This window comes from Aotus nancymaae, unplaced genomic scaffold (genome assembly GCF_030222135.1).
Source record: "Aotus nancymaae isolate 86718 unplaced genomic scaffold, 86718_ANA_hifiasm-v0.15.2.pri h1tg000011l, whole genome shotgun sequence".
Lineage (NCBI taxonomy): Eukaryota > Metazoa > Chordata > Mammalia > Primates > Aotidae > Aotus > Aotus nancymaae.
The window spans coordinates 78,479,733-78,704,414 of NW_026988422.1; the positions used below are offsets into that span (position 1 = coordinate 78,479,733).

At 47.5% G+C, this 224,682-nt stretch overlaps 1 protein-coding gene, 1 long non-coding RNA gene and 1 pseudogene across 3 annotated transcripts; all 3 read right to left on the reverse strand.

Moving 5' to 3' along the window:
- Window positions 1-815: 815 nt before the first annotated feature.
- LOC135274270 (uncharacterized) lies at window positions 816-9,323 on the reverse strand. Its single transcript, XR_010342110.1, has 2 exons — window positions 6,964-9,323; window positions 816-4,589 (listed from the first exon to the last, which is right to left on the reverse strand). It is a non-coding gene; the product is annotated as an uncharacterized LOC135274270 (long non-coding RNA).
- A 1,029-nt stretch (window positions 9,324-10,352) lies between these two features.
- Window positions 10,353-133,773, reverse strand: CLMN (calmin). 2 transcript variants are annotated; one of them, XM_021666527.2, is made up of 13 exons: window positions 133,687-133,773; window positions 48,350-48,411; window positions 41,248-41,343; window positions 39,193-39,276; window positions 34,764-34,856; window positions 32,675-32,871; window positions 30,197-30,390; window positions 28,603-28,685; window positions 22,033-23,661; window positions 15,365-15,561; window positions 13,385-13,445; window positions 12,690-12,760; window positions 10,353-10,558 (listed from the first exon to the last, which is right to left on the reverse strand). In XM_021666527.2, exons 1-13 carry the CDS (start codon window positions 133,766-133,768, stop codon window positions 10,390-10,392), a joined length of 3,018 nt encoding a protein of 1,005 aa, XP_021522202.2. In that variant the 5' UTR covers window positions 133,769-133,773; the 3' UTR covers window positions 10,353-10,389. The 2 variants fall into 2 exon arrangements, with proteins under 2 accessions (XP_021522202.2, XP_021522203.2); XM_021666528.2 differs by lacking the exon at window positions 133,687-133,773 and adding an exon at window positions 115,660-116,258.
- An 84,683-nt stretch (window positions 133,774-218,456) lies between these two features.
- On the reverse strand, window positions 218,457-220,344 carry LOC105721266 (putative uncharacterized protein encoded by LINC00341; annotated as a pseudogene).
- Window positions 220,345-224,682: the final 4,338 nt, after the last annotated feature.

Sequence of the window (224,682 nt, forward strand, 5' to 3'; positions counted from 1 at the left end):
AGTGTCTGCACCGGCTGCTCCCTTTGCTTAGAAAACTTTTTCCCCAGGCATTTGAAGGATCTGTCCCTGCGGCTCTTTTAGGTATTTAGTCAAATGTCTCTTGCTCAAAGAGGTCATTCCTCGTTGCTCTATGAGCCTGGTGGCACCTCCCTGTCCACCCCCAATCTACCTTCCTTCTGTTTTACTTACAGCACTGACGAATATGTACCTGACATACTGTGCACCTTACCATTTTGTTTCTGTCTGCCTCTCCTCAATAGAGGGTCAGCTCTGGGAAGATAAGAACCTTGCTTTGGTTTCCTATTATATTCGCAGCAGCAACCAGCACAGTGCTGATGCCAAGTAGGTGTGTAATAAATATTTGTGGCACCACCTTTTATTTGCCCTCCCTCTGTCCCCATCTCACTCCTGCTGCCCTTGGTTGCATCCCCTCTGCCCTCAAATGATGCATTCATCACATCAGCTTGGCCTCAGGCTCTGTCTTCTGAGGAGCCCTGGCTACTACAGTAACGTACTGGAGGTCACAGAGCTAGTAAAAGATCCAGGATTCAGACCTAGGCAGTCTCACTCCAGAACGGCACAGCTGCTACTACTATTATTATTACTACTTCTTGGAGCATTGCAAAGGCTCAAGGCAAGTTAATGCAGTTTAAAAAGGGCACATTCTCTACCATCTCTACCACTCTAAAGCCAATTGGCTTTGCTTCCGCCCTGGCAAAAGTATTCTTTGTTGGGACTGTTTGTTGAAAAGATAGTGTAATTTCTGGTTGTCAAAAGCACAAACACACATGGAAATCAATATTATCAATGAAATGGTCAGTTCAAGAAATTTATATTCAAAAATTTTAAGAATACAGATAATTTTACAAGATCACTCATCATAGCACCAAGCCTAATATTCCGTAATAGAAAACAGTCAAATAACAAATACTCCAGTTAATTTCCCACAGGTATAAATTATGCAAATAGCCATTTATATTTTCATTTACAGTAATCAATAAATAAGACAGAACATTAATATATTTTTTACAAAGATCTCTTTTTTTACAAAGCTACAGCTATGTATATACTAGACAAAAATAATCCTTGTACTACAAAATAACATTTCTTTTTCCTCAATAGTTTTTTTAGAGCTTTCAGTAAAACCTTTCAAACTTAGTTAAGCCCTGCCATGACAATAAGGAAACATTAAATCTGCTAAATAGACCAGACTCCCCCAAAATAAAACACCCATCACCACCCAGTACAATATGGTCTGAACAATCTCCTGTCTCCAAGTTTTAGTAGTTTGTCCTGAGGATGTACAGTAGGGAACAACAATTTTTCAGTGTTCACAATTTGTCTTTGGCGGATAGTTTCAGCACCACTATGAGTGACACAGGCAGCATCTTATGGTGCAATTTCAAGGGCAGAGGGCAGGTGTCCCCTGCACCACACTCCCCTCCCCCCAGCTACCTCTCCTACCCCAGGGACATTCTACACAAGCATGCCAGCCGTTGGCTTAAGGGATCCTTGCTGGAATGCAAATGGCTCTGATTCTGAGTAGAATTTCAGGAGCCTTTTTGAGTCGTTATTAGGGAAGGGGAAAAGATGACGAAGTGGGAAGATCTAGTCCTTTACGCCTATTTCTGCAGCTGAACTGTTGAATTTAAAAGAAATTCCCTTAAGAAACTCCCTCAGATGCTGACGTAATTTAAGGAGACCAATTTAGTTCTAACAGCCTTAGGAAGCAGATTTCCCAGGTTCTACTTCAAACATCCATCCCAAACCTGTAAGATTCAAGCTCTTCCCAAAGGCACCTTTCTCAGATACTGAAGCCAAGAAGCACTGCCCTAAGCTTTGGGGCTATAATACAGAGGTACACTTGCTTTAAGCAATAGGCCACTTATTGAGATAAATAAAAACTACCTTGGTAACCTTTGGATTTATAAACCTAGAAAGGACTTTTAAAAGAGGTCTTCCCACTTCCAACCCAGAGAGGTAAATTCAAGGCATCTGCAGGGAGCCAGAGCGAGGACGTGGGTTCTCCATACCCAGACCAGTGTTGGCCTGTTTTGGACAATGTCGGCTCTCCAGGTAACAGGCACTCCCACAGTTGCCTTTGAACACGTGTCTAAATCCTTGCATGACATTCAGAAATACTGGCATTCTGAGGCTGTCCTTTCTCACAGCATGGACTTGCAGAGAATATGCACCTATTCATTTTTGCTGGGGCTAAAGGAAGTAGTGGTAGCTGTTGGAAATAGAATACAAATATCAAATATTTTTCTATTTTGTTTTTTGTAACAATGCAAAAATCGTTACTTTTAAGCTTAAAATACAGGAAAAATGATAATCCCTGTCTCGGAGACCAACCAATTACGAATTCAAGTAATTCGTGGTCCCTACCTCTCCATTTTAATTATGCTGTCTTCAGGCCTTCTCTACTTTTCTTTTTGAAGTAGAAAGCCCAGTTTCCTACTCTGAGAAATACATGTTACAGGTGCAGAGATGAGCAGCTGGGGGCAGGACATACAGTTAATTGAAGGCCCTGAAGAACTGTCTTGGATGTTGGACACTGAGATTTTACTGCAAAAGACCCTTTCAAGGTGGCCATTTTGGTTACAAATTTGCAACCGCAGTGAGGTTGAGAGTGCAAATCCATGTTTGAAACAAGAGTCCTGTTTTCCCGGTTCTGCTACTTACTAGCTCGTGCTGTGACTCTGTTATTTTTCTGTCTTGTGCTTTAGCTTCCTTTCTCAAATAAACACCTCCCATGACTGTTCTAAGGGTCAAGTGAGTTAATTAGTAAACAATGGCTTAAACTTCCTGTTGCAAAAAGGCCTGAGTTAGATTTGAGACAGGGTAGCTTGAAAAAAGGTAGTGGATTGGAGAGAGGTTGGAAGAAGCGATGGTAAACTGAGGGTTAGGGAAAGAGGTATAGTCAATGCTTGCTTCGAGAGGAAGAATGTAGAGAAAAAGGGGGCTGCTGAGCATCCTACAACTTCATAAACTTTCAAGAAAGCTATTTTTCATTCAACAAATACGTGGTGAATGCCTATAATGCACAGAAGCTCAGAGGTTAGTTCGCCAAGATCACCCCAAGATCTGGTGACAGAGCTGGGACTCTAATCTAACGTGGCTGACTCCCAAACCTGACTTCTTTCTCTATCCCACAATACCACCCAGAGAAGAAGGTGGTGATTAAAATGAAAACAAAAAAGAGTTCCTTTAAAGAGAACCCTGCTAGATGAAGTTAGTCTTGACATCTGAGTGTCAGGGATTTAAACAAGTTAGGAATGGGATTGAGGCCGTGGATTGTTGAGGCATGTGTGTATTTAAAAAACAAGTTGGTCAAACAGCACAAAACGCTGGTTGTCTTTTTTCCATCGACAAGAATGCTTTTTGGCATGCTGCTCCAGCCCTGGCTGGGAGGAACTCCTTGCTTGATGTGTTCTCATCCAGGTTCTCAGAACAAGTTCTAAACACAAATAAGCCAGTATTCCCAGCATTGTGGGGTCTGGCAATTGCAGAACAGTCAGCTCAGGAACTCTGATAACTTTTGCAGGCTCTCGGGGAACCAGGAGCTCTGAGTCTCCAGGCTTTTGACTTACACATGACCAAGCTCACGCCATGCCCTGTCTCACACACAATGGTAGAGAAATGACAAGGTCTGAAGGTCACTGTAGGGGTCTTAAAAAAAAAAAATTAGAGTGAAGGCCAGGCACAGTGGCTCACACCTATAATCCAAGCACTTTGGGAGGCCAAGGCAGGAGGATCACTTGAGGCCAGGAGTTTGCGACCAGCCTGAGCAACACAGTGAGACCTGTATCTACAAAAGGTAAAGAAATTAGGTGGGCGTGGTGGCATACACCTGTAGTACAAGCTACTTGGGAGGCCAAAGCAGGATTGCCTGAGCCCAGGAGTTCCTGGCTGCAGTGAGCTGTGATTGCACCACTGCACTCCAGGCTCTGTGACAGAGTAAGACGCTGTCTCTTAAAAAAAAAAAATCAGAATGAAGAGGGCAGATGCTCATGTGGAACCCAAAGACACAGGTGTCTGCACATGATGGAAATGGAACCTGTGCAAAGTCCATGCAAAGTCTGCACGGGGTTCACGTCCAGGAGTTGCTGACTGCTGTTCTCCAAGGAAATGCCTGGTGAGAGCAAGGCGCCAGATCTGTGGAGCTCAAAGAGATGCTGTGTCTCATGTTTGGCTCTCCCACACTGGCTGTTAGGGGAAAAGCCCACAGCAATTTTCAGCAAAGAAGCACGATAACGCCCACGCCAGCTCCCAGCCTTCAGCCACCCAGCCCAGGTCCTGGACCTTGTCATTAGGGCGGCCCCCTCACCAGCTGGATGGGCCAAAACAACCTGCTATTTGGTGGCAGCTCCAGATGGCAGCTGCTGGCCCAAGACGTTACATCTTCCTCAAATGCTGAGTCAGCAGTGATTATGCAATGTTGGGGAAGGAGAAATAACACACCTGGGCCTTGCAGAGCTTTGTGCCATCTCATTTCCTGGCAAGCTCATGGCTGAGAAGGTCCTGAGAAGCCAGGCTGACTGGAGGCTCCCACACAGCCCATTTTTGGGACCTCACGGCACAGAGTTCTACAAAGGAATACAGACGGGGAAAGCTGTGGAGACCCCTGAGGAAGGGGTCTCCAAGCAGAAAGGAGAGAGAGGCCATGTCTCAAAACTCCAGAGGCTTCTGAAGTCCTTCTGGAGAGTTAAGACAATCGGAGCGCATGTGAAAGCATTCTTGTCATACAGCTGCCTTCCAATGGACGAAAACGGAAGGAGAACTGGATTCTGGCATGTTCGCAAGACACACCTGTACTTGCTTATTCTGACTTTTGTTGGAGAGATGATCTCCATAGTGTTCTGAGTCCTTAGTGATAAGGGGTGGGGAGGTTAGCTTCAGCAGCTGAGGCTGTAGTTTTGTAGAAAACGTAACTGGAATGAAGATGGCTATCCCGAGGTCACCAACTAGCAGGGTAACTAGTCGTTTCCCGTTTCTAATCTTTAGTTTTTCATCTCTTAAACGAGGCACTGAGTGCTTACATAATTCCTGCGGTTTTCAAAGTCTGTGACTTACAGAGATCAATAACACAGGCTGCCCCCAATGTCTCCACCTTCCCTCTGTTCCATCCTGACAAAGAGCAGGCACGCACTGCATGGGAAGACGGTGGGGGAAGCTGCGCTGAACCCCAGAAATGGAGAAGCCCGTGTTCTGGGTGGCTGCCCATGGGGCAGCGAGAGTGTACTTCCTGCTTCCGAGCCTTGGTGGGAGACTATCTCCCCACAAAGGTCAGGTCTGACCAGGAACACGTGACCACCCTGATCGTCGACTATAGCAAGATACAAACTTTGACAAGGAAATGTTGGCCAAAATGTTCAGCAGAGAACCCATGCTATTTGTTTGTTGGCAAACACCTGTGTGGACTACTTGTTTCTGTATTTATTTTTGAGACAGGGTCTCGCTCTGTCACTCAGGCTGGCATGCAATAGCAGGATCAGAGTTCACTGTAACTGCAAAGTCCTTGGCTCGAACAATTCTCCTGCCTCAGCCTCCCAAGTAGCTAGGACTACAGGTGTATGCCACCACTAATTTAAATTTAACTTTTTATAGAGATGGAGGCTGGTCTCTAATTCCTGGCCTCAAGCGATCTTCCTGCCTTGGCCTCCCAAAATGCTGGGATTATAGTGTGAGCCACTACTGTGCCTAGTCAGTTTTCTGTTTCATAAACGAAGCAGGGGTGGTAAAGAAAATCTAGAACCCACACGACCACATAGACGATATCTTTGGGGAGGCAGGAGATCTCAGATCATTTACTGGGAGCAGGCAGCACAACCAGGTGGAAGGAAGGAGGGTAATACCTAATCGTGGCATTCAAGCAGAGCTTACCCATGCTATTTAACCCTCTCCTGCACTTGGCACAGCATTACACAAAGGCACTCAGTAGATCACAGCTTAACAGGATGGATGTTGCTACAGCCCCAGCTGGACACAGGGCACGTTCACAAACCAGTCAACAGAGCAGCAAGCCCCCTAAGCAACCAATGAGAAAACTCAAATGGCATTTATGGATCAAAATGGTATACTGAACACACAGGGCCATTTCTTCCTTCATGAAACTCCATAAGAATAAGAGCAAAGGAATGAAAGTTATGTTAATACAGCCATGAAGGCAGAGGGATAGAGAAGAGAATGGTAGGCTAGAGCTACCAACCTATTTATGCAGGAATGAAAGTCACAGAGAAGCGAGCAGGGCAGGGGATCCTAAAACCACATGCCTGCGGGGGGGGGGCCACAGAGTGGTCAGCAGAGACGTGCTGTGGCCTCCAGGAGAGGCTTGGGGATTGGAATGGGAGGCATGGGGTAAGACATGGGGCTGAAGACCAGGGCATTCATTGGCTCTGAGTCCCCCTGTCCTTCCCATGCAGCAGATGACCACCGTGCTCCTACTCCATGGAGAAATCAGAGCAGCTCCCACTCAGGGACACCAGGCATAGCAAAGGTGGGAGCAACTTAATGAAAGTCTAAATACTCGTGGGTGATGAGGCTGCCTGCTCAGTGGTCAGAACTCAGGCACTCAGGTATAGACCAGGGTCTCTGGATATGGCCCTACAGTTTGTGCATTGCACGGAGGCACCTGGCTAAGGGGGCCAATTAGGAGTTCAAATCCAGCCTTTGCATTGTTTCTCAAGCATTGTCCAAGCTCAGGGCTGCCTACGCCTGGAGGAAGGGGCAAGAGGTGTCCTCTGCCAGTCAAGCCAAGTGCTCATGGGGGCTTCTGCCCAGATGGGACACCTTTTCTGAAACTCCATGAGGGCTCAACGTAGGCTAAAAGCAGCCCTGTGTATGCCCACTTCCTAGGTAGGAGAGTAGTGGGAATATCTCTAAAGAAACAGAATGAACCCCAGAGAAAAACCTGCAAATATTGACATGCAGAGTTCTCCAGTGATGAGTCCAGGTGCCCACCTGGTAATCCTAGGGAAAAGCTCACCAGTGGTGCAGAGCTTCCAGTCAGCTTTTGGATGCCTCTTAAACATGAACAGATCCACAGGATATCTGAGAAAAGTTTATAACATAAAAGAGACTGAGACCAACCAAAAGTAAGAAAACTCAGAGAAAACAGGGCAACACAGGGAGCAGGAAAGAACTTCCCCTCAAAACACAATCATTAACATCCACAGAGAGCTAAGATCTGCACCCACGCATCAGGAACAGGACACTAGGAAACAAAGACGGGACAATGACCAAAGGTTTTGTTAATTTGGAAAATAAAAATTCAATAAAACCTTCAGATTGAGAAGATAAAAACGAATAATTCTTCCTGAAGATCAGAAACATAGATGAAAAATAAAACAGATAAAAATATCAGAGCATCAGCCTGGGGGCAGGGGAAGATCCAACATTGAAATAATAGTTGGTCCAGAAAGAAAGGATGTGAGTAATCAGAAGAAAATTTAAGAAATTTCCCATGAGGGCCCAGCACAAGGTTTAACACTCAGGATACAATACCATCATGGCAGTTCAGAACACCAAGAATAAAGAGATTTTAAATGTTTCCAGGGAGGGTAGATAAAAAACCTTAGTCACATATAAAGGCATGGGAATCAGAATGGCATCCAAAATCTCAACCGCCACACTTGGGAGGGGATAGGAGAGGGCATTGTTTTCCACCTGTCATTCTGCACTCAGCCACACTTCTGTGAAGGGCAGAATACAGACAGTTTAAGTCATGCAAAAATCTCCAAATATTTACAACCATATTAACTCCCCATGTTCTCTTCCTCAGGAAGTTATTAAAGAATGTGCCACACCAAAAAAAAAAAAAAAAAGAGAGAGAGAGAATAACAAATTAAGGGGGGAATTTGGAGGACAAAGGACACATAACCATAACGCAGTGCTGGGCTTGGGAGTCAGCAATCCTTATGTGCTCCAAGTAATGTCAACACCTAACAGTAATGTACTAAATGATGTGATCTAGCTACACTGGAAAACCAAAACACAGTATGGTAAGAGTGAAATCCTCATCTACTGTGATAGCAAGCCAGTAGATGTTTCTAATTAATTAAAAGATTAATTAAAAAATGCAAATGTAAGAGAGTTGAAAGTGGTTACTTCTAAGGAGCAAGACTTAGGGCACTGCTAGTTCTTGTTAAAGGCTGGTCTCAATGTCCTGACCTCAGCTCTCTTACTGTATTTCTTTTAATTAAAAAAAAATTACAAGCAATGGGTGGTTTGTTCTGCAGATTTCTACATCCATTTTCTATATCCAGCTTCTTCCATAGAAGCCTATATTCAAATGAGATTTTCTTTTCCTTTTAAAAAAAATCAGTTGACTGCCAACCTGAACCAAATGACTTTTAGGCATCTTGCCAGTAGATGTTTTAAACAATATTACAAGTTGTAATAGGTGAGAGAAGAAGCCTGCAGAGGTTTTTCTGAACAAGATCTAGACCCATAAAATGAAATGATGCACATTTGGGTCAGCTCTTCCCAGGCTCTTCAAGCATCTAATTTAGGTGGGGACCACGTGGTGCCCAGGATTATAAACTATCACACAAATAATCTTTATTATCTGTACCTTTGAGCTTTCACTGATGCCAGGGAGCTCATTAATTAGCTCATTTTCCATGGGGCTCTTGGCCTTCCAGATGGAATCACTCCAAGCTCCCAACAGCTTTCTGCTTGGAAGGCTGAAATTCTTTCAGGAGGGGAGACAGACTATAATCAGACTGGTTTAGAGGCCAGATTTTGGCTGTCATCGACTGAGATGTGCTATGTAAATTCTTCTGGCCATGCTCGAATTCAGTAAACTTGAAACCCACTGCTTGAAACGAGCAAACCCTTGGCTAGCAAAGAAAGAAACGTGATTCCTGGAGTAAGAACGATGCTGGTATGTCAAATGACAAGCTGTTGCAGCTGTCAAGGGTATTTCAGAAGGAATCGGGGATGAGCTTGAAGGTGAATAAGACTTCCTCATGGGAAAAATACAAGAACAAAACAAATGTCAATAGTTGGTATAAAATTTTCGGTTTTGTTTGAAGGTGGACATTTTAATCTAGTCATTTAGTCTTTTTCTCAGGACACTGGCGTGCCCGGTGGAAGTTTCCTACAAGAGGGGACAGCTCTGGACAGGGCATCAGGTGCCTGTGTGCTCACTGCAAGTCTGTCCCTCATTGGCTGTGTGATCTTGGGCAAGCTGCTCTGTCTCTCTGGGTTCAGCTAGACAAGATGCTCTCTCAGTCCTCTTGACTCGTTCATGATTTCATAAGGGTTGCCTGGTACATGCTTTCTGAAGGGTAGAGCAAGGGGAGGAGAAAGCGATGCACAGACTCGAGTCTTGGGAGGAAGGAGTGAGCAGATGGAGCCCAGGGCTGAGGGAGATGGTGGGAAGAGGGGCTGGGTGGGTGCTAGAGACACCTCTCTTCTCTCAGAAACCTTCTACACTGGCCTGCTCCCGGAGTGCTGTCCAGAAAGCCTTTTCAAGAAACCCACTGCAACTGACCACAAAGGATACCCGTGCGAAGACATGCATTCTGAGGCAGGTGTGCACCAAAGCTTTCATTGGCAGGAAGTTGCCGCAGCGTCCAGCTCCAGCACTGGTGGGAGCTGATTCCAGCCCAGCCACTCCGCATGGCCTTTACAGGGCCCTGTGGGGCCTTTGAAATCATGGCTCTAATCCAATCAATGGAAAAGTGAATTTAAAATGCATCTCCCCTCAAAAAAACAAAACAAAACAAAACAAAAACCAAGGTGAAAAAGAGCACACTATGGCTCTCAACACAGCTTTCAACTTCCTCCCTGGATTCTGCCATTCCCGGATGTGCTTGCACAGAGCCGGCTGCTCCGATTTCCCCAGTAAATGCAACCAGTTACCAGACTGCAACAGGTGCATGGACCCCAGCACCTTCTCTCAAACACCCATGCTTGGAGGAAAATGTGACAGCTTGCTTCCCAGCTAGGGCTTGGCCTGCGGCACCCACCCTCTTCCTCATCAAGCAGCCCTTCATCTGAGAGGTAATAAACTCAAGTTCATCCAAGACGTAAACCTGCGTGTGGGAAGCGCTAAGATCCAGGCAGGCTAAAGATCACTAACGATGCTTCCTATCCGACCCAGCAAGGCAAACGAGGACAAAACCCCACCTACGGATCTAGCTCTGTGCCTGAGTTTTAAGTACACAGCCAAAGAAAAAAGCATGCTCAGGTAGTCCAGGAAAAAAAAAAAAAAAGAAACCTGGAAAAAAAAAAAAAAACCACAACAGCGAGAAAGGGGGTCTAAGTTTCCTCGGAGTTCCTCAACTGTCTGCAGAAGTGCCCCACCCAGAACCCAAAATAAAATGAAGTAACCCCGCCCCCAGTCAGGGTCCTATCTTTTTTATTATCCAGACACACGCATCACAGCCTGTTAACATCCAGTTGTGGGAAGAGCAGCAAGCAGTACACCAGGAGCCAGAGGAAGAGAATAAAATACATCATATCCGGCTGCTGGACAAACTGTGTCAGGGAGTCGCTCTGCGGGCTGTGGCTCCCCAGTGACATGGCTTCTCCTGAGCTGTTGGCCTTCCTACAGAAGGAACACAGAGGAAAGGCAGTTATCAAGCGGGTCCCCAGGAGAGTGGACCCCACCCAGTGCTACCCATCTCTCCCCGGCCCCGCACTTCCTGCCTGGAGACCTGAAGCCTCCCCAGCGCTGTGTCCAGCCAGGCCCCACACCGTGTGTGCTGACCCAAGGCAGTGGGTCGGGCCATCCAGGCAGCCACTCAAGCTTTTGTACACACTCCATTCATCTCCATAACATCAGGTGGGAGGAGCTGGCAGCCTCTTTCTGCAGATGGACACACTGAGGCTTGTGGGGTGGAGTGACTTGCTCAAGGCCACGTGATTACTTAGCAACAGAGCTGGTGCCTGGGCCAGGTCTCTTGGGACACCTTTCTTGATGCCACAGTGCTCTCAGAGAGTGACACGGAGTTAGATACTATACTGACAGCTCACTGCTGTTAGCAATGAAGGGGGCCCTATAGGTCACCTAAGGGATGAAGCGTTCCTGACAGCAGATCATTTTAAATCATCTACCAGAAAAACAACAAGACCTCTCCCATTCCCTACAGTTTTGTTTTTGGTTTTGGAATATTACCTTTAAAATAATTACTAGATTTGTAGTCAGATTTACCTTCCTGCTCTTATTTTATAGGCGGTAGTGTTAAAATGTCATTTTGATTTTGCCTGGTGGATAATAGGGAAGCCCAGAAGGTTTTGGCTGGTGGATAATAAGGAAGCCCAGAGGATGGGGGAAACCAAGCCCAGACCTGAGTTTCCAGAGGAAAGGGTGAGGGAGTGGCCGTGGGCTGGGGCTGGGGCCTCTGCTCCAAGCTGCATATAGAGAAGCCTGCAGTGTAAGCTTCTTAGGCTGGTTTCATGCTATGTAATGGAGATTACAAGAGGCTAAAACCGCACTATCTTCTGATGGCAGGAGTGACGGGCAGGGTGGGATTAAACATCTGCCGCAGTCTAAAAACTGCATGAGAAATCCCCACATGATGGTCTTTTTTAAAAAAACTGTCTACAGAAACAATTTAAGCTCTATACTTTCTATAGAGACAGGGTCTCTCTGTGTTGCCCAGGCTGGTCTCAAACTCCTGGCCTCAAGCAATCCTCCCTCCTTGACCTTCCAAAGTGCTGGGATTACAGGCATGAGCCACCACGCACAGCCTAACCCATATTTTTTATTATAAAGGTAATAAATGCTCGATGTAGAAAACAGAAAACATGCCTGCATTTCTCAAATTTGCAGGTTGTATTTTCAACGCCTCTATCTCATAAGCGCAAAAAGAACTATTTTCCTATGAGCATGTCTAGCCTAGTTGAAACCTTGAATTAATATTTCCATTTCATGGCAGGGGAAAGGAGCCAGAGGGATGGGGTTCTAAGGACCACATTCTGGGTGTTGGGTAATATTAGACAGAGGGTTTCGATTCCAGTCATCAAAATCTTTCCAAGCCAATTCAAATCTGTGGCAAGTAAATACAATTTAAAAATATATATATATAAAATAAAGGAGTTCTATGACTTCAACAGGAATGGGGGTGTCTCAGAATTCTAAGAGTTTGAGAAGTTTTTCTGGTTTCCTATGTGTTAAATGGGCAGGTTTCCAGCAATTCAGCAACAGTAGGCTAGGCCAGCAGTTCTCCAACAGCAAGAAATACTTTCATAGACATCCTGGCATGTTTGCTTTCCCTCTTCTTGTCTGCTCTGATGCCATAAAACTGTAAAATCAGCTCAGTGAGCTTCTGAGTATTGTACCTGCAGTGGAGGCAGGGAGCAGACAGGTATCAGGGGCTACAGCATTGTGGGGGACACACAGCTTCACAAGACTACAACCTCTTGCCCTGCCTGGCTCTGCCTATACCCCTACGTCATTTAAACGCAGCTGCAGGCTGAGAACCCAGACCCGTCTTTACACCGACTCATTTTCGGAACCAGGCCCTGCCCGTCAGTGTTAACTAATATCTACTTTTCCTTTCTACTCATATTCAGTTTACATCATTTTCTCTGGAATATTTTCTTGCATTATCCCAAATTATTAATACTGTTCTCAACAAAGCACAGTGGGAGAACCACCACCCCTGTAAGGCAGGCTGCAGCATGTGAAAACATTTTATTACAACCCCCACAAAACTTGAAGTAAGGCCACCAACCTGGTTAACATTCGGTTTCTTCTGTCGTCCAGATCTGCTGCGTTCTTCAACTGAACATGGCTAAAATGATCCTACAGTGAAATTTATAAACAAAACCCCCGCAACCCAATTAGTAAAGATGAAATCTCTGAAACAGAAAATAAAATGATTTTAAACACATAAAGCCAAGCATGCTGTGCATTTCTCAATATTGTCAGTATCTAGATCCAAAGTCAAAGCGTTAAACAATATACATTCCTCTGCCTCCTCCCTCAAGCCCCTCCCAGGTGAGTGAGAGAGACCCCACCACCCATAACCCGAATTGGAGTGTGCTGCTCCGGGTTCTAACACATCTGGTACTAAGCACGTGCGAGTGTCCATTGGACCTCAACTCATGTCGCACCTCTGTCTTTGAACGTGATCTTTCTGGGTGTGTGTGGTGGGGGGTCCAGGCAGGGCATTTTGGATGCTTTTTTTTTATATAACAAAGAGGCTTTGGGCTTTAAAATCATCACTTTATTTACATCTCTTATTGCCCAAACCGGACATCCGATTGGACTGTGCTTAATGACAAGGTCTTAATTTGCTTGTCTTCTATCTAAAAGTATAGCTGTTGCACGTCAGTAATTTCAAAGCTCTGGGCTGGGGAGGAGGAAGGATGGAAAGGAATTGATTAGCAGGGGCAGTGTGGGAAAAGAAGAAATTCACATACTAACCGATTCCAAAGACCTATCAGTATGTTGTCGAATGTAAATGCTGGAGTCACTGTGACTAGTCCTGAAAAACAAACACACGTTTTGAATTGATACCACCTAGAGCTCTTCATGGCTCAGTTGTACGGTTGCTCCCATCCTGGGGCTTCCACCTATGGATTTAGGCAAGCGACAACTTCACTCCCAGGGACGGAAATGAGAGATTTTATCTAATGTGCCTACTCAGGTTGGAGAGTGCTTACAAATAGGATGGGTATTAGTGACACACATTGGGCCCTCATCTACAAGAGAAAACAAAGTCAGGATTTTAAATAGAAAGCAAGCCACATATTCTTAAAAATCATAGCATTTGGAGCAGGAAGCAACCTCTTTTCCTTAATATCCTGAGGTCTTGGGACTCACCAGAGGTTCTCTGCAATTAGCCAGGCCTGGGCCTAGACCAGGCTGCCCCGACTTTCTCTACCTGCCTCTGAGGTCCAAAATGTGCAAGTGGGAACACCTGCCTCACACTTCACGTTCCATCTGGTCCTAGCAGAACGGAGGGTGACGTCGTATCTCCTTGAAGGATGGAGCCCTGCCTGAATCAGCCCTGTGGCTGACCTCTTTCTCTCTCTCCTGAAGTCCCCAGGCCTAGCAGACTCCATTGCACAGTGGCTGCTCAAGGATTCATTGAGAATGGATCTGCTTGGGGAGAAGCTGAGCGGTTGGGCAAATCCCCTAGGCTGTTTGGCCAAAGTGGTCACCTGCACTGACAGCAGAGCCCTGTGACATGCTAAGATCATAGATGACTGCTGGACAGTCATATCCAGGGGCAGGGACAGGCACGCTGGGAGTCACAGGCCAAGTGGGCAGCGGCCTTCTGTTGTGCCTTGGCCCTCCTCCCCTGCCTCTGTTTCTCCAAGGTCCAGGCATGCAAGCAAGGTGGAGGGAGGTGAAAAGCCGGGCATCTGACAGCAGCTCCTGCGGCTCTGTCTGTATGGGCTTCTCCCTGCCCCTCCCCAAATGCGTATCTCAATACTTTTCTGTTGCAGCTAGCATTGTTCACACCATCACAGGCAACAAGGGGGCACAAAAAGAATGTGGACTCAGAATGTGGAGTCACACACATCTGAGTCCATAACTCTCCAGCTCTGCCATTCCTAAGCTGGGAAAGTCACCTGGCCCCCTGACCTTCTTTGTCTGCCATATGAGGCACCGTCCCACCAATGTGCCTATGGGGTGACTGAGAGAATGAATGAGAAAATGAATGCAAAGTGCCTGGGCACAGTAAGGGCCTGATAAACACTACTCTTGTGATGATGAAAGAGAGGAGAGACCAGGGTCTTCTGATTTTCAGCAGTTACACATTTTTCTTGGGACAAATCTGGCTCATCTGGTGGCCTTGGAATGACAGCAGGTGCGTGTTATGAGCTTCCTGTAGATCAGTTAAATCTCATTATTCTCCCTGCTCCCTTCCTCTCCTAAGGGAAGTAAAGCATCTCTACTTCCTTGGAATGGAAATTGTGGAAGAAGCCACAATATTAATGTGATGTTCAGCTTCAACGTGCTAGACATTAAAGATCTCCTTGGTGGAAAGGTGGATATGCTGGAAGTCATTAAGATGTTTATAAGTTGAAGTTCAACCTGCAGTTGTCTGGGGGCCAGAAGGCAGCCAGCAGAGGCTCCAGGTCTACCGTGTTCACCCCCACGGCTAGCGATGGTTCAGTCATCCGCTGCTAACTGCCAGCTTCCACCCAAAGGTTCGCAGAGTGAGGAGAGAAGGCAAGCGTCCCACCCTTCCCATTCTACTCCTTATGAGGTCTGGTAATGGCGAGGGCGGGTGGGGGAACCCAGGTGTAGAGAATGAGGGTTGTGTATGAAGCTGTATTTCCCTTGCTGTCCAATACCACGCCTGCGCCTCCCACCCCATCAAATCAGAAATTAAATGGAACGACTCTGTAACTCTGGCTCTATCTTAAGGGTGAAAAGAGATTAATAAAATACCTGGAAGGAACTCTGTGGTCGCCAGTGTCTTCTTCTAGGTCATATGAGGATTGAACAGTTCCAGGTGCTATAAATAACGAACTTTCTACGTGGTCCACATGTTTCCTTTTTTCCTTTTTTTTACTGCTGATTGATTCTTTTGTTACCTTTTCTTCTAGGGGGTTTGCTATGCTTTCCGGGTTTGGGAATTCCTGGGACTGAAAGAACCAAATCCACGTCAGTATGTCATGCTGCAACGTAAATCAGATGACACCACCCAACAGTGCGCTGCACAGGCCCAGCCAGGGCGTCCCTTCCAATTCTGCCTGCTTCTTGATCCTCTTCATGAATCCAGCACCGCCTGCGTGAGAGACAAGTCCACCCCAACTCCAACCCCTGGTACAGAATTCAAATGCTACAAATTGATGGAGTTAAAACAATATAGGTTCTAGAGTCAGCAATATCTGATTTCAAATCCTGGCTGAGTCAGCTCTGTGACCTTCAGGGACTGATGTTATCTTTTCGAGTCTCAGTTTCTTTGTTGGTGAAATGGGTACAATAATTATGACCCACATCCCACTATTCCACAGGATTTCCTATAAAGAGTGCCACTAATTAGCTGGCTGTGGTGGTCCCTGTGGTCCCAGCTAGTTGGGAGGCTGAGGTGGGAGGATTGCTTGAGGCTGGGAGGTAGCGGTTGCAGTGAGCATGCCACTGCCCTGCGTGAGAGAGTGAGACCCTGTGAAGAAGAAGAAAGGAGGAGGAGGAGGAAGAAGGAAAAAGGAGGAGGAAGATGAAGAAAGAAGGAGAAGGAGGAGGAGGAAAAGGAGGAGAAGGAAGAAGAAGAAAGATAAGGAGAGGCTGGGCATGATGGCTCAAGCCTGTAATCCAGCACTTTGGGAGGCTGAGGTGGGCAGATCAGGAGGTCAGGAGTTTGAGACCATCCTGGCTAACACGGTGAAACCCTCCTCTCTACTAAAAATACAAAAATTAGCTGGGTGTGGTGGCACCTGCCTGTAGTCCCAGCTACTCAGGAGGCTGAGGCAGGATAATCACTTGAACCTGGGAGGCGGAGGTTGCAGTGAGATCGCGCCATTACACCCCAGCCTGGTCGACTAAGCAAGACTCTGAAAAAAAAAGGAGAGGAGGAAGAAGAAGGAAGGAAAGAAAGAGAGGAAGGAAGGAAGGAGGGAGGGAGGGAGGAGGAAAAGGGCTCTTACAGTGAGCTGTGGTTGAATCCTTCACAACCATCATCCACTTAAAGAAATCAATCCTGGCAGCTAGGTGGGCCAGGGGTACAAAGATGGCCCATGGGTTTGGGGAGTCACACACACAGGTGGGTGTAGAGTTTCCAGGATGCCATCTTCACTGTGCTTTTGGCTAAAGGTGGATAGTGGTGCAACATGTCTAGCATTTATTTGGTAATGAAGATTCTTGACCTCTGTCTGCACCAGGCACTCTGAAACCCATCAGCATGGTTTCTGAGTGAAATGCAGGAGCCTAATAATTGTTGGAGCCACCTCTTAATAATTCTTTTAGGGGCTGAAAGAACCTGTTTAACAAGTGTCAGAATAAGCATTAAAGTGGCCGGGCCATTGTGCCCCAGGAGAACAAAGCTCTAGGCAGGAATGAAAAACTGCACTCAGCAATCTGAAATGACAGTCTCACCTGCAGCCCTCATAAACAGTCAAATGCTACCATTTCTGAAAGGTGAAATTAGCAGAGGGCTTATTTTTTCAAGACCAGAAGAAAAACTTGCCATTTTCTAGTCTCTTTGACTGGGAAAACATCTTTCTTTCTTTTTTTTTTTTGAGATGGAGTCTTGCTCTTGTCTTCCAGGCTGGAGTGCAGTGGCACGATCTCAGCTCACTGCAACCTCCACCTCCTGGGTTCAAGCAATTCTTCTGCCTCAGCCTCCCAAGTAGCTGGGATTACAGGCACCTGCCACCATGCCCAGCTAATTTTTGTATTTTTAGTAGAGACAGGGTTTCACCATCTTGGCCAGGCTGGTCTTGAACTCCTGACCTCAGGTGATCTACCCACCTCGGTCTCCCAAAGTGCAGGGATTACAGGCATGAGCCACTTCGCCCAGCCTCTTTCTTATTTTTCTATTTTTAAAGAAAGGCAAGGTATCAGAGAAATGCTCCATTCCGTCTCCTTGTCTGCCAGGCGGCAAGACTCCCAGACCTCACCTGTGGTCTTGGGCTCCTCATCAAATGGGTTGTACCCTCTCCCTACGCTCACCCGCACGGATTGAGGCAAGAGCTGCACTGGGAGCAAATTGCAAGGTGCGCTCGGAGTCAGTGGGCAGTGCTAGCTGGGCAGGTGAGGCAGCAGACCAGAGCCAAGTGAGGCAGATGGTGTTGATTTCATTCCCACACTGCACACAGGGAGTGTGAGATCCAATGTGAGATGGAGTTCAAATCTAGATCTCCTGATTCTACGATTCCAACCCAGGGCTCTTTCAACCACACCCCAATCACCTGTCCAAGTGCTGGCGCGTACACTGTCTGCTTTTGGCAATTGCTGGAAGGAAAGCATACGAGAACAAACTGCCACTTTTGTATTTTCACGGGCCACATCCAACAGGCCAGGAGGGAGGATGCAAGCCACTAATTCATCATTTTAAAGAACAGAAGGGCTGAGATGCAACTCGAGCTCTCTCCCCACCACCCACTCAGTCCTCTTTTTGTCCTGAAAGAGCTTTCTGGCCCTAACAGATTGTGGCCCCAGTTGTGTTGCCCCTCAGCCTGGGGACAACACGGCCAGATCTCACTGGAGGATATTTCTAGCCCTGCTGCATTTTCATGGTCTCCTGCAGGAAGCAGCTGCATGGCGGTGGGGCTGGCTCCAGAGAAGTCAGCGCACAGCAGGTGGCGGGAGCGAGTGAGGGACTGGGTTCCTCTCCCTGGGGGAGAGGGGAAGATGGCAGGCGAGGTCCCTAGCACCTGCAGAACCACCCAGCCTCTTCCCATCCATTCCATGGTTGGCAACACGGAGTGCACAGCCCCGCCCACGAGGCCCTCAGCCTGAGAATGCTGCTCCTCCTAGGGCTTAGGCAGCCATTCCCCATTGCTCAGGCTTGGCAAACTGAATAAAACCAGCCTCCCACTCCGGTCAGTCTAAAATCCTAGGAGTCTTTTAGGATGAACGTGATCCCTGATATTAATTTCCCTTATTCTCGTTATTGGCTCAACTGATCCTCTAGGTCTTTCTACCCGACTCATGCACGCCAACTACTCAACTATCAATAAACTTAAACTTGAAAAAGGCTCCTCAAACCCAACTTTTTTTATAGCTCCCGCAGGGTGCAAGGCTCTCTCAATCCTCCAAGCTGCCCTGGTCCTTTGGGCCCCTCACTGGGCCCTGACGAGCTAGAGTGCTGTCATGTATCTCAGTGGTTCATTTACCTTACATTTGCTGTATGTCCCCAAAACCACTGTGTAATAAACCTTTGTCCCCTACATTGGTAAGCCCTGTCAGGCCCCGTGCTGGTCTCTAGCATCCAAAGATCAATACACCAATGCCCACGGGAGAGAAAAACAAAACCCAGGGAAATCGGGTAAGCACTCAAGGAGAGATTGTCAAAAATATGATCAGCTATAGAGAGGAAGCCATGGCTCTGCCTAGGGGGGAGCGGGGAGGGCTTCTGGGAGGAAGTGCCATTTGCATTGGGCTTTGAAGAGTGAATAACTGCTTGCCCAGATGGTGGGACCAACCCAATCACGCCTGGAGGCAGAGGAGATCCTGGATGCCTGGGGGCCTGGGAGGATGCTGGCTTGGCTGGAGGGGAGGGATACAGAGAGGGGTGGGTGGCCAGGTTAGAGAGAGGAGTCTTGGACTTCATGCTAAGAAATTGAGACTTTATCCTGGAGACAGGAGTCAGGAAGTGATACAATGAGACTTGTGTGTTAGGGTCATCCCTCTGCAAGCTGAGCCAGGAGGAGGGACAGTGAGAGACGGGGGAAGGGTCTGAGGTAGAGGTAGAGCCAATGCAATCTGAAATAGCTGGTCACTTTCCCACCCTGCTCCTGTGCTTAGGGGACCTCCACCCTAAGTCCCTCCACGCAGAATTCCCTCCCCAGTTCTAGTCACCCCCAAACCGCCATGCAGCCTTTCTGGATCTGGGTGGGAGCCTCCTTCTGTTGAACCCCTGAATCCCTTTCCTGGCCCCATCTCTTATGATTGAGGCCGCATACTCTCACAGTACTGTTACTGGGGACTCTGTCTCCTGCATTAGACACTGAAGGCAGGATTTTCCTTCTTTATCCTCCTGGCAGTGCCAAATGCATCGCTTTCCATGGGGTTGGATGAGTAAGCAGGTGAGTTCATCGGGAGGCTGGAGAGGCTGAGCCCAGGTCCTTCTCCTCCCTGGCTGTCTTGCTCTGGGTGCCCTGTGTGCCCTGTGTGCATTGTATCCAGCAGGGCATGGCCAATGTGGTTTGGGTCTCACCTCCTGGATCCCCAGTGCTGCAGAGGGAGCAGCACTTACTAACGTGGCATCTGCAGGAGGAACCTCCCCATCAGGTCAGGCCCATACACCCCTTCCCCCATCACTCCAGTGGCCCTTCGTGAGCTGCTGGGCCAGATGAAGTGGGAACACAAGTGGCAGATAAGAATGTGACCAGCTGCTCAAGCTCAGAAGAGTGCATGTCCCCTTATCCTGTTTATGCACCCACTTCAAACCACAGAAACCAAAGATTAGTGCCCAACAGGCAAAAGTCCTTTACAAATCAAGACGAGTCAAACACGAGGCTTCCTCTGTTTCTCCCGAGTTGCTGCAGAAGAACCAGCTAGCATTCACTAAGCTCATGCTAGATGTTAGCTACCATAGCTATTTTTTTTTAACTTTCGAATGCCTATGTTAGTGGTTATTCCTTCTTTGTTTTTCAAGTTTTATTTTGGATTCGGGGATACATGTGCAAGTTTGTTACGTGGGTATATTGCATGATGCTGAAGCTTGGGATAATTATCTTCCAAACCCCAAGCAGCCATGTCAGCTAGAGACCCCTGGGAGTCACAGCGAAGAAGGACTGGCTTTCAAGCCCTCCCCACCCCTCTCAAAGGTGTCCATTATTCCCCACGACCTCTTTTATTTCCAGCACTGTGAGGTTCCCTGGCTGCAGTACCCAGCCGTTGATACACTATTCTCAGTACCAGGGCGATGGGGTCAAGAAAGCTGACTCCAGCCTTAATTTTTTTTTTTTTTTTTTTTTGAGACAGTCTCACTCTGCTACCCAGGCTGGGGTGCAGTAGAGCAATCTCGGCTCACTGCAGCCTCCACCTTCTGGGTTCAAGTGATTCTCCTGCCTCAGCCTCCTGAGTAGCCGGGTCTACAGGTGCGCCACCACGCCTGGCTAATTTTTGTATTTTCAGTAGAGACTGAGTTTCACCATGTTGACCAGGATGGCCTTGATATCCTGACATCGTGAGCTGCCAGCTTTGGTCTCCCAGAGTGCTGGGATTACAGGTGTGAGCCATTGCACCCGGCCTGCAGCCTTGATTTTTAAAGGACTTTTTGTTTGTTTCTGTCTTCCTTTATTGGCCTTTTTCCTTTTTGATTTTTAGTTTTTTTAAATTTTATTTTACTTTAAGTTCTGGGATACGGGAACTTATGTTCCTGGTACGCGACGTTCCCTTCCCTATGTCTATGTGTTCTCATTGTTCAACTCCCACTTATGAGTGAGAACATGTGCTGTTTGGTTTTCTGTTCCTCTGTTAGTCTGCTGAGAATGATGGCTTCCAGCTCCATCCATGTCCCTGCAAAGGTTATGGACTCATTACTTTTTATGGCTGCGTTGTACTACATTTTCTTTAGCCAGTCTATCACTGATGGGCATTTGGGTTGGTTACATGTCTTGCCTATTGTAGATAGTGCTGCAATAAACATATGTGTGCATGTATCTTTACAGAATAATGATTTATATTCCTCTGGGTATATACCTAGTAATGGGATTGCTGGGTCAAGTGGTAGTTCTGGTTCTGAAATCAGATTAAGGAATCACCACACTGTTTTCCACAATGGTTGAACTAATTTACAATCCCACCAATGGTGTAAAAGAGTTTCTATTTCTCCACAGCCTCACCAGCATCTATTGTTTCCTGACTTTTTAATAATCGCCATTCTGACTGGCGTGAGATGGAATCTCATTGTGGTTTTGATTTGCATTTCTCTAATGATCAGTGATGGTGAGCTTTTTCAATTTTTAAAGGATTTTTGCCTGTTGGGCACCAGTCCTTGGTTTCTGTGTTAGAAACCGGTGTGTAAACAGGATAAGGGGAGATGCGCTCTTCTGATCCCACCGCCCAGCACGGAGCATAGTATGCAACAATGTTTTCAACACTTGCCCTGCAACAATGACTGCTTTTGAAATCATTTCTGCTTCTACTCTGCTGGACCCTCAAAGGTGACCTCACTTGATCCTCAGAGCATCCCTGTGAGTTGGGCCAGGCCTGGGGGAAAGCCAGTGAGGTGCCCAGTGCAGGATTTCAGGAGGTGCTCACCCTTGGGTGCCAACCCTGCATTTGCCTGAGCCTCACAGTAGATGCCTCTTTGAATTTTTTACCGTGGGAGTCCCATGGGAAGCCCCCTCATCGCTATTTTATAGAGCAAGAAGCTGAGCTTCAGACAAAGAACTGCCAAGTCTCCCAGGCAGGGCCCTGGGTTCCCAAATCCCACGGTCAAGTACCTGGTGGCTGTCCATGGGGTCACTCTCTTTGGTCTCCCTTTGTTGGTGGTCCTCATGGGGGGCCAGAGGAGCAGGTTCCGAGGCTGGTGTGGTACTCCCACCATCCCTGTTGCTATACAGCACCTGGTCGCTGGCACTGGGGAGGCACTCGCCTGGCGCCGAGGAACTGCAGCTGCTCTGAGAGCCATCGGCCTCCTCCTCCCTGGAGTCCAGGTCTTGCATACAACCCTCTGGACCTTCGAGATCCATTTCCTCATTTTTTACATCCTCTGGGTCTTCTGCATAAGCCTCCAAAACTGCAGCCAGGGGAACCTCGTAGTGCGGGAAATAGAAGAGGTCATGGGGAATGACAGAAACCTTTGAGATGGGTGGGGAGGGCTTGAAATCCAGGCCTTCTTCACTGTGGCTCCCAAGGGTCTCCAGGCTGACACTGCTGCTTGAGGGGCTAGAAGATAATTCCTCGCCCACACCCTGGAGGTCATCGTCTTCTCCCTCTTCCTCATCATGAGGACGGATGGACTTGCCCTTGGCCTTCTCATATACCTCTGGTTTTTTATCTGTTGGTGTCTCTTCTGGGGCCAAAGGACAGCCTTCAGCTTCTTCTCCGGAGTCCTGGTGAGCTTCATGTTTGTCGGACTTAACTTGAGGCTCTGGCGAATCTTTCTCTTCGTGAGCAGATTTAGTACTCTTTTTACCGAGTTTTTCAGCATAATTCTCAAAAGCCTCATCATCCTCATCAGGTTTTGTCTCATGAGGTGAAGGAACTTTGTTGAAAGCCTGGCTGGTAGAAGCAAAATCTATTAGGTTGCTGTTAAATTTCGAGGCTTTTAATGGGATGGCTTCAAAATAGTCTCCCTCATCCAGAGGTTCTACAGTCATCAGATTAACCTTGATCTCCATGGAATTGGCCATCACAGTATTCTCTCCTGGGGGTGAAAGAGAGTGACTTTCTTCATCGTGGCTGGCTGTACTCTCTAAAGCGCCATTATAGGAGGAAGAAGACTGAGAATTATTGATCGTGCCCTCCACAAAAAAAACATCACCAGGGACCTTGTCAGAGAAGGATTCTGGAATCTTCGAGGATTCCTGTTTCCATTCCTTTTCCTCAGCAACCTCAACTGCCAAGAGGTGTCCATCCTCCATCAGTGGTTCCTTTGCCACTCTTGGGCTCCCTTCAAAGTGAAGGGACAGGTCCTTACTGCAGGAAGCATCCTTGCCGGTGTCGGCCTCAAAGTGAACTGTTTTCTTGATTGGCAAAGAGTTGGACCTCTGGCTCTCCTTTCTGGATGACAAAATGGAGGTTTCTGGAGATAGCTCACTGATGTCGCTGGTGTTACCTGGGCCCCCTTGCAGGACCTGGTCGATGATCTGGTGCACGAACTCAGTGGAACTGTCTGACAGTGCATGGCTGGAAATACCATCCAGGCGGAATTCCTTCATGTTCTCAGGCTTGTCACAGACAAAGACTTTGGAGGGTGGTGGGTGGCTGGTTTCATGGTTAATAGTGTAGGTGTGCTCCCCATTTTCATTCAGAACGAGGATTTTGCTCTCCTGTTCAGAAGGAGTTTCTTTGATACGAACAAAAGTGGATTCGATAGGAACTTCTTTATCTGAATCGAAAATATCTTCCTACAAAAAAAAAAACAAAAAAAACAGCAACATGAATAAGAGGGTTTAAGTACAACCTATATCTACCGCTCTCAAAACACAAACAAAAATAGAAAAAGCCACTTCAAAACTAATGCGAAGTGTTCTAATTAAGATGTAAATAGTTAGAGAAGACTTTCATTCCTGCTGAAATAGAAAACATCAGATAAATAAAAATGTAAGGTATCATGTTTTTAAAAAGCTATGGATGTAAGGAATCTCAAAAAACCAAGCTCTAAAGAAGGACAACCTCTTCTAAAGTGAGCAGAGATTGTCAGCCACTTCATACTTGAGGACCATGCTGTCTGGTCTGGGTATGGACTTGGAGAGGAGCTAATCCACCCGAGATAAGGCAAGTCAGCCAACTCTTTATTGATTGTGTGGGCTGGTATGAGAGACTGGATCTGGAAGGGCTCCAAACACAAAAACAATTCTTGTCATATACTAATTAGCCCACATGGGGAATTACGCTGTGTGAGAGCCAGCTGGGGGCAGGGCTAAAAAGCAGAAAATGACTTGAGGTACTGCAGTGATTGGCTCCCAATGCACTGATAGAGTGAATTGACTGCAGCCTCAAATCATTTAAAACCAGAGGGAAGAAATTAAACTGCAACATAGCTCCTATCAACTCTGATATGATCAAAATGACAGCTCCTCATCTTATACACTTGTTTGGGAAAGAGCTCTATTTCCTGAGGGGAAAAAAAATGACATCTACTTCAACCTCTATTGTTCTTTTATATACCAAGTTTGACATAAAATAATTACAAGACATGAATAGGCAGCAAAACGAAATCCATAATCAAGAGAAAAAATAATCATTAGAAATAGACTCATGTATGATCCCAAGTTAGAATTTGCAAGCAAAGACTCTAGAATAACTAATCTATGCTATAAGAAATACAAAGTAATAATTCTTCAGGTTCAAAGAACACAATCTCAGACATAAAGCCTAAAGGAAGGAATGAACAGTACTTGAAATGGTAAATATATGGTCAATATAAAAAACTACTTCAAAGTTTTCTTAAAAATCCGACTAGCTATTTAAAGCAAAAAAATAATAACAAGGTATTGAGGATTAAAACATATGTAGACGCAAAGTAAATGACAATATAGTAGCAAAAGAAATGGAGATGAGGTGAGTAAAACTGTAAATGTGATATATATAAAATATGTAAAATATGCATTGATTTTAATCCATAATGAATTTTAATATATCAAGGTAGTATGTTAATTTAAGGTAAGCTAATATATGTTAAAGATGAGTATTATCACTAGAACAGCTACACAGATATTTTTGATTCAAAGGTAAAATAAGGTGATGTGGTTAAAAAACCAATAAAGGAGATAAATGCACACCAAAAAAATTCTTGAATAATCCAAAAAAAGTTAAGAAGGAAGAACAATGGAGCATAGAACAGATCAGACCAATGGAAAACAATAAGCAAGATGGTAGATTAAACCTATATAAACATATGAAAAACACACTGATTAAATGACAGAGCTTGCCAGAATGAATACAAAACAAGACCCAACTGTATACTGTTTACAAGAGACATACTTTAAATATAAGTATACATACACTGAAGGGAAAAAAGATATCACATAAACACTAATCATAAGAAAGCTGCTTTCCAATGCAAGACACTCAAATAAAATAAAATAAAATTTTTTTAAAAAATGAAAATAAAGCTGCTATGGCTATATTCATATCAGACAAAGCACACTTCAAGACAGAGAGAAATTTCATAAAAATAAAGCAATCAAGTCATCAGGAAGATATAATAAACCATAAGTGTCTATGCATTTAACAGCATAGCATCAACATGTATAAAACAAAAACTGGCAGAACTAAGAGGAGAAATAAATTCACAATCATAGTTTTTTTTTTTAACATTTCTCTCCTATATTAATTGAACAGGAAAGCAGAAAAAATCAGTATATATAGACTATTAGAATAACATATTAACATATTAACAGCGTACTAAACAACACCAATTATTTAACTGCATAAGAGACTTTCTTTTCAAATTCATATGGCACATTTACCAAAAGAAACCATGTGCTGGGCCATAAAGCTAATAACAATGTCTGGTACATGGTCAGGGCCCCACAAATGTTTACTGAAATGAACTAACTCAGCAGAATTGTTAGGAGCATTCACTGTGTGTCTGGATAAGCTGTGAATTCTCATCTGTATTCCCTTGGAGATGCAAATAGATTGTTCTGCAGTAATGCACCATGTTCTGTGAACCAGGGTGACTTTCTCCAGGTATTATTTCTGGCTCAATCTTTTCCCATCCGCAGTTTCTGACCTCAGCATTGCGGAGATCACTGTCAGATTTGCTGAATCCTAGCTGTGGCTTTGACTCAGGCAAATACTGTATGTTTTAGTTGATTTCAAACTCTGCCTACAGATTAAGAGTTTAGGGCTAATGAAAGCCCCGATGCCTAGTATTTCAAAACTCAGAAACAGGCCACGAAAACTGAAATGCAAAATAATAATCACTACTTTTTTTTCCATTTTTTTGCTTAAAACAACAAAAATTTGTTATGATTTTGGACATCGGAAATCGAAAACAGGTTTCAATGGATTAAAATCAAGGTATTCTCAGGGCTAGATCCCTTTCTTCTATGTTTAACTTTTTAGTTGACAAATAATAATTGTATACATGTATGGAGTATAATGTGATGTTTTAAAACATGTATACATTGTAAAATAATCAAATCTGAGAAATCCATATATTCGTCCCCTCAAATATTTATCATTTCTTTGTAGTGAAACAGTTAAAATCTTCTCTTGAAATACACAGTGCATTATTCTTTCTTTCTTTTTTGTAGAGACGGGGTCTTGCTTTGTTGCCCAGGCTGGTCTTTCACCCCTGGGCTCAAGCAATGCTCCTGCTTCAGCCTCCCAAGGTATTGGGATTATAGACGTGAGCCACCGTTTACATTATTAACTATAGTCATCATGCCGTGCAATAGAACACCAGACCTGATTCACCCTATGTAACTCTAACTTTATACCCATTGACCAAGTCTTCATTATTTGCTAAACATCCACTGTTGTTCCAGGCACAGTACTAGGTACTTCACATAACTGTTTATTCTTCACATAATCTTGAAATGTGGTCATATTTCCATCTTGCAGGTGACACACACTCAATAGATACACATTCAATACAGACGTGTATCAGAGAGGTCAAGTCACCAGCCTGAGCTCACACAGCTCCAAGTGGAGAACTGGCCATCCAGCCCAGAAATTCCTGCTTCCAAAGCGCCCTGTAAGGGGTCCATATGTGGTGCAGGGACCAGCAGTCAACACACACGGGTGGGGGCCAGGATGAAAGCCACAGCACGGAGGATCCTGGGAAACTCTTCTGTACAAAACAGAGCCCCAGTTTCAGCTGCATGTTGTAAGGGAACCAAGAGCCTAAACCTTGGAACCACAGAAGGGCCAAACCCCAGCTCTGTTCTTGGTAGCTGAGTGACTGTGGAGAGGTCTTTAAGCCTCTTTGAGACTCTCATTTTCATCTATAAAAAGAGGATTATGATACTGAGCCATGCTGGATTGCAGGAATGGCAGGCAGCCCAAAGACTCTGGGGCAAGGCAGCCAGCTAGAAAAGCAGCCCCCCTCTCCTGCAAGCATCCTTTAATTCTTTATGCTTTCTTTTCTTCTGTCTGGTACTCCTAACTACCCGAAGTTATGTTTTTCCTGACTTATGACTGTTTCCTTTATTAGAACAAAGCTCCTCAAGGCCAGGGACCTCAGTTTATTTAAAATCTAGTTTATTTTTGAGTTCCCTAAGCCAGGGGCAGGGGTTCAGTCAATTACTAATGGATTCAAGAAGAGTCTGTCGTCGCTGTCATTATTATTACCATTTCAGGGCTGCACACGGGTTGGGTGGGAGTTCCATGGGGCCCGGACAGCTTCTAAAAGGTCTGATTCTGTGCCCCCAAAAAAATCTGTCACTAAGTATAATCTGGAATTCTGAAAATAAAAAGGCAGGCTTTTCAATGATCAGTGTCTTTTATGATTTTTAACACTGATAAAAATCTGGTAGATGCTAACATGTTCCATCTGACATCTGAAAAATCAAGAAGCAGATCGTTTTTGTAAGTGAGCATCTTTTATAATCTTAATAAAGTTTGTCATGGGAAGAGGTTTGTGAGAGGCATCAGTTTCCATCCTGCTTTGAAACTTAACGCAAGTTACATATATAGTAGCTCCCTCCTTATCTGAGGTTTTGCTTTCCAAGGCTTCAGTCACCCATGGTCAACTGTGGTCTGAAAATATTAAATGGAAAATTCCAGAAATAATTCCGAAGTTTCAAATGGCATGCTGTTCTGAGTAGTGGGATGAAATCTCTCACCATCCTGCTCTGTCCTGCCTGGGCCTTGACTTGTTCCTTTGTCTAGCACATCCACGCCATCTACGCTCAGTCAGTAGCTGTCTGGATGATCAGAGATCAGCCGTCATGATATCGAAGTGCTTGTGTTCACGTAACCCTTATTTTACTTAATAATGGCTCCAAAGTGCAAAAGTAATAATGTTGACCCATGGTTATAACTGTTCTATGTAACTATTAGTTGTTGTTAATATCTTTCTGTGCCTAATTTATAAATTAAACTTTATCATAGGTACGTATGTATAGGAAAAAAATGGTAAATATAGGGTTCGGTATTATCCAAGGTTTCAAGCATCGACTGGGGGTCTTGAACTGTATCCCCTGCATATGAGGGGGGACTACTATCCTTCCGAAGTTAAAATGTGGTAAGGACGTGCTCAAGGGACTTGAGAGCAACTGGCGATTATGACGGCTGGTTACAGAGACCAGCGCTGCCCAAGTCCCTGCTTCGTCTGATGGCCAGCAAATGGAAATGTACGGTTTCTGAATTAAAGGTAAGAAAAGCAAACATACAGCTTCCAACTCCGGAAAACGTTCTAGAAACTGTGCCACGTAAGTCATGATAGACTGCTCGTCCGGCGTGTCAACCATGATGTCTGTCAAGAAGAGACACAGGGATTAGCAGGAGATACAGACACATACGTTTTCAATAATTTCCCTGCATGCCTAATGGTGAAGAAACCCACAGATCATTGAGGGTTTTTTCTTTTTATTTTTCACTTGAGGAACTTTGGGCTCAAAGAGGGTGAATCATTTGAAATCTCACAGCTGGCAGATGAACAGAGAAGGAAGGATATAGAATCTAGGACTTCTTATTCCCAAAATTCTGTCCCTTCTTCTTTGCTGTTTTAGTCCCTGCCACAGTAAGCAACCAGCTCACTGCTGGCTCCATGGGCAAGGATGGTGAACCAGGCAGCCTACATATGGTACCGGGAGTCCTGTGTTAGCCTGACCCACGTGGAAGGCAACTTGACAGAGATAGCCAAACCCCTTAAACAGGAGTGGACTTTCCTCCTCTGTCATTCTGCTAATGAAATCTGGTCTTTAAGAAAATAATCTGGGATGCACGTTGAGCCTTATTAAGATGTTCACTGCACTGTTACATATAAAAGGAAATATTTCAGAAACCACCTCAATGTCTACCAGTAGTGGAAGAGCTAAGTACATTTTTTTTTTTTTTTTGAGACAGAGTCTGGCTCTGTCACCCAGGCTAGTGTGCAGTGGCACGATCTCAGCTCACTGCAATCTCCACCTCCCGGGTTCAAGCAATTCTCCTGCCTCAGCCTCCCGAGTAGCTGGGATTACAGACAGTGCGACCACACCCGGCTAATTTTGTATTATTAGTAGAGATGGGGTTTCGCCATGTTGGTCAGGCTGATCTCAAACTCCTGACCTCAGGTGATCCACCCGCCTTGGCCTCCCAAAGTGCTGAGATTACAGGCATGAGCCACCATGCCCAGCTGCTAAATACATTTTAGTGTGCCCACTAGATGAAGTATTATGCAGCCAATAAAAATATATAATAATAGTATGTGGGCCGGGCGCGGTGGCTCAAGCCTGTAATCCCAGCACTTTGGGAGGCCGAGGCGGGTGGATCACGAGGTCAAGAGAGCGAGACCATCCTGGTCAACATGGTAAAACCCCATCTCTACTAAAAATACAAAAAATTAGCTGGGCATGGTGGCGTGTGCCTGTAATCCCAGCTACTCAGGAGGCTGAGGCAGGAGAATTGCCTGATCCCAGGAGGCGGAGGTTGCGGTGAGCCGAGGTCGCGCCATTGCATTCCAGCCTGGGTAACAAGAGCGAAACTCCGTCTTAAAAAAAAATAATAATAATAATAATAATAGTATGTAAAATACTTATGACATAATATTAAGTAAAAAAGTGCAAAATTATACAGGCAGTGAATGATAGCAATTATGTAAAAATATAATTAGATGTATATAAAATATTGAAAAAATATCCATATGATCTGAGTGGTAGAAATATAGGGGACAAAATCTCCTTCATTAGATTTTTCTGTATTTTCCAAATTTTCTACATGGAACAGCAAGTGGTACACGTGTAATAAAAATGACCAGAAAGAAAGAGAGAGGACCACTGCTACCTTCTGGCTCCAGGAGCCTGGGGATGTGCAGGGCATCCTGTGCGATGCTGAAAGCCTTCTCGAGATTTTCTCGTGTGGAATTTTCCAGGGCCTGTTTCATATCCACCAGGCTGGGGTCAATGGCCTTGATCACTGCCAGGAAAGCCAGTCCACTCCTCCAGCTGCCCGCAAAGTCCTGTACTGCCACGCCATACCTGAAGGAGAAACAGCAGCAGTGGCCAGGATGCAGGTGAGTAAACAAACTCAAAGGTGCAAGGTCGGCATGCAGCAGCCGCGTTGGTTTCTGAGTGGGGCAGAGCTGCCAGCCTCGCCAGGTAAAGATGCCTTGGTCCCTGAGCCTGGGAGAGCTGCCCTGAACCATGCACATTTCCATTTCCAGCCAAATGGAATAGGAGGGTATACATTACACCAAGAGGCAAAAGAGGACCCTGCATTCCCCGATTTCCAGACACATAAAGGACCAACTGTATAGACCACTCCTTGTATCAGTGACGTTGAAAACAACAAGAATGTGTGGTGCCATATAAATGGAGCCAGAAAGACACAAGTTTGTACTTCAGCTGTCCCCTCTATGCCTCTAGTGCCGTGGCCTTGGGCAAGTCACCTACCTCTCTGAGCCTCAAACTCCACACACTGAACTTGCTGGGGCTTTTGTGGGGAAAGCCGAACCTGGCCCCAGAAGAAGGGCCATGTCATAGGCTCAATCTAATATGCCACGTTGGGAGCCCACAAAACCCACTCACTAAATGACAGCTGCTATTATCAGTAACAGAAATACAAGAATCATTTTGTAAGCAGGGGCAGACGAGCTTTCATTCTACTTTGTTGAATGGAGGCTACCTAAATTTTTAAAAGTAAAAGTGAAGAACGAAAGAGGAGAGAATCCTGCCAGACACTGATTTCCTTTAGAATCCATCCTGAGACTCCACCAATCTCTCAACTGTGGTCAATGAACTCTCTTAAAAAACCAGAAAACAAAGCCCAAACATCTTTTTATTTAGAAATCCTTTAAGACCCAAAAGAAGTTGCAAACACAGTACAGAGTCCCTGTTCTTCCCCCTGCTTCCTCCAGTGACAGCATTGTATGCTGCCAGGGTGTGTCATCCAAACCAGAACACCAACATGGTCCAAGACAATTACTAAGTAAGCTACAGACTGCATTTGAATTTCATGTTTTCATGGGTGCCAGTTTTCATGGGGGTGGTGCACAGATTCATGTAACCACCACAATAGAGAAACAGAACTGTCCCATCACCCCAAGACACTTCTCTCCCTTATGGTCACACCCTCCTTCTATCCTAACTCCTGGCAATGAACTGTTTTTTGGTTGATTTGTATGTAAACAACATTTAATGGTTGTTCACATTTGTCAATTTCAATCTACCATGCTTGATCTCTCAATCAAAACTCTAAAGATCCAAACTCTTTTCCTCCTTTTATTTCCACACACACAGGGGAGGAAGGAATCAATGTCTGTGAAGTGCTTAATATGGGCTGGCACTGTGCAAGGAGCTTTCATGGATTTTATTCCATTTCACCTAACTGTCCTGGAAGGCAGTGAGTGATAGGTTACCATCTGCAGTTGGGGCTTGGAAAGGTAAATGATTCACCAGGTTCTCAACCAATCTGTATGCTGAGAAGCTGGGGCAGCCCCATGTCGGTTTGGTTTCCAGACATGTGGGCCCATGGCCCAGGGGCTGTGGGCCTGCTTCTGGTAAAAAGGCCTGATACAAAATGGCTAAAATCACTCAGCTGCTGGTGTAGGGTGAAACACAGCCAGAACTTTGCTCCAGTTCACCTGTCTCAATTTTGGAAGATCAGATCTTACAGCCTTTATTATTACGTTGTTTTTTTTTTTTTTTTTTGCCCAGGCTGGAGTGCAACGGCACAATCTCAGCTCACTGCAATCTCCGCCTCCTGGGTTTAAGCGATTCTCCTGCCTTAGCCTCCTGAGTAGCTGGGATTACAGGGATGTGCCACCATTCCTGGCTAATTTTTACATTTTCAGTAGAGACGACATTTCTCCATGTTGTCAGGCTGGTCTCGAACTCCCAACGTCAGGTGATCCGTCCACCTCAGCCTCCCAAAGTGCTGGGATTACAGGTGTGAGCCACTGCACCAAGCCTATTATTACTATTTTTAAAGTAGGTATAGACTCTGGAAGATACCCTGAAGCTTAAATGTGTACAAGTCATTAGAATCCAAGAGACAGGCCCATTTTGGGAAACAGCATGATGAAAGCCCCTCTGATCTGTATTCAAATCTTCTCATCAGCTTTGTGCAACCAAACTTTCTGCAAACTGCATTTTGTGTGTACTGCAAAACCAGAAAAAAATGCAGCGTTTCCTGTTCTGACATTCTATAGGAAGCAATGGGCACATACATAACTGGCACCTTAATAAATACTAATTCTCTTCTCCTCTGCCTGAAAGCAGCTAATTAAATGAAGTGGAGCGGGGAGAGGGGGCTGCAGCTTACTTTCTCGTTTTTCTCTGCACCCATGCCAACAGGGCCTTGATGGCCTTCCTCTGGTCTTTCACCGATATGGCCACACTCCTCTCTCTCTCTGCGGTGGGTGTGGGTGGGAAGGATGAGTCTGAGTCTGTGCCCCCTGAGCCAGGGGACAGGCTGGAAGATGGAGAGTTTCTGCTGAGGTTGCCTGTGAGCTCCTTAATCTGGAAGGAAAATGGCATTTCAGACCCCAGCAACAGACCCACCCTCCCAGCAAGCCCCTTGTCAGGTTGGGGCCACAGGGACCATGGCTGGAGGGACCAGCTCATGCAGAATTGGTTCTCTGAATGCAGAGAAAACCTTTCTGATGGCTGTAGCAGGGACAGGCAGTACTTGTGATGGCATGACCGTTTCATGTGGCTTGTGGTACACGTAATTATACTCTACAGGGAGGACCATCTTTTCCTGAAGTCTCTCCAGCTCCAGCCACCACTTCACACAAGGTCTTCCTGACCTGACTCCACCACCCCTTTCCTCTCACCACCCATCACTCCCACACTGCGCTCTTTCAAGCCCCACTACCTCTGCTCATCCTGCCCTTGCTGCCTCGATGTACCTTCCCTCCATCAGTGAATTCCTCTCTTGAAGACTTCCGTAAGATATGCAGACCCTAGGCGCTACCCCAGAGCTACTGGAATCAGAGTCTGTTTCAATACCACCCTCAGGCAATTCACACACACAGTAGGTTAAGTCTAACTTAGTTTGAAGGATGAGTAGGAGGTCTAGTGCATTCCTATCCTACTCATCCTTCAAAAGCCAGCTCTGGTGTCACTTTTTCCAGGAAGATTTCCTCACTCCACTCCCCAGTCTTTTAACACATCTTTAGGATGTTTCCAGAATCTCTGAGGAAGTCTAATAACAGATAGCAGTAATTGAAGCATATATGTAACACATGGTGGCGGCTTCTTTTCTTTTTTAGACAGGATCTCATTCTGTCACCCAGGCGGGAGTGTAGTGGCAAGATCATGTCTCAATATAGCCTTGAACTCTCAGGCTCAAGCAATCCTCCAAACTCAGCCTTCCAAGTAGCTGGGACTACAGGCACACACCAATGTGCCCGGCTAATTTTCTTTATTTTTTATAGAGACAGGGTCTTGCTGTTTCCAGGGCTGATGTCAAATTCCTGGGCTCAAGTGACCCTGCTGCCATGGCCTCTCAAAGTTCTGGGATCATAGGTGTGAGTCACTGTGCCCAGCCCACATAGCTTCTTTTGATGCTCACTGCATATGACCACTGCTCCCATTTCACAGACATGGAAACTGAAACAGAGAGACAGTCCTTTTTTTTTTTTTTTTTTTTTAAGTTCAGGGTTCACCCAAAACAGGAACTATTGTCTCCAGACCTTGTTTGTGCTCATGCTTCTCTGAAATGCAGGCACTGAGTCAAAAATCCCAAGTAAATCATGCCTGTGTGGATCACTTTCACTCTTGGGAGGGTAATCAAACAGTGAACCATGAGTTTCTATTGCTAAAGAGAGTGGGCTTTAGAAAATGATATACCAGCTCTGTCCTCCTGACAGGGAAATGAACTTGAGCACAATTTAAAATGACATCTTCCTACTCCAACCACAGATCCAGTTCTTCCTCTATGAAATGTGCATTTCCAATTAGAGGCTGAAGTTGCAAAGAATGGAACAATAAGATCTCGCCTGCTAGCCTTCTTCCTCAGGCATCTTTAGTGCAAGCTCTTTCATCATCTTTAAGGAGCACTGAGTGATTGTAGGAAAGTCTTACCAAGTTCCATTTTTGGTCAGGAGTGATTTCTCCAGTTCTTGTGACATTTTAGAAAAAAGTTATGTTTTGAAGTAAATATTTAACTCTTCCAGTCCCAAGAGGATGGATATTCTCTTCTAGAGAACTCACACCACTTTTAAAATCACAGGGACTCAAACACTTCAGCAACCAGATTCTTCTAGTGCTTTTTCAGTGAGTAGAAAACATAAAATCTGCCATAAATTAAACCTCACTGCCTCCCCTGATCTGGCCCCACTCTCTTCTGCCACTGCTCAGCAGACACAAGATCATGACTGTGTGTTTTGGAAAGGAAATGATCTTACCTGGAAGAAGAGGATTATGTTCCATATCAGTCCAAGAACCAAAGAAGGGTTGCCATCTGCTATTTCTGCTGCATCGATGCTAACCAGTTTAACCTGGAGGGAAGGAAGTTATGAACTTAAAGGGGGGTGTCCAGGGAGGATAACACATGTTATTTTCTGGTTCTCTCTGTGTGTGTGTGTGTGTGTGTGTGTGTTTTCAGGAGCCTGTTTTTCTTACTTGCCCTGCCATTCTCAGGGACACTCAGCATGCAAAAGTGTATTTAATTAACACATACATAGCACTTGCACTTACCAGGTGCAGTCTTTATTCTAAACTCCTTACAAATATTTACTCAGTTTATACTCACAATAACCCTATCATGTAGGTGTATTAGTCCATTCTCATGTTGCTGAAAAGATACTACCTGAGACCGGGTCATTTATAAAGGAAAGGGGTTTAATGGACTCACAGTTCCATATGGCCAGGGAGGTCTCATAATCATGGTGGAGGGTGAAGGGGAAGCAAGGCACGTCTTACATGGCGGCAGGCAAGAGAACATGTGCAGGGGAACTCCCCTTTATAAAACCATCAGATCCTGGGAGACTTATTCACTATCATGAGAACAGCACAGGAAAGACCTGCTCCCATGATTCAAATTACCTCCCACCAGGTCCCTCCCACGACGCATGAGAATTACGGGAGCTACAATTCAAAATGAGATTTGGGTGGGGACACAGCCAAACCATATCAGTGGGTACTTCTACTGTCCCTCCAGTTCAGGTGAGGAAATTTCAGAGAGGTAAAATATAACATGCCCAGTGCCATACAGCTGGTAAGGTTTCAGTCATTCTTTTCCAAGAGAGATTGGAAAATGCCCAGTAGGTCTGTCTGCTACACAAACACCACCACGCTTGGATTTAGCAAGTCCTTGGAACAAACACAGAGCACCGATGTCAGCAATCATGGACTGTGGGTGGATGAGCTCACTGCTAATTAGAAATCGTGTGCTGGGATAAGGTTTATACCCAGGGTTTCTGCACCATTAGAAAATATCCCACTGATTAGTTAAAATGCGCCTCTTGCAGAAACCCTGAGGGTCTTATGTACTTATGTTCTGACCACAGAATGATGCTCTTGGTAAATCCCTAAGGCCAACCCGGAATCTGGACCAGCAGCATCTGCATCATGTGGGCCCCCCATGTTAGAAATGCACATTCTCCCCTATGCCTACAGAATCAGAAACTGTGGGTAAGCCCAGCAATCTGCATTTTAACAAGTGTGCCAGTTGATTCTGGTGCATGCTCGGGTTTGAGGATCGCTGCCCTAAGTCATCAGTTCATTCCACAAACAAAATCTCAGTACTGGAAACAGATCGGGGCTCTGCAGACCTCTCTGAAAAGGACCAGAGAGGAAATATTTAAGGCTTTGCAGGCCATACTGGTGTCTGTCACATTTTTTTTCTTCTTTCTTAACAACCCTTAATAAAGCAAAAGTCATTCTTCAGGAGGAAGAGAGGAGAAATAGTCAGGATACACTATCAGATCCACACTGCAAAATTCTGCCTGGTAGACTCAGGAAAGAGAACTTGAAGAGAGCACCTCATACAAAACCTTTTTCTTTCTCCTCTATTTCTTTCCTCTCTCTCTTCCCCTCATGGCTTTTTAAACTGTCTGACATGGGTCTCTGATCCTATCAGTTCATCATGGGTTTTCAACAACACCAATCAGTTCGGCCTGGGCTTGCCTAATCAAGGGAGACTTCTGGGTTCCCTGGCTGCAGTTTGTTTTGAGGGCAGATGCCAGGAATATAATTCAGACAACACAGGCTCATCACTGGTAGGTTGGAGGCCAGGAAGGAAGTTGTCAATCCTGTGAATAACACAGTCAATCAAATTCAGGTTCAATACTGCGTCTGCATTCATCACGAGCGCACGTCCTGCAGGATGGATCACGCGCGAGAACTCGCCTGCTTGTCTCCGAAGCCACTGCTCTGACAGCATCTTCTGTTTCTGTGGCTTACTCAGCACATTCCAGTCCAGGGGAATCAAAGACGCTAGTCAACGTGATCACCCCGGCTTTCCCTCTCAGCTGGAGGAAGCCCAAATGGCAAATGACAGCTGTGGCCCTCTAAAATGAGGCTTCAAAGTGAGGAGACAGAGCTGCCTTGTAGGGGTGCCATAAACACCACAGTGCACCACCCTAAGAGGGGAAGGGCAGGGCTGAGCAGGGGGCCGCTGGCTCTTGGGAGGGCCATGTAAAGAAAGTACCCTCCTGACCATGAGGTTCAGAGAACTGGGCTGAGGGAAGGTGGTGATTGCAGGTGGTCCAAGGCCCCAAGGAGCAGGTATTTCCAAAGACCGTGGCTTGGGTACCCAGCCACCATTTTGTTTTTGGTGGTGAATAAAAACGTTAACAGCTAGACTTCAGTCAAGAGCTTCAGGGACAATGTCTTCCTCCTCTTCTTCCTCTTAACTCAGCTGGTTTTGCCAGACTGAAAACAAGTGGACCACCTGGTTTATGGAAAGATCCCCTCTCCCTCTACAGGTGGGAGAAGGTGGGATCACAGTTATCACTCAGGGGCCTGGTGAGTGACAATGGCCATCCTGAGAATGGAGAGTGCTTTTCACAGGTGAGTTTCTTTAGTGTTTACAATATACCCATTTTAGAGATGAAGAAGTTCGGGCTCAGAAAAGCTGAGTAACTTGCATGTCATAGAGCTGGTCCTGTGGGGCAGCCCATCTCTGACGTGGGCATAAATACTGTGCTCTGTGGTATGTGATTGCAAGGGAGAGGGGGAGGACACGGGTCAGTCACAGCACCTAACATCATCTGAATCCTGGAGCAAAGAGGACCTGGCTGCTGCCTGGCATCCATCACCCAGTTCTGGGCACTGCTTTGGCTCAGTAGAGCCGTTTTAGCCTGTTGAGGACAGTGAGCTGAGACAATGGGACAAGAAGTGACCAGCGAGGGCCCACTATTTTGTGGATTCTGGGAATGGGATAGAGACTGCATCTGAAATGCTCCTTTCCACCTGGCTTGCTCCCCCGGGCTTGCCTTCCCACTGGGCCGTTCACTTGTCTTACCTGCCTGGCCAATGGGGTCCCATGGGGCGCCAAGCTGACATAGGATGCCCATATTTGTAATATTTACCATTGCTTGAAAAAGTAGGGGGGGCGGAGGCTTTAATGTTCATTGACTTTCAGGCAGCTACTGCGAGCAGTTTGGAAAATACGACAGATGGATGACAGGAGGTCAGGCGTCCCCAAGCCTCCGCACTGCACTTCCTCATTGCCACACCTGTTCGTAGGCTAGTCCTTCCCGCACTCAGCTGTTTGTTTTCACCTCTGCAGGATCGTCCCTCTTCTTCATGCCCCTGGTGCGACATGCAGTGTGCTGTCCATGTGAGGTCTCTTCCAGCCGACCCTAAGCATCTTGAAGGCACAGATGAGTCTCTAAAGTAGCTGTCTGTCCCCAACGCTGAGCAGTCCCAGGCCCACAAATGACCCTTAGTAAATGTGACCCAAATGGTTGCTGAAAGCAAACCTGTGATGCTGAGATGACCACGAAGCAGAGAGAGCTCCTTCTGCAGGCGGTGGTGGGGCTGCCCTGAGGCTCCAGGGGCAGGGCAGTGGGGTCATGTCCCACCGCCCCTTCAGGGGGCTCTGCGGTGGTCCTGGTGCCTGGCAAGGGTTCTGTCCCTGATTCCTTAGTCTTTCAAGTCATTCTGTGGCTACTCAGTATCTTTTCAGTAAATTCCTTTTCTGCTTAAATCAGCTGAGTTCAGCTTCTATTACTATGAAGAACCCCAAATGAATCCCACTTTATGATAAAATCTCAGTATGTGTGCCAGTGTGTTGGGCAAGCTGGGTTTTGTTTTAACACGGACTGATTGGTGAAACCTAATGAAAGAGGGGCGATGAAACTCCATCCCTGATGAGTCAACCCTTCCCATGTGCGAAGAACATGGGGCAGAGTTCCAGCCACAGGAAAAGCTCATCAGAGTCTAGAAAGTTACATCAAAAAAGGGAGAATTTTATAACTTTTTTCCCTGGCTCATTTAGCCTCCCTATTCCCCCTTTTCTCCCATATTCTAAGTTCCAAGAGAAAGTTTTACACTTGGACATGCTCGCCATACTCTTATTAAGGGAAATGAAGAAGAAAGCATGAACTAAATTCTAAATATCTGAGAGTCAGTCAGCTGCTCTGCCTTTCGACTGACCATCCATCAGAGTTTGAATCCTGATGGACGCGAACTGGTGGGCATGGAGTCAGGGACTATGTTCCTAACGGAGGGGTCATCTAAGTGATTTCTATGAAATTTAAGCTTAGTTGAATTTGACCATTTTAGCTCAGGTCTCACGCTTCTCTTGTGACCAGCACTGAACTTCAGATGACATCCTGTTCCTGACAGGACAAGCTTGTGTTAGCAGCATGCGCTTCAAACACTTACATTGCTGTCTTCCAAAAACTTGAGTGCTTTCGCTATGTTGTTCAACCGAAAAATACGATGCGATGAACACTTGTATTCGTGCAGCTATAAAACAGAACAAACAAGCACATTCAACCCACGCAGGCACTTCACAATGCCCAGCGCTGCTGCTGGGTGTGCTTCACTTTTTTCACATGAATTTCAAGACAAAGTTAGGCGCTCACAGCTAAAACCCACCTGGAATGCATCCAAACCCAGGTACCTCTCAGGACGTACAAATGTGACATCAGAGGGCTCTCGAAGTTGGCCTTATTTACAGTACTTGGGATTTAACTCACTGAAGTTGGTGAGTGGGGGAACTGAAGTGAGCTGACGAGGGACAAATTTGTCAAATTTTTTCTCTGGGACCCAGCTCCTGGCTTGTTAGATTCCTCCCTTCTCCTGAGACCCTCAGTCACATGTTCCCTTCTCTGAACTGCTGCTTTTGTTAGGGCAGGGAGCATGAGCTGTCAGCATCACCGCTCAGCTGCTAAATCATCCAGCCAAGGTCCTCCCCAATGGTGGCAGATGTTTCTGTTTTCTAGCCAAGAGGTTTGTGGACAGTTATCCCAGGTCGAAAGAGAGAAAGAGAGAAGGATGTCTGCAGAAGCTAAAACTCTGACAACATTAACTCTACATACCAGGACTGCCATCACAGTCAACTTAACCCGAATCAAAGCGCATCGACGCTCCTCCAGGTTGGAGGAAGATGGCATTTCGAGGCAAACCAGTGGGTCAGTTCTACCAGCTGTGAAGTGCCAGGCCATGCTCATGGGGAAGTGGAGGCCTGTTCTTGGCTGGGCTCCAGAATCAAAGACTCCCCATGGAGGCCCACCAGGGACACAGCAGCTGGTGACCCGGGCTCTGGCAATAGAGTGGGGAGCCTGTGTTGCTGGGAGTACAAACAAGGGACCAGAAGGCACTTCTTCATGGAGTCTTTTGGAGACCATGCTCATGGCACGTCCCTCCAAGAAACCAAATGCTGTTGAGAATTCATCACATAACATTGCCTAGCCCTCTGTGAGTGCCGCTGATAAATTTTATCTCCTGTTTTGCCACTAGGAAAGCAAAGTGGGGGAGAGTTAAGAAGCCTGGTAAGATAGCAGCTACATTACATCTGAGAAGAGAAGCAGGGACTCTTGACTGTAGACCTACAGTGAAGGACAGACCCAGGACACTCTGTGCTGGCTGAGCTACGGTTTGGTAGAGGGGTGACCCCACTGCGGCACCTCTGTGTTGGGCACGATGGGTTGCCAAGTCCAAATCAAACACTGGACTCCAGAGCAGGTTTTCCCAACCTTCACACTCCTACATTCTGGACTGGATCAGGTTGCCCCCTCGAGGAACATTTCACCATGTCTGGGAGATGGCTGGCTGTCACACCCCGGGGTGATGCTGGCATTTAGCAGTTAGATACTAGATGTCCTGCAATGCACAGGACATCTTACCACAACAAGAAACCATCTGACCCAAATGTCGACAGTGCCAAGGCTGAAAAATCCTGCTGTCTGTGAAGAGGAGAAAAAGGGCCAATCTGCACACAGCAGATGCATGCAACACGGAGAAGTCTGGCTCGTGTCCAAGGTGAAATGAATGTCAAGACCAGCTGGCTCAACTTCAGTCATATTTAAAATAATGTTCTAGAAGCCAGCAGTTCTAGTTTTAGCCTTAGGGTGGTTAACAAAAGGACTTTCCCTTCCAATTTTTCCAGTTTTTAGTGATAATTCTAGTTTATATAATGGCTGGCTGTCTAAACTTTAATTGTTTCGTTCTAATCTTAAGCCTTAACAGCCTCACAGAAAACACTGGGCATTTATTTACTAAAATACATTTACTTTTTTTTTTAAAAAAAAAAAAAGGCACTAGTTTGTCCCATCTGATTATATGGCTCGTAGGCACCAATAAAAAAAAAAGTCACTGCTTCAGAGTTTCTTGTCCAGGTGTGTGTGTGCACGCAGCTATATGTGTTGAAAAAAAACCTCCGCAGTGTTTTCCTTTGCATTTTCCTTCTTTCTGACCCTTCTGTGACATACGTACCAGATTCCGCCCAGACAGGACTTCTAACAAAGCCATTAGGATTTTGCCATCTTGTATATCGACGAATAAGTCTTTAACTTCTAGAGGTGGGTTGCGCTTTGAAAAAGAAGGGAAGAAAGTAGCCAATTAGCAACCTGTGTGGTCCACAAAGCTATTTCAGAGATGTAGGTTTCTGCTCAAGAGGAAACTTCCAAACATCCAGTTCTGTTCACAGGTAGAAAAGGCCATCCAGGGAGGTAGCAGGCCCCTCCTCCTGGAGGTGATGCCTGGGGAGCGGTGCACAGCCACTTGGCAGGTAGGCTGCAGAGAAGATTCACCACCAGGGGGCTGATCAAACAAGTGACCCCTAGGGGCCCTTGTAACCTAAGAGCTCAGACCCCAAGTTCAGATCACATCCACATGCTTAAGGACAGAAAGAAATGGCATGTCTTGACTGTATCCTTCTGTAGAATAAAATAATTCTGTTAGGATTTTTGTGAAATTACCTAGTGCAGACCCTTCATTTTATTTATTTATTTATTTATTTTTTGAGGCAAAGTCATGCTCTGTCACCCAGGCTGAAGTGCAATGGCACTATCTTGACTCACTGCAACCTCCACTTCCTGGGTTTAAGCGATTCTCTTGCCTCAGCCTCCCGAGTAGCTGGGATTACAGGCGCCTGCCACCACACCCAGTTAATTTTTGTACTTGTAGTAAAGACAGGGTTTCACCATGTTGGACAGGCTGGTCTTGAACTCCTGACCTCAGGTGATCCACCCGCCCTGGCCTCCCAAAGTGCTGGGATGACAGGCGTGAGCCACCCCACCCAGCCACCCTTCACTTTAGATTTGGGGAAACTGAGGCTCAAAGAGGGCGAGTGATAGTTGCAGCATTTGGTCATTTGGTCAAGCTAGCTGTTCAGTATTGTCCTGTTTCCTATATCAGGCCACAAGGGCCGAACACAAGCGCACTCAAGATCCACATGGCAATGACAAGACCCCGGGCCAGTTACTCTCCAGGCTTCAGTCCAGGTGTCAGTAGGGGTCCCCCATCTCCAAGACTGCTTCAGTCTTCAAAAGTGCGCCCTCCTGAGGTGCCCGTCATTGTTTTACCAATATTCAGACCAAGTCTGGAGGTAGAGGAATCCTTAGTAGAGGAAGCCAGAAAGGGCGCTGGCGTGTGAGACTTGGCTGGGAGGGAGTGTAGCTGGCTGGACACAGCTGGCCTGCTGAATGGCTCAATGGTTGGGTGAAGGGAAGGATCCTTTCCTCACCCCACATGTGTAGGCTTACTAGGAACTCAAAGGTTCAGAGGTCGATTTACATGGCCATGAATATGTTTAAGTGTATTTATATGTTTAGGTACAAAAGCAATACAAGCTCATTATTACAAATCAAATTCATTAAAGTTATACCAAAAAAATTAAAAAGCTGCATGCTACCCCCTCTATTCCTCCACAAAATCCAGCTTCCTGAGATAAACCAACATTGCACCTCTCACATGAGCCAATGAGAAGCAATGGCGTTAAACACACCTGAGTTCAAAGCCAAGCTCTACCGCAACAGCGACTTGGCTTTGGACACGTTCTTTAACCTCCCTGGGCCTAACCTGACCTTGCACACTTGCAAAGACAGCGTACTTGTCTGCAAGGGCAGGTGAGCAATCTGACCCTCCTCGGAGGGCTGGGCTGGAATGAAATGAGATCACGCAGGTGGGGAGGCTGGCACAGCACCCGCCTGCCCAGCCCAGTCCCACCTGCTGACTGCTAAGTGGCTTCCTGCCTGCAGAGCCTTGGGATGCCCTCCTTAGGAAGACATGTCATTCAGAGGGTGTATGCCTTGTGGCCATCAGTGGAAGGGACATGTCCTCAGCTGGCTGCCCCTTCCTAGCGAACGGCTCTTGAAACATCTTCTCTCTGCTCCACTCACTCACTGTTGGAAATGGATGCTCAGGGCCGCAAAGAAAAATTAGCACTGAGACAAAGAATTTTTTTAGCAACGCAGTTTTTACTTCCTGGACTGCAGGAAGGGTACCCTCGCTAGCCACCCTGCCACAAGAGTATAATGAACAAAGGACAACAGACACATTTATCCCTTACGCATTTGGGGCTGTTCTTACTGATGTCTCTGATCTCCGTTGGCTGGAGCCAGACCTCACAATCTAAACTAAAACCTGATTGGCTAACAACTTAAAACTTTTCTAAACAGGGAAAAGCAATGGAGAGCTGGGACATGCCTGTGAGTGCGTTCAGCACAGATATACTGGAATGTACTATGTGCCTGTAAGCATGGCATGTCTAACAGCTACAGAGGATAGGGCTTAACAAAAAAGCACACTTATTCTTTAACAAGAAAGGAAACTTTAAAGAGGAACTTTTTCTTCCCATACTCACTTTCTGGGTTCCCTGGGTCAGTAAACGGAAGCCCCAGTCAGTTCACGTAGACTACTTCCATTTCCCTGAGGAAAAAGGCAATTCCCTAAACAGGTTCTGGAGTGCGGAGGGGGGCCTGGGAGAGAAAGAGCTAGAAGTCCCCTGGGCTTTCCTCTCTGAGCCTAGATCCAGAAGGGGTCTGCTGTCCAGGTGAATGACACTGTGTGGTTCAACACGGTATCCACTAGGAGCTTGGCTGGACATGGCCACGAGCCTGAGGAACTGGCTGGAACTTGTGGGTTAGATGCTCCAGAGCAGGGATTTGCAAACTGTGTTCCCCAGAACCTTAGGCTTCAGCAGAGCAGCTTTAGGACACCCTATGAGAGAGAGTGGGGTGGAGGAGGAAGCTGATCCTACTGACCTCCTTGAATCAGAGAGGCACAGCTTTTATTGGCCTGTACCGACATCCCTCAGTATCTATATGGGATCGGTTCCAGGACTTCCCTCGGATACTAACATCTGCAGATGCTCAAGTCCCTGATATATAATGGCACAGTATTTGTATATAATCTATGCACATCCTCCTATATACTTAAAATCATCTCTAGATTACTGATAATACCTAATTCAGCGTAAATTCGATATAAATAGTTGTTATACTGTATTGTGTAGGGAGTAATGACAAGAAGCAAATCTGTACATGTTCAGTGCAGGTGCAGCTTTTGTTTCTGAAATTTTTTTATCTGCTGTTGGTTGAACCCACAGATGTGGAACCTACAGAGAAGGTGGGATGACTACATTTACAGTTCTAGGCAATGCTTTGCTTGAAGAAAGGTTTCTACTGTCTAAACAAGCTTGATAATAACTCCTCTTAATCACAACAGAATCTCTGGGAGCAGGGTCCAGAAACTTGCATTTTTCTTCTTCTTTTTTTTTTTTTTTTTTGAGAGGAGCTCTTGCTCTGTGGCCCAGGCTGGAGTGCAGTGGCATGATCATGGCTTACCGCAGTCTCAAATCCCTGGCCCAAGTGATCCTCCCATCCCAGCCTCTTAAATTGCTGGAACTACAGGCACGTGCCATTGTGTCCGGTTAATTTTTAAAATTTTTTGTAGAGATTAAGTCTCTCTATGTTGCCCAGGCTGCTCTCAAAGTCCTGGGCTCATGCAATATCCTCCTACCTTGGCTTCCCAAAGGGCTAGGATTACAGGCATGGGCCACCATGCCTGGCCGAAACCCGATTCTTAATAAGCTCCCACCCCAGCATGAATTTCCTGTTTACCTTTTTGGATGGGGGGCTTTGGCAAGGTTAGAGCAGCTGGTCTGGGTGCTCTCTCTGCTCCTGGGTACAGGGGAAGGTTGGGCATTCACATGGGAGCCAGAATTAATGGGGCATGGTGCTCCTGAGGCCAACGGGAGAGTGGCAGCCATAACCAGCCAGACACCCGGGGCAGGAAACAGTGGAACTGAGGTCCAGCCACCCTTTCCCTGTGGGAAAGCCTCCTTCCCGTGGCAGCCATGGAGGGCCTGTGTTTTATTTTTTATGGAGGAAGGTGGCATTTCCTTACCCTTCATATGAGTCCCTTTACTCCCAGTTAGTCAAAATACAGGGCAATTCCACCCGCAGGTGCACAGAAAAGGGCTTCGCTTCAAGGGCAACAGCGCCTTTGAACCAAAAGGCAAATTATTTTCTTTGCAAACTGCCGCAGCTCCTTGGGTACATTCCACCCCAAGCATGACAGCATCAGGTTACTGAGGCTCTTACGGAAATGTTATTCCTGCTAATGCGAGGCAGAAAACGCGAGACCCGAACAAAATACCCCCTGATAAATGGACTAACAAAATTTCCAGTTACCAGCCCTGGCCGTGGCCAAGCCTGACTTCTGAGTTAAACCTGAAGAATAATTTCCATTGACAGTTCCTGTAAGAGCCTCAGCAGCAGCAGCAAACGGGGCCTTGGCCAGAGTCCATCCTGCGAGCTGGCAGGGGGAGAAATTGAACCTGCGCCAGGGAAAACACTCCTTGGGCCCCAAACGCTCCGTGGGCTTCATGAGATTGGTATGGCCGAATAAACAGCACCCCCAGGGCTTTCTTCATGATCTAACTCCTTCGGTAAATTAAGGAATTTTTCCAGAAGCCAGAGACTCAGTAAATATTTCTGACAGCCTTCAAATTGCAGTTAAGCCCAATTCACCAAGGAGTTCCCAGGTTTCCTTTACATGAAAGGTTGTTCTTGAAAGTCTCAAGGTTGGAAACATGGCTGTTAATTTTGCCCTGTTTATTAGACATCAGTTTCAGGTGCTATCTGATTTATCTTCAGAGTGGGTGCTACCCACCTGCCCTGAGAAGGGGGCAGGAATCAGGCCAAGGAGAAAAATCCTTGATATGATAAATGTGAACAGAGGTTCATTTGGGGCGGTGGGTGAGATCGGGGGTATTTGCCACATGACCCTCTGTACTTTTCTGTATTTATTTATTTAAATTTTTTTAAAAAGAAAGAAAGAAATACTCCATGGCTCTAGTGTGTCCTCCCGCAGGAATTTCCGGCTACGCTGACACACATCAGACATTAATTTCAGAGCTCAGTGATCTCAGGTTTGGGGACCAGTTTTCTTTTCTTTTTCCCTCAAAAATAACACTTCACTTTAGAAGCAATGCCGAAAATGTACCAATAGTCAAAACAACTGGCAGATGATTTATAAAGCTCCATCGGTGATACAGCCTTTCACCTGTAGAGTTCAGGAGGCTCCTGGGTGACGTGGTGGCACCGCGTCACGCGTTCTACATGTGGGGAGTGGAGGTGTGGGTGGCCGAGTGCCTGCTTGTGCAATACCCTAGACCTAAAGGTAAACATTTAGAATTGCGGTCAAGAGCCCCACTTCCTAAAAGCCACATTTATTTTCTCTGCTTTCTAATCATTTCAATGATATCCTAAGAACCTTTCTTATTTGTTAACCATAAGTGCAGTCAATAGTACCCTCGAACCATTTAGTTTGTTGAGATAGGGTCTCACTCTGTCACGCAGGCTGGAGCGCAGTGGTGCGATCTCAGCTCACTGCAACCTCCACCTCCTGAGTTCAAGTATTTCTCCAGTCTCAGCCTCCCCGGTAGCTGGGACTGCAGTCATGTGCTACCATGCCCAGCTAACTTTTGTATTTTTAGGAGAGATGGGTTTTGCCATGTTGGCCAGGCTGATCTCAAACTCCTGACCACAAGTGATCCACTGGCCTCGGTCTCCCAAAGTGCTGGGGTTACAGGCATGAGCCACCATTGACACGCCCAGCCTCTCTTGAACCTTTTAAGAGGAGAAGAGAGACAAAAATAGACATACCTACAGACATGAAAGTGGGGTGCTACCAGCTTCAATCAGAACTGAGACTACTTGCTGAGTACAGATGGAAAACCAGATAGTGGTGCTTAAGGAGAAAGAGGCGAAGTGAGTAGATAAAAATCAACTTTCTAAAAAAAGAGAAAAATTGTCTCCTCTCCCAGCCCCAGCCCCAGCCCCACAGCCTTGAGGTCCAACCTCACGTGCCAGGAGGGCTGGGATTTCTGCCTGCTCCCATTCCCCTTCTCACCCAGAGCTGCTCATCCCTTCCCAGCACTGCCTCTCCTCCATGGCTCTTCCTTTAGTTCTTTCATGGGTGAGCCGATTCTGCTGCTTCTGTTTTATGGTGTGTGCACGAGATGCTTGCACACAAAATGTAACTCAAAACGGCCAGACCACAGAATGCAAGAAAAAAAAGAAACAGTGGAAGAGAAGGGCCACTAAGTTGAATACAGAAGAGAAGCCACAGAAAGTTCAGGAAAGTCACATAATGTCTCCATGCCTCTGTTTCCTCCTTCTGATAGGAGAGGGTAATCTGAGTCATCATGAGGATGATAGGAAACGTGGCATGTGTGTGGCACTAAGCAGGATGCCTGCTGCAGAGTGAAGTACATCAAAAGGGGCAGGTAATATTATTATAATTATTATAATTATTATTATTTTTTGAGATGGAGTCTTGCCCTGTCACCCAGGCTGGACTCCAATGGTGCAATCTCGGCTCACTGCAACCTCCACCTCCCAGGTTCAAGCAATTCTCCTGCTTCAGCCTCCTGAGTAGCTGGGATTATAGGGGCGCGCCACCAAACCTGGCTAATTTTTTGTATCCTTAGTAGAGACAGGGTTTCACTATGTTGACCAGGCTGGTCTCAAACTTCTGACCTTGTGATCCACCTGCCTCAGCCTCCCAAAGTGCTGGGATTACAGCCACTGTGCCAGGCCCTATTATTACTATTAAATAGCAACACGATGTGACTTTAGAAGGACATCTAGTTTTGCCCAAAGATGATCAGAGTTCTCGCATGAATCAACCCAAATACCCACAAATGGCTCTTGGCTCTTCACAGAGCCCAGTTCTGGCAATCAAGATGCCCACCTGAGTTTCAGGCCCAAAGACACCTGCTTCCTGTCTATGGAGGTGCTGGTGTGTTCAACAAGGAGCACCTTCCAACATCTGCTCAGATTCCTACTTAAGGACAGACCTTCTCCTCCTTCCCCTGACGAGACTGATGATCCTAGGAGGGCAGAGCCGTCTCAGTCATCTCCTCCCAGTCCTGAGCTTAGTAGCCAGCAGGGGTGGCACTCACAGATGTTTAAGTGCATGAAAAACAAAAGGAGCACAGGTCACCAGGTCCCCCTCCACTCTCTGGAACTGTCGATTCAGCGGCAGACGAATCTATCACTTAGCAAACACCCAAGTGTCCCATTACCTTTTCTAGATGTAGATTTATCCATCGAGTAAAGGTCCTCTTCTGCACATTTTCCCTCTCAACTGAAAACAAAGAAATGCCATTAGCTGAGAGAAAAAGAAATATGTGCAAAATCACACCTTCCCCTTCCTGAGGGGAGATTCTAGGTGGAGGGCGGACAGAACCCCAGGATGACCCATGTAAAACAGAGCCCTTTCTGGAAGGGGTTGGCAAGGCCTTAGCTGGCACCCAGAACCCATGCTCCCCAGCCCAACCCCGGAGTATTTATGTAAACCCACAGATTCAGACACACGGAACAGAACGTTCTCTATAATGCAATTCAAGCATTTAGACATCTGACAGTCCAGGTTAAGAAGCACTGCTGAAAAAAATACAAATCAACCCCACAAGGCTGTAATGGCACTGCATAGCCACCCAGTGGCAGTGGCGGGTGTGAGGAGATGGGACAGGACAGTCATGGTGGGGTGGAGGGGAGTCCATGATTGGGAATTGGGATAGGGGCTCTGGAACGTGCCACAGTGTGGTGAAAGGAACTGACAGCCCAAGATCAGACTCTGAGCCCTGCCATCTCCCAGCTTTGTGTGCCCGGGCTGGTCCCCTCCCACCCCTCATGTCTCATCTGCACATGAGGATGAGGAACTCACTCCCCAGGCTGTTCTAAAGACACCCAGGCCCCTGCAGAGCCAGCTCCACACAGTCCCTGGCACAGGGGCTGCCAGTGGTTTTTCTTCATAGCTATTATTTCTAGAGCTAGGGCAGACTTTGCGCCCTCCAGGAAAAGAGAGTCCTGCAGGCACCTGCTGCTGAGCCAACTTGAGCCAGAAGGACATAAACCAGGAATGGACCCCTTCTACCAGGGGGAGAGCATTACCCAAAGAGGCTTCTTAGCAAAGATCTTTCACCGTCAAGGGCAACTACCATCTGCCAAGCACTTACTGCGTCCTGGACGCTTTGTTTCCATTCATATATATATTTTTTTAAGATGGAGTCTTGCTCTTTCACCCAGGCTGGAGTGCAATGGTGTGATCTCGGCTCACTGCAACCTCTGCCTCCCGGTTTCAAGCAATTCTCCTGCCTCAGCCTCCTGAGTAGCTAAGATTACAGGCATGTGCCACCACGCCCAGCTAATTTTTGTATTTTTAGTAGAGATGGGGTTTCACCATCTTGGCCAAGCTGATCTTGAACTCCTGACCTTGTGATCCACCTTCTTCGGCCTCCCACAGCACTGGGATTACAGGCATGAGCCACCGCACCCGGCCTCATCTTTAAACCTTACAACAGGGGTCCCCAGCCCCGGGTCTACAAAGTAGAACTGGTCTGCGCCTGTTAGGAACTGGGTTGCACAGCAGGTGGTGAGCAGCGGGGTGAGCAACCACCTGAGCTCCGCCTCCTGTCATCAGCAGCAGCATTAGATTCTCGTAGGAGCATGACAACATTCCCCTCGCCACCCTGTCCATGGAAACATTTTCTTCCACAAAACCGGTCCCTGGTGCCAAAAGGGCTGGAGACCACTGCCTTACAACTCCCCATGCAAAGTAGAAACGATTATTTTACAGCTGAACAGAATGGGGCTCAGACAAGTTCCAGTGACTTGCTCAGCTGAAGAGAGGCAGAGCTGGGAATCCCCAGCCAGGTCTGTCCGCCCCACACTGGCCAGAACCCTGGAAGTGGAAGGCTTGAGTTTGAATTCCAGCCATTCCAATCGTGCCAAAGGTGTCTGCAATAGTCACAACAGTGATTTTTTTTTAAAAGTACCAAACACTTGCTATGTGGTAGGCACGGACCCAGGTAATTTACATGCATTAACTAATTTAATCCTTGCTACCATCCTCTGTGGCAGGTGCTATTACAACCTTCGGATGGGACAGTGGCGCCCACGGAGATGGCGTAACTTGTCCGAGGTCACACAATTAATAGTAACGTTATCATTTCTGTCTTACAGATGAAGAAACGGAGGGGTAAATAGTTAATAAACAGCCCGAATCTGGTGGAACTCCAGATGTTGTGCTTTTTCCGCTCTCTCCTGAGTTCTGTGGCCTTAGCTGTCTTGGGGCCCTAGAGGACTCAGAGGATGTTTCGGAGATGGGTCCCAGCGCTAGAGTGGGACCCATGGTGGGGATGTATGGTGGGACCCATGGTGGGGATGTATGGTGGGACCCATGGTGAGGATGTATGGTGGGACCCATGGCGGGGATGTATGGTGGGACCCATGGCGGGGATGTATGGTGGGACCCATGGCGGGGATGTATGGTGGGACCCATGGCGGGGATGTATGGTGGGACCCATGGCGGGGATGTATGGTGGGACCCATGGCGGGGATGTATGGTGGGACCCATGGCGGGGATGTATGGTGGGACCCATGGCGGGGATGTATGGTGGGACCCATGGCGGGGATGTATGGTGGGACCCATGGCGGGGATGTATGGTGGGACCCATGGCGGGGATGTATGGTGGGACCCATGGCGGGGATGTATGGTGGGACCCATGGTGGGGATGTATGGTGGGACCCATGGTGGGGATGTATGGTGGGACCCATGGTGAGGATGTATGGTGGGACCCATGGTGAGGATGTATGGTGGGACCCATGGTGAGGATGTATGGTGGCCTGAGACTGCAGCCTCCTTGGTGCGAGCTGCCATGCCTCCAGGGAACTTCCTTCAATAGCTGAGCCAGACGACTCCTAAACTACTCAGTTCTGGATTTCAACATATTGAAAGACCATATCATATATGCCTAAAACCATTTCACATTTCTTTAGCAATAAGCAAATGAGAGCCAATTTATCTCCTGCAGGAGAGCAAAGGCTATGGTTTTCTGTAACGGAACTTTCTTCTTCCTGGCCTCATTATTTGGTAGAACGTGGCACCCATAAATCACGTTTCAATATATTATGGCTTTCAATCTTTTTAATTGAAGAACCAGCAGACAGTAATTACACACATAACTGCTTTTCTCTCATTTTTCTCCTTTTCTGTAAGGGAGGATCACTGGCTAGTAGGCATAAGAATTAAAGAACGAATTCCAGTAAACTGTGTTTCATGGGTGAGAAGGAAGGGAGAAGGAAAAGAATTGAACAGAAGTGAGGCTGGGAGGGACATGGGCGAGACCAGTGAGTACCAGAGTCTTGGAAACTCCCAGAAGCTGGGAGAGTGCCTGTCCCAAGCTCTATTGGCGATCATTCCCCTTTGAAATACGGATCCGCCTTCTTCTCTCTGATGGCTACGGCGTTTTCCACAGTCTGGGTGTTCCCCGCGTTGAAGAACATCAAGGCTACTGCCTATTTTTCACCGTTCTCAGCAATGCGGATACGAGCACTGTACGACAGCCTGGTGCACGGTTCTTTGTGCACAAACATATGAATGCATTTCTTACCCGCGACAACTAAAAGTGGAACTGCTAGGTCTTAGCGGTAGGCACGTTTAAAATTTTAATAGCTACTTCCAAATTGCCCTCCCACAGGGCTGTCCCAGTTTATACTTTCACCCCCACCTGTCTTGAAACAAGTTTATGGGGACCGTAAAGTATTTACACACATATTCAAACACTCCGGCTGGTTTCTCCATATGGCTTCAGTGAGAGCAAAGTATATCCCCTGAAACAGAAGTGCATTTAGTAAAAGCCTCGGAGAACCTGGGTTAGGCTGCTAGTTTAACTGCAATCAAGGGTGTAACTGAGGAGGTGGGTATCTGACAGTCTACACAAAACTCACCTACCATCCATCCATTCATCCACCCATCTATTTATCCAACCATCCATCCACCTACCCATCCCTCCATCCATCCCTCCATCCCTCCATCCCTCCATCCATCCATCCACCCATCCATTTATCTACCCATTCATCCATCCGTCCATCCATCCGTCAAGCCAGCCATTCATCCAACCTATCCATCCTCCCACCTGCATTATTTATGCAGTAATCACCATATTCTGGAAATTATGACAGGCTCTCTGGACAAAACCAGAGATGAAGAATTAAGCATTCATGGAATCTGCACTCCAACAGTTCACAGCCACGTAAGTAAAAGAGAGAAAACACGGATGTCACAAGGTGCATATGCAAGGAGACACCGACTAGCATGCCGAAGGCTACAGGAACTGGAAAAGGTGACTTCAGACCCCGTGAGGCGCTCCTGCAGGGCCCCAAGAGGATCTGCTGGCAGAACTGGAACAAGGCGGGGGGTGGCCAAAGGCAAAGACTCTGTTCTAACCCTGTCCTGATTCAGAGCCAACCCCTCTGGGTGGCTTCACTTCTGTTCCAGCCAAGGCCAGCAGGCCGACCTGAGCACAGATCAGCTTGAACAGCAAAGCTGACCCGCGGAGGGGGACGGGGCTGATGGAAGGACCCCAGGGGACCTCAGGACAACCACAAATAGCGGACAAGTCCCAAACTAAAGCAGAGTGTGGACACCACGTTACCCGGACCTGAAACTAGGACGCGACGCTCAATACACAGGAGAGACCGCGAGAACTCAAGCCTGCCCCAGAACATCCACTCCGGCGCCACCACCCCTGGCTGGGCGACCTTGGGCACATCTGCAATTTTCAAAACACCTCTGCCTTGGTCTCCCCTCCACAGAATGAGGTTGGCCATGCCTCCCTCACAGGAACGCTATGGAGATTAAATGGTATCACTCCAGAAAGCACCCCCACAGCTGCTCCCGAAAGCAAGGCCAGTTTCCTCGGTCCCCAGAGTCCCCCAGCATTGCTGTGGTCACCGGCATTTTGACTAGTGTCTCGACACAAAGGTCTGCGGCTCTTTCATGGCCGTCTCGCTTTGAGATGCCCACCCCCATCCTGCAGGCCCTCTCCACTTCTGGCCTGCCAAGACTCCATAAACTTTATATAGTTTCCATAAAGCCAACGGCCCCTTTTTTCCTATCACGTTGTAAAGGTGTAGGAAACCATTTCTCTGGAAGGGCCTGGCCTTCGCACAGAGTGTTTGTGGGGCCCGGTGTGGGTTTACTGGGCAAGAATAGAGCCATAAAAGTGTTGTAAAATCGCCATCCCTGGCTCTGCCTGGCTGGCCAGGGTGCCCGAGTGCCGGGCCGGGTGGAGGAGAGGGGCTGGCCAGGCCTGGACTCCAGGGGCCCAGACAGAAGGGAGGAGGGCCCGGGCCTGGCTCAGCCGCACCAGCCCAAATTCCTAGGTGTGTCTTTAGCTCTGCTTTGCCAAGAATAGATCATTTGAAAATGGGAGGTGGGACGTTCCTCTCTTCTCCAGGCTGTCCATGGCTGGCTCAGGAGTTTGGAGCCACAGAGAAAGGGAGGCTCGCACTAGGAGTGAACATGTCCATTCACAGTTGTGGCTTTGTGTCTCTATGTCCACATCTTCCCCAAATCGACTTTCTACATGTTGATAATATTTCTGCTCTTTGCTGCCCAGGAGAAAAGCTTGATGGCTTTATCTGCTTATAAAAAATTATATGCTCATCATATAAAATTAAAACACAGAAAAGCATAGAGAAAAATATCTAAAATTGCTTGACATTTCATTATGCCCAGAGAACACACACACACACACACACACAGAGCAAGCACATGTACTCAGGGATACAATTTAAAGGTGATCAGTAAATGACTCAGTTTCTCAGCCTGTGGCTCACATGGTTCACTCACGTCATGAGCCTCTGGGATGACAGTTAAGATGTTAATTCCTGGACCTGAGACCTACCGCCTCACACTAGGGCCGAGGCCTGGGAATCTGCATTTAACCAGCTCTGCAGTTGATGAGGATTTTGAACATTTAAATCTTAGCCAGAGGAGATGATTAGCATCATTCTTTGGTCATCTTTGGTTGGGGGGGGCCTGCGTGACCGCGCCGCACTGCTCCTCTCCCGACCGTTCTCCCACAGAAATCAGAAAAGACTTTCAGAAAGCAACAAGAAGGCTCTGCCGACAGGCCCCTCTGAGTGACCTTGGACAATGTCAGTTCTGTACTCGGGGCCTCAGTTTCCCCATCTGTACAACAGGGATCATGGTACCCACTTCATGGGATTGTGAGGACCAAATTCATTAGCACTGTCCTTGCCACATCTTGTGGTGCTCTGGGAATGGGGTGGGGAGGGGCTGCTGTGGTTATTCGCCAGGCACTAGGCGGCAGGGGAGAGCGTGCAGGCAGGTGACAGCAAGAAGGAGGGACAGCTATGATGAGGCCTCCATGGGATAAGGCATCCAAGACCTTGGCATGGGCCGGGCACATCCTAAGTGTTTAACAGACGCAGCTGTGGCTGTGATTGCTCATTTTGGATAAGTTACTGGACTCCCCTATAAAATAGAGATAATAACTCCCTCCTGGGGCTGTTGAAGAGACAATAAAACCTGTGCATGTTGGGTGCAAAACTGTTGTTTAGTAAACAGACTAATCTGTTCTTCCAGCTCTCAGCACTTCACAGCCACGCACAGAGGCCTTGCAGACCGGCAGAGTGCTTTTCACAATCCTCACAGAGCCAAGCGCCTTTGGACAACTAGACCCGGAACCTGCAGAGGCTGGGAGGAGCCAGCTGGAGTCAGAGCTTGGGGCAGCAGAGAAGGTGGATCTCCCCTGGTTGTGTGTGTGTGTGTGTGCCAGGGGGTCACACACTCAGGACTGGCACAGCACGGTCACCCGGCAGAGAGGGCCTGGCTACCCTGGGTTCTCTCTGTCACCACTGGGAGGATCATTTGAGGGCAAAGGTCCCCATCCACTGTCCTGGAGGCCAGGAGAGGGAGGGTGGCAGGAGGCCTTGCACTTTTCAACTTTACTCCAGTTTTGTGCAGGGGCAAGAAGACCTTGGCACCCATCTGCTCCCATGCCCCAGGCATCGTTTCCCAAGAAGCACAGGGCAGCACAGCTGTCTCAGCACCTGAGGACAGCTGCAGTTCCCACGGGTGGCAGGCTCTGGGGGCTCCTCTGATGCTCCCTGGTGTAGAAATCTCTTGCCCAACCTTTTATATAAGTGACCTCCCATGATGCTTTACACGCACTTGCTCATTCGTGGTCTGAGCTGACCTCTGCTCTCCGGGAAACCCCTTCTCCTCCTTGCCCAAGGATTCCTTTTCTCCATGGCTCGGATTCTCTCTCGCTGCAAGGGTCCTTCTTGGGTCACATCAGCCATGCAATCTCACTCCCTCCGCTCGAGCGGGCCCCTGCAAATCTTCACACCAGATGAAGACACATATTTTCTCTCTTGAGCCAAGTGAGGCGGCCCAGCCAACTGGCCAGCCCTCCGACCACACAGTGACGAGCCCTGCCCCACCGATGGTGTGGAGAAGCCAGCCCTCAGGCAGCCCCTGCCTGCCCCTCTGTCCCCTGGCACTGCTGACTCCCAGGGCCTGCGGCCGCTGCCTCCTCCTGAAGTGGCCGGGCCCTGCTTGGTGGTTTCGCTGTTTCCCCATCTTTCAACACCTCCCAGAAACACAACCTCATTACATGGCCTCATGCTGGTTCACTTGAGAAATAAAACTCAGAAACAAATTAAATGGCAATTTCTTTTTAAACAGGAGAGGGGCCAGGCTTCAGGAATACCAGGCCAACGTCCTTCGGTTCCGACTCCTGGGGGCCCCTTCCTCCCGGCTCTGGCGGTATTAAAGTCAAGGCCTCCATGTGGTTTTCCACCAGCGGTGATTTTGTATTTAATTTCCTTTGTTTTTCCACCCCCAACGTTTGCTCTGACCCAAGTCCCTTTTATCGAGACTCTGGTAATAAAATGCAAAACCCTCTTTGGGACCATGCGCTGAGCACCATGCAGCCGCTGCAGGTAAGTGGCAAGCCACGTCTTGTAGAGGCCTCCCCCCTCAATTCTTGGGCTCCTCCACCACCCTTTGCCACTGTGCTGGCCAGGGAGGCACAGACGGGCATCAGGGCAGAGAGTGAGTAACCTGCTCGAGCCAGCACAAACCGGTGGTCTCCCCAATACATGCCCGCAGAGACTCAAATAAAACTGCCAAGCTCACTCTAACTGGGGACTTAAATCCAATTCTCCCACAGGTCCCAGAGGCCACCAATTAACATACCACGTCCTGCCCCACCATGCCCTGCTTCTCAGCTACTCCAAAACACATAACCCAGGGCTCCAAAGAGCTAGTCCCAATTACACACCAAATTAAGTTTAAGCTATATATATATATATATAGGGCTGATGCCTGTAACTAAAATAGAAAAATAAAACCGCTCCAGTTTTGCTGTGAGTGATTCTGTCTAACCTCAGTGCTAAACCTCAGCCCACCTTGATTTATGACAGGTGACGCCAGCCAGCCATAAAAACACAAGCTTAGAAAGGGATTTTAACATTCACCCAGATGAGCAGGCCAGGGTGACAGGACCAGTACAGGCAGACTGTCCTGATGCGCCCAGCTGAAATTGAGACAAGGATTTAAGTAGTACCGAACACATCACTCACACACCCAGTTAGCAGGCACTGATGACTATACTCAGGAGTAAATACTAAGACATACACCTCATGGGCTTCCTTTGCCAGGTTTGAGAAGAAGGAATGAATGCAGGGAGGGAAGGAGACAGATAAGAAAAGAAAGGAAGAAGGAAGGAAGACAGGAGGGAAGGAAGGAAAGATGGAGTGGAGACAGAAAAGTATTCCCTTTTCACATTCTATAAGGACTCAGCTTCTGGGCCCCGATAACATGATCCCTGGGGACTGACCTCTGTTGAGAACCACAGATTTTTTTGGTGGTTTCTTTTAACACCAATGTTTTTGTGAAGGTATTCTGGTTTCTGAATACTAACTTGAGAAACATCTAAAGCGGTGTTTTCCAAGCCATATCCTGGAGAGTATTAGTTCTAAAATGCCCCTCCAAAAAAGAAGAGCTCGCTAAGTTTTTAGAACATATGTAGTCTGCCCCCTTGCATAGATGTTCATGATCAGTAAATGAAAGGCTCTGATAAGCCCTGCAATAAAGAAATCGGTTTAACTTTATTTAAACTAAGTGCATCTGAACACAGACCCCTTTTCTGTGTAAAATGAATCACAGCTGTCTTGTAGAATCCTGCTTCGGAAAGAGTCACGTGCCATATAATGGCATTTCAATCATGGACCGTGCATACAATGGTGTTCCCACAGGATTATGATGGAGCTGGCCTGTACAGGTATACCATTCATTATCTTTTATATCTCATTTTTACTTCGCCTCCTCTATGTTTAGACACAGTTCAGATGCTCAAACACTATTGTGTGATGATTATCTGCAGTATTTGGTACAGTAACAAGTGAGACAGAGTCGAGGAGCGATAGGCTACACCATAGACCTGAGGTGTGAACAGGCCGGACCATCTCGTTTTGTGTAAGCACACTCGACGATGTTTGCACAGCAAAATCGCCTAACCGTGCAATTCTCAGGATGTATTCCTGTTGTGATGTGATGCATGACTGCACAGAGAAATGCCAATTAATCAGGGGAAGATGACCCCACTGGTGCTCACGGCCAGCCATGAGCTTGTCAAACCCTATGTCCTTCTCCTCTCTGGCACCCCGCCATGCTACATCTCCCAGCTCCTGTGCAGGGAATGGTGTGGCATGACCCAGTTCCAGCTAGTAGAACATGGATGATCTGCAGGTATACCACTTCCAGACATGGCCTCATCCACAATCCCACGCAGCCCTCCATGCCTTGTGACCACTGCATGGAAGGACCCCACGGACTTTAAGCAGGGACAGAACCATAAGAGGAAAGGAGTGTGGGGTTCCATATCTCCCTGTGGACAAGGATCACCCAGTAAAGCCACCAAAGGAGGAATACCCTTGCTGGACTGTTGACTGAGAAATAAATATTCACTGAGTTAAGCCACAGTCACACAGGGTGATAATTACAGCAGCTGCCTGCCATGGCTGAAGCTCGCCTTGAGTAAGAACTAGGCCCTGTGTAAAGAAGGAAAAGCAGAAGAGAGGAAGTCAACCTTTATAAAGCCTCTTAATCCTCCAACCACTTCAGCAGGCGAGTGACCCTGTTTCTTATGTGGAAGAGGAAACTGAGTCTCAGAAAGGGGAAGTGATTGGCCTCAGTAGCTGGTGGTCCAGCCAGGAGGAGTCTATTCTAGTCACTGTGAGCCAAGCCTCTCCATGGCACCCTGCCGGGCTGCCTGAACCCCTTCAAAGCAAACATCTTGGAGAAGGCCCTTTGTGAAGCATCTGTTTCATGCCTGGGTAGGCTCAGGTGCAGAAGAAAAGCTGATCTGGTGTGCTGTCCCTTAGGAACACAGCTTGACAGGCCTAGCAAGAATTAGCTTGACCTCTTGTGTTCAGCTATTTAAAAAAAAAAGATGAAAAACACACAACCTCATACAAATGACCCCAATTTGCATTATTAGCCCATCTCTGTTTAATAAAACCCCACACGCACCCTGTAAACATCCGTGTTTGTAAGTGCGTGCAATGACCAATCCGCTGGGAGACGGTCTAGTATTATGGTGATTTGGCCCAACCAGCCAGATTTGCCTGGGACTGAAGGGGCTCCTGGGGCATGGGACATTTGGAGCTAAAACTGGAAAAGTCCTAGGTAAACCAGGACAAGTTGGTCACTCTGGTTAGTAGTCAGCTACTAAGTCCAGGAGAGCATGCCCTGGGGGGAAAGCAGCCGGGACGGGCAGAAGTGTATCCACATGAAAGATACAGAAAAAGGCAAGGTGGTTAATATCTGCTTTCAGCGCAAGGGGCAAAACAAACCCTGAAATTCCCATTTGCACCTTCTACCTACCAACAAAAAGTGACACCAGCATGAAGAGCAGTTTCTACCCTGAGCAGGAGAGGTAAAGACTGGAAACTATGATGCGGAAAGGCAAGAGGTGTCAAATTCTCCTGGAGCTGGCGATGTCACCAACATTTCATGTTAATTAGCACAAGAGAGACCAGAGGCTGCATAAGCTGGAGCCGGGAGACTGAGCTATGACATTGTGACAATAGCAATGCTGCAGACACCACCGGGTCCTTCTGAAATGCGTTCATTTGAAACAAACAAAAGTTATCTCTATATACAAACCATGTAAGTGTACACACTCATGCATGCCTGTTTGTGTGTGCACATGTCACACACACACAAACTCACTGTAACGTCAACCACCCTCAACCTTTTCGAGGAAGTTTGGTCACCCGGGTACCTGAAGGGATTTTATCATTACAAGGTCTCCCTTATACCACAGACCCAATAACTCAGACCTCAAGAACCGGACCATGACATTGAGGTCAACGGATCATTGCTCCTGGGTAGAAACCCTGTAGATACAAACACCAGTTCTGCAATCTTAAAAAACCCACTTGGACTTCCCATGATTCTCAATCCTGGCTGCACATGATGGTCATTTGGGGAAACTTAAAAAAATACAGGTGACTGGGTCCCATTCCAGACTAAGTGAGTTTGAATCCTAGGGGTAGGGACCCAGGTAACTCTATTTCTTTTTTTTTAAGACGGAGTCTGGCTCTGTTGCCCAGGCTGGAGTGCAGTGGCACAGTCTCAGCTCACTGCAACCTCCACCTTCTAGGTTCAAGCAATTCTCCTGCCTCAGCCTCCTGAGTAGCTGGGATTACAGGCACACACCACCACGCCCATCTAATTTTTTGTATTTTTAGTAGAGATGAAGTTTCACCATGTTGGCCAGGCTGGTCCTGACCTCCTGACCTCATGATCCACCTGTCTCGGCCTCCCAAAGTGCTGGGATTACAGGGGTGAGCCACCGTGCCCAGCCTGGCATCTCTATTTCTAATGTACACCAGGTCATTCTGACACTGAGTCAGATTCTGACACTGAGTCTAGCCCTAGGCTAGAGGTTGGCAATTTGTTTCTATTAAGGGCCACATAGTAAATGTTGCAGACTTTGAAGGCCATATGGTCTTTGTCACATCGAGTCAAGTCACCATCATGGTGTGAAAGCTGCCAAAACACTACATAAATGGGCACAGCTGTGTTCTAATAAAACTTTATTTGTATGATCAAGCAGTGGGCCTACTTTGCCAAACCCAGCTGTAGACTCCATGAGATCTACTGCCTGATTTAAGCAGCCATTTTAGATTCTTCTGGTGTCCTTAGTGCTCATGGCCCAACTTTTAAGATCCAGTTTTGGCCTTCAGGAGGAGAGATTTGTTTGCATTCTCTTTACTGTTATAAGAAAATCAAATAGCGGTGGTGGGATGGATGGGGTGGTAGATGCGTGTGTTGGGGGCAGGTCTGTGGGAACTAGAAAAAGCAGGAGTGTTAATCACTTGCAAGTCAGGGAACCCCACTTGAATTTTCTCCCGCCATCACCAGAACCAGGACTGAAAATCACATGGGGGCAACCATACTTTTAAATAATTATTGCCTTTGTTTCCCTTCTTCAACAACTGATCTTTTCAAATCCAGTCCTATCACTCACTCCTCTCCCACCTAACCCCTACTAAAATAGAAATAGGTAAAAAAAAAAAAAAAAAAAAAATCCAACATACAAGTAAAATCCAAATTTTACTTGTAGGCAAAATTTCTCCGTAGTTCAAATTGTGTTCAAGGGGAGTAATCTCCTCCCTTTCCTTAGCACCAAAGAATCCAGAATCATTCTGCTTATTGGAGCCCTCAGCAATCCAGTTTTCTGACTGAAGAGGCCCCTCGATAAGGGCAGCTTCTCATATGGTTCGGATGTGTGTCCCCACCCAAATCTCATGTCAAACTGTAATGTCTAATGTTGGAGGTGGGGCCTGGTGAGAGGTAACTGGATCATGGGGGTGATTTCTCACGAATAGTTTAGCACCATCCCTTTGGTGCTGTTTTCTCGATAGAGTTCTCAGGAGAACTGGTTATTTAAAGGCATGTAGCACCTTCCCCTTCTCTCTCTCTCTCCTGCTCCAGCCATGTAAGAGGTGCCCGCTTCCCCTTCGCCTTCCACCATGAGTGTGAGTTTCCTGTGGCCTCCCAGCCATGCTTCCTGTACAGCCTGCAGAACCATGAGCCAATTAAATCTCTTTTCTTTATAAATTACCCAGTCTCAGGTATTTCTTTACAGCAGTCCGAGAACAGACTCATACAGCTTCTCATCCAACACTGTCATCAAGGCAGTCAGCCAGAGTCTGTTTGAGTACCTCCCAGGATGAGGAGCTCAGTACCTCTTCAGGTAGCCTGTTCCACTGCTGGGCAGCTCTAGTAGCCTAGCTTCCAGATATTGAGCTGAAACCTGTCACCCTCACACTCTTAAGTATTGGTCCTAGTTGAGCCCATTGGGCTTTCTCCTTACCCACAAGACAAGCTTTGAGGTGCTGGAAGCCTGACTGTGGGTGCCTCTGGTCAAACATTTCTAGTTCCTCCAAATCTTAACATCTCAGAGAAAAACTAAAAACACACAGAAACACTCTACATCTGATGATTCTGACAGGGGAAGCTTGAGAAATGTTTTACAGGCTGCTAAAAAATCCAGTAAGATGGAAGAAGGTTTTGTTACTTCTGTTGAAAGACTGCTATAATTCTTCCTTCTACAAATGCTATGAAAACTATTCTTTGTCACAGATTAGGTGTCAATTTTTAAGTGTAAATGAACCTGCACCATATATGCCGGAAATACACACATACTAGTGCACTCAGAGAAGGGACAGATGCTTGAAGAGATTCCCTTACAAAGGGACATTGGTTGCTGCAGACATTCAGGATTTCCCCTTTGGGGCAACAGGAATCTCATAACCAGTTACAGTCCCTTTTTCACTTTGCAGGAAATTCATCCTTGAACTTGAAGTCCACCTTTAGCAAAAGGGTGAGACTGTGGCTTACATATTTAGATATTAACCTTTCTTGAACTTAAATTTTCATGAAAATATTCCTTGATATAGATCATTTTTGTGTGTGTGCATATATATGTATATATATATGTAGGTATATATAGTTTTGTTTTGTTTTGTTTTATTTTATGGGTCAGGTAAGCTACCTCAAATGTTATGTCCAAGAATGCAGAGTATAACAATGAACAAGTGAAAACAAGAATGAGTGAACGCATAAGTTAGCAGAATGTCTTATACATCTTTGTATCTCACCCCCTCCCAGTGCCTGGTGTGTAAGTACAGATGTATGATGGATGGATGGACGGCTGGCTGGCTAGATGGATGGATGGATGGATAGGTAGATGGATGAATGGATGGTGGATGGGTGGATGACAGATGAATGGATAGGTGGATGGGTGGATGATGGATGAATGGATGGGTGGATGGGTGGATGGGTAGATGGATGGTTGAATGAATAGGTGGATGGGTGGGTAGGTAGGTGGATGGATGGATGAATGGATAGGTAGATGGGTGGATGGACAGATGGATGGGTAGATGGATGGGCAGATGGATGGACGAATGAAAGGATAGGTAGTTGGGTAGATGGATGGACAGATACATGGATGAATGAATAGATGGGTGGGTAGGTGAGTGGATGGATGGATGGATGGATGGATGGATGGATGGATAGATGGATAGATGGATGAATGAATGGATGGGTGGGTGGGTGGATGAATGAATGGACAGGTGGGTGGGTGGGTGGATGAATGAATGGACAGGTGGGTGGGTGGGTGGATGAATGGACAGGTGGGTGGGTGGGTGTATGGGTGTATGGATGGATGAATGGATGGATGGATGAATGGATGGTTGGATAGATGGATGAGGATAGGTGGGTGGGTGGGTGGATGGATGGATGGATGGATAGGTGGATGGGTGGATGGGTGGGTAGATGGTTGGATGGATGGATAGGTGGATGGGTGGATGATGGATGAATGGACGGGTAGATGGATGGATGAATGAATGAATAGGTGGATGGGTAGGTAGGTGGATGAATGGATAGGCAGATGGGTGGATGGATAGATGGATGGGTGGGTGAGTGGATGGATGGATGGATAGATGGATGAATGAATGGATGGGTGGGTGGGTGGATGAATGAATGGACAGGTGGGTGGATGAATGAATGGACAGGTGGGTGGGTGGGTGGATGAATGAATGGACAGGTGGGTGGGTGGGTGGATGGGTGTATGGATGGATGACTGGATGGATGGATGAATGGATGGTTGGATAGATGGATGAGGATAGGTGGGTGGGTGGGTGGATGGATGGATGGATGGATAGGTGGATGGGTGGATGATGGATGAATGGATGGGTAGATGGATGGATGAATGAATGAATGGGTAGGTGGATGAATGGATAGGCAGATGGGTGGATGGATAGATGGATGGGTAGATGGCTGGGTAGATTGATGGATGAATGAATGGATAGGTGGGTGGGTAGATGGATGGATGAATAGATGGATGGGTGGGTGAGTGGATGGATGGATGGATGGATGGTTGGATGGATGAATGGATAGGTGGGTGGGTGGGTGGATGGATGGATGGATGGATGGATGGAAAGCCCATTCACTTGTCTACTCTTTGCATTTGGCCTCCAAAACCACCATGCCCATGATGATATTCCCTTGTATTAATCATGACTTTATTTTCTGCATATTCTGATGTTGTGACATCTGGGACTCTGCTGATCCTAAAGAGGCTGCTGCTCCCAGGGCTGGTTGATTCCTAGCAATAGCATACAATTCACAAGGAACCTGCTTTACATATGCAAACCAAGCAATCCAGAGCCCACACCTTCCCCTTCCTCTATCAGGTTCTTATACTCTGAGACAATGTTTCATGCCCTAATTATCTCAGGGCCAGGCCAGGAAACGAGGGACAGCCCCTATGCTCGAAGCCTGCTGAAATTACTCAAACCAAGAATCCTAAATCTGCTGAACCTGCCTTTCCCATTCCTTCCTGTTAAAATCACAAGAAAGTTTCCTGTCCATGTTTCCTCTCTTTCCTTTTGCCTCTTGATGGGTCCTGGGGCTTTCCATGGGGCCCTGCATGGTATGACACCCCTTCCTCTTGAGAACTGTGAGTAACCAGCCATTTTTTTTTAATGGCAGTTGTCTCCTGATCTGTGGGCCTCACCATACCTGAATTATAATAAAACCCACATTTTAAAATATCCCTGCCTCCAAATTCTGACAGAGCTTGGATCACTCGTTCCCAGCTGCAACCTTAACTGCTACTCTGTGAATCTAACCTCATCAATTCTAGGAACAAAATCTAGGTGTTCTCCCTCTTTGCACCTGCCCTCTGGACTCCCAGAGTTGCTGTTCACGGTACAGATTAGGCTGTTAATGTAAGTGACATCACCAGACACAACTGACAGGACAGACAAGAATGCTTTTTAAAAGGGGGCAGATAACGCTGCTGTGTGCCCCTGTTCCCATTCCTTCAATCTTCTGCCTTCCTGAAACAAAGGTGTGAAGCTGGACTATACAACTGCCATTGCTAAGAATGATTGAGCAGTGAATAGAAGCAGCTGGTTCCCGAAAGGCCCTACTGGGCCCCAGAACTGGGCCAGGCTGTCTATCTCTGGGCTTATTTGTATCTGATCAATAAATCCTCTTTGATGAAGCCATTGTAAGTCAAGTTTCTGTTACTTGCAGCCGAACAGAATCCTAACAGCTAAAATCGATATCCTCGTGTTATTACAAACCCGTCACATGTGACGGTGAACAGAATGCTTACTCAGCCATATCCCAGTTGTTGGATATTTCAGCTCATTCCGATATTTTCCTGCTGCTATTCATACGTTAATAAGTAATAAGCATTTTATGCATAAATGCCCGTGGGTACTTGCAATTCTATAGCACTTTACAATCTGCAAAACTCTTCCAACTCTATTCTCTCATGAAGCCAGGGAAGATAATTCAAGATAAGATGGCTCTGCAGACAAATCACAGGCAACAGGCTCTCTGGGATGTGCTCTTCCCTCTTTTATGTTTCCCCACACCTAAGTTCTGCATAAAAAAGCCACGCAATGTCAATAAATACTGGCTGCTGAACCAAAAGCAAGAAATGCAAAACAATTACACATCCTGAAGAGCTACAGAGCGTGTCACCCAAGTTCTAAAATCCTGCAGATTAACTCTATTAGAGGTCACCCAGTTAAGTCAGAAAGCTTGTTCCTACTTCATTCTCTTACAAAGTATGAACGGATGTAGGTGACTACAGCATGAACAAGGGTTCATGAATACTGTATATTTCTTGGGGTCTCTGAAAAACACAGGGGGCCTGGCTCAAAGCCTCAAGATGATGAGACTGTATGTTCGCATGTAGGAGCTGGGAGGGGAGGAGAATGGAAGGGACAAGGCACTAGAAAAGGTGGCAAGGACGAGGAGATCTTGCAAAGGTATTAGGAGAGGGCTGGTTCTTAACGACAGCACAGGAAATCTGCTCCAGGGACCACCTGGAGCCAAACATCACCTCCTCTAACCTCTGGATTTCCTGAGTGCACTTTTTATTTCCCATGTGGTATGGAATACGCATTTGGCATCTGCACTCAATGATCTCATGTGTGCGTGTGTAATAAACAGGGGGTGGGTGTCACAGGGCCAAAGGCAACGTCCATCTCCTTGGTTCTCAGACGATGATGATAAAACCACCACCCACCACCCTGCATTCTGAGAAAGCTTTGTGCCTCTGCATGTGATACTCGTTTTGTGGATGGGATCCAGTCATTCTGGCTGTGAACTGAATCCCATATTCCCACCGGCCAACCCTATAAAATCAGAGGTGTAGTAAAAGGGACTCGTCTCCTAGTCAAGTGGTCTTTACACTCTTTAAAACACATTTGTTCCCTACTTGTCCGATTCTGAATGTCTTCAATCGTATAATACAATTCTTTGTTATAGACCAAGGAGGACCTAGCATCCGAATCAAAAAGGTCATTGTATATACCCTTGAGTGTGAAAGCTAGGAACCTGTATTAATTGAGTTCTGTGCGTGGCTCTGGGCACTTGAGAGATAGGTGTTATTATCGCTATTTTGTAGAGGAGGAAACTGAGGCTCAGAAAGGTAAAGGAATTTTATGCTCAGGGACACACACACAATGGTGCTCTAAATGTCTTAGGAAGATTGGCTCTAATTCTGGGAGCATGCCGTGGCACAGGGAGAGCCGTGGGGCCTCTGCTGGTGAACAGCAACTCTTCCCACTGTTCAACCGCCTCTTTTGCGGGAGTGCTGGAGCTCCTCACAGCCTGGTGGTTTTCTGAGACACATTCCTTTCCTTTTGCTTATTCTCATAGCTGCAGGTACAGGTTCTAAACTTGGGTCCAAGGACCTGAGCCAGGCCTGGGGTCTCTTTATGCAGAGAAGAGTTTTCTGCCCTTAGCCCCCATGGAGGAGAAGGATTAGTGAGGCAAAGCCCAACTTGATTGAAAAATAACTTCCCTGCAGATCACTTTATGGCTCTGCGCCTCTGCCTTCCAGTCCTGCTGGGTCTGGACCCAAAACCGTGGACTCGGGGTGGTCTTTCCTTCTCCAATGGGCCGGAAATTACCAAAACAGCACCAGGGGGTGCTGAGTGTGCCAGCTGAAGTTGGGCGGCAACTAATTAATGTTTTAAAAGTTTAAAAACTAAAGCAGCCAACTGTCAAGGGTCAAGTGCAGGCCCTCAGAGCCGGGCTGCCTGGCCTCGACCACTCACCAGCTCTGAGAGGGTGGGCAAGCTGCTCCCCCTCACTGTCCCCATATGGAAAGTGGGGATAATGACAGCCCACAGCATTGCAGGGTTGCCTTGAAGATAAAATGAGAGCTGGTATTTACAAAGTGCTTAGAATCTGATACATGGCAGTGAACGGAGATCGGACAGTGCCAGCGCTGCACCTGAATGACCACCTTGAACACACATCCTCAGGTTGGATTACAGCACTTGTGAAAGGCCTTGTTTTAACTTAATCACCTCTTTAAAGAGCCTACCTCCAGGCCAAGTGGGTTGGCTCAATCCCAGCACTTTGGGAGGCCAAGGGAGGAGGACCACTTGAGCCCAGGAGTTCAAAACCAGCCTAGTCAACATAGCGAGAGATTAACAACAGAAGAAACAATTTTAAATTAGGCATAGTGGCCCACACCTGGCTACTGGGGAGGCAGAATCAAGAGGATCACCTGAGCCCTGGGAAGTTGAGGCTGCAGTGAGTCGTGATCGTACCACTGCACTCCAGCCTGGGCGACAGAGCAAGCTCTGGGCCTTCCTCAAGTCAGTGCCCTATTTAGTGTAGCACTGATGCATTTCTTAACCACTCATCAGTTCGATTGTTTTTACTAGGTTCCCATATATATATTTTTTTGAGACGGACTCTTGCTCTGTCACCCAGGCTGTAGTGTACTGGTGCAATCTCGGCTCACTGCAACCTCCGCCTCCTGGGTTCAAGCGATTCTCCTGCCTCAGCCTTCTGATTAGCTGAGACCACAGGCATACGCCACCATGCCCGGCTAATTTTTTGTGTTTTTAGTAGAGACGGGGTTTCACAGTGTTAGACAGGATGGTCTCGATCTCCTGACCTTGTGATCCGCCCGCCTCGGCCTCCCAAAGTGCTGATTACAGGCGTGAGCCACCGCTGGCCTCCCATCTTTTTTTTAATGCATCCCTGGTGACGTTTTTGAGTGCTGCACTCCAGCGCTATTTTCCCTTATTTTTGTGTATGAGTGGCGATGCTTAGGAGCACACGTGCCCTGTTACAGCAGAACTGACAGTGCTAGTATAAACTCTTTGCCTAAATTATTTCCTTTAATCCAAATTCTTTTAACCCTACGAGGCAGCTACTATTCTTATCCCCATTTTACAAATGAGGAAACTGAGGCACAGAAAGGTTAATAACAAACTTGCCTGCAGTCACACAGCTAGAAGTGGGCCGAACGGTAATTTGAGCCCAGGTTTGAACCACTGGGCCACAGGGTAGTTATATGGGTGGGCATATGGGAAACGATGCCCACCCACTTTCCTCGCCACAGGCACCCCCAACCGAGGCCCACCACCCACTCCTTGGCACCCAGTTAGGAAGGACTTCACAGCCCTCCCTGCGTCATTTTAAAACCCAGTTCTATTCACAAAAGAGCACAGACTGATCAGGCTTCATGAATGTTTAATGGGATGGAAGCCTCCTTGTTTTGTCAGCAACAATGAATCTTGGCTGAGGAAATTGCTACCAGTGGCTCTGTGACTCAACAGATAATTGGAGTGCTTGACACTGAGCAGCACTCTAACACCTTCTTTGTGAACACATTTTGACACAGTGTGCTCCCTGTGAAGGAGCTGGCCTCCTGGAGTTCGTCCCACCTGCTGCTGGGCCCACGCCAGGGGAACTGCCACCAGCTTGCTGAGTGTGGCTCTGCACAACCATCTTGTCAATATCCCCCCCACGTGGAACTGTGCAAGACATTCAGATGACAAGAAAGAAGACCAGGCAACTCCTGGCTAGAGTTCTACATTTATTCATTTTACAAAATAACTGAACATGGTGTGTGTCTAGGCTGGGATGGGAGTGAAATTGCCAAATGCAGGGCCCAGGTCCTCATCGTGCTGGGAAAACAGACATGGGGAAACTGAGGATGGAAGGAGAAGGGGTGTCAGTGGACGGGGCCACTAAGCCTCCAGGGTCAGGGGTGGAATTGGAGCAGGAGCTTGAAGGCCTTGTGTGGTGTTAACAGATAGGGAAGGGGAGAGAGGGCATTCTCCACGTTAGGAACAAAAAGGGCAAAGGCTGGGGGGCATCTAATGATGAATGATATGTTCTGAGACTGGTTAAGCCCAGGCTCCTTGACAGAGAGAAGGGGCACACAGAAGAGGGAGGGACGCTTTGATGAGAGAGCCTTAAATACCACCCAAGAAGTTACTTCAGACCAATTATATTTGATACAACGAGGCCATTATTCATAAAGCTCCGTTAAATTAGAATGCATGATCTTTCATCCTGGGCTGACGTTTGCACGAGTTAGAGTCTGAGAAGGCAAAATCAAGGACAAAACAGATCATTTTCGCTTTGCTCATCCCACAAAACCACCGTCCAGTGCCTGCTGTCAACGGCCCGCTGCATCTAGATGAGGACCTGTTTGTTACTGTTTTTATTCATTTTCCCTCTTCATTAATCCTCTGCAAATAACAGATTTACGTCATTCTCTTGGAGGTGAAGGATACCAACTGTAAATGAAGGTGTCTATTCATTGACATAGACCCTGCAGGAGCTATTTGTTTTGTTCATAGAATAATTATCTACTTAACTGTGAACAATATTTTAATTACACCTCGTTAATTCAAATTAATCTCTTTCAATTAACTTGTATTAAGGCGTGGGGGTGGGAGGGCAGGGAGGCTTGCATTTCTGGAGCCAGGCAGTTGGCTGAAGGTGCTCAAGCACACACCTTGTTTAATTCTTTCTAGGTAAAATTTTGCCGCAAAAGAAATAGTGCTCCAAGATAAATCCTCTCAGCAAGGCAATTTACTTCTAGGGTGCAGCTCACGGAAGGAGCAATGGTGATCGCACCCTTGGACAAGGGGGGAAGGGGTACTTATACTTGGCGGGGGTCATCCCTACTGCTGTGTTGTTCCCCTGTTGGCTAGGGTTAGACCACACAATCTAGACTAATCCTGATTGGCTATTTTAAAGAGAGCAGGGGTCCACGCTGGAGTGGGAGGGTGGGTGGTTTGGTGGGAAGGACGGTTACGGGCAGGTCAGAGCAGGTAGCCAGGGGTGACCTAGGTCAAAGAAGGTGACTGGAGCAGGTGACTGGGATGAGTCAGGATGGAGCCAGGGGCTGAAGGAACAGATGTGAATTAATAATTAGAACCAGTGGAGAAGGTTGTTTACTGGAATTACAAGGAAGTTAAGTTTAAAAATATAAAGAGTAAGAGAGCTGAACATACTGACAGACTGATTCTTTGAAGAGAAACTTGGGGTTCACTAGGACATTTGAGTGTGTTCAAACTCCCTTTTTTGCAGCCTGCGTTCTTGCTCCCATGCCCCAGCCACGTGGCTACCTGGGGTGCGGAGCTAACGTGTTCTAGTAAGACTTCCGCATCCGAGGCCTGGACTCTGCCACATCTCAGCACCCTTGCCCCCCCAGTCCCAGCTGGACTGACGCAGGGGGTGTAGGACCTACGGTGAGACAATGAGCTTCTTCCCTGAGAGATTTGGACTCAGGAATCTCTCCCATGACCAAAGCCATGAGACCAGAACTTGGGGGTTAAAGGAGGCCACATTTCCCACTTGTTAAAGGAAGTTGGTCCAGAGAATAAGAGAGGATTGGACAGACTGTAGAGAGGGGCAGAGTGCCCAAGGCCCTGGCTGTTTGTCTGTTTACCGCTGGGGGCAGCTGCATCCCTGCCCAGACAGCGGCTTGTTCCATATCTCTTCCTTGAAGTCCGTAAGCAGCTTAGTCCCCTCTGTGCTAAGGTTAGTTCTAGTTAGGTTTCTATCACTTGCCACCAAGAATTCCAATAGACAGTCATTATTTTTCCCATCTCACCATTAAAAAAAAAAAAAAGAGGTTTGGGGCTGAGGACCATGCTGCTAAGAAGTTTCAGAACTAGAACCTGACTCCCAAATTTCTTTCTGTTTTTTAGCAGAAAGCATAGTCTCCCTGGCGCTACCAGCCCTTCTGATGGGAACATGGAGCATTCTCGGAGCTTAGGATAAATGGAATCTGCAGGGAGGGGAGGCTCCGCTCTATTCCATCCTTTCCCGTTAAGCGCTTCCCCCAACCACCCCCACAGGAGCAAAGGGCCATGGAGACAAGCCCTCCAGGAAGGCTGCAGATGGGAGGCTGCCCTGGCCCTTTGCACTCTTTGGAGTCCTGCAGAAGTTGGCTCTTCTCTCAGCTCCCCCATCCAGCTGTGCAGTCAAGGGTAAATCCCTTGACCTCTCCGTTATGAACTGAATTATGTCCCCTACCCCCTGCCAAAATTCATATGTTGAAGCCCTAACCCACAGTACCTCAGAATATGAGGAGACAGGGTCATTATGAAGGTGATCAAGATAAAATAGGGTCATCAGGGTGGGTCCTACCCAATAGGACTAGTGTCCTAGTAAGAGATTAGGACACAGACGCACACCGAGGAGACACCAAGTGCAAACACAGGGAGAAGGTGGCCAGCCACACACCAAGGAGAGGGGCCTGGGATAGGGTCTTCCCTCGAGGCCTCAGAAGGAAGCAACCCTGCCGACACCTTGGTTTTGGACTTTCAGCCTCAAGAACTGGGAGGAAGTCAACATCTGTTATGAAATCCCCCCAGTCTAGGGTGCTCGGCCACAGCAGCTCGACTACATGAAGAGGCGCCTGGCACTCCCTCTTCTCACCCGTAGAATGCGGCGATGCCCATGGCCCGAGGCGCTGTGGTGAGAAGGGGACCACAGTGCCATCGGCGTGTGTGCGTGTGTGTGTGTGACAGCCGCTTCACGTGTTCTCATCATCACGCTGCCCAAGGCCTGCAGAAGCCTCTCCGCCCCCTGCTCCTCCTTCCCAGAAGCCCGCTGTCTCCTGAAAACCCTGTTCCAGGAGCAGAAGACGTGACTCCACTTTCCCTAACAGACTCGGGGAGAAGCCACCCAGGTCTCCACATGCCAGGGACTGCGAGGTTCCCAGGCACTGGGGCCCACAAGAGAAGACGGAATGGAATTGTGCCTGGTTCACTGGGCCCCCTCGAAGAGCCCAATGTGGAGGGAAGAAGAGACCCCGAACACGGAGGGTGCCCACGAGGCCGACATCCACCAGCGCTGTCAGGACCTCCTCCAGCCTGGCCCTGAGCCTCGGGCCTGGATTCTTAGGCCAAGCGACCTCTGACAAAGAGGGCAGGAGCTCTAAAGACAGCCCTGCCCGGAGGCTGCTCTATCATGAGGACCATGGGGGCTGGACCTGAGCCCAGGAGCAGAGCACACCCCCTGTGAGTGTGCAGGCCATATGCAGCGCATAGGGGTGTGATGCGTGTACACGTGGGGGCTGTGTGCATGAGTGTGGTGCAAGTGTGCAGACTAGGTGGTATGTGTGAGGTGTGTGTGCTTGTGTGGGGTGTGGGGTATGTGTCTGCAGCACGTGTGCAGCGTGTGCATGTGTGTTTGTGTGGGGATACGTGTATGGTTTTGTGTATATGTGGGGTGTGTACATGTATTCATAGCACATGTGACATGGTGTGTGTGTGGTGTGCATGGTATGTATATATGTATGATGTATACGTATGTATCTGTGATATGTGGGGTGTGTACATGTATTCATAGCACATGTGACATGGTGTGTGTGTGGTATGCATGGTGTGTATATATGTATGATGTATACATATGTATCTGTGATATGTGGGGTGTGTGTATGTGTGGTGTATGTGTTTGTGTGGAGGTGTGTGTGTATGTGTGGTATATGTGGGTGCTCTGTATGGTGTGTGTGTGTGTATATGTGGTGGATGGTGTGTGTGTGGAGGGTGTATGTGTGGTGTGTGTGTGGAGGGTGTGTGTGGTGTGTGTATGGAGGGTGTGTGTGTGGTGTGTGTGGTGTGTGCGAAGGATGTGTTTGTGTGATGTGTGTGTGTGTGGAGGGTATGTATGGGTGTCGTGTGTGCGTGAAGGGTGTGTTTGTGTGTGCATGTGTGGTATATGTATTGAGGGCGTGTATGTGTGGTGTGTGTATGGAGCATGTGTGTATGTGGTCTGTGGTATGTGGTGTGTGTGTGGAGGATAAGTATGTGTGGTGTGTGCTATATGGTATGTTTGTGTGTTGGTATGTGTGTATGTGTATGTGTGGTACATGTGTGTGGTCTGTGTGGTGTGTGGTGTGTGAAGGATGTGTGTGTGTGTGTGTGGAGGGTATGTATGGGTATGGTGTGTGTGTGGAGGGTGTGTTTGTGTGTGTGTTTATGTGTGGTGTGGTATGCTGTGTGCAGCTGTGTGTGTGAAGGGGTGTGTGCACTCGGGGGTTGGTGCTGCAGGGCAGGCTGGAACGGTGGGCTGGGCCAGCAGGGCTGGGAAAGCAGTGGGCCGGCCTCCTAGCATCACTGGCACAGATGACCACTGCTTTCCCTGAGGTCAGCAGGAATGGAGGGGTGAACACATATGTTTGGTTGTGACATGTGACCAAACTGACAGCAGGCTGGACTCTGGTGGTCCACTGGCTCCCCGCTCACCAGGCCTGACCTTGGGTGCCAGGGCAGAGGAGGAAATGTGTGTGGACAAACCTCCCGGTGCCAGAACGTGTACTTCATGAGGAAACAAAGGACACCCCCTCCCGCCTCTTCCCGGGCCCCTCCTGGAGTTTCAAGAAACATCTGGGAGGAAACTAGACAGGCTGCAGTTCCCACAGAGCTGCTGGGAGCTGGCCAGGAAAACGAGATCTTGATCTGTTTGGGAATCCTGTTTTTGTGCCTGGCTGGGGGCGGGGAGAGGAGATCACTCACACAGGGCCCACTCCCACCCCCAAGCGGGGCAAGCACAGGGCAGATACCTGTTCTCAACTACGTGCATCTGCTGTTGAGTTCACTGAGCACAAAAGTATGACATGACTCAAAACCACGGCATGCATAAGCCCCTCAAAGGCTCGTCTTCACTGGGGACTCTTCAGTACGAAAACGCATGGCCAGTTGCACCTGCGTTTCCTCTCCCCAAACGCATCTGGCCCGCTAGCCCCTTGCACTCGGTGGCTCCCAAATATGCCTGCTTGCCTGGGCCTCCAGGCCTTTGCACGTGCTGTTCCTGCTGCCTGGCATGCTCTCCCTGCACCTCTCCACCTGCTCGTCCAATTGCCCTGGCTGCCCTCCCTAAGATAAGGGAGGTGCCTCCTTTCTGCTCCCTGCTATTGTAGCACCCATGACTCTGCATCCTCCTGTAGGCTTCTGGCACATGGCAGGTGTTCAGTAAGCACATCATTCATTCATTCATTCATTCATTCCTGCATATTGGTTCACTAAAGGAATGGATCAAACAAATCAAATTAATGAATGAAATGTTTGTTGAAAGAATCAAGCACTTACGATATTGCCTGCTATGAGCGGAGACATTATCTTAGACACATCCTCTGTCTCCAGGGAGCCTGTGGTATTATCACACAGTAACAGAAGCCTGTGGGAAGTGTGACCAACAGCTTGCAGTCCATGTCATATTTAAAATCAATGGTAAACACAATACATATTGTGGGGTAGGGTGGGGTGGGTGGGAAACAAGGCTGGTGTGAGAATGGGAGGCTTTCTGGTGGAAGTGTCTTTGAGTGAAGCCTTGAGTGACTATACGACCCAGCTTATCTCCATTGTGCAAATAAAATAGAGTTGATTCTCATCATTCACAGTATGATATTCTATGAAGTCGTGGTCAACACTGAATGAGCGAATACTGAAGCATTGCTTTTTGGGGAAATACAAGATTAGGTTCCTGCAAACCTTTGTTCACAGATTTTTGACAACCAACTAATACATACCCTTGACCCTTGTTTTAAGTGTGTTTCTTTCTAGGGACACATTATTGAATATGGACGGATGACTCGTTAACACTGAACTCACGGCCAGAGGCGCTGCAACTCACCCCGAGCGAAGCTTACTGAACACATGTATTTTCTCCGCAAGGAACATCACAGCCTTTCTGCACTTCAGGACTCTGCTTGGGGGTCGTTTTAAACAGCAAGATCACCAAGAGAAAGCACACAAATGCAAAAAACCATGGCACTAAGTAGGCTGCGGAAAGGACGCTTATTTATAGTTTGAGAGCTGAAGCAGAAGGTCAACACCCCTTGCCTCGTTTCACCTCCACTGGGAACATGTGCGTCCGTCCGACTGCTCAGACTTGATGCTGCTTTGCGCACCTCCATGAAAGACCTCGAATGCACCACGAGCACTGATTCTGGAGATACAAGTAGAGTTCAGAGAGTGGGTGAATTCCCAGATTCTGTGTTTGTGAACTCGACGACTCTCTAAAATGGATTTGTAGCTGCAAATGTAAGTTAGTGCCATGTTTTTTGCATTTTTGTACTTTCTCCTTGCCATCTTGCTATTTAAAATGGCCCTCAGGTGGCCGGGCACCATGGCTCACACCTGTAATTCCAGCACTTTGGGAGGCCAAGGTGGGTGGATCAGAAGGTCAGGAGATAGAGACCATCCTGGTCAACATGGTGAAAACCCATCTCTACTAAAATACAAAAAATTAGTTGGGCATGGTGGCAGGCACCTGGAGTCCCAGCTATTCTGGAGGCTGAGGCAGGAAAATCACTTGAATCCGGGAGGCAGAGGTTGCAGTAAGCCGAGATTGTGCCACTGCACTCCAGCCTAGCAACAAAGCAAGACTTTGTCTCATTGAAAAAAAAGAAAAAGGCCCTCAGGTACAGTGCCAAAGCACAGAAAGGCTGCGATATTCCCTGCAGAGCAAATACACATGCCAGGGAATGGAATGGAATGAACAGTCACTCTCAACAGTGTGACAGTCACCTGTCTTAGGAGACCTGTGCCTCTGCAGGGCAGCCCAGAGAGCACACAACTGCTGTCAGGCAGGGTGGCTCTTCCAACCCTGCCCTTCTCAAGCTGCCTGCAGGTCCACCTGCTCCTCCCATCTGCCCATTGGGCAGCTGCACCCCAGATGACAACGGGGATCCCCACAGCCCATGCTCCCCCTGCAGCAAGAACCTGGAAGTCATAACCGGCTTCTGTGTCCCTGGCCTCTGTGAGTAACCATCAGCCTCACTCAGAAGGAACAAGTCCTGACAACCTGCGAGCTGCTTTCTCCCCCAGATACCTGTCCTGGGAATTTCTCCTCGGAGCGGCAGCTTGGCTCTGGGTTCAGGAGGGCCCGCATCAAAGGCCTGGCTGTACTTGGCTGACAGGCGCTGGGGCTTGGCCAGCGTCTGCGCCTGTGTTCCCAATGCTCCCGAATGCCCCAGCAAATCAATATGAATTCTCGACGTGTCTCCCCACATCGTTTGGAGAGCCAGCAACCCAATGTCATCGCCTGCTCAAAAGCATTAAAGCTATTCTCAGAGCTGGGCTCCAGGGGACTGCCTTTGTCTGAGCCCTGTACCTGCGCTGGGGTTCACCGAGTTTTTGGCCTGGCTACTGAAAACCGTTCTGCCAGCTGTTCTGTTCAACAGAAGAACAACCAAATAAATACATTCCCAGTGACCAGAGGACAACTCAGCAAGGAGCGACCTGAAAAATAATCTAGAACAAGTTGAGAGTCAGCCAAAAGATATCCATGTGGCATTTATGAAGTGCCTAATAAAAATAGCTACCATTTCTGGAGCACTTGTTATGTGTCAGGCAGGCACGGTATTTAGGACTTCAGAGACAGAATTTTATCCAAACTTGGTAAGTTCAAGGTAAGACCTACTCTTTTCCCCATTTGATTGATTGATTGATTGATTAAGACAGGATCTTACTCTATTGTCCAGGCTGGAGTGCAGTGGTGTGGTCATGACTCATTGCAGCCTCGATCTCTTCAGGCTCAACTAATCCTTCCACCTCAGCCTTCCGAGTAGCTGGGACTACAAGTATGTGGCACCATGCCTGGCTAATGTTCATATTTTTTTAGAAACAGGGTCTCCCTATGTTGCCCAGGCTGGTCTCAAACTCCTGGATTCAAGCAATCCTCCTGCCTTGACCTCCCAAAGTACTGGGGTTACAGGCATGAGCTACCGTGCCCAGCATCCCCATTTTCTGGATGAGAAAGTTGGCCTTAGTAAGTCGTCGTGTGCCCAGCATCACACAGCTTGTTCTTCTGGGAGGTGGGAGCAAAACTAAGCCATGGTCTCAGAGCACAGCTCTTAACCACTGTGCAGTGACTGCAGCTCCCAGGCTCAGCCTGTGTCACCCAAATCAAGTGCCCGGTGCGTGTGTGGCTCCCTGTATTAGTCTGTTCTCATGCTGCTAATAAAGACATACCCAAGACTGGGTAATTTATAAAGGAAATAACTTTGATTGACTCACAGTTCAGCATGGCTGGGGAGGGCTCAGGAAACTTACAATCATGACGGAAAGTGAAGGAGAAGCAAACACACCCTTCTTCACATGGTGGCAGCAAGGAGAAGTGCCAAACAAACGGGAAAAGACCCCTTATAAAAACCGTCAGATCTCACGATAATTCACTCACTATCACGAGAACAGCATGGGGCTAAATGCCCCCATGATTCAATTACCTCCTGCCAGGTTCGTCCATGACACATGGGGATTATGGGAACTACAAGTCAAGATGAGATTTGGGTGGGGACACAGCCAAACCATATCACTCAGTGTGGCCTGGCACCTACAAGCCTGAAAGATCCAGGTGCTGATGAGAGAATGGAAGTAGCCACACCCACCTAGCAAAAGGGTTCTGGTGTGACCCAGGAAAAGGAAAGGGAGGTATCTGCCCACTTCACCTCAATGCAGAAGTTCAGCGACGGAGCCCTAAACTTTACTTGAAATATGAATTCACATGTAGCATAACTGGATATTCAAGCTGGAAGCACATGAGACAGGCTTTGCAGAGCCTAGAGATGAGGTAGGGGTGGCTGGGAGAAGAAAGGAAACCTTGGGCACATCCTGTAAGTTGTGCCTCAAATTTCAGAAAAATGGGGATCATGGCAGTGCCCACCTTGGGGGGTTGTTGAGAGGATTAAATGAGTTAGTGCCTGTGAAGGACTCAGATAAGTGACTGGCACAGCAAATGCCCAGTAAATGTTGGTTATTGTCATCGTCACCTCCATCATCATGACCTTAGACCCTCTGAGTCTGAATTAAATACCACCATTCCCAACTTGGTATTCAACACACCTCACCTTATTTATTTATCTATTTGAGACAAGGTCTCATTCCGTTACCCAGGCTGGACTGCAGTGGCTCAATCTTGGCTCACTACAGCCTTGATCTCCTTGTTCCAGAAATCCTCCCACCTCAGCCTCCTGAGTAGCTGGGACTACAGGCATGCACCTGGCTAATTTTTGTATTTTTTGTAGAGCTGGGGTTTCACTATGTTGCCCAGACTGGTCTGGAACTCCTGGGCTCAAGCCATCTGCCTGCCTTGGCCTCCAAAAGTGCTGAGATGACAGGCATGAACAACCTTGCTGGGCCCCTGCATCTTATTTTAATAAATCCTCTGCCAGCCTTGTGACCTCAGAGTGCCAGAACTCGATTTGACGCCCCACTTAGCAGCTGTACAACCCTGGGTAGGGAGAATCACAAATCCACCATGCTCAGTACAGACAGAGGCCTCAATAAATGGCTAGTGTGTTTACAAGGCCACAGAGGCACGCAGAAGCCAAGGTTACACTGCTAGAAAATGAAGGAGGAAAGATGCATGTCCAGGTCTCCCAGGGTCCATGCCCTTCACAGCAAAGCCCCCACCTCTGTGAGCATGTTTAGAATAATAAACACAATGTGATGGTTACTTTTATGTGTTGATTTGATCAGGCCATGGCACCCAGAGACTTGGTCAAACATTATTTTAGATGTTTCTGTGAAGTCATTTTTAGATAAACTTAACTCATTTTCTAAAGACTGTGAATGGGCACATTGGCTCACGCCTATAATCCCAGATCTTTGGGAGGGCAAGGCAAGAGGATCATTTGAATCCAGGAGTTTGAGACCAGCCTGAGCAACATGGTGAAACCCCATCTCTACAAAAAAAAAAGAAAGAAAGAAAAAAAGAAAAAATTAGCTGGGTATGGTGGCTCATGCCTATAATCCTAGTACTTTGGGAGGCCAAGGCAGGAGGACTGCTTGAGCCCATGAGTTTGAGACCACCACATGGCAAAATCCCGTCTCTACAAAAAAAAAAAAATACAAAACTCAGGCATGGTGGTGCATGCCTGTAGTCCCAGCTGCTCTGGGAGGCCAAGTGGGTCTCAATCTGGGAGGCAGAGGTTGCAGTGAGCCGAGACTGTGCCACTGCATTCCAGTCTGGGTGAAAGAGTGAGACTCTGTCAAGAAAAAAAAAAGAAAAGAAAAGAAAAACCCAGCTGACTTTGAGTAAAGCAAATTGCCCTCAATCAAATGTGAGTGGGCCCCATCTAATCAGTTAAAGCCTTAACAAGAACAGAGCCTGACCTCCTCTGAGCAAGAAGGAATTCTGCCAGCAGGTGGCCTTCAGACTTAAACTGCGACTTCCCTGGGTCTCCAGCCTGCTGACCTACCCTACAGGCGTTGATCTCACCAAACTCCACAATCGCATAAACCAATTTCCTAAAGTAAGTGTCTTTCTCTGTGTGTAGACTCATCCTATTGGCTGTTTCTCCGGAGACCCCTGACTAATATGCATAGGTATGACTCGTGGCACAGTGAGTGCCACAAAGAGAAGGCATTACCTGTGAATCAGACCTGTCTGGAGCATTTGCAATTGCCCCAACCATATCAATTTCTCACTTTCGCTTCCTGGTGAGTCATATTCCGAGCAGCTGTCCTGGATCAGAAGGAACAAGGCATTCTTTTCATGCTCAGACAGAGCCCTGTTAAACGTTTACCTTCCTGAAGAAGGCAGAAAGAGGAAGGGCCTCCTAGTGACATTCTCCAGCCTTGAGGAAAAAGAAAATTCTGATTTAATGAGCTTGAGTTTGAATGTAATCAGATTTTCTCTATAGCAACAGCTCCACAACACAATCCTCTTGGCAGCTGCGAACAACAACCAGCCATCTCCTGGTGAAACCAGACATCTCACACGCAGGCCACTGGAGAAGCCACCGTGGAGGCACAAGATGCCAGAGATGGGACCACCCCACTTGGTCATCAGCTTTAGATTTGAGTGGGAGTAAGCAGGTAGTGCTACAGTCCTTTGATTTGGGAATTTACAAATGCTTATCTAAAAGTGTGCTCCCCTGAACTGAAAGGTCCTCTACGATCTGGAACGAGACAAGGATGCCCACTGCCATTACTTTTACTCGATATAGCACTAGAAGTCCTAGCCAGAGCAATCAGGCAAGAGAAAGAAATGACGGGCATCCAAATGGAAAAGGAAGTCAAATTATCCTTGTCCTTGAATATAAAACAACATCATCTTGCATTTAGAAAAACCTAAAGACTCTACCAAGAAAACTGTTAGAACTAATAAATTCAGTAAAGTTGTAGAATACAAAACCAACATACAAAAATCAGCAGCATTTATATGACAAAATCAAACAATCTGAAAAAGAAATCAAGAAAGCATTTCCATTTACAATAGCTATAAAAAGTGTAAAATACCTAGGTATAAATTTTACCACGTGAAAGATGGCTACAAGGAAAACTACAAAACACCGATGAAAGAAACTGAAGAAGACAAAAAAAAAAAAATGGAAAGATAGTCCATGTTCACAGACTGGAAGAATTAATATATCAAAATGTCAACACTACCCAAAGTGATTTACAGATTTAATACAATCCCTATCAACATACTAATGACTTTCTTCACGGAAATAGAAAAAAAAAGTGTAAAATTTGTATGGCATTGCAAAAGACCCTGAATAGCCAAAGCGATCTTAAGCAAAAAGATCACAGCGGGAGGCATCACACTATCTGACTTCAAAATACGGTACAAAACCAAGTAACCAAAACAGCACGGTGCTGGCTTAAAAAAAAAAAAAAAGACACAAAGACCAATGAAACGGAATAGAGAATCCAGAAATAAATGATGCATTTACAGCCCACTCATTTTTGACAAAGGGGACAAAAACATACAGTGGGGAAAGGACAGTCTCTTTAATAAGTGGTGCTGGGAAAACTGCATAACCATATGCAGAAAAATAAAGCTAGACTCCTATCTCTGAGCATACAAAAATCAAATCAAAATGAACTAAAGACTTTAAGACCTAAAACCATGAACCTACTAAAAGAGAACACTGAAGAAATGCTCTAGGACACTGGTTTGGGCAAAGATTTTTTGAGTAAGACCTTAAAAGCACAGGGAACAAAAGCCAAAATAGGCAAATGGGATCACATCAAGCTAAAAATCTTCTTCACAGCAAAGGAAATAATCAACAAAGTGAAGCGATGACACACAGAATGGGAGAAAACATTTGCAAACCATCTGACAAGGGATTAATAACCGGAATATGCAAGGAACTCAAACACCTTAATAGAGAAAGAACCCCCCTAGTAATCCAATTATAAAATGGGCAAAGGACACAAATAGACATTTCTTAAGAGAATACATACAAATGGCCAACAGGTAATGAATAACATGCTCAATATGACTAATCATCAGGGAAATGCAAATCAGAGTCACAATGAGATATCATCTCACCCCAGTTAAAATGGCACTTAACTAAAGACTGAAAATAATGAATGCTGGTGAGAATGTGGGGAAAGGGGAACCCGCATACACTGTTGGTAGAATGCAAATTAACGCAGTCACTATGAAGAACAGTATGGAGATTCCTCAAAAAACTGAAAACAGAACTACCTTATGCCAGCAATCCCATAACTGGGTAAATATCCAAAACAAAGGAAGTTAATATATCAAAGAAATATCTACACTCTCATATTTATTTCAGCACTATTCACAATAGCCAAAATATGGAATCAACCGAAGTGCCCATCCACAGATAAGTGAATAAAGAAAATGTGCTCTATATATACACAATGGAATATTATTCAGCCATAAAAAAAGAAATCCGGTTGCTTGCGGCAATATGGATAAAACTGGAGGTCATTATGTTAAGTTAAACAACAAGGCATAGAAAGACAAATATCACTCATTCTCACTCACGTGTGGGAGCTAAAAAAGGATCTCATGAAAATAGAAAATGAATTTGTGGTTATCAAAGGCCAGGAAGGAGAGAGGGGAGAGGGGGGTGAAGAGAAGTTGATTAATGGGTATAAAAATTCAGTGAGATAAAAGGAATAAGACCTAGTGTTCAATAATTCAGTACAGTGATGATGTTTAATAATAATCTCTTACATGCTTCATATTTCAAAATAGCTACAAGAGAAATCTGAAGGATGAAGAGAAGATAAATGTTTGAGGAAATGGATACCCCAATTGCCCTGGTTTGATGATTATACGTTATATTAATACATCAAAGTATTGCACATAGCCTGAAAATATGTGTAGAGATTACATAACAATTTTGTAAAAAGAATAAATGAACTATCTGTACGTGCAATATCTCGGATGTATCTGAAGGGAACTATGCTACGACAGAAAGAAAAGCCAGTCTTAAATGATCACACCACGATGATTCTTACTGACACAGCATTCTTGAAATGACAGAATTCTAGAGGTGGAAAGTGGATTCGGAGTTGCTGGGGGTAGTGACTGGGAGGGAAGGGCGGGGCATGGCTAGGAAAGGGAACCACAACTAATCCTTTTGATGGAACTTTCTTCATCTTGACTGCCACGGTGGTCACACAAATCTACATAGGTGCTAAGATTTCCTAGAATCCAATACACAAGCACACGCACGAGTGCATATGCAACTGGTGACATCTGAACGAGCTTGAGGGATCGTGTCCAATTCTTTCTCCTGGCTGTGAAACTGCACTGTAGCTATGAAAGAGGTTACCGCTGGGGAAACTGGTGAAGGGCATTCTGGACCTCCTTCTATTATGTCTTAATAGAAAATTATTTACAATAATAGAAAATTATTGTAAATAATTTTCTATTGTAAATTAGCAGTAGTCTCAAAATGAAAGGGTAAAAATAATAAAAATCTTCATCCACCAAGATGTTAATCAAATTTATGCTTGTGCTTATAGTTTTAATTATTGTCAGACATAACATCCTTTTTGTATTCTTAATAATGCTTTATGAGCATTACAATAAAAAATCTTATTTTATGATTTCTACTGCATTATATATGAATATTAAACACATTACATGTAAAACGTCTTCGTGTATTTTCATATTTCTATCTTTATCTCATTTATTTTTTATATGATACTCAATATGAGTATAAAACCATTTTTCTTCAAATGGGAAAAAAAATATGCTTTACCTCTGACTGGTAGATCTACTGACAGATGGTTAGGTGGCCAGACCCAAGTCATAGCTGAAAAAAGGGCTTTCCCCTACTCCTGAGCTGTGAGAAGGTCAGCGTGCTTTGTGTTCATGTTTGACCTTCTGAATCTCCATGGACTCCTGCTCGACGGTAATTGACCCCTTGGTTGTGGCCCATAGGCTCTGCCAACTTGAGCCCCGCCAGGCTCCCTCCGGGATCCCCAAGCCCCAGCATCAGTCTGGCTGACCCAGCTGCCTGGCACCAAAGCCTCCCACTGCCCCCCATAGTATGGAGACATTGCTGAGAGGTAACTGTATCTTCAGGGCCCTGCCTCTAGGTGGGTCACAGATGAAGTCTGGACATTGGAATGGGAGGTAAGGGGTGTGTGACCTCTCTGGCCTGGCCCCTACACCTCACATGAGCTCCTCTCTTCTCCCTCTTTCACCCCAGTCCACAGGCTGGAGGCTGGTGCCCGTCCCTGCATGCCCCTGCAGTGGACTTCATGAGTGAGAAATTAACTTCTACTACGTTAAACCACTGAGATTTGGAGACTTCGCTAGCGCTCCCTTAACAACACATTTCCATTTTCGGAATAAGACAACAGAAACTAAGAAGGCAGGATGGCTTGGCCAGCGTCAGCCAGCCAGGGAGGGGAAGAGCCAATGCCAGGACTCGGGCACTCAGTGGGGAATCTCCTCCCATGATGTGCCATGGCGGCCTGCCAAGCTGTGGTCCAGTTCACGCTGCCTTTGTTGACCATCTCCCCATCACCTAATTCAATGTTTTAAAGGCAATTCAATTAAAAATAACTTATTTCTCAAGCCAAGTGCCTCACTCATTTTTTTCAAGATATAATTCACATGCAATATAATACACCTATTTAAAGCCCATAGGTCAGTGGTTTCTAGTCTACACACAGAGTTGCATGACCATATTGCAATCTAATTTTAGAACACTTTCACCAAAAATACATTTGATTAACCCATTAGCAGTCACTCTCCATTCTCCACCTTCCCTTCTGCAGCTTCAGGCAAACACTAATATACCTTCTATCTCCATAGATCTGGAACATTTCAGATAAATGAAATCATAAAATACGTGGCCTTTTAGACTGGGTTAATTTACTTAGTATAAAGTTTTCAAGGTTCATCCATGTTATAGCAAGCATCAGAACTTCATTTCTTTTTATTGCAGAATAATATTGTCTGATTTTGTTTTGCATGGATGTCTGTTTTCATTTCTCTTGGGTATATACTTAGGAGTACAATTTCTAAGATTCTATGCTAACAGTATGTTTGGCATTTTGAGAAATGGACATATTGTTTTCTAAAAGAAACTGTTTTAGATTCCCTCTAGCAGTGCACTGGGGTTCTAATTTTTCCACATCCTTGACAACACTTGTAATGGTCTTTTTTATTTTAGCCATTCTTGTGGGTGTGAAGTGGCATATCATTGTTAAGTGGTATTCATTTCCATGACAACTAATGACATTTGACGTTTTTCATATGCTTATTGATTACTTGTGTATATTCTATGAGGAAATATCTACTCAAATCCTTTACCCATTTTTAAATTGGGCTCTTTATCTATTATTGAGATGTAAGAGTTCTTTATATATTCTGGAAACAGTCCCTTATCAAATACATAATTTGCAAATATTTTCTCTCAGTCTGTGGATTATCATTTTACTTTCGTGATGGTATCCCTTGAAGTACAAGAGTTTTTAATTTTGATGAAACCTGATTCAACTATTCCAGATAAACCAAATCATTCTGAACAGTTCAGTCCCAGAACAGCAGCCGTGTTCTGCCAACCTGTCTAGAGAGGCCACATTCCTGAGAGTCACAAAGACAACACCAAAGGTCCTGGGATCCCCTCTCCTTTCACCTCATTTCAGAAGGGTTTTCTACCAGGGAACAAAGTGGCCTGAAGATACAAATGACCATGGAATGAATGAAATACTATGCAGCCACTAAAATTATCATGCAGATCTACCAACTGGCAGCAGGTTTAAATAAAGTAAAAGGATGAGGGAACAGAGCGGCATGTAGCGTACAAGCCTGCCTTTTTAATTTCCCTGAACTGAGGCATAATTCAGTGCCACAAAATGTGTAAAAGTTAAGTGCATGGCTCAGTGAATTTTAGCCTGTATATCTATCTGCATAACTGCCACTCAGATCAAGAACACAGAACACTTGTATCACCCCAGAATGTTCTCTTTGCCTCTTTCCCGTCTGTATCCACCCCGTGCCTACAAAAGGTATGCACTATTTTGACTTCTATAATCACAGAGTAAATGCACCTATTCTTGAACTTCATATACACCAAATCACACAGTTTGTGTCTGTTTTGTTCCATTAACAGTTTTGAGATTCACTGTGTTACTGTGGGTATTAACAAGCTGGTCTTTTTATTGCTATGAATTATTCCACTGTGTGACTATTACCCAGTTAATCTATTCCTTCTTCTGTTGATGGGCATGCAACCTGTCCCAGAGAAAAACTATAAACATTTGAATGGAGAAAAGTGTGGAGAGAAAAATGCTAAAGTGTACAAGAGGTTTTGTCCGTGGGTAGGGCGAGGTCCTCAGCCAGCTGGTAGCAAAACAGAGAAAGGACAAGTGGAAAGCTGGAGCAGGCTCTGCAGAACAGCAGACACTGAGCCAGAGGGGGAGCCTGTCAGGAGGGTGTGGGCTGGGGAGCTGGAAGGGGAGAGGGGAGGAGGGCACTCCAGGAAGACGAAGAGGAGGGTATTAGAGTGATCCTGGCTGCTGTAACAGATAAGCCCCAAACCTCAGTGGGTCCCAGGAGCAGAACGGAGTGGGAGAGAAGTTCCAGAACACCCAGAGATGAAGTCAGCCATTCAACTACACGCTCAACAGATCTCTCCTGCACACCTACTACGCACCAGGCCCTAAGTCAGGGGCCAGGAAACTTGGGCATTCAGGCGATGAACTCACTGGACAATTGTGATGTCTGGGGTAACGTTCCAGGTTTGAAGTCTGCATATAGATTCGCATTTAGTACAACAATACACCAGCCGTATGTCATGAGTTCTTCATTCTTCCTTAATTTGCCCAACAGTTGAGTCCGGCTGTGTGCCAGGCTCTGCACTAGATGCTGAGAAACAAGGTGGACCTGGGTCCTGCCTGCATGGAGTTCATGGAGTAGTGGGACAGAGGAAAGACCAAACTCAAGCTGATTAATAAAATAATTGTAAGTTGTTCCTATGGGTTCCCAAGGGAAAATGCTGGGGCCAAGATACTGAAAACCTCCCTTGTGCATTTATTTTAATATTATTTTTGAATAGACAAACACTTGCATGGTTCAAAATTCCAAAAGTGTAATAAAAAGGAACGCAGTGATGTCTCCCTTCCATCCCTCTCTGCAGCCAGCCGCCTTCCCTTCCCCAAGGCAAATCATGTAGCAGTGGTTGTGTGAGTCCTTACTGAAAGATTTTAGACTTCTACGAACAAAATGCATATATAGGCATGCCTACACTCTCCCCAACACACCATTTAGCATGCTCTAAAGGGCCGATCCCTGGACAGTGAGGATGAATCAGCCCTGCAAAATGTGATGGAAAGAACATTCCAGAGACACCAGCAGGTGAAAAGCCCCAGAGCATATTCAGAAGGTTCAGAGGTGACAGTGTGGAGAGTTGGACTGTCTGGCCCTGGAGAGCTGCCGGCCCCTGAGCCCAGCACAGCTGCAGGTATCACACTCCCCATCGGGAACCTGGCGCCTGGCTCTGGCCACTGGATAGAATGGAAGTGTCCCCAAAGCTCACACCCAGTACGCTGGCTCGTAAGAACATCTCTAAACCCTGTGTGGCTCTTTGAAGGGGAGACCCTGACTGCCTTCTCATTCCTGTGTGTGTCTTGCAGTCTTATTATAAGATAGTCACTAATTCCTTCCACAAATATTTACTGACCCTTACTGTGGGCCAGACAGTGGTCTAGCCCTGGGGATACATACACCCAAGATAGGCATCTCACAAATGAGGCGGACAAAAATCCCAGACTCAGGGCACTTGCAGTCTGGTATGAAGATAGATGTCAGAGGCATTCAAACCGGAGCAACTCCATCTTGAATAGGGGCTGGGTAAATTAGGCTGAGGCCTACTGGGCTGCATTCCCATGAGGTCAGGCATTCTCAGTCACAGAATAAGATAGGAGGTCGGCGCAAGATGTGGGTCACAAAGACGCCACTGAGAAAACAGGATGTTGCGAAGAGGCTGACCAAAACCTGTCCAAACTAAAATGGCAACGAAAGTGACCTCTGGTTGTCCTCACTGCTCATTATATGCTAATTATAATTAATTAGCATGCTAAAAGACACTCCCACCAGCACCATGACAGTTTACAAATGCCATGACAACATCTGAAAGTTGCCCTATATGGTCTAAAAAGGGGAGGAACCCTCAGTTCCAGAAACTGCCCACCCTATCCTGAAAACTCATAAATAATCCACCCCTTGTTTAGCATATAATCAAGAAATAACCATAAAAATAGCCAACCCGCAGTCCTCGGGGCTGTACGGCCTATGATGTGGCCATTTGTTTCTTCCTTTACTTCCTTTTTGAAACGGTTTCACTCTCATCACCTAGGCTGGTGGGCAATGTTGTGATCTCGGCTCACTGCAACCTCCGCCTCCCAGGCTCAAGTGATTCTCCTGCTTCAGCCTCCTGAGTAGCTGGGATTACAGGCACTGTGCCACCACACCCGGCTAATTTTTGTATTTTTTGTAGAAATGGGGATTTGCCACGTTGCCCAGGCTGGTCTCGAACTCCGGAGCTCAAGTGATCTGCCTGCCTCGGCCTCCCAAAGTGCTGGGATTACAGGTGTTAGCCTCCATGCCAGGCCTTTCCCCTTTACTTTCTTAAAAAACTTGCTTCACTTTACTTTATGAACTCACCCTGAATTCTTTCTTGCATGAGATCCAAGAATGCTCTGTTGGGGTCTGAATTGGGACCACTTTCTGGTAACATCTTCCTGGCAAACCACGAAGGGATGATATTGAGGAGACCCCTGACCCAAAGGAAATTGACTTCAGTACCAATTGGCCGATTTTGGGTAAGTGGTTGGGGTATTTTACAGGAAATAACGGAAAAAAAAGGAGTGGAATTAGAGGTCTAAAAATGGAAAAAAAATGGAACTGAGTTAGAGTTATTTTATCCTGGGGAAAGGATGGAATTGGGTTGGGACTCCTAAGACATAGGGGATTTAAGTTTCCCTTGGTAAAGTCCCTCGCTAAGGAAAAATGATTTAGCACAGCAGAATGTTAGCCACTATTCTCTCTGGCATCACCCGTCTTGCACTCTTTGCTGTCATCTGTGGGTGACAGGATTAGGCAGACACAGGATTATGGGACACGGGGAACTTTTTTCTCCCCAGAAGGGGAAACCCGAAAGGTGATGGGACTGTTGGAAAAGATCCCTCTGTGACTGACGAGTGACTGCCTGAACTTTTGAGTCAGTGTTGCTATGATGGGCGGGTCTTTCTCTGGCCACCCTGATTTCCTTGCCTTTCTCACCCCACTGCAGGCAATACTTTCTCTCTCTCTCTCTCTCTCTCTCTCTCTCTCTCTCTCTCTCCTTGACCTTTCCTATCTTTTCTGTCACTCAGGACAACTGTCCACTTTTCCATCTTTCCCAGAGACCACATGTTGAAACTCCTGGTCGAAGGTCACTGCACCCCACTTTGAACGGATTAAAGACAACAGGGCGAGCTTAAGCCTTGCCAGGTGGATACTGGACGCTGAGCTGGGTGGTTAGTGTCTGTGTTTCGTCACATGTATCTTTCTCTGGCCAAAATGGAAAATGTTAGTTCAGTTCCCCCATGCAACCCCTGGTGTGGCATCTTGCAAAACTGAGAGGCTTTTGCCTATGGTTCCATAAAAGAGAAAAAGATAATTTTTTTTTTGTAACATGGTTTGGCCCTGGTCGCTAAGGCACAGCAAGCGGGGCCATCAAAGCCACTCAGAGAAGGCAAACCCAGAAACCTAGCACAGTGGCAAACAGGCAAGAACTTATTACCGGTCAGGCTTCAGCCTCTCTCTGTGCAAACTGGTTGAACGAATGGTAAAAAATTATGTTTCCTCTGCAAAGTCTTGATTAATGAGAGAAAAGGACTTGTGAGGCCAGTCTTTGGCGGTAGCAAATTTGTGTACTTTGTGCTATAAATTTGTCTTTGTGTGTCATTCTGTCATAAAAAGATGTACCATAGGATATAACACAGGCCTAGGACCCCGCCCCCGTAAGTCTGCTATTTGAGCTGGCCCAGCACTGGTGAGCTATAAACTTTGCTGCAGGTCCCTGAAACAAAAACTGGGTGAGGTTTCCCTCTCATCTTGTTTTGTGTCCTTGACAGCTTGACTTTGTAACCATGTGGCAGTACTGTCTCTTGGTCTCTGCCATCTGGAGGGTGGGAATTTTGGGGATTCAGGTCATAGCTCCAAAAATTACCTTGAGCAGTTAAAAAGCTTTGCAAGCTCGAAGTTGACTGCTCTAGGCTTCTCCTGGGGAGGTCAACAGAGTCTGCACACTGCTGTAGCTCAGCAGCTAAGGCTTTGTCTTTTCACAATGGCGGCCTGGGTTCAATCTCAGCCTAGGGAATAAGTATTTTGTGGTTTGACATTTGTGTGATCTTTGCCATTTTCTGATTCTTTCCCTCTCCATGAACAACTTCTGACTGCCATCCTGAAGTTCCTTTTTCTGAGCTACCTTTGAAGAATCTAAATCTCATTTTAAAAAAACCGCTTACACCTTTTGAAACTACCTTATACCTTAAGTCATAACCTTAGTTAAGGAATATTGGTTTCACGTGGGAGGTTACCTCTGTTAAAGTTTAAAAGACAGAAATATTGGTTGTTTGTCTTGGCTAGAGTTTGGGAATAAGAGATTTAGTTAAAAATCAGCTTAATTAAAAACGGATCTCCAAGCTATATATATATTTAAGAGGGCTTTACGTTTTTTTCTCTTCTTGCATCTTATTTTTCTAAAAAAGTTTTTTCTTCTTGGTCAACTGATTTGTTTTTCTCCATTTTATCTTCTTGCCATTTTTGATGCCTACATAAGAGGACATAACATAATTTCTAACAGCCGTGGACTCCTGGCAAAAAAGAGAGAAGGAACCAGCGACCCTGTTTTGTGGAAAATCTGTTTTCCTCATAGAACCCCAGAAATTGGAAGTAGATAGATCTCTCTCAAAATCTAAGGCTCCGTTCTATTTTTACATTGTGTTACCTGAACTTTTTTGACTTTTGAGGGTATCAGAAATTAGTATGCATTATGAGAGATATAGTCTTGACATAGGTAGGAAATACACTTTTAGGAATGACTAATGGCAGTAATGGGGAGATACTCTCTTTGCATATTTGGATTAGAAAAGCATGTTCTTCTCTGCCTGGAAGTTATAGAAACATCTCCACCCCCACTGAGAAATAAGACTTCTATGGGGGATGCGCTGATTCCCTTTTGGGATCCAGGATCCAGTATAACAATAGGACCCTTAAAATTTGGGGGATCTGTTTTTGCCTTCCAGCTGTGCCTGTTTATTAGGCCCTAAAAACTGCATGCTTTCCTGGCCCTGTTCCTTGAAGGACTCCACCCTGAAGCCAGTAATCTAATTAAACTTAAAAACTGGCAAACAAAAATTTTTACAACTAATAGATCTTCTTCTGTCTGTGTATTTATATGTGTTCTGTGTATGATGTTTATATAAAAGAGCTTTACTTAATTGGCTTTAAGAAAATTAAGTGTTTAAATCAAATTTTTGTCAGAAAAATAAAAAGTTTATTACGTTTTAGTTCATGTGATTTGAGTAATTTTTGGGAAATAAAGATAGTTTTAAAGGTTATTGGTAAAATAAAAATGTCTTCAAAATTTAGACATTTGGTCTAAATCATGCAGGTTAGATATTAGGTTACATGCTTTAAGCTCTAAACTACTTCTATGACTTAATAATCGTTCAACTTACCTGCTTTGGAGATATTAGATTCTAGATAAGGCCTGGGGATGTATGGAATTAGCCACGGCCCCTAGCTATGCCTGAAAGGGTGAAACCTTATCTGCATTTCTGTCTGGTGGCCTAGATTCCACAGCTGGTACATAATTAAAATCGCTTACTTATCGGCTTTTTCACCAAAAATAAAAGTTGCTAAGGTTTAACACTGTAACATGTAATTGAGACTACTAAAGAAATAGTTTTACATTCAAGGTGTGTAAGAAATGTAGAATGTGTTTTTAGTAAAAGATTAGAAGAAGACATTGGAATATGGTTTTTTTTTTTTTTTGGCCTAGTATAGGGGGTTAAAGGATTATATTAAGTTAGATAGGCTAAAGCTGAAGGTTTGAGCAGGTTGTGAAAAGTTTGTGAAAGATTTATCTTGTAAAATAAATTTTTTGTGTGAACATATTGGCTACAGTTAAAGAGGTATTAGTTAGTTTTTCCATAAATTGAACCTTGGAATAAAAGCACAACAGGATTTTCTTAGAGCACTGGTCTGCTCTTTAACAAAACATTCTAAAGGGTTATAAATAGTTTATGAAAATCTTACCTTATGGTAAAACTGAATAAAGTTGGATACATTTGTCTATAGGGTTTTATTAAGAATTGGGTTTGATATTAATAGTATACTAATGCAAAGGTGAAATTTGGCTTTCTGTCTTCAACAAGATTTTCATGTAACATTAAAAGATAATGAAATATATTTATTTGCATTTTAAATACAGGAAAAAGAAGGGAAATAAAAGAGACAGACTGTTGAGAAAGCTAAGTCTTCCCTCTATCAATGAATAAAGGTTTTTGCTTTTTTAAAATCTTTGAGTTATTATTTTGGCTAAATAAATGACTTATGGTGACCTGGGATTTTCTCTTATAGTGTTTTAAACCTTTGATATTTGACAAACTTTCCAAAATCTAATTCTAAATTAAGTCTTTCTCTGACCTGATTAATCCTTTTAGATATTAGGTCCTCTAAAGTCCAAAAGTATTTGGCTTATTTGGCATACTAAAATCATACGGAAAGCATTGTCAAATATGAAATGGTGTTTAGCTTTTGTTGAGCTATATTTGTATAAATATGTTATTGGTATGTGTTCCAAAATTATGGGACACTCCTATAATTTTGATATGACTCAGTGATATGTTATCAGTAATAATTATAACTGATTAGTTATAATTATCAGTATAATTATAATTATCAGTAATAATTATAACTGGTTAGGTAAAATTGTTATGTGCCACAGAAGTAACCAAATTTCCTTATAAATTGTGTCTTTGTGGCTGCCCTAAGACATTTGTCATCCACAGACAATTGTTGTCTTGTTTCAGTCCTCTTTAAAAGGTGGTTTATAATCAGCTATAGAACTCTGACAAGTACTCTTAAATGTAGAGAGAAAAAACAAACTTCCAAGACTCTTTTGGAAAACTAACGTATTCATAAATACCAGGCAAAACAGGAATTAATTGTATAGACAGAACTAATAAAAGTTCTGACAGGCCCAGGAACCCCCAATTATCTTAAGACCTTAAAATGAGAATTTATCCAACTCATACAAGTATTTATAGACACAGTTAAATAAATCCATGGCTGGGCTCATGGCTTTAAAAAGTCTAACCTGAGACTGCTTATGGAACAAAGTTCCATCAAAGCCAATTTTTAAAAATAAGCCTATATGGCAAATAATTATTCTTGCTACACTTTATACAGGTAATCAGGCCAAGCATAATAAAACTAGAAGTCATTTTGCAAACAAGTCGGTCCTACTGTGACTTGTTTTTAATAAAAATGGGGACTGGAGAGAGAAAAATTATGTTTCAAAACCTATGGTACACCTGCCATTAGATTCTAGACCCATCCAGTGTTTTTGAGTTTTTTCTGAAATTTAGACTGATCCTGCTTATTCCTGTGAGCCAAACAGTGAGAGCTGGCTACTGCTCAGAATTTAAAAAGGGATAGGTAATGTAAAAATCAGGATTGATATTCTAATTCTGGGCACATATTAGAATAGGTCAACAACTCCATATCAGTTTGGTTCCAACAATTGCCCAGTTCATGGAAAGCCTTCTTGTTTAGTTACTTGGGGTAATATCATTTATTTTGCTTTACTGTTGTAGAATATATTGCTGCTGTACTCCTCACGGAGAAATGCAAGATAAGCTACTCAACGTTTTCTTAAACACTTACTAAATCTTCCAGATATCGCCTATTGTCAGAACTCACAGTTCTTTCTGTTTTCTGGTACCAAGAAGGGCTGTTCCGTGCTGGCAGAAGAAGGCAGAAAGAGAGGAGAGGTTGGGGGTGGGCTCCACCACCCTTCAATTCACCAAAGAACTGCCGTATTTTCCTCTACTGTGGGCCACACTCGTTGGATTTGGTCGCGTGTCTCTGGTTATGGTGGTAATTTTCCTCAGAGCATCAGCTTTACAAGTAAGTGAGAACATATGAACTGGGTTCTGAAGGATGAGTAGGAGTTCGTCAGTCACAGTTGCTGGAGAAGAGAATGTCCAGGGAATACCATGTACAAAAAGAATGAGCAGTTTGGCTTTGCAGGAGCAGAGGATGGGGCAGGAGGCAAATGCCAGATCTTGAACAATTCTTCTTGCACTAAGCTTTGGACTTCTAGGGAACCATGGAGAATGGCCAAATCAGACTTCATTTTTAAGAACATCTCTCTGGCAGCATATGGAAATGATATTGGAAAGAGAAACAAGTATAGGCCAAGAAGCCAGTAGGAAGCTTTCTTAGTCCAGGCATGTGTTACAGAGGCTTGGACAGGAGCAGAAGCTGGGGGGTGATATGGGAATGGTCAGATCAGAGCGATATCAGGAGAGAAAGGAACTGCCAATTTGTTGAGATGGTCCATGAGGCAATGCGGGCTGAGCTGGTTCAGGCCCAAATGAGAACTGAGTGGCCAGAAAGGGGCAGCTGAATACAGTATTCAGAGGCCAAATAAGCACTGAAGTGGCCCCTGGGGACCTCACCTCTGCAGAGGGCAGGCAAAATCCACAGGGACAAAGAGTCAAGGACAGATCTCCAAGGCACTTCCCACTGCAGCCCAGGAGGCCTTTATATTACCCCTGGCCAAGGAGTAGCCAGCCACAGAGAAGGTCAGAACCAGGGAAAGCAGCATCAAGCTCTAACAGCCTCCCTGCTCCCATTGGCTTAGAGCCTCAAGTCAGCACAACCAGTACTTTCTCTGCAGGAGTAGAAGTGGAGCCTGTCAGATGCAGGAGCAGGAAAAAGGATCACAATCATGAAGCCCACACCCTTTTCATACACAGGAGGACACAGAGGACTGGGGAGGGGAAGGGACTCACCGAAGGTCACATGGCAGTGGGGCTGGAGCAGATCTCAGGGCTTCAGCTCCAGCCCTGATGCTGTTGAGGATACTTGGCTGTGTCCCCACCCAAATCTCAACTTGAATTGTATCTCCCAGAATTCCCACATGTTGTAGGAGGGACCCAGTGGAAGGTAATTGAATCATGGGGGACAGTATTTCCCATGCTATTCTTGTAATAATGAGTAAGTCTCATGAGATCTGATGGGTTTATCAGGGCTTTCTGCTTTTCTTTCTCATTTTCTCTTGCTGCCACCATATAAGAAGTGCCTTTCACCTCCCACCATGATTCTGAGGCCTCCTCAGCCATGTAGAACTGTAAGACCAATTAAACTTCTTTTTCTTCCCAGTCTTGGGTATGCCTTTATCAGTAGCGTGAAAAACAGACTAATACATGTGGCTTTCCATACTTGATTTTGAACAGGAAGAAAAAATAAACCTGAAACCACCCATTCCCAAATAGCACCTGGAAATATACCCATTAGAATTAATCTTTTAGGTTATCTAATTCTCTGCAGGAAAGGAGAGCATGAAATTTAAATGTGTGTGGGAGAGAGAATCTGGGCCCAGGAAGGTAGGGCCTGCATCCTAACACTGTCTGGGCCTCTGGAGAAGCAGCCCTGTGTCCTCTGTGCCGTTGACATATGAGCTGGGGAAACACTAGATAAATTGTAGAACATGCCTTTCCTCCCCCAGACACACATGACAGACCCCACAGAGTCCCATAAAGTAAAAGACTAATCATGACTGGAGGATCTGAGAAAATCTTTTAGAAGAGTGGACATTTGCACTGGGTATATCAGAGGTGAGATCACTGGAATATGTGCCTAAGGTATATGCTCCCAGATGAGGTGGATATTTGAGCTAGGTATATAACAGGTGAGATCACTGGGATATGTGCCTAAAGGTATATCCTCCAGGATGAGGTAGACATTTGAGCTGGGTATGTAACAGGTGAGATCACTGCGATAGGTGGATAAGGTATAAGTTCTTTGGTGTGGCCACATCCTCCACCCATGTCCACAGCAGGCATTGCTAATGGCACTCTTTCCCACCCATTCCCGGTTTCTCCTCAGAATCCTTCTGCACTCAGTACTCCAGGCAGCCATGAAAAATTGATTCACATGGGACCACATGATAGTGTATGTAAGATCTCTGATCTATGGGAAGTGGAGGAGGAGGAGGAAGAGGAGAAGAGTAGAGAGATGAAGCAAGCTTGGGCATCAAATGTCAAGCTGAAAAACTTCTTCCTCTGGCTATTTGATGATATTAAGGATATTATTATTTCAGGTGTGATCATAGTAGTGTAGTTACACTTTTTAAAAAGTCCTTATCTTTTAAAGAAACATACTAAAATATTTATGGATGAAATGAAACAACATATGAAATTTACTTCAATAGTTAGTCCTAGACAATGAGGTGGGAAGATGGAGAGGCAAGGTGCAATATCCATACAATAGAATATCACTTAGCCATAAAGAGGAATGAAGCACTGATGCATGCTACAACATGGATGAACCTTGAAAACATTATGCCAAGTGAAAGAAGCCAGACACAGAAGGTCATATATTATCTGCTTCTGTTTAAATGAAATATCTAGAATAAGTAAATCCATAGAGACAGAAGCAGATTAGTGGTTTCCAGCAGATAGAGGGATGGTAAATGCGGAGTGACTCCTTAATGTGTTGGGTCTTATTTGGGGGTGGTGAAACTTTTGGAACAAGACAGTGGTAATGGTTGTATATTGTGAATGTACTAAATGTTGCTGAATTACACATTTTAAAATGGTTAATTTTATGTTGTGTGATTTTCAGCTCAGTTAAAAAATATTTTCACCCACAATAAAAATGTCATTTTACAAAAAAAAAAAAAGAAAATTATAAAAGTAATGGGAGTTGAAGACACAAAGACCAGGAGTCCGGAGAGAGTGGAGTCCCCTTCCACGAGGCACAGAGAACAGCGAGTTCAAGCGCCCTGAAGAGAGAACACATGTCTCACGGCAGATCATTCAGGGATCATCAGGGTCTCACTCAACACCTGCGTGCCCAGCCTCTGCTCACCACGTGACCCCACAGAAAGTTTGCATGCAATTTTGCAGACAGACAGACCCTGCCTGCGAAAGGTGGCATCTATGAAAACCAACAACTAACTAAAAAGGCCAGCTGCCACACGTAAGCCACCTCCCAAGTCATCTCATCCCCCCAGGGCTACCACATTTTGCTTCCATCAGGTTCTCTAGAATCCCAGCCTTACCTGGAGGGCCCCTTGTGCCTTGCCTCCTATCTTCCCTCCTGTGGATTTGCAGAGAAGAGGGGCAATTCTAATGGTCTGACTTTGCAAACCAGGGAAATCCTATGATATGAACATCAAAGTCTTTATCTATACAAATAAACAAAAATCTCCCCACTCCTGCCAGCCCTCTCTGTGCACAAATCGTCTGTCTGATGGGAACTGTCCCTGTCACATTCTAGCCCAGCTCTGTGGCCAGGCTCCAGGGAAGTCACACGCAACACCCAAACTAGAAAGCCAAGTATGCCAGGCCTGCCTCAACATGCCTGCCCTACTCAGCATGGCACGATGTTCAGGCATCTCTGGGGTGCTGGATGCTGTAGCAGGCAGCAGCTGGATCCCTATTTGTCACTTACACGGAGAGGGAGAGAGGAGGGTCTGAGAGCAGCACCCTTCCTGCAGTGTCATGGTTGTTAAACTTGAGCACCCGTCGAAGCACCAGGCACCACAACCAGACTTTCTGATGCGATAGGCTGAGGTGGGGCCTGAGAATCTGCAGTTGCAACAAGTTCCTGGGTGATGCTAATCCTGTTCGTTAGTTCGTGGTTCATTAGTCTGTGACTTAGGGAGGTTTTATGCCCATTTTGCAGCAGAGAGAACAGAATCAGGACAGTCAAGTAACCTGTCTAAGATCTCACAATCACAGCATAGTGGGGCCTGGAAGAGGACCTGGGCCTTCTACTTCTAAACTCCATACATTTTCTATACTGCCAGAGTGGTATCCCCGACGGAAGCCCTGTATCCTAAGGCAGGGGCCTTATCACAAAGTCCTGCTCTTAGAGGACTCACACAAACAGCTGCAAAGCAGAGTAGCAACAGCTATGATGGGGCTGATCTAGGTGACTAAGGTGCCCTAGGATGGCACCTAATGAGGTTTTGGGATTAGAGTAGGCTTTTGAAAAGAGATAAGCCTAACAGAAGCCTTAAAGAGGAGTGCGCCAGTGAGAAGGCAGGGCTGGGGAAAGAACAGGGTGCCAGGCAGAGGGAACAGCAGGCGCACAGGCCGAGAGTTAAGACAGATAAGGCACGTTTGAACAATGGAAAGTGCAGCAGCTGGAGCACAGGGTTCTGCCAGGTGACGAAGGACAAGGCTGAAGAGACTGGCAGATCCCATGCTTAGGCATCTCACAAAACACATTGAGAAGTTTGAGCTCAGGTCAATGCACTGCTGGCTGGCAGGCTGTAAATTGGTACCACTTTCAAAACTATTCGGCAGCATCCACAAAAAATAAAACACGCTGGCCGGGCGCGGTGGCTCACGCCTGTAATCCCAGCACTTTGGGAGGCCGAGGCGGGCAGATCAGGCGGTCAAGAGATCGAGACCAGCCTGGCCAACATGGTGAAACCCCATCTCTACTAAAAATACAAACATTAGCTGGGTGTGCTGGCACGCACCTGTAATCCCAGCTACTCGGGAGACTAAGGCAGGAGAATTGCTTGAACCAGGGAGGCAGAGGTTGCAGTAAGCCGAGATCGTGCCACTGCACTCCAGCCTGGTGACAGAGTGAGACTCCGTCTCAAAATAAATAAATAATAATTTAAAAAACATGCTGACTCTTTGATTCAACAATAAGCCAGAAGAAACAAGTGCTTGTGTCCACCAAAAGACATGCCCAAGAGTGTTCTTAACAGCACTGTTCATAATAGCCCAAAACAGGGATCGACCCACTTGTCCATCAACAGGAGAACAAACGCGGTACAGTTGCACAAAGAAATATTACATGACAATGAAAAAGAATGAACTCATATCCTGTATGGATCTTTGGATCTCACAGACAAACTATCAAGCAAAAGAAGCCAAGACACAAAAGAATCCATACTGCAGGATCCATTTACGCAAAGTTCCCAAACAAGCACCATTCAGCATGGTGCTGGGAATCACAATAGGGGTTACTGCTGGAGGTGAGTATGGCTGGGAGAGGCACAAAGGGAGCTGCTTGGGTTCCAGACGGGGCCTCTGCCTGCACCTGAGTGGCGGTGCCATGGGTGTGCGCACATATCACATACCCCTAAGGTTAGGGCACTCTGTACACTTTACTGTTATATGCACTTAATAGAAATCCCACTGGTCAGGCTGGGCATGGTGGCTCACACCTGTAATCCCAGCACTTTGGGAGGGCGATGCAGGCAGATTGCCTGAGTTCAGGAGTTCAAGACCAGCCTGGACAACACGACAAAACCCCGTCTCTGCTAAAAAATACACACACAAAAAAATAGCTGGGCATGGTGGTGCATGCCTGTAGTCCCAGGTATGTGGGAAGCTGAGAAAGAGAATTGCTTGAACCTGGGAGGCAGAGATTGCAACCTGGGTGACAGAGCAAGACTCTGTCTCAAAAAAAAAAACAAAAAACAAAAAACCAAACTGTTGTTCTACATCCTTATCATATGGTATACTATACTTTTCTAAATGCTAAAAGGTTTCATAATAAAGACCTGGATTGGTGCGGGGAGGGGCGGTCATTAAAGGCTTCAAACCAGGGAAAGAAGCAATCAGGCTCCTCCCACTCCAATCCCAGCCCCATTCCTGGGCCACCCACTTTCTCCACGAGCCCAGTCCTCTGTGCTGCTGTCCTCTCTGTTCCCTTTTATGCCCAATCCCCATCCTCTTAGGATCCAGCCATTCATATTATGACCTTGTCAGGCCAAAGCACCCACTGGCTGCCTTGGCCTGCTGTGCCGGTTCTTACGTGGTCCTCTTGCTCAGGGGCCACCCTGTCACCTCCCCCACCAGGGGGTTAGCCTCCTTGCATGCAATCCCCACCTAAGACAGGTTTAAAGGCATGCAAGAGTCAAACACAACAGCTGAAGCCTGTAAAATTTCAAGGCAAAGTTTCCATTCTTTGGGGGATGTCTTTCGGGGATTCTATCTTGAAATAATATAACCTTCCAAAAAGAAAAGCTGCCTCATCCTCACATGAAAGACACATTGCCTCCAATCTAAGGCTGTTTCTCATTGACACCTGCAGAGCCCTTCACAGTGTGCAAAGCTGCTCAGGCGCAGTGGGTCCTAGTGCTGAACCCTCACCATGACACCCTGGGTCCGCCCCATCCACTCTTCTTTCTTGGGTGGTGGCGCTTTGTGACTCTGTTACACTTTGCTGCTCCCCTAAAAGATGTCCAGATACCAGTCCCTTGAGTCTGTGTGTTGCCTTTATGTGGCCAAAACAGACTTTGCAGATGTGATTAAGTTAAGGCTCCCGATTAAGGTGGAGAGGTTTTCCCGGATTCTCGGAATGGGCCTTAAATGGAATCACAAGTGTCTTTATAAGAGGAGGACAGGCTGGGCATGGTGGCTCACACGTGTAATCCCAGCACTTTGGGAGGCCAAGGCGGGTGGATCACCTGAGGTCAGGAGTTCAAGACCAGCCAGAACAACATGGTAAAACCCTGTCTCTACTAAAAATACAAAAATTAGCTGGGCGTGGTGGCAGGTGCCTGTAATCCCAACTACTCAGGAGGCTGAGGCAGGAGAATCACTTAAACCTGGGAGGCGGAGGTTGCAGTGAGCCGAGATTGCACCATTGCACTCCAGCCTGGGCGACAGAGAAGACTCCATCGCAAAAAAAAAAAAAAAAAAAAAAGAGGAAGACAGAGGGAGATGTGACTCAGAAGACAGAAGAGAAGAGGCAGTTGATGGAAACAGAGTCAGAGGGAGATGAGAAGCCTTTGTCTCTGAAGATGGAGAAACAGGCCACGAGCCAAGGATTACGAGGAGCCTCTGGCAACTAAAACAGGCAGGGCAACAGACTCTCTCCCGGGCGCTCCAGAAGGAATGCAGTCCCACCAGTGCCTCGAATTTAGCCTGGTGAGACTGCATCGCGTTTCTGACCTCCAGATCTGTAAGATGATGCATCTGCGTTGCTTGAAAGCGCTCACTTCTTAGTTTGTCACAGCAGCCCTAGCAAACCCACGGGTCTCCTTACGGTGCTTCCAGCTCTTGAGTGCCAGAACAGCTTCTCAGTATTCCCACCCCCACCTTAGTGCTGTGGCATGCAGTAGATGCTCAATGAATGCTGGTTCAGGGCAGCAGCCCAGCGATACCAACACAGAGTACCTGAGAATACCAAGGGCATGGAGCCCCTGTGCTTGTAGCAGAGACGATGCAAACATATGCTTGCAAGGAGCGCAGCTGCTGATGCTGCTACCATTATTAATATCCTCCTAGGCACCTACCTCCTGGGCTCCCACCTGACCATGCTGTTCAAATTCTTAATTTCTTCCTCCCTTAAAGAGCAAGAACAATTTAAAAAGAAATCACCTTAGAAAAAGCTTTAGCTGGCCAGAGTGGAACCAGGGCTGCGACAGCATCCCTGGGTACTGATGACAACATTCGCCCACCGAGCTGAGCCTGGGTGTGAGGCTTCCTGTCTGCCTGGGGCTTGGCTTGCCATATAGGAAACCACCTGTCGCAGGCGCCTGTGAAACAGAAGCCAGGCAGCCTGGCCATGGCGATGACCTGTAAACAGATTCATCCTGCCCACGTGGAGCTGCATCCCTACAGCTCCTGTGACTCTGGGCTGGCTAATACCTGGGACTGCATGCTGCCTGTGCCAGAAGCCCCCAGACACTCACATCCCCCTGGAAATATCATTGGCCACAGAAGCTGTTTCTCATCCCCAGAGCTCCAGGCTGCAGGTGGGGCTGGGGATTATCACTTCTGCAAATAAACATCAAGCCCAGGCAAACGCTCCAGGAGGGGCGGGGTCAGACAGCAAGTCTCACTGGGGAATGGGGGGCCGTATCCTTCTCCTTAGAAGCGGGCTTGAGCGCACAATTCCCATAGCCTGTGACCCAATATTTCCACATCTAGGTATCTGTCCTCTAAGATCACCAGAAATGGGGACAAGAATGAACGTGCAGGGAGGTTCATCACAGCAGGATGTGCCAAAAAGCATGCAAAGCTGGAGAAGCCCTGGAGGGCCAAGAGCAGTGACTCAGCCGCAGAAAGAACGCCTGCAGCCCCCGAAATGCTGGCGGCCCAACATTCAAAACAGGGGAACATTCTGGGGCCACCATACAACGTGAAAAAAATAGGATCCAAAATTCTATATATGGTGGACTGAAATTGCTAATGGCAAAGACAAGCATTTATTGAGCACGGACTGTGTTCCTGGCGCGGTGCCAAGGTTTGAGATATGTTCCCACGTCCTTGTCTGGCTTCGCTGAAAGCCTGTGAGGAAGGTCTGACTTTCGGGCCTGTGTCACAGATGAGGGGACTGAGGCACGGACAGAATTCAGCGGCTCGCTCCACACAACTACACGTCCTTGACACCCTCCACACCGCTTATGTTAAAATGCGACACATTTACAGGGAAAAGGCCTAAAAAGAAAATGCGTCAAAAGGTAAATGGGTGTCATTTCTGGGTGGTATCATTTGGAACATTTTGTATTTTTCCATATTTTATCCAGTGGACATGCACTACTTTTAAAACCAGAAACTATGCTATTTTTAAAAGTCTCCAGAGATTTCATAACCTCCCCTAGAACGGTTTAAAATAACAACACAAACAAACACCAGTAATGAGAGATCTGCCCCCAAGGGCCCCCCACCCCCACCCTCTACGTCTTGGGTCACGGGCTCCTTGGCCCTCCGGGAGTGTAAGTTAAAGGCTTACTGTCTCCTTATTGATTTCTTTCCTTCCTCTAAGACAATGTCCTCCACTTTAAATAACTTCAGGTCAAAAGCCTGAGCACAGCTCTCCCCTGCACACTCACAGGGACAGAGGGTCCCTCTGACTTCACCTGCTCTGCAGACCCCCAGGCTGCTGGTAGGGGAGGGTGGGGACCATTATGCATGTGCCCCCACAAAACACCAGCTTTCCCAGGAGCCAGGATTTGCTGGGAGCTGGAGAGAAATCAGCATGGCCTGATTACATTAACATGAACCAGCTCAGGGAGGGCGAGATGAGGCCTCAAAAGGGCGGGCCTGTGAGAGCACCGGGTGCCCACTGCGGGTCTGTTCCTCCAGGGACATGCCTCATTCCACCCCAGCACATCCAACCAGCCACGAACATGATCATCCCGGGGCAACCAAGGGGCAGGAGAAAGAGGTGGGTAAGTGACACAGAGCAGAATGCCAAAGTAACCTATACGGGCCACAAGCAAAGGCCACCGCTCTACCTAAATAGGACCTTGAGAGAGCCATGTCAGGGGTCGGGGATTTCTGACAGAATGCAGCTTTGCACACAGCCATCCGTGGCCATGAGAACCACTATGAATGTATTTGGGAGATGGTTAGAAATGAAAATACTAAATTGGCAATAATTATGTCAGGGTAAATGGGAATGAAAATTTCCTCCCTCCCTCCCTCCCTGCCTTCCCTCCTTCCTTCTCTTCTTCCTTCTCTCCTTCCCTCCTTCCCTCCCTCCTTCCTTCTCTCCCTCCTTCCTTCCCTCCCTCCTTCCTTCCCTCCCTCCCTCCTTCCTTCCCTCCCTCCTTCCTTCCCTCCCTCCTTCCTTCCTTCCCTCCCTTCCTTCCTTCCCTCCCTCCTTCCTTCCCTCCCTCCTTCCTTCCCTCCCTCCCTCCTTCCCTCCCTTCCTTCCCTCCCTCCTCCCTTCCTTCCCTCCCTCCTCCCTTCCCTCCCTCCCTCCTTCCTTCCCTCCCTCCCTCCTTCCTTCCCTCCCTCCTTCCTTCCCTCCCTCCTTCCTTCCCTCCCTCCTTCCTTCCCTCCCTCCTTTTCTTTCCCTCCTTCCCTCCCTCCTTCCTTCCTTCCCTCCCTCCTTCCTTCCCTCCCTCCTTCCTTCCTTCCCTCCCTCCTTCCTTCCCTCCCTCCTTCCTTTCTTCTTTCCTTGCCTCCCTCCTTCCTTCTTCCCTATTTTCTCCCTATTTTCAAGCTTTCTCTAACTTGTTTTTAAATCGAATCAAATAACTGTGCATATCTTGAGGCCTCCCCAGGCAGCCTCCCAGCCTTTGATGTTCACTGTCGTTCTCTCTGGATCCAAGGCCAGGAGAATGGGCTCCGTGCACCTGCTCCCGCCAGGCAGGAACAAGCGGTGCCGACCCCAGCACTGGATGAGATGGGCAGAGACACGTGGGTGTCCTGCCACCCCCGTCCCCGCCCCCACCCCCCACAGCCCTCTCCGGTTCGTGAAATGGAAAAACAAATCCGAGGCAACAACACACCTCCTGGCTGAGCTGGCCTGTGAGGTCGGGAATGGAGCCCAGGCTCCTTCTTTTCCCAAGGGTCTCAGGACCATCACACAAACCTGCAGTCTCTAGAACCCAAGCCTGGCTTGTCCACATGGTGTGGAATGAGGCAACAGGAAGTAGAAAACAAGGAAAAACTCCCTCCCACTCCCTCAGTGTCTCACTTAGCGTTCTAGCAAAAACTTACCAAACGCCAGCAGGGAAGGTGCCAGCCCCACTGCCTGCCCGGAGGGTGGCGCCAAAGAGGAGGCCAGAAGTCTGCGGGGAGGGCTTCCCCCATCCCCTGGCGAACCTCTTCCTACCTACCTCACCCTAAACTGCCCCGAGAGTGCATGCAGTCAGCCTCCCTGCCGAGGTGGGAAGTGGGCTGGATTCACTTACATTTCAGGAAGTATTTTGCTAAGCACCTACTATGTGCCAGGCACTGGATAGACCACAGTGAGGAGGAACGTGCATGGCCCCTGCTTGCATGGGGAAGACAAAATTTAACCAAGAAAGCACAACAGCAGAATTACCATTAAGGTCGATGCAATGAAGCAGAAGAAAGCTAGGTTCCAGGAGACAAAGTCCTAGGGCACCTCTGGAAGGAGAAGGGCTGGGGGCAGAAGGTGTGCTTGTCTGGCACGCCTGGGGCAGGCCCTGCACTCAGTTTGGGCCCAGGATTGCCCCAAGCCAGAGGCATCTGTGGGGAAGGATCCTGTCCAGCAGAAAGGCCCTGGAGACACGCCTGCGTCCACATTCCTGCTCCCCTCCCTCACCTGTCCCTTCCTAGTCACATGATCTTGGGATGTCACCTCCTGGTCTCTAACTTGTAGACAAGGACACTTATTTTCAAGTGTGATGTTGAAGATGAAGATAAACACCTGAGCTGGTCTCCTTCTCCTACTCAGCCTCCTTTCTCCCCCTGCCCTGTGTCCTGGGAGGCAGGTCCGCTGGTCTCTTTCTCCTACTCAGCCTCCTTTCTCCCCCTGCCCTGTGTCCTGGGAGGCAGGTCCGCTACAGGTTACGTCACTGGGCGCCCTGGTCTTCTGGCCACTGACTAGGTTTGGCCAACGGGAGGTGCTGGCAGGAAATGTGGGGTGGAGGGTCACATTACTTATTCCCCTGCGGCCTCCGACTCTTGCCCCCGCTCCCTGGCTGCGGTTTTGGTCAGGGCTGCATTCTATTTTTTTTTTTTTTTGAGACGGAGTCTCAATCTTGTTGCCCAGGCTGGAGTGCAATGATGCAATCTCAGCTCACTGCAACCTCCACCTCCCGGGTTCAAGCAATTCTCCTGCCTCAGCCGCCCAAGTAGCTGGGATTACAGGCATGTGCCACCTCGCCCGGCTAATTTTGTATTTTTAGTAGAGATAGGGTTTCTCCATGTTGGTCAGGCTGGTCTCAAACTCCCAACCTCAGGTGATCTTCCCACCTTGGTTCCCAAAGTGCTGGGATTACAGGCGTGAGCCGCCGAGCCCGGCCAAAGGCTGCATTCTTCCACCTGGGCCTCCAACTCCAGCCAGAGCACCCCTCACCAAGCGGCAGCTTCGTGGGACTCCTATAACTCAGCCCCTTCTTCCTACCTTTCAGACCTGGCAGCGGTAACAGCTCCCTGCTGCCGGGAGTCACTGGGTGCTGCACCAGCCCTTGCTGGTGCCCTTTTCCTGCACCGCCTCTGCAAACGGCCCCGGCATCAAACCCTCTGGACTCACCCCTCTGAGTTTCCTACTGGGCTCCTGCCTAATGCAGCCCTGCAAGAAGCTCGATGCAATTTTGTCACAATTACAGGGTGGAGGCCATTACTTCTGGGGCATATGTGTTCAGGCAACACTCACAAGCTGGTTAGTTCAGTATAATCAAAGAGGGTAGCTACTGGAAAGAATAAGCAGGAGACTTCAGAGCCATTGGTTGTGACATCAGAGCTATCATTCACTCAACAAACATTTTGCCTCCTGAGTGCCAGGCATTTGCCTCTTGCGTGCCAGGCATTTGCCTCCTGCGTGCCAGGCATTTGCCTCCTGTTTGCCAGGTGGTAAGAACAGAGAGGCGAGTAGGACACAGGCTTTCCCTGGGGCGACAGCCAGCAGAGGCAGTATATGTGCTGTGTGAACAAGTGGCTGTTGCACATGGGATACGTATGTAAGATCTGAGAACAGCAAGAAGAAACCCTGTCGGTCTGCCCAGGGGTGGTGTCAGGAGAAGACTCTCAGAAGAAGGGATGCTGGACCAGCCCTCTTTGAATGTGCAGTTTTCTGGATTAAAAGAGCACTTTGAGCAAAAACAAAGGGGTGGGAGAGGCTCGTTGGGACAAAGGTCAGTGTTCTCATGTTGACCAAAGGACCAGGCCATTTAAAGTGACAGCTGGCCAGAAGAATTGCTTGAACCTGGGAGGCGGAGGTTGCAGTGAGCCAAGATCACGCCGTTGCACTCCAGCCTGGGCAACAAGAGCAAAACTCCTTCTCAAATAAAAAAAAAGTGATAGCTGGCCAATGACAGATGAGTGACCCACAAACAAGTCAAGTTCAGTCCCACCTCAGGGCCTGTGCACTTGCTGTTTTCTCTGTCCAAAGTACTGTGCACCCAGACCTTTGCATGGCATCTGCGCTTCATTGTTCGTCTCCTCTGAGAGGCTCCCCCTGACCACAAGCAGCTTCCTTGGTTTCCCTTGTTGTAACAAATCACTACAAACGTGGTGGCTGAAAACAACCCAAACTTATGGTTCTGGAGGTCAGAGCCCAAAAGAGGCTCACCAGGCGAAAATCAAGGTGCTATTGCTTCTGGAGGTCCCAGGGGGAAAATGCGTTGTCTTAGTCTGTTTTATGCTGTCATAACAGAATGCCACAGACTGGGTAATTTATGCTGGACAGAATTTCGGCTCACAGTTCTAGAGGCTGGGAAGTGCAAGAACACAGCAGTGGAATCTGGTGAGGGCCGTCGTGCTGCGTCATCCCACAGCAGAACGCAAAAGGGCAAGAGACCACACAGACAGAGAGGAAGGAGCTGAACTCACCATTTTATCAGAGACCTCCTCCTGTGATAACTAACCCACTCCCTCAGTAATGACACTAATCCATTCCCAAGGGCACAGCCCTTATTACCTAATTATAAAGACTGATCAAAAGCCCTGCTGTAAAAACACAGCAAAACTGGAAGTTGTAGTATAGACTGCTGGCTGCCTTCCCTACCCCAAACCACCATTCTCTCTTTCCTCCATAGAATCAGAACCTCTTGTTCTCAGGTGGGCACCACGGGCTTTATTTCCCAGTTTCCTGTACATTTAATTGCAACCCAGTGACTAAGTGCTGACCAATGAGATGTCAGCAGAAATGCTATGAGACAGTTTCCTGAAACATCCATTAATAGAGAGCTAGCATCTGCCCCTTGATCCTTCTTCATCATCCTTCCATCATGCTGCCTAAAACATTAATGCAATGGCTGGAGCTCTAGCAGCCATTGTGGGTCATGAGATTGAGAGCTACATGGTGGGATGGCAGTGCAATGAACTAAAAGGAGCCTGAGTACCTGCAGATATTCTGATGCACAGCTGGTACACCAGCTTGCACAGAAATGCATTTTGTTTAAGGTTTTCCATAATTCATAGCCAAACTTAATTGAGATTGATTCAAAGTCACCCCTATGTCTGTGTGACTTTAGGGCTGTGCACTTGAATCTCATCTTCCCATCAGAAGGGATAAGTGAAGTGAACACCTTCTGTTGGAGGTGGAGAAAGCAAACGAATGCCAGCTAGTGTGTTCCCAGGAAGGGCTCTGGGCGCAGTGCTTGCCGGGGTGGGAGTGAAAGGGTGGCCTTCAGACTCCTATCTGTGGCTTTCCCTGAAGATATCACCTTACTAGGCTTGAAAGAAGTCTGTAAAGTCTCATTTACAAAGTAAGTCTATGCCTGGGACTCAGTGGAGTTTCTGTGGTTTTTAGGAGGAAGGGATTTCAAAAATCACTTAGAAAGCGCTTACACACATCACTGTCACAGAATCAGAACGGCCACTTTTGTGCAGTCCTGCTTAAACAGACATACCAATGTCATTAAAAAAAACTGTGATAAGGAGATTCCCAGGTCGCTAGTGGTCTCTCTTTAAAGTCAGATTTATTGACGTCTAATTTACATACAGTAAATTTCAGCCTTTCCTGTGTACAGTTCTGTGAGTTCTGGCAAACAAAAAAAAGCCATGTAACCATCACCATACGGAAGCGATAGAATATTCCATCACCCCCCCAATTCCTTTGTGCCCTACTGCATACTTAATCCTCTTCCCCAAATCCCAGCCCGACAACCACAGATCCGTTTTTTGCCCTGATAATTTTCCCTTCTCCAAGCCGTCATACACACGGAATCAGGCAGTCTGTAGAGCATTTAGAATCTGACGTCTTTCACTTAGTGGAATGGTCTGGAGATTCATCCGTGCTGGGTACGTTAGCAGCTCTTCCCTTCTTTCTCCTGAGCAGTATTCCACTCCACGATGTGCCACAATCTGCTGATCCCTTCGCCAGGACAGGGACATTTGGATTGTGCACAGTTTTGGGCTATTATGAATATGGCGTGCACACATATGCTCACACGTACACACGCACACCTGCACACATACACACACACGCACATCTGCATACATACACACACATACGCGCACACATACACACGCACATATGTTCGCTCACCCACCCATATAGATTTGTGTGTGGATATGCTTCCATTTCCCTTGACAAGTACCTTAGAGGAAATCTGAGGCTGTACGGTGGTATATGTCTCACTTGATAAGAAACTGCTAGCCACACTTTCCGGAGCAGTTGTACCACTCTGCATTTCCCCAGCAGCGCCCGAGAGCCCCAGATGCTCCAGGGCCTTGTCAACACTGGGACGGGCCTGATGGAAAGTCACAGAATTCTCGACTCTCCCAGCTCCCATGGCGTCATCGATCAACCCCACCCCACCTGACCGCCACCATGGCACCCAATTCTAGCCGGGCTCCTGCCTGCAGTCCTCTCCCTTCCCTTCCCCTTTCCCTCAACAGATGTTATATCCCAATGAATCACAAAACACAACGAAGAGCCCGCGCTCTCCCTCACTGTTACTTAGATCTGCCGGAGGGTGGGTGGTGCGCTCTGCTCGCCTCTCCAGTGAAGCCCACCGCTGCATCAGAGGGCATCCTCTTTAGCCACATGCTTCTCTTGTCTCGCCGGCACCCCTGGAGACCAAACTGGTGCAAGGAACTAGAGATACTGTTCAAGGGGCCACACAGCCACTGATCCAGGCACCCCAAAGAGGGGAGGGTCAGTCATACAAAGGGATAGTAACCTCGGTCACAGGAATGTGACCCCTCACTTGCCAGAAACTGCCTCAGCAAACACACAATTTTTATAAGAGGCTTTCTACCAGGCTAAGTTCATCTTGGGTCTGGATATGGGCCCAAGAATAAACCAGGAGGACCTACAGCAGGAGTGTGTTCTGAGGTACATGTATACCTGCTAAGGAAGACAGAAGAGACAGAGGCAGCGGTGAAATGGAGACAGTTACACGTAAACAGGCATATTGAACCTAACGTGTAGGGTAGCACCTGTCATTCCTGTTTTACAGAGGAAGAAAGGGGGTTTGGAAATGTGCTGTCACCTGCTCAGGGCACACGCCAGGGTGGTGGATTTGTGACTCCATCTAGGTTCTCCTGACTCCAAGGTATCTTTGGAAGCAATATTTTAAAAGTGTCTATGTTACTACCAGGTTCCAGTTACTCTGGTGCCCCACAGAAAGCCACTTCCAGTACCCCCAGCAGTCACCCATTCATTTCTGTTTATTCATCCATTTGTTTATTCTTTTACACACTTACTGAATGCCCTCTATGTGCCAGACATTAAGGAACCCTCCGTGATTGAACTAGACAAAACGTCTGCCCTGTTAGCACATGCTCTAATGGGAATGAGAGCCAGCAGGTCCTCCCTGTGCCCCTCACCCTGGGCCCTTTCCCTACCCAAGAAGACTCATCCAAGTCAGGAGGGAGCAGACGCAAAATCCCAGGATCCAGAGGAACATTCTGGGCTCTTCAGTGCCCAGGATCCACTGAATCCATGACGGAAGGGAGACGCTCTGAAGGAGCAAGAACACTGCCCGAGAGCCAGGCCCTCCCCAGCCCCGTGGCCATGCACCAGGGCTTCCGGCATTCATTCACTCATGCCACTGTTTGCTGAGCGCCCATGCTGTACCAAGCACCGCACCAGGTGCTAGAGACACAGGAGGGCAGGAACAGGGCCACTGCCCACAAAGACTCACGGCGCAGTGGGGAGAGAGCCACCTGTCCACGCCCACTAGGGAATAGAAGGTAAATGACGGGATGCAAAGACGGCTTCTGAGGTTTGATGAGACCCGGCTACAAAGAGGCGGACCAAGATTCCAGTCCAGGCTGTGGGCACTAGGCTGTGTGGTCTTCACCCTGTGCCACCGGCTCCCCCTTGGATTTTTTCTGCTGACCCTCTCCCTCCCTTGCCCAGCCTTTGGTTACTGTTCCTCTTCATGTTCATTCTTACCTTCCATTAGAACTGGCTCAATAGTCCTGGTTTTCTGTGTTAACTGCCAAGTGACAGGAGTTTCGGGGGGGTGGGGGGACACAGAAACCTACGCCCTGAAAGAAACAGAATGGCAGTCAAGCACACATGTTGGCCAAGGGCAGTAAAATGTTTGACCTTGTCACTGTTTTTCTAGGAAGCTATCCTGAGGAAATTTCACTCCGACAGAGAGATGCCTCTACAGAGTGAGATGCTCAATCAGGCAGCTCTGATTGGAAAGCAGCCTCCTGTCTCCCACCATGGAGGTAGCCAGGATGCTCAGTGGGGCACAGTGTGGCCACTTCATGGGCACCACTGGGCTAGCTCTGGGCTAGGCTCCCAGAGGTGGCTGAGACCACATCCTGTCCCCAAAGGGCTCACACCCAGTGAGGGAGCCACTGCAGTGTGACAATGAAGTGACAAGAGCTGAGATGCAATGCCAAGGGGACCAGGGGCCTCATGCAGCCCAGGGAGGGCCCCCAACAACATGGAATAAGGCACTGGATAAGACCCTATCCGGTAAAGGCAAAGTAAAGAGTAGGACTCAGATGGGAGAAGACCGGAAACACAAGTGCCAAAACCGCGTGCTCAAATGGAGACAGATCAGGATGCCACAAGAGCGCCAGCAGCAGCTGTGCTGGGGTAGTGACCCAAACATTTGGTGATGTGACTTTTATAACCATGAAAAACAGAAACAGTAGCCACCACAGATGATTAACCAAGTGGATAATCCTCCTGTGATCACACCCGTGCCCAGCCAAGGGCTTCACGACCACGACTAATAAGGGCTCGTCGGAGGCACCGGTTTCCAGCAACAGCAGAAGAGGAGACAGGCCTGGGAGGTCACGGATGCGCCCGCCAGCCCACAGTTGGCTTCCTGTGGGATCTGCCACCCATGGGGGATCTGTTTTGAGACAGAGCACCCTATAAGGGCAGCGGCCCCCCTTCTTTCTTTTCCCTCTGTTCTGCAACTGCTCCCACCAACACCCCCATCACCATTTCAGCTCTTCAACCTCAGAGTTCCTAGATCTGAGCCTACTTGAGGCCCAAAGAGACGGGCCCGTGGGGTATCTATGGCCACCAGGGAGCAGATTCTAGGCAAATACTTCATCCATCTGCCCAGAGGCTTCTGATTTCCCTGAGCCAGGTGCACAAGGCAAATCAAGGCCTCCAACCCACCACCCTCCTCCAACTCCATCCCCGCCTCTAGGGCACAGGACGAAATGGCACTCCCACCCCATCTAACCTGGTGCCAGCAGGATCAATGGAGCGGCTGATGTGACTCTGCAACATGTCACCACTAAGGGACTTTGCTAAGAGATGAACATCACCAATGGCAGATGCCAGAAACGATTGCCAGCTGTCATGAGAGTGCCCCATGTCAGCTACAGAATGCGGAACAGGGGAGTGAGTGTGTATAGAGTTCCTACCAGCTCCATCTGAAAAGCGGAGCTCATTCCCTGTTCACACAGTTGCTGTGAGAACTAAATATGAAATACCCAATGGGGGTCTTGGCATATAGTACAGGCTCTATGCACACCCTGTTATCTTTTTTTTTTTTTGAGATGGAGTTTCACTCTTGTTGCCCAGGCTGGAGTGTAATGGCACAATCTCAGCTCACCACAACCTCCGCCTCCCAGGTTCAAGTGATTCTCTCACCTCAGCCTCCCGAGTAGCTGGGATTACAGGCACTTGCCACCACACCCAGCTAATTTTTGTATTTTTAGTAGAGACGGGTTTCACCATGTTGGCCAGGCTGGTCTTGAACTCCTGACCTCAGGTGATCCACCCACCTCAGCCTCCCAAATTGCTGGGATTACAGGTGTGAGCCACTGCACCTGGCCCACACCCAGTTAACTTAATAATGTCATGAGGAGGGGGTTGTCCACCCCCATTTTATACCTGGTGCATCTGAGACTGAAAGGTGAAATGCCTTATCCAGGGTGGCAGATGAGGTTAGAACAAGTGAGTTTCTTTCCTCCCACAGAGTCAAGGAATCAAGCATCAGCCAAGGGTAGGAGTTCCACTGCAGTGTCAGGGATACAATGGGGCAAGTAATTCAGAAAAAAGTTAAGAGCTCAAACACACTACAAGGTTGAAGAAGAAGAGAACCCTAAGCATGAGAATTTAAAAGCTTTCCTAGAAATTATATGCTGGGTTTGGGGACTTGCACCTGTAATTCCAGTGACCAGGGAGGCTGATATGGGAGCACTGCCTGAGCCCAGGAGTTTGAGTAGCCCTATTATAGAAAGTCAAAAAAATTGGGAAATTGATTTTAATAATGTATTTCACTTAACCTATTATATCCAAAGCATTATCATTTCAACATTTAGGTAATATTTTAAAACAGTTATTGAGATGTTTTGCATTCTTGCTTCAAATGAAGTCTTCAAATTTCATGTATGTTTCACACTCACAGCACATCTCAATCTGAACGAATGTCGTTCCTCCATAGCCACAAGTGACTGGTTCCTACCACTGTGGACAGCGGAGTTCTAACGCCTCCGTTCACACAGAAGAAACTGAGGTTGAAATGGAGAGCTGCACAAGGAGTCACATGCTTGTTGTTCACAGAGCCAAATTCCATTTCCGTGGCAGGCTGGTGTGGCTTAGTGGAAAGAGCACAGGTAGAAGACTGAGAAAGATGTAAGGCCACATTCTGACCCTGCCACTAAACTAACCAGCTGTGCACCTGTGAACTTTGTATGTGGCCTCTCTGAGCTTCAATCTCCCATCTGAAAAGTGTAAATAATTCCCCTATTCATATAGTTGTGAGAAATAAATATGAAATACCTAACAGGGGTCCTGGCACATGGTAGATGTTCAATAAATGCTAACATCATGATGATGATGATGATGGTATAGGTAATGAATATGTTGCCATCACCTTTTTTAGCATTTGAATCATCCCCAACCCAGAAAAATGATGCCCTGTCCCAGACCAGGCAGATCTGCCCACCAGACGGCAGGGGGGCAAAGATGGAGACAGGAAAAAGAAATGGGAGAGATGGTCATGGAGAGAGTAGAAGGCACAACCACGGGGTGCCAGAGCCCCAGCGCACACCCCAAAGCACATAGATGAGTAAAACAAGTCACCCAAACTCCGTGGGCTGGTGTCAGAGCCAACCTGTAGAGCCTCTTTGGAGCTGAGCCTGTTTTAAAGGAAGCGAATCACAGACCTTTTGGACTCTCTGATAACACCCCAGTCCACTGCTTCACTGAATGGAAGAATCCAGAACCTGCTTCCAACTGCAAAGACGTAACCATCTTCACCCAGCAGGGCGCAAGGGCTCTGTGTATTTGGGACTCCAGATCAAAGGAGACCTCTAATGGAAACTCTGTTAGCTCAGGGCAATCGAGCGTGTCCGTGGGACATGCTGCAGCCCACCTCGGCTTCTGGGTGAATTGTCCCCTCTGCACAGAACATTCCTCCCCTCCCATATGGCTAATTCCCATTTATTCTTCTCATTTCAACTTAAAACACCACCTCCTATGAACAGGCTTCCAAGGCACGTAATGCGGGATCCCCTTGTTGGATACCCTCCCTGTAGTCCGCCATCACGGCCGTCACTATATCCCAATGAGACCGTGGGAACTGACTCCCTGCCATGGAGCAGAGACTAGGTCTGTCTTCCTCACCTCTGTATCCCTCAGATATGCCTGGGAAAGAGCCTGGAACCAAGCAGACGCTCAGTAAATATTTGTAGGAAGTGCTGTTGCATGAAGTTAACTCAGGAATCAGAAGGGCCCTGGTTGGTTTGACTTAAAAATCGGCAATATTTCGGAAAATAGAAATAAAAGCTGCAGCATCTGCACCTGATGCATTAAGTAATTTTCCATGAAGTAACTTTCCAAAAGGGTCACGCACCATTGTGTCATTTTGTTGGATTCTTCCCACAACTGGAGAGTATCTGGTTATAATGGACACAATTCACAGAACAGCTATTACATCAACTATTGATTTTCCAAGGGCCCCAAAGCTGAAGCTTCACATCAAAGAGTCTTTTGAGCGAGGGCACACGTAGTTCCCATAACTCTTGTGTGTCCGAGAGTGGGGACAGCTCTTTGCAGAAACACAGCTCCCCTTCATTTGCATATGACCCTACCAGTTCTCAAATGGGCAGCAGCACTCCCAGGTGGAATGCTGGGGGGAATTTTGACTGCCACATGACTGGCATCTTGTGGGCTCAATCAAGGCTGTTAAAACCTCCTGCCGCATGTGGTACATCCCATTCACAGGCGACCATCCTGCTCCAAGAGCCAAGAGTAGCCATCCCACACTCATACCTTGAGGGATGCTGGCCTCAAGCCAGCCTACGCCATGCAGGGTGAAATGGCTGCAGGGGGAAATTAGCCCAAAAGGTCACATCATTATTAATAAGGACCCTACTGCCCCATCCCCGGGTCCTCTGCCCACCAGGATGGACCAGTCACCTTCCTCAACACCCAGCACATTCCTGCTCTTGCATGCTAGCTCATACCAATCTCCTCACTCACCTGGACACCATCCCCTCCACGGCCCACCTACTTGAGCCTCCACCCAACACAAGGTCCTTCTATAGGAAACTTTCCTGGATCACTCAACCCCAATAATCTCTCCCATCTCCAGAAAATTCCAGGCCTCAGCCAAGCACGGCAGCTCACGCCTGTAATCCCAGCACTTTGGGAGGCTGAGGTGGGCAGATCACGAGATCAAGAGATTGAGACCATCCTGGCCAACATGGTGAAACCCTGTATCTACTAAAAATACAAAAATTAGCTGGGCATGGTGGCATGAGCCTATAGTGCCAGCTACTCAGGAGGCTGAGGCAGGAGCATCACTTGAACCTGGGAGGTGAGGGTTGCAGTAAGCTGAGATCACATCACTGCCCTCCAGCCTGGTGATGGAGAAAGACTCTGTCTCAAAAAAAAAAAAAATCTAGGCCGGGCGCGGTGGCTCACGCCTGTAATCCCAGCACTTTGGGAGGCCGAGGTGGGTGGATCACGAGGTCAAGAGATCGAGACCATCCTGGTCAACATGGTGAAACCCCATCTCTACTAAAAATACAAAAAATTAGCTGGGCATGGTGGCGCGTGCCTGTAATCCCAGCTACTCAGGAAGCTGAGGCAGGAGAATTGCCTGAACCCAGGAGGCAGAGGTTGCGGTGAGCTGAGATCGCGCCATTGCACTCCAGCCTGGGTAACAAGAGCAAAACTCCGTCTCAAAAAAAAAAAAAAAAAAAAAACTAGGCCTCTAACCAGACAATTCACTTAGTGCTTGTCAACTGCTGCTGTGTGGTCTCCATAACACGGTTCCGAAATACAGACACCAAATCTGATGTGCCCCAGCACAACCCCAACAGGTTAAGTGACCAATCCACTCACCTCATTCAGTTGGGCCACTGTAACGGTGAGCCATGGCCATGCCACTGAACTCCAGCCTGGGCAACAGAGCAAGACCTCATCTCAAAAAGAGAAAGAAAGAAGGTAGGTGGATCACTTGAGGTTAGGAGTTTGAGACCAGCCTGGCCAACACAGTGAAACCCCATTTCTACTAAAAATACCCCCCAAAAAATAGCGGGGCATGGTGAGGCTGAGGCAGGAGAATTGCTTGAACCTGGAAGGCAGAGGTTGCAGTGAGCCAGGATCGTACCACTGCATCCTAGCCTGGCGACAGAGTGAGATTTCATCTCAAAAAAAAAAAGAGGAAGGAAGGAAACAAGGAAGGAGAGAGGGAGGGAGGGAGGAAGGGGTTAACCTAGACCTGGTCCTGATGAATTGAAATATAACATGAGCCACATGTATAATGTTACATTTTCCAGGAGCCCTGTTACAGAAAGTCAAAAGAAACAAAGGAAATTGATTTTAACAATACATATATTTTTAAACTACTATATCCAAAGTGCTATCATTTCAACATTTAGGTAATATTTTAAAACAACTAATGATACATTAATGAGCTTGACCATCAAAGCAAAAACATTCCTCTTTTACTTTAAATAAAGGGAAAAAAACCAAAAGTTGATTCAGAAAGGCCTTTCCTAGTATTGGTCATTTTTAAGACTCATGACTTCACTGAGTCAGCCAGACAACCCTGGGAGGGCACGCTTGCTCAGGCCACGCTGTAGACAGGAGAGACCAACACACCCAGGACCCTACAATTTGGCTAAAGCTCTGCGGCTGCAAAGTGAAGCAGCTCAAACTCAAATCTGGGTCTGGCTTCCAACACCTTCTCTTTCCACCACAGGCCAGGCAGGCTGTCCTTTCTCTGGCGTTGTTCTTACTGATCAACTGTGTTTACTAGATAGGGCCTCAGGATAAAAAGGTATCATTTCAGCATTGCTGGAGGGTCAGGTAGTGATTTGTTCTTTACTGGAATCTCCAAAGAGTGTCTCCGCAGTGCTCCTAGTTCCGGGTAATCCAAACCACTCAAAAATGTAGAAGATCAAGTAAAGTCAGTATCTGATAGAGGCTCAACCAGGATAACTTTTAATCTTGCCATGAAGAAAGGCTTAACTTTAAAAACTTGGCACCAGCCAGTTCTCCCCCAGGTAGCCTGTGGCTTTGGGCTTGAGGAGGTTTTATGAAAGCAGGCAGGACTCCAGCACCAAATAATGCATGTTCTAGCAAACAGCTCATTCCCTCAGCGGTGTGGCTTTTCTCTCCCAAGGGGCCAAGGCACCCAGGTGCAGCTTTAAAACAGCAGCCATCACAGCAAGTGCACGATGGTGACCAGGGTGTCAAATTCACCTCACGCCCACCCCTGCCAAGCCAGGCTCAGAAGAGCTTTCAGCCCACCGGTGGGCGATTAGAGGCCTGGGAGGACCTTGGTGAGGAGTTCATTAGAGAGTGTCCCCCACCTTTGCAGCTGCACCCCATATGGGCCCCTAAACCTCATGCCACGGATGAACCGAAGTGTGCGGCTGAGAAAATAGCCATTAGGTGTGACCAATGCCTCCTCTGCAATCCCCCCGATTTCTCCTGGTAACCAGTATTCAGCAGCAGCCTGGAAAATGGTCAAAATGGAACAAACGTAGACAGCGGGCATCCACAGACTTGGAATCTCCAAAGCTAGGATGATGGCAGCACCCATCTGCCAGCCTCCCATCTGGCTGTTCTGAGACACTTGGAAAGAAAGAGAGAGATTTTTCAGAGACAAGGACGGACTCAGCTGGGCTTCTAATTTCAGTCCATCTCCCGACTTTATTGAAACCTAGAGGAAAGGGACTTTGCTTGACTTATGCGTTATGTATTAAGATAACAAACGCTCAATGATGGCAAGAACAGAAGGGGAGACAGCAACATGATTCTAGGGGGTAGCAAGAAGGACCAGTGGTCACGAATTTGGCAAACTCAAAGAAATGCACATCTTCGGCCAGACACGGTGGCTCACACCTGTAATGTCAGTAATGTCAGCACGTTGGGAGTCCAAGGTGGATCACTTGAGCTCAGGAGTTTGAGACCAACCTGGGAAACACAGTGAGACTCTGTCTCTACAAAAAATAAACAAAATTAGGCGTGGTGGTGCGCACGTGTGGTCCTAGCTACTTGGGAGACTATGGCAGGAGGTCTGAGCCCAGGAGTTCAAGGCTGCAGTGAGCTGTGATGGCGTCACTGCACTCCAGCCTGGGTGACCAGAGAGAGACCCTGTCTTAAAAGAAAAAAAAATGTGCATCCTCAGTGACAGCAAGGAAAGATGAAAACCAAGCCAATTTACAACCCAGAAGTCCCAAAGGGTCAGGAGTTAGTGGTGGCAGTATCTCTGGAAATGGGGTTAAAGTTCAGGGACGCACTAAGAGGTTGAGATGAAAGAACCAGCTGGATCCATGCATCCCCTCCCCCACGTCTCCCAGCTGGGTGACCGTCCCTCCTCCATCAGGCACAGGACTGGAAGTTTATTCTCTAAAGAGGTTAAAAAAAATACCGAGAAGATCTCAATGCAAATTGTACTGAAAACAGGCAGATTAAGTGATTTTACACATACTACATAGAGAGGACCAATCCCCCTCAAGCTCACTTCCTTCTTGCAGCTCCCAAACCCCCCACTCCTCACCCCCAGCAGCCTGGTCTTGACCCTCCAGACAGGAGACTGTAAGACCCTTCCGTGGGGAGTCCAAGCAGCCCAGGAGGAAAGACCTAAAGATACTGGCATGAGGGTCCCCATCAAACAGTCCAGTGGGCACCTATGGCAGAAGCTTCCAGCCAGGAAGGCCACCCACGTGCTCAGAACCTACGGAATGCTTATTAGTCCCCAACTCTTAAATATGCGAAAGCAACCAAGGACTATGAGGTAGTTAAAGAAAGAAACCTCTAACACGAAAGTTTCAGATCAAGCAAAGCCAAGACATAACTGTGCAGAGAGAAGGAGTGCACACGTCCATCACATCCAGTGTGCGCCTGGCCTGCTCTAAGTCCTTCACGTCTAGTAACTCATGCAATTAGCACAGCCCCCAAAGCAGACATCAGTATTATTCTTCCCATTGCACAGATGAGGCCTTTGAAAAAGAGAGAGGTTAAATAACTTGCCCAAAATCATAAAGCTAGTAAGTGGCAGAGCCAGGATTCCCAACTAGCGATCTAGCTGCATGACACTGAGCGCTGTGTGAGCCACCTCTCAAAGCTCCGCCCCAGCCCTGTCCATTATTACCACCCACAGCGAGTAGGAGAAGATACTATAGTTGTGAACAAGAGGCCTCTCTAAAGAATAAGAGAGTTCTCACAAATTACAAATGTGACAGGTTAAGATATGGAATGTAAAATTGAGGGAATCTCCCAGAAAGCAGAACAAAAAGTAAAAGGGATTAAAAAATAGAAAAGATAAGAGAATTGGAGGATCAGCCCATGAGGACTGATATCCAAATAAGTGGAGTTCTAGAAGGTCAGAAAACCAAGGAGCAGAAGTCATAATGGACTGTTCAAGAAAATTTCCCAGAACTGAAGGATAGTTTCCAGATAGAAAGGTCTCGCTAAGGGCACAGCATGATGGATGAAAAGAGACCAGCACCGAGGCAGGTCACCTTGAAGTCTCAGGATGCTGGGGACAAACCAAGGCTCCTGTGAGCTTCCAGAGAGCATGAAGCAGGCTGCACACAGAGGGTCAGAGATGGCTTCACCCTTCTCAATAGCTACCTAGAAGCAGGCAGACAATGGAGCAAGGAACATTTCAATACGCTGAAAGAAAATCATTTCCAACCTAGAGTTTCATGCCCAGCTGATGTAGCCATCAAGAATTAGAGAGTATGTTCATTTTCCCATGTGCAGATTCTCAGAAAATCTACCATCCAGGAACTCTCTCTCAGGGAGGATGTGCTGCTGTATTCAAGGGATGAAGGTGTCAGAGGAAGGCAGGAAGCAGGAGATCTGACCCAGGAGAGAAGTGAGGAGGACCTCGGTGACAGTGACAGGCAGTCCAGGTGACAGCTGGGCCCAAGGTGCAGAGGGCAGCACAAGTTCAGACTGAAGCAGGTCAGAGCCCTGGCCTTGCTCAAGAAGAGAGAACTGGCCAGGTGTGGTGGCTCATGCTTGTAATCCCAGCACTTTGGGAAGCCGAGGTGGGTGGATTACTTGAGGTCAGGAGTTCAAGACCAGCCTGGCCTAATGGTGAAACCCCAGCTCTACTAAAAATACAAAAATATTAGCTGGGCGTGGTGGTGCACGCCTGTAATCCCAGCTACTTGGGAAGTGGAGGTGAGGCAGGGGAATCACTTGACCCAGGAGGCAAAGGTTGCAGTGAGCCGAGATCACACCACTGCACTCTAGCCTGGGTGACAGAGTGAGACTCCATCTAAAAAAAAAAAAGAAGAAGAAGAGAGAACTGAGACACTTTACCTGATGCACCCAAACAGCTTAAGGAGATATCTAGAACAGTAAGAGAGTTTCAGATGAATTAATAAGTACATACCCCACCACTAACAGCAACAGCAGGCAATTTTTAATTCCAAAGAAAACAAAAAGCAGACCAGGTAAGGAAGAGTGACCATCATTTACTACACAACTAAGCTCTGAAGAGCACTGACCTACTAGTGACAGTGTAAACCCCAATTACTGATCTTTCCAAAATTATGATGAAAACATATTGGGAAATTGAGAGAGGGGCAGATTTGAGGTTAAAGGAGGTAAAGAAGAGTCCTACATCTTCACCCTCTACCGGTTTCTAGTAAGAAACCAGGGCCTAGAACCAAGACAGCAAGATGAAGAAATACATGCATGTTATTTAGAGTCATGGAAGAAAATACTAAAATCATCAGCTTAAAAAAAAATACAAGCCATATCCTCCAGGGAAAAGGGGCCTGGATGTCATTGTTTTCCATACAAACCTTAAAGAAAAGGCAAGGGAATGGGGAAAACAGGCATTGCTGAAGGCACGTGACCTCACTGAATGTTCTAACCACCAGGAGAAGTTGCGGTTATCATTCCTCTCCACCAAAAAGACATGGTCGGGCTCACAGCTACCCACAGCTGGTCAATACTAAAAACAGGCTCAAACCCAGCTCTGCCAAACCCAGCATGCACACTCTCCCTTTGATTCCACATTCATCCATTCAACAGTGTAAACTGAGCACTCTCTAAGCCTGGGTCATAATGGTGGCCAGGGCATACTCCAGCGCCTGACCCAATAGGGTTTCTGTCTACCCGGGCAACCCACAGTAAACAAGCCATCACTAACAACAAATCCAAGCGTAGCAGTGCCTACCCCACACAGCCTCAGCCTATGACTCCAGCACTTCCTGCTGTCCCTCTTACTTTCCTCACCCACTCTGCAGCCCATCACTGACCTCATGGCATTGCAACATCTCTTTCCCCTACAGGTCAGCTGTCACATGCTACTTCATGGCCCCTGCCCATGGTACTCCTGGGAACTCAATACGGGCCATTGCCCGGGGCAACCTCCTGCTCTCGGAGCCCAAGGCCCTTGGTCTTGAATTGGGAGGTAACACGTTTGGTTTGTTTTAGATCAGCGTTAAGCTCAAAGGCCTGGCCAGCTTTCCAAGAGAGAGCTCCACACTTGTGTACGTGAAAGGAGAGTAAGTAGCCTTTGTAGACCAGCCTCCAGGAAGCCACTGGTGACTCTAGGGGACTACAGCAAGTCCCTGGAGACACCAGAGTGTGCTGTGAAACCTCACGTCCACTGCTCACTTGCTGAGAACAGGGCAAAGCCACTGAGCCCCTGTGCCCTTGAAGTCTGCATCTGTGAAGTAGGGACCCCAGAGGGTTACGTCAGCATTAAATGACATAATGGAGACGGCTCTGCTTTATCATCAGTCAACACCATAACACAATGTGGGGACCTGAGGGTGCTCCCACGGCTGCCTCTGCTGACTTCTGCCATCACTCAAGGTTATGAGAATTCCATCTCCTCAGTTTCTTCGGATGGGATCCTTATCCCCACTCTTTTGAGACCCACCCCGGAAGATTACCAGGGAGGAATCTTCAGTCAAGAAGTCATGCTTTGTTAGTTCAAGAAAGCTGGTGTATAAGTAACTCTAAACAGAGCCAGCTGGGTCACTGAACCGACTCTGATAAGGCTCAACAGCAAGGCTGGCTGATTTCTTGCCCAACACCCTTTAGCCAGGGTCCAGTTTTCTTTCTGGGATCCAAGTCAATTGCCCTCTCCAGCACCACCTGGTCCTTGATCAGTGCTGGACAGTCTCTCTCCATGTCCCCAGATTCAAATCCCATCTTACTACCCAGTCCCTGACTGACTTCATCCTCCCAGATTTACCTCTGATTCTTGATTCTACCACTTCTTAGCTCAATGGCTTGGAACTTGTGACAGTGTCACTCAGCCTTAGTTCTCGAGCTAATAATAATGCCCACCATCAGGGTCCTGCACTGCGGTCATCTCTCTGCAGCCTACCAACCCCCGCCCTGCACACACTCCCCATGATCACATCAGTACCCTAGAACCAATAAAGACAGTTCCTGAAGTAACTGATTTTTTTTTTTTTTTTGAGATGGAGTCTCGCTCTGTCGACAGGCTAGAGTACAGTGGTGTGATCTCGGCTCACTGCAACCTCCACCTCCTAGGTTCAAGCAATTCTCCTACCTCAGCCTCCCAAGTAGCTGGGACTACAAGTGTATGCCACCACAGCCAGCTAGTTTTTGTATTTTTAGTAGAGATGGGGTTTCACCACGTAGGCCAGGATGGTCTCGATCTCTGGACCTCATGATTCGCCCACCTTGGCCTCCCAATTGTTGGGATTACAGGCATGAGTCACAGCGCCTGGGCGACTTAATTGATTTTTATACAGTCTGTACTGTATATTATACATACTGCAACAACAACAATCCTGCAGACTGTCTTCTGTAACTCAGGCTGCAACTCCTCCAACACGGCCTGGCAAGGAAGAAGCTGTGCTCACGCATAGGGAACCTTTTCAGCCACACCGCCACGTATTTGGAATACTACTGGAATGTTTCGCTGCATTTCATCCTTGTTTTATAAAAATAAGTAGAAACAGAAAACAAAAAGGGAAGTGTGGTTATCCATGATCATTACTGGTTTGATAAACCTACATGGAGACATCAAGGGAACTGGCGCCACGAAGATTGGGGGGCTAACCCCATAGGGGGAGGCTAGGGAGGTCGGAAACACGGCATGACATCATTCAACAGCACTGAAACAGTGAGGCAGGATTAGGACTTTTTCCATTCTTTGCCAATTGAAGTCCCTTGTAATTCGCATATCTAGCCTGGGACTTTCAATATGTGATGTAATATTACCAAAAGCTGGAAACTGTCTACAACTTTTAGTTAAATTAATGATTGTAATTAAAACACCATATTTTAATGATGTTCTCTTGTTTTCTAAACAAACTGTGATATTTCATATCAAGTGGAAGGTTGTTTTCCCAACACAACCGGGACTCGGCTTGCTCTAGGGTAGCAGCATTTCCAGGGTTCATTCATCTCCACTCCAGAAGAACACAGGATTAGAACAGAGATGTTATTGCTGCCAGAACATGTTCAGTCCCAGAATCCACACAACAGGGTATGTAGCTAGAGGACACTACGATGCTACCCTCTTCACCCCGGGCCACAGGGCATAGATGAGATCACCACGGCATGACGCCACCGCCTTCTCCGGCCTCCTAGGTAAAGAGTCTGTTGGCTCATGCCGGCCTCTCCCTTCCTCTGAAGCCCACTCCTGCCCTTTGCCAGGAAGCCTCTGAGTTCTCCAGTCAGGTGGTGGCAGTCAGGTGGTGGCAGCCCGGTGACCGCAGCCCTGTGACCACAGCCCTAGTCTGTGCACTCTCAGCTAAAGCTTGCTGCCCCGCCCTGGTCTCCACCAAACTCACAGAGAAACCTACAGGGCAGTCCAGCTGTGCAAATATCTCCCCAGTGTGTCTCTTCTACGGAGGTGGAGAAGGCTTGATGGGCATTTTATATTCATTTGCATATGAGATTCTCATGGCTGCTGTGACAGATTACCACATGCTTAGTGGCTGAAAACAACACAAATATATTCTCTTCTAGTTCTGAAGGTCAGAAGTGTGTATGGGTGTTACCGGCTAAAACCAAGGTTAAGGTCAAGGCTGCGCTCCTTCTGGAGATTCTAAAGGGGAATCCGGGTCTCCCCTTTTCTGGCTTGTGGAGGCCTGATATGGTTTGAGTGTGTGTCCCCTCCAAATCTCATATTGAAATGTGGTCCCCAGTGTTGGAGGTGTGCCCTGCGCTGGCTCCCCTTCCCTTCCACCGTGACTGGAAGCTTCCTGAGGCTTCCCCAGAAGCAGATGCCGGCACCACACTTCCTGAATAGACTGCAGAACTATGAGCCAATTAAACTTCTTTTCTTCTAAATTACCCAGCCTCAGGTATTTCTTTAGAGCAATGCAAACACTGCCTAACACAGGCCCCTGCATTCCCTGCTCCTGACCCCATCCTGCAGCCCCACCACTCTCAACTCTGCTTCCATCATCACAGCTCCTCTCCCTCTCTCTCTCTGACCCTCCTGCTTCCTTCTTATAAGGAGGCTTGTGATTAGTTGGGTCCACTTGGATAATCCCAGATGATCTCCTTATCTCAAGATCCTTCGCTAAATCACATGTGCCAAGTCCCTTTTACCAAGGAAGAGAACATATTCACCAATTTTGGGGATTAGGATGTGGACATCTTCCAGGGGAGGCATTGTCTAGCCTACACCGGTTCTGAAGACCTGCTCCATGTTAGGGGCTGGAAGGACAAAGATGCATACGCTCTACTCAGGGGTTCACTTAGACCCCTGAGTGGACTCAGAAGGCATCTGTGGGGGCTCAGAGGGCTCAGAAGGTGGGCTCAGAGGGCTCAGAAGCCCCAGGGAGTCCAGACCCCAGGGCTGTGAGTTCTGCCCAGGAGGGCACAGACAGGGTCCAAGGATGTCCTGGGCACAGTCACAGCCATTCTCTGCAGAAGGGACTCTGTGGACAAAGGCATTGCAAGGGGGAAATGGGGTGGCCTGCGGGCAAAACCAGAAGACACCTGGGTGCAACTGTGGCCCAGTTCCTTCAAGGAAGGGCAGACAGTGCGGGGGGGCACAGCACCCAGCAGCGCTTCTTCCCAAGGGCAAGGAGGCCTCGTGGAGAGATGGACGGGGTGCGAGAAACGTCATCAGGCTGCAGGCCCGGAGCAGGACGGGGGTGCTAGAGGCAGGTAGACAGTGGTCCTGGCAACTAACAAGGAAGATGTGTACAAAGGAGGCAAGCGTGGAAAGGCCCAGATGGGCCAGGACTGACAGGACACGGGAGGCGAGGGAAGGGGCACGTGAGCAGTGCCATCTGACAGTTCAGGTTCCTCCACCACCAGACTGGCAGGTCACCTCCGAGCCCCCTCCCCACCCGCCGCCCCAGTTCTCAGCTAGAAGGGCTCAGAACACTGCTTTTAAGTATGTCATACCATAGAGAATTAAAAATAGTTTTTAAAAGGAGAGGGATATAAATATCACAAAGGCTCCTGGTTGCATGGAGCACCCCCCAGGAGAGGAAAGCAGGGGTGGGGCGTGCCTCCACCCTGGGGGCCCTGGGGCCTTTCCAGTTAGACCCGGAGGTCTGCAGTTCTGCAGGAGCTGAACGTAGTTCTGGTCTACACCAAAACGACCCAGGGGCTTCCTTAAATTCCCCACATCCTCCTTGGTTTTTCTGTGCCTTGAGGACAGTGGACCACAATCTCCAAAAAACAGTGGAACACAGGGGAGCCAAATAAAAAGAGGGACAGAAATAAAAGGTGAAGGTCAACCACATGGACCCCTCTGGAACGCACCATCCTGCATTTCCCGGCCCAACCCTGGCTTCCATCGTGTTGAGGAGCTTGCAGGGGCTCTCCCTGACCCCGCAGCCCCTCACCACACACTCCCCTACTCTGTGGGTCCATGGGGCAGATTTTTCTTTGTGCCTCACCCTCTGCCATGTTCTTCATCCCAGGGCTACAGGACATACAGGCGACCACTGTGACATAACAGCACACGTTCTCTAGCCTCCTGGGTAGACAGTCTGTGACTCAGGAAGGTCTCTTGCTTCCCATTGAGTTCCACTCTCCTGCCCTGTTAGGAAGCCTCCCCAGGGTTCTGCAGCCAGGTGGTGACAGCCCTGTGACCAGAGCCTGAGTCTGTACACTCTCAGCTCAGGCCTGCTGCCACCACCCCAGTCTCCACCAAACTCACAGAGAAACCTACAGGCAGGCCAGCTGTGCAAATACCCCCTAAAGGCTGGACTGGGCCTCCCTCCCCACCCCACGCTCCTGCAGCACCCACGGTGAGCACCCATAGTTCTTACACGCTGATCTAAACCTCACCATACCCCTGTCCCCAGCTCCAGAATTTCAGGAGGACTCAACAACTGTTATATGACCAAAGGACCAGGCTTCAAGTGGGTAAGTCCATGTCCGAAGCAGGCTCAAAATGTACCGCAGGCAGACAGGCAGCCCTTGGAAAAGAAGGCTGGGCTGCCACACATACAGCAAGCATCCCGGGCTGTCATCACCAGAAGCATCTTCTACTCGTCATGTGCCCTGGGTCTGGGTTTAGAAAATACAGTTCCCAACTTCCTACAAGAAGTCTTCCAGATCGCCGTATTCTGGACAGGAGCCTGACACTTGCTGACAAGGACACACATTTTCTACTCTGCAGGGAGGCTGGCTGGCCTCGCCCCACCAACCTGATTCCTGCCTCCCAGACTCCTATGTTCACAACTTGCTGTAGGAAAGAAGGGTGATCCCTTGTCCCACAGATGTTGGGGCTTTCTTCTGTACAGAATCAACTGTAGGACAACAGTGACAAGTGTGGGAGGCACGAGGCAGCGGTTCCAAGGCAACGCCTCAGTTCTGGGATGTGGGGCAACTTGATGGCCTTCATCCTGGGCTGCTGTTCCAAGGCAGAGCAGCTGACTTTAGCAAAAACATCACTGACAGAGACACACACACACATAGAGCTATATACTACAAACACACATACACACACCTTTCCTTTTGCTGAGAGCATTTGACTAACACTCTCCATTGTTCTGTCTTCCTCTTTTTCGACACTGGGCCGGGTGATACATTTTTTTGGTTTCTTTGCCTCAACTACTCAGCTGTGCCCATGTCCTGGAAAAGCAGCCATAGGCAATATGCAAATGCATGGGTGTGGCTATGTGCCAATAAAACTTTATTCACAAAAAAGAGGCAGCGGCTGGATTTGACCTGTGGGCCATAGTTTGCGAATCTCTACTCTGATAGAAAAAAAGCTGGGGCCGGGCACAGTGGCTTACGCCTGTAATCCCAGCACTTTGGGAGGCCGAGGTGGGCAGATCACGAGGTCAAGAGATCAAGACCATCCTGGCCAACATGGTGAAACCCTGTCTCTACTAAAAATACAAAAATTAGCTGGGAGTGGTGGCATGTGCCTGTAGTCCCAGCTACTCGGGAGGCTGAGGCAGGAGCATTGCTTGAACCCAGGAGGCGGAGGTTGCAGTGAGCCGAGATTGCGCCATTGCACGCCGGCCTGGTGACAGAGCAAGATTGTCTCAAAAAAAGAAAAAAGTAGGAAAAAAAGACAAATCAGTGAGGAAGAAAAAGTCCAAGATTTTTTGATGCTGCACTTGTGATTTCCAATGCTGCCTCTAATTCCTTCTGTGATTAATGCAATCTACCACTGTTTAAAAAAAAAGGCATGGGGAAAGGAAAAAAAATTTTATAAAAAGGTTTCTATGGAAACGAGAAGTTCACTTTTAATGGTTCAATCACCCAAAAGACAATTGCTTTATTTTTCTCTCTTCCCCTCAGACACAGGGCAGATGTGATCTACAGCTTGTGGGCAGACGGACTTTGTCCAGAGCCTCAGCTATTCCAGTGAAAAATTAAATGCCAGAGTGTTCCACAGGTCAGGGAGGGCAGTTCATGAAATCTGGGCCTCTCGGGCAAAAGGTTGCTTCCCCAGAGCCGTAGCTCTGGTGAGACACCCCGCCCCTCCCATGAGGCTGTAGGGTCAGCAGGCAGCTCAGGGCCGTTCTGATGCACAGGCCTAGCTGCTGACACGTGATTCTGTGGTGAAACCTCTCCCTAGATCTGCTGCCAACTGGACCCAGGGCTTCCCTCCCACTGCATCATTTGCAAGATGGGCTTCGGTTTCACCTGGCCCCTGAACACACTTGTTCCTTGGTACAAACGGGCATGGGTGGAGTCCAGAGCCCCTTGTTTGCCCCGATTGTGGGCCGGCCACTAAACCTCCCTAGGTACCTTCAACCTGTCCGCCAAGGACAAGTCAAGAGTGTACATCATTTACCATGTACACCCGTGTAGCGAAGCTTATGAAATGCAACATTTTCTACCCAGGACACTTGGTGGAAGTGAGTCTCCAGCAGTCAGTAGTGAAAAGAATCTAGGAAGCAGCCAGCTGTGCTTAGTAGAGCCCAGAGTCACACACCAGCCGTCCACGCATGCATGCCAGGGGCTGGAATGTAGACGGTGCTAGATGGGCACCTGCCAGGCCCACCACTCCTTGACCACCTTCCCAGGGGTAGACTTGAGCCTCAGATAATCCCAACCCTCTCATTTTGCAAATGAGGAAACTAAGGAACAGCAAAGGACAGAGATTTTTCAGAATCTCACAGTAAGTCACAACAAAGCCAGGACCCCGGCTCAGGCCTTTAGCCTTCGGGTCTTGGCTGTGGCTTCCCCAGCTGCACTGCACTCTACCTGGAAGAGCCCCTCGAGGAAAATCCGCACCATGAGATAGGGACGGAGCTGGCACTAGAACACGACCTTTTGCCTGTAATCAGGAGTGAACCCAAAGCCCGGGGCCTGACCCCAGCCACAACCAGAAAGAAACAGTCTACACGGTGATTCATCCCTTAGAACACAGCCACAGCCCCAGGGGTAGTGCCCCGGCAGGCAGTTCCTTGACATGAAACCTCTGCACTTGGTTTCCTTTGGATTTTTATGTAGAAATCTTCAGCGCACTTGCTGTGCCCTCTAAGAGCTGGGGGAGGTGGGAATGGGAAAGGTCCCTCCTCGGCTCTATCCCTTCTCTGGCTGCTGGCTGACGGTGACCACAGCGGCATCCCCGTCCCACTGCTGTGTGCTCCCCTGCTGTGTGAACCGAAGGGCTAGAGGTAGACAGGTAAAGAGGGGGAGATAAGGAACTGGAGGGTCAGGCTGTGGGTGCAGGAAGCAGTGGGGAGTTATGGGAGAGAAGGTTGGTGTGGCATCCTAAGCCAGGCCACAGGTGACCTTGAACAACAGGCCCCGGGGCTTGGACTTCATCCTATAAGCCAGTGCAACCCAGCCTTTTTCTCATGGTGACATAGGACCACAGTACTATTTGTCCTGGGGTGGACCAAAGAGCTGCCCCGGCCCCCACTCTGTGGCCCTTAGCTCACGGGTTGGGAAGCCCTGCTGCAGGTCACGAAACCTGCTGGTGGCTTTAATAACGTGCTCCAGTGGCTGGGTGGTGGGTGGAAAGCCGTAAAGAAGTCAGTCACCGCGGAGTCCGAGCTCGCAGGAGGAACACCGGTGCCTGGGCCTGAGGCAGCGGAACAAAAGGAGAAAGTGGGTCACATGGGCCAGGGCTGATCCTTCTGAAAACGCAGGCCCTGTAGTGCCTCTGAGCCTGCCTTGAAGCGCTTCCAGTAACTTCTCTCCCTTCTGCCCTGTGCAACCCAGAACCTACACAGTCAGGTTTCTGGCCTTCAAAGTCCAGGTCAAGAATGACAGCAACAAAGCCCCAAAGCACCAGAACGGCAGGGGACGGCCCAAGGCAGAACTGACCTCTGCACCGCTAGAATCAGAAAATTCAAGCTCCAGTCTGGCTGGGTGCCCATGACAGTTTCACAGTCCTGAAAGGCAGAGACTAGAACCAGCTTTCATCCCCAGTGTCTGCAAGATGCTACGGGCTAAACAGCGCGGAGAAGGGCTGTGGGTTCTTTCGGTGCTGGAGGCTTCCCACACGAACAGAGCCTTCTTTAAATCCTCGCCCGACACCCCTTTTTGTCCAATAGTACAGTGACCCCCAGAACTGGTGGAGCACTAAGCTGGACCCTGAGGCTCAGGCAAAGAGAGAGAGGGAGCAGCCAGAGCAGCTTGTCTTTGGAAGGACACCGGAGCCCTCGTAACCAACAGCCAGGCAGGGAACTAAGGCATAGACCTATTAACTTACCACCTCTAGCGTCGATTTGAGAAAATATGTCCCTGCCTTCCAACATGGCTCCAAGGAAGCGGGGACCACCTGGCAGAGGCTGCCAACACCTGCAGTTCCATCTTCTCCTCTCCAAAAAGGTCAACAGCTTGGACCACCCCCGTTTTCTTGCAAGGCTGTGAGGGTGGCACAGGCTGTCTGCCCAGAAGGACGTGTCCGTGCTCTTTCTAAGGGCTCCTCCCTGACGAAGGCCTTTATGAGCTATGCCTGTCAACATAGCATGAGAACCATATCTGCTCAAGAATCAGACGAATGAAGGTGAGTGGCAGGCCTCTTGGGAGGGGCCATCATTCTGCCCAGCTCACCCTGACCTCCAAAGACAGGTCTAGAAATCTTCATTCCAGTGTTTTTTTGGGGGGCAGAAGAAATCATACTGCATGGATTTCAGAATCCCATAGTTCAGGGCAAGAGATAAAAGCCTCAGATGAGCAAGTGAGCAGAGGCCAAGCTACCTCTAAGTCAACTTAAACACATAGACATATGGAAAGATAGAAAGATATAGCTCTATTACTAAACTATTCTTCCCTGAAATGCAGTATCCCAGAGGTCATAACCTCAGGGCTACCCCTCATTACTGACCCCAGGATTACCCCAACTCAGGGCCCCGAGAGAGTCGAAGCTTTCTGAAAAGAATCAGGAATGCCTGACCCTGACAGCAGCTGCTGCCTGCAGATGGAGGCCGGGAATCCTTCTCAAGCCCTATGATTACAGATCTGTAAAATCCCACTGCAGCCCCGCTTCCATCGCCACGACTGTGGCTACCTGTGCTATAAGCAGGCACTCAGTTTCAGCAGCAGCCCCTCTGCCTGGACTCCGCCTGCCTCCCTCAACTTAACTGCCACCCGCACTGAGTTCAGAAGAACAAGACCCCGCTGGTGGCCCCCAAAGCCGATCATGTAGGCACAGAGCAGCCAGCGGACATCCGACAGCCAGTTATGGCAGATGCTCTAAGCTCAGTGCAGAGCACCTTCTGGACTTTGCCCTTTGGCTGAGACTTCCTGAGTACCACAGAACCAAGGAGAGAAAATGCCTATTAAGCATTCAGTCAGGAAACTAACCAAGGGAAAAATCAAGAGAAGACAGATGCCGGCCCCCAACTCCACTCCCAGTCTCTTCTCAGCAATGCTAAGCAAAGCACAAAACCCGACACAGTAACTCTACAGTGCTAATGTCCCCCAAAACGGACAGCTTCATTCATTCATAACAGCCCCAAACTGCACACAACCCAAAGGTCCCTCGACAGGTGAAAGGATCATCAAACGGTGGTGCATCTATACCATGGAATAGTACTCAGCAAGAAAGGGAACTCCAGACACAGGTGACAGTACAGAGGAATCGCACCAGCACAATGCTGAAAAAAAAAAAGGCTGGAGTACATCCTGTAAGATTCAATTGAGTATCAGGTTCTAGTGGCAAAAGTAATTTCCAGTAATGAAGATCAAGTTAGTTCCCTTGGTTGTCAGGGGCTGTATTACTGGCTGGGAAGGAAGAGCTAGGGTACTGGACCATCTAGGGTACCGGAAATCTACATCTTGATCTGGGTGATTGTTACACAGATGTACCCATATATAAAGTTTTGTCGAACTTAAAAATATGTGCACATTTAAACATATACATATACATTTAAAAGTTTGTGTTTTTTTTTTTTTTTTTGAGATGGAGTTTCGCTCTTGTTACCCAGGCTGGAATGCAATGGCGCAATCTCGGCTCACTGCAACCTCTGCCTCCTGGGTTCAGGCAATTCTCCTGCCTCAGCCTCCCGAGTAGCTGGGATTACAGGCACACGCCACCATGCCCTGCTAATTTTTTGTATTTTTAGTAGAGATGGGGTTTCACCATGTTGACCAGGATTTGACCTTGTGATCCACCCGCCTCGGCCTCCCAAAGTGCTGGGATTACAGAAAAGTTTGTTTTTTAAATGGCAAAGCCTGTTGATGCTTACATTGCAACTGACATTTGCCTAAAAGTGAGGACAGTTCACTGGGAGCTGAGGGGGAGGAGCTTACTCTGTGAACTCCTACCCAACCTCCAGGACCCATCTCAAATTGTCCCTATTCTGTGAAGCCTTCTCCCACTGTTCTGGTTGTAACCTAATGCCCATATTGCCAGGCATCTCTTCACAACGTCAATCTTCTCTAAACCAGGAGCTAATCCTACAGGAATGCAGGAACTTGTTGCACCAAGCATTGGTTAGTATGTGCTTATTAAACACCCAAAGATTGCCTAAGAACAGATACATACACACACACACACCCTGACAGTCCAAACAAAATGGCATCTCAGCAGAAGACACTAATGCCCACCCCCAAATAGGATGTCAGTTTTTCTAAGGCAACAGCATCCAGGCACTTGGCTTATTATCAAAAGAGACACTTTCAACATCCCCAGCCCAAGCCTCCTCCTTTAATCACAGCCAGAAGAGATCAGAGGAGCCCAGAGCAAACTCAGTTTCCAGTGTCCACCCCAGGAGGTTACCAACTCCTTTTGAGGTCACCTCTGCCAGCACTGCCAAGCTGGGGGCGGGCCAGATCCACCTGGGCTCCCAGGAAACATTCTATCAGTTGTAATGTTTAAACCTGACTGCTCGGCCATCCCCCAGCGGCTGGGGCTCCCTGCCCTCTAACAGTAGTCACCGCCCTTGCTGGGGGAGGGCACCAACAGCCCCATCACCTCTCTGCCCAGGCCTCCCAGCTGGCTCCCAGCCACTCCTAACCTTGAACTCTCTAGAAACCCACGCCTGCAGGGGAAGCGGCTACAGAAACTTCACCTGCACAGGTCAAGGTGGGTGAAGAAGGGCCGGAAGTGGTGTTCCATCCAGTTCTGCAAAGCCCACGTATAAAAAAATAAAAATAATAATAATAAAAAAGAAGCTGGAAATACACTTCCACGAAGAACAGCTCTCTTTTGGGTGGGTAGGTTGTGGGGAAAAATTATGGGTGACTCTTTTCCTTTAAATATTTTTTGTGCTTTCTAAGTTTCCACATTGAATAAATTCTTTTGAAAGAGAATCACGTGTGGCACCGCCACCCTCAACCGCTCTACACCACGGGAGCTTCTCTTTCACCTCTTCTCAGCTACCTCCCAGGTAGACGCCTTGGTCCCCATGTCCTGTGCCCAGGCAGGGTCCGAGTGGTGGTGGGCTGGACTCTCGCCCTCTCCCTAGTTGGAGTCCTGATCGTGCAGGGGAGGGGCAGCTCCCTGAGCAAAGGTGGCCACTGGAGATGGGTGCTTGCCTGACCCCACCGATCCGATCCTCACCCCTGGCCCCCTTCTCCCCAGCTCACCCCCTGAAGCGCCGCCCACCATTCAATTCCCCTTGCTTCGAAGGTACTTAGAAGTGCGCGAACTCTCACATTCTCTCTCTCTCTCACACACACACACACACACACACACACGGAATCGCACTGTCTCCTCCCCTCCCTGACCTGGGCCGCCGCCCCCAAGAGCCCACACACAAACTTCTCCAAACTCGCAGCAGTGGCTGGAGGGAGTGGTGACGTCCCCCTAATGAAAATGTGAGCCCTGTCCCCCCAACACACACACGTGTGGCGCCCCACCCCCTGGGCAATTGTAAATCTGGCCGGGGCTGGACGCCCTGGGGCTTGGGGGCGGGTGTCCAACTCCAGCCCCCTACCCCAGGGCAAATGACAGGAACCGTGAGCTGCCGGCGAGCGGGGGCGGCGCGGGGGAGTTGCCAAGTGTCGGAGCGGCGCCCCGGGCTTCGCGAGCGGCCGGCCGGGCGATCCCAGGGCGAGCCGGGGCTACGTTACCTTGCAGGTTCTGCACTCGGATGTCGCTGATCTGCCCGATGAGCTCCTCGCGTTGGAACCAGTCCCACTCGTGCGCAGCCATGAAGCGCGGGCGGGAGGGCCCGGGCCAGGGCGGCGCGGGCGGCGGGCGCGGAGAGCCTGGCGGGCGGGCGCACGAGCGGCACGCACCCGGCGAGGGCGCCGCGGAGCTGGAGCGGCGGCGGGCGCGGGCAGGGCGCGGGAGGGGCGGGCGGCGCTGTCGGGGCCGCCCCCGCCGCGGGCGGGCAGCGAGAGGGCGCGGGGCGGCGGGTGCGGGGCGCTGGGCTTGCGCTCACTCCCCCGTGCGGGGGCGGGGACCCCGGGAGGCGGGAGGCGGGGGGCGAGGGGCGGGGCGGGGCGGGGCGGGAGGCTGGGTCAGGCCGGTTTCTTTTTTTTTCTTTCCGGGGTGTTTGTTGGTTGGATTGTTTGGTTCCAAACCTGCAGTGATGAGACGCGGGTCCCGGCCCCCAGATTGTGATGTCTCAATCAATTGCCGGGTGACGCAACTGGGGGTGCGCCCGCGGGTCCCAGTACCTGCTCCAGGAGGCTGCGCGCAGCGCTTCCCTCCCGTCCGGGATAAGACGCACCCTCCTCCGGTCCCTCGTCCTCTTCCCATTCTGGAGAGGCAGCCCCCACTTGGAGGGACCGGGACCCGAGCCCTTTCCATCCCCGAATCCTGGGAGCCCTGCGTGAGGAGCGTCGAGGGCCTGGGTCGAGGGGCAAACTAGTGTGGAGATTAAGTTGTGGGAGCTCCAAAGTAGGGGGCAGCGGGAGAAGAGCCTCTTCCGTTGATTTAAATTCTAAGAGCCTTTTCCGGTCCCGAGATGTGACCCCAGTTTCTAAGAAGGAGCGAGAAGCAGGCCACTCCTAGGAGCTGGGGTACGCAGTGGGGTCTCCGGCCACGGAGTCTCCAAGTGACCCTCTCTGGGGTCACTTGAAATGACTGAAAGTGCCAGGACAGAACTTCCTGTGGAAATTACTGAAAATGCCAGGCCAGGCCTTCCGGTCCCCTCCCCACCACCTCCACTGTTGAACTCTAGAGAATTCCTGGATCTTATCTTGTTTGGGGCCCACCATGCGTTTTACACTGCGTAAAAGTGAGATTCCACAGTTACCAAATTTGCCCAAGGCTGAAGAATGACCTAGGAGCAGGAAGTCCTAGCCCCTGCTCCCAGCTCAGTGCTTAGTCCCCTTCTGTAGCAACTAAAAATGGCTTTAAATATGCAGTAAAAGAGAGGGGGAAAAAATGGACAGGGCTCACTGGGCGTTTACACACAGGGCCTGTGTGCATCTTTGCTCTGTTCACAGCAGTGAATCCTGGAAACCCGGCCACTCACTAATTACCCAGTAGCTTTGGAGGTCCCCTTGAAGGACAGGCCTATGCCCTTGAGGCAGGCCCTGAAGGAGGGTGAATCTACCCTCAAGTCATCCATGGGGGCGGGGCTGCAGTAGCCATTAAACAAGGAAAGGAGATCTCTAAAGTGCACTCCAGAAAGGAGAAAGTCAGTTTGGGTTACGGAACCGGGAATGGGGGTGGAGGGCAGCAGAAGTCTCTAAAGACTGACCTTGGAGCTGAGCCCTGAAGGAGGAGAGGAACCCCCACTGGGACAGCAGTTTGGGTGGGGGTGGGGGGAGGGGGAATCAGTGGAGACAGAAGTGGAGGCCCCCTCAGGGGCTGCAGGGTTCCAGGGCTTGAGGCAAGAACTTCCTCCTGCCGCCTTGATTCTCAATCTTGTGGTCATTTCACACTGCAGGGAGCAGGATCCCTTTCTGTGTCCCGCCCGTGGAGCCAGGGTGATAGTAGCAGCCAAGCTAATTTTGCCCCATCTGCTAGCCATCTCCCTGTTTTTACACTTCAATTTATTTTCCATGGTTGCTGTGGGGTGAAGTTGTGCTGAAAACCATTTTCTTTACAAAACAGAGAGCTAAGAGAATCAGCCTTCTTCTCCATCCTGAGACAGGTTGCAGGGAATCTGGCTTTAAGCAATGGGCCATGTGGATACTAGCTGCAGGGATGGGCCATTTTTCATAGTGTAAAGATGACTGGTCTGGGGAATGGACAGCCACATCATTTGGGGAACATTACCCAGGCAGCAACAGTTCCCTAGCAGGGAGGGACTATGATCACCATCAATTGAGCACCAACTGTATACCAGATGTTGGACGACTCTCAGCCGAAATTACTTCTTTGCTTTGCGTTAAGATGGAAAGAATTTTAGGTGTTTTTCAAAAAGGAATAGAAGCCAGTACTGAGCATGAAACTGGCCTCTAGAAGGTACTTGAATATTCATTGAACTCATGTGTCAATATCACCCCTGTCCCCTTCAGTGTCTCTGGCTCCTCAGTGGAGCACACAAGGTCATCTGTGATTATTGATTCCTGCCCCTCAATCCTGGCTCTACACTTTTTGTCCCAGCAGTACTGAGCTGCTGCAGGTCCTGGCCATATCCAGTCACTTCCAGACCTTTGCTCAATTGTCCCCTTTGAAATGCCCTTCCTCTGTTCCCTGCACTTCGCCTCTACCTAGCTTACTCCTGCTTAATCATGTGCACCTCTGAGAGCCTTCTCCAACACCCATAGGCCCAGCTGGGTGCCTGTCTTATACAATTCCTATAATATTAGGTACAATCACATAATATTCAATGAATGCTGCAATTCTGCTTTCCCATTGCATGGTACCATAATTATGTTTACTTGACGGTTTTCCTCAATAAATTTTGAAGTACTTGAAAACAAGGGCTGTTCTGTGTCTGGCACAGAGAGAAGTCTCAACATTAAATGGATGGATGGATAAATGATTCTCACTATAGGCCTAAGCCCAGAAAGCAGAGGACCAAAGTGAAAAAAACAGTTGACCTTCCTGTCCCAGGCTCCAGTACACTTCTGGAAAGGTGGTGTTTTAAAAGTTTGCATATGTACAGCAGACAAAGTGCATGCTTTTGGGAAGCAGGCAAATACCAGTCTGTGATACGTCCCTTCCTCTGGGTATGCCCAGCCTCCTGGGTCTGGAGCTGGCTGGGAGAGAAGGGTGTGTGACTTTCAGAAAGAATTAGGTATTTGGCATCTTGCGGGAATCAACAGTACTCTTTTTATTTTGCACTTTTTGGGGGGAAGGAGAAGTATTCTGCCCGAAGACTTGGCTTCCTGGGAGTTTCCAGAAACTGAGTTTATAGAAGTTGCCCAATTCTGCTAGAATCCTTGTCATTGTTTAAAACTGATTTCTGCTGAGGGAAAGGACTTGGAGTCAGAGAATTGTAGAGAATCCCCGAAATGAACCTTAGAGATCACTAAATCTAACATCTCTTCCCGTGTACAGGCTTCTAAAACATAGTCCAGACAGGCCCAGATTCCCTGCGCCATCCTATGATGGATGGCCCAATGGTCTTCCTGCCTCTCCTTATGCGAACTGACGAATTCTGGCAGGAAACCCAGGCGGAGGTTTTCATCTCCTTATCCCAGACCCACTCTGGGGAAGAATGGGACAATGAAGATAACCCCAGCATATCCTCCCAGCCATTTCCAGGAAAGGAGTGTGCTGGGGGCTTTAGCAAGTAGGATGCTGCCTTCTCTGGTCCCGCCTCAAGCCCTCACATGAGTACAGCCCTTTAGGGTTTGGGCGGCCCTTCCTTAACCAGTGTTCGTCTGGTCTTTGCAGTGACTTCATGAGGCCAAGGAAGCAGGGATAAGTTTTAGATGGGGCTTAAAGCTACCCGGTAACCCGCCCAAGATCACAGAGCAAGACAAAAACCAGACTCTGTCCTATAGCTCTAACCGCCTACCCTCATCTCTTCCAAATACGACTGCATAACGGCTTATACTATGGGCCAGACCAACGCTTAGCAATTGGTATTAGTCATATGTTTATGTCATATTTTTTGAAAAGTCTTAACTCCATTAAATCAGAGTGCTCACCAGCATATAAAAACCTTTAGAAATTTCAAATTAAGTCCAATGAAGTGATTATTTTGGATCCTAGCTAGATTGACCAATGATTATCCTTCAAACAGGGCCAAAAACATCTTGTGGGCAGGGGGCTTGCATTATGATGTCACCAGTCTGCACTGTATCATAAAGACCCCCTGGAATTATTGGTCACCCAGGGTCTGGCCCTGTGCTAGCACCTAACCATGAACAAGACCCAGAATCCACCTGTTTGAGGAGGGTTTCCAGCTCTCTACAGTATAGCCTGGCTCTGCAGTTTAGACCTTGTCGAAAAGGCATCCAGGAGCCTTCAGAGGACTTAAACAGGGATCAGACTGTCCCTTTAGTTGTGGTGTGGAGAGGTGATCAGAGGAGTGAGGCAGGCTGTCAGGCGGCCCAGCTGGCCTCAGTGATACAGGTGTCAGGCTATGGCGGCCTTCACCGGCATGGAGGTCACGGAGATGGATTCTCCAGCTGTTCAGGCAGTGGAGTCAGCAGTACCTGGTGGCTGGCTAAGGAATTTGGCAACACCCTGTCCATACACTTTTGCTTCTAGGACTGCTGTATGTCCATTACACCTAGTACACTGCAAACTCCTCAAGAATGCCTTGCAATCAGAGTGGTCTCATTCATCTGTGCATCACCAGAGCCCAATACCGTGCTGAGCACATAGTAGGAGCTCAATAAATGTTAGTTGCAGCATGAATAAACAAATTATATTTAAACTCCACCAAGCAGTAACACCTAATACTCATTGAGTACCAAGCTCCTCAAGAGAGTCAGGGTCTCATCTGTCTCATCTGTGCCTAGGGGATGCTGGGTGTCAGCCTGTCCGCTGAGGTTTTTCCTACTCAACTTTTCTCACCCATTGCCACCTTCCTCCAGGAATCCTGTGGGGGATGATGCCAAGGATGGTAGCAGAGAGATGCTGAGACATAGAAAGAATCCAGGCTCAGGCAAAAGGATGGTGGCTGTGGTGCTGTAGGCAGCAGACAGGAGTGGCTACTCACGAGCTATGTGACTGTGCGCAAGCTCCTGATTTCTTTTGGCCTCTGTGCTCTCATCTGTAAAATGGGGCCCAGTGTCCCTACCTGGAAGGATTGTGTGAGATCAGAGATGCGCATCTAGAGAAGAGAGGCTTCAGTAAGCCTCTTCAGTAAGATTCAGATCGTTCCCAAGGCACAGAGTGAACAACATTCAGAAGAAAAACTTCCCCTGAACTTGGGAGATTACCTATAAGTAAAAGATTAATATATTCTCTGAGACTTTATTAACTTTTTTGGTGTGATAGGTGTTGGTGGGTGGTTAAAAAAATCCTGCTTCCCTATGTAGATGGCACCGGATGCCCCAATTTCCACAAATAAAATCCTTCATTTCTCCCAGGTTTGAACAGTCAAAGGCTGCTTCCCTAGAGCCAGCTCTGTTAATTTTTTTTTTTTTTGTAGACATTAGAACACTATTTAAAGCATGTACATCTCCCAGTGAAGCAAATGATAAACTTTCCCACCTGCGAAGTGTGAGATATTGGCAGTGTAAAGATGTGAAGAGAGAGAGGATACTATGGAGGGAAAGAAAACGCTGTATATGAGGCATTTGCAACAGCATTGCAGATTGTGTGTGTGTGTGTGTGTGTGTGTGTGTGTGTGTGTGTAACATTTGGAATCAAAAGCAAACTTTGTTGCTGATGGTCCCAGGAAGCTCACACCTGTAATCCCAGCACTTTGGGAGGCCGAGGAGGGCAGATCACACGAAGTCAGGAGTTCAAGACCAGCCTGGCTAACATGACGAAATCCCGTCTCTACTAAAAATACTAAAATTAGCCAGGCATGGTGGTGGGCACCTGTAATCCCAGCTACTCAGGAGGCTGAAGCAGGATAATTGCTTGAGCCCGGGAAGCAGAGGTCTCAGTGAGCCAAAATCGCACCACTGCACTCCACCCTGGGTGACAGAGCAAGACTCTGTCTCAAATGAATAAATGAATAAATAACAAAAATAAAAACTAAAGTGTGGAGCAAATAAAATCCTTGAGCCAGCCCTTTGAGCTGACATTCCTTGCATGGACAACTCAATTACAACAAATTTCTTGTGCATCTATTAACTCACCATGCAGCTGACATTGACCAAGAACTCACTATTTCCCAAAGATTAGGTCAAGTGCTTTGTATGTATTATCTCATTTAATCCTTTCAATAACTCTTCCAATGAGATACTGTTATCATCCTGATTTTATTGATGAGGAAACTAAGGACAAAAGAGTTCAGTAATGTCTCCACGGTCACACAAGTCATTAGGTTAGCCAAGAAGGAACTGGTGTTCAGATGTGGTACAGAAACCAAGTCTGATCTTTCTGCTCTGCAGCAGCAGCCTTCGAGTAGAATAGTTGAAGTTAAGAGATTCACTAAGAAACACTTGCAGCCAATTGTTGGTCTTAGGTAAACAAGCTCACAAGGGGCAAGTTTTCCCTATTAGGCCGACAACAAAAAGTATCTCCATTGCCCTCCACAGAAAGGTTTCTTCTGTGTGTGTGAAATGCTGGGAGCATTTCCACCTCTGACCCCTGAGCATCCCAAACAATGTGGTTGTGCTGGAAAAGTATGTATGTTTCCTGCTGTTCAAATTGATTTCAACCAGCAGATTCCAAAACAAAGCAAAAAAAAAAAAAAAAAAAAAAAAAAGCCTTTATCCAAGCCAGCAAAAAGTCCTGTCTGAATCCATCCTTGGTACCCAGTGTCCAGAGAGGACCTCCACCAACCCTTCCCTTCTCACAGGGGCATGAAGCAGGAGAATCTCATTTCTCCTCCCTTGAAACTGGGCTGTGATGCAAGACAGGTGAGCCCCATAATTGGGGCTTAGCTCGGGAGGGTCCTTGGCTTCATCTAGCAAAGAATTCAAGGGTGAGCAGGTGATGTTAAACATCAACTTTTATTGAAGCAGGAGTGTACAGCAGCAGCAGAGGCTTGGCTCCCTGCAGAGCAGGGCTACCCGGGCAGTGTACCCAGAACAGTAGCTCAGAGGCAGTTTGCTTTTAATTATATTGCACATTAAGGGGCAGTTTATGCAGACATTTCTAGGAAAAGGGTGGTAACCTCTGGTTGTTGGGTGATTGCCATGGAAGGGGGTGGTAACCTTCAGGTGTTGCCATAGCAATGGTAAACTCACCGGGCACCCTGTGGGGTGTCTTATAGGGAGGTCCTTCTGTCCTGACCTGTTTCAGCTAGTCCTCAGCGTGATCTGGCATCTGAGCCCCACCTTCAGAGTCCAGTCCTGCCTCCTACCTCAGCTGGACTTAAGGACTTGCTTGACTAAGAGAATGTAGTGGATGCAATATTTAGGGGCCCCTGAGGCTGGGTCATAAGAAGCCTTGTAGCATTTGTCCTAGCCTCTTAGAACACTCACTCTGGTCACAGGCTTCTTCCTTTTTTTTTTTGAGACAGTGTTTCTCTCTTTCGCCCAGACCGGAGTGCAGTGGTGCAATCTTGGCTCACTGCAACCTTCACCTTCTGGTTTCAGGCAATTCTCCTGCTTCGGCCTCCCAAGTAGCTGGAATTACATGTGTGAGCCACTGCCCTCAGCCCGGCTTCTTCCATTTAATAAATCTGAGAGTGCCATGCTATGAGGAAGCCCAACCAGTCACATACGGGGTGACATAGGTCCCACCAGCCCCCAGCTGCTCCAGCCACCTCAGCCCAGGAGCCAAGCAGGTGAGTGAAGAGCCGCCTCAGACAAGAGTCCATCTTCAGCCCAGCTGAGCTTTTGGCCCGGCTACAGCCCCAGCTATCACCTGACTGCAACAGCATGAGAGAGCCCACACAAGAATTTCCAAGCAGAATTCAGTCAACCCCCAAAATCCTTGGAGAAAATCCGTTGCTTAGTTGTTACGCAGCACTAGCTAACCAGAGCACAATTCTCTCCTCTCCATCTCCCCCGCGTCCTGGCCCAGGTCACAGTCCTCTCCCCCTTAGATTCCCTCCATCGCCACCTGCCTGTTTCCTTGCCTGTCATGGTGGTCTCCAACCTCACTCCCAGGGTGATCTTCAAATGTCATTGGAGCATGTCACTCCCTGGCCTCCCCCTGCACGTCTCATGAGAATCAGCCTCCTTGCCATGTTCACAGGGCTGAAGAAAGCTTGACCCCTCCTCTTATTAGTTCCTCCTCCTCTTTCAAGCCACCTGTTTCTTTCAGTTCCTCAAAAGAGCTGCTTTATGTGCAAACCCTATGGTTCACTGGGGGGCTGCACTCACCAGAAGTGTGCAAGTATCGGCCAGGCATGGTGGCTCACTCCTGTTAGTCCCAGCACTTTGGGAGGCTGAGGTGGGTGGATCATTTGAGGTCAAGAGTTCAAGACCAGCCTGGCTAACATGGTGAAACCTCGTCTCTACTAAAAATACAAAAATTAGCCAGGCATGGTGGTGTAGGCCTGTAATCCCAGCTACTCGGGAGGCTGAGGCAGGAGGATCGCTCGAACCTGGGAGGTGGAGGTTGCAGTGAGCCAAGATCGCACCGCTGCACTCTAGCCTGGGCTACAGAGCAAGACTCTGTCTCAAAAAAAGAAAAAAAAAAAGAAGTACACAAATATATTCCTTGAAAGATGTGTTCAGGAGTATTCATGGCAGTGTTATTCTCCGTAGCCAGCACAGCCCAAAGATCCCTCGAGAGGAGGATGGGTAAATCATGGAATACAATTCGTCAAGGAGAAGGAGAGAATGACACGCATGAGTCTCATAACCCTAACACGAGGTGAAAGCAGCCAGTTACAAAACAGTGCACGCTGCAGAGCCCTGCTGAAAAAATGCTCAAAAACAGACAGTCTGTGATGAGAGAAGTCAGGATAGTGGTTAGCCTTGGAGGGAGGTGGGGAATGGGAAGGAGGTAAGGAGGGCCGCTGCGGTGCCCGTCACGCTTTGCTTCTTATGTGGATCTGGTTACACAAGTGTGTTATTCTCTAGAAGACAGTTCACCAGTTGTACATTTTCTGGCTGGATGTTCAATAAAATGTTAAAGGAAAATAAAAGTAATGTCTTTTATTAAATAAAAGTAAAAATAAAAGTCCCGTCTCCTTCCAAATGACTTTCCTACACACTTCTTCCAAATTCCTCCACCTGGAATTTACTGCTTTCTCTTAGTCTTCTTCTGGTTTTTCAGATCTAGCTCAGATCTCCCCTCCTTGGGGAACCCTTCCTCTGCCACATCAGACAGCCTTGGCTGTGGGACAAAGCACAGTGGCTCAAAGCAGTCTCATTCATTAGCTCATATTCTGGTGGTTGGCAATTCGGGCTGCTGGGGAGGAAGATGTGGACCAGTTCTGAGGAAGCAAGGCATGAAGAAAGAGAATCCTGGTTCAGTGTCCATCTGGAAAGCTTCACTCATGCTGATCTGATTTAGTGCATAGATTGTGCTTTATAAATGCATAAACAAAGATTTGATAAGATGTGTTCTATAATCCCAGCTGAACATACATGGCAGTTACTGTGCTGATAGCTGGGGACAGAGGGATGAATAAGATTAACGCAGGAGGTGGGTATGGCTTCATTTGTTCATTTTTTTATTCCTTTATTTGTTCATTCATTTCACTAACCAACTTTAATGGAGGGCCTGCCAAGTGCCAGGCAGCATTTCCAAGCCCTGGCATCCAGTGATGAGCAAGACAGACGAGATATCTGCCTCCACGGAGCTGCACCTTAGGAAGTCCAGCAATGAAGGAGGCAGAAAATAAACAGAGGAAAAGACACACGATGCCAGCCTGTGAGAAGTGCTAACACAACAGACACAAGTGCGTCCACAGGGGCCGAGGTGTGTGCAGGTATATGGAGTCCAATTCTGCTGGGGCAGACGGCAGGAAAACTTCCTAAAAATAAGTACCGACTTTTTAATAGAAGCTATGTCAGGGGATTAATGTGGTTTTTTTTTTCTTTTATTTCTTTATTTTTTTTTCAGACAGAGTTCCGCTTTTGTTGCCCAGGCTGGAGTGCAATGGCGCAATCTACGCTCATGGCAACCTTCGCCTCCTGGGTTCAAGTGATTCTCCTGCCTCAGCCACCCGAGTAACTGGGATTACAGGCATGAGCCACCATACCTGGCTAATTTTGTATTTTTAGTAGAGATGGGGTTTCGCCATGTTGGTCAGGCTGGTCTCAAACTCCTGACCTCAGGTGGTCCGTCCGTCTCAGCCTCACACAGTGCTGGGATTATAGCACCTGGCCCAATGTGTGTTTTTTTCAGATGGAGCCCCAGTCTGGAGTTTACCATAAAGTAAACATCATTTTCCTACTTTGTAGATGGGGAAACTGATGTTCAGAGAAGTTGAGTCACTTGTTCAAGGTCACACAGCAGTGTGAGGGTGGTTCCACACTGGTGAATCCCAAAGGGCATCTGCTGTGCAGGCTTGTTCTCTTGGTAGAGGCGATAAGGCCTGATGAAGCCATGAAAGAGAAGTAGGTTTTTACCTGGTGGGCAATGGCCAAGGGGAGTGAAGGGAGCCCGGTGAGCCACGCTACTGGCTGTGAACCTGCCTGGTGTGGTCCAGGAGCTCAGTGCAGCCTGGGTCAAGCATACAAGCTGGGAAGGAAGGGTGGAGGGCTGGGTTCAGAGGGAGAGTGGGTTCTTGTTGATGGCGCCACGGTGGGTGCAAGGCTGGGGAGGGACGATTGTAGGCTCTCGTTGAAACTCAGCTATCTAGAGCCTGTTTTCCCATAGGCCTCCAGCTCCTCAGCTGCAGGAAGGAGACCGTAGTACAGTGTTCAGAGCACAGGCTCTGCAATCAGACAGCACAGCCTGGGTACGTGGTGGGCCTAGCAATTTGCTCTTGTGAGATACAATGAGATTTCTCAGCATATTCTGCATCTCGGATTTGGCTTCATCTGTGTCTGAGTCTCCATCTCACACAGCTAACTTATCATGGATCAGCACATTCACATCATTTATTCAATCCTTTTCAAAAACAACAGCCCGGGTTCAAATCTCTGCTCCACCTCTTCCTCCCTGTCAGGCCTTGCAGAAGCAACATATCCACTTGGTACCTCTTGAAAAATGGAGGTGGCCGTGACTTCTATTTTTTATTTATTTATTTTTAGACAGTCTCATTCTGTCACTCAGGCTGGAGTGCAGTGGTGCGATCTCAGCTCACTGCAACCTCCACCTCCCAAATTCAAGTGATTCTCGTGCCTCAGCCTACTGGGTAGCTGGGATCACAGGCATGAGCTTCCACACCCAGCTAATTTTGTGTATTTTTAGTAGAGACGGGGTTTCGCTGTGTTGGTCAAGCCGGTCTTGAACTCCTGTCCTCAAGCAATCTGCCCACCTGGGCCTCCCAAGGTGTTAGGATTACAGGCACGAGCCACCACGCCCAGACAGCAGTGACTTTTAAATGAAGTAATATATACGTGATGTGGAGAACTGTCTTGGCACGGAGTAGACACACAGCAACGACCATGTGCTGTCCTTGGGGGCTTCTGACCAGACCCCGCAAGCCAGTGTCACTCCCAAGCAAGTGTTAAGTGTTTTCTGACGGCAGCATCGCTAGCAAAGGCAGGACCCTGGAGAGGGCAGGCTCCCCAGTGAAGGCAGGTCCTGAGGTTTCCAGTGAACCCAGTGCCTTCAGTTCAGGGGGCGGCCGCTGGCCCAGATGGAGTCAGGGGGATTCTTGAGCTTGGTTCACAAAGAGAGGAGGGTACTGCACGATCTCTGTAGCCAACCACATTTTTTTGTCCAGTTCATTTTACCAATGAAAAGGCGCTGGCAACATCTCCTACGCCAATTAGCCACAGCCTCCGGTGCCGATTTAGCAAAGCCATGTTTGACCAGATCCGAGGCTCGCTCCCCTGTGGAGCTGCTTCCTAATTATGTTACTTCAAGCACCCGCCCCTGGGGTGTAGGTTAAAGTTAACCAGCACACTCATGTACATCAATCAGTGTAGACAGAGGTGCCGTTCTGAAGACAGTCACCAATACCTACTGCGAGATCCACTCCTGCTGGGTGGGCCTGCTCCCTCTACCCCTCCCCTCCCTCCTGCGCCAGGATTTGGGAACTGGCCCCTCACTAACTAGTCAAATCCCCTCAGCTGGTCACAAGCCCTGTGGAGGTGGCAAGGAGGCAGGGCTGGGAAGGCGGTGAGGAAGGGCAGGACGTGACCGCGGGGAAGCAGGAGCCTCAGTCTGGAGTTTGGGCTGCCCTAATTTGCTGTGTGACCTTGGAAGTCCCTTCCCCTTTTGAGAATGGGGCTCATCTCCTTTCTAAAGAAGACATTCCATGGGAGAGGTGGTGCCCTGCGAGTGTCACCTGGGAGGCTGCAGGCCCTCCCTAGGGCTCAGTCATTCTGAAAGAAGCCCTTGCGGGCTGGGAGAAGGCAGGCTTCCCCTCTGACCTGCTGGTGGCCCTCGTTCTGCCACTGCCCAGAGGTCAGAATCCTGGGTCCTCTGGCACGTGCAGCCGCTCTCACCAAGACAGAGAGGATGGCGCCCCTGCTTTCAGGGCCTGAGGCCTCGCCACAGGCATTGCAATCTGGGGACTATTGAACCAGACGGACTCTGGTCCCGGAGGGTGACCGTGGACATAGAGCTTCCCGGAAACAAAGTTCTCATCAATGGGATGGAAACATCAATATGCCTGTCCTAGATTTTACACAGGGCTGGTGAGGTGCTCAGTTAAGAGGAGCATGTGCAGGACAGTGTGGGCAGTCATTGGCGGGGGAGGGGGAGCTGCCTGAGCCGGCCAGATGCTCAGGAGGAACGGGTGGAGGGGAAGCTGCTGGAAGTGGGGAGACACCCTTGAGATGCACGTGGAAGGAACTGAGGGCTGAGCCAGCAGAGGAAAGAGGATGGGAGGGTAGCCAGGTGGGAGAGCAGGAGGAGCCAAAATACGGAGGCTAAGAGCAGTGCAGTGGGCTTGGGGGATGCGCAGGTCGCCCGTTGCCCAGAGAGGCTCCCATTTGTCCCCTGCCTAAGAGGCACCCCCACTGTTCCAGGACTCCTTTCCTCCTTTCTCCCACCTTCTTTTCTCCCGTCCTCCCTCTCTCTCCCTTCTCCCTTCCTTTCTTCTTTTTCTTTTTTTTTTCCTTCTCTTCCTCCTTCTTCCTTCACCAGTAGTTAGTGGTACCCACTATGTACCAGCCACTGTGCTGGGCACAGACGGACATACATCAGCCCCTGCCTGCAAGGTGGGACAGGGATATGGGAGAGAAAGACAAGAAACACCTCGCTGTACAGAGAGTCAACTACAGTGGGTAAGCGCCCAGGAGAGAAAGCCCAGGGAGTGGTGAGAACGTCTAAGAGGGAAACTGTTCTCTGTGTGGGGTGTGGGTGGGGCAGGGTGGTGGGTTGTTTACAAGGTCATGGCCTCCATAACTCCTCCCAGCCAAGGGAGTTCATTTCTTCACCTCTTGATTCTGAGCTTGGCCATGACTTGCTCTGGCCAATGGACATTTGCAAACATGGCAGAAGCCGAGGCTTAGAAAGTGCTTGTGTGTTCAGACTTTTGCCCTCTTGGAATTCTGAGACATTAATGGTAAGAGCCCAAGCGAGCCTACTTGAGAGGCCACAAGGAGGAGAACCAAGGTGCCCGTAGGAACAGGGTGCTAACTGGCACACACACGAGGTCATCCTGGATCCCCCAGCCCGGCTGATGTGGAGGCATGAGTCCGTGTCTTCCTCCCTGACGGCATCGGTGAATCTTGGGGAAAGGGCACTGGCGGGGGCGCTGCAGCCTCCACTCAAATATCCAGCTTCTCTTTGTTTTCACAACTTGCAATGTGCATGCACTGAAGTTTGCTCGGTTGGAGAAAATGCACACAGTCATGACATCGCACATTAGAGTATGTCACATGGATGAAATTTGTGGTTAAGGGAGGGATCATCATTTTCCCAGAGGTTTTAGGTGGACTTTAGTTCCAGAAAAATCTATAATCCCCCCTTCCCCAACGTGACCCACAGCCCTGTACAAATGGACAGGCTCTGCTTGCCCTGGGATATCTTTGCCGGGAGGACCCCAGGCCCCGTGGAGTGATGGAGGTCAGCACTCGGTAGCAAAGGCCGGCTCTCTCCCACACAGCAGGGGCTGATTTGGGAAGGGAGGGAATGCAGACCCTCTGAGAAAGGGTGACCTTTGCAGCTAGGCCATGTGGCCAGACTTCGGTAACACCTCTTCATTTAAATTGATGTTCCTCCTAATCAGCAGTGATGGGGGATTGTTTCTTAAATGCTGCTAAATGCAGTGCTGGGTCCCAGGCGAGAAGGCAGGGGTCTTGCTAATTCTCCTCCCTGACGTTCTCCAGCCGGAAAGGGCTTCTGGCAGCCCCTACCTGTGAGAGGGGCCCGCTTCCCGAGGTAGGCTGACAAGCATCTGGAAACTAAGAGTTCTCTGCACATTGCCTATAATTTCCCTTTGATTTTACATGTCCTCCAGCCCCCAGAACCATTATTTTTTTTTTAAGGAAAGCAAAGATTAAATCCTCATACCTCGCTGGAAGAGTGGAGGGGACCACATTCCAGCATCTGGTGCCCTGTTTGCCCCAAATATGACTTCAAGTGAATCCACATAATATTCTTCCAGAGGAAAACAGAACCATCTGCAGGGCTCAGGGAGCAAGAAATACAGCGAGGAACCCAGAACGTGTCTGCCACCGTGACTTCAGAGCGGCACAGACCTGAGTTGGATCCAGCCATGTCCACAACTGTCAAGCAGTTTCACTTTTCTGAGGCTCAGTTTCCATGTGAAAAATGGACTGGCTCTGAGTTTTTTGTTTGTTTGTTTGTTCCTGTTGCTTGCATCCTGCTTGACACAGGAAGTGACTCCTCCAGGGTCATCCAGCCCATGAGTGGCATAGTCAAAGGAAGACCTCCATCACCAGGCTCCCAAGCCTCACTCTTTCCACCATGCCACATTGCTGGCCTTGGGGTGGTCCTGCCACAGTGAGAGCTTTCTGAGATGGGCAGGGGCAGATGATCAGCAAAGACCTGGTGATGGAAACACACATAGCATGGCCTCATGGTCATGGAGCCCTCATGGTCATGGAGCCCACGTGCTGGAGGAGAGCTTTGAAGGTACCCGGTGGAAGCAGATGACTGGAGCCTGAAAGCCATGTGTGGCCACACACCTGCTTTGACATAATTAATGGGACATCTTTATTGTTCCTGTCAGTGAGCTTCTTTGCTGTCCTATCCAAGCCCTCAGTTCATCATGTATTTTTTAAAGCAAAAGTGTAGGCCTTCGTGAAATAACTTCCCTCATTTTACTTAATAATGTGCTCAGTATTGACTAAGCAGTGGCGTTCTATGAGGGTGAGGTGACACCATCTCAGGATGGTGCATGAGACCCCAGTCATTGATGGTACGAGAGACAGAAGTGTATGCCTTTTTTCACTGACACTTTGAAAAGTGAGGGCCCCTCTCAGACTGACCGGCAGCAGTTAGCCTTGGACCGTTCACTAATGTCAACCACAATTGCATGACTTATTTTACCGTGCCATCTTGTAAGATTCTGGTGTCCGTATTACTTTCCTCACTTCTTAGATGTGGAATCTGAGGCTCAGAGAGGCTAAGTAACTTGTTTAAGGTCACACAGCTCACAGGCGAAGGACACAGAGATGAGATCCCTGAGGTTATTGAAGTTATTGAAGGAATAACGTATTCCTTTGCCATGCCCTCCCCTCCTCCCTGGTACCTGCCAGAATTCTCATCTGCACCCTGGGTTGCTGTGGGAGCCACTGTCTGGCTGTGCGTCTTCCTTGGGACCCGCTCCTCTAGGTCGCTGCCAGGACGGGACAGTGAGTGGGCTTCAAACACCAGCAGGGCTCTTCAGCTCAGCTCAGGGTCCTGCCTCCTGCCAAAGTGCCTTTGCTTTGTTCTCATGCCCAAAGTGAGTTCTGTCCTTGGCACACTGTTTACGGCTGTGCCTCTCTGATCAGGATCTGGGGGCCGAGGGTTGATGCCCACCCTGCCGTGGCGTAGCTTCAGCTAACGTGAGCCAGAGCCCATGAGCCCACAACTCTTCTCCCTGCTGCTCCCTGGAGCTCATGAGCCCACAACTCTTCTCCCTGCTGGCCTCCAGGGCCCCCTTTCTGTCCACGTTTCTCTAAGACATCCCTTCCTATTTGTCCAGCGAGCATTCCAAAACTCGCCTTTGCTGGTCTCTGGGCCAGCAATCCATACAGAAGTCTAAGTTGTGGTAGGTGCAAACTCCTGGAATTCTTTGCCCCCCACCAACCCTGCTGTGGCCACTTTCACACCCTCCGTCAGAATGCGCCTCTCCAGCAGCGTAGGGCAGCCAGGCAGCCCTTAATGGTAATAGCTGTAACTGCAGCCAATTTCCAATAATTGGCGGCCTTTGCCAGGGAATTCCTGCCTGTCGCAGCAGCTCCTTCTTGCTCTCTTTGATCTCTACCAGTCTCTGTGAGACACAAAATACTGTTGTCATCTTCAATTACTCCAAGGGACAGAGTGGCCTTGACCTTGCCACCAGACGTCCCCAGCCCACATGGGGCAGTGGCAGCCATGAGGGAGGCTGGGCCGTGGACAAGGGGAGTCTCCAGGCCCATTCGTGGGACTAGTGCTTCTGCAAACCTCACTGCTAGTATGTGTGCAGATGGGACCTTCAGCTGAGGGTGTGGAGAGCATGCCGGCAAATACTGACACGCACAGGCTGTACGGGTTGGCGGACACCTCCATTGCGCCAGGCACATCTCTCCTCTGATCCTCTCAGCGACTCCTCTGCCAGGACGTATTACTATCTCCATTTTACAAAGGAGGAAACTGAGGCTCAGGGATAGTCATACGGCAGGTGAAAGGCATGGCCAGTGGGTGGGGGAAGCTCAGCCCCAGCGTGCCTGGCTCACGTTCAGAGCTTTTTTCACATTGCTCAGCTCCCTGGAGCATGGCTGAGATGCGCGCTCCACCTTCCTTACAGACTCTGAGTTCCTTGAGGACAGAAACTGGGTGTCCTTCGGATCCACCTCCTCCCAGGGCTCCTAGGACAGGGCTGGCTGTGGTATAAATGTTTAGGCAGACCTTGTGAAGTCCAGGGATCAATTCCTTGGTCCTCTTCTTTTATCAGACACACTCCCTGGTTATCTCATCTAAGCTCCGGGCTTTATTTTCCCACTTATACATGCATAACTCCCACCTTTGTATCTTCCCACAGCCAACTGCCTGTGTGATGTCTAGCAGGTGTCTCAAATTCAACTCATCCCAAGCTGGCCTCCTTATTTTCTCTCTAAAACCAGCTCTTCCACAATCTTCCCGATCTTTGTATTTGGGTTCTCTAACTTTGCACTTACTCTGGCTAAAAACCGTGGGGTCATTCTCATCTCCTTCATTTCTCAGGTATCCTGCCTTCAATTCACAAGGACATCTTGTCAGTTCAACCTAAAAAATTCTATAATCCAACTAGGTCTTCCTTCCTTCACTGCCGCCATCAGTTCTCATTGGGATCACTGCCATGGCTTCCTGAGCTGTCTCCCTACATCCATCCCTGCTCCGCTGCTGTGGTTCCGCTCAGCCCAGGATCCGGATACATCCTGTTAACCACTAAGGTGATGGTGCTTCTCTGCCCCAGCCCCAGCCCTCCTGTGGCCCTCATCTCTGCCATGGGGAGATTCACTGAGGTCACTGACGCAGTACCTGCCATTCATGAAAGGGGACTGCTATGGTTTGTGGCATGACAAAGGTCACAGCATGGTCATGGAAACACAGGACAGAGGGGATTCATTCCAACCAGAGGAAGGAGAAGGCTTCCAAAAGGAGGCGTCGTTGGTGCTAAGCTTTGAACTCTGAGTCTATCTATCATGTTGTCTCAAGACATGCAGATGGTAATGCCTGCAACGCTAACGCTGGAGAGGGTGTCCACAGAGAACTGATCCCACAAGAGGGTCTGCCCCAGTTCTCTCTGTGCGCCGGCACTGAGCAGGTTCTCCAGACATAGCCCAGGGCTCAGCATCTTCATTGGAGAAGCAGATATTCCAACGGCCTCAACAGCGAGCAGCTATGCACACGAGAAGGCCCCTTGAGAGTAGCACATGGGCTGTTACCATTATTATTTATTTAATATAATATAACAATGCACTCCCACACCTGCTTCTTTCTCATCCATTGGTGTGAGTTCAAAGGATGCTGATCATTTTCAATATTAGCCAGAACTAAGGAAGGTCCCCATCCAATTGCAAAAAGTCCAAACCAGCGGAGTTGAGCTTCACTCCTCCTCCACTTTCTGGGATCTGGTCCCATGCGTGCTACGTGGACGATCTCACTTCTTTTTCATGTAGTCTTGCAAGGTAGGTACTGCTGCCACCACTTTACAGACCAGGGAGGTGAAGCCACCTGCTCACAGTTCACAGCCAGTGAAGGGCAGAGCCAAGACAGGAACCAGGTCTATCTGTCACCCAAGTGCCATGCCCTTAGCCTGACACTGAGCCACAGCCTGGGAGACTTGCAGAGCCATGGGGAAGTCACACACGGGTCTTTCTTTCTAGGCTTATCCACGACCCACCTCCCAGTCTCTAGGCAGGTGAGTGCCGACCTGAAGGGCTTGTGCCATGGGCTTGTCCCGCCTTGCCTCCACTGCACTGCCTTCCAGGTTGAGGTGCGCTGGGCTCACACCCAGAGACCTTTGCACCACAGTTTGAAAAGTTATTTAATGAGAAACTGTGTGTACTTTCTCTTGTCCTTTTGCCAGAGGCTTGTGCGTACATAACTCTGCAAACTGCTGTGCTGTTTGCTCATAGAAGTCAAGTTGATTTTTAGTCTCTCTTCCTTCTATGTAGATCCCTCTAAATATTTGCATGGCCATTTCCTTTTTCATCATTATATATCTTTATAACAAGGCCTTCCTTTATTTATAGCTGTATGTAGGTGCTATTCTCTCTCCTTTATTTAAGCATTTCAACAAGAGGCCAGGATCTGAAGCCAAAAAATTAGAAATTTCTGGATTTTTTTGTTTTCTGTTTTTTAATTTTTATAGGTACTTAGTAGGTATGTATATTTGTGGAGTATATAAGATATACAGATACAGAGAATTGCCTGTTTATTTATCTAAGACCTAGAAAATAATTTACAGAGAGCAGGTCAGGTTCAATGTGAAGCTTCCACAATGTCAAATTCTAGACGCAGGAACATGTGGGGAGAATGAAAGTTCTGGCCCTGAGCCTCATCAGCTCTGAGCCTTCACCCTCCTTCCCTCCTGTGCAGGGGGTGGAAGCCACATGGGCTTTGGTTTCAGAAGGATGGGGACTCAAATTCCAGCTCTGCCAGTGTCCTTGAGCATGCTCCTTAACTGCCCTGTGATGTTTACCTGGCAAAGCCTTGGGAAGACTGGTGTCATAAAGCTTACAAAGGTCCTAGCACAGAGGCCAACACACACGTGGTGCTCAGCTCTCTTTGCGGGCTGTGCCTTGGCTCCTGTAAGATTAGGTGTGTGGGCGGAGCTGGACGAAGGCACGATGCCATGCGGGTCCGGCCATTCTGTTCCGTGCCTGGGGCATGTTCTCCTGCAGCGAGGCCCCAGAGAGGACTCCAGGAAGAGACACACTGAGAAAGTGAGCTTTTATGGAAAACACTAGCTCACACCCGATTATTATCATGATGAAATGGTTTTCCCAAGGGCCAGTATGAAAGACTGTAGATTTTACAGATTCTTTGCTTTGTCTTTTTTCCTTCCACAAACTTAATGATGGGTCACTTTGCCAGTGACCCATCATTCACCAGCCCCACTTTGGTAAACAGAGGAAGGGAGGTGACCTTTGAGTCAGTTTCTCCATATGCGGGAAACTGTGAGTGGGGATGAGGGAGAGGGTACAGATTGGTTTGTTCAATCAACAAATATTTATTGAGCTCCCGATAAGTGCCAGACACCGTGCTAGCACCAGAGATGTGGAGAACAGTGCCTGCCCTCATGGAGCTTTCATTCTCTCATGAAGGCTGAATAAGCAGATAAAGTCAGGTAGCAGTAAGTGCTATGAAGACATGTAAGGCAGGGCAGGAGGATGGAGAGAAATGAAGGGAAGAAGTGGTGCTGTTTTAGATAGAGTGGTTAGGATGGGACTCAAAAAGTGACATTTGAACAAGGACTTGAATGAGGATGTTAACTATGTGAGTATTTAGGGGGAAAGCACTTCTGGCAGAGGAACAGCAAACGTAAAGATGCTGAGATGGTGTGTTAGTCAGTTATTGCTACAATAATGCTGCATAACAAACATCCTATGACTCAGTGGCTGAAAACAATCATTATTTGCTCTTGATGATGCTTCTGCAGGTCAGCTAGTGAGTGGCTAATGCAGGATGGGCTCAGCTGGGCTTGGCTCCAAGCTGCATATCTGTGTCTTTCATCCTCTTTGGATCAGCAGGCTACAGGGGGCGTGTTCTCAAGTTGAGGGCAGCAGAGGGATAGGACAAACAGAAAGAGGTGATTCACTTTAGGGCCTCACTTGAAACTGACACACTGTGGGTCTATGCGTACTCTACTGGCCAAGACATAGCACAAGGCCAAGCTTAACATCCACGGAGCTGAGAAATACACTGTATCTCTAGTACCAGGAATGGCAAAGTTATGTGGCAGAGGGCATGGACAGAGAGATGGGTGATGAATGGGGAACACCAATGATGTCTGCTACAAGTAGGAACTAGTTTTGTGTGCTGAAGCATCAGCAACAAGGTTGGGATGGCCAATGTGGAGTGAATGAGGTCGAGAGGGAAGAAGATGAGGTCAGCGCCTAGGTGCAGCCACTTCATATCTGTCCTTGGTAAGTATTTGGACTTATTCTAAATGAAATGGGAAGCCACTGAAGGCTAATTTTTCCCTTTAATTTTAATTAGCATATATCACATACTATAAAGCACACAAATATTATTTAAATATATAGTTCAGTGATAAGTTTTTAGAAAGTGAAAAGTTAGTTTTGACTCTTTTTGAGCTTTATATAAATGGAATTAAGCTGTACATAACCCTTTGTGCCTGTTTTCTTTTAATCAACTTTCTGTCTGTGAGATTCATCCATGTCCTTACCTGGAGCACTTATATCCTCCCTTATCACTGTATGGTATTCATTATATGACTATACCTCAATTTATTGATCTTTTCTATTGCTGATGGACATTTGAGTAGTTGCCAGTTTTGGGCTATGAAGAATAATCCTGCTAAGAATATTTTGTTCATGTTTTGTGCTGCATAGATATAAACATTTCTGTTTGGTATATATGGAGGAGTGTGTATGTACCTGTTCATAGGGTATATATATGGTCAGCTTTAGTAAATATGGCCAATAAATGTCATTATATATATTAATATAGAAAACAATATATTAATATATTAAATAATATATTACTGTATATTATATAGGTGTATAAAGATATAAAACAAGGTCTTCTCCTACTGTATGGCTTGCCTTTTGACTCTTAAAAGTGTCATTCAGTGAAGGCCGGGCATGGTGGCTCACATCTCTAATCCCAGCACTTTAGGAGGCTGAGGCAGGAGGATTGCTTGAGGCCAGGAGTTTGAAACCAGCCCTGGCAACATAGCAAGACCCTGTCTCTACAAAAAAATTAAAAATTAACTAGGTGTGGTGCTATGCACTTACAGTCCCAGCTGCTTGGGAAGCTGAGGTGTGAGGGATCACTTGAGCTTGGGAGTTTGAGGCTGCAATGAGCTATGATCACACCACTACACTCTAGCCTGAGTAAGACCCTGTTTCAAAAAAAAAAAAAAAAGAAAAGAAAAGTGTCATCCAGCGGACAGAAGTTCTTTATCTTAATGTAATCCAATTTCTCAATTTTTTCCTTTATGGCTAGTGCCTTTTGTATTCAGTTAAATAAATCTTTAACTATACAAAGATCATAAATACAATCTCCGATGTTTTCCTCTGGAAGCTTTATTGCTTTATTTTCAACATTTAAGGACTTGTATAGAGAATATTTAATGAACTGATAAATATCAATAAGAATGGGGACTTGTTGACCAAAGGGTACAAAGTTTCAGATAGAATGAGTTTTGAGATCTGTTGTATTGCAGAGTGACTATAGCCAATAATAATGTATATTTTAAGATAACTAAGAAAGTGAATGTCCAATGCCTCACCACAAAAAATAAGTGAAGTGTTATATATGTTGATTAACTTAATTTACATATTCCTCATTGTATACATATACATTGCACCCCATAAAAATATGCAATTAAAATTTGTCAATTAAAATTGTATTAATAAAACATTTTTAAAGAAAAAGACAAGCCAATTTTTTAAGTGAGTAAAATTACTGAATAGGATCTTCACAAAAGAGGACATTCAAATGGCCAATAAGCACACAAAAATGTGTTCAACATCATTAGTTATCAAAGAAGTATACATTCCAGTTATATGAGATTTCACATCCACCAAAATGACTGAAATTAAAGAAAACAGAAAATACCAAGTGTTTATGAGAATGTGCAGCAACTGCTGATGGGAACGCATATTAAATACAACCACTTTGGAAAACTTTGTGGTTTCTACTAAAGTTGAACATACATAGACCCTATTAGTATACACATCAGATGGACCCAGGTTGAGGGTTATCCTACATAATAGTTGAAAACATGAAAGATTGGGAAATAATAAGAATGGGAATCCATTTCAAATTGAAGGGGATAAAGAGAAACAACAGTGAAATGCAATTTGATGTTTCTCATAACCACACTTTCATTACAGTATTGTTTCTTCTTTTACAAACTTGTTTTTTTTTTCTTGCTTTATTGCATTGGCTAGAACATCACTTGAAAGTGTTAGGCAAAGGAGTGGAATGATATGACTTGCTGTTTTGAAAGATCACTCTGGCTGCTGCATGGCGAACAAATGGGGCAGGTTGTGGCAGCAAGGAGGTGTTAGGAGACTCTTGCAATAATCCAAGCCAAAGATAATCATGATGGGGATCAGGGTGGAAGCAGGAAGGAGGGAAGTAATCAGATTCCAGGGATATTTTGAAGCTATTGACAGCAATTGTTAGTAGGAGAGGGAGAACAAGAATGCAGTAATGACAGTGCAAGGTTGTTGGCCTGACCATCTGGGTGATCAGTGACATCAGCTGCTGGGATGGGTGAGACCAGTGAGCTGGGGCAGGTTTAAGTGTGGTGAGGTAAGCAGTAACAACCGTGAGTTCAAAATTTCAGACACCCAAGGGGACGGAAGTGTCAAATAGGCAGTTGGTATTATCAAACTGAAGCTTAGAAGAGAAGACAGAGCTGGAGATAAATACTTTAGAGTCACCAGTGTATAAATGGTGTTTAATGCCTTAAGAATGGACAAGGTCACTAAGGGAGTGATTGTAGGAAGAGAAGAGGAGAGGACAAGAGAGGAAAGGAGTGAAGGATTGAGGAAGAAAAGAGAATGGGAGGGGAGGGGAGGAAACATCTGGAATGAGCAGCTCGCTAAGGAGAAAAGCTAGGGAAATGCAGTGGTCCAGCAAGCAAGTGAAGGAAATGTTTCAAGATGAATGCTGCCAAGAAGTATTTAACATGGTTAATCACTATCAACCATGAAGGATGAGAATCGACCATTGGATTTGCAAAAGGAAAGTCTAAAGACTGTTGACTAAAAGTGAGAAAAGTGAGACTGGGTAAATGGATTTCCTTCATAAACTGTCTGAGGAGGGTATGTACGGTGTCTGATGGAGGGCTCATCATCACAGTTACTGTTGCTCCGCTGGGAATAGGTCCCTTGCACCTCTGGAGTCGCAGAAATGGCAGCCCAGCAAAGAGTGACGGAACAGCCATCACCACTCAAAACATGGCCACAGCGGCCTCGGAACCTTGGGATTTTCAAGACACTTGATACTTTGCTGCAAAGACCTAACATGAACCACATTCTCTCTACTATTCAGTCTCTATTTCCAGGTGAATGGGGTAGAAAAATTTCATAAATTTTTATGCAGGGAAAATTGCCTGTTGTCATTTTAGCCATCAAGGCAGCATTAAAACTGCTCAGCAGAGGTGGTGACTTAGGGCAAGATTCACTGACGAGGATCTTACTCTATTCCTAGCATATTGATGATGGCTTAATTTTTTTAATTTGTGTTTTTTTGGTGTATCCATCCATTCATTCACTAATCATTCATTCATTCAACAATCCTTACAGAATAGATGCACGCTAGGGCTATGTAAATGCATAAGCCATGGTTTGAAGTCGAGTGTGTGTGTGTGTGTGTGTGTGTGTGTGTGTGTGTACGTGGGGGTGAGGGGGCATGATAGCAGCAGGTTGAAGACCTTGCAGTGAGTAGGATTAGTGCCCAGGATGGGGGCAGAGGACACGCTACAGGGAGAACCAGAATAAGAGAGGGGCCAGCTTCATCAGTGGCCATGACTTGACTGGGGCTTGGAGAAAGGGCTTAAGTCCTCCAGCCGGGGAGTGGGATGGGCAGGCATCCAGGGCAGAAACAGTACAGGCAAAGGCAGGAAATTGAAAGCCTTGGGAAAGCTTGGAGCATGAAGGCAGAGAAGACTTGGAAGGGCTGAGCCTGGACAGGTATGGATAGTAATAATTAGTAGTAAGAATAGCACTGGCTAGCATTTATTTATTTAGCTGCATAACAACATTTATTGGCCAGGCACAGTGGCTCACACCTGTAATCCCAACACTTTGGGAGGTTGCGGTAGGCAGATCACTGGAGCTCAGGAGTTCAAGACCACCCTGTGTAACATGGCGAAAACCCATCTCTACAAAAAATACAAAACTTAGCCTGGCATCGTGGCATGTGCCTGTAGTCCCAGCTACTAGGGTGGGAGGATCACTTGAGCTGGGGAGGTCAAAGCTGCAGTGAGCCCAGATCGAGGCACTGCATTCCAGCCTGGGTGACATAATGAGATCACATTAAAAAACAAACACACACACACACACACACACACACAAATAATAACATTTATTGAGTGCTTGGTGTGTGTTAGGCCCTTTAAGTGAAAAGAACGTTCTATCTTGCAGTGTTTAGGTGGGACTATTTTATTCTTCATTTTTATCCAGGCCCTTAGATAATTACTCAGATGAATGGACTCCTGAACTCTGGAGTGGAGACTAGACTATGTAGGTAGGACTTGCAAAGGAAGTGGCTGAAGACTGCTTTTGTGACTTTCATCTGTTCATCCATCGTAGGACAGACACAAAGGACGGGCTCAGGGACTGGAGGATTCCTAAGTAAAGTCGTCTCTATGCTGAGCAGTGAGCGGCCCCTCCCAGTTCCATCTCCCTACCTCCAACCCCACCTCCAGTCAGGGAGGCATGGGTAGTGCTTTTTTCTCATCCAAGCTAGTCAGGAGGCTCTGAGGAGACCTCGGAGAGTGTGATACGTGTTTTCTCCAGCTTCAGAGTCATAGTGGGCTGCTGTCTGACTCATCCTTGGAAAATCTCAAGGGCTTTATGAGGCTGCATGAAGTGGCTTTGGCAACAGAGCAGGGCAGCACAGCTGTGCTCCTGTTGACAAGGGGCAGATGATGCGGAAGAGTCCTCAGGAGCCAAGATGCTGTCTAGCCCTTAGCTCCCTACATCAGGCCCTGGCCAAGGGAGTGAAGAAGCTTTAACTCTGAATGAAGTCAGGAGTGTTGGTCACTACCTCGAATGAACGTAATATTTACTAAAATGAGATCAGGAGACCACTGTGACCGCAGGATTATTATTAGTAATAGCAGTATCTAAGAGTGAGTGTGAAGATTACCCAATATTCCTTCAAGGAGAAGGAAATAGTCCTCAAGAGCAGGTTGGAGCAAGCACTAGGGTGGAGGGCGCATGGGGGTGTTGGGGTTGGGGAGAATGTTCAGTGCCTGCACCTTATGAATTGTCCTCAGTTGATGTAACAATTACAGGCCTTCCAGAAATTCTATAAGGTTGATACTATTGTTCCTATTATAGAGATAAGCAAACTGAGGCACACAGGTATTGAGGGGTCTCGTGGCAGCTCCAGAATTTCAATATAGGCCAGGACGATGGGGCTCCCTTCGAGTGGAGGAGGAGACACGAGATTTGTGTCGAAGCTGTTCCCATAGCAAGCCAGCTATTTCCCTGCTGGACTGAAGTCTATGGGAATGACTTGGGAGGGAGGAGGCTGACGGAGAGAGGGGTGGAGTTGGTTAAGGCACCCTCCCAAGCTGGTTGTGGGGCTCCCAGTGGGTGATACCCAAGGTAGAGAGACACCTTTAGAGGCAACTGCAACCGTCCTGGGGTGAGTCTGGGTACTTGGACCCTACCCTTGGGATGGAGGTGCCAGGAGGAATTCAGGAGAAGCGAAAGGTCAGAAATATGCCCTGGAGTAGGATTCAGAAAAAAAGAGATTGCAGGAAGACACCCACATTTCTGTTTCCAAAAAGAAGCAAGTTTCATGCAGATGGGGAGAAAAAGCCAAACAACCACGCATCAGGCAGCCTCACAGAAACCAACGGGGGAGGCTGGAGGCATCTAGAAACGCAGCCCCGGATAACGAGGACTGGGTGCCTTCGACATTTGCACAGCCTGGAGAAGCAGTCCCCAAGGAGGGTGGAGACAGGAACTGGGGGAGACGGCACAAGAATGGAAAAACCTTGGCCATGAACTGCTCGTAGCACCCCTCACTGGCCACAGGTGGGAGGCGGGTCATTGTTGAACAAGTTGCCTTCCAGCTCCATCTTTGTCTATCTGTGTCACCCTGGGAAACGCCAGTCTAGGTTTTGGACATCCTTTCAGATGCTGACACAGGTCTGAAGAGGAAACCAAAGGCCTGTCCCTCAAAACTCATCATCCTCCAAAGGCTGCTTTGGGGTTCTTTCCAACAGAAGGTGCACCCAGCCCCCCATGCCTGCTTGGTCTTGATGCCAGGAAATGACCCGTACATTCTAGGAGATAGCTCTTATTTGTGTAACATTTTACTGGCCTCACCTGGCTCCAGAGCTATTTACAAGTGTCAATATATGGCAAAAAGCCCCAGCTAAGCCTTCAGCATCCCCAACAAATGTACTTCATGCACCCAAAATGAGTCTCTCACTTGCCTCACCCTAGACCCGGCCCAGGGTAAGAAGCGAGATATTTTGGGTGCAAATTCCCTCTAACTGGAGGGAAATAAGTGAATTCTGCACAGCTCAATAGAGTCAAAGACAAACATTTGGTCAGGATTTGAGTCTCGGCTGTGCTGACTGCTGTGGGCCCTGGGACAAGTCGCTACTTCCTTTTGATGGACAGTTTCTGTAAAATGGGCGTGTGATTCTTACTTTGAAGTCCCAGAAGACAACTGTGAAGCTCTGATGAGATACAGGATAGGGCTTTACAAGTGGTAAAATGCACATGCAGGCAAAGACACAGGTATTATTCTAAACCTGCAAGCAGCTCCCTCTCCTCAATATTTTATGGTGCTGCTTGGTGGATGTGGATGGACTCCACACTGTATGTGGGTGTGGACTCTGAGCAGAAGCAGGGGGGTGTTCTCGGGACCCTCATGGCTGGCCAGCTGTCCTGTCAAAGCAGCTCCTCGCTCCCCAGGGGCCAGGTAAGAGAAGGTGTCTGGGTCTGTAAGCCACACTTAGGACAGGTCCGATGGATGGTGTCATGGAGCACTTATCTTTATTTAAAAATTTGAGGGCTGGGCATGGTGGCTCATGCTGGTAATCTCAAAATTTGGGAGGCTGAGGCAGGAGGATCATAACATAGTGAGACCCCCGTCTCTACAAAAACTTAACAATTAGCTGGCTTGATGATGTGCACCTGTGATCCCAGCTACGTGGGAGGCTGAGGTGGGAGGATCATTTGAGTCCCAGTGTTTGAAGCTGCAGAGAGCTATGATTGTGCCACTGCACTCCAACCTCGGTGATAGAGCAAGACCCTATCTCAAAAAAATTTTTTGTTGATATTTTATTCATCAGGGATTTTTTTTTGCAGTAATTTGGATCTTTTAACATACTACTTATCTGAACTACAGAGTTTCTTGGTGCCCCCTTAAATTTTGCACCCAAAGCAAGTGTCGCACTTGCCTTGCCCTAGACCTGGCCCAGGTTCCATCAGTTACTGAGAGAGATGTGTTAAAATCTCCAACTATGATCGTAGATTTGCCTCTTTCTCTTTTTAATTCTGTTGATTTTTACTTTCCCTGGCTTGAAGCTCTATTACTCCTAAATACACATTTAAAATTTTTTCTCTAAATGAATTTATCCTTTTAACATCAAAAACCTTCTTCGTCTCTGGCAACACACCTTGCCTTGAACTCTTCTTTCTCTGATATTATTATATTCACACGGGCTTACTTATCCTTAATGTTTTCATGTTAGATTTTTTTCCCGTTACTTTAATTTCAGAACAGTTTTCTTCTTTATATTAAAAGTTCTCTCTTGTTAACAGCATAGTTAGGTCTTGCTTTGATGTTTAAATTTTTAGTCCAGTCTGACAATTGTTGTCTTTTAATTGGGGTACTTATTTTATACTTACAGTAATTATTAATGTGGTTAGATGTAAGCCTCCATTTCCTACTTATTTTCTTTTTTTCTTCTTTATTTATTTATTCTTTCTTTCAGGCTTTCTTTTGGGAAAATTAAGTGATTTTGTGTTCCAGCTTTACTCTCTTCAGTTATTGCCATTTTAGCTGTATCCATTTGGTTTTTTTGTTTGTTTGTTTGTTTGGTTTTTAGTAGTAATACCTTACCACTAACATTTTGGGTATTACAATATGCAACCTTAATTTATTTCAATTTACCACAAGTTAATACTACACTGCTTCATGTAACTACAAGAAATACAGTGGCATAAATCCATTTATTATTCTCTTGTCCTTTAAGCTTTTATGGTAATATTCTTCATTTCTATATAAGTTATAAATGCTACAATATGTTTTAAATTTTTTTGCTTTAATTGCACATCTTGGCCAGGTGAGGTGGCTCATGCCTATAATCCCAGCACTTTGGGAGGCCAAGGCAAGAGGATCACTTGAGGTCAGAAATTCGAGGCCAGCCTGGGCAACGTGGTGAAATCCCACCTCTACTAAAAATACAAAAATTAGCTGGGTGTGCTGGTGCCTCCCTGTAATCCCAGCTGCTCGGGAAGTGGAGGTACGAGAATCGCTTGAACCCAGGAGGCAGAGGTTGCAGTGAACTGAGATCGCACCACTGTACTCTGGCCTGGGGAACAGAGGAAGACGCTGTCTCAAAAAACAAAACAAAACATACATGCATATCTTTTAAAGAAATTAAGAACAATGATCATTTATACTTACTCACATATTTAATTACCTAGTAATCTTCTTTCTTTCCTTGAGACCTGTATTTCTAACTATATCCTTTGCCTTTAGCCCAAAGAATTTTTAAAAACATTTTTTGTAGCGTGGATCTGCTGGCATTGAATTATCTCAGCTTTTCTTTTTCTCAAAATATCTTTATTTCCCTGTATTTCTGAAGAAAATGTTACAGATATAGAACCCGGGGTTGGTGATTATTTTCCTTCAGCACTTTAAAGAATATGATGCCTTTCTGTCCTCTGCTGTTTCTATGGAGAAGGCAGCTGTCATTCTTATCATTTTTCTGTATTTCATTTATCTTTCAACTTCTGGAGGCTTTTAAGATTTTCTTTTTATTTTTTGCTTTCCAGGCATGTAGAAAGTTAAAAGTTGCTATTCAAAGTTTCCCTTCTTCTTAACCAATAATAATAATGAATGTTAGAAATAGTTTGTTTTAAAGACTAATGTTCTTCAAAGCCTTCTTGCTTTTTGCTAATAACTATTTGTTAAGCCCTATCCTATGTAGCTGTTAGACATGCTCACAGGCACGTAGTACATTCTATGTCCTTGTACTTTTTTTTTTTCTTGAGACAGATCTTGCTCTGTTGCCCAGGCTGGAGTGCAATGGTGTGATCTCAACTCACTGCAACCTCCACCTCCTGGGTTCAAGTGATTCTCCTGCCTCAGCCTCTCAAGTAGCTGGGATTACAGGTGCACACCACCATACCCAGCTAATTTTTTTGTATTTTTAGTAGAGACGGGGTTTCACCATGTTGGTCAGGTTGGTCTCAAACTCCTGACCTTGTGATCCACCTGCTTGGCCTCCCAAGTGCAGGAATTACAGGTGTGAGCCACCGCATCCAGCCTTGTCCTTGTACTTTAACCAAGACATTTGTGCTGGACATGCTCACAGCCTATGCCCCTTTCTTATTTGGACTTCCTATTTTCCTTTGTTCTCTATTGCCTTTACCTGTTTAGAAAAGTTTTAAGTTTTTAGCCAATCAGGTTCGGTTTTAGATTGTGAGGTCTGGCTCCAACCAATGGAGCAGACACAGCAGTAAGGACCCAATATGTAAGGAATAAATATGCCTGCCTTTCCTTTGTTCATTGTACTCTTGTGGCAAGATGGCTAACAGGAGCACCCTTTCTACACAAAGTAAAATTGCCTTGCTGAGAAAACTTTTTGTCTGAATGCTAATTTTTTCTTGTGACACCTAGGAACAAACACTCTGTCTCTAACAAGGCATTTGATTATGATGTGCATTTATTTATTTATTTTTTCCTTCTTGGGTTTGTTGAACTTTGGGGGCCTGTAGATGTTGGAAATATGAAAAAAAAAATGGTCATTATTTCTTCCTATATTTTTTTGTCTCCTTTCCTTCCTCTTTGGGCCCCTGGTTGACATATGCTAACCTGTCAGATATTGCCCCACTAATTACAGCAGCTCTCTTCATTACTTTTTTCAATATTATTTTCTCAGTTCAGATCATTTAATTGTGTTTTTTTCAAGATCACTGCTCATTTCTTCCAGCATGTCTGATCTGCTTTAAGCCTATTAAATACATTTTACAGATTTATTGATGTGTAATTGCCATACAATAAATCACACATATTTAAAATGCAAACTTTGAGGAGTTTTGGCATAGGTTTATGACCATACAAAGGGCACTACCCCCAAAAGCTTCCTACTTTGAAAGCCATTCTTCTCTCTCTGCTTTCTGATTAGTTTGCATTTTCTGGAATTTCATGCACCCTTTCTTTTTCTGGCTCTTTCTCCCAGCATGATAGCTATGCGCTTCATCCATGTTGTTGCGAGGTGCTGCATGCATCCCTGCTTTGCTGCGTGCCTGTTTTTATTGTTCTGTGGATGCACCACCACTTGTTGATCTACTCATCTGCTGATGGGCCCTAGCTTGTTTCTGGCTTTTAGCTATTAAAAATAAAACTGTTATTAGCATTCATGTATTGATTCTTGTGTGAAAATATGCTTGCATTTCTTTCTTTCTTTCTCTCTCTCTCTCTCTCTTTCTTTCTTTCTTTATTTATTTTTTGAAGTGGAATCTCACTCTTCACCCAGGCTGAAGTGCAGCAATAGGATTTTGGTTCATTGCAACCTCTGCCTTCCGGTTCAAGTGATTCTCCTGTCTCAGCCTCCCAAGTAGCTGAAACTACAGGCACCACCACCACACGCTGCTAATTTTTGTATTTTTAGTAGAGACAGGATTTCACCATGTTGGGCAGGCTAGTCTTGAACTCCTGACCTCAAGTGATCTGCCTGCCTCAGCCTGTGTCGGAAATATAGGTGCGAGCCACCACGCCAAGCCATGTTTTTTTTTTGTGTAAATGCATTTCTTTTGTGTGAATATGTAGGGATGGAATGGCTGGATCGTATGTAGGTATGTAATTAGCTTTTATAAAAACCACCAAACTGTGCTTCCAAAGTGGTTGTTCCATTTTACATGCCCACCAGCAGTGCAGGAGACCCTACATTGCTCTACATCCTTGGAAATACTTGGTATGGTCTGTCTTTTTAAAAGAATGAAGAGCATTAGAAGTGATAAATACTGTATGTTGGTAAATATAAAATATATTATTTCTTTTAGAAAGTCCCTTTAACAGCTGAGCAATGTGGCCCATGCCTATAATCCCAGTGCTTTGGGAGGTTGAGGTGGGAGGATTGCTTGAGGCCAGGAGTTTGAGACCAGCTGTGGCAACACAGCAAGACCTTGTCTCTACAAAAATATAAAAATTTTTAAAAATTAGCCAGTCAGTCAGGTGTGGTGGTGCATACCTATAGTCCTAGCTACATGGGAGGCTGAAGTGGGAAGATTGCCTGGGTGACACAGTAAGACCCTCTCTCTAAAAATAAATAAATCCTTTACAAGGTAATTGTTTAAAGTAAAACTACTAACAACTAAAAATATATTGTGAGGTGGAGTTTATAACATACATAGAAATAAAAATATACAAAAAATTAGAACAAAGACTAGGAGAGGAAAAATGGAAGTATACTGTTATAAAGTTTTTATATAGTACGTGAAGTATTATAATATCACTTGAAGGTAGACTGTAATAAGTGAAAAATGTGTACTATAACCCTAAAGCATCCACTAAAAGAAAACAGAAAGGGGTAGCCAAGAAGCCAACAAGAGATAAAACAGAATGATAAAAAATTTCTCAGCTGGGCACAGTAGCTAACACCTGTAATCCTAGCAATTTGGGAGGCCAAGACAGGTGAATCACCTGAGGTTAGAAGTTTGAGACCAGCCTGGCCAACATGGTGAAACACTGTCTCCACTAAAAATACAAAAATTAACCAGGCATGGTGGCAGACACCTGTAGTCCCAGCTACTTGAGAGGCTGAGGCAGGAGAATTGCTTGAACCCAGGCAGTGGAGTGCCACTGCACTCCAGCCTGGGCAACAAGACAGAAACTCCATCTCAAAAAAAAAAAAAAAAACATATATATATATATATATATATCAACCTAAAAGATGGCAGAAAAAGAGGAAAAAGGAAACAACAGATGGGACACTATCAACCAACAGGACTTAGTTCATCCTTATAAAACACTTCACCCAAGGGCAACAGAATACACACTCCTTTCCAATGCACATGGAATATATACCAAAGTAGGCCATCTTCTGGGCTACAGAACAAGTCTTGATAAAAGTAAAAGGATCCCAATTTTACAAAATTTGCTCTGTGCTCACAAATTAGACATCAATACCCAAAAGACATCTAGAAAATGCCATAATATTAGAAACAACATAACATACTTCTAAGTATGGGCCAAATGCAAAAAATAAATGGGCCAAAGCAAAAATCAAAAGCTGCCCATATCAAAACATCTCACATACCCCATAAATATATACACCTACTATGTACCAACAAAAATTAAAAATTAAAAAAAGAAGAAATAAAAAGTAATTCAAAGTGAATGAAAATAAAAACTGACATTATCGGTACTTGTAAGATGCAGCTAAAGTGGTGCTCAGAGGAAAATTCATAGCATGAATTGCCATTAAAAAAGAGGAAAGGTCACAAAGCAATGACCTAGGCTTTTACCTTAGGAAACAAGAAGAGAGAGAGCGAATCAAGCCCAAAGTGAGAAGAAGAAAGGAAATAATAAAATGAAATTAGAAATCAATGACGTTGAAAAGCAAACAGGAGAGAGAAACAGAAAATCAAATACTGCATGTTCTCACTTATAAGTGGGAGCTAAACAATGGGTACACAGGGGCATGCAGAGTGGAATGATAGACATTGGAGACTGTGAAACATGGGAGGGTGAGATGGGGGTGAGGGATAGAAAATTACCTTTTGGGTACAATGTTCACTCTTCACCTGATGGCTATGTGAAAAGCCCAGATTTTACCACTATGCAATATATGCATGGAAGAAACCTGCTCTTGTACCCCCTAAATATATACAAATAAAAAAGGAGAGAATGAAACAAAAGCCTTTTCTTTGAGAAAATCAGTAAAATTATATGCTTTCTTTTTTTTCCAAGAGTTGTTTTCCCACCAGTTCTGAGTTGCTTTCCAGTGCCTTCAAATGTTTTTTTTTTAATCTGTTATTCAGAGTTTTTAATGATTACAATCAGGAGGGTTGGTCAGATTCAACCATTTACTGTACCTGTAACCCGGGCTTCCATAGCTACTTGTCACACTATTTGTATGCTTCCTTCTGTAGCCTTCTCTCCTACTTCTTATCTGATGTTTCCAGTTGTCTGTGAACCAGGAGATCGAATGATCACACTTGTGAGAACTGTGTAAAAGCCAAAGTCAGTGGCTCTGGCAGACTCTGGCAAATGAGGTCTGTGTGTTTCCATTCAAGTGCCTTCTGTTTACTTCCCAGGAGACAGTCTGATGTAATGAAATGGAGATGGGCCACAGAGTTTGACTTGATTCAGGTTCAAATCTGGGTTTGCCACTTAAGAGTATCATGACCTTGGGCAATGTACCTCACCTCTCTGGACTCAGTTTCCTTACCTGTAAAATGGGGTTGCATTGAATTTCCAGATTGCTGTAGGGCTTAAAGGACGTAATATATTGAAAATGCCTAACATCACCCCTGGCATATAAAAGGTGCTCAGCACAAATGACCTTTCCTTCCTTTACCTTTTCCCTCCTGTCCTGGAGAGTATCTGTTAACTGATAAGTTACCTCCAGATAAGTAAATCAGGCTGTGTCGAGGTATTAATATATACTTGAGCCAATTTACTTTTTAAGTTATCTTTGTGTGTGTGCTGACAAATTGTAAAGGCATCAGAGATTCTCTTAACTATTGCCAACGCTTACCTAGTTTTTTGTATTATCCACCTAGGATGAGTGCCTGAAAATGTACCAAAAATGGAAGTAGTGAGGTTTTTGGGAGTTGGTGCAGTCCGACCTTTTACTCTTAGTGAGTCTGTGTAAGGTGTGGGACAACATGATCTGTCATCCTTTATGTGCAGCTTTTGGGCAGATGTGCTGATGACTCATCTACCTGCCTTGGGTATAGTGTGGCTGCCACCAGACCAAGCCTCATCCAGCTGCCTTCTGCTGAACAGCTGTGGACCCATAAAAGGAAACGCCAGACCTCCCAGCTCTGGCCTCAGAGACAAGCCTCCCTCACATCTGTCTCCTCCACCAGCCCTCCCCTGAAAACTGAATTTAAAATCAAGCAGGGCTGGGGAGTCACTGCTCCTGGGCGGCTTTTCAGGAATTATCACAGACTCTGTTCAAAGTATATGATGTTCTTAAACTGACAGGATTAGGGGATTAAAATTCTATACATTCTAGAATCCAGGTATCAGAAACTCTCTTGAGAAAAAACTGCCTGGCTTGGTGGCGGGGAGTTGAGGTGCTGTAATATCTAGCAGGTGTCCTCAAAGGCCGGCACACGGCCCACACATTGTCCAGTTGTTCATTTGTTCATTCATTCATGCACATTTATTTATTAGATTGTTTATTTGTTCACACACCAAAAAAATACTTCTTGAGCACCTATTATATGCCAGATACTGATCTGGGTACTGGGGTTGCTGAGGCAAATGTGACGGCCCAAGTTTGCCTCTTCAATACCCACTCCCCATTCTTCTGGCATCAGTATCCTGATTTTGTTTAGGGGGCAGCCCATCCAATGGATAGAACCCAAGTGGGACAGACATTCAAGTGGGGCCTGCCCTTCTGTGGCCCAGCGCAGGCCGGTCAAGAGCATTCTCCCTGGAATTTGAATCTTGAGCAGCGTAACATGACAGAGACAACAGATTACTCTCCATGGATGGCCAGGCACGCCCAGAGACTCTCATATGCTCCCGCCCTCCATCACTGACTCCTCTGGACCCAATCTTTGGGTTTTATACTAATTCTTTGAGCTCTCCCAAGTCCTCCCAGTCAATTTTGCTTTGCTTAAGTAAACCAGTTTTATTTTTGTTGCTGGTAACTCCAGAACCCTAATATATTCTCTATCCCCCAGGAGCTCACAGTCTCGTAGAACAGACAAGTAAACAATGATTTGGGCTCAGATACCCTTTAGCAATTATACTGGGCAATCTGGGAGCCCAGAGGAAGGGCCTTGATTAATTTCTTGACCTCAGTTTCTCTTTAAACGAAGAGCCTTGAAAATCGCTCCAGCTGTTCCAGTTATTCATTGCTTTATAATAAACCATCCACAGCTTTGTGTTAAAATATTGATGCGTTATTGTCTCTTGTGGGTCGGGGATTTGACTGGGCTCTGCCAGTTAGCTCTTCCTTAGGGTCTCTTACACTGTTTGTAGTTGGAAGTCAACTGGGGTTGGAATTATCTGAAGGCCTCACCAGGCAGGACGTCCAAGATGGCTCAAACAGCATGATGACCTGCTGGTTGTCAACTGGGAGCATGGCTAAGGCTGTCCCTGGGAACCTCCATACAGGGCCTCTCTGTGTGAGGAATTTTATAACACAGATTGCTCCAAGATCAACCCAAGAGACCCCAGGGGACACTGCAAGGCTTCTTATGACCTAGCCCTAGAAGTCCCCAAATACCACTAATAATCACATTCTATTGGTCAAGCAAGTCCGTAAGTCCAGCCCAGATTCCAGGGGAGGCAAATTAGAGCCCACGACCTCCTGAGAGAATGGCAAAGTCACACTATGGGAAAGGAGCTACTGAGTGGGCTTTTTATTTCTATTTTTATTTTTTTTGAAACAGTCTTGCTCTGTCACCCATGCTGGAGTGCAGTAGTGTGATCCTGACTGACTGTAACCTCCACCTCCCAGGTTCAAGCTACCCTTGTGCCTTAGCCTCCCAAGTAGCTGGGATTATAAGCATGAACCACCATGCCTGGCTAATTTTTTTTGTATTTTTAGTAAAGATGAGGTTCTGCCATACTGGCCAGGCTGGTCTTGAACTCCTGGCCTCCAGTGATCCACCCACCCCAGTCTCCCAAAGTGCTGGGATTACAGGTGTGAGCCACTGCACCTGGCCCCTGAGTGGGCTTTTTAAGAGTTGTTTTTCCATTGTTAAAGAAACTAGAGGACTTGGGTATGGGTAAAACCCCACAGATTCTGGCTTGGAGTGGATGCTTTATCCATAAATGTTGGTTGAACGAAAGTGATGGATGAATGAATGGATAATTAATGACCAACCTGGCATTTTGCTCAGGACATCTTCTGGACCTTTGAAAACTCTACTGAACCTCTCATTATTCTTGTACTACTTAATTTCCTTCAGTTTAAAAACATGTAGTTCAGGCAGGGTAAATTCAAGTTTCTTTCAGATGCTAACTGCCGGGAGAACTAGCAGACCTCACCTCTCTGATCCTGCAGCACCTGGCCACACTTTTACTTATTTATTTTAGCCAGGGTCTAGCTCTGTGGCCCAGGCTGGAGTGTAGTGGCACCATCATGGCTCACTGCAGCCTTGACCTCCCAGGCTCAAGCGATCCTCTCACCTCAGCCTCTGGAGTAGCTGGGACTATAGGCACATACCACCACACCTGGCTAATTCTTTTTTTTAATTTTTTTTGTAGAGATGGGGTCTTGCTATGTTGCCTAGGCTGGTCTTGAACTCCTGGGCTCAAACGATCCTCCTGCCCTGGCCTCCAAAAGTGCTTGGATTACAGGTCAGACCCACACTTCTGTTAGGGTCCCCACCTGGCCCTCTCCATGTCTTCCTCTCTATCTTCCCTCCTCCAGGGAACAGACTGAGCCCCTACCTGAGCCTACACACATCAAAGAAATATTTATTAAGCACCTATTATATGCCAGGCACTGTGCTTGCCCTGAGAATGTGGAGTGCCAACGATTTCTTGACTGTGCCATCCTATCTGTTTCCATGTCTGTGACTCCACCAGGCAGACCTCACTGCTTACCCGACAAGGAGCCCTGGCGCCTTGAACTGTGCCTGGGCCATAGGGCAGTGACCAGTAAGCATTTATTAGATAAATAAACACATGGGCAAATGTTCCCAGGAAATGATTTTGGAAAACACACCAGTGTGTTTCAGTTCAGTGAAAAGCGAACATTTGGCTTCAGCTGAGGTTCACTCCACCGTGGGTTGCTGGGTCATTTCAGTTCAGGGCTCTGTTGAGGAATGTGGACTTTTTCCTGGGTTGGGTTGAGAGCAGCAATGGGTGCCTTTATCAGGGGCAGAGGGGAGCCTGGAAGCCTTTCATCTGAAAGTCCCCATGACCCCCTAGCGTTGGGACAAATGCACCGTGTCGCTGCCCAGTGGCGGCCGCCAAGTCCTGCGCGCGCCCCCCACCCTCCCTCTTCCCAGGCAAGACCTTAATGGAGCGACCCTTGGCCGCGGCTCCAGGCCCCAGACAATGCACAATGCACCGAGCCCGGCCGCAGCTCCTCGGCGCGGCCACAAGCGCTCTATTGAGCCGGCTGGTGGCGGGCGCTGGAGGCCAGCGGGGCGAGGGGAGGTGCTCTGAGGCTTCTTTGTTCAGGGGCTCACGTGGGGGCAGTTGCCCCACATCCCACACAAGTATGCAAAGCCTCCCTGACCCCGGCGGTGGAAAAAGCCTGCCAGCCACCCCCGACCAGAACCAGAATCGGGGTCTTATTCCATACCAGCAGCCCTGCCCGCCCAGGGACTCTATTTTCGGGTGGGGTAATCGAGGTCCAGAGAGGCCAATGAGCTTGTGTGGGCCAGGCCAACCTGAGAAGGCCTGGAAAGCCCCAAATTCACAAGAATGCGTTACTAGGGGATGAAAGCCTCGGTGAAGGAGATCATGAAGAGCCGTCCTGTTTGGGAAAGCAAGGTCACAGGTGTTTTTGATGGGCCCTCTGCAGGCGGCGGGCCAGGTAATTGGAATAATCTGGGCTTTGGATCCCAAAGTCCAGGCTCAAATCCTGGCTCTACTTGCTGTGTCTGCGCAACCCTGTGCAGGCGTCTGACTGCGCTGTGCTCCTAGCCCACAAGCTTGCGAGATAATACACGCCCAGCCCCGGATCCCAGGGGCCAGGCAGCCCTCTAGAACCACAGGATCTGACGCTGTGCAGCACAGCGGAAGGGGCCCACACTTCCCACCTGGGAAGACCCGAGATGCTTAAGCTCTGAGGCTTATGTACCGCGTGGGCTCTGAAGCTGCTTTTCTTACTTGGAAAGTGAAACTAATAATACCTCAGTCAGAGGATTCCTGTGGAATTTCGGTGAGGTCACACAGTGAAAGCATCAGGCACTTAGTAGGTGCTCAGTAAACAGCAGTTGTAATGATTGCTGCTGTCATCCCTAAGGATGCAGGATGTCACCCAGCCTCTGCCAGGTAGGTGGGCCTGGGGTGGCCTGCAGACGGGTAGGCTCCTTGAGTCTCTTCAGGGCAGGAGACTGCCTCCCACGCCACACCTTGGGGAGGGGCACATCAGGGGGCAGCAGATGTTTGAGGTCTGCCAGTGTGGAGGCAACAGTGCCCCCTACTGGACAGTTTGCAGAGTTTAAGGGACCCCGGAACCTTGGCTCCACTGAACTGCCAGGACCTGGCAGATCCTTCTGGTCAAGGAGCCTCTCACAAAGCTCCAGAGCTGGCCCCTCTCCCAGGCGAATCCTATTGTGTTGACCAGAAGCGCTACCCTCTCCATATCCTGCCAAGCACTGCCTTTCTTAGTTCAGCCGGGTTCATTCTTCTGTTTCTCTAACATCTTCCCATCTCTGGCATCTTTCCTTTGGGAAACAAAAGTAGAGAGAGCTCCACACAAATTAGCTGAGTTATTATCTGAAACACGCCAGCTGACTTTCTGGCTCCAGGAGAGTAGACGGCGGCTCTGTGTCGCAGACAGAGCCACAGCCTCCACTGTCACCTGCCCTCCTGGAGGCGCTGGGGCACTCGGAAGGGGGTATGCGTGTAAATGTGCTTCTCACCTGAGAAGTCTTTTTGTCTCAGAAACGGGAAGGGTTCCTGTTTCTCAGATTGCCAGCAACTTTCTTTCAGATTATACTGAATAAGCGTGCCATGGAGCAGATGTGAGCCTGGGCATCTGGCATGCAGAGAAAAGAATTTCCGTCACAATTGATGAACCTCTCTAGTCCTCGGCATTTCTGCAGAAGGTGAGGGCAGTAACGGGCTGCTTATTGGCGTGCTGTGATCTGGGGCTGGCCAGTTGGGAAGCAGTCTTGAATCTTTTTCATGCTGTTTAATGAAACAAGCAAATGTGGTCCTTGCTCTGGGAGCTGGACTTTATCACCCAAGCAGGGTTAAGATTGCTTCAGCGGGCTTCTCTGACCTGAGGGGTGCCCTGTGTGTGATCTCTGGTTTTCCAGGTGCAAGGGGCTGGTCCATGAGACGTCTGCTATTGGCTGCAATTAGGTAATGGGTTGCTAAGTTGGAAGGAGAGAGGAATAGAAGACAAAGAGCCAGGGGTCTGAGATGACCTCATGCCAAGCCTGTAGCATCTCCCATTGGGGCTCCGTTTGTGACAGCTGACTACCTGCCTTGCTAATCTCTCTTAGCACCCTTTGGTCAGCCCATCTGTGCACATATGCAGAGACGGACGATCCGACTGAGCTGTGGGCAGTGCAGAGGGCTAAGAGGCAGGCTGCGTGGCTTGAAGCCCTCTTGGCCCCTCTTCACCGATATCCACTAGGTCTACCTCTTCCCCATCTTCTTGGTGACAGGTTGGATTCTAGTGACATTAGCTGATGCCCTCAGGGAATTCACATCACAATTGAATCCAAGTCCCCTGGACTAGCTGAACTCCAAGTCTCTCCAGTCCTGGAACTCTCTCCTCCTCAGAAAAGAGAGTGTGGGCTTCTCAGCCAGAAAGAGGACCCAGCCGGTCACTTGCCTGCCCTTTGACCTTGCTAGTCTGGCTTCCTTATCCAACCCTGCCTGTGGGAATCTGAGTGAAAGGAGACAATGTTTGGACGTCCAGCACCCAGGGGGATGCTTACTCGGTGGCCATTCCCTTCCTCCCTCCTTCCTTCCTCCTATCTGCTCCCTCCCTCTTCTACCCTCTGGCCCATCATCTTGACTTTCAGTTGGCCTCAAGTGACGTAAATAAGTGTCCTTTTTCCTGTGCCTTATTAATCTTTAGTCAGGAGGTAAGAATAATAACTATAAGTTAAAAATTTATCTAAAAAGATAAGTCCTTCTCTAAAAGGGTAAAATAAACAAACTAAATCCCACTAATAGTAGGCTTTTCCTCCAGGAACTAAAAAACACATTTTTTTTTTCCCCATCAAAAGCAGTACTTTCAAGCAGGGTGGGGGAGGGAGTTTGTCCCCCAGAAGACATTTTTGGTTGTCACTCCTGGAAGGAGACAACCATCCCAGGGGACAGAGGCAAGTGCCCAGGATGGTCCCAGCACAATGAAGGATTTTCAAACACCAGCACTGCTGAGGGTCACAGAACAGTAGACACAGAGACATGAACGTGCCACTGTCAAATCACGTGGGGGGGTGTGGCCAGACAGAGCCATTTCTAGAACAATCTGTAGGAGAAAAGTTGGTAGCTGCTGAGTCTGGGAAATGGAAGTTCTGAGCAAGCAAAGCCCCCACATCCCCCCCGAGCATTTTCGGACCCGTGGAGCAGCGGAAACAGCTCTGCTCAGTGGTCAAGGCCAGCCTGAGATGCTGCCTCTCAGCCCTCTTACCACTGGCAAGCCACTCAACAGTTCTGAGCCCAAAGTAGGACCACGTGTGTCAGTGTTACCCATTGTGGAGAGACCTTAGAAGCCCAGAGTTGATTTTGATGGCGCAGAAGGGACTGTACCTTTAGGTAGCGCAGGCACATATGAAATGATTCTTCCCTTTTTGGTTGGCTTCCCGTGAAGTCAGGAAGAGTCTCTGTTTGCTGCTTCTTTGTCTTGAATCTTCTTTGACTTCTGTTTATCTCCTTTTTAATCAACAGCAGGCAGACTCCAGGTTCAGGGGCAACAGTGTGTTCAGCTGGAATTTAATAAAGTGGACTTACTTCCATCGTATCCTTCATTACGGCCGCAGTTGCGAAGCTGCTTTCCCATTTATGGTGGTGAAGTCAAGTTTCCTTTGACAATGAATGTAACTAAGCAGCCAAGTAGACTTGAGGACACGTATTTAGTAAACAGCAGTACGGGTGCTACATGGAAGTGGCAAATTCATGAAGGGGCTTCGAGAATGACCAGGGTGTGGGGGCAGTGGCGGGGCTTCATACTTGGTCACCCAACTCGAGCCTTAGTTTCCTCATATAGGAAGGAGGATGACACTCTCTTCCCTGCCTGAATAATTGGGTTTGGGCAAAATCCAGCAGCACCGGGCAGGTGAAAGCATTGGTCCCTTGTCCCCGCCTCCCCCGCCGGCCCCCGACACCTGCAAGGTGCTGCTGACCTTGTAATGACCTTCTCTGCAGGCCCTCTCTCTCTGAGCAGCCCAGCACTCTGAGTTGTTAGGGTTGCACTTCCAAGTGGCAAGGAAAGGAGCTGGCATCATTCAGCCCTCACTGCATGCCACCATGCATGTTAGCTCATTTCATGCTCAGAGTACACCTGTGAAGAAAGTCTTATGCAGCCACACTTTTTTTTTTTTGAGATGGAATCCTGTTCTGTCACCAGGCTTGGAGTGTGGTGGTGCAACCTCAGCTCACTGCAACTTCCGCCTCCCAGGTTCAAGCGATTCTCCTGTCTCAGCCTCCCAAGTAGCTGGAACCACAGGCACGCGCCACCGCGCCCAGCCAATTTTTGTATTTTTAGTAGAGACTTGGTTTCACCATGTTAGCCAGGATGGTCTCGAGCTCTTGACCTCGTCATCCACCTGCCATGACCTCCCAAAGTGCTGGGATTACAGGCACACCACCGCACCCAGCTGCAGCCACACGTTTTAATGAGGAGCCTGGGGTTCGGGGAGAGGTAGTCCCAGGTCAAAGATCTACGTAACAGGTAAATAATAAAGTCCGAATTCAAGCCCAACTCTGTTTGCCTTCAAAACTGGATCACCCATGAAGCCAAGCTGCCCTTGACCCTGACCATCTGTAATCACTAAGCACAAACACAGCAGAGGGTCAAGGCCAGGGTCATCAGCCAGGGGCCACAGGTCAGGTCGCCAGGCACTCCCTCTGTATATCCATACACTCACCTGTGGCGGAGCAGATACATTGCAGGCTCAGTCCTGCCGACTCCTTTGATATTTCCTGGTAAGTTCAGTGCCATGTTGCCTTAGGCTTTTCACGTGTTTTGCAGGAAATCTTGGCTTTGGAGTGCTGGGTTCAAACCCCAGCTTGGCCACTTGCTGGCTAAAGAGCTGCTTTAAATCTAGTTTACTCATCTGTGAAATAGGCATAATACTAGTAACATCCTCATTGTGGGTGATGGGAGATTTACCAAAAACTATACATAGTTGACATAACGATCATCCGCCCTCGGTAAGTTATAGCATTTTGTTATAAATAAAATACAAGTGTCCATGTCTAATTCACAGTTCACATCAAAGCCAGACTGGCGTCAGCTTACTTAAACAACAATGTGGCTGTTGTTGGCTGGAATTTTCTTCAAGGTAACTGAAGCTAAAATAAAGAAATGTGATTTGGGTTAACGCTGTTTTATTGGTACTATTGCATAAGAAATGAAAAGAAAAGTGTGTGTTTGGTTACTTTGTTTTTTGACCCTACAAATGCCTAGGATTCCATTACAGGCAACGCAATTTGATTTCCAACATCTGCAAATCAGCGTTCAGCTTGACTTCCTATTTTAGCCAGTGTGGGAGAGATATTTTGATTTCTTCTGCGTAAGGATCAACATAACTGTTTTCTTCTTCCTTTTCTGCTGACAAGATGGCCAAACAATGAGCTGCGTGTATTTTCCCTACAAGTCACTCTGCTCCTTGGTGCCTCAGTTTCTCTGTCTAGTGAAATGGATATGATGAATCATCCGGTTTCTACAAGATTTCATGAGACTGAATGAGTAATTACTCTACTGAAAGCTGTCTTTTCATCAGAGGCAGTGCACTGTCAATTTCATTCACTCAACAGGAAAGAAGAAAAGAAGGAAATGCCTCTTGCCAGGGTCCCAAGCACATGCATTCTCAGTGTTTTCCCTGAGTAAGTGGCGCATGCATCTGGGGACAGGTACACATTAGAGATGGCATGGGGCACCCAGCCATGGGGTTAAACAACCCTGAGTTATATACTGAGAAGGGTGGTCTCCTTTAAATTTGTGCCTTTGTCTCTCTTTGTATTTTACAACTCCGCAGAGATGTTAACTTATAGAAAATTGATAGTGGGCAAATCTTTCATGTCCACAGCTAAGCAAATGATACTACCTATCTGGGGCTATGCAAATGAATTCTACCAAGTAGAAAATCTGTGCAAGGCAAATCCTCATTTAACCCAGTGGTAACTTCTTACTGATTCCTCATTATGAGCTAGGGAAAATAATTGACGTGTATTCATTTTATACCTGCTTGAGAGTCATAATTTTAGTCTTTTTAGAAAATTCTCCTCTAATAATCTTGGTCATTAACATTTTCTTCATCACCTTCTTAAGTCTAGACAATCAATAAAACAATAAATCAAAGTCTCATTTGTAGCACTTGCCAATTTCCATGGTGTATATACTTCCACAGTGACAAATTTCAAGCTACTAATGTGTGTGATGTTATTGAACGTGGAGCCAGAAACAGTTGCACGATAGTATGCCATTATATATTACTACCCCGAGGCCGGTGAATGACTTGAGCCCAGGGTGGATGACTTGAGCCCAGGAGTTCGAGACAAGCCTAGGCAACATGGCAAAACCCTGTCTCTGCAAAAAATACAGAAATTAGCCATGGGTGGTGGTGCGCACCTATAGTCCCAGCTACTCGGGAGGCTAAGGAGGGAGGATCAACTGAGCCTGAGAAGTGGAGGCTGCAGTGAGCTGTGCTTGTGTCGCCTCACTCCAGCCCAGGCTATAGAGCAAGACCCTATCTCAAAAAAGAAAAGAAAAGAAAAGAAAAGAAAAGAACAAAAGGAGTATCACAGCTACACAGATGCAGTAAACATCCATATCCTTGACCGCATAGGCAACCGTCAAACCTCATGACATAATTATGAAGGGATAAGTTTGGAGTATTTATTGCCACATTTTTAATATAATTTATTTAAGCATATAAATTTAATATTTATTGTGGTTAGCAATTTCAAAATCTTGAAAATTTAACAGTGGGTTCTCATGGGATCCCTGGTTATCAAAAAATACTCCCACAGAAAAAATGTGGTTCTTCTTTTTCTCTTTTCTTTGCAGATGATTGGGATTCCAATGAGTGGATTTAAATGAAGGTGCTGAGGCAGGATGTGGTGGCTCACCCTCGTAATCCCAGCAAATCCCCAGAGGTCAGGAGTTCGAGACCAGCCTGGCCAACATGGCAAAACCCTGCCTCTACTAAAAATACAAAAATTAGCTGGGTGTGGTGGCATGCATCTGTAATTCCAGCTACTTGAGAGGCTAAGGCAGGAGAATGGCTTGAACCTTGGAGATGGAGGTTGCAGTGAGCCGAGATAGAGTCACTGCACTCCAGCCTGGGCAACAGAGTGAAACTCCATCTCAAAAAAAAAAACAACAGCAACAACAATACAACAAAAAACCCAGAAAAACAAAAACCAAATTAAATGAAGGCGCTGGGATCGAGGTCTGTAAAAAGAGCAGGGTCAGGGTAACCCTTTAAGTTCTGCCTGATGAGATTCAAGAGCAGCATCACCCTGCTGAGGAGACTTCCCAAGGTGACACGGCCAGATGGATCATACCTGACTTCTGCATTCTCAGCTAGCAGGACTCACTCTTCCATGGCCCGAGGGCTGCAGAGTGGAGGGGAAACAGAGTCCTGCCCTGGCTTGGGAGTTGGAGACCTGGGTTCCCGCCCTGCCTTGCTACGAGCCCCACTGTGTGGGACCCAGCGTCCTCATGGAGGGAGTCCGTCCTGTGCAGGAGCAGGCAGGTGGCCCACGCATAGTAAACAGCCGGTCCTTGGATCAGAGAGAGTAACGGATGGGGTGAAAATGGAGGGTGCGTGCCCTGCCTGCAAGCACGAAATTTAAACATTTAAAGATAACTGTGCACTGCTGACCAGCCAGGCCAGCTTGAGATCCCTCAACTAGAGGATTTCTAGGGTCCAGTCTAGTTTGACAGCCCGTCTTCGTACCCATCATACCTGCGCCTTACCCATCACCAGAGCTCCTGTCTTTCACATCCTTACCCAGGAAAAGGCTAAGGAAGGGCCTGGGAAATGTTTATTACATCGAGTGGGGCATGTAGGGATTCCATTGAATAAGTTATCCTTGGAAGACTTAGTGTTTGGGAGTTTGTAAGCTCAGACCATTTTCGAAGGGAAAAAATGGTCTTTGTGTTGAATGTGCAGTTCCTCCGGCATCCAGAAAGTTCAACTCAGTTCTTTCCATCCCCTTCCAACAGATTTCTGTCTCTGCGAGATGCCCCAAATGAAGGAGCTGGCTTACCTTTCAGAGTCACAGGGTAGAAAAAAAATGTATGACGTTAAGCCCTAGAGAAGCCTGGACAGTCAGTGGTCCCCTTGGGGTGGTGTCTGGGGCTGAGATGGTGGAGGGAGTGCAGATGCAAATCTGGGTGGAACAGCAGTGGGTATAACCGCACCACTTACATGTGCTACGCCTCTCTCTCTGCAAGCCCCTGGAGATGAATTTGCAAGTTAAATGCGTTTAGGTTACAACCATACCATATAAGGCACATAATTTTCTCCTTACAAAGAATGACTAATCACCTGTTAGGAGAACTTTTGAGGACTATTATTACAGTATCATTTTCTATGTGTGTGAGGAGGCAGAGGGTATGAGCATGTGTATGTATGTATTTGTCTCTTTATCAAAGACCTCTCTGTGATCTCAAATGTCATGGCCACTCTGAATTTAGACATTCATGCACATATAGGTTGCCAGAGAAATACATGACACCCACTTACATTTGAATTTCAGATAGACAGTGAATACGTTTTAGCATAAATATGTCCCAGGCAATATTTAGGAATATTTACATTTGTATTTGCTTTTTTTGCCTACATTCAAATTTAACTGGACATCCTGTTTGTTTTCAGACGGAGTCTCGCTCTGTTGCCAGGCTGGAGTGCAGTGGCATGGTCTCGGCTCACGGAAACCTCCGCCTCCCAGGGTCAAGCGATTCTCCTGCCTCAGCCTCCCCAGTAGCTGGAACTACAGGCGCAAGCCACCATGCCTGGCTAAGTTTTGTATTTTTAGTAGAGACGGAGTTTCACCATGTTGGCCACGATGGTCTCTATGTCTTGACCTCGTTTTTGACCTCGATTACAGGCCACCGCGCCCGGCCGGACATCCTATATTTTTATTTGTTTAATCTGGGAGTGTTACAGACGCACAAATACACACATTTGTGCATTCGCCTCCATGACAGCCACCAATACACAGGCGCAAATACGTGCACACGTGTGCATAACTGGTCTGTCCTTTGCCCATGGATTCAGGTGCACACACACACTCTCTCTCTCCCTCCTATCTGGAGCACAGTTGTGTCCCTAAGGTGCCCTGCGAGTTGCGTTGACAACCACAGGGTCTGCTGTTGCTTCCTGAGGCGGGTTCCTCCCGGGTTTCTTTAGGAACCTGCAGTTGCTGGGCGGTCATGACTCCTTCCTGAAGTTCCCGTGGATTTAACAGCTTTGGCCCTGGTTCGAGCCGGCTCCCCGGCCGAGCGCTTCCCTCGAGTCCAGCCTGCCTTGCCTGCCTTTCCCTGAAGGCGTCTCGGTTACTCGCGGGTCTGGCCCGGCTGGCTGGTGGGCTTTCTTGGGAGCAGGCCTCTTCCCTGCGGCTCCCCAGCTGCTCCGGTTTACAGCCCCGGGGCAGCGCCTACGGGGCCTGCAGGCTGGAGGTTCTGAGATTTTTATTGGCATCTCCATCAAGATGAGGGCCGTGGGGGTCCTTCAGGCCTTCCGGAGCCGCTTTATTGGGGCCGCCTTCCAGACGCGGCCGGGAGCAGCGATTTCCAGGGAATCTGGTTTCTCTGCTGGGCTCGCACCCGCTTCCTCTGTGTTTGGCTTGGCAGCGCCTCGGCCTGGCCTGTTTTGAGCCTCACCTCGGGCTTGGGTTTTTGCGGCCTGTCGGGGGATGAGGTGGCGCGGGGGTAGACATTTCCCCGCAGCCGCAGGGACACAAACGGAGCTTTGTGTCAGGCAGACGCAGGTGGAGCGCTCAGGCCTCTCCGGCGCTCGCTCGGGGACATGCTCTGGAGTTGGAGGACATTAAAACACAAATGCAAACCGCTCCAGATCCTCTGCACCTTGAGAGCCCGAGCTCGCCCGTGGGAGGACCGGGTGGCCGCGTCTCAATAACTGCCGCCTTCTTTGGGAGCCGGAATAGGAAGGAGGTGCAGGGATTAATATTCTGCAGGGGGATTTAAATTTTAAAACCCCAGTGGGGGTTAAGCTCACAGCAAGCTCTGAGCAACAGATGGCCAGAGTGACCTTGGCATTTGAGGTGAGGAAGACGATGCCTGGGGAGAGAGTGCCTTCCTGGAGGGTCCCCTGCTGTCTACAGGTCAGCCCATGGTGGCCACCAAACCAAATGACTAGCACTGAATTATGTCCCCCTCCAAATTCATATGATGAAGTCCTAATGAATGTAGGTACCTCAGAATATGACTGCCCCTGCCTCCCGGCAACCTCCACCTCCCGGGTTCAAGATATTCTCCTGCCTCAGCCTCCCAAGTAGCTGGGACTCCAGGTGTGTGGCACCATGCTCGGCTAATTTTTGTATATTTAGCAGAGATGGGTTTTTGCCATGTCAGCCAGGCTGGTCTTGAACGCCTAACTTCAGGTGATCCACCCACCTTGGCCTCCCAAAGTGCTGGGATTACAGGCACGAGCCGCCGTACCCTACCTGGACATAGGTCTTTAAAAAGATAATTAAAGTAAAATGAGGTCAAACTGGTGGGCCCTAATCCAGTGGGACTGATGCCCTCGTAAAAGGAAACGACACAGACACGCGCAGAGAAGACCATGTGAGGACACAGGGAGAAGGCAGCCATCTGCAGGCCACGGAGAGAGGCTCGAGAGAAACCAGCCCGGCCGACCCCTTGATCTCGGACTTCCAGCCTCCGGAACGGTAAGTCCGTTTCTGTTGTTCACACCCCCCCACCCAGTCTGTGGTACTTTGTTACGGAGGCCCAAGCAAACGAATACGATAGCCACAAGAGGAAATGATCAGGTAGGGCCTTAATTTTATTTTTTCTACTCAGCAGATTAGATAAGGTGGCTGCACACTCCTAGTAGAGTGTGATCACAGAGACACCGGTGCATCCACTATTGGGGCTGTTCATTTCACCTCCACGTGATCCAGCCCAGCCTGCAGTTCAGCCCACTGTCCTTTATTTACTTACAGTTCGAGGCCCCCATGAAGCGGGTCCTGAGACTTAGGTGTCCATAGTTTAGCCGGAAGTTGTTCCAGGATGTACATGAGGGAACAGGGGTGGGAGGAAACCCAAAACCGGGGGGCGGGGGGGTTCATGAGACAGTTGTGGTGGGTGGGCCTGAGGAGCTCGGTGCACCAGGGACCCTCTGAGAGTATCTGGTGCCCCTTGGAATTGTCCTACCAAAGGCAGGAAGCCAAGGAGCTTTGCAGCAACCCTGGCTATCCTCTGGTGAAGGTCATTCCAGCCGCTGGAGAAGGTGCCAGGCACAGGACACGGGAGATGGCCTGAGGGGGTGGGACTGTGTTCCCTGGGGTCGGCCAAGGATGCAGCACCAATGGCCTCTGCCCAGTCTCTCACAAATCTTGCTGACCCGAGAGCTGGCCAGAACCTAGTCCCTAATCTCGCTGAGCGAGGCCCTCAGCCACCCGCCTCTCATAATGGGTCTGATTCTGCTCCTTCCTGCACCAGCATCAAGCTTGACTTTCTTGGTTCCACATTAACCAAGGATGGGAAAAGCCAAGGCGTTTGTCCCAATCTCTTGCAGCACTCAACACAGCACTTCTGACACCAGGCCTGCGGGAGTTTCCCCACACGCAAGCAGTTCTCCAGCGGACACCAGCGGGGTGTCCTGCGATTCCATTCGGACGCTATCAAACTGGAGGGAGCATCAGAGCCCACAGGTTGAGGGCCGTACCTCACTTCGGATGTCAGTCGCCAGCCCCAGGTTGTGGCCTGAGCTTCTGACCGGCTGGCTATGAACAGGGGTTCCCACAGCCTCCTTTTCAGGTTTGATTAATTTGCTAGAGCAGCTCACAGAACTCAGGGAAACACCTTATTTCTATTGATCCGTTTAATTTAAAGGTATTACAAAGGATGCAGGTAAGCAGCCAGATGGAGGAGAAGCCCAGGGCAAGGTGTGGGGGAAGCAGCGTGGAGCTTTCATGCCCTCTCCAGCTGCACCACCCTCTAAGAACCTCCACGTGTTCAGCCATCTGGAGACCCATCCCAAGCCTGTCCCTCTGAGGTTTTATGGAGACTTTGTTAGGTAGGCATGATGGATTAAACCACTGGTCATTGGTGATCAGTTCAACCTTCAGCCCTTGTCTCCTCCCCAGAGGTTGGGAGGTGGGGCTTAAAGTCCCAACCCTCTAATTCTGCCTCGGTCTGTGCAGCCAGCCACCTGTCATCTCATTAGCATAAAAAGACACTTATCACTCCAGAGGGTCCAAGGGCATCAGCAGCTGTGTGTCAGGGGCCAGGGGCAGGGACCAAATATGTGTTTCTTAAATCACAATGTTGCACACACTTAACCCTTGGGTCTGTTGACATGCTGTTTCTCCAGCCCCAATCCTGTGCTCTCCCGCTGGGACAGGAGTCTTCTCTCACTGGAGACCTTCCCACTTCTGGACACTCCCCGGCCCCATCCCTCACAGCTCAGTGTGGCCCCTGCATCTCCCTTGAGACTGCGAAGTTGTCCCAGCACCTGCCCTTTCACAGGGTAAGGCGTTTTCCCTCTCCTTTTCCGTCCTTCCTGCCTCCCTCCCTCCCTCCCTCCTTCTTTTCTTCCCTCTTTTCTCCCTTCCTCCCTCTTTCCTCTCTCCCTCCCTCCTCCCCCTTTTCCTTCTTTCCTCTCTCCCTCCCTCCTTTACTTACTATGCAGTATGCGCTGAGTATCACCTGTTTTGTGCCAATCAGTGTGCCAGCGGACACTGAGATGAGTAACTCAGCATTTCTGCCCTTGAGGGGTTCACAGTCGATGGCAATGGCTGGCTTTGGCCAGCTCCTTCTGCAAACACTGACCCTCCCAGCCCAAGTCACTCTGCCTTCTGAGAGTCTAGAGCCAGGTCAATTCAGTAGGCACTAGTCGTGTGGGAGAGGGCAGTGGATGAAGGCACAGCTTTGCTTCCTTTGTAAAAGCTCTGTGAGTCCTTATGGGTGCCTCTCAGAGGGTGCCTTGGAATTGCTGCCCTGCCTGCAGCAGCAGCCACTGCCATGGGTCTCCCTTATGCTGGATCCTCCCCATGCCCTGCCTCACTGTCCTCTCGTGTCGCTCCTACCTCCTGAGATCACCTCCCAAATCAACCGCCTGCACCTGAGTCCTTGCTTCAGGCTCTGCTTTGGGAGAACCCAAATTAAGATCCTGTCTCTGCCCAGTGCTGGGTTTGGTGGGTGTGGGCACAAGCCTGACTGCACCTACTTTGCCAGCGTCGGGTTGAGGGGCAAGAGGAAAGAAGCAGGGAGCCCAGCTGCGGTCGCCAGGCTAAACTGTGACCTTCGCAACTTCAGTAATGAAGCTAATTTAAAAAAATCTCCATCTGCCTGGTTCTTGGATCCACTTCTCAAGGTTTCTTAAAGAAACAAGAGCTGTGACTTGTTAGGATTTCCTCAAATGCCCGTATTTATTCAAACGTATGTTGACTAGCCTGCTACTCTATTATTTTTAATCCATTTTATTGAGTATACTTTATAAACGATAAAATGTACAGCTAACAAATTGTGACAAATTGTATATCTAAGTGACCGCCACCCTGATCAAGAGAGAGAGCATTCCAAGGTCCCACAAAGGTCCCTCTGTCCTTTTCTGGTCAAACACCACATTTTCCCAACCAGGCAACTCCTCATTGGATTTCAATCACTATGAAATCATTTTATCTATATTACAACTTCCTGCGCAGGGAGTCAGACATACAGAATGATCTCCTCTGTGACTAGTTTCTTTCATTTTGGGTAGTTTTTTCCTTTTTATTACTGACTCATACTCATCATTGTATGCATCTTTGCAAGGTTATGTGTTTTCATTTCTCCTGGGTAAATGCCTAGGAGTAGAATTGCTGGGATATATAGTAGGTGCATGTTTAACTTTATTTTATTTTTCTAAGAAATTTCTGTTTTCCAAAGGAGTTGTTCCTTTATACACGCCTACCAGCAACCTATGAGAATTAGAGTTACTCCCACTCCACATCCTTGTCTGTTTTGGGTATTGTATCAGTTCATTCTCACATTCCTGTAAAGAAATACCTGAAGGTGTGGTGGCTATCTCCGGTAATCCCAGCACTTTGGGAGGCTGGATCACCTGAGGTCAGGAGTTCGAGACCAGCCTGACCAGCGCAATGAAACCTCATCTCTACTAAAAATACAAAAATTAGTTGGGCGTGGTGGGGCATGCCTGTAATCCCAGCTGCTCAGGAGGCTGAGGCAGGAGAATTGCTTGAACCTGGGAGGCAGAGATTGCAATGAGCCGAGATTGTGCCACTGCACTCCAGCCTGAGTGACAAGAGTGAAACTCCATCTCAAAGAAAGAGGAAGGAAGGAAGGAAAGAAGGAAGGAAGGAAGAAGGAAAGAAAGACCTTAGTCTGGGTAATTTCAGTTTCCACAGGCTGTACAGGAAGCACAGCCGCTTCTGGTTCTGGGTTGGGGGGAGTGCCTCAGGGAGCTTTTGTTTATGGTGGAAGGCGAATCAGGAGCAGGCATCTTCACATGGCAGGAGCAGGACCCAGAGAGAGACTGGGAGGTGCTACACGCCTTTAAACAACCAGATCCCCTGCTAACTCATCACTCACTCCCACGGGAACAGCACCGAGGGGATGGTGCTAAGCCATTCATGAGAACTCTGCCCCCACAATCCAGTCAGCTCCCCCAGGCCTCACCTCCAACACTGGGGGTTCAACATGAGACAACTGGACATGAGATTTGGTGGGGGCACGAATCCAAACCATCTTAGGTATTTTCAGAATTTTTCATTTTCCTTGTTTTAGTGGGTGTGTAGTTGTATCCATCTCTATTGGCCATTCACGTACCTTCTTTGGTGAAGCATCTGTTCTTTTGCCCATTGAAAAAACTGCATTTTGTTTCTTTAGTATTGAGTTGTAGAAGTCCTCTATAAGTTCTGAATTTGAGTCCGTTATCAGGTACATGTGTTGGGAATATTTACCCCTAGACTATGTTTTGCATTTTCAATTCCTTCTTTTATACATTTAAAAATGTATTTTTAAAAATTATTTATTTCCTTTTTGAGATGGAGTTCTCACTATGTTCCCCCGGCTGGCTTCAAACTCCTGGAGCCATCCTCCTGCCTCAGCCTCCCAAGAAGCTGGGAATGCAGGTGTACCACCACACACAGCTCATTTTGGTGTCTTTGAGTTTTGTTATTTTTTAAACAATAAGAAAGCACTATTTTCTTCTAGTATCTTTTTGTTTTAAGCAGCTTTATCAAAGTATAATTTACATTTTATAAAATTCATTCATTGTAAGTGGTTATTAATGGTGTTATTTTAAAGCAGAAAGTTTTAACTAAATTAAATCCAGTTGATCCATTTTTTTCTTAGATGATCAAGACTTTTTTTTTTTTCTGTCTAAGACATTTTTCTCTATCCCAAAGTCGTAAATATTTTTCTCTGCCTATGTTTTCTTCTAGAAGTATTTTAGTTTTAGCTCTTACATTTCAGTCTCTGGGTTAATGTTTGCATGTGGTGACCAGATTGTTTCTAGCTAGGTCTTTTCAGTAGCCAGAGCAAGGGTACCTAGACTAAGCAAAACATGCGTCATAAGTTCATAATGATGTTTCTACTTCAAATCAGGACTATAGGTTTTTGGTTTGTTTTTTAACTTAACCTCTTTAGATTACATCTATGTCTACTTTCTTCCACACCTGAGCATCTTGATTTTGAAGGGCACAAGGGATGCTAGAATTTAAATATCCCGTAATTACTCATTTGTATCTTCTCACCTTACACACAGAACAGTCTCATAACACTGAAATGACCAATTATGATGACTGGAAACTGTCAAGAATGTCTTGTACGTGTGCTTCCTCCTTCTCTCGAGTGTTGTTGTTGTATCGTATCTCCGTTGTCAGGACATATGGCCAGTGCGTGCCTTCTTTAAGCTGTCTTTTGTCCTAGTTCTACAGGTAAGTATTTATTTCATGTTAATGCCTTTCTATCATTTTGGTCACCTGCAGCTGATTCTCTGGTAGATTCCTTGGGAAGGAATACAGAAACAATATTTTCTTTGCTTTGCTTTTTTCTTCTCTTTTCTTTTCTTTGAGACAGGTTCTCACTCTGTCACCCAGGCTGGAGTGCAGTGGTGCAATCATGGCTCACTGCAGCCCCGAACTCCTGGGCTCAGACGATCCTCCCATCTCAGCCTCCTGAGTAATTGGAACTACAGGCTCACACCACCACCACCATGCCCTGCTGAGTTTTGCTTTTTTTTTTTTTTTTGTAGAGACAGGCTTTTGCCACATCGCTCAGGCTGGTCTTACAGGGGTGAGCCACCACACCCAGCTAACAACGTTTTCTGGTTGCTGCAGGTTGATGACAGTTTGTGTCATCTTTATACCCTCTATTCTTGAAAACTGGTTTCTTGGGTATAAAATCCTTGCTTTGCATTTTTTCCTCTCATGTATCTTAAGTTATTCCATTTTCTAGCATAAACTTACTATTTTAAAAGATCTGATCATAAATCTGATAGTTTTCTTTACCTTGTAACTTACACGTTCTTTGTTCCTAAGCTTTCAAAGGACTTATTCCTTAAAGTCTGTGGTTTTAACAGACTCTTTCGGTGCTGGTTGTTATTGGTAAATTTTTCTAGATACACAGTGTGCTCTTTAATACATATCTTCAAATCTTATGTTTGTCTTCTAGAAGAGAGTTTCGGACGTGTGGTCTTCACTGTTTTCTACTCTCTCGCTTTCTTTCTACTTTGCAGAACTTCCCATTATTTATGTATTAGACCTTCTTTGACTATTTTCAATATTTGGTCACATCCTCTCAACACTTTGTCTCTTTGTTTTACTTTTATTTTTACTTTTGTTAAAAAAGCTTAATAGCTTTTTACCTTTGATTTCTCTTAGGGCGTGTTTAATAGTACTCTTTGCTATTGTGTTCTCCTGGTTTTGTCTTCATTTCTGAAATGAATTTTTCTTCTAGGTCTTAGTTCTTTTTTTTTTAAGTTTTCAAGTTCTAATTTATGTTTTTCCATTGTGTCTTGTATTTTATTCCCAATGCCTTTTAGCTTTTTTTTTCAATAGTAGGTTTCAGTTTGATGTATTTCGTGAGTGTCTCTGGTGCGCTTTCATTGTCTGTAGGGATATTATTCTGATTCTTATTCCCTTTTTTCTGCAATAACTTGGTATAAGATGCTCCCTGATTATTTCCTGTTGCTCATTTTTGTGCTAATTAGCTTTTCTTGAACTTTCACAAGGAAGCTTGGTTCAGATAACTCTCCTAACCTCACAGAGCTGCTTCTTCTGTTGTCTTCATGTCGTATTAAAAAATACAGTGTGCAGCTATGCCTGAGACCCCTGACTCACTTCCGTTCCCCACTCTTATCTGGCCTTTCTTGTTCTGGAGTCTCGGTTGTTACCTTATGACTCAGCTTTTATTTCCTTCCAGTAGTTTCTTTTCAGTATAGGGCCGAGTCCTGCACTCTTTCTAACACATCACACTAGACAGCTGGAGGTGGATGGAGCCCTAACTTTCAAGTCTTCTTAAGAGTTTCATGGAGTTATTTATGCAGGTACGATGCCTGCAGGTGACTGACAAAGAACAAATTGAAGGCCACTGCATCGCTATATGTGAGACTTCTCAAATGAGAAATGAGAATAAGACAGCTAACTCAACTCAGGATGCATGTTCAGCCTAGATATGGGGCTGGCCAGAGTTTGACTTGTGACCTGATAGGAAATTGAGGTGTCCCTGTATTTTCCTTTGGATGAATGTCTATTCTGAAGTCTGGACATATCAGATTTGGAGTGTTTTGGGTTTTCTATTGATGGGGTATGCGGTGGTTTGAATGTTTGTGTCCCTCCAGTATTTCTGTGTTAGAATCCTCACTTCTAAACTGATGGCGTTAGGAGGTGGGGCCTTTGGGAGGTGATTAGATTGTGGGAGCAGAGTTCTCGTTAATGGGATTGGCTCACTTATAAATGTGCCCTGAGAGAGACCCTTTGCCCCTTCTGCCATGAGTTTAGAGTGAAAAAGCAGCTGTCTATAAGGAAGTGATCCCTCACCAGACATGAATCTGCTGCACTTGGAGTTTGGACTTCCCAGCCTCCAGCACTCTAGGAAATATATTTCTGTTGTTTAAAGCCACCTGGTCAATGGTATTGTGTTACAGTAGGCTGAACTGCTTGAGACAGGGTAAAAGTGTACTGTGACTCTAAAATGTTTGCCAAACTGATTATGGCGTTATGATTATGTTTGAGACTACGGCTTAATTCATTTGTTAGGCAAATATTGGATGAGCATCTGCTGTGGGCCAGGTCTTGTGCAAGGGGCTGAGGATATAGTGGCAGACAAGACAGTATCTGCTTGTAGAAATTCCAGTCCTCTTCTTTTCATGTAATTGAAATTTCATGCATATCAGCAAAATATTTATAAGTCTGTGAAGTCACAAATTTGCTGTTGAGAATAATAGCTCAGTGAAAAATTTAACCTTGTTGAGAGTAGAATCCTGACAGGAGGGCATTTGCATTTCTGTCTTTTAAAATGCTGCCACACATACAGAAAAAAACAAACCAAGCAAAATTGGCATTCACGTCTCCGTTTCTGGTTTTAATTTTCTCCTTTGAGGCCCAAATCAGATTTGTGTTTCTAAAGAAGTATATTGTGGTGGAAATGGAATTGGGATTTTATATTGCACGGAACTCTCCCATTTGAAGCCCTTGTCTTGAATGGGTATTATCGTCTGCTTTCAAGCAGATGTTTCTGTGATCTCCAAACTGGTCCCTCACTGGGGCCTGACTTTATCATGAAATGTGATAAGTGAGGCCAAAGGGTCACCTTTATTGTTCAAGGGAATGCTGAAACATCACAAGAAAACCCTTTACTGTCTGATAACTCGTTGGCAGGATTTACAGCCACTGCGGAAGATAAGAGTGTCTTCAAAGTCTAGCATCGTGGTTTCCATCAAATGGGAAAGCAGAGGACTCCAGAATGGGATTCGTTTATCAACCTGTGTTCTCTGCATGGTTCGTCTCCCCACGAGTCTATTCCATTCACCAAGCATTTATGCGGCACCATCTTTGTGCCAGGTACCATGCTGCATTCTACCAAGCTGAGACAGCGTTTAAAAGCAGGCTGTGGGAAAAGAGAAAACCAACACTTACTGGCCACTTTCTATGGGCCTGGCATGTGTCTAGAGGCCTCCACATGCAAGGCTTCATTGCAACCCCAGGAAGGATCACAGGGGAGGAACTGGAGGTTCAGAAGAGTTGACTGAGGTCAAACGTGATGTCAGATCCGGGTCTGTCTGAATCCATAGCTTCTACCTAGAAAAAACCTGGGTTGGGGGGAGTTGTGGGGAGCAGCAGAAGCCTCTTCTTGAGTTTCAGCATAAAAATGTTGGGGTCAAATGAAAATCTCATAGCAGATAGTTTGTCTCTGGCTTGGAGGAGTCTGAACAGTTCAATAGATTTTATATGATTAAAATATGCATGCCTGCACACACACACACACACACACTTACACACACATATGTATTTCCAGACACTACTGTATACATTCTGGCATTTTCTATGGCATTGTCCAGAAACAATGAGGCCACCAGTAATTATGACTTGTCTCAATTCCTCTATTCATTATTCATTATATAACCTACAGAGGCACGTTAACATGTGGCAAAGTCATAATTGCATAAAACCTTTCTATAGTCAAGATGCCGCTCATCCAGTGGATTCTTCTCACCTCCTCCGAGAAGCCTGCACTGACCTTCTGCCCCCAGCGTGGTGCTTGCTCGGCCCCAGCACCTCTGCCACAGGCCGGCATCCTTTGCAGCAGCCGTCTACTTGTTGGTGCCAGCCCTCATGGAGCCAACAGTCTTTGGATTGGAGACAGAAGGTCAATGAAATAATGGACTTGGGAGAGCTTTGTGAAGGGTAAATGCCATGCGATTGTCAGTCATTATGCAAGAGACAGAGTGGAGCAGGGTGTGAAGGGCAAAGGGCAGGCAGGCCATGGTCTGCAGAAGGACGGCCCTTGATGGTGACTTTGGAGGAGCCCTTGGTTTGTGGAATACTCCAGACTCAAAGACGGGGCAGGCCCAGTGGGAGCCATGCCCAAGGTCAGGGTACTCAAATGATCTCCAGGTCTATCCGTTTTTTCTTGCAAAAGTGATCACCTTGTAGTGGATGCTTCTGAAAACTCATGGGTGGGCATAGGTGGGAGGAGGTGCACTGTGAACTCAGCTGATTTGTTTCCACTGTGAGTCTGGCTGCATCAGAATCACCTCAGCCCTTCCTCAGTTTCCTGCAGAGCAGAGGCTGTCCAGTGTACACTAGAAGGAGTCCTCAGGAGAGAATCCAGTGATGGGGAGAGCCAGCCCGAGAGGTCTGTTACTCTGCGGATGCTCCCATACAGACCTGCTGGGGAGGCTGGGACCGGGAACCCACCTGCAGACACAGGGAAAAGCAGAGGGAGGTGCCTCCCTTTTCAAAGTTTTTAGGATTATTCACAAGCCTGTCCTGTTTTCAAAGAAAAATCAACCAGAAGTAACAGACTGCTTCCTTGTCCCAGAATCCTGTGGCCACTCTTCAGGCCTTGTCCTGCCAGCCCCTTGTCTTACTCTGTGACAGTCACTCCCTGAAAACTTCAGCTTAGAGGAGCCTCCCTCTCCAGCTTGTCCTCCAACTCTGCTAAGGACCTTCTGCACTGTGTTATTTAATGCTCGCTCACAATCAGCCCATGAGGCAGATGCTCTCAATGTCACCTCCATTGTGTAGATGGGGTTCTGAGGCACAGAGAAGTTAATTAACTTGTCCCCAGTCACACAGCGTGTGACTGTGGAGCTACAATCTGATTCCAGGCAGTCTGGCTCCTGGCTCTTAACTGCCATGTGTATTGCCACTCACATCAGGTGTATTCAACAAGAGCATAATTACACAAAAGCTGGGGGAGGCACAAGAAAGAATCATTCCTTGGCACTAAGCGTGGCTTGCTCTGTAGCAGAAGAGAGAGGCCATGTTGCTTTTAAAGTGTCCAGGAGTAGGACTCAGTTTCCAGCTGCCCCGGCCTGGGATGTGGACTTTTCAGAGCCGGCCTCCTGGGTCGGAAACCTCTCCCCTTTGGCTACGTCTTGGCTCCTGTCAAGGTGCCTGTCCCTCCTCGACACAGTGAGCCTGGCTCTGTGCATGCTGAGGGGCAGGCAGGCATTGTCATTGTCCACCCACCTCCTCCCCTTCCCCTGGACAGAGCGTGTGCTGGGAGCTCCACGCCCCTGCAGCTGGTCTCCAGCGTGGCCCTTATGCTTTCAGGATCTGAGGCCGCCCACATTCCTCCCTCGCCTGGACTGCAGGAAGGGGCTCCTGGCAGGCCCCGTGTTTCCCTTTTTGCCCCTACAAACAACACACATCCCCAGCAGCCAGAGAGGCCCTGTCAAAGGATAAAACTGGTCCCATTGTACCTGCTCACTCCCTCCAATGGCTCAGGCCTGGAGTGTAGAACAAAACCCAAAGCCCTTCCTGCAACTCATGAAGCCCTGTGCCATCTCCCTGAAGCCACCTTCAGAGCAAATCCTGGATGCCCATCACATGCCAGGCACTGTGCTAGCTCCGGGCACTCGACTGAGCAAAACCAAAGCCCTGCCCTCCGGGGCTCACAGCCCAGTGGGAAGACAGAGCGGAATAACAGACAAACCTGCAGGTGAGGGGGCCACATGAGCAGCAAGGAGTGCCCAGCAGGTGGGCTGCCAGCCATGTGACTGCCGGGGGCTCTCTGAGAAGGGCCATCCAGGCAGGCCTCTGGGACAAGGGGACAGCAGGCAGACCTGAGCAAGGGTGGTGCGGGCACAGGTGAGCTGGGGCCCAGGGCCCAGGCTGCAACCTTTCTGTTCTTCCTCACATCTGCTGAGCTCCCAGCACCGGACCTGGGTGCGGCTGCTCAGCCTCTGGGCAGCACCCGGGAGCTTCATGAGGCTCAACACTTCAGAGGCGCCTTCCCTGTCCCACCTCTCTCAACTTACTTTGCAAATAAGTAACTGGAGACTCAAAAGAATGAGGAAGTCAGTTCAAGCTCAGCCAGCTTCAAGGCATTCTAGCCGTGGTGTGGCACCAACCCCAGAAAGCACTGCGGTCCCTGGCATTCAGTATTCTCTTCCTCTCCAGGCCTGTCTTTCTCTAAGGACTTCAGGAAACATGTGCACGACCCAGCCCCTGGCTCCCAGAGCCCACCATTCCACTTTGACCACCACTCCCCCAACACCTGGGACTGTCACCATATAGGAGATCGCCAGTGCCCTCCCTGAGCAGCCTCCTGCCCACCTGCACCGCCAGCATCTGGACCCCCTTCTCTTCCATCAGCCTCACCTTCCTTCCTTGGAGTCTCCTATCCCCCACCCTCAATGTCTTTTTCCTTTGCCTTCTTTCTACATTTCTGTCCACACCCAATCTTGTGCCCACCCAGCTCTCTGCCCGCTTTACTTCTTGCCTGGCCACCAAGGGTGACTGATGCCACCAAAACCCTGAGGTCTCCAGCTCACTGGGGCCCTCCGTGCCTTGGTGATTGTTGGACTGATGCTGGGCCATTCTCTGCATCTCATCCTTCATCAGCGTGCTCAAGCCTCCATTAAACCACAAACATTCCCTTCTCTTCCAGCCTCTCCACTCTCAGGAAAGGATGTGACACCTCATTCATAGAAGGAACTGACCAGCACAGTGGCTCACGCCTGTAATCCCAGCACTTTGGGAGGCTGAGGCGGGCGGACCACGAGGTCAAGAGGTGGAGACCATCCTGGCCAATACGACGAAACCCCATCTCGACTAAAAATACAAAAAATAAAATGAAATAAAATTAGCTAGGCATGGTGGTGTACGCCTGTAGTCCCAGCTGCTCGGGAGGCTGAGGCAGGAGAATCGCTTGAAACTGGGAGGCAGGGGTTGCAATGAGCTAAGATTGCACCACTGCACTTCAGCCTGGAGACAGAGTGAGAGTCTGTCTCAAAAAAAAAAAAAGAAGGAACTGCAGGGCTCCTGCATATCGCTCACCCCTGCCCTCCGCACACCTGCAGCCCATGTCCATCAGTGGCCACGTGTTCCCCTCCCACCTGTCTTAGCAGAAAAGGCGTCCCTCCTCTAAGTTGGGACCAATCCCGCCCTCTGTACTCCTAATTTCTCCCTCCTCCCCACTTGGAAGGTCTCTCCATGGACCCCTACCCATTCTTCCTAAAGATGAAGGTGACACCATTGTTTCTCAGTGGCGTGGAACATAACATTCTGTGTCTTGAACTCTTCCTTCTCCACTGGCCCAGGTCTGGGCAATTTGGGGCCAGAGTGAGGAAAGGGCAAGAGTGACCCCGATGTGTAGAGGCTGGGCAGCTGCATCTGTGTGTATATTTTGGCTTCCCAGTTCCTTTGGGGAACTCACATCTGCCAAACCCTGGGCTTTATCACTGAGGTGTTAAGTTCATGTTCTCACTACAGAAATCTAAGGGCACTCAGGAGCTCCTCAGGCCACAGCCTCCCTTTACCGCCAAACCCAGTCAAGGGGTTGATGCAGAGTCTCAGGGAGACCGGTTGGCTCCAATCTTCTGAGTCTTTGAGTCTTCTGCAGCACACGCGACCCAGGGACGGGAATCCGGTTGGAATTCATCTATTCCACCTCCAGTGCTCAGGGACACTGTCGAGAAGCTCATGCTCCCCGAACTTTCCAGGACAGTCAGCACCTGTCTGTTCCCAGCCAGATAGTTTAGCTGCCAGGCTTCCACTAAATTCCCTCTTGCCTGTGTCGGGCAGAGTCGGTTTCTGTCGCTTGCATCCAGCACGCCTACCTGAGGCAGAGAAGGTGCACCCGTTGTGTCTCAGCTGCAAGGAACATAACCCCCATCCAACTAGCTCCAGTACGAGCGAGGTGACTGAAGGATGGAAGGGCTCTCCTAGAAAGGGGGTGCGGGAAGGACAGCTGGGCCTCGTGGGAACTGGAATGACATCGAGACACATTTTCCAGAGGCCACCTGGATGCTCCTCTGCCTCTTCCTGCTGGCTCCATCCCCCGCCCCACCACAGACCAGCTTTCCCAGCCTACTCACGGCCCCAGCCTCCCTCCCTGCCGACTCCGACATAATTCTACTGTCCAGTCTTCATGTCACTTAGTTGAGATTCTCAAGAAAGAAAGAGTCTAAACGGCTCTGATAGGTTTGGGATCCCTCGGCCCCTTTCAGGGCTTATGGAGAAAGATTCCATATGGAAGCTTCCCGGGCAGCTGAGTCAGGAGGCAAAGGTGAGCTTGGCAGGCAAGCGAACCAACTCTTCCACTAGACACCAAATGAGCAGGCTAAAGCTGGCCTGGGGGGCCGATGGTGACAGTTCTGGGCAGGGTGCACAGGAGGCTGGTTTGAGACCTCCTTGCCTGGATGCCCAGGTAAGCATTTCATTTCTTTTCTTTTCATTGAGATGGAGTCTCACTCTGTTGCCCAGGCTGGAGCACAGTGGTATGATCTCAGCTGACTGCAACCTCCATCTCCTGGTTTCAAGTGATTCTCCTGCCTCAGCCTCCCAGCCTCCCGAGTAGCTGGGATTACAAGCATGTGCCACCATGCCTGACTAAGTTTTGAATTTTTTTTTTTTTTTTTTTTTTTTTTAAGACGGAGTTTCGCTCTTACCCAGGCTGGAGTGCAATGGCATGATCTCGGCTCACCGCAACCTCTGCCTCCTGGGTTCAGGCAATTCTCCTGCCTCAGCCTCCTGAGTAGCTGGGATTACAGGCACACGCCACCATGCCCAGCTAATTTTTTTGTATTTTTAGTAGAGATGGGGTTTCACCATGTTGACCAGATGGTCTCAATCTCTTGACCTCGTGATCCACCCGCCTCGGCCTCCCAAAGTGCTGGGATTACAGGCGTGAGCCACCATGCCCGGCCGAATTTTTTTTTTTAAGTAGAGACTGGGTTTTACCATGTTGGTCAGGCTGGTGCTAAACTCCTGACCTCCGGGGATCTGCCTGCCTCGGCCTCCCGAAGTGCTGGGATTACAGGCGTGAGCCACCTCACTAGGCCCCAGGTAAGCAATTCTGAAAAGCCCCCCACCCTGGGAGCTACTCCGAACACTCCCTGGACAAGGCCCTCCCTGCGCCTGCACTTAGGCACAGAATTGTTCTTCCTTCGAAGGGTTCTGGGTGCCCTGGTGCTGCTCCCTCCTGTGAGATGTCACTGTTGCATCCCCCTTCCTGTCTACCAGCCCTCCTGGATTGAGCATGACTTTCTCACTGTGGATGACAGAATCTTAAACTAGTTAAACTGAAAAAGGGAATTTATTGACTCATGCAACTGAGAAGTCCATGAGTGGAGCTGGCTTAAGGACTGAAATAATGTTATCGACCCTCTTGTCTCTCTCCCCCAACCTCCCTGCTGCACCCACACCCCCCCGCCTCTGCTCCTCTCTGCCCATGGGCCCAGTTTTCCTACTGCAGATGAGCTCCTCCACGCAGGAGGAGAAAGGGGCAGGAGCTTCAGGTGACTGCCATCCCAGCTTAGCCTTAGAGTAAGGTTAGGTCTTCTTTCTCCAGTCTCCATGGATAGAATTCCAGCTTGGGATTGGTCAATTGGGGTGACCTGTGTTTCCTGTATTATCGCCATTACTAGGTCCGGGGAGGTGGGAGGTTCTGACTGTCAAGGCCTGGGTCACATGCCCACTCCTTTGGCCAAGGGCTGACTGGCAGCTGTACTAGAATCACATGCAGGGAGGACAGGTCAGTAGGAGGAAGGATGATCCTATTTCAAGAAGATGTAGGAAGCGATGTTAGACAAATAGAAATGGCGGATGACCTCCACACCACTTTGTCTGGGGGCGCAGGTTGGCGGGACTCCTGGATCTTTCGGAGATATTTCTTCCCCACCTCATCTTTCTGTGCTCTCTGTACTCTCTCCGGCTGGTACCCTTTCTGTCTTGTCTGACAAGTGTTCCAGCACACTGTCTGCCTTTGTGAAAGGTCAGAGTATAAATACGTGGGGAAACAAAAGCAGACATTGCTGATTAGACTTCTCACTTGGGGTCCACACTGCCTCTTTCTAGCCTGGGCCGGGAATGCACACATCACCCCACTTCTGTATTCCTTTTTCTGAAGGCTATTGGGTTTCAGATTCTGTTAATATTAATTCTGCGTCTTCCGGGTGTCCGGCACTTTTGCATCTATTATCTCCCTTAAGCCCTGGATTACGGCTGGGGAGCCCAAGACTCAAAGAGGTGAACACCTGTTGTCTTAGTTTCCTAGGCTGCTGTGACAAATGACCACAGACTGGGTGGCTTAAAAAAGAGAAGTTTATTCTTGTACAGCTCAGGAGGCCAAAAGTCCAAAATCAAGGTCTTAACAGGGCTGGTTTCCTTGGAGGGCGATGGGGAAGAACCCACTCCCAACCTGTCCCGGAGCTTCTGGTAGTTGCTGGCGATCCTGGCATTCTGTAGCTGTAGCTGCTGACTCCAGCCTTTGCCTCCATGCTCACAGGGCCATCTTCTTATGAGAACACAGGCATATCGGATTAAAAGCCCAACCTCGTTTTAACTAATCACACCTGCAATGACCCTGTAGCCAAATAAGGTCATATTCTGAGTTACTGGGAGTAAAAGTTCAATGTATCTTTTTTGGGGGGCACAATTCAACTCCTAAAACTCATTAAGCAGTGAAGCCAGGCCTCAAACCCATGTCTAGCTCCAGAGCCCATACTGCAGAGCCCATTCCAGCCTGAAGCTGATGAATACGATCGATAGCCAGTGTTTTCAGGAGACTGTGGTGTACGGCAATCCCTTACATACTTACTACTTAAAAACCATAACAGCCCTACAAGGTAGGCAATGGGGCCATCATTTTCTAGGTGAGGAAATTAGGGCATGCAGAGGTGGAATGCTCAAAGTAACACAACCACTTAGGAACAGAGTTGGGATTTGAACAGGTGCACCTGACTTCTCCAAAGTGCTCCCGGACCTGCCTTGCTGAGCCAGAGGGCCCAATATGCACATTGACAAAATGCTATGGAAACCCTGGGTGGGCAGAGACCACTGCTGCCTGCAAAGGTTGGGATAAGGCTGGCAGAGAGAAAAAAACCTGGAAATCCTTCCTGTAGGAAGTGACATTTTAGCTGGACCCAGAAAGATGAGTCAGATTTAGTGGGGTAGAGATGAGAGGGGAGGATGTTTCCAACAAGGCAGAGAGCAGAAGCAAAACCTAAAGCCAGGGAAGGATTTGGGGGACAAAGGTAGTTCTGTCTGGCTCGTCCATAGCCCACAGTTTCACGAGGGTGTAAAAGAAAAGGGCTCCCTTGAACTGGGGACCCAAATGAAGTCTCTGTGTTTACTTGCCCTCCAGCTTCCCCTGTTCTAGTGGAAATTTACTTCTAAAGCTGCATGTATTTCAAGAGAGGGCACAATCCCAGGAAGGCAGGAGAAGCCCAAACAAACGAGACCAGCTGAGTGGGGTCCACTCCCTTTCTCCTTCCCACATACCCACAGACACCCCATCCCAGCCCAAAAGCCAGAGAGTTGAGCTGAAAAACTCTCTGTCTCCAGAAGGCCCAGCCTTGCTTCATTCTGATCCACCCGAGTGAAAATGTTTCCAGTGTGTTTTTGCAGTTGCCATGGGTTTGCTTTCTGCGTCAGACATTCAGTCTGTCAGACATGAAATTGAATAATATTTTTATTTTTAGGCACAGGTCACAGAGTCTTTTCTTTCTGCTGCCGGGTTCGCCCCCACACTGGAACTCTTGGGAATTGGGTCTCTGGAAGCCTGGGAAATGAATAGCTTCAGCAGGAAGCTGGTGGGTGGTGTTCTGTCTGAGCTGGACACTGTGTCGTAGAGTGAGATGACCTCACCCCAGTAGGTGTCCCTTTTGTGTCTTGGAAGAGCAGCTGGTTTTGGCCAAGACCTGGGGGCAAGTCGTGCCCATGTGTCAAGGCTGGCACTGTGGGAGGGCAGGTGGGTGGAGTGGACCTGCCATATGTGGTGGAGGATTCCCAGATGTCCAGTGGCATGTGGCAATGGTGACAGGGAGCAGGTGACCACACCAGCAAATGGTCAGGCTCCACAGAGAGCCATGGGATGCCCAAAGGTAGTTTGCTGGCATTAAGTGGAGGCAGGAAAGAGCTCTCACAGTTCTAGTTAAAGGGGAAAATTCAGAAATAGGACCCTCATATTAGGGGCCAGTTCCAAGAACAAAGCAGGACCCCAGGCTTAGAACAGGATGCCTCAGCCTTGGCACAACTGGCATCTGAGGCTGGATAGTTTTTTTTTCTTTGGAGAAGGTTCTATGCATTGTAGGAAATTTAGCAGCATTTCTGGCCTTCACACACTAGAAGATGTTAGTAACACGCCCTCCCCAGTTGTAACAACTAAAACGTCTCTAGACATCACCAAATGTCCATAGAGCAGGGAGGCAAAACTGTCTCCTGTTGAGGCTGAGAGGTATCTGGAAAATGAACATGTTTGAGATTTGAGAGGCAGACTCAGGAGCAAAGGAGTAAACAAAGATTCAGTTAGTGGAATAAATGACGACTCCCCAGCTTGCCCCACCCTGGTTAGGATCTTGGGTGGCAAACAGTGAATGTCAATTGTTGCTAACATTCCTGCTATGGTTTGAATGTGTCCCCAGAAGTTCATAGGCTAGAAACTTAGTCCTGAATACAACGGTGTTGAGAGGTGAGACCTTTAAGAGGTGGTTAAGTCACAAGGGCTCTGTCTTCATGAATGAATTAATGCCACTATTGTGGAACTGGGTTCCTTATAAGGAATGAGTTTGGCCTACTTCCCTCTCTCCTCACCATGTGACGCCTTCTGCCGTGTGATGACACAGCAAGAAGGCCCTCACAAGATGCCAGTACCTTGATCTTGGACTTCCCAACCTCCCAAACCATAAGCCAATGCATTTCTGTTCATTATAAATTACCCAGTCTCAAGTATTCTATTATAGCAGCACAAAAATGAACTAAGATAATTCTGAAAAGGAAATGTACAGAAAAACTATTCTAGAGGTAGGGGGGCGTTCCTCAGTAACAAGAGTCTGGAAGATCTGGCTTATAAATGACAGGAACCAAGGAGGCCTCTGTTTCTTCTTCTGTATAATGGGAGTAATAACAGTGCTGGCCTCATAGAGCCATTGTGAGGGTTAAATGAGTTATTATAGCTATCCAATACATGATAAGCACAGTGTGAGAATTAGCTACTATAACTATTACTGTGGTTATTTTAGTTTTGTTACTTCCCTATTCATGATCTGGTTGTTGTCTTTCTTACCATCTTCACGTCTCACCACCCTATCTCTTGCCCCAACATTCCCAGTCATCCCTGGTCATCTGTGGGCCTCTCAAATGCTAAGCCATTTCACATTTTCACCCAGCTGAAAAAATGTCTATGGAATTTGTCTCAAGGTTCTGTTGCTCTTATCTTTAAAGTGTTTAGACAGAGAATAAGCCTGCCATTTTGAAGTAGCAGGTCCCAGAAATATTTCTCAGAGGAGGTGATGAAGTGTTAAATGCAGCAGGGCTTTCCTGAGAAGTGATTTGCTGCCCCAGACCATGTGCGGGGCAAGAGAACAGCTCAGCGAGCCAGAGGACAGGCTGGAGCCAAGGTCAGAAGAATTCTAGCGTGGGCTGCGATTTGGATATCAGCCTTTGTAGAGCACGCGGAGACAGAGGTAATTTAAGATGGTTGCATCTTTTCTGCTTTGAGCTTAGAAGAGGAGAAAATTTAGAGAAAGGGACACAAGTCATGGAGAGAACAGGGAAAAGCAGCCCCTGAAACTTGCTGCTTTGGAGTCATGAGGTGCAGACAATGGCATGGGAAACTGCACCACCATTGCCTCTGCCTCAGATGGTGGACTGCACTCTAAGGGCCTTTAGCAGCAAAAAGGTGAGAGTTTAATGTTGGAGCCATTTGTGGTGTGAGAAGGCCTTGCGGACGGGTAGCTGGCACTTTTCATCACCTGGGAGCAGAAGTGAGCATACAATAAAAGGCTGCTTTTCAGAGCAGACCATGGGAAACTAGTTTTGGAGTGAGTAAGCAGGAGCAGCTGACTTTCGTCCAGAAGGTACGGGACTTGCACCCAGGTGTTGTGTTTATGTTCAGCTTGCTTCATATCGAATCTGGACTTGAAAGTGTTATGCAAAGAGGAGTCACTGTGGGTAATTAAATATTGATGCTCTTATTTAACAACAATTTCCATTTTAGCAAAGAAAGCAGACTTTAATCCCCTACCACTTCTCACCTCTTCCTGGAGCAACCCCAGATTCAGGTGAGCCCAGAACAGCACTTATCACTGGCCACCAAAGGCAGCTCCTAGAATGTCAGGCAGAGGGGAGCTTTACCAAGCCAGCCCTGGACCACAGCAGGCAGCCTTGGCGACGAACTAAGGGCCTGATCTCTGGCTATCACAAAGCCTGAGTTCAAGTTCTGGCTTCACCTGGAGGTAGCAAACTTAATTCCTCTGAGCCTCACTTTCCTTGTCTGTAAAATGGGCATGGGGATCTCTGCCCCATGGGAATGCTGTGTAGCTGAAACGAGATAACATGTGTTAATGATTCCCAGGCATATGGTGCACAAAAATCAAGAGAGAGATGTTAGAATGCAGGTTCCCAGGCATCCCTTCAGATTTTCTGATTAAGTCAACTGGGGACTCTGGGACCTTCTTACAAACTTCTAGGTAATTCTTATCTAGATATGTTAGTAAGAAACACTGACGTCTAAAGAGCATTTAGTAACAAGCCCAGCACACTATAAGTCTTCAGTACATGTCATTGGTAGCTGTTCTTATAATTATTAGCAATAATGGTACATGACAAACTCCCCAAGTCCAGTAACTTAAAACAATAAGCATTTGGGGTTTTTTGTTGGTTGGTTGGTTTTTGGTTTTATTTTGTTTTCTTGCTTAGGATTGACTTGGCTATGTGGGCTCTTTTTTGGTTCCATATGAAGTTTAAGGTGGTTTATTCCATTTCTGTGAAGAAAGTCAATGGTAGCTTGATGGGGATAGCATCAAATCTATAAATTACTTTTGGCAATATGGCCATTTTCACAATATTCATTCTTCCTAACCACGAGCATGGAATGCTTTTCCATCTGTTTGTGTCCTCTCCTACCTCCTTGAGAAGTGGTTGTAGTTCTCCTTGAAGATGTCCTTCACATCCCTTGTTAGTTGTATTCCTAGGTATTTTATTTTCTTCGTAACAATTGTGAATGGGAGTTCGCTCATGATTTGTCTGTCTGTCTGTTATTGGTGTATAGGAATACTTGTGATTTTTTTGCACATTGATTTTTGTATCCTGAGACTTTGCTGAAATTGCTTATCAAATTTATTAAAGTATGATAAAAAATAAAGTTTCATGAGAACACACACACACACGCCTGCAAAAACAAAATATATATAAAAAAAGCATTTGTTTATCCCAGGAATACGCAGGTCAGTGATGCAGGCTGGTCTCAGCTAGGTGGTTCTTTTGGTGGTGGCTGGGCTCACTTAACAGGTTCAATAGCAGCTGGCTGTCCACTGAAATGATGGAGCAAATAGGCCACATGTCTCTGTAAAATGGGCGTGAAAACCCCAAGTGCCATGAGAACATGCTACTCTAGCCGGTTCTCATGGAGGTGGCAGAGGTGCTAGGGCTTTCAGGCCTCTGCTTACTGTCACATTTGCTCCCATCATTGGTCAAAACAAGTTGCACAGCTGAGCCTAGAGCCAAGACATGGAGATCGGCCCATCCGGAGCAGTGGCCCCGATAAAGCACATGCCACAGGGAGCCGGTAGAGGGAGTATGAAGATTTTGGGACTAATCACAAGTATTGTTGTAGAATATATCAAAGTTCACTGTCTTTGTCTACCGAATTTTGCTTCGATGAGCATGCATTACATTTTCAATCAGAAACAAATTTAGCTATTACCACTTGGAAACAAAAATAGTGCTTAGAAAACAGGAGAGGATTATTATGAGGATTAAACAAGATTTAAACATGTCAATGCATGAAGAAGTGCATTACAAGCTGCCCGGAAGCCTGAGGGATGGCGTGCTCAGAACCAGGCCCCTGGTTGGATGTGAAGATCCCCCTCTCCACTGGGCCTGCAGTCGGCTCTGGATCTGGCTATGCTGTTGCAACATCACCCTGACGTTAGGATGAGTTGTTAACACACCCCTTACCCCTCTGGAGCCCCAGTGGTCACATGGTGAATGAGTTTCAGGTAGCAAAACCACAGTCTTCCTCACTTTTGGGGCTTCTCTTTACCTTCCCCTTTATCCAACCCCTTGGAAAGTTGCTTCTCTTATCTCCTAATAGACTGAGAGCTCCTCGGAGGGCAAGGCCACATCCCCAAAGTACATCATAAGAGCACTCACAAAAATAAGAGTCACTACTACTTTTTTGAGCATTTATTTTGCTCCAGGCACAGTGCTAACTGAGTTTTGTGTATTAGCTCATTTAATGCTTCTAGTGACCCTGTGAGGTTGTATATGAGTTTCCTATGGCTGCCAGAGCAAACTACCACATACCTGGTGTCTGAAAATAACACAGATTTATTCTCTTAAGTTACAGAGTTCAGAAGTCCTAAAATGAGGCTAAAAATCAAGTCATTTGGTCTATGATCCTTCTGGAGGATCTAGAGGAAAATCTGTTCCTTGCCTTATGCAGCCTCTAGAAACCATGTACATCCCTTGGCTTGTGGTTCCCTTCCAGCAATGGAGATAAATGGATGGGGATATGGATGTACACAATGTACAGAAGGGTGGATGGATGGATAGATGGAAGCATGGATAAATGGAAGGATGGATGGATGCACGGATGGATGGAAGGATGGAAGGATGGATGGATGGTTGGATGGGTGAATGGATGGCTGGATGTATGGATGGGTGAATGGAAGGGTGGATGGCTGATGGATGAATGAATGGAAGGATGAATGGATGGATGGATGAGTGAATGGAAGGTGGATGTATGTGTGTATGTGGATGGATTGTTGGAGAGATGAACAGATAGACAGATGAATGGATGGATGAATAGATCTCAGATACATGGATGGATGATGTATGGATGGTTGGATAGATGGATGGATGAATGAATGGATGGATGACTGGATGTATGGATGGAAGGGTGGATGGATGGATAAATGGAAGGATGGATGGATGCATAAATGGATGGAAGGTTGGATGGATGGTTGGATGGATGGATGGATGAATGGAAGGGTGGATAACTAGATGATAGATGGATAAATGGAAGGATGGATGGATGGGTAGATGAGTGAAAGGAGGGTTGGATGTATGTGGGTATGTATGTATGTACGGATGGCTGGATGTACGGATGGATGAATGGAAGGGTGGATGGCTGAATGATAGATGAATGAATGGAAGGATGGGTGGATGGATGAATGAGTGAATAGAGGGTTGAATGTATGTGTGTATGATGTATGGTTGGAGAGATGGACAGATGGATGGATGGATGGATGGATGGTTGAATATATGGATGGATGATGGATGTAGGGATGGATGGATGGATAAATAGACACTCATAAAGTCTTTAGTCTCTAGACTTCATCTCTGTGGCTGAGACAATGGGAAAGCATTTCTCTTTTCCACCCCCATCCCTAGAGCTGTCATTGTTTTTCACATCCATCAGCATCAAGATACTTCCTACTCAACTTAGTGGATGAGAGCCTGTTCTCTTTCCAAATCCCTCACTGAACCAGTCCACTCCAGTTATGAGAAAATAAGTACGTCGTCTAATTACCAATGATGTCAGTCAAAGACCCTTAAACAAAGCGATTAGTTCTGCTTGTATTTGTTGGTACAATAGACATCATGACATATTTAATAGCATTGTAATGTGGAACAGATGGGAAAGACCCCAGCTTTCAGGGCCTCTTCATCTCTCCCACCTTCTACCAAGAGCCAAAGCCAGGTGACCTTTTAGGACACTTTATGGGCTGGAGGGCTGCCAAGAAATTGCTCACCCAGGGGCTACCAGTACTGGCCCAGCCTGATAATGCCTGCTGGGTTCTTCATTGAAGACGATCAATTACAATCCTTGGGAATACTGGAAATTCCGCAGTGGATCTAGATACAGCATTGGGGTGAAGCCCTCCCAAGCTTTATACATTTATCATTGTGTTTCCACTGAGTGCTGATTATGTCATGGAATTTCCATCCACAAAACCAAAATCTTGGGAAATCACCAAGGAGTAAATTTCAATTTGGTTATGTGCTGGGCAACCTTGGGCAAATTAGTCATCTCTCTGAGCCTGTGTCTTCAGCTGCAAAATAAGGGAGAAAAGCCAGCTGGACGAGTCATGAAGCCTGAATGAGACAATGTTTGTAGAAGCCCAGTAGTCACCTAGCAGGTGATAATGATAATCTCAGCCCATGTAGGTGAGGGACCGAGTTTAGAACTCTAGAGCTATTGAGAAACATTTCACATGCACGTGGTCTGTGGACTTGCATCCCACACCAAATTTTAGAATTTTTGAAATGAAAGGAATCTTGGGGATTATTTAAACCAAAGCTTGCAAAGCAATTGTCTGTGGGCCACACCCAGCCTGACAGCACATGTACACGTGCACAGTTAGCACAGGTATTTTTAAAAAATATATTCAAATTAGCTGCCACCTAACAGAATATTTTAAAATGTGAAATCTTGAATGATTGAGAAACTGTCACTCTAACCCGAAGCCCACATCCCCACATGGCAATGACTGGAAAAAGATCCCAACCTTCCTTCTTTTAGGGTGGTTCTATACTTGGTCTGATGATGTGGTTTGGATTTATGTCCCATTCAAATCTCATGTGGAATTGTAATCCCCAGTGCTGGAGGAGGGGCCTGGTGGGAGGTGACTCGCGATAGTGAGTGAGTTCTCGTGAGAGCTGGTTGTTTAAAGGTGTGTAGTAGGGGCTCAATTTCTTCCTCCTGCTTCAGCCCACGTAAGACATGCCTGCTTCTTCTTCACCTTCTGCCATGACTGTAAGTTTCCTGAGGCCTCCCAAGCCAGGCTTCCTGTAGAACTTGTGGAACTCTGAGACAATTAAACCTCTTTTCTTTATAAATTACCCAGTTTCAGGTAGTTCTTTATAGCAGTGTGAGAACAAACTAATACATCTGGTCTACCCAGATGTTTCCTATCTGGGTTCTGTAGGCACGTTAGTTCACAGACCCAGATTGACAGCAATTCCTTTGCTTTTATAGAAATGAAACTGAGACCAAAGTGAAGATGACAATAAGCCCTTCCCTATGACTGTCACAGAGACATCACCAAGAGATCGTGCAGCTCTTTCCTGGAGCACAGTCTCAGAATCCCTCTTAACACAGTGCTCTGTGTTAAGTGCTCTGTTTTGGCGGCTGTTCAGATAACCAATCAGGTATCTCGGGGATAAGAGATTTTGCTCAGGGTTTCCTAATTCTGCTCTATTAACCTTAAGGGCTTGCTCTTTCATCTGCACCTGATAGTTTTGGGATTGCAAAGTGAAGAGACATGAACAGTGGGTTTGCTTCCTTGCTGTGTTGCAGGTTTGTGCTCTCACAAGAGATCGCTGGAGGGCAGGGCTGGATGGCAGCAGGGCCATTTTCAGGCTATGACCTTGAGATCACCTTTCTACCTCTCTCAGCCTTGTTTTCCTCTTCAGTAGAAGAGACAAAAAAGCCTTTGACATTATTGTGAGAATCAAATGAAAGACTGTGGGTGGAAGTGCCCAGCAAACTGTGAAGGTTGCATAATCATTTTATTAACCATGGTATTCAGTACCCATAGGTAAATGGCCCCTCTCTGACTTCCCCTGACTCCAGGATAAATTTGAATTTTGACATATATTAAAACATAGCTTGGGAGATATTCTGGCAGTCACAGACTATATATTTAGTGTTTGACTTCCCGGGCCTGTGGTCAGGGTTGACGTGCACTTCAGCAAAAACATGATTGTAAGAAAATATTTCATTAATGGAATGTAATCTCTTTCTTTATAACCCCTGCATTACCAGCATCCTCCCTGACCCCAAAAGCAAGGCTTGCTGCCTGCACAGACGCCTGCCCCATTGCTCCAAACCACACCCCTCATGACCTCACCCAGCAATAGGCGTTAGCCCCCACAATGTTTTCCTTTCCAAACCCAGTTTAAAAAAAGAAAAGAATCCTTTCTCTTTTCTCTACCCAGAGTAATCCTGAAATTATGCACCATATCCGGAACACAGACATGGCCCCAAATTTAATTTTCTGGTTTCTGCAGAGCTGACTTAATCAGACCAGAGTCGAGGAGGGATCCCCCAGGGATGTGTCCCCAGAGCTCTGCTGTGGCCCCCAACCTGACAGCCCACGAGACGCAGTCACAACGCTTTGCCCAGAGCACCATGTATCTGTGTCTACATAGGTCTCTGTGTGTGCAGTGTGGGTGTGCACCTGTGTACTTGGCCTGCATGTCTGGCAATTGTGTGTGATGACTATCTGTATCTGTATCTGTGTGTATCTCTGTGATGTCTGTGTGTGGTAGGTAGTGTAGCTGTATGTGTGGTATATGTGTGCATCTGTGTGTGTTTGGTGTGTGCATATCTCTGTGTGTGGTTTGTGTTTTGTGTGTGTGGCATGTGTGTGTTTGCATGGTGTGATTGTATGTGTGTAAGTGTGTGTATATATGGAGTGTGTCTGTGTGTGCCTCTGTGTGTGCCTCTGTGTGTGTGGTGCATGGTTGTCTGTGGTGTGTAGACTTGCACACAGGTATGTGGTATATTTGTACGTGTGCGTGTGTGTGTAGTGTGTCTGTGTCTGTGTGCCTCGGTATGTATGGTGAATGAATGTGTGGCGTGTGTGCACAGGCACTCAGGTATGTGCACGTGTCTGCAGTGTACAGCATGTGTGTCTGTGTGCCTGTATGGCCTGTCACCCATGCCCCAGGATGAAGAATTGATCGTGGGCTCAATCCTGGGGTTCCTTGGGACTGTCCTGTGCCTTGTTCTCTCTGTGTGTTCCTTATGGTTATGGAGGACAATGGTTTGAAGAGGACTGATGGTGCTGAGAGAGATTTCCAAGGTGATTCACATATAAACTCCCCATTTGACAGAGAGGCACCTGAGGTACAGAGAGGGAAGGTTTGGGGCTTACCAGAAGCCACAAAGCAAGCTGGTGGCGAGTGAGAGGCTGGAACCGATTTCTTCTGCCCCCCACCCAGTGTGCTTTCTCCCTGGCCCCCTTTAGGGAGGTCAGGGCCAGCCTGCTGGGAGCTGATCATAGGGAAGGACCTTGCTGGGATTCGGGGGTGGACAGCTTGGCTACATGGAGTAACCCAGTGGGAAATTGCACAAGCGATGTCCTTGAGCATGATTTGACAGACGCTTCTGTGAAGGACCAAAGAGTAAATATTTTAGGCCTTTGTAGCACAAAAGGCAAAATTGAAGCTATTTTGTTGTACTTACATAGCCATTTAAAATGTAACCCATTTACAAATTTAAAAGCCATTCTTACTCCTTGAGCTGTATGAAAACAAGCGGCAGCTGGATTTGACCCACAGGTCTACCCCCGGCCGAGGCTCTGAGGCTCAAAACAAGTAAACAAATCTGGACTTGGGAAACCCCAAACAACAGCAAACATGAGAAGGTCAGAGCCAGCAGCCGGAGCACAGAACAGGCAGCAAACAGAGAGCCATCTTGGTGCTGCGTGAGACGTGCAGAGCTGAGGTCACAAGCTGGCCTGTAGACGTTTGAGGTTGGAGTCCAGGTGTATTGGCGCTCAATACAGACTGTGGTCAGAGAGAGACTCCGTTTCCCAGGAGGGTCCAAAGTGAGGCAATAGAGAGGAACTCCATGGCAGGAGCAGTGCTCAAGGGGGCGGGAGCCCTGTGGGCTGGAAGGATGTTGGCAGATGCTTGTCCAGTTTTCTCATGGGTGGTAACCTCACAGTGCCCGCCCTCAGGGCCGTGGTCTACTTGCTGAATGAATGTCCAGGCCTGAAACCTTTGCCCAGTGTCTGGTCATTTTGTGAGCTTATGTATATGTGGGTGTGTTAGTCCATTTGGCCTGTTATAACAAAATATCATAGCCTAGGTGGCTTATACACAACAGGAATTTATTTCTCATGTTCTGGAGGCTGGAAAGTCCAAGATCAAGGCACCAGCAGGTTCAGTGTCTATTGAGAGCATGTTTCCTGGTTCATAGATGGTGCCTTGTTGCTGTGTCCTCACATGGTTGAAGGGGCAACTCTCCCTCTGGGATCATTTTAATAATCCCATGCATGACAGCTCCACCACCGTGACCTAATCACCTTCCAGAGGCCTCACCTCCTAACACCATCACCTTGGGGGTTAGGATTTCAACGTATGAATTGGGAGTGGGGGGTGCCTACAGGCCATACCAATGGTCACACTCCCCACAATACCTACTCCTGCTGGAATCCCCTAACCCACAGCCCACCCCATAGCTTCACTTGGCATCCCCCATGACCAGTTGTCTTCAGAATAAAGAATTTGAGGCCAGGCATGGTGACTCATTCCTGTAAGTCAGGAGGCCAAGGTGGGTGGATCACTTGAGGTCAGGAGTTCGAGATCAGCCTGGCCAACATGGCGAAACCCCATCTCTACTAAAAATACAAAAAATTAGCCAGGTGTGCTGGCACGTGCCTGTACTCCCAGCTACTTGGGAGGCTAAGGCAGGAAAATTGCTTGAACTCGGGAGGTGGAGGTTGCAGTGAGCTGAGATCTCGTCACTGCATTCCAGCCTGGGTGACGGAGTGAGACTGTCTTAAAAAAATAAGTATTTGAGCCTAGTTGACCTTGCTTGATGTAATGGGACTAGTCAGCAGTGTAATGCTATAGGCTGCAGCCCCTGTGAAGTCTAGTGATGAAAGACAACGGAGAAGGAATGTTCCCCACTGTCTTTGAAATGTATGTATAATAGTTCATTTTGCCTGGAAAGAGAAATGACTGAGAGTACAGATCTACAGGGATGAGCAGGCGGAACCTGGCACCAGAGAGTACACTCCAGGAAGGCAGGGTTTGGGGGTTTGTGTTTCGTTCACCGTTTTATTTATTCCTGACATATAATAAGAGCTCAATAATACTCTTTATTTGAATATTCTTTACTTGATTCTTTCCTTAAGGATAGTCAAGGGCTTGAAAAGGACAAGAATGGGGATTGATAACACGGAGGTCTGAGGAAATATACGTGAGTAGCCCTTTCAGCGAGATCGTGGGTATAAAGATATGTGTGTACTGTTTGAATGCTCGTCAAAAGTCCTTCTATGTAGAGAAGGCTCTTGATAATCGGGTGTCCAGTATGGTCCTGGGTATGTCAGTTCAGTTGCTCATGAACAACAGGGCCAGGGATGTGATAGTTAACCTGGTTATCCCTGGTGGCAGGGATGTGACAGTTAACCTCATAATTTAGTTCACAGACTTCAGGACATTGAATTCAATTGTGAATGAACCAGAGGAAAACTAATAGGGCACAGAAATGAATAAATTGATAAATGAGACATTTTGCTAAGCACTCACTTGTTCGTATGTGGGTAGGTGCAATAGGTGGAATGGGAGTTATTGTTTCCACTGATGTTTTTGTTTGGAAGTTTAAACATGGAAATTGGGGTGCACAGGAACCAGAGGCGTGGGCTGTGGGGGATACTGTGGATGTGCTTATTCATCGCCCATTAAACTCCTTGCAAGATGCTTTCCCGTAATGCAGAAGGGTAAAGCTCAAATGGCATTGGCCGAGTGTCACGGCTTACTCCTGGAATCCTAGCACTTTGGGAGGCTGAGACAGGAGTCCGAGATCAGCCTGGGCAACATAAGGGGACACGGTCTCTTTTTTAAAGAAAAAAATCATCTAAAATAAATAAATAAATAACATGGCCTCTCCCCGCCTCCTTTGCTGCTGTGTTCTGGCTGTGAGCCAGGTTTTTCCAGCTCCGATTCTCCTTCATGATGCTGAGTGTGGGAGGAGGTGCGCAAGGAGCCGGGGCACCCCTTTGCTGCAGTGCGGCCACGGCAAGGCCTTTAGTCGGCAGCAGCAGTGCTCTCCTGGTTCGGCAGCCTCCCATGGGTGGTAGCAGCTTTCTCCACCGTGGAAGAGGCAGCGTGGTCCTGAGGCTGAGCTCCTCCTGAAACCTCAGATTAGAGTCGGCTTCCTCAACAATTTTGTGAGCCACTTTATTCCCCATCATAAATCCCTTTCTCCTTAAGCTAGTTAGAGTGGATTCTGTTTTCTGCAACTGACCACTGACTGATTCTAGACTCGCCCCTTAACAAGCATCCCCAGGACACTTGTAAGCCCATAAGGGAGACCCCGGACTCCTGGCAATAGTTGCAGGACAGGACTTTGGGGTCAGACTATGCATCCTAGAGAACTTCAGAGAAGATGCTTCTTCAGTACCTGCCTAGCATGACCGGGAAGGCCTTTGGGATGGGGTGGAATAAGTAGCTTTCAGTTGAGGAGTGCATCCTATGGGCCGAGCACCCTTTACACATGCTATCCCATTTAATCCGTGCAACAACATTCCTTTGAGATAAGTATCCAAGAAGATGGGAGAACTTTCTTAAGGTCCAACGCCTTGCAGATTTAGTTGCTTGGAGCCAAACACTGATCAGGCTGATTCCAAGCCTGTTCCTAGAACAGTTTCACCGCCACTTTTAAGGGAGCAAGTTAAGAGCAAAAGAGAACCCTCACAATTTTTTTCCGGGGCCATAAAAAAATACTTTACAAAATAAAATTCTTAGCAATCTTACTACTGGGAATTTATCCAAAGGAAAGGAAATTATTATATTGAAGAGACATCTGCACCTTCGTGTTTATTGCAGCTCCGTTCACAATAGCCAAGATATGGGATCGATGTAGGTGTCCAACAGCAGATGGACGTAAAAAATATGGGATGCATACACAGTGGGATACCATTCAGCCATAAAAAAAAGAAATCCCGTCATTCGTGGCAACACGGATAGAACTGGAGGACATTATGTTAAGCAAAATAAGCCAGGAACAGAAAGTTAAACACCACATGTTCTCACTCATATGTGCAAGCTAAAAAAAGTTGATCTCATAGAAGTAAAAAGTAGAACAGGGATACTAGAGGCTGGGGAGAGTAGGAGGAAGGAAGCATAGGGAGAGATTTGTTAAATGATACCAAATTACCAAATTACAGCTAGACAGGAGAAATAAGTTCTAGTATATTACACCGCTATAGGCTGACTATAGTTAACAATAGTATATAGTTTCAAATAGCTAGAAGAAGGATGCTGAATGTTCCCAAAACAAAGAAATGGTAAATGTTTGAGATGCCAGATATGCTAATTACCCTGATCTGATCACTATACATTATATGTATCAAAATATCACTGTGTACCCCATGAATATGTAAAATTACTATTTGTCAATTACAAAAAAAAAAAAAAAAAAAAAGAATTTTTAGTGTGGAAAGAAAGAAAAATATGTAAGCTGATGAAAAAAGAAGGAAATAGACATTTTTCTACACATCACACAGTACCTGAGTGCTTGTCCTAAATACTGCTGAATTTGCCACTTGGAAGAGGAGACTAATCTTTTTTGGAACATGCCATTATTCAGCATGTAACTTTGTGCTATTTTTTAATTATAAAGATATCATTAAAAACTGCAAACTCGGTTTTTGAGATGTTTGATGCTTTTAAAAATTCAGGTCTTTTCATTTACTAGATAGACAAAACATTGATAAGATTCTATTCATTTCATTCTAATGAAAATAGAAACAAAATAAAATGGAACAAACAAACAATAAATAAAATTGTATTTGGAATCCTTTAGAAAGGGTGCAAAAACAGACAAAGTTTTCATAACCTTCACCCAGTGATACAGTGTGGATGTTTGTCCTTTCAAATTTCATGTTGAAACGGGATCCCTAGTGTTGGAGGCGGGGCCTGGTGAGAGGTATTGGATCATGGGGGAGATTTCTCATGAATGGCTTAGCACCATCATCCCCCTCGTGATGAGTGAATTCTTGCTCAGAGAGATCGGCTTGTTTAAAAGAGTGTGGAACTTTCCCCCCTCTCTCTCTTAATCTTACTCTGGCCATATGACATGCTGGCTCCCTGTCACCTTCTGCCGTGATTGGAAGCTTCCTTAGGACCTCACCGGAAGTGGATGCCAACACCATGCTTCCTGTTCGGCCTGCAGAACCGTGAGCCAATTAAACTTCTTCTCTTTATAAATTATCCAGCTCCAGGTATTTCTTTATAGCAACACAAAAACAGACGAACACACCCAGTCTCCTCTAACGGTAACTAATGTCTCACATGTCCATGGGGGATTTGTGAGCACCAAGAAATTAACACCGGTACCATGGTGTTAATGAAACTGCAAACCTGATTTGTGTGTCATTGGCTTTTCCACTAATGCCTGTGCACTGTTCCAGGATGCAGTGCGGGATTCCACATTGCGTTTAGCATTGTGGTTTGTTGCTTTTTACTTTCTGTTATCCCATCACCTAACTCCAAAGGAGAAGGGCCTCAGTGATTTGCACAAGCTCAAGACAGGAAGTGCACACAACAGGAGGCAGGCCTCGTCTCAGAACAATTTAGAGCAATTTCCCTAGCTGTCCATTGGTGGAGGAGCCCTCCTGTTAGAACCTGGCAGCAGCAGCCCACCGTGAAGACCAAGCTGGAGCCTGGAGCAGGGACCAGGGACCAGGATGCATGCCAGCGTGCAATTGCAATACGGAATTCCAGCCTGGAAGCCCTGAGCAAGTCGGGGTCTCTCCTCTTGCAGCATAATGAAGGGAAGCAGGACAAAGAAAGGGCACTGCAGGAGTACTGGGAGCCAGGGCTGCAGAGGCAGTGACAGAGGAGGCCGGCAAGGCCAGGTAGCGGAGTGACATTCTCACCAAGGGGAATCCACCAGAAGATGATGAATCTCTCCAATTAAGCATGTCATGGTTGGGCTTGGAAGCCGTGGATGAAAACGGAGGTAAGATAATTATTTCCATGGGACTCCTGGTTGTGAAAAAAATCACACGGTCGTAAAAATGAAGGAGTTGCCTAGCCAGGAATATAAGAGACCTCAGTAAAGATTTAGAAACGTGTGTGTTTAATGTTACTCTCACAGTGGTTTGGGTTCCCATAAAGGGCGCTAAATTAAAACAAGGAAGGATGAATCTAGCTTTCTTACTGAAGCAACGTTTTAACCCTGAAGTTCCTGCCCCCAGGTTTGATGCTTCTGCCATAGAAATAAACATGTATACCACATTTAGTTAACATAAATGACATATGGTATACCTTTATGTTACACAGATTAAGGCTTCTTCAGATCAGCTAAACAGGGCTACGCCGCGATCAATTCCATATAGACCTAAAAGGCAGAGCATCCCAATGGACAGAGTTCTGTCTTCAAAAAACATGCTGCTGTATTTTTTGGACAACCGCTTAGAAGCGTTCTCGTTATTCAGGGCACGAGATTCACAAGTGTTTCTGTGAGGGAACTTGGCACTACTCTTTAGACAATGGATCCAGATATTCTGGGTGAAGTCACCTCCCTCGGTTGTAAATTCCTGTAGCCAGCAGTGGTCTTGCTGCAGCCTGACAGCAGAAAGTGATTCTTCTGTTTGCAGGGTCTGCTACAGGAGTGCCGGCAACCGGGCTTTGTCTGCCCTAAACAAGACCAGTCTGGAAAAACCAAGGATCGCCCCTCCTTCCCAATAGAACACACTTTCTCATTCTTTGCCCTTTCTCTGCAGAACTGCTTCACCAAGTCAAAAACTCAGAGACTCATTTGAATGGCATCTAACTCTAGGGCATGTGCCACTGAACCAGATCCAAATCTGTTACTTTTACTGGCAAAAGCCATAATTATTATTATTATTGAGACGGAGTCTCACTGTCGCCCAGGTGGGACTGCAGGGGCGTGATCTTGGCTTGCGGCCATCTCCATCTCCTGGGTTCAAGCGATTCTCCTGCCTCAGCTTCCCAGGCAGCTGGGACTACAGGCATGCATCGCCATACCCAGCAATTTTTTTTTTTTTTTTTTTTGCATTTTTAGTAGAAGCGGGGATTCACCATGTTTGCCAGGCTAGTCTCAAACTCTTGACCTCAAATGATTTGCCCACCTCAGCCTCCCAAAGTGCTGGGATTAAAGGCATGAGCCACCACTTCCAGCCTGGAATTACTTTTGCACTAATGGTTCCAAGTCTTTCTCAGGCACGGCTCTGGACTCCACTTGGATTCGTATGGAGATTAAAACTTTGTCTCTTCCTTTACCTGTCGTGTAAGGAGTGAGGCGCTACAGATACAATGCTGCTCACTCAAGTCCCGCCACCCCCATCCCGCCCCCGCTCCCAAAGGGTGAGAAGGGTTTACACAGAGATGGGAAGAACTCAGGAAACGTATTACACACATTATTAAAATAATGGCAGATTTTTAAAAAATTCTCACTTGGGACAATAAACTATACAACATGGAAAACTTTTTTATTTTAAATCCTTCTAATGCCAGTGTTCTGAACTGAAGTGTACACTTCTGTCCCTTTGTAAGCAGAAGATTCTGACATCAATTTTCCTCTTTTTGGTAAATCAGGGCCGTCGTTAGGAGCCTTTGTTAGCCTGTGGCGGCCCCTGGGTTTACTTGCTAGTTTCTTAGACCTACCCTGGAAAGTGAGGCTGTCTCCAGCTTCTCCTGCATCTGGCGGAGTCCTCTCGTTCAGCTTCCAGTGCACTGTGAGTTAAGACACCAGATCACTAAACCCAAGAATTCTTTGTTAAATTGTCTTGGTGGGGCTTTGATCCCTAGGGTTAGGAGTGAAATGGTTGGAAAGGCCTCCTTCTACCTCTATCTGGGGTAGTGCCTGGATCTATTTGGGGTGCTGTTTCTCTAGAAAATGCACTCAGAGTGCATTTTGGAATTTTCAGTATCCACTTGGCCTGCCCATGACCCTAACCCTGAGATTGTGCACAAGGAGGTCTGGAGAGATGCTGAGAATGTCTTTGAAGACGATCCCAGACGAGGCTGATGTTCACATGAGATCAAGTGTAGCTATCGCCTTGAGTTCAGCCTCTGCATGAACGAGCTTGAACTGAAAGTCAGAATTTCAAAATGTCAGTCTTAGCCACACATCATCTTTCTTCTCAGAACCTCTTGGACAAATTCCTTTACTTCAGAAAAGGAATTTCCAAACCACGCAATATTTCATAGACCAAAATAGAGATTTTTATTTCCAAACGTAAAGCAGATACATTTTTAAAAACATACAACAACAGCAAAAACGTCAAACCATCTTTTAGAACACTGCTACTTCCAACTTGCACAAAAGGAAGGGGAGGAAAGCATCAATGCAACTTTAAAATATAACACTAAGAAGAAACTCTGCGGTCCTGGTGTTCCTCCCTGGATGGCGGGGAAGGCTCCATCAGCTTTGGACTTGATATGAACCGAGATAACACACACATGTTCCGAGACAGTCATTTGGCTCCAATACTGCTTGCCTTCCCAGAAAGCTTAATTTATTGCAAATGCATGTTTTGCAATCACAAATAATATGACAAGAGTAGATATGGTCCCTCTGCATACTGTTTACTTAATAGAACATTTTAAACAATGGAATGAATTTGAGTTTGACATCAAAAATCATTTATGCAGCATCTACACACACGTATACACACAAAAGTGCGCACGCGTGCACACACACACACACACACCCCGCATGCCATTGCCTGGTCCACACTGCATGAAACACACCATAACAGCTACATGAACGGGTCAGTATCAGGTTAGTATAACCAGGTCTCCAGGTACAAAGGATGAAGTGAGTTTGCTCCTGTAGACTCAGCTTAGGGTAGAGTGAATTTGAGAACTGGTGTACGAGAACCTCGTTTATGCAGAGGTTGGACTCCAGGCGATAGCAACACTCTGTCTCATGTGACATCAGCCTCATCTGGGAGCATCTTGAAAAACATTCTCAGCTCCTCAGACTTCCTCGTTCACAACCTCAGGGGTGGAGGTCACTGCACGTCCACCTGCTGCCTCCAGGGTGGGTTCTGAGGAGACACGGCCCCCACCATGGGAGACATGACAAAACTAACAGATCATCTGGGTGGGAGGCTTTGGAATGAGAGCTCTGGTCTTTTGGACTTGAAATGGAGGGAAGACATAATCGTTCCTCCAAAGCTGGTGTTGGAAACTTGCCATTTTTCCTCACACACACACACACACAGAAAGAGAGAGAGAGAGAGAAATGAGAAAGTTTAGGACCCATAGAATTAAGCCCTCTTTCAAAGCAGGTTATCTGCTATCCTGAGAAAAAGGGCATTGTTTCTAAACCAGCCCAGGGAAGTTCCCAGATGACAGAGATCTAAAGGGTCAACCAACCTGCCCTTCTTTGTGGAGAATGCCAGGGAGAGGACACCAGTTGCTCCCAGGAGAGGCATAGAACTCTAGACTCTGGGGAAAATGTCCTGAGCCCCCTGCGGTCTCCCTGGGTTGAGAGAGACCACAGGCTGGGGTCTGTCGTGCTGAAGCCCAGCGCTGGGAGCCAGGGCTGCCCAGGGGTGCTTCTGCATGGAGATGTGTGTGTAGTACTCGCACATGCTACGCTCACATCCACGTGCCTCCCCCCACCCACCCACCCCTTCGCACACACACACAACTTCCTGTCCACTTCCTCCTCCCCAACAAAACTTCTGGAACATGCACAAGCGACTGCCTCCTTGTTTCTCCCATGAGAGGAATTGGAGCTGCTCAGCAGGCAGTGACCGCGCAAAGCCAACTCTGTCCTCTGCCTGCCCCTGCAAGTGCTGACCTGTCTGTGCTTTTCCAGGGCGAAGGTAGACAGGCAGTGGGTACCTGCTCCCATCCCCTGGGGCCTCATCCTGGTGTTGCCAGCTCCCATCAATGGTGGGAGTCAAAGGACTTCCCAGCGGGAGTGGGCACAGGAGGAAAGCCCTGCTGCCCCTGACTTGGAATGTTGCCTCCAGCTAGCTCACCAGTTGCCAGAGTGGCAGCAGCCCACAGCCTGCAGAGGAGAGGAGGGGAGGGAAGCGGGGAGGGGAGATGAGGGGGAGGGGGAGGGAGGAGAGGATGGGGGAGAGGAGGGGAGGAGAGGAGAGGAGGGAAGTGGGAAGGGGAGATGAGGGGGAGGGGGAGGGGGGAGAGGATGGGGGAGAGGAGGGGAGGATAGGAGGGGAGGAAAGTGGGGAGGGGAGATGAGGGGGAAGGGGAGGGGGAGAGGATGGGGGAGAGGATGGGGGAGAGGAGGGGAGGAGAGGAGAGGAGGGGGAGGGGAGGAGGGGGAGATGGGAGGGAGGGGAGGGGAGGAGAGGAGGGGGAGGGGAGGGAGAAGAGGAAGGGAGGGGAGGGGAGAGGAGGAGAGGGGAGGGGAGGGAAGGGAAGGCTACTGAGGCCCAGGGAACATTCCTTAGAGTGGAACATCGGGCCTGGAGCCAGTCATGCCTGGGTTCAAGTCCCAAATTTACCACTCACCACCTAGCTGGCTGCTCTGAGGCAGGCTGCAGACCCTCTTCACACTCTGGTTTCTGCACCAGGTTTCTGATCATGACTCCACAGCACAGGCTTTTTGAAAGTGTCATGACCACATTGCAGGCCCTCAGTGTATGTTTCCTTCCCTCCCTTTCTCATCAGAAAAGGAAGAGGGGCTGCAGGGCTCTGGCCCTCATCCCCACAGAGGTGCTGGGGATGGGCTGGCCTGGTGTCCCTGGTTGCTGAGCTCAGAAGCAAGCGTTTCAGAAAGGAAGCCCAGGATCCTTGGGGGAAACGGAGGTCCCTCCTTGTGATGGCTGTCTCCCGGCTGGACAAGGTGGTTGGGTTGGGGATGGTGTTACCATGACAACGGAGAGCAGGCGCTGGGAGATGCTAAGTCCTGCTGTCTGTGCTTCAAGGCCCTGAACATCCTGCTGTACAATTTGCTTTTAGACCAAGAGCCTGTGTTTTAATGTTCTGTTAGAAACAAATTCCTCCTTGTTCTTACTTTGAAAAACAGAAGGCATTTCTCTCATACACAGAAACTAAGGGAGAAACGACAGCTGGTTTTAAGTCCTTTGACTCTGGGCCTCTGCTGAAGGAGCCTGCAGGCACTGGCAATTGGGTGATGAGGGCCACCTGTGGGGTGCCCCCACCCACTTTCCCTTTCAAAGCCTCAATTGTCTGCTAGAAAACAAAGGACTGACCTGGAAAAGCTCAGAGATCCTCATTTTCCAAGATTTGCACCCAGGAGCTCCACATGCTCAAGAAGAAATCAAAGCAAATAGGCATTGCCTGGGCTGAATCCAAACAAAGAAAGGGTTCAAACGCTTAGCTCTGGTGCTCACGGCCGGGACGAAGATGGGAGGGGCTGTTCCTGCACACAAACTCTGGCGAGCAGGGCACTTGACTTATTTGTTGGTTCCCAAGTCTTGCAGGAAGAATGTCTGCAATACCTTTGGGTAGACTTGAAGGACCCGGGGACCCCTGAGAGGCAGGTGGCAGGCAGTGGCGGCAGGTCACTTTCACACTGCAAGGATGATGCCTTCAAGTCCCACACAAGGAGCATATGGCCAAGACATGGAGGGTCAGGATGAACTCTGGGTTTTCCCTCCAACTGTAGCAGAGACAGCTAAGTGCCACTCCAATCCACCTTACCCTTCATTCTTACTAGAAGAACCCCCATCTTATTGGGGTGCATGTTCCCAGACTCCTTGCAGATATGGGGAGGGCCTGTGACACAGTCCTGGCCAACAAGATGAGAACAGAAGTGGCTGGTGGAGCTTCTAGGAAAGCTCCTAACGAGGAGGGCCGATTCATCTAACTCACTCCTCTTCCTCCTCCTGGAACCCAGATGAAAAATTGGAGGTACGGCAAACATCCTGGGCCATGAGGTAACTGTGATATAAAGAAAAGTTACAAAGCCTTGGCTCTGACACCTGTAAGCTGAGATGATGCCAGCGACTGTCTTCACTGCTGAGAAACATGAAGTTTGTCCTGCCCCCGTGGCTCCCTTGTGAAGAATACCTTTTGGTTTGCAATTAGTGGTAAGTAGGTAACAGCTGCCTACTTGATATATACAGAACACCTGTTTATTAATAATGATCACCTGTTAAGGGAGACTAAATGAGTGGGTCAGAGTCTGCTTGAGGCTTTCAGCCTGGAATGCTGTCAGCCCCTGAGGCTCTGAGCTTGGTAGGCTGCTGGCCCCCCCGGATAGACCCACTTTGCTGTTCTATCTATCTGGGTGTTTGCCTCTCAGTTCCTTCAGCGCTGCCTAGGTGGGGATCTCCCAGCTGAGCTGGTACTTGGTAGCCTATCTCTAGACTTCTCAGGAGGAGAGAAAAGGAAAGTCTCACTGATTTAAGCCAAAGTTGGTGGGGGGAGAAGGGATCCTGTTACTTGTGGCTGAATCTAGGGATTTCTCTTCCAGATGCAAGCCTGCACACATCCTTTTAGGATACCTGATATTTCAAGGAGCACTGGATGCTCCAGGGCTGGCTTCCCTCCTTACCAATAGGGTAGGGAGGTGGCAAGGAACTGACCCAAAGTCACCCAGCCCATCAGCAACGGAGTTCCAACTCAACCCTGTCCAATGCTGAGCAGTGTCACCCAGTGGGTGCACAGACTGACGCTCACTCCTGGAACTAACTCCCTGAGCTCGCTGGCCAAACAGGAACTGCTGAGGCCTCAGAGTCCTAACCTGTAAAACGGGTACAAAGTTGGAACAAGATAGTCTATAGAAGCCTCCACCTCTGATGGCCTAAAAAATCCAAGTATTGTCTTTTAACAGAGAACTTAGCATTTCCTAATCCATTTTGCCTCCCCTGAAAGTCCTACCTGGCAGTTCATCCCATTGACTGCTTTCTGGGGCTAGTTTGTCTCACCCAAGTACTAGATGAAGGAAAAGCAATTTTTGATAGGGAACGTCCTAATTTTAACATAAATTTTTTAAAGAAAGGAGGCCAGAATTGAGAGCTTTCTGAGAGAGCTGGTACAGGTGTAGGATTTCAAACAGGTTTTGCTCACATACGAATATGATCGACTGGCAGCTGCTTGGAGTGGTTTTGAGGACTAGGAGGTCCATTGGGCTGGTGAGTGGGGAGTTGGAAAGCTTGGTGATCAACTAATAATGTCTGTCTTGGGAGCAGCAAGGGCTGTAGCTGCTCACACCTCCCTCCAATGCTGACCTAGACTGGTGACAATCAGAATGGGGTAAGGATTAGCTGAGCTCCCATGAGAGAGGGAATTAGGGCGGGATCCCACTGGGCTATGAACACAGATGCTCCCTGGTGATCACTGCAGACACCAGTGAAAAACACTCTGATTACAGACTCCAAAGGAAGCCGCGGGCATCTCGGGCTGACAGCCACAGGCACAGCTTCCCTGGGGGGTCCCTCAGCTCCCCTCCTCTGGGTAGAAGTCCGAGGCAGGAGGCAGGAAAGGGCAAGAGATTATCCTTGAGCATGGACATGCTGGTCACTAGGATGTACATGCCAACCCAGAAGATCCCCAGTGGGGAAAAGTGGGCTTCTCAGTTTGGCATTTCCAACTACACATTTTTACCAGGATGACAGACTAATAATTGTGCTAGTAATGGAAATGACAGTCAACAACCACAACCTCAGCCTGGGCCCCCCGCCTCGAAGCCTCCAGGAACCTCCCAGCCTGTGTTGTTCTGAGACCCAGCATAGCCCAACATCCTTCTGACCTCCTGAGGCCCAGACAGTCTACTTTCCCCTCCTTCTGCCATGCCCAGGTCCTCTCCCTGCCTGGCCCAGCTGCCCTGGCCACCTCGACCCATCTTCTCTGCCCGGCATGGTTCATAGTCACGATGGTGGCCTCCGAGAGGCAGCAAGACACCCTCACGCCCTGTCCTGAGCCCTCCCACTGTCACCCCTGTGTGGCTCTTCCAGTTTCTGTGACAGTGGGCCTGCCCCCTCTGCAAAGGCAGGTGGGCAAAGTCAAGAGCAATAACCCCAATCCAGCTGGGCATCGTCAATGGCACAAACCCTTTCCCTGGTCTTTGAGCTCCCTAAGGGCAGGACTGGGCTTTGCTCACCCCCAATCTTCCAGCACAAAGCCTGGCACAGAGAAGTGGCTGGAGAGTGCCTGTGGCATTGCATTAGGATGGAAAGAGGCACAGGGCACTTCTGCCCAGCAACCAGGAGAGAGAAAGCCGCAGCTCCTGGGCATCGTCAAATGGCCAGCAGGAAGGCAGGGCCAGTGAGCACCTGGGTTTTTTTTTAAAGGCCACAGCTGGCAGGCTCCTGGCCTCCCCCAAGCCCAGTTGCCACAAATTTCCGCCATGTCTCTTGCCGTTCCTCTTTCCTCCTCTCCCTCGGGGACTCCTGCACTAAGCAATCCTCACACTGCTCTCTTCTTCCCACCATTTCCAGCACGGGCTCCCAAACTTTCAGATGGCATGTTTTTCCAGGAAGAATACTGTATCGGGAGCAAAACCAACACAGAGTTGGCAACCTTTTATTCTGTCCAATGAAGCCTCCAAAAACACAATAGAAACCATCAAAGAAGACGGAGCCACCTCTACCGCTTCCTCATCTCCTAAAGGCCGTTGAGCACCCCTGAAGTAGGAAGGACATAATCCCAGCATGAAGAGCCAGCATTCGGGTGAAAAATCCTGTGGGAAGAAAAACGCCAGGCGTCTCCTCGTATTGCTTCACCCTGGCTTTGGTCAGTGAAAGCTTTGCCACCAGTGCTTGTCCTTGGAGGAAAGTCGGGAACCGTAAAGGTACAGCCTGCCATTCCTTTCCTTTTCTCTCTCACTGTCCCTCCCTCCTTCCCTCCTTTTCTCTCTCTTCTCCCTCTCCTCTCCCTCTCTCTCTCTCTCTCTTGATCTTGCTCTCTCTCTGTCTCTCCTCTCACCCTCAAATTGTGGTGAAATACACATAACATAAAATTTAGCATCTTAACCACTTTTAAGCACACAGTTCAGTGCATCCAGCCTGACATCACTTCTTGCCTTTGACTCCCTCTGGCCCACTTCCCCGTCTGCCCTCTTCAGCCAGACCAGCATAAAGTGCAGGTCCCCGAAGCTTCTGCAAAGCCTCCCGGCCTCCTGGTCAGGCCTGGCTCCAGTCTAATGGAAGAGATAAGATCCCCTCTTTACTCCCGAACTGGGGGCAGCCCCAGCCTCCCCATCCCCTGCAAGACAGGGCAGGCTGATGCCACCGGTCCGTTTGCCAGCAGTAACGCCCAGTTAGCACAAATTGTCCACCTTCAGGCCTTTTTCTGCCCTCTGCCTGTCATTCTCTTTGGCCCCCAGGCTGCAGAGGGTCCCCAGTTCCTTCCCCTGAAGCTTCCTAGAGACAAGCATCTTTGGACCCCTGGTCCCTTCAGGGAACTCCAGCCAGCTGCCCATGGCAAATGGGGCTTGAGAGATGAAATCGGGTCAGGTCATCCATGACCCATTTCCTCTGGAAGGGAGTTGGTATCAGGAAACACATTTGCCTTTGGGTTTTTAATGCAATTCAACAAGCCACAGCTGAAGCGCTTATCCTGTGCTGAGCACTGGGGGTGTGGAGTTCTGTCATTGATGACCGAGGACCTCATCATGAGACATTAGAGGGGCTCACCTTCCAGGTGGGTAACGTGAAGATGATGGTAGATGGCCCAAGGGAATGAACTGTGGTGACTCTTCTCGGAGCTGAGGGCTAGCCCCTCAGGGTGACATATGGATGCTCCACTCTGGCCATGTCCCAGACGAGCTGATGGGCAGAGTTCTGCCTGCTTGCCCACGGACTCCATTCCAGAGGCTACAGAGACTGCCACCTGGTAGAACCAGCCTGAAGCCCTCCTCCAGTCTGGGCTTTGGGGTTCTCATTGCCCCATGTCGTGGGTTTGGACCCACTTCAGCATGAGCAAGGTCTTTATATCTTTAAGCCTCTGTGTTCCCTCTCAAACATGGGGCTAAAACAATATCAAACCCTGGGGGCAGGTGTCAGTGTGGGAATTACACAAAGCAAGGCTGCAAAGTGCCGCCAAGGGGGTCACGCACCCACGAGCACCAGACAGAGCGTTCTTTGTCTCCCTTGTCAGCATTCCCCCTGTCCCACCACCACGGGGACCTCCCGGGGTCTCCTGGCCTCGTCTTCTGTCAGTACCTGCCCATCCCGCCCTGTTCCAGCTTTTCTTTTTAAACACCCTCTGGGTCCTGCGTGTGCCTTTCCACATGCAGAGAACAGACAGAAAGAAAGGGGCAGAAGGGA

Excerpts from the sequence above, each read along its gene's own strand:
- CLMN (XM_021666527.2), bottom strand. The coding sequence starts at position 133,768 with ATGGCTGCGCACGAGTGGGACTGGTTCCAACGCGAGGAGCTCATCGGG. Across the intron at positions 30,391-32,674 it reads GTGCAGAGAAAAACGAGAAA|GTATGGCGTGGCAGTACAGG; the intron begins GTAAGCTGCAGC and ends TTTCTCCTTCAG. Across the intron at positions 15,562-22,032 it reads ACCCCATGGACAGCCACCAG|TCCCAGGAATTCCCAAACCC; the intron begins GTACTTGACCGT and ends TGGTTCTTTCAG.